Below are 253,924 nucleotides of genomic sequence, written 5' to 3'. Positions count from 1 at the left end.
CGTGATCGTCAATCAACAAGAAGCAATCAAAGTTGAAATTGACTTAATTCTCTCAAACCCAACTGTAAAACAGTATCAGTCTTCTTAGAAGTATATTTGCAGTATTGGTTTTGTTTAAAAAAACTAATAATTATTGGATATCATGAAATTAAAGTAGGACATAAATTAAAAACCAAAAGGTAATTTATGCTTTTTAGCAAAAAAAGATTAAATTTCTAATACAAAGTTTGTTTCATTGTGATTTCAGGTTTGGACTTTCAGGTGTATTAAATTTCAACCTTTATCTTCCGTTAAATTAGCTCCAGGGGGATTACGCAATGATAAATATATAAAAATTGATGTGTATATAAAAATTACGAGTGATAGAGTCAACTGCTCTTGTCTGAGAAAAATAATTAAGAGTAAATTTTACTACAGATATATTTGGACTAGAAAATTTCTGATATATTTATATATTATTAACACACGGGTTAAGTCATTATTTTTGATATCAGAATTTCACGTGTGGCATTTATCTCAGCTGTCATTTACAGGGCTGAGAAGAAAAAATTGATCAAACAAATCACATTTGCATGTAAATATTTTTCAAACGGTCTAGCAATTTCATTTCAGCTTTATAAACGAGTAAATTCATTTCAGTAGCTATGAAAAGAATAGAACAACGCACGGTAAAAACACCAATTTATTCACATGCTGATTAATTTTGCGCGTGTCAAAAATACTTGATGCACAATAGGGCACAAACGAGCCAGAAAGACAATAGCGGGTGACACACATCAAAGTTTTATTATTCCCTTTTCATTTGACGCATCTCGCCGCCATTGTTATCTCTCTGGGTCAATTTTACGACCGCGCTGACAATAAATTGCTTGCAAAACAAGCTTTTGTCTGTTTCGCCGTTTGATGTATCACTCGCGGAGCGCTTTCCGACGAAACGGCAGCCTTTGTTTGCGTTTCGCAAATAATTGCGTCGGAATCATCGAAACACGCCCCTGGGCCAAGGGAGTGCTGACTCAGGATTGTCACATATTTGGTGCCAAATCATTTTCCAAAAATCTGGCAGCACGCAATGCCATCTGTTTGCTCTCAGGGAGCGAGATCACACTCGCCGCACGCCTCCCCGGTGGTGCAGAACTTTCAATTAAACACCATATTGTTCTCAGCGCGCGCTGTTTACAGTAATTTGCAACACCGAGTCGCAGCTTTTGTCCCAGGCAGACTTGTGCCGAAATAATTGCTCCTAAACGCGTGGTAATTGCATGAATTATTTATGTGAGACGCGTTTCTCTCGCCTGGAGAACAGACTGAAGACGAAGACTGTCTTATTCATTCGACGTATGAATTCGGTTGGCAACAAATCGCAACGGAGTTAAAGACGACGATGCGTGCGACTTGTCTCTCAAAGGATCTCGAGATTCACTCGGCTGGGAGAGACACTTTGCTTGAGGTGTTTCAGACAAAACCCGGATTCTAGCTGCAAAACTATTGAAACCCAAAGGCGTTGCTAACTCTAGCTGGATGAGATAGATATAGAGAGGTTTTCGAGGTAAGATGAACGTGGGTTTAGATAAATCCCAAAACGGAAAGGCTGGACAAAATTTTGGATTCTTTAGTTTCAAATTTAGTAAAAATCATCACGATTAAAAAGCATAAAAATATGAGTATAGCAATCAATTTTTGAGCTGGAATATTTAACGACGCTTCAAAATTTAATTTTAATATAAACAGCTACATTATAAAAACAAGAAATAATATCAAAGCCATTATTAAGAACCCCCATGAGCCACAAAAAACGCAAGTGAACTCTAAAGAATTTATGCAAAGAAAATAATCGTAAAAGCGTTAACCTTATTCTAATTAGATAAATTCGTTCCCACAAGAATGCTCTGCTGAACATGAAGGAAAAATGAAACTATTCTCCTTACCAACATACTTCGTTACAAGTTTATTGCACATGAACAACAATCGAGAAGAACCATGCATGGAGGAGTACACACAGAGAGAAATGCGTTCGCACAACAGAAAATACAATAAATTGTAGCGCGATGCATCTTAAGTCAGAGTTTCCGACCGCACAAACACGAATGTCGGCGGTCGAGTGGGCAACAAGCCTCGTCTACACTTCCGAGTAGTCGACGCAGGTGGGCATTTTCTCAGACCAGGAACCGTCCGGGCGGCACGTGGGCCGTGAGGTGGCCGTCCGCTCTCGCACCACGAAGCCGGGGTTGCACGTCACCTTGACGTGGTCGCCGGGCTCGTAGTAGAACTTGATGGGCGCGATGTGCCCGTTGACAGGGTCACCTGGATACGAGCAGCGCGGCTTGCCTGCGAACAGCGCAACAAGAAACAATCAGCAGCCTGGCGGGAGAGTCGCGGGGATTTTTGGCCCACGCTCGATTTGCTGGCCCAGGGATAATGGTTTTACTGCGACTCACAAAGGCGAAACGTGTCCCTTGCTGCGGCCGACGTGTGTTGCCCTACTTTTATGTCCTCCAAAAGGACGGAGCGGATAAAAGAAAAAGTGCAGTTGTAGGGTCGAGTTGGATAGATGCAGCATGGGCAGATAAAGATAACAGTGGCAAATTCAATTTTACGATATTCCTGCCAGGGTCCATTGCTATATTACATTTTTTTCGTATATGCAACTCTTTCCCTTCGTAAGTCATAACGGCGTGATATTCGATTTTGTATTTTAACGCGTCTGATGACAAAAAAAGTATAATTATCTATCAATTTAAAATAAGATATTTGGAATATAAGAAAATTGGAACCTAAGGTATCTCAAAAAATCTAACCACTTAAAGGTTACTTACAAATAATATTTTTGAAGAAAAATATTAAAAATCTAGAAAACACCGTTTTTGCCTTGGTTTGTTACTTGCGAATTGTTTGTTGTAAATAATATGGGAAACAAGTAATAGTCTAAGCAATTCGCGAGCATTTTCTTTATTTATCAGCGTTATCTTGTCATAACAAGAGGGAAATATTAATATCATCTAATGTATCTAATTATAATTCCTATAAAAATGCTTGATCATAAAAGACATAAAACAGATCTTCCTGGGAAAGTTTGTGTAAAAATGCAGAGAACCCGAGGGGAGAGCAAATATTGCACTTAAAATCTCATTGCGAGCGTGCTTGATGAGTTGGAAGAAGAATTTCATTATTATTTGCGACGAATGAGAGTGAGAGAAAGAGAGATCCGTTTGCTTTCAGTGAGGAAGAAGGGGATGAGGCGAATAGCCAGCGAGAGTGGGTAGACATTCCGCAATTAAGACTCAGCCAGACTTGAGAGAGTAAAATCATTTAACGATGTTGCCGGCCGGGCTTAATATTAAGTTTCATCATTAATGCCCGTCCGACGGGCGAACGCACCCTGCAAGTGTGGAGAGACGGGTTCGCTTGCGTTGCGCACGTTTGATGCCAAACTGAGTGCGAGCGAGGCCTTTGCCCTGATATGCAATTACGAGAAACTGGACTCGAGATACCCGACGGACCTTCATAGTGAGCACAAAGTTGGTAATCGGCGAGGGCCAATAATTTTAACGGACGACTTTGATGGACAGCAAACATGCACAGGGACCTGGGCCCTTTTACTTCAATAAAATAAAAATTAAAGGTCAAGAATTACAAATTTGTTTTATAAAACTCATTTCTGCACTCGTGTGGCTGTTGGTTTGGGAATGTTTTAGAAATTATGCAAATGAAAAAATTTATTTATTTAGAGTTTAAGTTAACACAGTTTTCTTATTTTAATTGAAATAGTTTAAAAAATGTGTTTTTAAGTTTTGTTATGGATGTTGCGTATTTTAATGTTAACGAACAAATTTCAACATTAAACCACTATTTGCAACTACTTATAGTTTCAATAATTACTCATAATACAAACTGGTGTGATCTATTAGAATTACATAGTATACCCGTCTAAGTTTTTTCATCTGTTAATAAATCAGAATAAGACGAAATTTCAAATGAACACATTATTTATTTAGCACTTTTTTATTGGGAAACTATTACTTAAAATATTAAAACAGCGTCATTATCAACCACACGAATCGTTGGCCAGACAAGTGATTTCATTGGCAACGAAGAACATTTATTTATTTCTTGAATATTTTTTTATATTTTATTTTGGAATAAGGCTATCTTTTCTGTCTCAAATGGGGGCTGTAGGAAAATAAAATTTTTATTTTGTATCTACTGCAGTGCATATACACGTGCTTTGGAAAGAGTTGGCCTGGCTGGCTCATTCCCGCCGCAGAACAAACACAACAATCTGTCTTTTGAAATCTCTGGGGTGCTTCCAAACAAATTGCACCTCGCCGTCCCCTCATTCAGGCAGCCGCCCTTGTTTGCGCGTCGCACCGCCCCCTAGATCACGCGCTTATCTGCTGCGGTCCTCTTACTCCGCGGTCTCCCTGCTCACGTGTGTGAGTGTCGGGTCAAAATTTGAATCTAAATATTTAATCAAAAGCAAGCAAGCCGCGCACCATCCTCTCTTTTTATGTTTCTATTTATTCTGTGCGAGCTGTGAAGGTTCATTCCAGAGATGGTGTCTAAACAAGTCAATTTCATCCTGCCTTGCTAAAATGGAGTTTTGTTGCGAAATTGTGGTAAGATTTTGTCGGCTGGGTTGTTTTGTTTCTCAAGTGGAGACTGGAATTTGGTATAATATATATGTTATACCGAGCCCAGTTAATCCTCTACTTTTTGTGCCCAGAGCAGCAATATAAATTTCTAAAGGGAAGATAAATTATTCCATTGGAACGGCCATTCCATATGTAAAGCATTCACAAAATTGTGGGCAAAACAAAAATGACTTGAAAGTATGTAATAAATAAATTTACTCTTTTATAAATAAAAAATGTTGTAGGAGAAGTTATCTTTTGGCTTTTGGGCATTTCATCTATACCAACCCATTTAAGTCAACACGAGTCAACACGCTGCACAAATGGCCCGATTTCCCAAATCAAATCGAATTTATGCCCAATTTTTCATTTTCATTCCTGATAAAACTCTATCACACAAATTCAATTGCATTCATTGTTATTATATGCATTATTAGTCTAGATTTTATAGTAAAAAATAAAACTAAACAAGAGATACTTACAGAAGGGAGGCGAGTGCGACCAAAATCCTCTTTCAGTGCAGACAATGGTGGGCTCTCCCATCAGCTGATACGACTCAGCGCAGCCAAACTGGACAGCGCTTCCAACCGAGTAGCGGCCGTCGGACAGGGCCTGTCCACCCGTCTCAAGGATTCGGCCGTTGGGTGGCGGCTGTGGCGGCGGACAGTGTACCGGCTGGCATTGCGGCACCTTACCCGACCACCGACCGTTGCTCAGGCAGTCCAGATTCGGCGGTCCCGTCAGTTTGTAGCCCCAAGGGCAGCTGAAGGTCACCCTGCCGCCGTAGCTCCTGTTCACGTTGACCACGTCCAACCGCGGGTCCACTGGATTCACTGACGGACACTGCACGGGCAAACACTTTGGCGGCGGAGACGACCAGTGTCCTGGAAAAAGATTGCGGGCAGTGCAGACTTGTGAAAATCGTAAACAATTTTAGTTGGGTCGTAAAATTTTTATCGCAATTTCCGCGGATTTTATGGTTGCCCAACATTCTTTTATTGTTAAACCGAGACTAATAGCTGTCCTTGCAGGGATTCTTATTGCTGGAATAAATTGAGCGTATTTCTATACATAGCACATAAAATTCATTCATTTAATGATGCATAAAGCGAAGCCTGTTTTGGATTTGTTGCTGATTGCTTTGTTTCATTTAATAATACAGTTGCAAGATGAAGCCAATTTTCCCAGTGTAAAAAATAGTTTTCGAATTTACGTCCTAGTTACATGCCATTAGATTCACGATAACATTCAACCTATAGCATTCCCTTGCAAAAAAAAAATCAAGTAGAGTAGCTTTGAGCTTCATGGAGCAAGCGATGCCCTGAATTTCCTGGGGAGATTCTCCATGGGCGAAACTCAATTTTGGTGACTGCCTGCGAAGTGCAAACGGACCATTCAACGGAAGGCGAGGCAAATTAAAAGGAGAATTCCACTCAGCCGGGACTGCTCCTTCTTCTACTGGCACTTCTCGCGCACCTAATTGCCTCAGGCACAATATTTTCTCTCCCAGCAGCAGAACAGAAGTCAGAAGAAGCACGCACGCCCACCCGCTCTCTGAATACCGCTGATACACTCCATTTATTTGCTAAGCGCCTTTCTGTTTTTATTTCCCTGCATATTGACGCTAATCCTCTTACAAGGAAAATTTGCGAGGCCTCCCAGCTGTTGTGATGGTGTAATTCTAGTCTCTGTGCTCCAACGGCCTGAACATAGTTGTCTCAAGTGCCAAATTTCCCACTAAATGAGCAAGATTAGCGACGCGTTTCGTTCATTTTCCAAAATATATTCCAGCAGTTAATATTCAATCCATTTTTTCAAACTTCTCCACTCTTTTATTGTATATAACGATTGTCAAATATGTTTTAATTATAAATCAATAAATTCTGACTTTCTAGAAAAAATTGATACGGTTTTACATTAACAAATAGAGATTATATAGAATTAATAGAGTTTTCAGCCAGCCGCACTGCGCCACGCCAGCCGGAAAATTTTGGAACGCTTGGTCAGCCGCCGTGTATTTGGCCAAGCTGCCGCCGGTCAAAAGGTAAAAATTTTAATTGCCCGAGAAGATATAGGCTTCCGACCCTTCGGACCAGTAAGCACTTCCACACTACTTCACTTGTAAAAATTTGTCAGTCGCCCCACCGGCAAAAATGCTCAGTCGGCACCGCTGAGCCCAAAATTCGGCTGAAACCCGTTCAGTCAGTTGACGCTTAAAATTACGTGGCTGAGACCTCTATATATGATACAATCAATACCAATTACTTTATACTTATTCTTATCCACTTTACAATAAATGAAAGCCTTTACGTGTATAAAATAGACCAGATAAAGATATTTATGGGTATCATCGCTCACCGCTCGTTTTTTGTATGCTAGCTAGAGACAGGGTTAAATTCTTCCTATCACTGCCGAGGAAGTTGTAGGGGTTGATTGGCCAATCACAGAATTTGCATTCGCAGTTATTGACTAGAATGTATTTAATTTTTAATTAAAAATATGTAAACTCTTATAAAAGAGTATGGAAAAATATGATCTGATTTTCCTCTAGCTATATTATTCGCATCTATAATAATTAGCACTCACTGCACTTCATCTGAGACAACCTCTCAAGACACTTTCTTTGTGAGTCGGTTTAATACGCTCCGGCTGCTGCGACCAAGTCACGAGTTTTTCAATTACTAAGCACGCACACATTGTGTGAAACTTTGAGTGGAGCACAATCTGCAGAATTTCTGAGAAAATAAAGAAACCTTTAGGGATTTGCCGTGTGGAATACAGACGCAGCTCATTACTTATTGTAAAGGCGAGAGGGTTGCAAAATAAACGAGTAGTTGGCACGATTTTAATTAGTAACGTCGTCTGCAGGGTTTCTTACTGCGAACGGAGCGACAGAAGCAGAGGCAGTATGTAATTGCCTTATTCCTAGCAGAAAATTGCTTCGGATGTTGCAATTTTAGGACATCCGCAATCTTATTCGCTGTATGATCCATGAGCAGAAATTGCTTTTTTGAAGTAAAAAAATGGGGAGCGTTTTGCGCTGCGCAAGTTTGGCAGATATAGGCGAAATCGATCGTCTGCATCATGGAATCAGAAGACTCTTAAATGACATTAGCCGCTTGAGGGAACGCTTAGCTCGTGAAAATCCGTCGTCTGCAGCAGAGATTTGAGCTGAAATATTAATTTTGCCCACAGCCTCAATGTTTAATGACGTGTGCCAGTTAATGCGAGAGCGAGTGCGCATGTATATGCTCGCCGGCTGCAAAGTGGGCATGCCGCACGCTGGCCTTATTGAATATTTAATGCCGAAAAAGCTACTTAACCTCTCACCGCCAGTTCTCCGGCACGGGTGCCGGCGATAAATATAATTTAATACGACACTCCGCCGGGCGCCCTATAGAGAGTGTATTATTCATTTTTATCTCGGGCAGCATTACCAGAGCGCGACTGACATATTTACAAGTTCTTTTACGCCGATGGCTCTTGATGGTGATTAAATTTGCCGGCGAGAGCGCCTGCTGCTGAACAAGCACTATGCTAATTTCCCTTTCACGTGCCACCGTGCGGGTCGTGTACTCTGAGCGAAGGAACGGCTTACCTGTCGCTTCGCAAGTCAGGTTGGAGGTGCCGTTCAGGAAGAAGCCCACAGGGCACTGGAATGAGGCCGTGTGGCCCATGCGGCTGCCCTCGATCCTGGCAGTCACGTGAGGGTCAATCACCTCCAGGAGGGGGCAGTGAATGGCTGCAATGTTAATTTGACAGAGATTTCAATTTGAATAATGAAGGGGTGGTATGGTAGTGTTTAGCACAGTTCGTGGAGAGGCTAAATTTAAATGTTGTTTGATGAAGTAATATGCAAGATCAGTCTCCTTGTTGTTGGTAAAACGTACACTTAAAAAACTATGTTCAGGTTTCCCTAATTTTATAATTTTTCTGGACACTTTAACTATAATAATTTTTTTATAACTATTGGAATCATTGGGTGGAGTACAATAATTAAATTCATGTACATTCAATTTTCTTAATTTATAATTGTACGTGCTTCTACTAAACCTTCACTAGGAATTTCGTAAACAAATAAAAATATATATAAGCCACCAGTTAATTAAGGAAAACGCACCAAAAGTGTGAAACATGCGTTTTTTATGCCTGAAAATTAATTAATTATTCTAAAGGAATATGCAAGAATGAGCTTTGAAAATCATATCCATCTTTTTATTTATTGCAAGTTGTGTGCTCGCATATTCTCACCTTTCACGTTGATTACAATCGTGTTTGATGTGCCGATGGGCGTGGTGCAGGTAAATTCACCTGAGTCTTGGGGCTTGCTGTAGTAAATGGAGAGACGGTACTTCCAATCACGTTCCTCTGCAGACATGGCCCAGCCTGCAACCATAAAATTGCGCGTCTCGCTTTAATCAAAGCCGCCTCCGCCGGGCTCTTATTTGCGCTTATTCACTCTCTCCCTCTCAGACTCCGAGTTCTCTGCGTTATGGCTCGGAGTATATGTATGTGCAATCACGATACGTGCGCGTGTGTGCGCTCTCCGAAAGGCTTACGCGTTTATTTTTGCTCAAGTGCGGGTGTTTATTGCTAGCGTCCCTCAGGCTGCGACGAAGTCAACCCGATAAATTGCGAACGCATCGAACGTCGACCAGAGACACTCGCCAAATATATAAAATAGATATTGTGCTGCCGGATTGGCTTTATACGTAGTGTAGCAGTCGTTGTTTGATAAATATTGTTTAGAGCCAACAGATAATTAATTCGCGTGCCCACTCCAATGGCAACGTTTCAAGAGCAGAGTGATGCACTGCGTTACCGCTACCCAATCAATTCCAATTGAAATTTAAATATATTTTATCGCAGCGGCCAGCGCCATGAGCTAAACGTCAAATGAATGTTTCGATTTATCTCTTGTGCACTACTTCAGTCCATGATTAAAATCAATTCTACATGCTAATAAAAGTAATGCTTCAAAACAGAAAAATCTGTTAGTAAAGTACGTAATTAAATCATTGCAAATTACTAATCTAAAATCACAGGAACTAAAATTAAAAAATACATTAGAATTGACAGATAATTTTAAAAAGCCAGACCAAAAAATACGTTTAAAACAGTGTTATTCTTTTGACACTTCATTTAATAAAATTGTTTAATTATTTTTTTTGCATTTCCAAGCACACAACTAATTTTACGTGAAAGGTAATAAAAATTCACACTCTCGAACTCTCGCAAAAAAAGTTTTATCTTTCCCAGAGAAAAGTTTGGAGGAAATGGATATGGGGAACAAGAGTGATGATGATGCGATACACTACGTCTTTTGCTTCTTTTTTTTCGGCCCGTGACGTAATCTGTATCTCATTTCTTAGCTGGCTAATGGAAATTCCGTGTCCCGTTTACCAGCAGGCAAAGTCTCTCGACCGTTTCGCGACGACGTTCATGTGCATAGTCTTTATGCAAAAGGTACTGGATGCCGGGCAATAAATTTTAAATTTCCTGCACCATCCGCGACAACACTGCAAAGCACTTTGTTCTTTCTCCTCTCAGGCGAAATGGCTCGGTTTTATTGGCCGAACGCATTTTTTTTAACTCTGCATGTGCTCAAGTTTTCTCATTCGCTGCGTCCTTTGAGCGATTTAAATCTGCGTAGGAAGAGCTGCATTCTGGGCCGGCGAGCGGAATCGATTTGAAGCAAATTGCTATTCGCAGCCTGCCGACAACTTTGCAACAGTTTTTGCCGCGAACCGTTTGAAAAGACCAACCGTGAGATCAACGTCCCAAGTTGTGAAACAATAGTGCACAAGTTCGGTTACTTTTCCAATTAGCGGGAAATTAATTAATCATTCAGAAGGCGTTTTAAGCGTCGAGCCAAAGCCGTCCAAAGTTGGCCGAGAATCATATCTCACAGCCGCGATACAAGACCCAAAATTAATCACCCAGCTGCGACACACGAACGTTAAAATTGCGTTTAGTTTGACGTTTCCGCCTCCCTGCTACTCACCCAAGCGCAGGTAGAGAGAAGGGTGCAGGCACCAGAGTTATCTTGTCGTAGTCAGCTCTTTCAAAGATTTATTAAGACTTACAATTCGCTCAAAGGCTTTCCTCGTCTAAATTTAAGAACTTTTATGTAAAGCATTCGTAAAATGAACATGGAGCTGTGATTAAAAACAAGACATATAAATTTTCAGTTGAGATTAAATAAGGAGACCCCTTGTTGTGAATCGAGCTGTTTATTTCTCTCTAATATTACAGAAAATCCTGATCTGCACCACTTATACTGAGAAATCAACTGCTTACATCAAGGTAGCCGAATTTGATGCGTGAGTAGAAAACAATACGAACCGACGTCCTAGGGTGCATCAACCATTAAACATTTAAACACCAACCTCTATGCCAAATGCAAAAAATATTATTAGCGTTTTATTTTAAATAAAAAGCTTTAAGTGGGACAGATTTTCCAGGTGGGAATTCCCGCAGATCACCGGTCTACAGTGCCTAAATGGTTTCTCACCCTGGCATGGAAGGGATCTTTCAGTGTCTGATTATAGCTGCCTAAAACCCTAAAAAGAGAAAAGGGGGGAGTAATTTCGGCCCATTATTTAAAAGATCGCAAAAGTCATTTGGACGGACTTCTTTGGAAATTGATATTTTATTCTGAGGCTGCTTCCCATTTATAAAATCATCAAAGCAACTCAAAAATTTCCACACGGCTCGAAGTATTTAGTAGTACTGAAGTATTGGTAGTAAAAATTAAATTACATTAAATAGCACATCAAAAAACTCAAAATTGAAATTAAAATTGCAGATTTATAAGAGGAATTGAAGATTAAATTTACCCAATTTACCAGAGGGAAACATATACGGCATTGTGAAATTAAAAATTTAGGACCATATGCAAGAGCATCTTCTTGTGCTTAAGATAATTATGCTTGCCAACAAATATTTGTTCAAGATTCTACCAACACATAAATTCGAGATTGCAGATTCGAACTTTGATGAAATGTAAACGGCTTGAAGATTCAAGCGACGTGTTCTGCACGGCTCGGAAAACCGGTTTTGTCTGCTTGTTTAGCGCCGCCTGAGTTTATTGAAGATCCATAGCCTGAGAGTGTGTGTGGTGTAACACAGGCGAGTAGAAGCCAGCAAACCGGCGGACAGACTTGCTCATCATCATCAACATCATATCTCTTTTACTTTGTATTCAACCCTTCCGCTGCTTTTGCAATGCATGAGCCAGAGCGGGAGGGAGGAAACAGGGGCTTCATCAAAGCAGCGTGTCGTCTTCTTTGGAAGCCATTTGTACTCTCACACATATATACATATAAACAACGGCCACCGCAAATAATCCGATCCGCCTCTCTCTCTCTCTCTCTCTCTCTCTCTCTCTCTCTCTCTCTCTCTCTCTCTCTCTCGCTCGCGTGCAACAATGCCCTTTATCAGCATATTTTGGGGCTTAAGCGGTATTTGCCGGGCTCATTTGCATTCGATCCGCGCGCGCCCTCTGATAAAGGCGCCTTTTCGTAAAGCCCACCTTGGGGCCAGAACAATGTGTGTGAGAACTTAAGCCGACTGAACAAAAGATTCGGGGTGAATGACTCGTCAGATTGTTTTCGGATTCATTGCTTGCCGGCGGCAGTTATATGTGTCAAAAGTGGTTGGAATTCGCTTTGAAACTTCCCCTTTGAAATTGGTTTCCACGTCATAAAAGCGTCCCTGAGGCCTATTAATTTCGGGCCCGCTCATAAAACTTGCCTGCTTTCATTAGGCAGTTACTCACCTGTCATGTACTCTCTGAATTTGGACGTCCAGGTCCATTCAGGGTTGCCCAATTTCCTGGAAAAAGCACACTCAAGATGGACGATACTTCCAGGAAAAACTGCCAATTCACCACGCGGCTCTACAGCTGATGATCCGGTCGGCACTTTAATCAGCAGTGTGGGTGGAGATTCGTCTGAAAGGTGTCAGTCAACCTCGGGGTATTATTTTTTATTAAATTAATTCAACGACTCAATTTCTATAGCATTAATAATGTAGTTTTAATATACAAAGACAACCTGTTGTATTGCATGGATCATCAGGTTAATAAAATCTAAATAATAACACAATACTGAACTGTTTTTAAAGATGCTCATATGAGTATATTCCTAGTATAAGAAATAATAAATATTTGATTACCAGTTCTAAAAATAGGATTGAAATATGTGTTAAACAAATGGATTAGTTCTCCGTAATTTTTAATGATTTTCAGCCAAGATTTTGAAATGCTCTTTGTAAAATGTAGAATTAAACATGACTGAGAGCTGATAAGCGTAATTTGAATTATAATAAATTATTGCAATATTGCAAACGTCTATTCAAACAAAAAATCTGCAATAAACTGGCAATAAATATTTATTTGCGTTTTATTTTTCGTATGGATATGCTAGAAAATTGAGCTTGCAGCATAACGCCAATGTAAATGTACCTGAGAAGTTGGTGAGCGTGGTGGTCGGGATGCAAATGGGCAGCGGATGACTCCAGACGCCGTTTTGGCACTCAAGCACAGACTCTCCGAGCAGTTTATAGGAGCCGACTTCTCTGCAGCGAACCATCACTTCGACCCCGTGGGGAAACACTTTCTTGGAGTCGGTCTGCAATCACAAGTGAGTCAGCACTTTGATCAGCCCGGGGAGCAAGATAATTTTTCGCGACTGGCCCCGAAGAAAGGAGCAAAGGACATTCATTGGCCGTGTCACTTTTCACTGCCGACGTGCTCTGCGCCTTTTGCTGCCAACTCAAGCGGAATTTTGCATATGCAACCCGTCATATTTATCATGGTGTCAGGTCACCCAGGGCGACCGCTTTTCAAAGAAAACCTGCCCTATTCACTCGCCCCCACCCGCCTCTAACAGCTTGGTAGATTAAACTAAAGAGGATCTGCATTGCTATTTGAACAAGTTTTATATGAGGTTCAAGGTCTATTCGAATATTATTCCTAGATCTGTGAATTCTAATCATAGAGCTTGAAACTTTGGAAACTAAAAAATTACAATCTTTGGTTTTTATTTTGAGTTATTAACTATGTATTTGTTGAGATTTAACCCTTTTCATCATTAACGCATAAACGCGAATAACACAAACGATGTAAATGTCATCTTGAATAAAAATAAGATAATGATTTGCACTATTAGTGTTGTGTGCTTAGCAAATTTACTAATATACAAATTTACAATTACTACACCAAAAAAATTAGAAAATAAATAAATAAATTTATTTATTATGCAAACAGTATTTTTTACTCAAAATAAAGTCAAAAGTATGAAAATTATTTCATAACCTTTTCCAATAAAATTCGACACTTTTTGCAGCAATGGCAAGTCGGCTCACATGCTCGAATCGTCTTTAGTTTGCTCAGCACGCGTGACAGTATCGCATAATTAATTGTGAACCTTTGGCATACGCACAGTTAGGCCCCGACTTGAGCAAACTTTGTCTTCGGAAGACAATCAATCAGTGGCAGTAGACTCGAGTGCCTTTTTGCCCCTTAATTCAGGCTGCCAAGGGTTGCGCTGAGCGTAAGAAGAACGCGCGACGACAACGGCGCGAGACTCGTGGCTAATGAATAATAATTCACACGCGACAACAGCACTGAGCATTATTTATGCTCCGCTACACTATCTAATTTCGTCCTTCCCTTCTCCAGAGAAGGAAAAGTTTTTAAATTGAGGAAGAGTGTTGCATGTAAACAAGCTAAGCGACGAGAACATTGCAAAGTAAATTTGTGCTCTGAGACGATTTACGTTACGAGATAATAGCTAGCCTGAGTTCATAGCACAAAATGTATAAAAAAGTTTGTCTGCATTTTAAGTTAGAATTTAACTGCGAGGAATTCAACGGCTAACACAGATTCGATGTAATACAACTCTGTAACGTTATAAAATTGCTCTGATGTTTTGTTCAATTTCCAAATGAAGACGAACCATGCGCCTCCCTCAAGGGAAATATTTCAAGTCAGTTTTATTTACTTCGATCTAATTTTACAAGGTGATCTTTGAAAGGCGTCAAACATGCTGATCTTTTGATTTCATTCAAAAATTGATTTCTTGGCACCAAAAATAGCATTCTATTCATGAGGAAACAGACCTCATGACACAAAAACAATAATTTAATGCAACACTATGTAACTGAATTTCACTGCTTTGTAATTTGGAACACATAAATTTAGATCAAGACAGAGTTGTACGAGAGTAATGTTCATTTGTTGAAACCGCACAGGCACAAAGGAATTATAAATACGCTGCTCGAACAAAGAGAGGGCAATGTTAATGATTGTGTCACTCCGGGCTGCTTGCATTTATCAGGCGCATGGCCGGGATAAAACAGCTCCTGTCATCTAATTACACCCCGGCGACGTCTTTGCGACAAAGGCAGAGGAGCACAAGAGTGGTATGGCGTGGTGTACTTACAGAGCCAACCGCGGCGCCGTGTGCTTAAAAGCAGCGTGTTCTGCATCTCCGCCTTTTTAATATCACGTGCTGCGAACGGCAAACTTTACCGAGCGCTCCAATTTATTCCCGCTCCGCAGCCAACTTCGCCAAACGTACAGCCATCGTTAATTTCGGCCCGATATTAAGTTACAATCGTCGTATATAAAACACTTTTACTGCGTGCGTCCATCAAGTTTTACGGTCACTAGAGCTGCACTTTAACGCCGGCAAATAAAGTATAAAAACGTGACTAATTCGGTCTAACCGCTCAACTCGAGGAGTGGAAATCGTTAAGTGTAAGAATAAGATCCAGGTTTTATTGCAATATCTTGCTCTTTCCCTCACGATTGAATGGCATTTTAAACCGTTTCATTTTCATTACCGAAACATACACCTTGAAATGTATATAAAATCCAAGGAAATCTATATTCTTGAAAAATTCAACTGTCTAAAATCATAGACTCAGACGTTTCCTCGATAACTATTGCAGTTATATTTATAAATTATGTAAATTTATATGTCAAATTATATCGAAACATTATACAAATCAATATTCCTTCGTTTTTAATCAAGGAGAGTAAAGTGATTGCTTATTTTGTAGAGGTTCTGAACTCAAAATCACCGAGGTAAAAAACTTAAGTTTAGTCCTATCGTGGAAAATGTCTTGCTTTTAAAATATAGACTATTCCTACCCCTAAAATTTCCAGATACTGCAGTAAATTGCATTAAGTAAGCAAAAGCTCTCAGGTTTCCATAAACTAACTGGAAAATTTCAATATTCAAGCAGGAAGAAAGGAACTTTTGAGAAATACGAAACTTCCACACCTTCACAGCGACGAAAAGTTTGGTTGTTAAACAAATTTACAGCGTGCCAGAAATTAGTTTTCAAACTTGCATCAACGCCAAAATTGAAAACGTCGATTAAGTGAGACGAAACGCGCCGTCAATTACTTACTGCTCCTAATTGCCCCCTAAATTTGAATCACCAATTAGAGGTTGTTGGAGAGCGCCGACAGCGTCTGCGAATCAACAATTACCCTTTCATTTGCATCATCCACCCTGGGGCTTTTGAGAGCATTTTCACGTTTCGTATTTTAATGCGCCGAAAGTCATAAAAAACTCATTTCCTCGTTGGTTGGCGTGCTTCTTTGAGGCCGAAAGTTGCCTCGCGCGAAATTGCTACACGTGCGCCGAGATGTATTTAATTGCTACCTCTATTGGGCCTGACGCACAAAAGATTACGCGCAGCGCGCGCGCTCATCTGCCATTCTTTTGCACGAGAGCCGTCTTCCTTCCGACTCACGCGCGCGCACTAATTAGTAATTTGCATTAAGGCCGGAATTTCTGGCGGACGATGTCAAAAGGCCTTCTCCGCCATTAATTTTGAATTCAAATTAAAAAGTTGCTCCAAACTGCTTACACCACCCAATTGAAAGCGAGTCTGACTAAGAGAAATTAGAACCAAACTTTTGCCGGATTGGAGTTTCTCATTTGGAAAAAGGCGTGATTGAGTGATTTACATGCAGAGGAAAGCCCGGCTTCAATGTGAACTTTTCGACGATTTTGCCTGGGGAAAATGTTTATATCTGGAGAAAAAAAGCAATCAAACTCCAACTCTAATTTAAAATCCTGCATTTCAACTATGCCTATCCGTGGAAATTTAAAGTGAAATAAAAGCTTTGATTCTGATGTTTCTTTGAAACTCTGTCCGTTTAATTAATAAAAAAGCAATTTATTAAATGTTAAAAAAACCTCTTGAGAGGCGCAATATGTTTCATTATAAATTCTGTAATTTCAAGCTGCTAGTCCTGCTAGATAAAGACCCACCTGAGGGCAATTAACTAATCATGTTGTCCCTGGATTTGTCCCTGTGAAGGTTTTAATCAAAGTACGCCCCAGAGTCCGAGAACGCCGCGGGGCAGTCAGGCTGAAGAGTGAAATGTTGCATGCTCACCTCAATGCTGACGTTTTGGTATGTCACCAGCAGCTGCGGCGGAAGGGCCTTGAAGTGACAGTTCCTGAGCAGCGGATGGAACTTGCCGTCTGCAACACAATAATTAAGACTCATTTGGCTGTGCAGCGTACGCCCGTGACACGGGTGTCATCAATCATTTCAGCATGCTGGACGAGAAAATATTTGCTCTATAAAATTACTATCTCATCTGGCCTACTTAGCTCAAGGGAATGCCACTTACAGCAAATAATTTTCATTTTAAGGCTCAATCAATATCTTTGCCTTCAAATTTGTTTAACTTAAAGAGGGATATTGTTGTAGCTATTTTCAAGGGAATATTTTTGCTTATATAAAAATTAAACTAGCACTATTTTATTTAATTTTTTTATCCTACTGAATAATTGTCAAATCTTATATTGCGGGCGTGTTATAACATTCGGGCCCGATCAGTGAAACCTTAAATTATTGCTGTTTCTCAATAAATTCCCGGTACTATCAATTCATTAATTTTTTCTTTTGAATCCAATCTTGCAAATTGATTCCGCTAAATCGTTAATATATCTCACAATTTAGATTTTAAGTTTCTGAACCAAGTCAGTGAACAAAAATAAGCGGTTTAGTAGGGGCCTAAGATAAAGTTTTCCAGTCCACGTTGATGCCCTAAAGGCAAGAAATGCTGGTAAGAATTGTGGCTACACGAGCAGCGCTATTCGGGTTTTTAAAAGGTGCGAGCTGGTGCAAGGTAGCTTCTTGCCAGGCGGCGATTTACGCACCGCAAATAAAAGTTTAATTTGCTACACGCGGCGCACGCACGCACACGTGAGCAGAACGAGACCAGAGAGGGTCGCAAAACTCTTGGAAACAAACAAGCGAGTGGGTCCTTTTTCCGCTTCGCAACCCTTCGCCCAATTGTGCAATCAGATACATGCATGCATACAGTGGCATGAATTTTAATGGGCCGAGTTTTCATTTCTTTTTATGGCGCCGTAGGAGTAATGCGAGCCGCGTTACAAGGCGTAAAGCCATAAAATAAATGTACACTCGCCGAGAAGAAAATGCCTTCTTTCTGCTCGTTCGGCATTTACATAGCCATTCATTATTATGTGTGCGCGAGTCGCGGCGGCTAAATCCGCAAATACAGCCAGCGGCGCTTGAAATAAACCACATGGGCGGTCGCTATAAATCCAAGACGCGCGCGCTCTCGCTGCTTTTTGGCTGGCTGCTTGCTGGTGTAACGCACAACAACCGCATTTACGCTGATTATCTGAAATTCGGCCCGGAATGTGTGCCGAGTGCACTGGAGCGCGAAACTTTCGAACGAGCCAGCGAGAGAGCGAAAAGTGGCAAAAATGTAAATGCTTTTTGCGGTCTCGCTGACTCCACGCGCACGACAAATTGCTTCTCGTCTCAAAAAGCAACAGTATTGCGGACAACTTTATAACAGCCCCAGCGAAAACGCGGCTCTCTGGAAAAGGGGATGAAATCTTCCAAAGCGATTCTGGAATTTACATCTAATTTAAATATTACTTAAATAGTATTTTAAAATTGATTATAGGATGAAATATAAGATTTAATTTTTATTTTTTCCAAGACTGAACAGCCAGTAAATATAAATAATTATTATAAATTTAAGAAAAGATTAGAGAGCCTAATAACAAAAGTTAGGATATATTAAAATCAACTCATTATTTAATTTCTTCAACTTCTATTGAATATAGCTGACCCTCTACAAGTACAAACCTTAGATTTCATCATGTCTAAGTAATTTTTGGTTTTTTTCCTTATTTGGGAACGAAAATCCTATTACATCTTATTGTTAAAAAATACTTAGGAAAGTGACAGATCAATTAAGAACCCCTCATCATTCATCCACTTCTAAATATATGTTTAAGAGCTCCTTCCAGAGTAAAAAACGAAATAAATTGTTATGATAATTGCACTCAATAAATTTTCAACTGAAGTTAGCAGACTTTGCAGAGCTACCTCTGGAATATAAAAATCCACCCGCTAGCCACATGTAAGTTGACTTTTATATATATCTTTCACATGGTCGAGTCCCCTCTGCTCGACTTTTCTGCTTTTTCTTCTGCTCGCGAGTCGCGTAGCTGAATGCACTACGTGTAAATATTTTATGAGACCTTTTCTCTGTCCGCCTGTGATGATGAAAAGGTGATGTACACACACGGGAAGCTCCTGCCGAGAATTATTATTCAGTGCATTAACTTTTGACTCGTGCTGCCTCTGCTGACGAAAGTTTCCAGTTTGATGTGGAAATATTAAATGGAGAAGTTTCCATTGAGAGCTGGGGAGGACGAGGGTGCAAGACGAGCGGCGTGAGTGTGTATTGTGAAATTCGATCGTAAATTTCCACTTTGAACCCCTTAACGAGTTTAGTGTCAAAATGCCTTTGAGAGAGTGCTGCCGATGATCAATTTTCAATTAGCCGGCAACTCTTAATCAAATTTTGTTGTTAGTGTCACTACGGGAGTTCGGAATTTACTTAAAAATTTACTGCGAACAAAGACCTCGAATGTCAGACTTAATTTTTGGGAAGCATTTGTAACACCTACAGAACGTTAATTATAAGCTCAAATCCTTCATTTTAATTCTGGTCTTCGATTTTTGGGAAAAAATGCATAATATCGAGTTGATAAGAGGTGTAATTACTATGTTTCATATGATTTATTACTTATTCTTTTCTTGATTTTTGTTTTTGTTTTAAGATTTGAATAACTACACGATCAAACGAAGACAAAATGAGATTTTAAAAATTTATTTTTATTAAAATATTTGTTTATTATTGTTTAAATTGATATATAAATGATCATTTATGGAATAAACGATTGAATGTTCCAGTCGTCGATCATTTTCCCCTGAACACGGAAATTTTCATCGCACACTCGATTTTGCCGCAAAGAAATCCATCTTGGCCCGAACGACTGCGCAGCGGCTTTAGTTTTACTGCTGCGCTCTCTTTCGATCAGACGAGACGAGTCCAATTTCCCGTCTGATTGTTTTCCCTCCTCTCCGGGCTCTCGTTCGATTTTGCTCGGGCGCAATTCATTCAGTTTTACGGTAATGAAGCGGCTCTCGGCGCCCGGCCACTCTCGTCTGCCGCACGCGATACAATCTGTGCGTGCGGCCGAGGCGCAACACGCGCCAGTTCATTAAGAAACGCGTGCCCTGGCTACTGATGCGCCGCTATTTAACGACGACGTGCTTCGCCCCCGGCCGCACTCACTCGCCGTTCCACCCGCTTTTGACGCGCAAATATTTGCTCCGACTCCTTGCATCCTACTGACTGCCGAAACTGGACTTTTTTTCAAACTTTCTCTCTTTGAAGAGGATAGAGCTCGAATAGGACATGGGAACGCATGCACTAGTGCAAATAGCACGTTCCCGTGAGTAACGTGGCTAAGAAACAATAAACATGCATTAAAAATTGATAAATATATTAAAAATTTTAAACTTGAAGCTAATTCAATTTAAGCTGTAGGGGAATTCATCTAATAATATCTGCCATACAGTATAATTGAAGGAATATAATAATCTAAACGGAAAAGCAAATTTTCTATGCGATTTTTCTGTATAAGTTCCAGTGCTGCAATTAAGAGTTGAAGATATTTTGCAAAGTGATTAATATCAAAACTGGACTTCACAATTCTGTTTCTCGTAGCACATTTTTTTCACTTTCAGGACTTCCAGTAAAATGGCCATCAGCCATCAATCAATAATTTCTAATTCCATCTCAATTTTATTCTTTTCCTCACATTTATTTTGAAGAAAATATAGCTCAAATTTTTTAAGATCATATTAATTTTGCAACTTAAAGTTTTTTCTCGTGGTGTCCAAAAATAAAGTGTCGTATATTTATTAATTGATATATTAAAACTTAATAAATATTTAACAAAAAACCAAAATTTTTGTGCTCTTGTCAAAACTAGGGGTCCCCAAGCATTGCGGTTAAAAATGAATTATATGAATTCTAAAATCTCATCTTGATACCACTGTTAAAAATTAAACTCAACGATTTTCGGTTGTTTCGATTTCAAAAAGCTCGCTGCTTTTACATTTCACTATTTTGCTACACCGAATGAAGATTAAGATCTGTATTTTCCCAACGATATTATGGTGCACAGGCAGATTTAAAGAGATTAAAGGTGAAATGCTGAGGCCGGAGCGCCTGGCTGATGTCAGCTTATGCAATTTGCCGGGCAGGACTGTTCCGCGGGTGGCCTGCATAGCTCGAAATTGAAAATTCAATTTAATGGCGAATCGCAATGGCTAATTATTCCGCAGAGCACGCCAGATTTAATTTGGTTATTGTTGTTTTCCAGCGGGCTCCACGGATTAAATTAAACTGGCTTTGTTTGTGTGTGTGTGTGTGTGTGTGTGTGTGTGTGTGTGTGTGTGTGTGTGTGTGTGTGTGTGTGTGTGTGTGTGTGTGTGTGTGTGTGTGTGTGTGTGGTATAACTGGCTCGATTTACTTTAATCGCGTGTTGTGCATGCACTGGCCAATGAAATTAAAACCGGCCAGATTTGATCAGATTGCGTGCAGTTGAGCGGAAATCGAGATCGTTTCTTTTCCTCTCGTATTGTGTCGGCGCAATTCCGAGGAAAAGCAGAGCGGATGCCAATTTTTGGCGAATCTCGTTCATTTTAAAGGCGGCTCTGGCAACTTACCATCCTTGACTTGGCAAAGCGGTCCGAACCAACCGCCATCGATGCACTTGATTTTGCACAGTTTGCGATCACCTAGAGGACCGATGGCGCCCCAAAAGTGCACCTCGGTGATGACTGTGAAGTCGGCCGAGACGACGCGGTTTCCGGCCAGACTCAGCTCCGGGGGGTTGCATCGGGACGACACGACGTTGTTGTCAGGCGTGTTCTCTGCTGCCTCTAGGGGCACAAACAACAATAGTAATTATTTTATTTTACATACAAAATGAATAATAGAGATGAAAATATAAAGTTCCATTGGGCATTCTCACTTCCACGGATTCAGAAAAATTTTCATACACATTTATATTTTTTCTTTTTGGGATATAATACAATCCTTTGTCACAGCTTTTGCAAATAAAGTTCTCACTTCACATTGGAAAGATAGAACAATTTTTAACAAATAATATGATGGAAACCATTTTAACGTGTCTTGTAAGTATATAATTGTGTATTTTAGCAAAGAAGGCTCTATTCTAATTTTGGTATCGAAGAACTCTCGAGTCAATTTCAGATTTTATTTTTTAACCTCTGCTCCCACATTCTATGGGCTATGAGCTCACCGGGTCCCAATAACGCACCTAACACTGCCGAACGGATAATAATAATAACATGGGGTCCAAGTGGCCGGAGCTTGGGCCCAATCGTGGCTATCTCTTTCCTCCTCATTTTCGTCCCAATAAAACCACCGGGAAGGTGCGAAACCAGGGGCGAGTCGGAGGAAATGCTCAAATATCTCCCTTTGTCTTATAATGTGAAAACATGCGAACCGACGGGCCAAAAGAATTAATTAAATGCATCAAACTTCGAAAGTGAAAATCTAGGAACTCAATAATAAAAAATCATATTTGTCTCTCTGATAATTTGAAAGTTAGCGCTACAGTTTACTTGTTTTTAAAATCTGTTTATCATTTGAAGAGTTTATTATGCTATGCACTATCACTTTTAGAATCTGTTTGTACTGTTATTGTTGATGCTTATGGACCCATGTAGTTGGGTTCGATTAACGAAGATATTAATTTTCCGGGAGTTCTGAGTTCATGACATGATGTGCTGTTTGTGGAAAGATGGAAGCGGAACTCAAAGATGAGGGCGTGGTGCCTGTTGAGCTTGAGATGTGGTGAATTGATGCTGCAGTGCAGAGCGCGAGACACCACAGGTTCAATTATGGATATGATCGAATCGCCTCAAATCCTGTTTTAGAGCTTCAAGTAATGCAAGATTTTGTATGAGATTTAATAACCTGAAAACCAGTAAAAATCATTCCAGTGGTTTATAATTGCAAGACAAAAAACTTTAATTGTTGTGGTTTTAAGAAAGTATCCCTATTAAACCAACGTGCTGTTACACAAGTTTATTATATTGCCAATTCTACCTCCATAAATGTGTTAAGAACAATAAACTTTTGGCTTTCAGTTAATCATGTAGGCTAATTAAGATCGGCTTTCAATAAATTAGTGGGACATATAGCTTAAGCATAATTATTATAACTAACAGCTGACATGAGGGATGAACAATCTGCACGTAGTCTCACGTCAGCTTTGGGATTGCAAGCAGAGTATTATTCTGCCCGAGCACGAATGCTGAAACGTTGTCAACAATTCTATGATTAACTATCCAGTCCACTGCCACAACAAACCGGCAAATAAAATCGTGACCTTGACAGACAATGGCACCGAATTAATATTCAGAAAATGTATTAAAAATCCAATTTTTAATTGGTATCCCATAAAAAATGTCAATACACTAAAGTAAAAATTCTCGTTAATCGCGATAGAGGTGCCCCAAGCTAATAATAAGCGCTGGGTCTTCCTGCGAAGGACAAGAGCCGGCTTTTTGGCGTGCAGCGTGACAAATGAGCGGGCTTAAGCGTTTAATCTGGTGCGTAGGTATAACAAAGTGGCCGCAAGTGGCCCCGCTGGTAGGCAACGCTTCCGTCACGATGCCAATATCCTGCAGCGAGCGACGCCGCAGATAATCCCCTTCTGACTGGCGACCAAGAGAGCTGATGTGTATACTCCATCGTCCCGCTAAAAAAAGCTCAGGACCGAGTGAAATATTGGCAGAGGGTGACAAAGTCCATTATCAAAACAGCCATTTAAAGGATGAAGAGAATTTCAGATATTTTAAATTTAAGCACAGCTTAGTAGCTCGAGATTCATTATGGCTAAGAGAAAGATTAATGCATTTGACTTGCACATTGGATTATTTTTAAATTTTAGCCAAGCGTCTAGGCCTTAAATTTTATTGAAGAAGACTTAAGCTTTCATAAATGCAACAAATTAAAAAGATCTTGATGTTTTAAAAATAATTTTAGTTCAAGGCCGAAGAGAAGAGGCCTTCCATCTCATGAGAAATAAATCAATAAAAAGCTAATATTTTTCTCTTTTCCCCTCATGTCCCAATGGAAACACTCCGATCCGCTCGATTGAGTGAAGCATATTCCCTCGTGCATTGCGTCACTGGATCTAATAATATTACAATTAATTTGAAAGCACAATCAACAACAGCTCCGGCGCAGTGATTGCTAATACTCGTCGGTGAGCACCGACAAACAGCAATAATCAAGCGAGAAAATCGTCTGTATGTCGCAGGCAAACAACAGCAGTTGAACCCGGCTCTGGCATTAAGTGTGCGATATTCCGTGCGCATGAAAGCGCTGCATCAGTCCGTCAGTGCCTTTTCAATCCAACGAGTGTGCACTCTCGCAGTGCCGAGAGGCTGCACGTCGCACGTGCATTATTTGCGCGTGGCCAGAGGTTAATTATGATTGGATGATTGAACTTCTCAGATCTGATTAATGTTTGACGGCACTCGAAAACTAATTTCCAGCTCGTGTATAAATGATGCTCCTTTATTGGCAAAGTTTCCGCGCGCTCACACTGACTCTATTGGAAAATTTAATTGAGTAATTTTAAGTGCAATCAAGTCTGCGCTCTCGGCTAATTGCAACCTGCGGATTGAGAAAATGGAGCAACTTTGAGCGCTTGAATTCCAGCGCCGATAAACATCAGTGTCACGCATTCGCTGCCAACTCTAATTACTTTCGCAACTGCTGGAATTTGAAGTGGAACGAGAATTATGAATGCGTTTTCTCCGATAAAAAGGCTGAGGAAGGGAAAAATGCCGTTTCATAAAGTTTTGCGCAAGAAGTTTAGAGTGCACGCCGCACTTTTAGTCGGCGTGTGGAATTATATAGCTCACTCCACTAAAATGAAGATTGACAGCGTCTATATTAATTTCTGCGATGGTTTGCTGCTCATTCAAGTACGGTATCAGACTCAATTTTGTTTCCTCAGCGGCTGGCAGCCGTAGCTTACAATTAATTTTGCAGGTCTACTTGGCAGGATCTGAACTATAGGTTGGCAAGGGTCTCGAAAATCCATGAAATTTTGTGGAGCTGTTGCCCTAGTAGACCTTAGGTCAACCCTAAAATTTTAGGCCTGCGTATCGATTTCAACAAATATTTTTATTTTTTAGATAGTCAAAAATTGCTATATTTAATAACATAAAATATAAAGTTATGGTGATATAAAAATGGTGTTATTGAAATTCGCTTAATTTGACTGTCATTGATGTCGTTCCTTATATTTTCCACCCCGAAAAATTCAAATCTGAAGTCAATTTACGTTTAACTTGCTTCCCTCAGCTCTACATGACATTTCTGCAGCTGCTGGAACACTTCGGACTGCATTTGGCATGATTTTTCCAACTCGTGGACACTCAACGCCCGAGTGAGTTTTGTTTTGGTGCCACATCAATTGAATTTATATAAAACTTTGGCATCTGAATAAACAGCCTCTCTTTATTAGTTTAATTTATGTGTACGCACATTGGATAGGGATATGAACCAACACACTGAAATAATAATTATCGTTTAAAAATTCTCTCAGCTTGCTGAAAAATTCAATTTTTTCCTCTATAAAAATAGCTCCTACAGATCGAAAATAAGCAGCTGTGCGTTGATCGACGGACTCTATCGTAGCGTGCGACCATAATTGCATTTCACGCTAGGCGGGATGAAAAAATTTGCGTTGAATTCGCGGACGAGTGAGCAGCGCCATTCATTTTGCATATTTTTAATTAAGCGGGAGGCCGAGCGGCTGCAATTTCCCCAGTGACGTAAACAGGCAGCCGAGGGCTCATGTGAATTGCAGCATAAACCGAAACTCGCCATAAAATTCGGTCCGTCTGTACAGCGGGAAAAGAGCGCGGGTAAACACACGCTTGGAGCGGACAAACACACATTTATCTCGCCCCGCAGTTGCGCTCTCGTTTTATTCCTTCTGGCCGGAAACCAGAAAGTTAATAACATTCACAAGTACATTATTATCTCTCGTAAAAAGATAATAAGACGTTATATTGCACGCGTGAAATAAAAGCCGCGTTTGAGGTGCACTGCAGACGACCGTAAAGCGTGTGGGTATATAGGTCGGCCCCACAGTCAGAAACTGAATTTGAGTAATGCATCTCGCGGGATTTCAACGCGTTTCCCACTTTTACGTCAGCTTTATCGTTGAGAACTGTCCAATTTGCATTCATAAGTTCACCGTCCTATTTCAAAACAGACAGACGCAGACTCCACCAAACGCTTTGTTCCTCTAAAACTTGACGCAAACTACTAATTACTTTAACGCAATCGGAAACCACATTAATGGACCAGTGTGAAACTTTAACATTTTAATATTTTCAGTGTATAAAAGAGCTATAAAATTGAAAAACTAAATCCAAACAGGGCCATATATTGATTTATAGCTAAAAAAAATTTAACTATACTATCCCTCTTTTGATTTGGGTTAAATGTTCAGCTGCAAATGATCCATTTGTTTTGTGAAAACGAAACTGCGATTGTTATAATAAATATCCTTTATTTTACTCTCACCTTTAACAATATGGAAAAATGAACAACGTAAGTTTAAATTAAACCAGTAATTATTCTAATCTCTAATGGGATTCAAATAGCAGTGATCAAATTTCAAGAACTTGAATACAGTTTTTGAACTAAAGAATTAAAAAAGGGTTATACAAGTCCTAGAACTTGAGAAATAGATATTAAAATGGCAACTAGAGAAAAATTTATTTAAACATGATAATTATTATTGCACGTGTATGGGAATAAATGAATGAAATGGCAATGTATGGGGCAAACTAGCCCTGCAGAACCATAATAAAGATCATTTGAAACTAAAAGTAGATAAATTAGAATGTTCGCTTGTTGACGGTAGTATAAATATGCTAATAAGAAGTTGCGTGCTTGTTTAGTGTGTCGCGGATGGTGGGCTTAATTAATGAAAGCGTAAACACACAGACATGTTGCAGCAGCACAAGCAGCGGTTTACCCACGGAGGCGCAATTCGCACTATTTGCGCAAACTTGAGCCGCTTCTGACCATAAAAACGGCGAGAAAACGCGAGCTGCATGTGACATGGGATAATGTCGCGAACTTGTTAGCACGGAGGAAATTTTCCAACACATAGCACAGAGCGACACGCGGCTTCCAGAGAGAAATGTCTTTTGGTTAGTTGCGCTGCAAAAGCAAACACAGTTGCGAAACAGGAACGCCTACTTTCAAAAGTATCCACTTAAACAGCAGCAAAAACTCTGATTGGTTTTTTTGCGGCTTGACTTGTAACAGTTGCCAATCATTAACTGAGAAAATTACTTCATTACCAGTGATGGAAACAAGTTATTTACCACTTCAATTAGAGTCTATGTTAAGGAATTTAAAATCAAGTTGCTCTTTAAACAATGAAATAAGAGCAACACATGTTTTTTATATTATTGAATAGACATTAAAGGTATACAATTCTAGGCCCTAAAATCAGCCTATGATTGTATAATCTCTTTTCTGTTTTATTATTATTAATGGTTTATTAAACGCAAAATATGCGTGCAACACTCTACATCTAAAGGTTAATCAATTTTTACACATTTTCGCTTTTCTGTTTTATTAAATTTGTTTTTGTCAATGTTTTAAATGTTCGTGTACTGTCTAATACCACTGACCAAAGATTTTTGCGTTGTTTTAATTATTAATTATGCATGGTATCGGCCATTTAAGCTCCACTGAAAATTCTGTTCCTTCAACGTTCTTTTATTTTTAACAAGCTTGTTGGTTTAATGTTTTGGTAATACTATTTTTACCAAAGAAAAATATGAATTTAAGCTAAATCATGCAATTTTCAACTTTATCATAATGTCAATGAAATTAACACAAAAATAGCAACCGGGAGAAAAAAAAACGCAAGAGGAAATATGAGAAATGCATGATCTGTTTATTTTAAGTAAAATGAGCATTGTTAGCGCTGAGCTAAGCTGTTACGAGAAAATTTACCTTCAAGAGATAATTAGAAATAAAATATTCCAGAACGCATTCATTTAGTGCTTGAAATCTTCCCCGTGAACGAGCGGAAAAATTTATGCATTTCCCTGTGTTGTGTACAGAAAGACATTCTGCCTGGGAAAATAAAGTGCTTTAATTAAAAGACCTAGGAGGCTGTTTGTTGTGGACGGGCAGTTGGAATTAAAATTTAAAAGGGCGCTCTCGCAGGCAGCGCAAGAAAAAACGAGACAAAATGAACGCGTTCCAGCAGGGTATTAGTATTTAGCGTAAGTGGCACATTAATCAGCACAGCAGCGTTTTAAGAGGCGATCGGTGCGCGTGCCAAATAAAATCCGGCTTAATGCTTTTTAATTCATCAAGCACTCTCCTGTCCTTTCTCCGCTTCGCTGTTTCCATTGCCCACTTTGAACTTTTATTGTTTGTTGTAACACTATATCCCTCAGCCGTTTGAAAGCCTCACCCAAAAAGGTTTCAAGCATCGAATACTAATTAAAAATGACAGAAATAACAATTTAAATGAACTGAAATATTGCGGATCCATTTTCAAACAGATTTATTTGTTAAGACTTGCAAAATTGCCAATGGCTCTGCTTTGTGTGGATGGGCGGCTGAAAGGGAAATTTTAAAGAGCACGTGACCGTATCGTACAGCACCTGCTTTGGCTCCTCAAGCCTCATCATCAGCAGCAGCACACGTCATTTTCCGCAGAACAAGTGTACTCAAAGTGTTCTGAAAAGTCTTTGCCTGTGGTAAAAATTTTACTAGAACAGCGAGCCACAATCATCCAGCATCAACGAGTAACATAAAAAGGGAGTTTGTTGCTGAACTAAAAATAGAGAGCATCAAAAGAAAACAAACTACCCAATGATATTTTCCCATCATTTTCAGTTTTTTTTTGCCTAAGTTTTGATCGTTTAAATTGAAGTTTTTGTGTTTATATGTCAAAGTTATATTTTAGAATTTAAAGAATGAAGTTCTGATCTTTCAAATTTTGAAAGACATGGAAGATGTTTTCCAGGTGATTGTTCTCTTCAATTTTCTCCTTGATCCACATTAGAAGTTCTGCAGCAGACACAACCGAGCTTTAATGTGTGTGCACTTGGTGTGAGTGCCGGGCAGAACTTGGAACGAGAGATGGCACAGCAGACGCCGGCGTGTCACGAAAGTAATTATAGTCAATTAGTTGAGTGCAGCGCAGTTTTGTGCAGCTAGCATGTCTGCACTTTGATCGGACGGCGGCACAAAGCAATCCGACACACAGCAAGACACGTTCGAGCCGGTGCGAGACATTAATTTTGCATCAGCAAGTATAATGGGATATTCAGTGGGGAGATCACAAGTTACACGAGAGAGAGAGAGAGAGAGAGAGAGAGAGAGAGAGAGAGAGAGAGAGAGAGCATATTATAGGGTGGGTAGAGTCAGCGGATGGATGCACACCTACGGTCTGTTTGAATAGACTCGCCCTCCGCGCCACCGCCAAAGCAACAACTTGCGAATCAGCCAGACACCCTGGCAGATGCACTAATTCGGATATCCTGCGGCACTCGGTGCAAACATTATGAATAGAGGTGATTATGGAGCGAGTTCCCAACTACGTGTTGACAATTTGCACGTGGGTGCTGATGATCAGAGTCGATGTCAATTTCATGCCAGACAACAATGGTGTGTTCGATCTACGAGAGGAAAAGGGGTTCTGTGTATCAAATCAAATGATAATAGAGTCAGTGTGTTTATTTCCTCCACGTGGATTCATTATTGGAGTGTTGAGAGTTATTGATTTGGATCAAGAGATATTTTTACAAGTACTTCCAGGTCTGCCGCAGCATCAATTTAACAAACATTTTTAATTGTATGAAAGTTAAATCAAATCATTATATGATTTATTTACTTAGTCAGCAATAAATTGTAACGAATATGAGGTGCAATCAGGAAGTAAAATTGTAAAATAATTTTATATATTTAATTGACACTTCAATTGAATGGCGAAATCAACTTTTAGATCATTAGCTTTAGCACAATCGTTTTAATTTATTTAGATGATGTAAATTCTCAATCATCGATCAAATGAAAAACATACATTATAAAGACAGAGGAAGAGAACAAAATTAGAAGTCACTGAATAATTCATAAAAGTCTGCACTCGAAAAACCAAAGTTTTCATGGATCAAAAGTGTGCAGTCAGCTAAAGATTCTCACCGTTTTCCAGTCGCGGCTCGGCGGCGGCGGCGGCGGCCGCAGCGACGGCCAAAAGGAGCAGCATGTGGCCTGGTCGCGGGGTCATCGTGGGCCGGGAGATAGTCAGAGCGCTCGGCACCCGTCTCACATGCTCAACTCACTGGCTCGCACTGCCCGCCAAGACAACAACATATTCGCTCTATTTGATGCGCATGTCTATCATCTTTTTGCTCTAATCCGATTTCGGCCGCTCTCATCATTCGCATTGGCTCTCGGTCATTCCGCGCGCTGCCTCGCCGGCGCTCCCAATCGGCCACTCACGGGAACAACCTTTTTTGGCACTGCTGCCATGCCGTTCATGAATAATTCCCTTTGCGCTGCCAAATCCACGGTGGAAACAGTCCTTTTGTTCTACGGCTTTTACAATATATACTGCGAGTTTTAGTCCATTTCTGAAAAACTCATTATTTTCGATATAAATAAAAACGAGTTTGGCTTTCATCAAGTAAATAGAATTTTACGCCATTCATAAAATGTTTATAAGTGTTTCAGTTCCAAAATTGTGGTAGCAAAACATTTTTAAAAACTGAACGTTCGTGAAAGCTCATAAATTTGCAAACAAAAACAGTTTAGTTAAGCTTCTTTCTTGAGTATTTTAAACATTGATAGCTGTTGATAAATATTTATTATTTGACTGGATAGACATTTTAAAAATGAAAAATTTTACAAAGACTTTTAGTTTCGTTTTAAGTTGTTGTCGTTTAAGTTATGGTGACCGCCTGTCAGCGTATGCAACCTGCACGGCAGGTCACTTTTGATCTCCTACCGTCGCAGCAACGATTGTCGTACTCGCCCTGCAGCAGCCAAGAAGACTCGAGTGTCTGAAATAAAACGATCATTGATCTCCCGCCTGAGGTTTTTATAACTTTGTGTGCCGAAATCAAATTATACTAGTGCGATATGTGTGTTTATAAATTATGTGTCCTTCCAGCTCTCACAACACCCGTGTTTTGTCATGCTGTTGGCCGAGGGCGCCTTGAGAGCGTGTGTAAATTGATAACGATTTGAACCCGGACTCGGGGTGAGAGCATTTTAATTGAATTTCAATATTGTTTAGATAAAATTGGTTGCTTGAAATTTTATTAATGAATTATGCATAAAAAATATTATGGTTGCAATCTATAAAATTTGAAATATTTATAGAATTCCTATTGATTACAGTTCAACTGCTATCAAAGACAATAAATATACGCCTAAAAGGAGAAAACTTGTGGAGTTCATAAAATATCTCACGCAGCCGAACAATTCCTACATCCACAATGGTTAAACAATATCAAAATGCGATACAGATTAAAAGACATTTGATGTACTTGCGCGGTACTGTTTGATTCTACCGATTCTACAAATAAATAAGGTTGAAGCATGTGGTGGGCATTTCTTTTGATGACTTTTTTGTAAAGGAACATCTGATATGACAACAGTATTTAATATAATATAATATTTTTTTTACTATCATTGAAAGTAAATAAAATCTAGTTGGATGGAATCCCTATTTTATTGATTACAACTAGTGAACTAAATACCAAAAGTTCTTAAAAATGTTGGTCAAAATATCAAAGAGACTAATAATTTTCTCTTGAATTATACATATTTTTACTACTGATAATTTTCCAAAAATATCTGGATAGAATAAATTTGTTTCGTGGAATCGAACCTTGGGATATACCATACCAATCAAGATTAAATCTGACATCAATTTATGAAAAAAATAAGCATGATAATGACTTTGTTTTGGATATTTTGCACAGCAAATAGCGGCCATTTCAACGGGAGGCTTTGCAAGTTAGCAAGCGTAGAATCACATAGGCCAGCAGTAATTTGCGAGCACGCAAACTGAATTTTGTGGTTTTCGCAGTCGGCCAGCGGGGACAAAATTATTGTCCCGCACCAGCAGAGCGGGGTCAAAAGGGAAACTGTGTACGTACGGTGAACGTCAAACGTTAGCGCGGCGCCAGCAGCCAGCTCTTCGGTCGGTTTGTCGCCGCCGATGTGGTCCAACAATAAGCGGTGTAATTACATAAATATGGACGAGCGAGCCTGTTTGCACAACCGTTTAGGCGCTGAACCAACACACACACTCCGCCACTGCGCCTGGCTAATTGTAAGTGGAGTACTATGAAAGCGTCGATAAATTTCCGCTCAGCTCGACCCCGACCGTCAGTGTGCGTAGACTGTGCTGTTTGCTTAGGCTTTTAATTGCGAATGCTTTGGAGGCAAAAAGTACACCTACTCGTCACTATGTTTGCTTTGATTCTTGTTCTAGATCAATTTGAATTTTGGCTCTATATTTTTGGGAAAGCTATGTTTACAGTCCGCTCAATCAAAATATTTCGAAGCAAAATATTTGTGTATGAAGACTTTGAGGACTGTATCACATTCCAAAATGCAAATGAATAACTTTTTCGAGTATGCAACTAGTGATATTTTTCAAATTTAAAGATATTACGTATTTTCAGTATTATAATAAATTGAATACAATTTTATGAAACTGAACACATTGTTAGATTTAAATTGATGAGGATACTGCTTTTCTCCAGACAGAAACGTTTTAACTTAATTGCCTGTCATGGTTATCCATTCTACTTGAATCAATAATTATGTATCATAAATAAAATCAAAAATGCAAAAAGTAAATTTTACGACAAGTGTTTATTAAGAAAAAGATCACGTGTTAAAAAATTTACTACGTCACGAGTGAATTTGAGGGAGGCATAAGAATTCTCCAGATATTTCATTTTTTATGCAGTATGCATCGCGCCTTTAATTAAGTTCTAATTTGCAATAATTATTGTTGAAACTAATACTAAATGTGACTTCAAGACATTGGTAAACAGCATAACATGTGTAAGTTGATAATCATCCTTTCGTTTGTGGCGACCACTTCTGTCTCTCTCATTTGGAGCAGAACAAGCGACGCATTGTTCAACTCTCTTTTCAGAACCGATATCCGTTGCTTGTAGACTCATTAAAGAGGAGGGTGACGTCACTAGTCGACAATTGCTGTGAGCAATGGAAGCCCGCGTGAGGGAGCAGGAGGAAAAGAGGCGTTAATGTAATATCAGTTCACATGATGTGCAGTTCCAGCAAAAAAACCAGTCAGACTAGCAGCAAAACCCCATGTCTGTGTGCATGCTGTAAAATACAAAATTGCATCACCAAGTGGCCTTTGAAAAAATTTAATTAAGCCGAGATTTACAGCACGCCGCTGGCAGTAAATCGCAGTTGGCCTCATTTCCGAGCTGTGCCGTTGACAGTTGGGTCTTGTTTTCCGCAGAAAAATGATGTTGTGCTCTTACTTAGTTAGCGCGTAATTGTTCAATGCGCTGTCTGCGTGGCATTTTTGTCTGTGTCGAGTGCGCCGTCATATATATCTCTGTAAACACTCTCGGCCTACGACAATGTGTTGTGTGCAGATGTGTATACGCGGCCGCCAAATTACGCTCGTTCAGCTCGTTAAATTGCATTATGCGAGATATTTTTTGCGCAACATGCTTCATCCGCGCGATTTTGCTCCAGCACACCGTGTATATTAAATTAACTCAGCAACCCACTTGGCAGATGCGACGCCGTGTTGTTTTAATTTGAGGAAAGTGCATAAATCTGTTTTATGGGCTGACCGTGCCAGAGGCTTCTCTGCCGACATGTTTTATGGCGCAACTCTCGAGATTATGAATCTAATTTTTGCATTAGACTGTGGCGGTGAAATTCAAAAGGAATTTATAATGATTTTGCTTGCTCCTTTGAAAAGATGTTAAAAAATTGTCATATGTATAAGGCTGTGAACTTTAGACGATCTGCAATATTTCTGCTCTTCCAATGGCTATTGGAAACATCGGATAAGCACAAAATCAATCAACTTTGGGTCATTTAATTTATATTTAAAACTCTCCTACTACCTAGCTACAAGTGCTTAAGCTGGATTTAAAATATCTTTTCATAACAAACAAATTGCTAAACTATATATAGCATATAGCAAAAGGACCGATCTGTCATTAGTTTATTAAAGCTATGTAACAATTTTAGGATACGGTTTTATTACACTATAATTCGTTTTTTCTCTTAAAAACGATTGGATTAATTACAATTACACAACTCATTTTATTGCTGTAGATTCAAAATTCCCCAAAGATGTGTCAATATCTATATGGTATTTTCATATTAATTTGTATAGTTTCTTTACTTTTATGCGAAACCTCCGTGGTTGGCAAACTAAATGCTGGATTATCAAATAGTAAAAATCAATAATGGCCCTAAGGTAAAGTTGCAAATCGTTTTAAAGGTTTAATTACTATCAAATAATACATTGAATAAAAAATACTGAATGGTTTAATCCTGTGATTATTTGAAATAAATAATATGGATTTCAAAAGACTAAATTTAATGGAATACGTAATCATGGGACTCTGAAAAACCAGCAGCACAGGCTGCTCTAATTATCACCCTTGTGCTTAATTCAAGGATGTCGATGGTTAGCCACGTTGCTATTTACGAATAAATAATTTCAAGTTAAGTATTGTCGTGTCGACAAGTCACTTCTTGAAAGCATTGAAACCTCAAGATCAAATAATTATGCGTTCCACGAACATCATTACACAGATTAGTTGCAAGCACATAATTTCAAATGGACTTCCAATAAAAGATTAAATGACAAAGTCGTCAAGTCCCGCACTCGGCGAGCGTGCACAAGGAACGTGTGCATATTCATGGGGGCGCAAGCACAATAGGCGCTTTCACAGGAAAAAAAGAGCTCGCGTTGTGTTGTATGTGCGCTTTTGTCGGTCCACATCTCGGACGCGCGTAAATTATTCAGGCGTGTGGGGTGTGGGTTATGCAAAAAAATGCGGACGTAAAGTTTGCGTGGTGAAACACACAGCAGAGGTTAAAACGGATGGCCGTTACTTGAAAACAAATTTAAAACTACGGTGTCGCACGCACGAGGCTCTAAAGCAGATTGCAGATGAGCAGGTAAAAATAAGAGAGCGCGCTGTGGTTTTGCTCTTTTCTCTCGGGAATACCATTTATAAGTCCTGGGGCGAGACAATTTTCCGAAATTATATACTTACTACTATTTTTCAAGCTTTTCACCAAGTGTGGAGATTTCTACATGGAAATTTGTTATTTAAAAAATATTTAATTTTTATTGCTTCAAAATGCAATGCGAAATGTGTAAAATCAAATCTGTCCGTTCATGGTAATTAAAGATATGGATATTTATATTAACTTAGAAAATTTATGAATTTAAACTTAAGCAAAATCAAATCTCGACAGGCAAAACAATAAAAATCGCATACTGCAAAAATAGTGAAGATTGAGTTTCAAAACTAGTTCAGTAGGATCATGAATTTAGAAATAAGGGCAAACAAGTCTGTTAAATGCTCTTACGGGCAAACAGATTAGAAAAGATCATTATCTCCTTTCAAGCCAAAACAATATTATATGTTTTTTGACTCTGTTAAAAAAATTCAATCACTTTTGTTATACCTTAAATGTCATATGTATCTGTGCCAACAGAGCACAATCACCAAATTCAATCGGCAAAGAGCTCTCCTGCGAAAGTCCCCTTTTCATTTTTAAGTAAGATTTATGACCGTCATCCACAAAAATGCGCCAGCGATGTTCTCACTTTGTTTTCGCGTCGCATTCGCTTTCTTTGAAGACGCAGGAAAACATCTTCATCCGGCGGCGGGGCTGCTTTTTTATTTAAATCAATAGGAATGAATTTACATCGCGATGACAATGATAAATATTCCGCACATTTCTTTTGCGGCAAATCTGCATTTAGAACGGCGCAGTGCAAGAGGGAAAACAAAGACGCGCGGCTGGCTGCGTCCTCGGGAGAAATTATTCATCCTTCAGCTCAGTGCTCCTCCGGGGTAATTCTAATTTCGAACACGCGACAGCACACCACCCTTTGACTGCTTTTCCTTTCTACGCTCTCACACACTCTACTCTCATCTGCATAACTGCAAAATAAACTCGATCGACTCCGCCGCCGCCGACTTCAATTAGGCTGATTGCGTTTATTTTTATCGGTGGCACGTATATATAAATCTCTCCCTCGGCGTGCAGATTTGTCGCCGCGCCAAAAGTGGTTCACCCTGCATATGCTCTGCTTTCAATTACACAACACGCGGCTCGTTTTTATTTTCCTGGCGCGCGCATATGTGTAAAGGAGATAAATGCTGGAATGCGAGCAATGCGTCGGATATAAATGGAGCAGATAAGGAATTCCGAATCTACTCTCGGCTGCCGCCGCTGCATATGTAATGCTTCTGAGTACCGACCATTTGGACAACAGTTCTGCACGCATTCTTTTTCTAGCGAAAAGGCTGAGCCATTTTTGCACGTGCAAGAATTTGCTGCCATTAGAGCTGATTTTGTTTTTCCCGAGAAGCGTTTTTTTACAACACGAGATCATAGCGGAGCTCAATTAGAGGGTGAGTTAATTCGAAGCAAAAACAACTTTTTCCTGTCGGTATATATAAAAATCAAGTGTTTTCTGTTCTCCAACTGATAAAGGCGCCCTTTCGCGGAGGGATGCTGTGCCTCTGACTTTGCAGATCGGATTTAGATGCCAGCACACGACCACTCACGAATCCCGCTTGGCTGCTTGGCACACAGATGGCTCTACAGACCCGCATTTCCCTCGCCTCGTAAAAATCGAAAGACCAGGAAAGAGGGAAATTTTATATTTCAGTCAAGAGGGGATTCAAGCAGATTTTCCAATCGGATTTATTGTAACACGGCACGGATACACAAAATCAATTGCGACAAAATAATTAATTTTGTTTCCAAATACTGAACCGTATACTGCGTTGAATTCAATAGCAAAAAAATGCATTGCTGTCAATCCAACAAAAGTAGAACAGAAGAGATGTTGAAAATGCACTCAACAAAGGGAATATAAGAAAATAATATCTCTTAAGTTAGATACAGATTTATCTCGATTTGTGTGTCATAGTTATTAGTATCACTGTTGAGTAAATCATATTGGTTTTCTATTAGTAGTAAAATATAAATGTGAGCAAAATATATTAATGAAAACAAATTATAAAATTCTTTAGACTAGGACAATATTTTGTCAGCTTGTTCCTTTTTGCAGTGAAGAAGGCGCTTTCCAGCCCAAACAATTATTTTTATGATTTAAACCTAAATCAACTAATAATCTACTTGTTTTCAGCAAACCCAGTAGTTTCTTTTGAAGAGATCGGGAGCTTTTAAAATTGTGACTCAGAAAAAATAGATGAAGATTAGTTTAGTACACGCTTGATGCGTTTTTTAGGAAACAAACAATAATATACAGTGTTGTTTAATTAGCATTTCAATTATATATTTTGCAATTTGAGCACTCTATTATTAATCTATAGCTTACTGTCTGACTATACATTTTCCCGTTACATATGCTTAAAATCAATTATCTAAAAATAGCCTTTCAATTAAATAAAGCAAAGTACCGTTTTCCCTCTCTCACTTGGCAGAATGGCAATGGAGATTTCAGTTGCGCTCTAAATCACTCGAGCGAAGCACACACGTTTAAATATTTGTCGTCCTGTCTTCCCTTGGGCGCTTCTGAGAAGAGCGCAAACAAATTTCGCCCGCGTTCCTTTCCCTGCTCGCAGTATTATTTACTACTTTTGTATTTATTTTGGTGCTTAGCCCGTGAAAGCCACTTGATGCAAATTGCAGTGTGACCCATTTCCGCCGGCGGGCTTTAGTGCAAATATACGCCAAAAAGAGTCTAAATACAGCAAATCTGGTTATAAACGAGTGTAGCCTTGAAATCGTGGCACCATTTTCGCCGCAGTACTGACCTAATTGTTGCAAATCAAATTTGCGGAAAGAGAAGCCACAGTGAAAAAATTCTGATGAATTGGCCCAGATGTCGTTTTGCGGTGTAGATTGCACAACAGCTTTTATCAATTACGTCATATATAAAGGCGCATAAATAATACCATTGATTTAAACCTTTTTTGGTGCATTCGTTAACAACAATCACTCTTGATTTCATGGAAAAGTTAGCATATCACATAGTTGCTCACAATCAGAAACTAACTAATGCTCCCCGCAGTTTCCACAAATCTCAATGCCTAGATGTGTATAGCCGGTCCGAATTCCGTTTGGTGCCGCAGATAAAGATACGCAGATTATTCACCGCATGTGGTTCAGCGTCCACAATAGATATCAATTTGGCCTGTGTACGGACAATAATCAACAAGGATCGAGTGAAATTCATGTGGGCGGGCAAGAGATGAATACTGCGTCGCCGGCTGGGCATTCCATTACCAAATTGCCCTGAGGAATTTGCTCATTTCTCTGACCACTGCGCCGAAACTAACTCAGACAAGAAACACTACACGCGTCGCGGCTGAATAATAATGTCTTTGCATAAACAGTTAACATCTGTGCCGCTTGATTGAATTAATCGCGTTTCAAATAACTATGCAACGTGCTCTGCATCAGCGTGGAACAGGTTGCATACCTTGCTATTAAGAGCAGGGAACACTATTATAAAAGTAATTATCATAATCACTCTGGAATGTTCTACAGATTATTACTGAGTGCTTTTAATAGATTAGCAGGTTCTTATTATTTCAAATCAACTGCAAATTACTTTTTTTGTATGTCAAATAGTTAGCATCCAAAAAATTACAATTTTAAAGTAATTGTAATACAATGTCATCTACTTATCAAAGGACGTTCCCGCTGAAAATGAGGCATTCTATCGATCATTGAATGTTTTCAACATCCAATTAAATGTAAAAAATAAAGACTAATGACAAAGGTAAGTCCCAAGAATATCAGTGCAATAAAAAGTATTGAAGTTCTATAGCTTGGTAATTATTATAGAGTTGACTAAATGGTACTCAACTTAAAAAAACGATCAAATGATTTCTAATTTTTACACTTTTGCATTACCTTATTGTTGACTAATAAATTATCTTAATAATTAAACTCTAATAAAAAGTGCTATTCGTAATTCATAATTATTCATTGCATATAATATCGTATATGTATATAGGTTATTGACTACTAATAATAACCCTCCTACGTTATTAATTCAGCCCCTTAAAATTAAAACAAAAATAAATTGTTTGGAATTGCTTTCTTCTCGCAATATTATAATCCGAGGGAAATAAACAAAATACAAACAAATTAACATCGAATCTTAAAACTGTGATGAATGATAATTAATGGCCTTATATTTATCTAAATTTTGTTATTGATCGATTGCGTTTAACATGAGATTAGAATATATCAAAAATAAAATAAGAATAAATAAAAATAAAAATAAAGTTTGTTTAGCGAGGTTGTGCCACATATATTCATTAATTAGTCATGAGGCCGTGTACTTAAATACTTACTTCGCGTTTTCTGCAGCTCCGGAAGCAAGCAAATATTTGCATATTCGCCCTTAAGAGTGGCACGTCAGCAGATACATTAAGTGTGTGGACACTACACAACACCCTTGCTCTTGTCAGTCAGTGGGGCCAAGTGAGCGACGCACTTTCAGCAAATGGGTCAAGATCAGGATTATATTGCTTCCGCTCTATCGCTACTTGCGCTCAATCACTCAAGAAAGGATTATTTTGGCGCTCGCTTTGTTCGCACGCACGGTTCAGCGGAAGGAATCCAACGCTTTTGTACCGCAGACAAACAAGCCCATCGTCTGTGACGTCACTTTGAACTGCTGACCTACATTTTGGTGCATTTCGCAAATTAGCCTCGGACGCGACGAGTGAAATGTGTGGTGCGGTGGACACATTTGTTAGTTCAAGTGCGCCGTGTTGAATTTGGCATTGAGCGCGTTTATGGTCGTCGTCGGGAGTTGCAGTTTTGCCTTTATTAGATGCACGACGAAGGCTTTGTGGTCTCGGCACGGGGCAATATTTATTCTACAAAGGAGCATGGCAATATATTCCATGATATTTTAACATTGTTCATTTTAAGTAATATATATAATTAACGCTATCCCATAATTTCATTCATGGAAATTAATTTCTTTGACTCTAAAGAAAAACAGTCAGTACGTCAGTACGCTCCTGATGTTCTGCTCTTTGTGGTGATTATGGCCGCGCGGTGTAGAAAACGGACGTTTTTCACGAGGATTATATTGACGGAATCCTATGCTCATCCCATATAAAGCCCGGGAAGGCTGCTGCGGGACGTTGTCGTGGTACCCAAAGGTTATGCAAAAGTTGCGAAGTTAGTACAGGTTGAAAATAAATTATATCTTTTTAACAATAAACCTATTGTTTCTAGTCTGAAGCCAATTTAATTATTACAAAGTTGTTCTGCGATTTGTATTTTTAAGATTATTTTCTCTGCAGAGATGCAATAACTTATCACTTTTTTCATTTTATGAAGTTGAGCTTTCATAACATGCTATTAAAACAGTTTCAGCGGCTGTAATAATCTTTACATAATTTATGCATTCACACTAAGCAAAACATGATGCAGCATAAAAAAGAGCTGCATAAAAACATAATTTTACGCGTAACTCGTAAAAGAAAAATGATCATAGGCCGGTCTTCCAGCCACCGCAAAGCAGCAAAACGCCCGCATAAAAACGTTAATCCAGCTCGGCGCGCACGGCTGTCATGAATTTCAAGTCTGGATATTAAACTTCGCTTGGCCTGTCAAAAGCGGCTTGCGAGAAAAGTAATTAGCAGAGTTAGAAAATAAATTCATGGGCAATCATTTACAAGCACGAGCAGAACAGCTGCCGATGAGCTCGCAAGTTCTTTTGATTGAATGGTCGATCAAATAGGCGTGTAATTACTATTTTCGATTACCGAATCGAATGCGAGCCGCTTGATTGATCAGTGAACCGCAACCTCCATCTTCCAACGGTTTTCGCACCTTTTTCCAGACAGGAAAACTGCGACTTTTACAAAAGCGTCATCGGATTACTTCTGCTTGAATTGCATCACGGGTGGATTTAGTTTCAAACTAATCAATATTGTGGTTCTGCAGGGCTATTTTGCCCCATACATTGCTACATCCAGACAAAATAAATTCTGTTTGAACTTAATTATTGAAAGGAGAGGTGGTTCAATATTTATTTATTTCATCATATCATCTCTCTCGACTACGTTTCGAGCGAAATTGTCAGTATGTAAATTGTTACTGGATATGCGATCTTAGTGGTGTTTATTTAATTTACATATTAATGGGTTTTTATCAAACGGCTACCCTGAGTGAGAAAGGCTGTTTGCTTCTGTGGTCATCATCGGGTGTCCAATAAATCGTGGACGAATAACATGGAAATAACAGACCGCAGTTAGCCCAGTCCTGAAAAATGACCGCCAGCGCCTCTGCAACAGGGTCTTTTATTTATTGAGCTATTTTTCATGAAATAATTTAATGAATGTTTTGGAAAGGTGTAATCCAGCAGCAAGCAAGTGCGTCCGCACTGCTCCAAAAGACACGACAATGGGTGCAAGTCAAACATACAGTCACCCAGCCCGCATTCGACACCCAGAAATTTAATACAAAATATATAGATGCTTGTATTTGAAGCTCATGCAATGCATACGCTTAGAAATTCAATTCATTAACTTCGTAATAAATATTGATGTTATGTAATTAACGTTAAAAGCCGAGAAAGTTGCTGAAGACTGTAAAAACAAACTGTTTGAGCTTCTTTTGAATAGACGTTTCCGTCAGCCTTGAAACGAACGAATAATACGCATTCCACTATACAGTAAAAACTCATCAATGGCAGCCTTGATGAATAGTTCCCTGTCTGTTGCTTTCTTCTTAAATTCCTACTGGTGAAAACTGTCTGCAAAGAAACATGTTACTCTAAAAAGGGTAACACAAGCCATCAGCAACCCACCACATACAAACAAAGTTAAATGCAAAGTTTGTTTCATTTGTTTTTAAAGTTCGTGAACGGATATAAATCAAAATTAATGACCCAGTTCCCAGGAGTTCCATTAAAATGGCAAGCATAGAAAACAAAAGTGAACGGCCACAACCTAGAATAAAGGGAAAGTCTCTATAAAAAGCATAGCATTGCTCTCGGTGGAGCAATTTCCAAACACTTGGTGCAATAAACCTCAATAACTTCCGATCAACATAAATCCCTGGCTGACCTAATAGCTCCATTAGTTCTCATTAATTATGTGGTTGACGCCGAATAAAGCTGTAAACCGTCTCCTGCGGGATTCGCGCTGGATTGCGCTTCTGGATTGCCGGATCCGGATAAAAAGCAATCAGCCAGCGATCAGAAATTATTTTATTGCCAACCTTCGCAGCACACTTGACCTGCATGAGTCTCACAGTGAGAGCCATGCTAGCACCGGGGTCGCGTGCAGACTGCAGCACCGTCGAGTGCATTCCGTGGAGTGCACTTCTTAATTACCCCGGCCGTAGTAAAGTTGTGAACTCGCTTCAAACGCGCGCCAACGAGACACGACTTTGATTTTTGCCACCAAAGGTGCGTGATGCAGTTTGACCTGATTGTTGCCGAGTTAATGAGCAGTTAGTGAGACGATCGGAGATATTTCGAACGTTAAGACAAAGTAGCACAGACGGTATATCAGAGGAACAACTTAATGCCCTTTCTTATTCAGGTGTAATTTATTTTAAAATGCTACCGCAATGCTGCAATATGACTGTTTTTAAAGTTGTATTATAAAATCCTCGTTCAAACCTATGAAATGTAATACTCATTTACAGGATTTCAAATAAGGTAAAAAACGAAGGTGAATTTCATATCTTTAGGTGGTGTTTAAGCTTATGTATTGGGTGTAATATAGAGAAAGAATGAACAACAAAATATATGTTATCAAAAATATCAACCACAAGCGCCATATACTTACTTGCTCAACCTATTTTCTTACAATCCGCTTTGTCAATACATGATTCAACTGTGCATGATGCAAAAATTAGTTATTTACAATTCAGAAAACGTTAAAAATTTCCACACAGAAAAATATATGTAAAAAAGCAAATTTAATACTCTGTTGCAATCTCTTGGAAAAATTGTCCCTTTTAACCCTCAATCCACGGAGAATATAGGGCATTTTTATTTATTTTATTACGCAAACAACTACTGCTGTTATTAGCCAATTAAGGCAGACGGTGCACTCAAAGATGGCATAGTATTACTAGTTAAAATGAAATGCATCTGTCTTAGTTTGTACAGCGAGCTTTTAATGTTCTGATTTTATTACTGTAGGAAATTTCTGCAGTAATGCAGTTAATAAACATCTTTTCCCAAGGTATTATTTGATATCAAATGGAAACATAAACAACTTTATTTATCTTAACTGACTAAAGCTGTCCCATGGTCTACTCCATGATAGAAGACATAGCAGGAATCTTAACTGTAGATCCTGCTAGGTCAATGTACAACTTTGAAAATATGAACCTGAATTATTTTTTTATAGTTGATGTACAAATTTCATGAAACTCAAATGATAATAATTTGCATAGCGCAATTTGTTTTACCAGTTCAATTACAAACCATCACACGTCCCAGCCGATTACTCACACTTCTCGCACAAAAAAACGGAAAGCAAACATTTCACACTACGAGCCTGTTGAACTATATGCATAAATATCAATTTCCACTAATTTATTTTTCCCGGTAAATGTAATTCAGAGTGGCAATTAAAGTGAAACAAACACCGTTTAAAAGTTGGACAAAACTGCCGGTCGTTTATAAAAGCAGCCAAAACTTTTAGGGCTCGCGGACGTTGTGCAAAAAAGGGCCGCCCACTCGGTCCGGCCACAGACGCGTAGGCGAGAAAAAGCACATGACCCAGGGGGCAGCGGAAAGACGTGCGTGTGTTTGTGCGTGTCCTGCGAGTCCCCTCGGCCCTCGGTGGCGGCGACAGAGTCCACAGGTGCCCCGGGAGGCGCGTGCGCGCTGCCTCTGGATAAAGCGGTGGCGGCGGCACACGGACGGGCACTCGTCGTCTCGTGGTGCTCGCGAGATGTGAGCCAGAACAAGTGACTCGAAATGCCCATCATGGAAGCGATTTTCTCGTCGAGCACCCTTGAGGACCTGAGCATACCACTGGGGAGCGGTGAGGAGACCCCGCAGCCGGTGACGGGCTCCTCGGTGCCCCTCGTGCTGTGCCCCTTCGTGCCCCGAGACAACGCCACCATCGACGAGGAAGATCCGCGCATCACCACGCTGAAGCAGGTCGCGTACGGTGTCGCACTCCCGGCCATATGCACCCTCGGCGTCGTTGGAAACCTGCTCAACCTGCTCGTGCTCACACGCAGAAACATGAAGGGAACCGCTTACATCTTCATGAGGGGTGAGTACCCTTATTTGTTCGGCATTTTTTACTCTTTTTCTTTCTGATCTTGCTGATAGTCAGTAAAAAAACACAGATAAATAGAAAAATACAACCGAAAAGAACGAATTAAAAAACTTTCCGCAAAAACCATTAATTACCTATGTAATCTTTCATCGCACTGGGCCACTACAATTAAAAAGGTATTTCAGATTAAATTAAATTTTTCTAGATTTCTAAAAATAGCGAAAAACATATTTGGATTTGTGCAATCTTCTAATATTTAACTAACAACACTTTGAAACTAATTTCAATTCAGTGTTTTCAAACGAATTTTTGCTTTCATTTTTTATCTTTGATTTGACAATAATTTTTATTTTTAACTATTAAATAAATAAATAGCTGGAGATGCTCGCTACTTGAGGTTTGCACCTTTCCAGCATGCGTGATTTGGCATCACGGGACGGATGTCTAGCGTTTCAAAAAGTCATCGGTGCGGAGGCAAGTGGCCCTTCAGTGGGATGGGTCCCTGTGCGGCCTGGTGCGCCCATGTTATCTGTTCGCGGTGTTGCTGGGACCCGGGTTTCAGCATTCATAATATATATGCTAGTATAGTGCGCGCCCTTTCCGGTCTTCGGACACGGATAAAAAGCAAATAAAAAAATTAATATTTGATATTAAACAACAAAGAAAATATTTTTGTGCTATTAAATAATGGCCACAATTTTAAAAGCAAGACTGTTGACGAAAAAACATTGGAAACTCATAAACAAAAAATGGATCAAATATTCTAATTTATTAACTGACTTAGGGTGGGTGAGCCTATTACTTTAATATTGAGAAGAAAAATCACATCCCTTTTATCCGTACTCTATATAGCTCGCTATTTAGGCTTTGCAGGCTTCATCAGAAGTACTTTACCCTCAATAAAAAATTCATTCCACATAGTATAGGTAGCAGATAATTCTGGATTAACCGTCACTGATAACGTCCGACTGCACTCATTGCAGAGCACAAACGAAACAAAAAACGAGTGACGGAAACTTGTCAATCTCGCCACTCTTTGTTACTTAACCCTCCCTCACGAAAATTCAATTATTGCATCTTTTATTTTGAAGAGCTTTTTAAAATAGTTTTACATTTTGCTTAATATCAAAGAAATTCTAGGACGGAGCTATTTTTACAGATCTATAAAAATTTAATTTAATACATATGAAATCTCTTTTTAATTCTTTTCATTACTCTGTTTCGAAAAATATCATTAACATTGTAATTCAATATAAGAGGAAAACCAAATTAAACTCAATGAAAATTTGTTTTCCCTTTTTGTTTGAAGAAAATTGATAGTTAATTTACATGAAAAATTACATAAATTACCTAGCCAGTGAGCTGAAAAGTTTGCTCTGCTGAATCCCTAGTCAAACATTTCTTGTGCACCAGTCCGTAAACACCTTTCTGCGTTTCATGAAAACATTTCTTGGCGTTCGTATGAGCTGCTTCCTTTTCTCATTTAAGCGTGCAAAGAATTAGGCCGTGCCTCCGAGCATCAGCTCCACTTTCCTTCAAATAAAATGAGAAGAATCTACAAAGGAGTGAGACGCACAACACAAAGGCGTGTTTTCGGCCTCTTTTCGGCGCTGCAATCAGAGAAACTTGCTGACGCATCTCTTGTTACGTCCGCCGCCACCCCCATGCACTCGCGTTCGCGTCCGGTTTGCAAATCCCAATGAATGGTGGCGTCTAAAGTTGCACTACATGTGTGTGTGTGTGTGTGCGTCCTCTTTTCCGCAAAACGCCCCTATCGCATAGTGTAACGCATTCTGCATGATTGTCGCCGAACGCTCCCTCAGCCAACGAGTCAACGAACCCAAACAAAAGTAGTCCAGTTTTCCAGCAGAAAAGGCTCTTTTCGCCCCCAACACTCGCAGCCTTTGTGGCGAACCACTCAATAAATCGGCTCGATCGACTGCTGTGACCTTTTTTGGTTGCAAAAATCATCAGAGTGGCTTTCATGCATACAAGTTTTTTTTCGATCATCATTGTTAGATGAAACGAATATAACGCCATGCATGAAAGAGAAAATGGGGTTTCGTTATTACAATGCAATATTTTGCTTTGCAAACTTTTTAAACCCGTTTATTAAGTTCCACCAGTGATATTTCTGTTTGAAAAGAGCTATAACGAAATCCCAGGTTATAACGAAACACTTTTTTACCACCACAAATTTTGGCTGCTCGTCAGTTGTGACTTTGAAATGGATAAATAATTGGCAGAACACATCTGCATAATTGCCCCACTGGGCATGTTTCAACTAATAGCAGCGCTTTACATTCGCATCAGCCTTGCAAATGACCTGCTATGTATACGAGAGCAGAAGTCAGCTGAATGAAACTCGGCACCGGTGCATCCTACTCGCGGCCAGTGTGCTAGAATGCACTTACTTGCAAATGTGCCTCGTTTATTTGGTGAACCATCAGCTCTATGTAGGTGCATCCAGACTTGCCGCATGTGTCGACAGCCCGTTTGAGTTACGGGTGCGTTTCATTCCCAGAACTACTCCCGTTTATAGGTGCATGTATCGCGGGGTACGAAATGCACTTTTTGTCGTCAGCACTAAATCTTGTTGCGGAGGAGGTTTTCAATTCACAAGATGTAAATTTCATCCCATGCCAAGGGAAAACGTTTTGAAATATTTGGGAAATAAGCATTTACACTGCAGCAGAGTTGCTCGTGAGTTTGTAATTCTGGAGAAACCAGCTATTTTTATTTCAAGGATCTGAAGAAAATTTCTGCATTTTTCCAGACGGAATTAAATACCAGTAGCACAGTCAGTAAATCAAATTCAACAAAAATATGGGGCTTTAAATTTGTCAAAAAGTACAGGTTTATTCGTCACCTCTAGAAAAATAAACACCGATTTAAAATAGTGACGAAAGATAAACAGGCGATTACACATTTCGCAGCGAAGTTGTCGTTTCTGGTGAGGCAGGCTGTCGCTCAACCGGCCCCTTGCTCATTAGAAAGCGCGGCGCGCCAAGAGAAAAGTGGTCCAGACCAGATTTACGTCCGCCCGCCGCGTTATGATTTTGGCACGGCAATCGGATAAAGCAACAGCCGCTCGTTTCACCGGTAAACAAGTTGCTCGCCACATTCATTTGGATAATATTTTTAGGACCGGGTACCAAGTGACAGCAGCAGGCTTAGGGGAAATTAAATTGGGCATTCGCGGGTGGCCGAGCAGCTGGAAAATTCAAATGGTGCGAACTCAGTCATTTATTTTGAAGCCTTTGAAAAGTGTATTTTTTAATTTGAAGCATGTAAAAGATTTATAGCTAAATTTATCGCTAGTGAGGTGAATGAGCCAATGGACCGATATTGAATAAACGTGGGATGTTTTTAAAATATGCCATAATTAGCAAACCCCTTATTCATCCCTAAAAATATCTAATAATGCCTGACAGCGAACCAGAAACTTCATTTTGTTTGAGATATTTCTGCCATCCTTCATCTTGTTTTGCATAAATTTGAGGATTTTGAGGAGGCCTCGTTTCGTCAAAGGCCATAATTTACAGTTGAGAACATGCCGCGAGCTAATTAAAGCTCCGTTGACGAGCTAGGGTTGTGTTAGTCGAGTGAGCGCCGTTATTGCTCGTCGTACCTGCTGGAGAATAGGTATTTAATTAAAATAGTTGCAATGTGATGGCAAGAGGACGATAAGTGACAGTGTAATTATACAAGTGCAGCGAGCCGCACATTCACGAAACCTCTGTGTCTAGGAAATTGAGCTGTCGAGAGGAATTGCGGCTCTTTCGCTCTCTATAATTTTCACTCTTGGATAATTTATCAAGCTCTGTCACAGTGCGTAAAAACATGTTTTATGCAAATTAATGCAGGAATTATTATTGCAGAGATGTGTCATGTTAAAATATAATGTCTCAAACTACTATGTATATATATTTATTTGCTTTTCAGAATTTCGCTTGAGATGGAAACCGAAAATTGATGCTTAAATAATCTTTTTTGAAATCAAGTCATGGGTAAAAAAAAATTCTACAGAAAAACTCATTATTTTTATTTGTCAGCGATAAAAATACAAATCTTAACCCTCGAAATTCAAGAGTGCCGAGCTTGGAAATGCTGGCCAGAAAAAAACAATTTCATTGATCCGATATCGCTTTTTGCTCTAGCGACTGCACAAACAAAATTTACGGCTGCATGCTGATTAAAATCAATTATGCGCAGCCGAGTGCGCTGGCCAGCCGACCGGCTAGACAAATACAATTTGTCAAGAGCTACACTCGCCGGGCGAGGCCTAGTCTGAATTATTGATCCCGTGCACTGCCTAGCTGCAGTTTGGATCATTATGCACTTGGACCGCTGCACTCTTCACCGACGGTGGGGTGGCGCGCCGACTGCAGCTCCACGCGAATTCCTGCCTGCGACTCGCGAGCTACGCGTTGCTTCTGGCCATTCTTCGCTGTAAATTTTTTACTACTTTTCAACCCAGGCTGAACTTATTCAGTCGTTCGAGGAAACAAAGGGTAATGAACGGCCCACTTGTGCTCAAGGGGTGGAAGCTTTTGTTTTAGGCTGATCAAATTATCGGAAAATTGCATCGACTTGTTGATAATGGGTACATGGATCTTTAGGAAGTATTCCTTTCAATACGCAAGTACAAAATGAGCGAATATTTTACTGTTAGTGTGAACATGCCATGGACAACGCACACTAATTATTAAAAGTTAAAAATTGTTTGCTGCATTTGGTTAATCAAATAGTCCTTACATTATAAAAAGCGAATAATTTTCACATCGTATCAAAGCAAATTTTAAATTTCTTGGAGAAAAATACAACTCTATTTTTAATTTTTAAAAAGGGAAAGTGGCTTAAAATTGCTGGGAGCAAATTATGATATTTATTTAATATTAGATCACATCTTCTCGCGGAAGGTGGAAGAGCAGTAATGATAATCAATTACAGTTAAAAAGTATTTAACTGTCCGGCGTGAACCAGAGAGCAACTTGAATTTAAACTCATTTAAAAATAGCTGAGGGTAAGGCACGAGAGAAATAAATTCAAAACGAGAACATGTGGTGCAAAATATATAAATATGATGGGATGCCATTTTTAAGGCTGATTTCCACATGAAAGGTGTTGCAGGGTATGGGCCTCCAGCCAGAAAGGTATTTGGCTCGCCTCCAGTTCTACACAAACATACTCACGAAAAGCAGGAAAAATTGCATCAGCCAGTGGTCAGCCCCAACGCACACGTTGCTTTCACTTTTGATCGCGTCAACCAATTTTCTGGTCGAGCTATGATAGTTCAGTCAGCCAGGCGTGCTTTTTCACCGAGATGCGCTTCATCTAATTATTCCACCAGGATATTCTGCACCAGAAAATATTCGCCAGCTGCTGCGCTTAGAAAATTAGAAGCTTGGTTATTCTCACCAAGAATTGTTGACTGTGTGCCTCGCCTACGCCTCTCGCTTTCATTGTGCCCCGGGCTTGTGGTGTATTTCACAGTTGTTTAGCGAATAAAAAACACGCCTGCACACTGAAACGCTAGCTTGCTTTATAATTAAAAAAGAGGAACGAGATATTTTTGGACAGGAGATAACTGTACCAAAAATATAGCACCCAAGGGGTTAGTAATTAAATTAAAAAAAGCTCAAAGCTGAAAGTATCAAGTAAAAACAAAAACGCGACTCAAATAAATCTGTGCAAGGGTTAACGCCACTTCTAGAAATCACCAAATTGTGAATTAGTTCCAATGACCCGGACGCCTCCCGCATCACGAGTTAGGCAACCTGTTTCTCATTCAAAACATGCGGGTTGCCTACGGTGGGAATAGCAGGCGGCCGACGCAATCCGTGGCCTAGAAAATACACGCAGTGACTTGGGCTGGCTGCTGGAGAGGCTACGCGCGTTTTCGATTTTTCCCTCTCCGCTCGAGAGTTGCACGAATTTTGACAAATTGAGCAGCCGGCCGGCGGAGTAGAAAATTTCGCATGTACGTACAAAGCTTAATGCATACCATTTTCCACACACGTCGTCAACAGCGACTAGCAGTAAATCATTCAGGGCGAGAGAAAAGCGAGGGACGGCAGCAAAACATTTTGAGAAAAAGTTACAGGGTTCTTCGTAATTAGAGTTTAGTTTTTTCTTCCACTCAATTGTGTTTGTGCACGGCTTCTCTCTGCGGCAGGAAACGCAGTGTGCTCATGTCGCTTTAATTAAACCTCGGTCGAGCCATATAGAAATAGCGATCGCCGTCATGGGTGGTATAAAGCCTCCTGCGCGATTTGCCCAAACGGCTTCTCGTCTCGAAAAATGTAAAAACTAGCCGTAATGACTTTTGTGATGAAACACCTATTATATCGTTCCCGCGAATAGGAGTACGAATCTTGTAAAGCCACAAAACCAGAAAGCTTTTATTAATCAAAAGAGCAATTTCCGGAGTGACGAGAACGAATTTTTTGCACAAAACCTTCCACAGACGCTTGAATTAAGAAGTTCACTTCAGTTCATAATAAAATTCAAGGTTTTCCTTATTGCTCTTTTCCACATAAATATTTTCTTGTAGTGAAAAACGGTTTTTTCATTTTATTTGAAAAAATTGAATAAAAAATTACAAGGATATGTTCATTTGATATTAAAACAGGATTGGTGGCACGAGAAAAGGTGTTTCAATCATTTTAAAAGTTTCCTGTAGCATTGGATATCTGCATATTCCGATTGAAAAACTTATATAAATATACAGGCGAAAAAAGAGAACAAATTTCACTTTGGAGTCAACAGGCAAATTCCTCTCAGTTTTTGTCGTCAACGAGAGGCGTCGAGTTTTACAAATTTGTATTCATCGGCGTGAAGCACGTTTCGGCTTAATTGAAATGTAAACCAGCAAGCAGGTCTTCCTCTCTGGCGCACGCCTTTTTCTCGCCAGTGCCGTCTGCCTCTTCCACTGAGTGCGCGCGGCGTCACAAATAAAGCACATGGTGGCATGAAATTCAAGCCACTGTCACCAATAACATTATTAAACATCAGCACCGAGCGAGGCGGAGTAAATTGTTTCTTCTGTCGCTCATTCACTTACGTGCTCGCCTCGTTGTGCTACAAACACAAACCTTCTTCCCCATGGGATAGTGCCGCTCTCTCCAGCTGTTGCTGCCGTTAATGCATTATATGCTTGGCTTATTGCGTCCGCGACCAAAGCAATCTAATTTAAATTCATTCCAATTACTTGAATTAATCTAATTAATTTTTTGTCCCTTGTAATTTGAAAAAAACTTAATTGAGAGATAACACAAATGTCAATTTATGCAAACAACATCACAAAAAACTGTTTTGAATTGTTGCTTGTGAAAATGATTGGAGGCAAAAGCCATAATATTTCTGATTTCCATTGAGCAGGGAAGCAGATGAAGTGTTATTTTAGCTTTATAAATACCCTTTTTGGATATGGTTTCGTATCGTGTTTTATATCAAACGAGATCACGCGCCCAAAAAGTTCAAAAGCGTCGTTCGTCACGTGATTTTTCATCTGATTGGCTTCCCTCCGCACGTCAGCTTTTCCATCACTGTGTGCCAACAACTCGATAAATAAAAGATGAGAGCAATGGACTTATTGGACACGTCCAGTATCATATGTCTTTCGCCGACACATGAGCAGCACTCGGCCAAATATATATACCTGCCAAGCGTCTGACAAATGCCGCTAAGAAATCATTTTTGTATGAGCCGAGTTTGGCCGGCTGCAGCAACTCGACAAATGAGTGTTTCGGAGTTCAAAGAGGATGTACGTATTGGATCTGTGGAAGTAGATTGGCTTCTCCTTCGTGAGCTAAAAAAGCAGGGCAGCAGATGGCTGCGGAATCAGGCCCCGTAGGAGACACATGTGCAGCTGAACGGAAACGAGTGCGAGCATACAGGATGAGAGATAGAGCCTCTTTCGCACAAAACGATAACTATGCAACCTAATTTCCAGACGCAAGGTCACTTCTGCAGTTCATCAAACGCGCTCGGTTCACCACCATTGATGCCAATCATCCTAAAGAAGGAAGGAGAACATGCAAAAATATATGAATAAAGATTTTGTTTAAGAAATTGCTATACGTATATGCCCATTAATTAATTTATTCCTTTCTTCCATTTTACTGCTTAGGGAATAAAAGCTTCCTTTCATGTCATTCCTTCATGTTCTTTGTTTTTAACGTTTTTACAAACTGTAACACAACAACAGATTAGACTGATTTTATCTGCTTGAGAAGTTATACATGAAAATCCTCCCAGGTATAGACAATCAGCGATTTTCAAATATTTACTTTTCATCCCGACTCAAACTGCGCAAACTTTTTGAACTCGACAAAGCTTTTCAATATTGCTCGGCGCTACCGAAATTTCCTCTGTTGTTCCAGCTAGCAAGCTTTGAGGGATGTTGACTGATGTGAGCCGTGGGCGGTGGTTTTGGCAGCTCCATTTCACGATTGAAGAGCTCTCTGAGCGCTTACTGCCTGAATTCGCTTACACGCGTTGAGTGTATCCGTTCCATACACCTGTACGAGCACCAGACAGAAATAATCAAATAATAATTTGATCCGGAGGGATCAATGGTATTAAAGGCTCAACACACAGATTGATGCTATGAATGGCGGATATTAAAAAAAAATGTTGACAGAGATTATGTAGAACATACACTTTAATTTGGGCTGTTTATGAGCGTATGTAATACGGTCTAATAAAATTTTCTCTTGAAACCGGGTGTAATTTACAAATTACAGTTTAGTGAGGCCCCAATTTGCGTGCGAACATTGCCCTCTGGCGGGAGGCGAGGGTGAAAACATTTGCAGCGAATTGCGCAGTTGACTAATTCGGCAGCCCCGAAGGGCGACAAGCATATTGCCAAAGGGCATTGTCATGTTGTTCGTTGGAGATAAAAATCTCTTCGACTCCTTCTTAGAATTCTGGCTGCTCTCGATCTGGAAGATAAATACGAGTGTGTGCGCAAAGCAAGACGCTATGAAGACACGTCGTAAAAAACTTGGAGCACCGCACCATGGATTTTGTTTTATGATGTTTATTCGGCCCAACAATAAAACCAGGCCGTGCATGAAGAATCCTGCCTTTAGTGAGCATGGTCTGTGAAGGAAGACGATACAAAAAAAGAGAAAAAATGGTTCGACTCGAGAAAGACAAAAAATATCTATTCTGCGGATAATTAAAATATTGTTTAATCATGCACAGGTTGCTAGTGGCAACTGGACTGAATTCTTAAAACTAATAGGTTTTCAGTAATTGTATCTTAACAGCTACATTATCAAGAAACTTCTGTGCACAGCAAATTCATTTATAAGAATTACAAATTTATGGAAAAAATAAAAGATAATATGTAACAAATTGGGGTAATTAACAAGCAAATTTTACATATTACCCTCTCTTTGTCGGTAAATGAGTGATTTCAAAATTAATTTAGATTCACGTAAACACATTCAACACAAATTTTGAGCGTTATTTCACACTATATAAGTAAAAGATTTGTTCATTTCTGCTTAAAGTAATTCAAATACCAACCCTTCTTGTTTATTTCCACAGTGCATCCTGTATGTGAAATAGCATCATTCGTGACGAGTCTTTACTGGCACTTTAGACGGTTGCTTGCTTGAGTTGTGGGAAATTCCGTGAAGATCCCTGAACGTTGAACCCCTTCTTCCGAGACCAAAATGGCAATTTGAGTGTTAGTGAATCACAGCCGTGCGTGCTGTCATTACACTACTTGCACCAAGTGACACGCACACATCTCGCACCAGCCTAAGGACAAAGTTCAAGACACTAGATTATTTTACTACTGCTGCTGCTGCTACTGCTGAGAAAGCAGACGGCGTGTGTTTTACGGCTACGCGCAACTACTTTTAGAGTACACGGTGAAGTTGTGGCTAACACGCAGCCTTATTAAACTGCCGAGTGTCCATTTGCAGCTCCGCTGGACACATTAAATTTGCACAGGGGCTAATGGAAAACATGTTTTGGCTAAATAGGCCACCTGGTGCTTGTGTTTGACTTGTAGAAAAACTGAATTTTTTCCAATAGAAAAATGAATTGATGGTGAGCTTTATTTGATAGAAGTCTATTCTTCAATATTTTCCGATAACAATGCAGAAGAAATCGGATTCAATAAGCGAGTTCATTAACTGTAATCAGTAGAAGTAGGTTCATTATTTCAAATTGGGGCACGTAATATGAGTGGCCTCTTTTTGCAATGGGTGGTAATCCTAATGATTGATTTACATTCGTGCTTTTAATCAGCGTTTTCTCTGAAGTGTGACGAGCTGAGACCGCGGAATTGCGTTAATTTCATCCCTTCCGAGAAGAGGGCAAAAACGGTGAGCTGCGCCGGTCAGCGAATGTGCGACGTTGATTGATGAGACCACATAATTTGTCTGCGAAGTGGTGCTGATTTCATCACTGTCGGCCACGCAGCTTAACAAGACAGTCGATCGCTGCAAAAAGTACACTGACAGCAGCACTTTGGCAGTATGTGTTGCGGTCAGCCGAAGGGACAAGCGTGCGAAAATTTCTGCCCAGCAACGTGTGCGCGCAAGGAGAATAACAAAGAGCGACCGAAATCACGACTGGAGCTGCGCGAGGCGGAATATTTTTTGCCCAGGCACCCGAGCAAACTTTTCATCTGACTCACTCTCCTCTCAAGTGGTTGCTCAGGAGAACATTTTCGCACCACTTGAGAACGTCTCGCCACCGGCTTGTTTGTCTATGGATTAATTCATTCGTAAAAAACGCCTGTGAAATCGATCATTGGCTCTTTTCTTCAATTTATCTGTGGATTTGGGAAAGTTGAGATCGCATCCACTATACTTATCTGGTTGAATTTTAAATTTCATTTCAATTGAAGTTTTCCATCTAAGTGATATTTTTTCAGAATAAAAACACAAAATGTATCGATATTTTGACGAATATTTTCATACTTTGCTTTCAAGTGCAAGCTTACCCTTAATCCAATCGACTTCGTGGAATTTTCACGGCTTGGTGACACCTCTTGTAAAAAAGCTGCAAGTGCGGGGCACGTTTGCTAATAATAGCCTATCACACTGTAACGCGTTTCTTTTTACCCCAGCTATAAACGTTTTTTCGCACCAATAAAGAGGCAAACACAAACAGTGTAGGGAGAGCACAAAGCGCACTTGGACTGTGCTACTTTATTTGCACCCGAGAACTTCGTCTCCGAGATGCGATGAATAATTCAAATATACAAGCAGCAACTGCGAGGCATCCAGATTTGTAGCGCGGAAGTTAGGGAAATAATCATGCATCATGCAAACGGCCCGCGTACCAAGTGCTTTATGCCACTTTCATTTCTTCAAACGCTGCGTGTTTTTCTATCGTTTAGCTTCATTTCTCTTCCATTGTCGAGGTTTGTGGAGAAAATTAAATGCAATTTGCTTTGCAATAAAATTGGAATGTAGCATTCTTATCAAAATTAAGTTGCATACCAAATTCTTAATTTCAAAATAAAAAATAAACCAATGAAAACATCGCTCATTCAGTAAATTAAATCTATGCTCTTTTAAAATTATTTTTAACACTAAAAACTTTAGTTTTCTTTAAGTAATGAAACATTCTTAAAATATATCAATGTGGTCAAATTCCTGAATTATTTTTTATTCATTTTTTAAATTGATAAATTTTTAGTTTGTTGTTTTTGTGTGCCATTGAAAGTGCAGAAGAGTAGAAATCATTATAATTTTTTTATGTGCTTAACATTGTTTTCGTGGTTTAGATGATGTAGCAGTGGTTAAGCAGCTAAAGGAGCTTTACAGCCAAAAGCCAAAAGGTCCTTTAATTAGAAGGCTGTATGTATCACGTATCACAGCTTAATTAAAACTGACGCCAATTTTTGTCCCCTGCGTCTCGCAATCTTCTTCTCACTGTCACCAGTTTTAAGCGGAGACGGCGTGGGTGTGTTCGTTATAAGCTAGTTAACATCTTCGAGCGCACGAAATTTAAATACAAAATTGTGGCAGCCGCTGAAGGCTGCGGAGCTCCGTAGTGTGTAAGTGGTGCTTTCGTAATCCGGTTAATTTCACTGGCGAATTCGCTAATGTCGTTGCGGCTTTCCCTCACGCACACCCCTAATTCCCCTTTTCCTCTTACAAGACTATGGGGTCATTACACCGCTCTTTGACCTCATTAATCACCCTGAACTTTTAAAGGCTGTTGTTTTTCGAAACTGCATGCGCAACGCAGCTTTTTATTGTAGAGCTGGCCGAGTTTCAATTTCGAGCTTGGCTGTGATTAATCGCGCATCAACCGTCAGTGCGCTTTGTTGTTATTTGCTTACATTATGCCGTGTAAGGTGACTTGGCTGGCTGCGGCAAAAATGGACAAACTTCCAGCCCTACTGTACGACGTTGAATGCTGAAATAGCTAAAGTACGCAAACAGCAAAACTTTGCTGCTGCCGCCGCCGCACGCAACTCATTTACGTTTTGTTCTTGTTGAGCACTGGAAGCTGCTTTTCTGTGAAAATAACCGTCGGCTCTCCTTCCCCTCAACACTTTTGTGTATGACAAGTTTTTGGCCTGACAAAAGCAAGCAAAGGGTTGCTCTATTTTGCATAAATTTTTGTTTTTCTCTCTCATCCACGATTCTCTTCAAGAGAGTTAATGTAGAATTTGAGGAGAAAACTCAAAGCTCATTTTCCGAATGAGTTTTCTTATTGGATTTGAGCAAATTTATCCGGCTTGTGACTTTTGTAAAAAACATTTCCAATTTAAATTAATCTGAAACTGACTGACGTAAATTTCATGGTTAAATGTCCTCATTTCTCCACGTCACTTTGTGAAAATGTGAAAGACGGCTTATTCAATTTCCTTTTAACTAATTTCAAAACGCTAGAAAAAAATAAAATAAAAATATGCAAGGGCTAAAGTGTAATAATCTAGTACTTTCACAGAGAATTTTGTGTCCTTTTTTTACAAATACATTTTTCTATATTTTCTATATTTTATCTGTGGAGAACTTATTTATATAAATAGAGTGAATAAATAAACCCGAATGATTCACTGCTAAGATATGATTTATATCGATTTATCACTTTAGTTATGAAGAGCAAATCAAAATTAAAAAAAAATGGGGCAACTTTGTTGAGCAGGGACTCAATAAAAATCACCGCAGTGATGGAGGAAATAAATCCTCGCAGTGTCAGCCATAAAGCGTGGCTATGGTGCAAAATTAAACGGGTCGTCCGTTGCATAGGAGGCAAAAATGGGGTAATCCCATATAGTATTTAGGTCAGGACACAATTTTCGTGTACACGCATGCGGAATAAACAAAATTTAAGGTCGATTGTTTGCACAAGGCTTAGTTGAAGCTGCGTTTGATCGAACTGCCGGCCACATTTTGCACAGTTGGGTAAACATCAGGCACGGAAGGCTCTACATCTTCGCCACTGTTTCGCTGAAAATTGAAAGGCTCTCGCCGGATCTCGCCTGTGCACGCGGGCGTCAAAATGAAATTGGCCCGCCCTGGCAATTCCGCCACGCCACGCCTGCTCGATGTGTTTTTCTGCAGCTCAACCCCTGCCCTGTTTCCGCAACTTTTCTTTGAGTGAACCTATGGGAGTACTCAAAAATTAACCAGCACTCCAGTGAAAAGTTTCGCTAGGCTAACTTTTTCCTGCCAGACCTTCATCACTGCACAAACAAGCGAGGAAAATATTTAAAGATAATATGTACATTTTGTCTGTTCTATGATGGGTGGTTTTTAGCCTTCATCCAAAAAACAATTCCTGGGACTGCATTAGTGGCAGACAGCTGACAGACTCTAATTATATTGTTTTTTAAAAAAATACATCCTACTGCTAAAAATAGGATTGATTGTAAATATTAGGGTAATATTCGATGTAGCACCAAAATAGCATCTTAACGAGTTTTTTCCATCAATATTTTGCCTCCTTTTCATCCCACCGATATTATATTTGCAAACTACGCTGCGGCACCAGCGACCTTTTCTAACTTGTTCTAATATGATTTTTCCTGATAAGATTTACGTGAAATTCAGTTGGCCTACGGGCGGTTTTAAACGACTTAAGTCGTGCCAAACTTCGTGGTAAGTGACCCAACCCATAAAAACAGTCTTCTAAATATTTATAGACATTTGCGGGGTCGACCATGCCTCCGTAATCAATACTACCCCAAAGCAAGTTGAGGGTATACACTCCTGCAACGACGTAGCTGATCTTTTTCTTTAAAAAAAAAAATGCTTGAGGTCAGGCATGCGAAGATATTTCCAGAAAATTTGCACAGTATTGAATGAAAAGAAAACCTTTTTACTCTCCAAGGTAGAGATCATTATTTGATATACATTTGCTTCAATAATGTATACCAGAGGATCTCTTGCTACTTTCAAGGACGATGCAGGTCATTCAGTTTTCATCATCGCAAAGGGTTAAAGTTTGTCGCCAATCAACCTCACTGTATATAAGAGTAGGTTAATCTCGCGAGTCCACTGGGGCATCACGATGAAAGTGGCGAGAATCAATGATGGAAAGCATTCTTGCAGGAGTCCCTTTATAGTTTTTGTGAGGAGAAAAAACAACGGTGTCGTCACTCATTTTTCCTCTCTGACGACAATCATAGCCGAGAGCAAAAGAAAGGCTTTTCCACGTGTCACTCGCAGTGCAGGCCGATGAATGGGGACGAAAATAACGGGATGTGCGGATCGAGAATTTGCTGGTATGACTTGCGAAAAAGAAAGTGGCCGGATGGTTTCTGACGTTTCTGCACGTACACGCTTAGCAAACTGGGTGGCACGTGAAAAACGACGGCTGGAAATTCAACATGACTAATGTTCCTCTTTAGAGGCAAAGCAATGCCAAACCTGGAGGATAAATGGCTTGAAAAGCAAATAATGAAATGATACTTTTGCTTGTTGTCGTGCATTGCGAGCGCAAATGTATCCAAAATATACACTTAAATTTCGCTAGCCATGACGGCCATGACGTAATTCAAACATCACATTAAAATGTTTGCGGAGTTAATATACATGATTTATAGTCAGAAAAATTGAAAATACACATGCAGGAAAAGTTAACGAACTAATAATATATTCCTAAATCGCTAATTCTCGACATTGATATTATTAAGGATGGGCGTGAGGTGTTTTATAAAAAATTCCACGTGTCCACTATATTTCTCGCTATTTTGGCCCGCAGGCCTCACCAGCAGCTATTTACCTCCGAAACAAATTCAAACCATGTATAGTTCTGGCTGCAGAGAATTCTGAATCGATAAGGTTATAGAAACTCTTTATCAGAATAGTGCATAGAGAGTTTTTTAACTTACATAATTTTTACATGGTTGTAAAGTATTATTTAAAAATGCTATTTCGAAATAATGAACAAAAAATATTCAGCTATACAATGCAAACAGAACAAACAAAAAGATAATGAATACTGTAACAATAAATTTTGTCGAAAAGCAAATTAATGACCATTTATAGATCAGCGAGGATGAAATCCAGTTTTCAATTACTGTCGAAGATTGTGGATGGTAATAAATAACAACGTTCATATTAAAGACAAAAAAAGTAATGGCAGATCAATAAACACTCGCCAATAGTGATTTTATCAAATGATACAAAAAAATTTAATTTACTCTATGAAAGCTAGCCATTTGAAACAAATCTGACTTTATCTTCTTTATTTACCCCAAAGCTATTATTTTTTTAACCTCTGCTCAGCACATCCCGTGGGCTATGAGCTCACCGGGTCCCAATTACACCGCTGAGCGGATAACATGGGGCCCGGGTGGCCGCAGAGAGCTTGGGCCCAATGTAGCAATCTTTTCGCCTCCTCGCACCGAGGTCTTTAATTGAAACGCCAGACATTTGTCCTTAAAGTCGTCGGAAAGGTGCGAAAACCAGCAAATCGTGAGTTGGCACCTCCCAGCCTGTTGAGCTATTTGAGCATTTCGAGTCACTTAACCAACCACTTTTTGCCATCTCTGACATTGGGCAGCCAGTATTAGATCCCCGAACTTCTTAAATATCTCCCATTACTTTTATACTCCTGAGAATGCCTTAACAATACGAGCCAACGGGCTGGTCAAACTTCTGGATTTATTTGTTGCTCGCTCTCTGAGTGACCGTGGGCTTTGTCAGCCAGCAAAGGTCAAGCTTGCGTTGGTCATGAGCCGATGCAATCTCTAATGGGTGCAAGCGGCGCTGTCAAGCGCAGCCATTAACGTGCGGCAGGCAGATACAAATCTCTGCCTAGGCGTGTGTGTATGTGTGTGCCTTGCGGTAGGTCAAACGTCACTAATGAATGGAGTTGAGTTCTGAGCGCGTGACCCAATTCCTCCCTCGCTGTCGGCGGCGCCCATTGCGAAAAGAACAAGATCTGCAACTGTCTCTTTATTGGGTATAAATAAGTCGGGCGGCGCGGTAAATCACTTCTTGCCGTTGCTGTTCGCACTCACACACGCGCCCCTCGCCGCCAATTGAGCGGAAACGTTCCTGGCGGCGATCGCGACAGTGAATTATTGAGTTAAAATGGTGCGCTCCGCGGTCTGACACTTTTCAGCTCCAATTAATATCAAAAAACCCCGACCGGGGAATTTAAAACTGTCAATTCAGCAGCACCACGCTCGAAAAGATAAATGTCATTATATATTAAACCTTTGCAAAATAAAACTTAGATTGTACAAAAATATTTGGCCATTGCAGTGATTTGGAGTGTGTGATCTTGTTGAATTGAGAAAGATTCATTTTAAATTTTGTAGAAAAATTGCTTGGTTTCAGGGGGTTCTAATTTTTTAATTTAATTCCCATTGCTAAATCAAAAATGTTGTCTTTCATAAATTATTTTGTGTAAAGATTGCACACAGATAATTTAACCTGAACGCAAATAAGGGACTTTTATCTTCACTACGAGTTTGAACTACTGCACTTCAACTTATATCCGTGAGAATAAAAATGATTCACCGCATTCTAGTCGTATGTGTAATAGCCAATGCATTACAGGGTGTTTGCAATTTCCTATGCACCAGAGAGAATCGCCGCTAGTCTAAAAACCGCAATTGCCCCTCCGATCGATTGGGCCAACGTGATAAATTGCGAATTACTCTTGCAAAATGGGGGCGATATTCCCGCAATCGCATAGTGAAAAAAATGGAATTGCCAGAGAAGGTAATTTCCCCAGGAAAGTTACAAGACAAGGGTGACAATTTATTGCTGCCAATAAGAGATAATTCAATAAATCAAACGCCCGCGAGCGCTCTATTTGCCCAACTTGTAGGATGGATGGCTTGAGAAGATATTAAAGGAACACACTGAACATCATTATTTATGTCCAAAGCCGAATTTGATCTGTTATTTTTGGCGAGGGCAGTTTGAAAGTAGCAAAAAAATGGTAGCAATCGTAAGCGATAACGACACAGGAATATACTGATTTTTGTTCATCGTAATTGCAGCTGATGCTTTTGTGCTGCAAGTGCTGCATTAAAATGCATGGAAGTTTGATCAGATCAACCCAGAGTTTAGCGAATGAACATTTGTATAAAGATAAAGATGAATTGAAAAAAGTTAGAAAACGGACTTTACAAATAAAGGGGACAAAGTCTTATTTTAAAAGAACACATTTAAAATATCCAGAGTACTCTCCAAGAGTTTGCTTTTATTCATGCATTTCTGATTTACGAGGCAGCTTGAGTATAACTCTGATGCTTTTTGCTACTTTCACGTGCATATCCAAAAGTGGTGAACTCACATTAGCTCGGTCAGCAACCTTTTGCGACGCGCAACTTTTTATTTTGAAACGGGCTGCTACAGTGTCGGGATTTCACCTCATCAGCGCAGTAAAATTGACAAAAGGCACTTACAGCGAACTGCCATAAAGGCATTATTCGTTTGCTGTTTATGGGGCGTAATATGGTGCAAGGAGGGCAAAGTGCAACAATGGGGCTCGAAAATCAGGCTACGACAGATTGCCCCCATAAAATAGCTGCTGTTGCCGCATGTACACTCGTTGTGCATGTGCCTTCCGTCTTCCGCCTCTGATTTAGCACTCTGCGACCAGACTGCGCTAATTTTAATAGCTTGTTTTTCTACGCTCTATGGCGGAGCTTAATGTCCGGCAATGGGGCAATAAATTGTCGGGCAATGTTTTATGCATAGTTACACACTTAAATAATTAATTATTATCTCTCAAATTTATTTCCAGAGTGACCATCCTACCGCCGGTGAAAGTTAATCGTAGTAAAATTTGTGCTTTTAGCCCCATATAATTCAGGCTTTCAGAAACATGTTACTAGCAAAAATTGCTAATTTTTAATGAATCTTAATTGGCTTCAAAGTAGTGAAAATACTTTTTGGTCTAATAATTTGCATTTGTTTAATCTATTTCATTGTTGCTTGTAAAAGATTTCTAGGATTTTTATCACGAGCGACGGGATACAGGGTGTTTTTACCGTGAAGTTGAATTTTTTTACATTTCTATCGTGACGCATTACCAATGGAAGCAATATCCATACCTTGAATGGAACAGTTGGTTTGACGCAAGCGACACGGATTGTTTGTCGTGCTGTTCTTGCCCAACAGTGATTTGTCGTCATTCTCAGAGCAGTCGCTCTTCTCGGTAGAGCCTGCTCTCGTGTGGTGAGAACACTGACACGTATTGCAATGGTACTTATCTCAGCAATTAACGTCCACGTAGCTCGCACAGCTGCAAGAAAGGGGAAAATTGATGTGTTTAACGTACAATGGAACATTTAGCAAAGTAAACGAAATCATTCTCAAATGCATTTGTTTTATCATCTTTTACCAACAATTACATGGAAAGATAGGAAAATAAAAGAAATTAAAATGAAACCATTATGGGGAAATGGAAGTTAAATCCTTCAAATAGTCGAAATACCATATATATATATTGCTGTCTCCTGATTTAAACCCGATAGGCGGGTTGGTCAATTAAATGTGACAAACACAATAGTTTAACACCAGGTATATTTCTCACTAGGCAAGGTCAGCGGAGATGCGTGCGAGAAGCACCGATATTCGCTAGCTGCTAAACGCTCGGCTGACGATAGATTGAGAATGGACTTTAGCACTGTGCATGGGCGCACAGGTTAACTCAGGGTAAAGGTTAACGCCATCAGGCGGCGAGCTCTACACCAGGAATAAAGAGCAATATTTACTGGCAGAAATTCTGCTAAATCACGCCATATCTCTTCCCCCTTGTCACTGATCTGATCAAAATTTGTATGCAAAGCCACATTTTAATTACAGTTTACCCCAAATGTGTGGGCTGTGGTAATAGTCCCTTGGACCCCTTTGTGCGTCAGTGAAAGTTGCTTAACCCTACTTGTTTTGTTTTGTGTGTCAGCGATTCCCAAAGGCCGCTGGCATTATTAAAGGCACGAGTCACAAGACAAGTGGTTCTGCCAGAACGGAATTAAACAAATGCCGAGAGAGCCAACGTTCACAATTCACATTTGAACGCTGGGCGAATAACAACCACAGATGCCACATGCATATGTCTTCAAAGAATCCCTTTTTTTCAATTTAAATTTCGGAGCCCGCGGTGGCAGAGGAAGTGTGCACAAAGGTTTCCTCTTTCCTTCCTCCTTTTTCTTAGGAGGAAATTCAAGTTAGGTGCGCCATTATTCTCAAAAGTTTTTATACATGCACCTGAATTGAACGAGCAATGCGTGGCAAGGAAACAATCTTTTGCGTGCGCTGGAATGTATAATATAAAGCAAATTATAGGACAAAGAGTGCTATTAGCATCTGAACTTACACGAGCTTTATTGTAGCTTCCAGGAAGGGAAAAACAAGTAAAGGAAACCCCTGAAAGCAACTGAAAAATCTGAATTCATTGTTCAACTTTTATTAAACTTGTAAGGAAACATATATGTGGTTTTTAAAGTTTGAGTGCCATTGTTTATTGTTATGCAATATTGTGTATAGAAATTGTAAACCATTTTGCCATTATAATGCTATTCCTAACGAGTTCACAATAAATTTATTTTGTTATGAAGCAACAAAAAATGAATTTATTTCAAAACAAAATAGGAGATTTAAACTCACATTACAAATAGCTCTCTTACTAGTGTGTTTTTATAGGGGCGGCCTGGGTCACAAATTATGTATTTCCCGATGAACATATTCTTAAATTAGTTCAATAATTAAAATTATGTTAAAAAATGCAACCAAAATTAAACTAATTTATTTTCCTTCCTCTTAACTTACACAGAAAAATGAATTTGAAACCAATGAAATATGTTTACAAAAAAATTCTTGTACCTGAATACTTTAACGCTATTGAAATTGTAAGTTGAATTCCAAATGCGAGTTTTGCTTCCACGAAAGCCGAAATCTCACCATGAATATATCGGACTGTGTTTTTGCACGCATGTCAGGCGGATAATTCGGGAGTAGCACGTGTCGTTGTTTTGAAACAATTTGCGAGCGGCTGTTAATTGGACAACATGCTGAGCTGTGCGCGCGATTGTAGTTTTAATTAAAATCAAACAATGTGCATCTTTGTGAATGATGCTGGCTCGCAAAATAATCAGTACACGAGTCAGAATAACTCGTTGCGCCAGCATCTTCAGAACTCGGCTATTAATCAGAGTGTGTCAATTTTTGCAAATCCACTTTACTGCTCATTTCCCGTGAGTGCATTAGCTTTTTAATTGAGGCCCATCACTCTTAGACCGCGAGTAAATGTTTTGTCACATACGGAGGAAATCGACGAGTGCGGATGCGGAGATAATGCAGACGCTCATCAATCACGTGCGGCTTTCGGGCTGTGAGACGCCGACACCGATATGATTGTGCTTCTGGGAAATCTCACTTCTACGCAATTCCCGGGCCGACGTCGGTAGCATGTGGGGGCGTGCAAAACAATTTCGTGCGTCTGCAAGCACACTCATCTGCTTTATTTTCGCAAATACTCTCTGGCTTTGTCGGCAGAGGTAATTCATTCATATTGCCTGCTCGTTGGAAGAGAGGCAATTTGTCGGGAGCTAAAGTCAAACTCTGGAAAAGTTCTAAAACAAAAGTAGATAAAATAAGAAACATATTAACATACTGGCTTTTTCCTCTGTAGATCGTAACCAGCAGAATGGGCGGCTAATTGTGATGAGGCCAGAGGGACTGAAAAAGCTGCTGTCAATGGAGAATTTACTAGATAATTTTTTCTTTCACGATTAAAATCCACTCAGTCAGTTCAGCTATAACGTTTTCCCCCTCATTAATTGAATAAAATGTACCCAATTTGTAAAGTTTAATTATTATTTAAAATCTTTAACTTGTCTAACTATAACATTATTAACAAACAATTAACAAAAATTTGCGTTTGTTGTGTAGAGTTTTCATATGCGTAATCTATAAATAAATTATTAACGTATTTAATAACTGATAATTTATTGATTCATTTGACGTGTAAATTATAAAATTCACATTTAGTAATTAAGACAAAACTTTATAATGGTATTTTTTTAAATTATATCAAAAAAACTATTCAAAAGCCAGAGAATTCAATAATTAATATATCTATTAATTTCATCAGCTATATATACTAGCTCAAGCAGGGTGAGTGTGAATGCTGTTATTTACTACTGATTAATATATTTAGTGTTCATTATAAATCCACTTTGTTGCAGCGTATCTTCGTTCCATTATCTTATTTTAAAATCTGCGAAACATCTTCCGAGAATAATCAACCTGTAAGCTAGAATATAACCTAGTTAGTTATAGTTTACACTCATTACTCAAGTAAAAACTTTCTCGCTAAACTGCAATCTAATAATACCTTTTTCATGAGCTAATACAATGTATGTGAGCTTTATCAGCACAACTCATTAAAATTTTGCGATGGACTGCAGCACAGGAACCTGCATGTAGGCTTCTCGAGAATAACGAGGGATAAATAAAATGTCAGTATCGGAAAACACTTGGCGAACGGCAACATCTTGGAAATTACTGACTCGGCAATATCTCGATGTGAGTTTTTGACGTAAATTCAATCCATAAAATGAATCATATTATACTAATAATTGAAACACAAGTTTTTTCACTTGAGTTTTTCTTTTAAAATTAAAATGGCTAAAAATAGCAATGCTCGACCATTGTTCATAAAGAATAAAAATATTTTAACAATGAATTTACCGTAGTTATTTTCGTTCTGCAAGAAACAAAGCATTATGGAGTTGTAAATCCCATTTCATAGATCATTCAGGCTTGTTTCCCATCACTTTTGAATTATGAGCTCGCACGAAAGCTTTGTAGGAGAGTAAAGCTCGTGGCGCTGCACTTTATCCTTTTCATGCCATCATTCTTTCATTCATTGTCTTGCCAACGGTGATCGCGTGGCCTACTTTGGCGTGCGTGGATTAAAATAGCTAATTAGGTGCAGAATTACACAGCACCGCAAGTGCATTTGCAGCAGGTGGGAACAATGGGTGCCGCATGAAAGGAAATGCAAATATGCACAGCTTTTGATATTCATCTCCCCAAACGCTGATGCGGCTTCATCCTTGAGCGGCTACAACTTGTGAATTATGCGTTAATTGAATGAGAACTAGAGGTTTGTGGACTGGAAAATTCAGAACTGCGAACAAATAGGATCATATTATCATTCTAAGTACTAATTTTACTAGATCAATTAAAGATGTGTTGATTCTTCATTTTATTTAATATATAATTTGATATTTCGCATTAATGTTCAGATATATTATACGAAAATTATACAAAACAAAAAAACACCAAATCATTTAAATTTTTAATGCTCACTAGAAACTTTTAATTGCATATAAAATAGCGGCTCTAATCCTTGGCAGTTGCCATGGCTGCAAATTGAAGTTCATCTTGTAGAGATTCATCTCGTGCTGATTGATGTTTGCTCGCATAGTAATTTATCAGTAAGCCGCTGAATTCCCCAATGAGCACACAGTTTGCGCTGGAACATCCACTCTCTTGCATGCAAGTGAAGAAACAAGAGCTGCCGGGAAAAATCAATGGAGAATGGAGAGATGCATTGGGGACGCGAGGTGGTTAATTAAAAAGACAGCCTCCAGTCGAGTCTGTGTGTGTATGTTGCTCGAGCAGCGGAAGCTGCTTGGAATTAAATTGCACATGAGCGTGTGTGTGTCTGCACGCCTGCCTCTTCTAATTATCATAGCAAACACACAATTACTGCGGCTGCTGCTCGCATTACGGAAAAACACGAGACCCGGGGACAAAATTAAATAAACGCACTCGCCTGGCAGACCTACATTATGACAAGAATGTTTCTTAGAATTCTCATTATCTTCTGCACTCCGATTTTTGCTGATGTTTAACATGATTTTGTCAGCATAATAAGAACATTTATTTCAAGCGGGCGAATGTGAATCATATGTCAATAGTTTCCTACATAATATTATCCCGGGCAGTATTACGACTCTTAAACTTTTGGTTTATCTTGCATGATGGCTAAAAGCTTTGCCCTTGAAAAGATAGACATGATTATCAACCCTTTCTAGGAACCATTGCAATCTACCATCAATAAACTAATTAACCTGTCGCTCTCTTTACATTAGGATATAGAGTGTTGTGTCTGGTAAGAGACTAATTTCGCCACAATTAGGTCACAGCTAACAGAGTCGCAACACTTTGAAACGTCTGTACTATTATTGACAGAGTGAAATCAGTTCTTTACTTAAATATTATTTACATTTATAAGTAAATCAAAGGAAATAAAATCTCATAATCAACCTCATTTATCCTCATTTTGCCTCTTTTATCCTTATTGGTGAATTGATTTTTATATTCTTGCTTTCGCAATACAATCATATCAATTTTAATAATCTGTGGAAAACAATAGAGGATCACGACAGTTAATTAATGCAAGAATAAAAATCAAAAACGGCATCAGATTACATGTTTTTTGAAAAAATCCAATTTAACTGGCAAGCTGATTGATCACGTTTTCGGCTCTGTTTACCCATAAAATTTGCAAATACACAAAAAAGTTATATCAGGCATGGTGTTGGTCCCCATCCGCGAAACGCAATCCTTTTTGCTGATTCACCCACTCTGCAGCCAACAGCAGAGGATGAAAAGCGATGATACCAGCAGCTGAAAAAGAGGCTGTGTCCACGCCAAATTTATAGGCGTTCGCGCAAGAGGGCCAATAACTCTTTTTATACATGGCGGCCGAGTAGATCTTTGCCACGTGCGATCTCAGACTTTCAAGAAAAAATCATGGACCGTGGAGCAGGGAACGGTCAAGTTTGTTCAAGTTCGCTATGGGTAATTTGTCAGTTTTGGTCGACAAGTGAGCGATAATTATGATAAATACCACCACATTTCAGGCGTTAATGGTCCAAATTTACTGAATGCACTTACGGAGGAGTTTTCCGTTCCGTGACGAGGCAGAAACAACAAACAGAATTTTGTGGTAAATTAAATTAAGCTTGCGTGCTGAACGACGTGGCAAGTGTCGAAATAAAGTGCGCAAGAAAATCGAGAAGAGCCCTGATGAGGATAAAAACGGACGAGAATTGCGGCCATCAATGCTGGGCTGACGGGGGAAAAAAGGCCAACATAATGTTCTGTCGTCGAGCGGCTGATCTCCTCCTTTTTCTTGCCAATTGCCCATCGAGAAGGCTGAAAATAGGGTTCCACCCATTCAGAGTTACTGCGCCTGTGGCTTGACGGTTCTGCTATTAACAGCACAATGAGATTAACTGTTTTTTCCTGTTTTCCTTAATATCAGCATGGGCAGTTTCTTTGTTTAAGTAGGTCAGTATACTACGAAATACGAAATGACTATCTATTAATTTATGCACTGATATTTTTGAGGATGGTGGCTATTAATAGCACAATTTTCTGTACAGCTCGCTGTTTTGGCCCCGTAAGCCTAATCAGCTGTATGTTATCTTCAAAACAAAGTTTATATTACAGCAGAGAAAATTATTTTTCTGAGAAGGAAGATAATCAAGATACATTTAATTTGTGTCTTACATTAACACCACGAAACGTAAGGTATGCTATTTTCAAAATAAAATATCATTTTTTTGGGCAAAACATCCATTCAACATGTCTTGCGCTTGCCTGTTAAAAATGTAATACTACTCCACTGTTGAAAGAAATGAGAGATTCGTGATTTAATTTACGATGTGAAATTTCAAACCAGGTTGAGTCACTATATAGTGACGTTGATGGTGGTAGCAAAAGTAAATACAATCGATACATTTAACTTTAAATTAGCGTGTAGCAGCTAGAGAAATATTACAAAAGGTGACTCCAGCGCGCTATAAGGTAATCAGGAAGCAGCAATGAACTGGACGTCCGCTGGCGGGTCAGCGCGCCCGTTACTGATCATGCATATGGATATGTGCGCATTTGAATGCGTACATGGCGTATATATAGAACCATTCTGAGCTACCCGACATTTCGTAAAGCCAGTTTTTCACTGGCTCAATTCGCTCTGATGAAATTTCCGAGGGACGCAGCAGCCGTTGTTTTATTTTACGTCTGTTGTTTTGTGTTTCTCCCTCAATTCCTGCTTCGGAGAGGCGTGTACGTGCGCGTCATGGTCAGGTGTTACGTTGAATCGAACATATAATCAAATCATCATACTCGCACAACCAGAAATTACGTTGGCGCAGTTTGATGAAAATAACTTTAACTCACTACATGGAATTGAGAAATCATATTCGTTGAGACAAAATGAACTTACTTAGTTTTGAAGAGTTTTAAACTCCCATCAAGTCTTCGTAGACCTCCTTCAAAAGTCCTCTGAAGGTACTGAATGTAATTAAACTCGTGGATACGAAAGTTTGAGTTGATGAGAAGGAGAGCTGTGCAGATATTCTAAACATTTATCTTTCACCAGAGCAACTACTCCAAAGTCTTCATTATTCCCATGTTCACTCTAAAAATAAGCCTTTCGGCTATTTGTGTGTTTTTTTTCATTCCGGACAAGGCTGCTTACATTGCAAAAAAATTGTGCGTCCCATGTTTCATACAAACTAGTGTCAATTTGCGGAAATCGCGTAGGCCGGCCGGTGAGCGCGATTGCAGGCCAATGTATCTTTATTAGATCACACACTCAGGGGTGTGTGGGCCGGATTATATTAGCCGTAACACCCAATTTTCGCTGTGCAGAGGAGTACAAAATATTATTTTTTAAAAGCGCTTAAAGATTTACGACCACTCCGGATACTGGGCTTAGACTTTTATCGGACTCCCTGATGGGATTGTATTCCTTTCTGCTGAAATCACGTTCGACAGGTGTATAAAAATGCTTTGGAAAAATCGAATGCGGTGGCTGGCTTGATCTTTTCTAGAAATTGAAACGGCTGTACCAGCTTTTAAAGCTGAAAGCAGGGAGAAGTTCTCCCAGCAAAAAAAGTCGCACAAAAAGCCTGTGTGTGTGCCGTCGCAGTTTTTGCATAGGACAGAGCGGCGTCCTACTTGCGAGAGCAGATTGGATCCAACAGCAGGTGACGGCCTGGCACAACCGCCTCGACGAAATGAAACGCGCATTTCTTATTATTCTGAATGAAAGCTGTTTAATCCGGCAAATGAAAACCACCTTACGCAAATTGGATCGTTGCGGAGAGTGGAGTTGTTTTATTTTGCACCCGTCGCGCCTAGTCGCAATTAGAGCGTGAAATTCAATAATAACTTCATCCATAAATGTGAACTGTGAGCATGACTTTCCTTTCCCTTTAAACTTCTTTCCACGAAGACATCATTTACGAGCTGCAAATGGAATTAAAAATGGGCCGTAGATGTTGCGTTAAATAATAAAATAATCTAGTTTGTAGGGGCGGTAGTCGTATGAAGTAAAACACTCAACTACTGATTTTTAACTTTACTTCTTACTTGCTTTATTAGACTGAGTGAACAGAGACTGGCCAAAACGGCTGGCCATAAAGTGCGTCGCGAAGTGGAGTTTTATTTGAATCATATTTATTGCTGTGCATTACTAATATGGGTGAAATTGGGTTTGCCTTTATTGTCAGAGTTTATTGTAAATTGTAATATCGATGAATTGAGGACACAATTAGTCAGCTAATTAATGTTGTTAATTAAAGTACATTTTGAGATGGGGGAAACTTCTGGAGGTTTTCAGCACCATCTTAAGTGGGGGTGAGAAGTCACAAGAGCACAGGGCGCACTAGCACAAAGTGGGGGAGAGAGTCAGAGAGAGTCAGAGCCACCACAGGAGTCCCTCCTTTAAGACAGGATGTCACGCTTGATAACGGTCCAAAAATCGTACACGCCGACCTGATCTGGTTACAACCTCAGGACGTGGAGGTGGCGGTGGAGGTAGCGGTGGAGGTGCCCGTGGCTGAGTCTGCCGAGATGGTCTCTGAGTGTAGACGGTTGGTGTGTCGTCAGGCAGGCTGTATGCGGGTTTGAGGCGATCTTTGGAGACCACGACTTCCTTCTCTTTGATCCGAAGAGTAAAAGTTTTTTCGGTTCTCGCCAGCACCTCGTACGGGCCAGTGTACGGAGGCTGGAGCGATGTCCGAACTGCGTCCGTTCTAAGGTAGACCATGGGTGCTGTGTCCAAGTCTTTGAAGATGAAGACTTTGGCTGTAGCGTGGTGAGCAGCAGGAACGGGGCGGAGTGTGGAGAAGTTTTGCCGAAGCTGACGCAGCAGCTCAGAGGCGCTGATGTCATCGAAATCGGTTTTTGCAAGGAATTCGCCAGGCAGACGCAGGGGTTCACCGTAGACGAGTTCTGCAGGGGTCGCTTTAAGGTCTTCCTTGTAGAGGCAGCGGAGACCAAGAAGGACGAGTGGCAAGCTATCGTACCAAGTGTCATCTTTGTGGCACATCAAGGCAGCTTTCAAGGTGCGATGCATACGTTCCACCAGGCCGTTGCTCTGAGGATGATAGGCAGTTGCGCGAGCCAGGGTGATGCCAAAGCGTTGGGCGAACTGACGGAACAGGTGACTCTCGAACTGTCGTCCTTGATCAGTGATGATCTTGACAGGGCAGCCAAAGCGGGCGATAAAGTTGAACAGGAAAGAACGACAAATGTGGTCAGCGGTTGCATCTTCTAAAGGTATGGCCTCACACCAACGAGTGAAGCGGTCCACGATGGTGAGGCAGTATTTGTATCCGTTAGCTGGTGGGAGTGGGCCAATCAGGTCCAGGTTGAGAACAGCGAATCGAGCTTCAGGGAGGGGGTGAGTCTGCCACGGAGTCGTTACGTGCCGAGAGACCTTAGAGAGTTGACAGTCTTGGCAGGCCCGAGTCCAGGCAATGACGTTCTTCCGGAGGCCAGGCCAGACGAAACGTTGCGATACCAGCCGCACAGAAGCTTTGATTCCCAGGTGGGCAAGTCCATGAAGTGCCTTAAATGCGGGAAATCTGAAATCAGAAGTCAAGAATGGGCGGTTACGACCAGTAGAAATGTCGCAGTAGAGCGATTGGTCTTTTCCAGGGATTTGGATTCGTCGCAGCTGAAGGGTAGTCCCTCCTTTAAGAAAGCTCTGTAGCTCAGGGTCAGTCTCTTGAGCCAGCGCCAGGGCCGAGAAGTCCACTGGAAGTGTTGACAGAGCCTCGACCTCAATGCGGGAGAGAGCGTCTGCCACGATGTTTTCTTTTCCGGGCAGGTAGCGGATGTCCGTAGAGAACTGTCCGATGAAGTCGAGGTGTCGTATCTGACGGGGAGAGCGGTTCTTTCCTTCTTCCTTGAAGGCAGATGCTAGTGGTTTATGATCGGTGTAAATGGTGAATGGTCTTGCTTCAAGTAGATGACGAAAGTAGCGGATGGTTGAGTAGATGGCGAGCAGCTCACGGTCGTAGGTCACGTACTTCTGTTGAGCCGGGCAGAGCTTCTTCGAATAGAAACCTAGAGGTTGCCAAGCTCCATCCACAAATTGCTGAAGAACGCCACCCATGCCAATGTCCGAAGCGTCGGTGACAATGCTTAAAGGACAATTTGGCTGAGGATGAGCGAGTTTGGTGGCTTCAGCCAGCTTCTTCTTACAGGTGTTGAAGGCTTTGATGGCTTCAGGAGTCATGTAAATTTTTGACTTTTTCTTCAGGTTTGGTTGTGCCATGATTGCGTTGATTGGAGCCTGGTCCAGGGCAATGTGAGGCATCCAGCGATGATAAAAGTTGAGAAGGCCAAGGAAACGGCGTAGTTGGTCGACCGTCTGGGGCACAGGAAAGTCGACGATGGTCTTGATGTGTCTGTCTAGAGGAAGGATACCGTTCGCAGAAACCTTGTAGCCCAGGAAGTCAATCTCTGACGCGCCGAAGACGCATTTGGAGACGTTGAGTACCAGGCCATAGTCCTGAAGACGCTGAAACAGAGTGCGTAGATGTTCTGCATGGTCCCTCTCGTTCCGTGAGAAGACAAGAATGTCGTCAATGTAGACAAACACGAAGGGAAGTTCTCGTGTTACTTCATGCATGAAGCGTTGAAAAGTTTGGCTTGCATTCTGAAGTCCAAAAGGCATGTACAGAAATTCATACAAACCAAATGGTGTCGTGATGGCCGTCTTTGGGATGTCCGGTGGGTGGACAGGGATGTGGTAGAAGGCCTTTGGGATGTCCAGGACAGAGAAGATGTTGCAGCCAGCGAGTTTGGCAGTGGCATCTTGGATATTCGGGATGGAGTAGCGGTCGGGCTCTGTCCTAGCGTTGAGCATGCGGTAGTCTCCGCAGTCCCTCCAAGTCCCATCATTTTTCTTGACAGTGTGGAGAGGTGAAGCCCATTGACTGCGCGAGGGACGCATCTTGCCAGACTTGATGTAAGACGCGAAACGTTCTCGAGCAGCAGCTTCTCGTTGTGGATCCATTCGTCTAGGTTTGGTGAAGACAGGTGGTCCATCGGTTGTTTTGATGTAGTGGACGGTATTGTGCTTGATGATCTTGTCGTGGGAAGGCAGGCGGGTCAACTCAGGAAAGTCTTTGAGGATGTTGAAGAAGGGGCCAGTGCCGGTGATAGTTTTCACGCTGGGCCAGTTACCTGTTGGCTTGATACCAATAACGGAGCAGCTGGTGAGGTTGTCAATGAGTTTCTGCCGTCTGATGTCCACCAGCAGGTCGTAATGAGTTAGAAAGTCGACACCGATGATTGGTTTTCCTACGTCCGCAACGACAAAGTTCCAAGAAAATTCTCGTCGCAGCCCGAGGTTGAGGTTGATGTTAAGCACACCGTAGATTTTGATTGCAGATCCGTTGGCCGCAGTCAGGTCCAAGAAGGTTTTAGCGAGGGAGTCAAGGTTTTTCACAAGTTTGCGTGGGAAAACACACACGTCAGAGCCTGTGTCAACCAGAAATTCAATATTTGTTTGCCTGTCTTTGATGAAGAGGCGGCCGGATGGAGAGGAGCAAGTGGTTGCCGCCTCTAGCACTTGCTGTTTAAGTTTCCCGGCTGGAAGAATTTACATCCTTCGAGACATTTCCGTGCCTTGGAGCCAAATTCTCCGTGGTAGAAGCAGGTGCCGTCGGAGTTGAAGCGAGGACGAGATCGGCTGCGGTTGCGGCGACGATCGAATTTCTTGCTGTCGTCCACTCTGTCATTCTGAACAAAGTCGTGGCGACGAGGGCTTCGTCCCCGGTCTTGTTTAAGGCTGATGGCCAAGGACTGGATGCTGTCCAGCACGCCAGACACCAGTTGTTGCATGTCGCGCTGGTTCTTTTCGATGAGGCGTCGGTAGTCGTCATATGGATCAAGGGCCACGAGTGGTGGGCGGGTCGCGGTTGCAGCAAAAGTGTGCTGTTGTTTGCCAAGAATGTTCCAAATGTGATCAGCGGTCTCTGCTTGGTCCGTCAGGGAGCAGGCGGTCTGTGTGGCAAGGAGCTTGCGGATTTCGTTCGGAAGCCGGTTGATCCAGATCGTGCGCAGCATGTCGTCAGTACCTTCCTTATCTGCGAGGCATTGCAATTTGCGGAGAAAGGTTGAGGGCTTTTGGTCCCCCAGTTCTTCTCTCGCCAGCAGCTGTTGCAGTTTTTGGTCTTTGGTTGGACCAAGGCGTTTCAAAATTTCCGCCTTTACGTGGTTATAGGAGTCTGTTTCGGGTAAGTTCCTGAAGATGTCGCGCGTCTGCACGTAGATGTCTGCTGGAAGGCCTTGTTTAATCCAGGCGATACGTTGCTCGCCACTTTTGATCCGCCGGAGGGTGAAAAATGCGTCGACACGCTCGAACCAAGATTCGACGTCGCCTTTCCAAAAGTCGGGTAGGCGAAGCTGGGTGATGTTCTGGACGGAGGGGGCTTCCACGTCTTCTGCTTGCATCTCTGTTGCTAGGCAGTCCGCAGAGACGAAAATATTGCTTTTGCAGCTGGGCGTCGATCCAGGTGTGTAGCCGGACAGGTATGCTGGGCCAGGGATCCTCCAGGTAGGCGTCGAGGTGTTCCAGGCGTCCAGGTAGTCGTCCAGGGGTCCCGGTGTCCTAGGTAGTCGTCCAGGTATCCAGGGAGTCGTCCAGGTAGTCCTAGGTAGTCGGCCAGGTGCGTCCAGGTAGTCCTAGGTAGGCATCCAGGTGCGTCCAGGTAGTCCTAGGTAGGCATCCAGGTGCGGCCAGGTAGTCCTAGGTAGGCATCCAGGTGCGGCCAGGTAATCCTAGGTAGGCATCCAGGTGCGGCCAGGTAGTCCTAGGTAGGCATCCAGGTGCGGCCAGGTATTCCTAGGTAGGCATCCAGGTAAGGTGTCCGTGCAGTCGGAGCGTCGGGGTCACCAAAATGTAGGGGCGGTAGTCGTATGAAGTAAAACACTCAACTACTGATTTTTAACTTTACTTCTTACTTGCTTTATTAGACTGAGTGAACAGAGACTGGCCAAAACGGCTGGCCATAAAGTGCGTCGCGAAGTGGAGTTTTATTTGAATCATATTTATTGCTGTGCATTACTAATATGGGTGAAATTGGGTTTGCCTTTATTGTCAGAGTTTATTGTAAATTGTAATATCGATGAATTGAGGACACAATTAGTCAGCTAATTAATGTTGTTAATTAAAGTACATTTTGAGATGGGGGAAACTTCTGGAGGTTTTCAGCACCATCTTAAGTGGGGGTGAGAAGTCACAAGAGCACAGGGCGCACTAGCACAAAGTGGGGGAGAGAGTCAGAGAGAGTCAGAGCCACCACAAGTTCAAACCAAAAACTTCAACTTTGTGATCAACATTATATTAAAATAATATGTTACAGTTTTTTTTAATTTTCGCGCATTAGTTTATGCTTATTTATGTAGCTTTATGTTAAAAAATATATTTAAATGTCATTTTCCAACTTTTAAATTCAAATTATTAACTGATACCTTAAAATTACAACTGTCCAAAAATTTAATTCAAAAACTGTGATACTTTTATTTTCAATAAGTCTCTATTTTTTAAGTATGGTTTCCCTCCGACAGATATTGATTTACAACATTTTATTTTATTTTTTGATCCCTTGATTCAACAAGGTAGATATTCAGAAAAGTGCTAAAATTACAGCAGAACATTTATCTTAACGACGCATTTATCATTTTAAGCTGGCTGTTAGCTACAGCTTGTCGAGTGGTCGATGGTATTTGAGCACCGCGAAATGATGTATACGCAGAGACAACAGAATGCAGCAAAATTGGTGCAGCAATAAACAAGGCCATACCCCATTCGTTTCGCGCAGAATGAATATCCGCACATAAGCGAATGCTGAAATGCACTCGCGTAGAATTGTGACCTGCTTGCATTTTAATAATCGCACTCAGCACATGCAGTAGAGACGCACACACAGAGCAAAGAGAGTCAACAGAGGAAAAGCATTTTCAGAAAAGGACGTTTCTCTCTTTTTCAATACATCCATAGACAGTCATCTGGGAGAATTGTGCACTGAAATGCAGGTGCATTTTATGACGATGCACTGCCAGCTTGCATCGCTTTCCGTCCGAGAGATGAGCTGCAAATCTAGATGGATAAACTTCCAGTTTGCCTTGCTTACTAACGTGGGAAAATGCAAACAGCAAACTCGAATTGCGTGCCAGTGTAAAACAGGAATGCTCACAACTTTGTTTCTCGTTTACAGGAGAATGATAATTACGTTCCCTAAGGGATGTTTATTTAATTCCTGTCGAGTTTTCTCATAAACATCGTTAACTTGTAAAATTTTATCTCTTAGTTAAGTTAATTGCCAGAGGATAATTCATTAAAATATAAATTCGAGTGGATTAAACTTGTGAGCAACGAGGACCAGAGTTTAAATATTTTTGCTTGTGTGCTATCACAATCCACGAATAACTGCGTACATTCGTACATCTGTTTTAAACCATTCAAGTAACACAAATAATCCTCAACGATTAACCTATGGAAAAACAGATAGATCGTTTGAAAATCTTGAAATAAAAATATTTTCATCTGGCCAGAGTCGACTCGGGTTGATTCAAAACAGCTGACCCATTTCTATTTCTATGCAAGTCAGACCACATTGCCGGCATTGAAGGAAAGCAGCTCTGACAAACCGAGTAAAAAAGGCTGTTAAGGAATACACAGCACTATATAGGAGAGAAAATCCGTGCTTGCCGCCGGGTGCACCACAGAAGCTGCCAGTTGCACATCCCCGGGGACGATGCAGATTGTTTCCGACCTACCCCATTAGCGTTCGGTTCGTGTGCCAAGAACTGCAGACTGGCCAATTAACGCAGCCTGCAGTAATTGAATGGATGACGCACTGATAAATCATTTCCCTTGTGCGCGAGACACACTTTGCGGAAATATGTTTTGCACATGCATTGCTGCTCAATTTGTCAGAGGATATAGTTAACAAAAATCACATATTTCGATATTTTTATATTAATTTAAACGGTCCCGAGGAATTACTTCCCTGAATTCATATTTGAAAAGAGAGATGTGTCCAACGAATAAATAATTACTGCTCTAAATTATTTGCTTTTATAAACAACATAAATTTACTGTTGGTGTTGTAAGCGACTTTTTAGTAGTAAATATTCTTGAAATTCTGGGTTCATTTTTCAAAGTAGCATCTGAGCCAAAAACCCAGCTCTGCGCCATTTGAATACAAATTTCGAGTCGTATTTGTACAAGAAAGAATTGGCCCTTGTATGTTATTTATGGTTCGATGAATACTTAAAATCCACTTTTTAGGAATTTTTCGAGACGGACGACACATTCGTTGCATATGGAATGAGTTTCCAAATTATGCGTCGGGCCATTTTTCTTTTTTTGCCGGCCGCCCACGCGCTACTTGGGAGTTCGACGACCTCTCCAAGGATTTGCAGTCGAGGGTGGGCACGAGCGGCACTCCAACCCCCGCAGCGCCTCTGAAAACGAGCCCGAGGCAGGAAATAAAAGTGCACGACTACTTTGAGCAATAATTGCTGCTTGGGGCGCGCCTCTTTGTTTTGCTCCAACCGCCGGCTCGCCGCGTGATTGATCTAGCGAGATAGAGACAAGGATTTGCCTACTATAAAGGAGTTTTCGAATGCGTGCTGGCGTGCTTCGAATGACAAAAAAGCCGGATTGCCAAATTTTTCTTCCAGAGGGGAAATTACTCTGGCAAGGAAAAGGAAGATGCAATTTCACGGAGGCAAGCACCCTCATAAAATTCGTGAAAGTAATTTGCAGTTTAATTTTGCACAAAGAAAGAGGAGTGGTACCTTTTTGTTTGACAAAGTATTGAGTAGGAAACGCTCGGTCCTTATTTCAAAGGACAAGAACGGATTTTTGAACTCATAAATCTCTATATTGCGGAATACGATTCCCCGATCCCTTATTTCATGCCACGGAATAGAGAGATAAAAGGGAGGAAAACGATTCAAAAGAGATTGTGTCCGAAAATGCTTTTGCAAGGCAATATATCACGTCCGATCAGCAAATAACAGGAAGCAATTTGCACACAAACAGATATATACGATGCAGCAGGATGATTTATAGCGCGCCGCTTCTTCTTTTTTTCGCAGCTAGCGGCTAATCAGCATGCTTTGAATTTCACATTTCAGCACCAGCTTAATTTATCACGGCGATGCAGCAGGGATATATTACGCTTCGCGCCTCGGAAAAAAAATCCGCCCCGGAACTCATTTAGAGTCAGCTCTGCTTAAGACAGCGACTGCAGAACGTCAATAATAAAATAGAATGTAAAAAAGAACCACAAGCTGGTGGCGGAGAATAGAGGGTGAAATGGTCTTTTCATGCGCGACAGAATGAGCGGAAAAATCAGACGAGCCTGTCCAGCCACATTGCCAATAGAAATATCAATGATTTTATTCATCATTTCGCTAATATTCGATTATTACATTGAAATAATGATATTTGGGAATATATTAAATTAGCTAACGCATTAATTTCATGCAATTCCAGACCGATTTTAAACAATTCACTCTCAAAACCAGCAATTTAACTCTCAAACTTAGTAAACAAGCTAAATTATTTACATAACCAATTTGTCGTTTTTAAAACTTAAATTCATTGAATTTCTGGTTTTGTTTAGGCTCAAGTAGTTTCTAAGATTATTTTATGATTTCGGCTTTTTAACACCACAATTCTTTATCTTCTCTTAATCAGAAAATTGATGAAAACTTATATAATTTTAATGCCAGGGTTATTCGTATTATTCTCACGTCTTCTGCGGCGATAGCCTTCTTTTTGCCATGCCATTGCGTCGTTTCCTGCAAAAGTTCAAGCAGAGCTATGGGTCTGCAGCTGATTAGAATTTATTGAATCGCAACTTAGGAGAGAAAGCGGGCAAACGTGCCTGGCTGCCTCGTCTACTTCCTTGTTTTGTGCGAGCCTGCATCTGTGTTTTATGTGTGTAATGAACGTGATCAAGCCATGACTACGGCTTGCCCAGTTCCGAGGGCTCGAGACGGCCGTAAAACTCCCCGTGGTTGCCATGATGAGTCGTGACGTTGCAGTGTTTGTAAGAGCACGTTGAAGCCCGGGATTAAGTAGGCGTTAAGATAGATTACTATAAAAAAAACACACACACACAATGACAGGAATGTCTAATACCTCCGAAGAGGTCATGATTAAAATTACAGTGGGAGGTAGGTGGAGAATGAGGATGGGAAATAGCAGCTAAAAAACTTGCGGGAGAGATAAAAATAATCTATTTGATTAAAATATTTAGCACACATTATTGCTCCACTTCTAAAGCCATTGGTGCTAAGTATATCGCGTGCGGGAGTGTGCTAATTAATCAGCAGGTAATTAAGTAAGTGCCGCCCTACCGCTTATCTGCCAGAAGGGTCTATGGCCCACCGTGAAAAGCCAGTACTTGCACCTGAGTGGGCCTCCATCAATAATGCTGTCCTATCAAAGCCTCCCGACTGCCAGGCCAAGTGACAGTGAGTAACAACCACACTCGAGGCTCGACTTCGCCTGCTTCGCCTCCAACGCCTTCAAATGAAAAAGAAGTGACAATGCGTGCCGACGTGATGAACGGAAACCGAAAACGAATAGGTGGAGCAGAACCGTTAATGAATACTTTTTGCCACCGAGAGTAATTTGTTTGTATTTACTTAACAGCTTCATAAACTTATTTCTAAACTATTTGTTCTTGGTATGAGTCATGTGTTAAAAAATTTTCAAACATGCACGCGAGCTTGAGTGCATTTCAGCAACATTTAAAAATATAGATTCTGTACTCTTTCACTGAAAACGTTTCACGAGTTTCTACACTCTTCATACAGTGTGTAAAGTGTGTTTGTTGATTAATTATTTGCAGCGAAAATATAGATGAAAAAATGAAACAAGGATCTGATTAGTATATGGATTAAAATTATCTACTTTTATTTATTTAATATTGTTTGTATTAAACTCGTATTGAAACATTCACATCACAGCTCTACTCAACTTAAAAAAAATCATTTTTTCAAGTTCTGAACCCCCATTTTGGCCTCTATCCGGATCAATGCCGTGCCTTCCACTAGTCAATAAAACATAATTTCACTCAACCTCCATTTTTCATGCTGATCAAAAGGCGACGAAAATCTGTGCCGTAAATATTTCGTGCTCCCTGTGGATTCCTCTTATCGAACTCTTTATGATGCTGGAGCAAACTGGGGTGGCGGCTCTTTTGCATTTTCTTGCAGCGTGCGTCTTACATTTTGATTCCCTTTTTGTCACGTGACCCAGTTTGCTCACATGCACGCGTTGCATTATATAATTCGCATTAATTACGCCAACAAAGCCAAGTGCTCGTCTCGCCCTCTCTCCGTGCGCACTGCAATAATTAAGATGTCTCTCTCGCACCCAGCGTGTGTACACGGAACACGGAACTGCTGTTTCAATGCACAGACATGCAAATCTCAGCATAGAGCAGGCCAATTGATTTATGTAAATGCAACACCCGAGTACTTCCATTATATACGATTCGCCAGTGTCGGTGTACGTGTCTTTGCTCATTAAAATTTTGCTCGCTCTTAACTGTGAATGGAGATAACAATACCGCTTGGCTCGGGAGAGGAGAGTTCAGCACAACAAAGCAATAAATCATGAGCTTATAACTTAATTTTCTTTTGGATTTAAAACCCAGTTAAAAGTTCCCGTACTTGAGCTTTACCGGCTTGCTTGTGCTCTCACTTCCCTTGTTTTAAAAGGTCCGCAAGGCTGTTTAATATTCCATGGAACTCTCAAGCACGTAAACGCTTCGGTCACTATACGCAGCAACAATGAATTTATTACTCTCTCGTCGCGCCGGTGAGCTGGCGCGTTTGCTCTATAAAGTTTTCCCGTTTTTTGCCAACGCTCGCTAAACACACATACCAGCGTGCGCCGGCTGGGCAAAAATCGAGTAATTCATGCGAATATAATAGCATGACGCGCCGCGCAAAAATCGGTTAGCTTGCTTCTCGCTGCTCATGGACGGTAAATTGATGTGGAACAATGTTACTGATCGCATGAAAAAGCGCCTGAAATACCTGCGTGAACCAGAGACTCGCAGCAATTAATTAAAGCTTTCCAGGGAATTGAAATCCATTTTGAGGCATTATTGGCGTTTTGCGTTCCAGTTAAATTAACTTTTTTTTCTTTGATCAACGTAAACAACTAACTTGACAAGAAAAATTGAATTGAATCTCTTCTTTCACCCCAAAACCGATGAAATGAGCAATAACAATCTTGAAAGTCGAGTCTTTCAATAAACCACAAAGTCTTTTTGAATGGTCAATTTCGACATTACAGAAATAAATCACCTATTAAGCAAATCAAAATCACTTGGATGGCTGCCTAGCTGTATATATAAGCGATACAATACCGTAGTACATAGAACTCGTGATTCGCCTGTTTAGCATTCCTGGAAATTACAAACTCACGCCGGCTTTCATATTCGTGTCCTTTGTTAAGCGTAATATGCGTACTGTATCATTTGCATCGTGAAAATGTACAACATGCCTCTGAGATTGCTCCAACAGTCGCAAACAAGCGATTTTCTCGTCAGCGTGCTCATTAAGGAGCGCTAACAAAGGGAAATGAAACATTCACTTAGGCACAAATGTTCATTTTGAGTTTTTTTAACTTTCATTGTTGATTACAAAACAGCTATATTGAAAATTGATTAATATACATTGGCTTCTTTACTGAAAAACATTTTTGCGCTTTTATAACAAAAAGAAAATAGCCGTGCATTTTGAGTTCTTGCTTGTCAAGATTCAACAAATGATTCAAAAATAAATTAAAATTATTTTCAAAATTGTTGATAACAAATTTCAGCCTTGACAAACTTATGCATTTTAATTCAATGTATCATGAGCTGGAAGAAAAAGCTCAATTTCGTCGCTGTCAAAAGAAAAGGAGCCGAATCTCTACTATGTTGCACACCCCTCCTTCTCTAACACGCTTTATAAATTCAATCAAGCCTCGACACCTCTGGATACGCATCCCTCATCTCAGGGGGAGAACAAAGGCCGTGGCATCATTTTCTACAAAAGCGGGTGAGGATCGCGTGACGTGGAAACTTCGTGCGCGCGATTTGCCGCAAATCTGCGCACGTGTTTCTTTGTTTCCCTTTCCGCAGAGAACGAGGAACGGGACTCGCCCCAATTGACTCTTGAAATTACACTTTGCCGCCAGCGTTGGGGCGAATTAGCATCTGGGGCCGACACTCTCACTCGTAATTCGCTTCCTTGAGGGCGGCTAAGATTAGTTGGCTCTTATTTTGAGATTAAACGAGCCGTTTGTTTCGTCAAGCGTGGGCGGCGCCAGCTTTCACACTTTGGAGCTTTGGACGCGACACCCTGCACTAGACAGGTCCCAGGTGTTGCAGCCCTTTCTGCCGTGCGTGATCAACTAATCACAGAATGAAACATTTCGCACCGAATTGAATAGTGCACTCGGTCCAATGAATTTCCGAGCTGACGAATTAACTCGCCTAGCTGGATACCGGCTGGTTCGTCGTTATGTAGACCAATCCACCAGAGTGGATAACCGGAGTGTTTTTCAAACACGAATGAATTTCATGAGTGTTGTCATTGATTGAAAGTTGGATGAAGTGGTTTTTTTAACCTCTGCTTTTAGCACACCGGGTCTCAATAACACCGCCGAGCGGATAACATGGGGCCCGAGTGGCCGCAGAGGAGCTTGGGCCCAATGTGGTCATCTTTCCGCTTCCCCGCACCGAGATCTTTGATTGGAACGCCAGACATTTGGAAAAGGAGTGAAAACCAGCAAGTGGCGAGTCGCGCCGGTGCGCCTCCTAGCCTATTGAGCTATTTAAGCATTTTGAGTCACTATACCTTTTGCCATCTGACATTCAACAAATTGCAACCGCACATAAAATCACAATTCTTTCAAATTTGAGAGAAAACTTAGATGAAAATAGCAAAAATATTTTTAATTATGAAGCCTAAGGGGCTAAAACATTTGGTACTCAAAATGAGATGCGTGTAAAATGAAATACATTTTTCCTCTTCATTTTTTCATATTTATTTTGCTTTTCATCCTGTTTCACGGAGTTTTGCCATTTAACCAAAAGATTTGTTTTTGTTTTGTGCTTCATTATAAAACATTGCAAAATACGTAGCTCTTGTATTTGTACGATTTTTTTGATCGGGAATTATTTGTACTTACACATTCAACATTTTCATCCGTGTTTATTTGGGTCGGTCAGAGCTGCTGGATTTCAATTAATTTCTGCTGTCATCATGCTGACGTTTGAATATATGGGCCCAATTTGAAGTGCAACGCATGTCCGACATACGAAGCTAGAGAATTCATTTGCTGTTTATCACCGAATGCGTCGGTATGATTGCCTCAAATAATCGTAATTACCGACGCGAACACCATTAGCAAATAATCACCACTCTGTAATGCGTCATTCATGCCAATCGGAATATTTATTGCTAACGTTTGGCTTGACCGTCAACAGCGGATAATTCATTTGGTTCTCTGATAAATGGGTTTTGGTTGATTAAGTACGACACTCATGATAGATGCAATAAATGTACTAGAAGCAGTAGTGCAGCTGTACAATCAGGAATACATCTCACGTGCTGCAGTAGCGTCCTTTTTGTGCTTACGAATAATATTCTAAATTAGAGTTTACGGCTTTTGGTTAAAATTTAAAATATCTCAACTTCACAGCTGTATGATTATAGGTGGACTATGTTAAAGGTATATATTTGAAAATTCCATCACCTCTTTCTAGCATTTCAAAGAAAAGCGACTCGGAAATAATCCGCATCTGTGAGAAAAGCAAGTTGCGATTGCTGAAAAGAGATCAATCAAATGCTGCAGTACACATTTTCTGCTGCACCTGAGAAAAGCTTTCTGAATAATACACGGGGAGTGGGAACAGTTGCCAGCAGGAGAGCAATAGTGGAGAAAAACAGAATAAAAATGGTAAAAAGTGCGATCTGCATGCAGTAGTTGCTGCCAAGCGAAGCGAACAGAACAAGCACTCATTTCGTGCCAACGCCTTGGAGTTGGCAACCGGCGCGACTAGCATTTCGTTGTCTGTCGGAAAGACAGCCGAAAAGCATCTCGCCAAAAAGACTCAACCGCCACTGGACATAAAAGTTTTAACGGCCACTAAAAACGCTTCACCCTAATGAAGATTGCGATTGATTGCTCCGATTTAATGGTGAATTTCGGAAGAAAAAACAGTGTTTGTTGCTTTTGGGTGATTTACTATGAGAATTAATAATCTGCGTTTATGTCTTCATCAAACAACGATAAAAAGGCTGTAATCCACGATTAATTTTAATGTAGCAAAAACTTTACAGAAGCAACATGTGATTATAAAAGATAAAAACCATCAAGGAAAAGCGGTTAAAACTAGCATTTGTTACTACGAAAATTAAAATAAACTTACAATTGATAAAATTCCAATAATTTGTAATTATTTAACCAAGCCAATACATTGCAATAATGCCAAACCAGAAATTCGTAGCACCATTTTTATAAGGTGTACATTTTTTGTGTTACAAATATTCCCTAATACGCTGCCGTGTCAGCGGCATCGGCGGCGGCGGCGGTAGTGGGGTTATTTGCAGCACCCTTTGCCGTGGTTTGAATCGCCTTGGTTGTCCGTTTTTTGGTTGGAAAGATAAAGGACGACAGTTTGTTATTCGTTTTCTTCGTTTTCTTGGTATTCTTCGATTTCACTACAATCTTTGGGGTAACGATGCTGTTCACCTGTATTCCTGAAAGGTCAGCGTCTGAATCAAGGATCAAGTACATTTGAAATTTCTTCATACCTTTGATCTTTGCCTTCACAACTTTTTTGGATTCACTAGAGCCCATATGCTGGAAATGTAACGAACATAATTATAATCTATAAAAGGTTAATGAAAATTTTATACAAATTAATGTGCTAAAACTTTTATAATATCGGGATCATTTTGCTAAAATAAATGTGTAAGCATTTTACAAGTATTTTCCTTCCTGAATGAAAATTCGGACAGAATCAAAGCAAATTCAAATATAAATTAATATTAAAGCCAAGTTTTACCTTTTTCTACTAAGTTTCAACAAATTTATGATCCAAAATATTAGAAGAGATCGTACAGTTTAAGGTGAAAAAGCTCTATTTTTCTAATTTTATCGAAAGATAGATAACGAATCAATCAAAACAGTTTCAACAGTTTATAAACTTAAATACCAGAAACACGAGAAGAAACAGAAGAGCCAGCAATGCGAGAGACGGCTTGCCCATTTTATCTCTACATCCGTTTTTCTGCTAAACTGTTGCAAGCGGACGAATTTCCAGATGTGAACAACGAGCTACCGTCACCATGGAAAAGCAGTTGCTTCCAAATGTTGGCCGTAAAAGCCAGCTAGGCATTGTGCTGTAGTCCAACACATCAAAACTAGGGACGCCTTGTTTCAGCCGCCATAGTAAAATTTCCGCAACGTCACTGGCAGCATCAGAGTAAAATCCTTGCTCGGTTGTTTGGGAAAAAATGCCCGGTCTAACAAGCACAGTGCATTTAATTAATTCAAGCTGCTGCAGCGAAGGAAATTCACGCCGTTATTACGAACAGACGAGAATCTAGTTGAAATTTTAATTGCTCTGCGCCAGCACTTGAGTGTAATTGCTGCTTCACGAGTGCGAAGAAATTTACTTTTATTTTACTCTGTCTTCACGGCATGGGACACGGACGATTTTCACTTTTTTCTCGTCGATTAAATAGTAATTTCGGCTTGGTTTGCTTTTATTACGTCATTAAGTGCGGCCGGCGGATGATAAACAAGGGCGAGTGCTGCACAAGCATGCGGAAACGGAGATAGACAGAGCGTCTGCATCCCGATCGATCAATACGCGTACGCTCCTCGTAAACTTTCTTTCGGCAAAAATATCGGCCTCGAGGGACAAAGCTGTTCATAAAATCCAATTGGATCTCATTAGTAAGTCCGCGCCGTCGATATAGTTATTGGTGGGTCCTTTATAGAGCTGAGGTCGTGGTCGGCACGTGGCTAAATTCACTCAAATACTCTTGGGTTAACGCCTCCAACTATATTCAGACAGATCTGCTCTCCTTTGAGTTTTGCCTCCCTTCCGAATAAACGGAGATTTTTTCAAGAGAGCCCGACACAGGCTATTTTTGGCTCCTTTTTGCAGATACATTTTTTATAAGGCAAAGGCTCCTTTTACACGCTAAATCCATTCCGTCTGGTAGATACTTTTAATTATGTTTCGTCCCAAAAAGGAATTTTATAAGAAAGAAAATTCAACATAACCTTGGATATAAGACCAATAATAACAGGAAAATAATTCAAAGTTTAAGTAGGGTTTAGAATAAAATTATTATTTTGATATTAATACTTTTAAGAGGTTTTAATTGATTCGCTAGATGAGTAAAGTAAAAAGAACAAATATATATTACAAAGTATGAGGCAATATATTCAATATATTTTCATCGCTGAGCGTATTTCACAGTGCGCATCATTTCTACCGGATGTCCAAACCACGGCCACGGTAGCGGTAATGGCCTAATTTTGATCGGAATAAAAATTACTGACTGAAACGGGAACCTTTGAAGCCAATTACTCCATTGAGTGCACTTGAATTGTGCACGTGCGGAAAACTTTGCGCAGACAACGATGCACTCGAATTATAAAGGATGCGCTCTCGAACTTGAAGAGACCACAAGGGAAACGCTATTGAAGAGAGCGGTAGTTCCCATTTGCGCGGTCGTCACCTTAAATTTAATTCTGAACACAGCTATGTACTCCAGGCCTAATATTGCGAGAGGACATGTGCCACTTCAGGGAAAAGTGGGTGGATGGCCTCTTTATGAACGTGCTAATTCGCGTTGTGGGAAAATAAAGCGCAGGGCGTGAATTAATTTGAAACAACAACTCCGGTGCGCGTGGGAGCGATTTGTAGAGAGTTGGATAATTGAGCGATGGAGTATATTATTTTGGCTGAGTGACGCAGTTTGGATGAAGTGGTGTTACTGAATTTCGTTTAACTGAATATAAGGAGCAGTTGAAAATTGGAGTTTGAGAGTGTTATTAGCTCGTGAGTTGCTCAAGTTCTAAATAAGAGATGGTGAGAACGAAGGCAAACATTGAGCTGCAAATGTATATATATACTCGAACCGCACTAGAATTTTGCTTGCTAGTTGGCACATGATGTGTCGGGTGTTTACTCGTGGCTTGCGGTTATAAGTGCAAAATTTAGAGCATATTTGCTTGAGGTGTACCACGTATATACTACAACAATGAATTGCTAAGTTTAATTTCAAGTATGACAATTGCTTGATCTGATGAGAGCTAAAACTGATGTGCTACAATTTACAAAATTAGATATCACATGCAGGGCCTAAACAAATGCATTTAAACTAAAAAGTGATTGCATATATAATAATAAATTAGTGGTTCATTTTATCAGTGCTTAAAATTATTCAAATATACCAATCTAAAAAAATTTGTTAAACAAAATTTTGACCTATTACTTTTATAAAATAAAATTTTGCCCCCTGGTGTAGGTATGTTTAAAAAATTGGCTTTTGGATAATAATACAACTTTTGCATAGAAAAATTGCAATATGTCATCGACAAGTAAAAACAAAAATTTAAAACTGGTTAAAAGATAACTTAGCAATTCTTAAAATTTGTGACTTAACTCTGCTTTGGTCTTGAATTCTTCCGTGCCTAAAATGTAAACGTGATCTGTAATAATATTTATTGCTATCCTACAATTTTCATTAATTCGGTCGAGTTGATAGATGTGCAAATCTATTTGCATATTTTTTTTAATTAACTGAATTTATCAAAAGTATCTAGCATAAGAGCTATATTTCCTTCGCAAATCATACAAATGGTTAGCAATACCTTCTCCATGAAGAATCCCGAAAAAAAATCTCAATATTTTCTTCGTTGTCATACTTTTTTCCCCCTTTAGCACACTCGAGGTGAGCAAGGAAATCACGTGGGAGTACGTATGATGAAAAAATCGGCATCCTCAAAATCCCGAAAGGCCGCACCAATTGAAATATCTGGCCCAAATACGAGGTCTTGTGCGTGCTGCGGAAGCCGCCAAAGCCAAACGGACAGCAATGCACAATAATAATAAAAGCAACAGTGCGGCGTCGGTGACACAATTTGTGCTCGGCTTCTCTTCTCTCACGTCTCGAGACTAATAAAAAATATTTTCATCGCACTACCGAAACGGAACGCTGCCAATAAAAGTGCAACTTTATCGTGGAGCGAGAGGGAAACAAGAAATAGATTCCGGCTGCTGCAGACGTCTCTCTCTCTCTCTCTCTCTCTCTCTCTCTCTCGTGCCACGTGTTGAGCATGCGAATACCTCGCTTTTTCTCCCTCTATTTTTCGTCGTCGTCGTCCAATTTACGAGTCGACAAAATTAGGTCCGCCGGCCAATTGTTTGTTTGCATATCGGAAGCAGTAGCTTCTGCTGGCGGCGGAGTGGCAGTTGGCGGCGACTCGCATTTCTCACGTGTCAACGGAGGCAAAAGCAAACTCTAGTCTAAAACGTGAGAAGCCACATTAATTAAGTTGTGCCCCGCTCCGGCAGCTTGCAGCTCACAGTCAGTCTTCCGTGAAATGCTGGAATATTAATGCATATAAAAGTTAATATTAATCAACTGCTCCCTGCGATTTATTCCTCTGAATAATTATTTAGAAAATGGCTAATGGTGATTGAAAAATTGCTGCTGTGCTGATTGAATTTACTTCGCGGAATGAGGACACAAGTACATGTATATTACTTCGCGAGAATTTTTTACTCCGTTGCTTTGGTGTAAAATTCTAGTAGCTTTTCTTATCAAAATATTGAAATAATGTAAAAATTTGAACAGCTCAAAAACGTGGTATTCCTGGACGGTTTTTCATTGACAGTAGAGTGCAATAAAACGTTCTTGATCCGTGGAGAAAATAATCAAAATATTGGCTTTGGCCCATCGTTTCAAAGCTTGTTTATTTAAAAATATCTCACTTCGTTGGCAGTTGGACCCATATAATAAATTCAGTTGAATGAAAATAAGATGGAGTGTGTCGAGAGACTAAGTTTGTTATTCCAACAATGACGGGAAGATTGTTGCTGCAGCATCAGAGTAGTGTATTTTCAGCCCTTTTACACAAGGCGGTCCATTATTCGGCGACCAGTCCGCCAGAGTCGCCGCTCTTCCCTTTTGGCGTCTGCACTTTCATCTCCGGCCAGACGATATGTTCCCTTTGCTCGGCTGTGTACCAGAGCTTTTTCTTGTCAAGTGCCTCCGCAGCGATTTGCTTTTCTTCCAATGTGCGTCAGACGCCCCAAATTGAGTCCATTCGACAGCGGGAGTCGAATTATCAGAGCAATTCATTCGCCCAGTGGTGACCGACAGAAATTTAGAATTCAGCACAAGTAGATTTTCCACTTAAGTTGCTTTTTTCAACCTGCGGGTTCTTGCTAAAGCAATGAAAGCAGGATTGCAAATAAAATTCAGCGGGTTAATGGTTTTGAAAATCATATCTACTAAAAAAATCAAACATAAAAACATTTTTCTTAAATTGCTTTAAATTTAAGCCAAATAGCCCAATTTATCATAATGGATATCTTTTTTTTGCTCTTTTTATCCCTGTCCGAGGACCGGAGGACCGGGAAGGGCGCGCACTGCACTAGCACGAATGCTGAAACCCGGGTCCCAATAACACCGCGAACGGATAACATGGGTGCACCAGGCCGCACAGGGACCCAGCCCACTGAAGGGCCACTTGCCTCCGCACCGAGGACTGCATTGAAACGCTAGACATTCGTCCCGTGAAGCCAAATCACGCATGCTGGAAAGGTGCAAACCAGCAAGTAGCGAGTCGGCGCCGGTGCGCCTCCCAGCCCGTCGAGCAATTCGAGTCACTAAACTAACCACTTTTTGCTATCTCTGACATTGGGTAGCCAGTATTAGATCTCCGAACTGCTCAAATACCTCTCATTATTGCTTTGACACTCCTGAGAGTGCCTTAACAATGCGAGCCAACGGGCTGGTTGGTGATATCTTATCATTAAATAAAAAATTTAATTTGGATTAGTTTAAAATCTGATGGTGAACAATTTAACTCCATTTGATATTTTTTCTTCCTTTTTGTAATAAGCTTAATATCATCGATTCTTTTACTAACTAAATGTGAAGGCATTTTCACTATTATACCTTGCCTTTTCACTTTTGTTCGTCAAGTATGGTCTCATGACTTTATCGATTTAAATATAATTCTGTATTACAGTTTTTTGCAATGTGCGCAGTGCAATTTCTATGCAAATATGTTGCCTACCGCACTGCTCTAATTTATAATTCTTTACATAGAATATAATGACATCCATTAAATACTCTCGGAAAATGCAAGGCTCAACCTGGAAAACTGATATGCAAAAACCCGGCAATCTAATTTTATGAGATTTGCCCACTTGAAGGAGCTCAAGATTCGTGATAAAAGCGCTGAAGACAGTACTGGTAACCATTTTGTAACTCCCCATGGATGTTTAATCGAAATTATCGCTTCAGCACGGACATAGAACACGATTTGCGCCAGAGCTGGGGAAAATTCAGTTTCAATTTGTTTTGCTGAAAAGCAAGGCAGGTTCGTGATTTAATCACGTTTGCAGCATAATGCATTCGCTCTTTGTGAACATTGCAGTAAAAAAGGTACTTAGGGTAGAACCAGTTGTCGCACCTCTTTCAGTGTTTATCGACCAGCCTATTGTGAAAATGGAACACTGCACACCCGCAGCACAGCCCAATGAAATATTTGCCTTGCAAAGTGGCTACGTGCGTTATAATTACATCTTCCGCGCCGAAAAAGCAGGCGATAAATTGTTACGAGCGCGACTGTCGCTCCACTTATTGTTCGCAGCTGGCGCTGAAATTCGCCGAATTGTATATGGCCCGGCGTCGAACAGCAAAGAGGCGTGCTCCGCTATTGACCTAATTGGGCCTACCGTTTCTCATTCGTCTCTGAAAGTCGATACTATAGATGTACAAAAAGACCTGTGGACTCTGCTTATCTCTTCTATTATTAAATCAATAAATATTTTGTGTTGCATCCTTCCAATAATAAAGGTTGTTGTTATGATTCCTTTCAAACTTTTTTTTTTAAACCCCTGTGGCTTAGTTTCAAACCCTAATCTTAAAATTTATAAAATTTGAAAAGGTATCAAAACGAAGAAAATATATCAGATTCCTTCTGTATGTCGAGAGAATTCTATCATGATAACGGAGCTTAAATAAACAATGTTCTCATATAACCACGAGACACTTAAAAAAGACCCCATGCCGCATCTAATTAATTTCCCACACATAATTTGAGTCCAGTAATGCGGTCAGTTTAACTTTGAGAACCAATTGCTATAAAGAGAGATGACTCATTCTTAACTATGAAAACGAAAAACTGTATCTCGAAAGTACGTAACCTCCTTTTTCATATATTGAGAAATTGTTTGCTGGATAGAAATGGCTACACAATGTGTAATAAATCGCTGATGACTAATCTGTCTGGTTTAAACTACAATTAACCCGCGTTTACTTATGTTGTTTGTAGCTGACGCCTGTCAACAGTTTACTCTTCACCCCAACACGATTTGTTATATTACTAGTGGCTGGCAAGGTGAAGATTAGAAGCAAACTTTACAAATCTTGGCTGCAATGTTCAATTACTAGGTCAACAACTTTCAAAAGTCAAGAGAGGCTTATCAAGTTTCGACTTTTCAAGTGACTGAAGAAGCCTCTTTCCTTGGAGCGAAAGTAAAAGGGAAAATAATGAGCACTTCAAGCTTTCTAGATAACTGCAACAACTGTGATCACTGCAATAATTGCCGTGGTTTCAACTTTCTCGAGCGGATTTGCGTGTAGCAGTTGCGTAAAGACATTTCCCGCTTGCCTTGTTTCTGACACCACTGAATTGATGAAGGGATCTAGTTTAAAAGACGGAGAAGGAAGATGTCTTGAAAATTGATGTTGCCAACACAAGAGAAGCGAAATTTTACCCTTAACGAATTGCTTTCTAGCAAAGGTTTACAGCGACTATAATGAAATTTTGTGGGTTATCGAGTTCTAGTTTTTCTAACAAAGCTGAAAACTTTGCTTCCTGTTATCAAAGAAATGCATACACACATTAAGGGATAAAAGAAAATTTCTTTCTGATATCGAATATTCATAAATAGAAAGAGAGCGTGTTCGCTTGATTACACATTCACTCGGTCTTTATCATCCTGCGGCGTTTGCGTCTCTCTGGGGAGCAGAAATAGACACGTCCAGCCGTGAGATAAAAACCCGGGCTCAACTCTTACTTAGCGAAAGAAGCTAAATTGAAAAGAAACAAGGCAGTGACGGCCGCAGCAGCTGTTGGCCCTAAATTGTCTTTAAGAATTTGTGATCCGGGTTCGCTCTATAGCGTCGTTTTTGCAAAAGAAATTTTCGTCTAGCGCGACTCCATCCGGAGATATATGAATTCGATTTATCTTGTACTTGCGAGCTTTTTGCTGAATATTTATGGTGCAGCTGTTTCAAAAAAAGCAGAATCCTGCATTAGATATAGCACAAGCACCAAAAGTCGCGCTCGCACTCCTTTTAAGATCGGATTTCCATTATTCGCGTAAAGTCATGACGCATCTCGTTTGAGAGTCGAAATGCAAATTTAGTCTACTCGTCAAACTGGAAAAATTCTTTCTACAAAAATCATCCCATAGAGGTTGTGAAAAATTGAGGCTCTGCTATTTTTTTAAAGTCTTAAATTCCCAACAAAAATAGTTTTAGAGGAATAAATATTCTTACCGAAAAATAACCAAAATTAATTCGAAAAATGTTCCTTTACATTTTTTAAATGGCGGTACCTTTCTAATTTTCATAATGCTGACGTGTTTTCATGCAAATTGGTGGATTTTTTATCTTTATTTTCACCGCAGCAGCTATGTATTATCGGCTCTTCAGAGGGTGATTTACTGTTTTACCCTTCCTTTACTGCGCGTTGCTTGCAGCGAGAGCGGCTGGTCTTGATGTCATTCAGGAAAAAGTAGAGGCTCAAGCTGTGCGCATCAAAGGAAGGAGTAGAGCATCCTTATCTGTTGCGGATATTATTGCGCGCATTAGTTGGTATGCGAACCACGGCGTCCGTGATTTGAATTCCACACGGCAGCAGCCCTCGCAATCAGCCTGAATGAGACTGATTCTGCTGCAAATGCGCGCACTCTTCGGATTTCCCTTCTCTTCCCTGCATAAGAGTGTACGCTGCTTTTTTTATATACATATATATAATTCCCGCGTGTGCACACAACGCCGGCTCGAAAGTGGTCTTTCCGCAGCTTTCCCTGAATGCGAAAAAATTAGGTCGCGCGCTGTTGCTGCTGCTATTTCATTTTCCTCACGAGACACGCGCCTCGGCACAGATGTTCGTCTAGTTTACTTCAGTTTGATTTATTAGCTGTTTTTGTAAAGCGCAGAATGTATAACAAGTAATGAATGGACGAGACCAGCAAAACAAATAAATCAAATCAGAATCGATTGAGTCGGCAGAATGGATATGCTGTCTGTGTTTATTCAGTCAACGATATTTATTGCTCCCCTGTCATATATGTAAAGGAAGTCTGATAGTCTCCTTGCCGAGTTAATCGCTGCAATTGAATTTGCAAACGTGCTCCAGATTTATTGCTCATTCTGGCTTGACCTGTTTCGTAAGTAGTTTGCAATTTGCTTCAATTATTGTAAGACTTAGATTTAGAGTTTTTCTTGGCATATTCATAGCGATCAATTGAAGTCAGGAGTATTCAGTTACCATGCCGCAAAGTTAGTAAAAGCATCGTGTCCTCTGCATGTAAAGAAGAAAAAAAAATCAAAAACTACTCAAAGAAAAAAACCTGAACATTAATCCAATACTTCTAGATATGTATTCTCAACAACCTGGATTCTGATCTTTAACAAAGCTAGTCCCAGTTTGTCACAATTTCTATAACTTTTTAACATTTTAGATCATGAATAATTGAAGCATTAAAGGAATTTCAGATATTTTAATTCTTCCACTCGCTAAACTAAGCATTTTCTACGTTACATAAATATTCTTTTGTTGTATAAAACATTTCAACCTAACATTAAAATACCTAAATCTCAGCAGCGCAGTAATTCATGAACGTTTTGAACGTTTACTCTGATGTGGTTACATAACAGTTGAAGATTCGTATTTTACATTTGCATATTTTTTTATGTTCAAGTACTGCGGTATTTTGTACAACACGCTCAATAAAATGCTAATGAATTTGGGCTGTGATGTTTCAGGTTACGCGGCCGCGTCCCTGCTCGCGATTCTCTTCGCCATCCCTTTTGGTCTTCGCGTGGTGAGCCGACGTGAGGCAGGTCAGTGGAGTAGTCTGCCCCAAGCCTTCTACCACGCTCACCTTGAACTCTTTCTCGGCAATGCCTGCCTAGGTAAGTAAACAGAATTAACGCGTGTGCCTATTTGCATTCCCGCCGAAAGACAAACAACTAGCTGTCTTCCTTTATGGAACAAGGCCGCACTTGGAATTGAACTGCTGAAAAAACAAACACTTTTCGCGTTTTTTGTGAGAAACTGGGCCATCTGGCTTTCTGTTCTATAGCTTTTTAACAATAAACTTGCTTTTGAAAGGAGTTCATTTTAATAAATAATGGCTCTTCAGGGTTTTCACTCTGGTTTGAATTCCTTATATACAATGATTTATATTAATTCATTAAAGGATGTAATTATGGCAGTTAAACCTCATTAAAGTGTTCAACTCTCGGATTAAGTAAGGAAATTTTGCTCATGATTTTAATATGATTTATAGATTTTTCGATTAACAAAGCAATTTCAAATTTTATGCTATGGAAGTGGCAGTTTGATTTAGAAAAATATGTAACTTTGAGCAAAAATATGAATTGTTTATCTGTGCTGGTTATTTTGTTTATTTCTTATGTTGTCTTGTTTTCAAACTCTGGGTCACAGCTTCCAACTAATTTAGTTCCAACAAACATTGGTTTCCTAACTACTTTCATCATTTAACCCATTTAACAAGGCCTTTGTAACTGAACTGAGTGATGAAAGAGTGCGAAAATACCTCGCTGGAACAATTGATTCGCCATCGTTGCGAAATGTGCACGCAAAACGTGCCAGTAACCAGATAATGTCCAACACCGGAGGTTGCAAAATGGTTCATAATGAAGTGGCAAGATGAGTGTAACGTTTCCCTCGAGCAGCTCACATGCTGAGCTACTTTTAAGCTATGTATTCCCACCCATAGTGAAGCAAATAAAATTGAAACCGACACGTTTTCACCTTGGAAAACTGCAAAGTGCCCGTTATTCCTACGCAAAAAAAAAATGTCAAGAAAACTAGGGCAAGACAGAAGGTATACTGAGATTGGAAATATTTTCAATCGAATAAAACAATTATTGAATGAAATGTTTGTGTATTACCAAGGGTGAACATAAATCCATTCAAAATATACAATTTAATTATTATTATTCGATATCTGAAATCTAATGTGCTCATTTTAAATAAATCTTTCAGCAAACACAGCGTACACAGCAGCTGTTTTGACTGATTTAAAGGGAAGATAAGGAACAGTGCAATGTGAGAAAATATATGGTTGTACTTGTTTGCACAGACAGCCTATTATACGTGAGAAAAAATCTCACATAGTGCTTGAAAATATATGCAGCAAAAAGTTAAATGGTTTTTCTTTGAACGGTGGCAGACGCAGAAGCAATTTCCATTGCTCCGTGCCTCTGCAGTGCCAAAATAAACTCTACCTATATAGCGTTTCTTATTCGACTGTGAAGCTGAGATAAGCGCAGGATGAATTAGCCCAGTTGGCCAACACTTTTTGCTGCTAGGCCATGAGAAATCGCACCTGACGTTGCGATAGTACATATTTTACCCCTCCTTTGACGCAAAAATATTTCTCGGAACAGCGAGCGCCTGCAGCTTTGTGTGTATGCAACCGGAGTGGCCGCCGAGCAAAGCAGGTTGCCGACGCATCCTCTTCGTACGAAAGGGAGAGCTGCGACGTTTTTTTATGAAGAAAAATCCCTTTGTGTCGGCGTCACGACAAAGCTTGCAATGAAATTAATGATGATGTATCATCAACCTGGATGACGTGCATTCATGCTTTGTGTCACGAGATATTGCCGATGATGCTGACAACGCTGGAACACGAGTTTCCATTGTGCAGCCGTTGTCGATGTGGACAGCCAAAGACATCAAACAGCGTTGTTCCCGAGGAGAAATGCAACGGAAAATCGAGACGCCGGAAGAAAAATATGGGGTCACGGATTTATGCTTCCGCTTCTCGGCAGCCTTTCAGCAACATGCGCGCACATTATCGATTATTAGAAATTCCATCGAGCGGAACGGAATTTCCTGCAATCAAAAATGAAAACCAAAATAGCAGGTAGCATTATATATTTATGCTTTGGTTCATAATATGATATATATGAGCTATTACACAACTATTTTATTCATGAAACCATACCAAAAAATTCCAAAGCAGTAACTATAGAGGCAATATTTTTAAATTTATCTTCTTCATTAACAGCTGAAAAAAATTAAAAAAGCATTGGAGAAAAATCTGACATGTCCTAGTTGTATTATATAGTCAACCGCGAGGCAGGGCAGCTGGCGGGACCGGCTTAGCCGAATCTTTGCCCAGCAGCGGCTAACCATTTTCACCGGCGGCTGGTGGCTGGCGCGGCTGACAATATTTTAAACGTGAAGTTTGATAGTGCCAAAAGACATTTTTTCTTATGCACTTTTTTATTTTTGAACCTTTTTTATCGGTGGCTGGCGTGGCTGGCGCAGTCTAGCCAGTTTCACGAAGGCTGGTGGCAGCCCACGTGACCCAAAATTTGCCAGCTAGCGCGTAGCAGCGCGGCTGGCTGAGACCTCTAGTTTATATTTTGATAGATATCTATCTTGTCCTAAACTAGTATTCTAGTTCAAAAGTGGTCTTCTTGATTCAATTGCAATGCCTGACTTGCCGCAAAAGGCTTTCTAACTCTTTAAATCAATTATGTAGCGTGGCTGGCCTTTGACCAACTCTCCCCAACTTGGCATTTTGCATCTGGCAAAAGGCATTTTAACTCGCAATGCAACGCTCCCCGTTTTTTTGCAGTAAGAAGCCTTCAAAAGAGTGATTTTCCATGGGAAATGGGTCGCGTGCATTGAATCATTCGAACTACTTTCCACACATAATACTAAACTAGTAAAGCACCCATCGTTGTTTCACATTGCATTCATGGTGTGTGATGCATAAAATAACCAACCATAAACGACGAGAGTATACATGTGTACGCCGCAAAGGCAGCAATAATTCTATTTACCCCCAACACTCTCTTTGGCGCAAGAGCAAAATATTGCTATGGCCGCTGCTATATGTGTTATTATTACTTTCCAGAAGAGCGTACAAACTGAAATCTCACATTTCACGCTGATAAAATTCAGAAACACCCAAAATCCATTTTGTTGCTGCTTTAAAGCATTCATTCATTAATTATCTGCAAAGAGCAGAGAGTATAAGTGTCTTTTACGTAATAAAATGTTGGTATTTTGAGCACGCGTTAGCGGATAAGTTCCCGCAGCATTCGCATGCGAAATCGTTACGCGCGCGTGCCTTTGTTAATCCACCAATTTAAATTCGTGGAATTTAATTAAACTCTAAGCAGTGTTCCACCGGGCTTGCGGTAACGAGTGCATTTCTGGAAGATTTCGCTGCAAATTCACAAAGCTTTCTACATTCAAAATTTAACCTAAAAATTTTCTCACATTCTCCGGTTTAAGGGTTTTGTAGAGTAGAATAACAATCAAGCTTTGCAATGGGAGCCAGAAATTCAATTTGGAACCCGTGATCAATAAACAAGAATATAAAATTCTTAACAGTGTTCAAATGACACAAACCTTAAATGTTTTCTATGGCACTCTCAAACTGCCTGAATTTCTCAGACCTAGAGATAACATTACGATTGCGAGTTTCTGCTTTTTTACGAGTCATTGAGCAGCATAAATTTGGGTGGCGCGATTTTTTACTCTATGGCGCTTAGCACACGGAAATTCATAGTCCTTTCTGCTTTATTTTTCTCTGCAGCACAAGTACTTCACTTGTGCTCAGCTGGAAAAGACATGAAATAATGCGTGAAACAAGGCTCGCTGCAAATCCCTCTGAAGCGCTACCCAACCACGAAGTTTTCTCATTTTTATTCTTTGTTTTTCTTTCATCCACTGTTCCGACAAAATCAATAACGCAGGGAGCGAAAATCTGACGACGTGCTCCGCGAACTAAAGTGAATGGCGTAATCGTGAATTCTACTGGAATAATATTATCTCATTGATTTTCAGAGCGACTGAAGGTTATTAAAACAGCATAAAAATAAACATCAAACGCACACATATAGAATTTCAAACTCAATGAGATCTATTCCAACATATGTGAACAGTGAACAGTGAACAGAGGGTGCTCTGTGTACCAAAAACATGTATGCGTCGTCTATGCGAGTGATTGTTGTACTTGTATCGAATTCATCCAACGTTAATGAGGCACCCGTGCAATATGAGTGAGAAGCAATGGGGAAAAAGCACGTGCTGGCTTTATTTCTTTGAAGTTAAAAGCTAGTCAAAAACAATGTCAAACACATTAAAACGATCTTTGGGACCAAATTGTAAAAAAATAACAAAATAAAACAATTTCAGCCCTGGAATTGGAAATTTTCGGATTTTTTGCCATTTAAATCATTTTTACGCTTTTATGCATGCATTTTTCTAATCATGGTGGGCACAAAATGAAACAATTTAGTTCTCTTTATAAAAACACAATAAAAGGGATAACCAATTTTCAACATTTTTCCTCTTGTCACCTCCGGTCACACACGAAGCCGTTGGCGTTTTTCCCCTGCTAATCGGTTCATCCACTGCTGTGGCACTTTCATCCGAGTATTTACCTGTGAGTTACCACCAGCTTTGTGTGTTTCTCAGGAGTAGGTGTGCTGATGCTGCTGGCTCTGACGGTGGAACGCTACGCAGCCGTGTGCCAGCTGAGCGGTGGATCATCGCCGCAACGGGCGCGCACAGCCGTCGCCCTAATCCCGGTGCTCACCTTCCTGCTCTACCTTCCAAACGCGTTTCGCACACATCTCACCAGATGCGGCGCACCTTACGGTCCCGACGGAGAGATGACCGTCGTTTTCCAGCGCAGGGACAACGTCAGATTCCTCATCTCACCCTTCTACTCCATCTATAAAATCGCCCTCGAGATTATATTCAAGGTTGGTCTAGCTCTTGAAAATAATTCCACCCTTTTACATCTCGATAGTTTAAATATTGTCACTTGCACATTTGAAATGTAAGGCCAGAAAAGAGAAATCTTCAAAGTGTATATTTATGCATAGTTAAATAATTTTTAATTTTCAATACCGTAATTTTAACGCGTAGTAAGTATTTAAAAAATATGTATAAGGTAGTATATATATAGTACACCTTCTGCACTGTCATAAGGAGACAGACCGACGTTTAGACATTGTCTTGGTCGGACCCCAAAAATGTCAGAGGTGTTGAAAGAGATAATTCAATATAATTCCATTTTTCACAAAAAGGTAAGGCAAAGTTTAAATTATAATTAATTCAAATTTTCTTGCAATAAACTACTTTTTGATGGGAAATTGGTTTTTCAGAGTATGCTAAAAAATAGTTGCATGCAATATGGTTAGTAAACAAATTATCACCATGATGAAAGTTTGATAAGCACGAGCAGCAAAGTTTACAATTTGTTTCACGTTTTGCATGAACAGAGTATGTGCAAGCAACTTCGTTTCACGGGGATTCTCTGAAAATCTATTTGCAAACTTAACGCTCCCGACCAGCTGCCTGGCTGCGAGCACCCTTCAATGCACGGATCAGCTCGTGGATGTGTGTGCATGGCAGGAATACAGCCTTGCATACAAATGTGTGCCTTACGCAGCTTTCCCACCGATGAATAATGCGCCAATTTTCTGACAAAGTGCCACAGAAACCTATTTCCGCCATTCCAACAAAGTTTCGTAGTGGGGTTTCAATACGTTCGTTTACAAAATATTATAAGCAAAAGAGCGATATTCCATGGGCATTTTATTAGTGCAGTTTGTGATTCAAAATAGTAAATTGTAACTTTGTTAAGTGTTTTTATCCATTACCGCCAGTTAGTCCAAGCATATAGTATACACATAATGTGTTTCCACTGATTCTGTAGATAGCATTTTTTCATTTTAAAGTACACGTTGATACTTGCATCCCTATTTCATTTGAATTAACACCACCATGTAGTTTGTAAATGCAGCAACGGCCTGTTAACGGGAAAGGGAAAATGGAAATCAGGCAGCAAATAAAAATAAATTGTATATCTTACCATAAATAGCAGAGTAAAGTCAACATCAAAAAGCCTCCATGCTGAAATATTGAAATCATTTCTCTGGGTCACGACGTCTAGGAATGATTCAGCCTGATGTTTAAGACGGTTATTTTGATATTTATTTCAATGCTTTTGTTTTTCATTCACACCTCTTTTAAGGTTTTTTTATTCGCATACAGCGAACGACCGAAAAGTTGAATGACTAACGATGGAACAAGAAGAGACTAAAAAATTCCTCTTATAATAACAGTTTCATCTTGTATTTTCGACTTGAACCTGCTCTTTAACTTTTTGTGGGCCCCACACAGTCATGAAAAAGTCAAAAATGGCGAGTACCTCCAAAATAATTATTCCGATGTACATCTTTTCTCCGTTATGATATGGCACGTAGTAGAGCATTATGCCAGTTGTCAATGCAAACCCAAAGTGCTGACACAAAACAGCGAGAAGGAAAACGGAAAAGAATTCCTGTAGTATATCGCGGGTCTCGAGCATCGCGCAGAACGCATTTTTCATTGATTGAATGTGAAAATGCGAAGCTCGATTAGTTACCAAGTTTCCTTTCGATTGCTGAATTTGTCTCGATAATATGGCCAGCCGATTTGCAAGTCCTTTGCAAATGATGAAAAAGGCAAATGTTATTGCCTCGCAGCAGTGTCTCGGAAACATGACTGTCATGTAAATAAGCATGTCGTCCCAGTCACCGGATGTAAATCCCAAGAAGATGATTAATGGAATTTTCTGCAAGAATTTCGTGATTAATGGTTTTACGGACACACATATACATACAACTAAATTGCTGCACAAAATGGACAGTTCCAAAAGTCAGACTAATTGTCATCTAAAAAATATATCCACATCAAAGTTTCAAAATGAAAATCGAGAGAAACAAATTTTCAATAAATCCAAGCAATTATAAAATTTTAAAGTCGGTGTAATCTCTTTAAGTGAGCTTTTATGCACTCATTGTCTGTGTAAAATTAATATGAGTTAACATTTCCAGAATATTTTAACAGCCAGAGGTAACATCGTGAATACTTACCTGATACAAGGCAAGAAAAATGATTTCGGCAGTTACACTTTCTTTTTTCTCCATAAAATTGAGAAAATAATCGACATCATCCAGTTTTTGAGAGACGCGCGTTAAAAAATCAGGAAATTTTATGCTTAGTTTGATAGCAACAAGTAACGAAAGAAAAATATTTAACTCGTTAATAATCACTAATGCTGTTACTTTTGGTCCCTTCGATGGCGTAGGTTTGTAGAGTCTTTTGAAAATAACGTATCCAAGTTGAACCTGCATGATGACAAGTGCAGCTACGGAAACCAATCTCCCGAGTGGACTCAATATAATATGTGTTTTTGAGATCTTTCTATAAGCCAATAAACCATGAAAACGGAGGTAGAGCAGAAGGGGGACAAGATTTTCCAAATTTGACATTCTGCCCCGTTAACTCAATCGAAATGTCTTTTTACCTACTCACATTCTAATCTGGTAAAAGCTATATGTTTGCGAACTTGCAACTAATTCATCTTCTTCAGGGGAATTTCAACGCAGTACTTTCTAAATGAAACGTGTGTTTTACTCACTTAGCGTTTGGAAATGACAAATAAGTAGCATTGCATAATGAAAACATAATTCCCAAATAGTAAATTGAACGCCACTTCTCTCAGGTCAAAACATGAATTAGAGAACAATATTGATTTTTCTGGGACACATATTGCACTGTCTTTCAGAGTACAAGGGAGGAATAAATTATGACGCAAGACTGATTAATCAAGCAGGTTCAAATATTAAAGATTTGCAAAAATTATGGGTGAATTATTTGAAGATTTTGCACGCTCGATAAACTTAAAATTATTCGATTCAATCAGTGCCACTTTTTATGCAATCACCATGCAAAACTATAATCACAAAAAAATAAACTTTGCACGTAATTCAATTTTTTTAATTAAATTTCGTAAAAAAATTAAATTAACAAGAAAATTTTACCGTCCATAGAGAGCTTCCACTCAAGCTTAAGGTAACTCTCATTCCGCTGAAACTTCCCCTTTCACAATAATTATCTGAGGCACACCGCCGGGAATTTCCACTTTTCCAGGTCATGAAAAGTATGACTCGTTCTGAGAGTTAATTGGATTCGGACTCGTTTCAGGTGGGACCAACGATTCTACTAGCGGGCCTCAACGCTCGCATTCTAATCGTGTACCGGCGCTCGTGCGCCCGCAGACGGAAACGGCGCGGCGCGTTGCTCGAGTCGTGCAGACAATACGCCGAGGAGAAACGACTGGCGCTCTTGCTCGGCTCAACGTCGCTGCTTTTCTTCGCCTGTGTGTCGCCAATGGTGATTCTCAATGTCACCCTCTCGGAGCACAATCTCAGCTCCTACAACTACCAGGTAATTGTATTGTTGCTGCCAGCTTCTATATCCCGGCTTTTAATTGCATTTGCGATTCTTTGGACGCGACGCAATTTCCACTTCAAAGCCTGGGAAAGGAAAAGGATGATTATTCTGCGTTACGTCTTTGTTTGCGAGAGAACACACTCTTCCACGCCTCCGCAGGGGGTAAAAGTGCTTTTAGGGACGGCTACCTTATTATGAAATAGATTCTCGACGTCTTCGTTTAAACTTTTTGCGATCGATTTTGCGTGGCCGGTCAATGGAGCCTTCTGCTTTTTGGAACTTACATTTTAAAGTTATGCCTAAATCACCAACCACAAAGGTCCTTTGACGTAACTTTGGTTTGTTGAATTGTGCATTCCTTTAAATCAAACCGTACAGTTTACGACACAAAGCCTTTAGACAAAAGAGTTTCCATTGACAATCGTGACAAACCACTAAGTTTATAACTTTATAACGAATAAAAATAAAATCTTCTGGTTGCAGGTTTTTAAAATCTATTTTCTAATGGAAAACGAAGAATCAAATTAAAATCTAAATTTAAATTGTCATTTCAGATTTTCAGAGCTATTGCTAACGTGCTGGAGGTCACCAACTACTCGCTGACTTTTTACATCTACTGCCTCTTCTCCGAGGATTTCCGCAACACGCTCCTTCGAACGGTCAACTGGCCCTGGTGGGGTGAAAAATTGCCACCCAACGGCCTTGGCGTGGGACCTTCAGCGAAAGGCCTCAAGGGGTCTCCCCCGATCACTCAGCAGACAGCCACCCCTACGCCGCCGAGAGCGTGCACCCTCGCTTGCACCACGTCGACGACAGGGGCCGCCGCCACTGCCGTTCTTGCTGCTAACGGTAATTAGGTATATTGTACACACAGTGCCATTTTTTCAGTGTTTATATTTATTTGCTTTTTGCTTAACGGCATTTTTATTTTTATTTCCTGAAGTAAATTGTAAAGAATCGGCTAGAGAGTTTTATATTGTTTATCATTAATAAAAATTTTAATATCATCTAAATTTTTGAAAATTTAACGATTTTAAAATTTATTTACGTTCTCATATGTGCATCGCATGTTACAAACTGGTTTAAATCTGATTGGCTTTGCTAAAAATCCATTAAAAACTATATTTTTAAAGACACATTTCTTTTCAGTGGAAGATCAGCGTATTCCAAAAGAATCCCCTCCGAGTGCATTTAGAGCCCTCGTTACCAGCTGCTTGGGCAAACTGACCTGCGTTAAAGGCCGCCACAGCTCTACCGGCAGTTCAGTGGACCGCGTGATCGTCTGAGAACTGAGCCTGCTGTGTTTTTCTGATGAATGTTCCCTCAGCAATCCCTGTCAAGTGCTCGTCTGAAAGCAAGAAAAAGTGCCCCACTTGCCCAAACACAATAACACTTGTGCAATACCTAGATGCAATCTTCACAACATTCCCACTAACCTATGTAAGTGCATATGTATGTATAGGAAAGTGCGCATATATAATATTTATTTTCCATTGTACGCAAGAGAATTGTATTAGAGGCGTGCATTATACCAGCAGATAACGCATTTTATTCTACTTGCGACACTTTTTACGGAAATTCCACCCAGTGCTGGGAGATGCACAAACGTTGTTCTTTACTTGATTCCCTATATCGCACGATAACACTCTTTTGCCAACGTGTGCACTGCCCTCCGCGAGTCTATTTTGCCACTTTTTCCACTGTCTCAGTTTCTCAACTTTCAACTTCTCTCGGGTAAGGCAAAAATATTATAGCCACCGTAAAACTCCTCATCTTCTAGACCAATGCGTCGATTCCCGATAAATTTGCTGACGAAGAAGTCAACAGAAAAAAGGTGCAAGAGCGACAAAAACACATTTCCCTTTTATTTGCGCCAACCCAGAACGAATCTGAAAGCAACACAAAATTGAAATTCAGCTAAATTCTTCAATAATTTTAAAATTAACAGATTTCCGATTTTAAAAAGTCAATTGAAAAGGTAAGAATAACATTAATCACTAATTAATGGAACTAAATCACTGGTTGGCATATGTTTTGGTTTAAATAAGATTTTTGTTAAAATTTAATATTATAAATGTGTTATTTGATAAGCTCTATCTGTGTTCACTTGGGAACAATATAATTAAAATACTGTCATTTCCATGCACAAATTAACTAAAAATCTTTACGCGTGCAAATGTAGTTTGACTAAACCAATCTCTCTTGTCAATGACGAATGCGACAAGCAAATCATGCAGCGCATTTTACCTCTCCAAAAGCAGAAGTTGACGAGAATCTAAGATTCTTGAGTTGTTTCTATTTACACAAAACTATGTAAAAATGCCAAAGATGTTAAAAAACAATAGCTGTCCATAATGATGTGTGTCTTGCAGAAATTGTATTTTTATTATTTGTAGAATTTTAATTTTTAATGCTCACCACATCTATTTTTGCAGTGAGGTTAATTCAACACCGAATTTTATTTTCACTCTCATAATGCTGAGTCGTCGTTCGTTGAGAAACAATTTAATAAGCTCAAAGGGAAAGAGTTGTTTAGTGATTTGCCGAGATAAAAGCACCAAAGTATCCTCAAAATTTCTATTTTGGCAAGCGATAGTCAACTGTTTGAATATGTGAAAATTTTATCTTCTGGAAAAGCAACAATATATTCATAGTCTGAGGTGAAGAGGACAAAGGGACAAGTTAAGACTGATAATTTTAAATATTAAAAAAGGCCTCGCTGAATTTCAAAGTCGTCATCATCATCTTCACACTAACTCAAATTTCAAAAGTAAAATAATGCAAGGGGTCGTGTCACTAATTCGTTAAAATGAAACTCAAACTTCGATTGGCCTCTTTTTTCCTTACGGTTGTAGCGATTTGCATGAGGTAGTGAATTTTGATATATACATAATTCCGCTTTTGTAGCTGGATATATCAAAGTGCTTTTAGCTGATGTACATAAGTATATTATTTCTTGATCGCTAGATGGATGACGTGTAGAAAATTCACAAAGCGTCACAGTAGTGTGCATTAGAGGTAGCTCTGTTATTGACAAAATTTTCAAACAATTGGATTGCAAAATTGCCGAAATGTGACCTAGAATGTGATGCGCGCGTTTTGCCAGTAGGAAATGCTAGATTCGTGAGTAGTTTCGTCTCGGCCACGAGGAAACACGCGAAACTGCACTCACAGCGTCCAAATCGAATCTTTTTAATATACAATGGTGAAGGCTGTCGAATGTGATGATTTGAGATTTTCATAAAGCGACACGTGCTGGTTCCGAAGTTTTAATTAATTTTAACGAGAAACACGCTCATCGCGTGCAATAGCTCTAGAATCTATTTACTCACTGTTATTGTTGTCTCACTGTTGGAGAGAGATATATAAAACGGAAAAAAAACACACAAACTTGTATACACACACACACACAACACGCATCTATTGGAATACTTTTGCTCTCTATAATTGTTGTAAATTGACTAAAAGTGAATGAGAATTTCAAATAGACGGCATGCAACAAAACTTTGAAAAAGACTGATCATGTACTCTCAGACTCATTTTGGAGATTTGAGCAGCTGACCTCTTCAGATTATATGGTTAAATTACATAAAATACTACTAAGTTAAATTTTTAAATAGAGTTTTTAAACTAATCTTGTAGGCATAATTCAGGCCTTTGTACCCAGAGAGAATGAGTAAGATAAGCTATAAAATTACAACTGAATGCGAAAAGAAGCGTGGCGATTCTTATTGTTCATTTAATTTTAAATGTTTCCAAAACAAATTGATGCATAATATTATTTCGATCTGTGAATTTTGTAAAATCAGCTGAATCTCTTGAGAGACTGTTCTGAGAAAAACTCGACTAATAAAATTTGCACAGTCGTAGTAATTGGAATAAATGCTACGTAAAATGTGCCACTTCAGCTACCCCCAATTTTTGCAAGTCGTCTATTTGTCTGCGAAACAGAGACCAAATAATGGAATGGAAAATTGGTGCTCATTACAGCACCCAGGCAATCGGAAATAAAATTGATTTGCTGTGCATGAAGTCGGAAACGCTTTTATTTCAAATTCCAAACAAACACAATAAAATTTTGTGTCAACAACAGATGCGCTTCAAAGCGATTTACATGCGTTTTAAGAGACCCACTGGAAACAAAGGTATGTTAATCGTCCTCCTGATTGCACTTGCATGGTTGACTCTGGCTCGACCCTTCGCCCTCTCGCATGGGCGCCGTTTATCCACGAAGAAGCGATGAAGACCACTTCAAAGTCAGCAGACTCGAGATTTAAATTTAGACTGCCTCGGTAGCGCACCATATGGTCCCCAGATAATAAGGCTCGCTCAAAAATAGCATCCTTCTATGGTGATAAATTGAGCTGTGCTTGAACAAACAAATTTATAGGAAAAATAAACATTCACGTCGCTCGCGCTCTCCACGCGATACAAAAGCCTCCTTTGTCTTTAATGCACTCGTGTGCCCCGGTTGCTCTAGCTGTTTGTTTAAAAATTCATGAGGCGAGTGGGGAAAAATCAAAATCTCACCTGCATAATGGACCAGAGGGCTGTGAAAAAATATGTTTTTTTTTTCGAGATGCTATACTGGCAAGCAAAGAGTCTGATAAAACTAATGAAAAGACAGAATTGCTGGTACTAACATTGCAAAATTTTAATTAAGATTAGATTAATGCGTTGACAATATGTAATATATATTTTTTTAATTCCGTACAAAATTTTGTTTAAGAAAACTTTCGTAAAAACTCTTAAGATTGCCAAATCATATGTGGTTATAGCTATCACGCGGACTAAACATTATTAATTTAAGTCTAAAAACTTGAACTAATCCAGGCCATAGCATCCAATTTGGAATTAAATTGAAGTGTCGCTGGCTTTGAACAGCGCTGGTTTAAATGTTATCCTAATAAGTAAGGACAGGCTCAATTCAAACCAGAGCTTGCGTTTCCTCAACCGGAGCAGTTTGCTTTATAATTATCTCTTATAAAATCAAATGCCCTATGCCCACACCAGTGTTATCCAAAAATTTTAAGTTGATTGTATTTATGCTGAAAATTTTTAGCTGTGGTGCAACGATATAAATCTGTTCGGAATATATCTGACCATAGAAATATTAAATTATTGAATCAATTAATAGTCTTGGTTAAACTTTCAGGAAATTTTAACTCCTCATATTTCAGAAATATTTTTCATAAAATGGCTAAAAATATAGCAACTGATTCTGTCGGTTGTCAAGCCAAATTGCCAGTGTTTATTTTTTTTACTGTTTCTAAGACTGACAATAGAGTGCATAATTCAAGTGAAAATATTACAGACAATCACTATTATGTTCTTGTAAAATTATCACTAATCCAATTTTTCACATCCCTGTTGCTGAGGGAGTGTGCTGCGGGATCTAAATTCAGAGATTATTTGACATTTTACGCTTTGATTGCCGCGCTCTTTGTCTCTCATTGTCTTGAGCTGAAAAGCGCTTTCCGGCCGGCATTGTGAGTGCGCGCGGCACGTTTCGCCGCCGTCGACCTCTCTCCCGAGCCCCCTCCGCGACGCGCCACACCTGCCGCCACGAATGGCACTGCGGCACAGCATGCTTCCAGGATGACTCCGCTGCCAACCTAACATCCAACCGACCGCCTGGAATTCAACCGAAATATTTAGATCTAGTTTCGATTGTAAAGTCATTTGATAAAAAATTTATTTTGAAAACGTTGATCAATTTTCCATTTGATTATATTCCCTTGAATTGTTGGGAATTCGGATGGAGCTATGGTATGCAGAATGGCGTCGTTGGCAGCCTTGCACGAGTCGCACCGCGTTTGTAAACAGTTGTTTGCGATGAGTGTCTAGCTTCCAATTTTCAAATTTTGACTGATATTTGGTGGATTTTGGGGCCGAGCAGCTGGACTATGTTCATCGGCGTCTTCTAGTTTGTAGATAAGGTGAGTACCTGCAGTCGACCCCTAATTAACCGTTTAATTTGCGTTAATTAATCGTGTCGCGCGCTTATGCATAGGCAAAATGTTTCATTGGGCGTCGGCTTGGCAAGCATTGTCTCATGCTCCGACGCACTCGTTGCTTTCCTTCTTCGGTGCACAATTCTTCCGAGATACTCTAATCTAAGTAGATCTTCGTATGCTACGCTCTCCAATCATGTGTGTAATTTTGTTAAAAATTCCGATTTAAATGAACATAATGTAATTCTTCATTACCAAAGTTAACGGTCCTGTTTTTAAACGTTTGCGATATAATTTGCAAGGATCCCATTCCCCTTAGCGTGAATTTCTCTGTCATTGCTTATGTATAATTAATTTATAATGAATTATGATTCTTTAGTTTCCCCTTTGAACATGTATGTATGCACATTAAAAGCTTCAATGCGTTTTGGGCATTTTGTAAGTTTTTAATAGCTATTTTATTCCTTTTAAGCACTGTATAAACGATTCTTATCAATTAATTATTTCATATTTGGTAGAACTTTATTTACCACTAAAGTGTTATTTATCTACACTCAGAGCACGAAGATAAGAAGAAAGAACGCTGAGCCAAGTGTGTGGGGAAAAGTATATTTTTACCCCATTCACCCATGCAGAGTGGAGCCGGAGCGCAAGTCGGGCCATAAAAGCGGCGTCAGGAGCGATTGTCTGCGTTCAAATTAAGCGTTTTATTACTGCCGCCGATAGACAAACCCTAAAAGTACTCTCGCCTGTTATTGAGAAGCGATCTATAGCATGTTTATCCCCGGCAAACAACTTCCTCCCTCGCGAAACAAAAGCCCACACCCCTGAATTAGCGCGAGAAACGCGATCCGCCCTCGCATGCACATATCAATCGAGGCGAAATCCGAGACCTCGGCCAATATTTGCGCCTCGGTGATAAAATAATATTATATAGACTTCTTTCTACCACTATTATGTGCGATACGCACGCTTCCTTCATTTTCCCGCTCCCTTGCCTGTTTACAAACACAAACACCGGCCCTTGTACACGAGAGCGCGCAAACAATTGGTGTTTTGTGTAGTGCCACTCTTACGGTCCTCAAGATCAAAGGGTTCTTCCTTTCAATTTGCAACAACTGCAGCACTATCAATAGAATAGCCTGGTTTTACGCAATATTGATATTTTTGTATTATTTATGTTTTTTCATCGATGTCTCAATCACACCACAAACAAGAAAATAGTTTGTCCTTGCTGTCAAAGCTGCTAAATTGTTTTATTTAACGCAGCATAGCTTGCAATAAATTGGAAAATGTTACTTGACCAAGTACAATAATAATTGCAAAATTTTCCAACTTGAAGTAGGCCATCCCGACCTGTCAAAATGAGTTGAAATTTGTTTTATATAATGCTGAAAATCTAGTAAAAATTAAAGCTTTTTGTTTTTTACAATTAAATAACGCTTTTTAGTGTAAATTTTTCTATTGTTAGCAGATGTGAAACGACTCTATAGGATTTTGGATTGTTTTTTTAAATATCCTGTCTTTTGGGGGAGGGGCCGTTTGATCTTTTTAAGTACAATATCGGATGCAACATGCGAAAGTTAATGCTGCAAACTCCTTAAAAAAAACTTTGAAGACCCAATATACGTTGTAATAGACTAATCTCTCGAGTGGCTTAAGCTGTTTATAAACTTGACACGGCGGCGGCGGCGGATGAGGGAGCCAGCGAGAGACAAGAAAAAGGGCCATCTGTTCTGCTGCCGTCACTTGAGCAATTTCTATTTGTCGACTTGCACTCGACTTTTAACACATTCCCACGAGAACACTGGTGCTGATAACGAGAAAATGGGCATAGAATCGATCAAACGACAGCTCGTTCCCGCCGTTTTATGGTGTCATTTTACGATTCGCAAACATGCAATCAGAGAAACGTCGTGGCACTGAAAAATTATACCAATTTTCTCCTGACAGCCAAGTTTAGCCCATTATCTAATCCTCTAAATTCAGGGAATTGTCAATTTGCTATCCTCTATAATGTTAACCTACCCTTTAGGTTCGTTTGAGTAAGTATACGATAAGCTGCGTTTCATATTTTTCCAAAGCGTTAAAAAAACAGCTCCAACTAGTATCAAATCCTCTTTATTTACATGTGCTGTGTGGGCTTAAATACTTTTTTTCTAAATTAAGTGACGATACACTTAACTTTTCGTTTGTTTAATCCACATAAATTTTCTCCGATAAAAATCGATCCTTCAGAATCTTGAGGCAGTTTGTAAAAAAATAATGCCTCTTTTTTATTCTCAGTTGACGCAGCTGTGGAATTTTAAAATTCTCTCAAAGGCACGCACGCCCCCAATAATAAAAAAGGCCGGAGATGGCACGGAACTTTCATTCCCTCCGCCATAAAATCGTCGGCTAACGCACATTGCGCCGGCTGCACAGCGGGTTGTGATTCACGACATCTGCCATTTTGAATAAATCGGCTCATTACGCGAAACTACAGTTGACTTAATTCCCCGAATTTCTTTCCAACGACAGCTCTCGTTACATGGAAAGCATATTGTCCGTGTTCATCCCAACGTAATGGGTTGAATTTGAGAAATAATAAATTAATTAATTTTCGCACGCATTTGGATTTTAATCTTTTGTTTGAGGCCGTTTACAAAATAAATGTTAGTCCAAAATTAGAGTGAAAATTGACACATTTAAGAAGTGTGATATCATTTGATATTTTACCATTAAGAATTGCCCCTTTAATTTCAAAAAATTAATGAAAAAATATAAATTTTTTATGCACATGTCATACTATAAAAAATCTAATTTAAAAAAATATATATTCCGAACTCCAAATCAACAAGCTCTTTTGAGCCACTTGATAGTCAGGTGACTGTCCAAACTTGAATGGGTCATTAATTTGCAGCAAGTGCTCTTAGATTATCTCGGGGCGATAATCAGACGCTGTATAGTTGGGCCGGCGTCTCACGAGGCCAGCTGGACGGGGCCGCCTCCCCCCGCGGCCGGAAGGATAACTCGATGAGGGTCTGATCCAGTCCTCCCCCACGCGCCACGTGTCCCCCTCGGCTGCTAGCGAGATTATTTATAAAACACAGTTTGCTGTTCCTGCCGCGGAATAATATTGTCCATGCACATTATTCGCCTGGCACTGGCTGGCATCAGCCGCGGCCGCACACGCAGCCCCGTGGGCCCAGCACCGCCAGCTTCACTTCACTTCTCGTCCTCCTGCCGCCGTTTTGTGATCGAATCTCGGCTTCTTCCGCCGCCGCTGCTCATCGCGTTAATCAGCAGTCGAGTGCGTGACTGGACATTAAGCCAGGTGTATGGCGCAGACTTGAGTGCGGTGCGGGTTTGTGCTACGGGGTGAGTGCCGAATTTTGCAACTCTCTGTCTTCGACGTTAGTTCGCCATAATTGGGCATTTTTCGTGAGGGTAATGGGCTAGATATTGGCAAAAGCGAAATAAATGAACTTGAAGTGATTAACTTTGGCTCTCACAATACAGTTGAATTGGTCTGACAATGAGTGCATCTTCACGGTAGTCATAATGGTTATTAGGTGCGTTGCTGATTTTTATGTTGCTGTTTTTTTTCTTTTGAACTGCTTGTTACAAAGTATGACAACAAAGTAAACCAATTTAATTTAATTTGCTTTGTGCTCATAGCATCCTTAAACCTTTTTTCCATTTTCCGTGGGCTATATAGTATTGTGCTGCTCTTCATTCTATTGTAAAGCACTTGTGCCCACGTTTAAAAAAATTATCCAATTTTTACATTTAAAAATAACTTATTGCTATGAGTTTTGTGTATGCATTGTTGTAAATCCACACTTAAAATCAAAGCTGACCGGCTGCTTCTATCGATTCTACTTTCCGTGAACTTCTCTTCACTTCTAGTCTGTGACGTCAGCTTTTAAGTATTCACCAGAATCAATTTTTTCTGCCCTTAACAAAATGATACCATACGATTATCTAGTGAAAACCTCTTTCGCACAAAAAGTGACAACATTTTTCTGTTTCAAAATGTCAACATCAGGGCTTCAACTGCTCAACCGATTGAATTATCCGCGGCAGACGAGAAGTAATGCGGTATATAGTGGTTCATTTTTCAACAAAGTCCAGGTTTCTTTGCCTGGAAAGACACCAGACCTTAATACTCCATCTTGTCATGTGTCTGATAGAATCATAATTCATAAATCGTGTTAGTTGAACGAGTTTTCAAAAGAAATAATTATTTTAAATTATCTTAACACACCACTTTTGCTGTATTTTAAATAACGTGCATGTTTAGAAATTGTAACTCTTTTATACTTTCTTAGTCCTTTTTATGGAGCAATGTGAGTGCAAATTACCGTTAAACAAACTCTTCTCAACTGGTCACTTATTGTTAAAATAATCCGATTGCAGCATTCTCGCGCCGATCCGAATTTCGCTGCGGACAAAGCGTGCGAAGCCCGAAAAGCGTGTCGTCGCTGCTAAGATGAAAGGGCACACATGGCTTCCCCTGTTTTTTTTTTTTAAAAAGACGGTTTCCTTGCAGTTCGAGAAGCACTTTGCTGGAACAATTGTCATCGTTGCGTGCAGCTAAGGGTTTTCGTGAACACGCTGGCCCAAATTGAAACTCAAACTTATTAATTACCTTACTTTGTTTTGCGTCCAACACGCAACGCCTCTCGTTGTTGTACTAAAGTTTTAATGGCTTTCTTGTAATATGCATTGCAGATCGCAGCGCAATGAATCTCGTGATCGCACCTTTGGCGATTCTGCTGCTCATTTCGAGCCCGGCAGTGGCGCAGCGACAGAACCAGAGGCAGGAATCGCAAAGGGAAAGTACTGACACGTCCATATATAACAAAGAGGATGTGTCTCGCAACAATATTGACAGCAACAACCTCCACATTGAGGACGCGTAAGTGCATCGATTTATTGTTTCCACCTCAAGATTAACAATATACGATTGGCTTTTAATTTGAAATTTTCTTTAAACTACTATGTATTGATTTTTAAAGGTCTGAAATAAACAATATCTCAGATTTTGATTAAAATTGGTGGTGGTGTTTCCCTAGTGGAATAATAGTGGCCACATGAAATTTCAGGTCGTTGAGAATTGCTTACTTAACAGGGGCCTAAGTTTTCGATTGAAAAAAAAAACGAAAATTTCAGCGATTCATTGCTTCGGATTTGTTTAAAGTAATTCAAAAAATTTATATTATAAAATTTTCTTCATTTAATGCCCAATAACTTTCCCACGTGAACAAACCTCCTTGTCAAAAATCAAGGTCACTTAAATTAGGTCAAAAATTTCAAGAAATTCATGTATACCGCATGACATGAAATTTTTAATTCGCGAGATGGTCAAAATTTGTCCTATATTTGTGGTAATTATATTTTATTAACATTTTTCAGGGTTTTTTGTGTTTTAAAAAAGTTATGTCTCAAAGTTAAAAAAAACGTATTTTTTGCGAACTGTAAAACAAGGTTTCTTAAAATTACATTTTTTGAACAGATTCTGAGTGAATTTATTAATAAATGGTTATTTAAGAATTATCAGAAGTCAAGGTTGGGTGGAACTCACCCCCAGCTCCATGGGGTGCATTTTTGGGGTTTATCAAACTTTAAAGTATTCTTGGTGTCGATTTGCCTTTTAACCAGCAGGAAATCAAATATGAGGTCCTTTTTGCCCTAGAGAACGTCATATGCTGTGGATATCTTTCAAACCTTTATAATGAATGTTTTTATTTCAAATCGTAATCAATCAGTGTGACAGAGTGTCACATCAACTACTTACATTGATCTTTTCTAACTAAAAATGTTAAATAAGTAAATCCGTGTAATGTTTCCCCTTTTTGAAACAATTATTTTATTTCCATGCAATAATAGATCATCAACTTAATCCATTTTGCAGGAGCTACTTTATTGTGGCCAGCAGAGTTGTGCGCCCAGGTCACCTGTACAGATTGGCGGTGACCATTTTGCGTAGCGCCCTCCCCGTCACGGTGAAGGCCACAATCCAGCGCAACGGCGTGGAGGTGGCAGCGGCAAGACAAATTGCCGCCATCGGAGTGACTGAGTCCCTGGCCTTGCGGGTGCCGCCCACCAGCGTCAAGGGGCACTATCGCCTCAGGGTTGAGGGCATTCTTGATGACATGCTGGGTGGAATCTTCTTTCGCAATGACACTGCCCTGGAGTTCTCGCCTAGGTCCATGACCATTTTTATTCAGACTGACAAACCCGTCTACATTCAAGGACAAACAGGTGCGTTGCTGACCTTTGTCTTTGTCCTGTGTGATGTTACCGTATTATCTTTTTTTCTACATCTGTAATGCTTACATTATATTTTGAGTTTTATCTCAATAACTAAATATGATGCCAATTTTTATTTTATGATTATAGTTTTCTGAACATATTATATACATTGTGCAATGACTCAGTACTAATGTCATCGGGGTTAAATTTATTCCAGTTCGCTTCCGTGTGGCGCCAATCACAACTGAGCTGAAAGGGTTTAATGATGCTGTTGATGTCTTCATGCTCGATCCGCACAGAACCATCATGAAGAGATGGCTGTCAAGACAGGTAATTTTTTAGGCTAGTAATTATTTACATTGCAATGGATTTTTATCTCTCCAAGAATGAGTTTGTTTAAGCTTCTTTTCAATTCATACTCATTTATAAAATTTTCTCAGAAATAATAAAATATTCATAATCCATCTCACTAAATGCTTCATTCTCCCAAAATTTCCAGTCCAACTTGGGAACAGTCAGCTTGGAATACCAACTGAGCGACCAGCCCATCTTTGGAGATTGGATTATCAGGGCTGAGGCGCAGGGCATGATTGAGGAGGCAAGCTTCACAGTCAACGAGTATTACCAGACGCGTTTTGAGGTGAACGTAACGATGCCTGCCTTCTTCCTCGAGTCTGATGGCTACATCTACGGATCAGTGATGGCAAACTACACAAGTGGAGCTCCTGTCTATGGAAACCTCACCCTGAAAGCCACAATCACGCCAATATTGCGCAATGGTATTGGCAAGCAGCAAGAATTTAACACAACAAGAAACACACCTGGCTACAGGGTCTTCAGAGAGGAGCAGCCAGTCGAAAAATTCTTCACTTTCGTAAGTAGCATCTTTTAGTAGTTTGACTTGCTTAGCTAACTGCCTGTTTATTTTTGCTTAATAATGTAGAAGGAAGATTTTCCTTTCTGGTACGACACTCCTGCTTTTATTGATGATGAGAGAGAAGTGCCTCAACTGAAACACGTGAGTTTTGATTTTTAATTCCCAGATCCATTCCATCACATCACATTAAAACGCAAGATTTTTACCTCTGATCTCTGTGCTACATTTTTGCAGAATTTTCAACTAGTGACAGCCTGTAATATTTTGTAGCATATATTTTGTAATTTCTATTGCTAGCTTTGATTCAATTTGTTTGAAACTTTGTTTTTCCATTTCAGTTTTATGGAATCCACAATTTCCGATACCCCATGGCTGACTTGCACAGATTTGTGTCATCACTTTCTGGAATGGAAATAAGAATAACAGCATCAGTTGGTGAACGATTTCTGGACGAAATCGTGACTGGATACTCAACGGCCAGGATTTACAACTCGACCCTGAAGGTCACTTTCCTTGGAGGAAGCCCGCAGGTGTTTCGGCCGTCAATGCCATTCCATTGCTATGTAGCCGTCTCATATCACGACAATACACCGCTTGATTTGGAGCGATTGAAGAAGAGTAAGATGGAAATCAGTGCAGAAGTTGTAATGAGGACTGGTGGCCGAAGGTCGCTGGAAACGCAGCTAGTGAAAATGTCATCTGAGAAGCCTGGAATCTTCTCTTTGAAGATTGATTTGCGCAGTCAGCTTGGTAACTAACCATTAATTTATGATTTGAATTCAAATCACTTAAAACCTTTTTTAATTTTGTTCGATATTTACCTTAAAAACGGTTTTAATTCTCAGGAGGTGATGATGCTAATGAAAGGCGATTACGAGAGATGCTGAATGATGTCGCTAGCTTGAAGCTGACTGCAAATTTCAAGGACTCAAAAGACGGGTTCAGAACCACTGCAGAACTCACTGCTGTCAGCCACTGGTCACCCAACAACCAGCATCTCAAAGTGTTCACGTCCACTAAGAACGCTAAGGTAAGAAGGAAAATTAATTTCCATATTTTGTGACAGCATGAAAATGAAAATTAAATATGATAAAATGAAAAATGATCAAAATAACTAGCATCAATCTTCACTAAAATTTAGGTCTTTGCAAGTTTAGTCTCTCTTTCATTCATAAACCTTAATAAAATCATAAATATGTTTTAGGTTGGAGAGTACCTGATCCTGCACGTGCAGAGCAACGCCATTTTAGACAGCTTCTCTTATGTTGTAATTGCCAAAGGTGTTGTTTTGTACGCAAGCCAGGAGAAAATGCTGTCAACCGTACACACCTTGGCACTCACCATCAGTCCAGAAATGGCGCCGTCAGCAACTGTGCTAGTTTACCACCCCGCGAGCAGAGGTGTCGCGCTTGCAGACTCGCTCACCTTCCCCGTGGATGGCATTTCCAGGAACAATGTATGCCTAGCGTTGTTTTACAGCATTGTTCCTGACTAACTATTCCTTGTCGCAGTTCACTGTATTTGTCAACAACCGCAAAGCTCGCACTGGACAGGTAGTTGAGATCGCCATCTATGGAGAGCCGGGTTCTTATGTCGGTCTGGCCGCCATGGACCGCGCCTTCTATGCCATGCAGTCCCCCAACCAAATTTCCTTTACTAAGGTATATAAACTGTGCCTTATGTTGCTGTAAATTTCTGTATATCTAGTGTAAGTCTAAAGTAACTGTGAAGGCTTTTCAACCAGATTAAATTCTTTCTAGGTGTTACCTTAGTGGATTTCAATTGAACTCAATAACTGTACTTTTCCTCTTTCCTTGAATCTCATTTGCATCATATGTATTTTTTCTTTTTCCAGTCTTTGCAGCAAATGTCGCTCTTTGACTTGGAAATGGAAGGAACAAGTCCTTTGTTGCATGCTTGGGTTTCGCATGAGGGTAACCCAGATGAACTGCACCACTTCCCCTCCAGTTCAAGAGGAATAGACGCCAATGCCACCTTTGAGTAAGTACAAAAAATGACTTGAACACTAAGAAAACTAAATGGAATTCCGTAGGACCTCTGGTTTGATAGTTTTCTCTGACCGAGACCTCCCCCTGCGGCCGTCTATCTGCAACGCCACACAGGGTTATCTGCCCTGCCTGACTGGTCAGGGTGGAAGGTCTGGTGGATGCTTCAAGGTTACCCAGAAGTGTGACGGCCGCTCAGACTGCTCTGACGGAACCGACGAGTCCTACTGCCCAAAATTGGTGGCTAGCGCGGCTGAAGACCTACGCAAGTTCAGAGCCACTAGGTTCAGCATGACTCAAAAGCAGATGGACAACGTCTGGCTATGGACTGATGTTAACATCGGGCCTCACGGACGGGAGCTTTTCAACATTCCAGTTCCCTCCGTGCCTGCCCATTGGATGGTTTCCGCCTTCTCTGTCAGCCCCACTGTTGGATATGGAGTTCTTAATAAGGCTGTCGAGGTAAACCAATCTACATGATAGTAATTTCAATCATTACAACTATTTAAATATTTTTTCACTGATATTTTATTTCTTCCTTTTGATTCTTCCTTACAGGGTTAGGCTTTTTTAAATCAGTCAAAATTAACATGTATTACGTTTTACACGTGTGGACTCAAACTCATTAAAATTGCAAACAAAATATTCATGCAAATCATTAAAAAAAATAGCGCAGAACTATTTAATTCAATTTTTACTGACAATATTGATTGTCTTTAAATTATATTTTTGTAATATCCTGCAAATAGCTAATACATTCTAAATCTTTATCGTGAGTACTAATGATGTTTAATTATATTTCAGTATTTTGGTGTGGTTCCCTTCTCGATGATTGTGGAGATGCCAAAGCAGTGCAGACAAGGAGAACAAGTCGGCGTCAGAGTAGTTGTCTTTAATTATCAGCATGTTGACATTGAAGCAACAGTAGTCCTCAACTCTTCTCCTGACTACAAGTTTGTCCACGTTGAAGCTAACGGCATTGTAAGTACTGGTCAATTGGTTTAATTTGTCTTGTTTTTATGGTTAGAAAAGTTATGCAACAAAAAATATTATTAGCATCCTTAGCTTACGGTTACCTGATGACTTGATAAAACGTCTCTATTGCAGGTCAACTCATACAGCCCTAGAACCTCACATGGAGAGCACCAGTTCTTTGTGTTCATCAGGGCACACGACGCAGCCATTGTGATGGTTCCCATTGTGCCAACCAGGCTGGGCGACATCGAAGTGTCAATTTACACAACCACTCTGATGGGCATGGACAAAGTAACGAGAAGCATCCACGTGGAGGCAGATGGTCTGCCGCAGTACAGGCATCACTCGATTCTGCTTGACCTGCGGAACAGGGCCTATGTTGTGCAATACTTGCACGTGAATGTGACGGAAACGCCTATCATTCCCTATGAGGAATCTCGTTACTATGTTTTTGGCTCAAACAAGGCCTCAGTGTCTGTGGTGGGAGATGTGATGGGTGCCATTTTTCCCACTATGCCCATGAACGCAACCTCCGTTCTCAACCTGCCGTTGGATTCTGCTGAACAGAGCATGTTTGGCTTAGCAGCTCATGTGTACACCACCTATTACATGCGCTTCATCAACCAGAGGAATAAGACTATTGAAAAACAGTCATTCCACCATCTAAATGTTGGCTATCAAAGAATGCTCTCATTTAGAAATCAGGATGGAAGCTTCAGCCTCTTCCGATCTGACTGGTAATTTATTTTAAGTACTTAATGCTATATCAAGATTAAGTGAGATTTAAATGGATATGCTCTTCATGCTGCACACGCCACCTTATTAATTTAATGATCCCCGATTTAAATATATTTCAAGAGAGCTGTCGAGTTACATCAAAATATATGCCATTTAAATTGTAACGTCAATTAATTAACCCTCTAAATTCAAAGAATATGAAATATTTTACTCGCCTAATTCTTCTGTTTATTTTGCAGGAATCACTCTTCGCCCAGTGTCTGGGTCACTGCCTATTGTGCCAAAATTTTCCAAGAACTGTCTTTCAATGAGTGGGAAAACTTCATCTTCATTGATCCTACTGTACGAAAATCACAGAAAAGACGTGAACAATTAATGACCCTTGCTTGAAATCAGGTTATTGATGGCGCTGTTCGCTATGTCCTGAACCATCAAACCGTGGAAGGATCGTTCTGGGAGGTCACCTGGCTGCCTGATCGTAAGGTGAACGCGTCGCTGCAGTGGCCTAATGATGAAATTGGACAAAGAAACATTACCTTAACAGCGCACGTGCTGATTATGTTGGAAAAAGTTAAATCGCAGACAGGGGTAAGGATCTTAACTGTTCAATCAGAGTGGTTTTAAAAAATTAACTCACGCCCAGGGACTTGGAGCACTTGCATCTCTCGCACAAAGGAACGCGGTTCAATGGTTGGAGCGGAACCTGAAGCTTTTGAAGGACCATGGGAAACCATATGAGGTCGCTGTTGTCACCTATGCACTTCTTGTTTCCAAATCATCTCAATCCGAAGCTGCCTTTCAAATCCTGAATTCACATGCCAGACATGAAGGTAACAACTTCGTGGGGCCTAATTATTTAATTTAACCTTCCTCTTAAGTTTCAATACTCTTGCATCATGAGTTTTTAATGCTAATGATGTTATTAATCACTTTCTTGCTCAGGTGGATTACTTTACTGGGGCAGAGAAGTTGTACCGCAGCCTCCATTCAAAATGGAGAACCAAAAGCCTTTCCTCCTTCCACGATTGCCATACAAATACGACTCTGAAAACATTGAGACCACAGCGTGGGCGCTAATGACGTACGTTGCAAGACAGGAACTGTTGGTTGATCCCATCGTCAAGTGGCTCAACTCACAGCGACTGTTTGACGGCGGCTGGGCTTCCACTCAAGTAAGTTTTAAGTCTTCTGAAATGGAATTGAATATTTGAATTGTGTTGCTCTTCAAGGACACTGCTGTCGCTATGGAGGCTCTAATCGCCTACGCGGATTCGTCTCGCCTCAGAGATGTGTCAACACTGACTGTTACTGTGGAAGCCACGTCTCTTCCTGGTAAAACCAAAGTTCTACAAGTGCGCACCAATAACATCGCAGATCTGCAGAAAATTGATGTAAGTTCACTTTAGCGCATGGTTTGCTAAAACCAGCATTTTTTGGAAAATGACAAATTTATATTAATGATCCAGCCATTCTCCATTTTTCTTTGCAACTATTTAATTATTTATCTATTCCTTGTAATTTTATGAAATTATGCATCTATAAAATCAATGAAACTATTTGCCATAGATTCCGGAGGCGTGGGGTACAGTGAAAATCCAAGCCAAGGGCGCCGGTTACGCCATCCTGCAGATGAGCGTGCAGTACAATGTGGACATGGAGCGTTTCCAGACCGCGCCGCCTGTGCCCGCCTTTGACTTGACCACCAAAGTGCAGTTCCACGGCCGGAACCAGTCTCACATCACATATCGATGCTGCCAGAGGTGGACACTGACTGATGAGAGCCCCAGGTCTGGCCTAGCTGTCCTGGAGGTTGCGGTGCCCACGGGCTACATCGTCCAGCAACAGAACCTCGACGCCTACGTCCAGTGGCTGTCTTATGAGGCACGCAAGGACTACGTTCATTCCAACCTGCGACCCATCGGCCGCGGACATCAACCCAAAGAGCTGCAGTCCCACCGCCTCCAGAGGGCCAGGTTCACCGACACCAAGGTCTACTTCTACTTCAATTACGTAAGAGACGCCCTTTTTTCTTGTGGTTTGATACTTACCTTCACTCTCTTCCAGCTTGACAATGACTACACCTGTATCAATTTCACGCTGGAGAGGTGGTTCCCTGTGGCCAACATGTCAAGATACCTGCCAATCAGAGTTTACGACTACTATGCACCTGGTAAGAGTTACTGTTTAATTAGTGTTTTTGAAATTCTGAAGTTAGTTGTTTCCATCGCTACGGATAGAAATTTGATTAGGAATGTTAAGATTTCAATAAAATCCAGAAAGGAATTTGTGAAATAAAGACGAGACAGCTGGCATATGTAATATTTTTTTAAGTTAAATTGGAAAACATTAATCTCTTGATTAATTGAGAATTTTCCATGAATGTAAGGCCAGTATTTGAAATATATTTAAAAATTTAAACAAATGTGAGAAAGAGCAAGAAAAACCAGTGCTGGATCAATTTTATTATTAATCGCTCTCACTTTCATTTGATTTTATATTATAATTCAATAGTTATACCAGCTATACCATTTTAAGATTACATTTTTGTATTAAACGTCTTAAAATTATTTGACTTTGATGTATTTTTCTCCTTTTAAAAGAGGGTTGTTTAGTTTGCACCATTTGAGCATCCAACCAAATTAATGGCGAATCTATATTTAAAATGGCACATCCTAAAAGTGCATAGTTCAGCTATTTTCAATGTTTTATAAAATTTCCACTCTGTAACTAATTTCAAATTGTTAAATATGCATCTCATTAAATGGTTTTATTTTTAGAGCGCTTCAACGAAACAATTTTCGATGCCCTGTCAACCTATGTGCTCAACATTTGCGAGGTGTGCGCCTCCAGCCAATGTCCGTACTGTCCAATTTACAATGCAGCCGTCCACGTGGCGACCAGCCTTCCGTTTGTGGCGCTCATCTCGCTCTGCATGCTGCTGATCTGGAACACCAGAGACCCGCTCTGAGGTCTCCATGCTATTTTTTAATTTCGGGCAGCAGGGTTATCCGCATTATTTACAGATTATTTTTGTCAAATCTGGTTGTGCTCAGCAGCTAATTCATTGGTTAGTGCCCTGCCTCCCGAAAAGTTTGTATGCTGCCTTTCATAGATAAATATCGAATCAGTCGTCCTTGGCGTGATCCGTATCACGACGTCAAGTTAATAGTGTTTAGTCCTGAGTTGTTTTCACGTTTTGCAATATCTTGTGATATTCAGCAGTTCTCATTGTGGAAACGTTGATCAGACTTTGCAGCCTTTTTTTCGAATTTAATATATGAGTCTTCAAAGAACCCCATTAAAATTTTTCTTGAAATTTTTAGGTAGCCTTTTTAAAGTCACGCGTGTGATTAAACGATTTTCTCTGCCGCCTAAAGTAATACAACATTATTTTTACATATTTATCTTTGTTCATTTTTTTAAGTCATACCGCATTTCTTCAAGAGAATGTTTATTGAGATTGCTGGTGCAAAGTTTCGTCTTCTAAATTGCTGTATTAACGTAATTTGAAGCCAAGAATCTCTAAAGTTTGTGCAAAACTCAGGGACTTCCAGTTGGATTATTCTGTCCCACCTCCAAGAGAAAGATTTTGTCCATTGTAAAATATCAATAAGCCAATTTTTAGGCGCAGCTACTGAAAGCAATACATTTATGAAGGGAGAGATTTTATACAGATTTATAAAATTGCGAGAGTTAACATATTAATTATTACTGTTTAAGCAGTAGGGAAATATCAGATTGTAAGCTTAGTCCACATTTATAACTTTACCGTCCATGTTTGAGTACAAGAAGAAATCCAGGCTTGAGAAGAAGGTTTAATAACCACTCACTCTCCTTGAGACTTAATTACAATGTACTGCTTGAAAAGATCTTGCAAGTTGGATTTGTCTTCTTGTACTTTAGTCGCCATCTTGTTCTCTTTGTGAATAGAGAAGATATTATTTTTGTTTGGAATTCTTGTGTACATTTTTGACATGCACAGAACTAACCTTACCTCCATTGTAAGATACTATCTCGTAAGTTTGTTGATCCTTTAGGACTTTATTTACACTATTCAATTTCTATAAAATAGATAACTGTGCATAGGAAATCATTTGAATGGTATTATTTCGTGGAATCTATTGGTTAATATAAAGACAAAAATTATATCACTGGCGGAATTGCTCAAAGTGTTCAAAACTGTCTAGAGTTAAAATTGTTGATCCGTTTTTCAAACCGACTGTAGTTTGCATCAAGAATACTTGTGTATTGAAATAAATTTTCTTATAAAAAGTCGACACAATTTGCCCGTATATTCTTTGTAAATAAACCTAGAGTTTAGGAACTGATTGACGGAATTTAAAATCTGCTGAATATACTGGATTCATCACTGAATACGAATACAGCCCCTGATATCTTGGAGTTATGCAACGTGTTTGTCCTCTTTGTTGCGCGGGCTGCATAGGCAGTCTCCTCGCAAAAAGCTTTTTATTATCTGAAATTATGCACAGCGCAGCACCTCCCCTTTTCAGCGAGAGTTTATTATTATCGTCATAAAACTATTCAAAAAAATTCCCCCGTCGAAAACTCATTTGCCATAAAAGCAGTTGATTACAACGAGAAACCCCTCTCCTCACGACGTTATTTGTGCGTGCGCTCAGGAACGCTCGCACACGCAACAAAAGAAAATTGAGGAAAATAATATGGTCAAATATAGCCTTTTTGTTCTATATTTCTTTGTACTAAAACAACAAAAATATTTCGAGTTTTGAAGAACCTTCCTACATTTCTTATTAGATTTAGATCAAATTATTGGTCTAAGTGACTAATTAATTTTTTGATTGATCTCCTGGCCTGAAAGCGTTGAAAATCCAATCATGAATGAAAGTCGAGGCGGAAACCGCTGAATTTCCCCACCGGTTAAAAGGCCTCCTTCCGAAGCTATACACTTTGATCATCCGCCGACGCAATAATCGTCATCAAAGAGACGCACACGCACAGAAGTGAATCATCGGCACTCGAAACGCGCTCGTGGAGAGCGAGAGAAAGAAAAGAGAGGGCGGGAGGAGATGAAATGAATGCATTTTTCGCGCTTCCGCAGCCACGCGCGCCGTTGCCATGGTGACGGGGCGGCGAAGGGGGTGGGTCGGGGTGCATCCACCCCGGCGGCGCGCCATGTGGTCGGCCGGCAGTCGGCAACAATAGGGGCACGCGGCGGGCAACAATCGGAGGCGACGGCGGGGCGCGCCTGCTTCTCGGCAGCATGCCCAGAAATTTTTTATTCCGTGCCAGCAGCAGCGCCGCGTTTTTTACACCGATATTATTTTATTCTCGGCCGCGCCGCGATCCCGGCCGCCCAACCCGTTAAGCCCCGCGGCCCCCGCGCGCGGCGGCCCCCGACCTTCGCCCCCGCCGCCGGTCGAGTGTGTCCGCGTTCGGCGCCGGACACGGAAGAGAGCGACTAGCGAGTGGAGAGAGGAGGCATCGAGCCGAGGGGGTGCCGACCACACTCATCCCTCGTGACTCACTCGGGCCCAGCATGGATGCGGCGCGCGACTTTGAATCGCTGCAGATCAAGACCAAGAGCATCGAGCAGACCCTGGTGCCCCTCGTCAAGCAGGTAGGCCCCCGCTACCCTGGCCCAAACGTCACATTGTTAGTCCTCGACTTCAGAAATCGGCACTGCGGCTCACGCAATGTCCAGCAGTGAAGCAGACAAAATTTAAAACCTTTTATAGCATTCTTCTCTCTTCAAATTACATCAGAATTCAAATATATTTTACACCGAGCCAATTTGAGGCATAGATCTGAGGCAGGGAACATCTTACAATTATTTTTAATTTTTTTTTTCAAAACTATCGGAGGTGTGTTAAAATATTTGCTTGCATGTTCTGTAAATTTAAAATACTGATAAACTGTAGCAGTTAATAATGGAATTGAAAAGATGATTATATACAACAATTAAATTGTCATTGGCTTTGAATACTAGTCTGTCCTTAGGAATAATATTTGAAGCTGGACTTTGTTGTCCATCACCGCAAATGATCGTGCGGCCCCATTTCCGAAATGAATCTGGCCATTTGATGCAGAGCGAACGAGCACAAAAGGAAGCTTCAAAAGACTGCAATGCCGTCTTTCTCGGACTATATGCTGACATAAAGTACAGAGAGTCGGCCACATTATCTGCACACGAGCGTACAAAGGGAGCAAAAAGTGGCGGAGGCAGATTTAATTTTGTTTATGCATCCAAATTTATGACGCGCCCGCGCCTTCTCTTGGACGACTGTAAATAGAAAAAGAAAGGCGGCGTCTTGTCTATTTTTTGCCTCGTCTGTGTTTACAAGAGGAGACGCCGCGCGGCGCATTCGCCACCATCAACTCGCCCGCGAGAGAGACGCGCAGACCGCTTATCGCGTATTTTCACCTCAAATATATTATTGCAAACCTGGTAAACTCTGTGCAAATAAAATCACGGCTTTATTCTAAATTCTCGCCGTTTTCAGAACACACCTACTCTGAAATTAAGAGTTAATTGTAACAATTTTCTCAAAGATTTTGTACAAAAAAATATGTACAGAGTGAGATGAGAATTTCTGTATGTATCGACGGATATTTCTAAAAACTTTGAAAATAATTTTTTATATATCATGTGTTTATTATGAATTTTGAGTAAACTGAATGAAAAGTGAAAAGAGATATTTAAGACATTTAAATGGTCTTCAGCCAGAAATAAAACCAAACTATAAAAGCTTAAACGTTTTTATTTTTTTATTTTTAAGAGGACTAACAAGAAAGACGTTGTATCTATTTGTGTTGAAAGCATTAACCTTTTTTTTAGTTTCATTATATGTTATATGTTTTGAATTTTTATTTCAAAAGAGTTAATCATAATTGTCAACTAAATGATAAATTTATCATCCCTCTCACCCATAAGAATTTCTTTTTCGTCCATATTCCAGTGATGATGGCGATGATTAAGGAGTAGCCGAATAAAACAAAAAATAATAATTGTGATTATCTTACAAACTTGGTAAGTTCGACACTTACATTTTTATTTTATTAAAAAAATGAAAATAAGAGAGTTGGTAGCATGTATTTATTTATTATTTTTGGTTCAATTTGTCCTATGTTCATAGCAATAATTTATAAAAAACACAAATGAGAAATAATCCTATCCAGATTTTTGCCATGGAAATTTTGCTACACGGTTGCACGCGTCATTGTTTTGTCTTGCTAGCGGAGCAGCTGTGCATTGCATCGATTTTGGACGTGGTGCGTAGCCACGTGTCCGTGTTCGAACAGCAAGAGAGACAGAGCAAGCGACACGGTACTCGGGCCCTGAGCACGTTATTGAAATTTACGGTTGCGGATAGCCGGCAGGGGCAAAAATTAAATTTATGCCTCGGCTCCGACCGACACGATGCTGCGGGAAGTATGCAAATTGAAAACAAATTGGGCTCAGTGGGAGCTGTTGCCGCGCTCGGATCCGGATTTGGCTCAGGGTGCACAGACGCCAAAATGAGGCGTGAAACGATCGGCCTGCACCAAAGTGGAATAAATTTTCCGTTCACAGCAGGGCGTTACCAACTCGAAAATTGATGCAAAATGGCCTTGAGAGGGTGGTTTGCAAGCGCTTACTCTTGCTGACGCAGCCAGTTCAATTTCATCTTATTTGTGTGCAATATTTACCAGTCAAGTAATTTCACTGATACTGTGTCGTCAAGCAGATCGATTTCTCTCAGTTCATGGAAAATGAGTTCATGTGTTTGAACTCATAAACGATTATTCACTAAGAAATCATTCTTCCAATTTTGTTTATCAGATTAAATTCGAAGAGTTTTCTTAAACAATCTTTGTGATTTTTTCAGGTGACTCAAGGTTAAGAAATTATTTAATTTTTAAACCACTCTGACCAGACCAACGACATTTTTTTCCCACCCCTTTAAACGCATATAATTTGCAAATAAAACAATCGCGTTCAGAACGTAATATAAGGGATCGCGTGTCTGTCAGCCGTAAATCTTTCTCACTCTTAGAGATTGGGATTCCGTGCTGTTAATGTTCGGTGTGCAATTTCGTTTCTCATGCAAAATGGCCCTCACATCTGGAGAAGAAAAGAAAACGTGTGAAAAATTTATTACGGTGGAAAGACAGAACGGCTGGTGGGCTTGATATTTATGCAGGAGAGCTTTATGTATGAAAATCGATAAATCACATGGAGACGTAGATGTTTGTTTCGCGGTTCAATGTATTTAGTGACCCTTTAAGCCGACGTGAACACCACCTGCTGAAGACACTTTGAAGATTTCCTCGACTCAAATTATCATTGATCGACGTAAAAATCTAATTAAATCAACAAACAATATCTTTAAGTAACAAATTCATACAAAATGAGTAAGCCAACGAAAATTCACACGGAAAAAGTTAAACTCTGCGAAAATAGAAGTTAACTTTTAATACACGCGTTTAAACTATGTTAAAAAATAATTAAAGGAAATAAGACACTATAGCGTCACAAATGCAATTTGAATTCTGAGAAGTAGTTTAAATTCCACTGCTCGTCAGACGAAATAAAATGGTTTATTACCCTGTTTTAATGGCATTTTAGAATCTGCGTGGCTGTAAAATTTGGAGCGTTGCATTAATTTTGTTTTACGATGGCTCACATTAGCACATTATCCGAGGCTGTCTGACATAGTCTGCCTATCTATTTCAATTATCAGCAGGAGTATCGATTCGGTATGCGCGCTATCAAAAATCGCTCCTCGCCGCCGCGAATTTTGCATAACGGAGCAATAAAGCCATTGTTCACGAGTGGGTGAAAATTCCGCGAATCGGTGGATGAGAGGCGTCGGGGAAGAGCGAGAGCGAGAGCGAGAGAGAGAGAGAGAGAGAGAGAGAGAGAGAGAGAGAGAGAGAGAGAGAGAGAGAGAGAGAGAGAGAGAGAGAGAGAGAGAGAGAGAGAGAGAGAGAGAGAGAGAGACGCAACAAATATTTGCGGTCGCGTTTAATTAAATCCAGTTTGGATTGCGCGCATGCACCGCGGGGGCTTCACCCTAATAGGATTCGGCACAGAGTGAAGTGTGTGTGCCACCTCATCTCATCAGGGTCGTTACCAAAGTACGATACACACACCGCAGCCACACAATCACCCTCTGATAAAAAGCGACACTTTTGGACGACTCCCAAGCAACAACTCCGCTGAATTTAATCCTGTGCCAGAGCTGACACTCGAGATGGCAACAAATTAAAAAAGATTTCGCCACTCACCGGGCTGCTCTGCTCCTCTCATCTTACTTTCTGTCTTACATGAGAGACCCGGACAAATAGGAGCGAAGGAAACTCTAAAGGGACGCGACAATATTTATACGACTAGTTTTTAGGTTAAGAAAGCTCTTAGACAACTATCATTAAAACATTCATGCCAAAAAAATATTAAATCTCTGTTTTTCTGCTGTAATTTCCATGACTATTGTGTTTGCGGATAAACAAAAGAAGCCCCACAAAAATCATATAAAAGGCTATTTTTTGCTCGCAGTAGATTGATAACAAGATAAATGTTAACAATAAAATAGTTTAAAAATCAGCAGGAGTAATTCATTTGCTATATAAACAAATTACCAGAAAAGAAGGAAATAGTCTACGTCACATATTATTCATCTTAATAGGCTGTTTCCAGGAGAGATTTTTATATGGTCTGAAATTCCCTAAATACATCTACATAAATTTTGTCTAAGTATTGGAAAGATTGTGTGTCATAACGCCTAGAAATTTTTAGGGTGGAGAAACCAACAGTATTTGAGATTTGGAGGGTCAAAGTTTTAAAAATTGGCATATTCTGTATCCTGCGAATAGTGAGAAATTGAAAATCGCACGATCGGATTGTTTTGACGCAGGGAGCCTGCTAGGAGTCATCCCTGAGGTCAGACGAGACCATTAAAACGGATATAAAATTCCTCAGGAGAAAAATCCGCATTGAGGATGAATTCTATGTTTTATTTGAAGGATGAAATAATCTACCTCGAGTTACAGAATTTGTTCAAGAACATCAAAAGAACAATTGTACAAATATTAATTAAATTTGAAAAATAAAAAACAGCCTGATGAAAAATTAGCCAAAGTGGTTTCTACGCCTTTTACGAAAACCCCTAATCAAGGACACAATTAAGGCTGGCCAAAACCCAACTTTTAAGGTCGAGATGTCGACGGAAACTCCCAAGAGCAGGATTTAATTGCCCTCGACCCCTTTCCTCGAGAGAGGGAAAAAGCGCGATTCACCAGTCAGAATATAATTTAATTGCTCGCGCTGCTCATTTGCTTTTTTCGGAGAAAACGAGCGGATGCGGACAGGGTTGTTCTCATTAGTCAGGAGTAGAATCCCTTTTCTAGCCGCTATTAAAACGCGCTTTTCCGCCCCTTCGCTCGGCCATGAATGCACACAGCAGAAAAATAAGCGGGCCGGTCGCCAAGTGGTGGCTTTCAATTAGCTAATTCGCCGACGACGCAGGCCTGGAGCACACTGTGTTTTGTGGCCACGCTCTGACTCACTCTTTTTCTCTGCTCTCTCGGTGTGTTGGTCTGCGAAAGAGTATTTGCGCCCATTTATCTCGCACGACACGCGATACAGAGCAAAACGCCACGACGATGGACGCGGCCAAAAATATTGTGTTTCGCCCCCGCGGACAGAACAGCCCTCCCCCAATATTCATTTTGGCACGGGAATAATGCCGAAAAATAAACTCCATCGTATTTATATAAACTTATAGAGGTGTAGATTATAGCTTTTGACTCATGCTCAAGCCACGTTGCATGTATCTTTCTTGAAAAGCTGCACGTGAAGGAATAGATTACTTTTTTGACATGATTTGAATTTTTTATTATTAATTTCAAGATGGAAATTTTGGACAATCAAGCATCGATACCGTCTAAAATCATTTAACACAGTTAAAAATCCGTACTGTGTAAGTTTGTAATATTTTAGGCTTACAAAATAATTTCTTTTGACATTTTTCAGGCCCAAATAGTTTTTTTGCGTTTTCTGCTATTGATGGGAAGGTTTATTGATAATTTTAAGACTTCATATTACTAAAGTCATTTTAATTCCATGCAGTTAAATTTACGTTATATTTCTGCTATTGGAGGAAAATTCCATCCACGTTCAATTGTTTATAAAGTTAGATTGTAATAATGCATACAAGAGAGACATGAATTTCCAAATAATACCTAGAGTCATAAACTTACAAATAATACTTTGTTCAAGGGTATCAAAATATTTTGTTTAAAATTTACTTATTATTCCAATATTGGTTCTTTCAGGGAAATAGGTTAAAAAGTAACTTCAAGATTTACAGTAAGACATTAACCAATCAATTTCACTTAAAATATAATTTTTTCAGCCCCAAATGCAACATATACTTTGATGGAATAAAGATCTCAAAAAATGATGAAAATAAAAGATTTTGAAAACACGAAAGTGCCAGAAAAAGCACAGCTTTGTGTAAAATATGTTGCAAATAGTAAGAAAAACTCAGTCTAATTCAAAAAACCGGGCACAAAATGAAAGCCAGCTTATCAATTCCAGTATTTAAAACAACGGAAAAAATAGATTAACCCGTGGATACAAAATTTCCGCAGCTATTATGCCACACAATTTTGGAAACAAAACGACATCATTTATTTGCATGAAATTTGAATAAAAACAACGCCCAGCAGTCTGGATGTCCCGCAGTGAGCGTCAATTTCCATTAGGACCACAACAAACGAGATTTTCTATAGTATTCATGTGGCATTAGCTTGAATGTGTGCGTATTGTTGGACAAGCAAATGGCTCGGACACGAACGACCAATAAAAACCTGATGGCTAATTTATTCATGGAACGAGTTCTGAATTTACATCGTTAAAGCGAGACAAAACCCAATTTGAACGGACGCGAATCGTCTGCTGCCGCAATAAAATTCCATTCTGTCCCGATTACAATATAAAAAAACCAGCTGCAAATCGTCAAGGCGAAAAAAGCTGCGCGGCGAGTCGATGGGCAAGAAATTAATTAATACACGGCGGTGAGGCAGCGACTGATAAGGAAGTGGTTTATTAAAAATTTATGGGGCAGCCAGCGCCAGAGCGCCACCCAACGGGCGTGGTAATTAATTTTGATATTCCCAATTTACCTGCGGCACACCGCAGCGGGTGTATGGATGCGAATATTGCACGTGGCACGCTGCCAGCTTCCCAACTCTGGAAATTACCTCCGCACGGAAAATCCGCTCGCTGCCTGCGCAACAAATTTGGGCCCGCTTTTGCTCCCCTAACAATAGGCTGTGCCAGACGATTCTTTCCTCGAGATAAGATGCTTGTGGCTTGCAAGCTACACCATAATTTGCTTTCTCAGAGGGGTTCTGCTCCAAATTTTTAATAAATTCACCGCAAACGATGGAGGCAAAATAAAAATTTCATTTCATTTGCAATAAAATTTGATGCAAATTTAAAAAAACACGAGCTGCAATCTATTCACTGTTAAGTGATTATCCCCAAACACAATAAAAATGAGTAACAAAACTGTCCTTGATGGAGTTAAAGAAAAGGCAAGCAAAAAATGTATGAGGGAATTTTTTTTACAAAATGAAACTTCCTTTATGAGCGTTTGATGGAAATATCAAACGCAACATGTCGAAACGCTAAAAATGGCTTCCTCCATTTCTTTCTTCCTGTTGTTTATATTGCTTTTTCCCCCTCAGTTTTTTCTCATTTTAAGTTCGCGCTTCATCAGTTTCCTCGTAAAAAATTGTTGCACGAGCACCTGTCGGCGTAAAAGGAGCCTTTCATTCTCATTTGATGGAGAGAAATCTTGCCAAGTTCAACAAAGTTGTGCAGATGCCGAGAATTTTGGCAAAAGCAGCGCAAACACAAAAAGCCCAGCTCTCTCGGCTGGCTGAAATGGCCAAATACTTATAGTGGCTGTCGCAAGTTCTCACTGCCGCTCGTATTTCATCCGCACACGCTGTGCTGGTTCAACAAGTCACTTAACTGCGGCGATATTTCCTACTGGAGTCCGCCGCTTTTTACGCACCCACATCATCTTCGTAAGAGCGGCCGCAATCGCGCTTTTTTCGTATCGCGGTCACTTCTAGTTAGTTGCGTAATTTGTTTATTCTTTATTGTACAACAGAGCGAGCGGACGAGCAAAAAGTTTGATGGCGAAGGAAAACTTATTACTCCTAAATGAGTCATCCGCAAAGTGAAGACTGCACCACTTCGTAGACAGGCTCTAATAACGTAAATATAGTAAGGTTTTTGTTAATACTGTTTGTAGTGTTAACAAAATGTGTATTTATTCTCTATTGAAAGACACAATACAGTATTTAGCAAAAATATATCGAGTGACTCTTTCATCAATAATACAAACTCAAGTTTAAAAATAAAATACAGATTCAGGTTTTTAATTTAAATACGTAAAATATTGCGTGCTGTGCAAAAACGACTCATTACATCTTAGTGTTCATATAAGAGATGTTGAAATTGGGGCTGAAATTTAAATCCCTTGCCTGGTATTATTTAAAATTCTCAAAGTTTCTCAGAGAGAGTATTAAAACCCCTTGCTTTAGCCAAACTCGCAACAACGAGCTATATACGCAACCAATAACATTGCAAACGAATAACATGGGACAGGTCTCGCAGCAAAGGATGAGAGCACAATTTAGACGAAAGATGTTTACAACGAAGAACAAAAATTCAGACGGAGTTTGAACATTTCAGTTTGATTTTATTGCTGGCTTGAAATTTATAAAATGTTGGGTAAATAAAAGAGGTTAGGATTTTTTCTGCTGACCGTAATCTTCCGTATACTATAAAACCGTCATCTCATTTGCATTAATTAAACCAACGCATTAACGTTACATAATGCATTTTTACACCAGTCAGAAATGTGAAAAATTTTAAATGGTGTGTTCCCAAATGAATAAGAATCAATTAAAAAGGCATCGCAACAAAATTTTATAAACTAAGTAAAGGTTAATCGAGGCATCATTCCGTCAACAATCTTAGTAATTTTAAACTCAAAGGTTATCTCCATTTTGAAATGAGGGCAATTTAGAATAGAATATAAATATTATGAAATGCACTAGGTGTACATTACTACGATTACTACAGATTAGAAGACTCTCTCAGAGTGAATTTTCTTGCAAGGCACTTTTGAATGTAGCAAATTTTACGTGCAGGGGTTGAACTGCAAAAATAATTTAGTGGATAGCTTGCCAACCGAATAATACCATATCAAATTTAATCCAAATTTAACAGGGAAGCTTATCAGATGGATAAATGCTCGAAAACGAGACAAAGTTTGATTTATTATACAGTTTTGCTTTTGATTTTCTGTTGATGAACAGTACTTTTGCTTTTTGAACAGCAAAAATGCGTTGTTTGATACTGAGACTCCTCTCTGCTGTTGATGATCAAATTGGCAGCATAACACGGCATCCGGGCGAGGAGGAAAAGAAGCATCGTCATCACACTTGGGGTCCGGCTCTGCTTTTTGCTGGTCGCCGATTGCAAATCTGCAAAAAGCGTGAGGCCGAGTGTGCATAAGTGATTTGTGCACGTCCATTGACAATAAGCGTGGAGCGAGAGTGTGCGGCCGGCTGCTGCCGCCGCCGCTTCTGCTGCCTGTATTATATCGATCTGGGCTGAAGTTCAGTCGAGGAGTGAGGATGGAGCTGGAGTGAGCACCAGCAGCGGGTTGCCTGCTTCGCGGGGCACGCATGCCCACGAGGCGCCGCCGAGCGCCGAGACTCGCGCCCGCTCCAGTCTTCAGCTCCTCTCGATCCGGCTCGTCGCTGCACCTGAGCTGCAGGTCACCATGGCAGCCGTCTCGCACAGACACCAGGTGAGTGCCCGGCGAAGAGGCCTCGGCCCTAGCACCGTCCCCCGCCCGCCCCCAGGTGACACCTGCCCGGCCTCTGGAGTGCCGCTCTCCCATGCCATTTTTGCGCTCGCCTCCCGACCCTGCGCTACACCGGTTTCGCTCCCCAATTCGAGCAGGCATCTCCAGGCTGAGGCCAAAACTCGGAGCAAACGGTTCCCGTGGATGCGAAATTGATCCAAACGTGTTTAATTGAGATACTTAAATCTTCACGAGCGTTAAATTTTTAAATATACGTTGAAATTGAAAATGATAGGGAAAAATGCTTATCGAAAATTTTTGTTTGCACTGTTGCTTGAGAAAAACAATTCCTGTTAATGCCCTCCAAATGATGGCATTGATGCGCATGAATAGGTTGAGGACAAATAAAATTTAAGGAAAGAAATTAATTTTATTCATCTACTGTACAACTATGTAAATATTTACCGTTCCAAACGTACTATGTTACTTTTTAGTAATTTTTTTATTAAATACGCTTAAATTAAATACGCAAATTATTTGAAAATTATCCTAAATTTTTCTTGTTATGAAGAATGAAGGATAATTATATTAATTACAAAGTTGGCAGCTGTTTTCCTCAAGATTCATTTTTTGTATGATGCTATGTCTATAAAATTTGATTGAAAGAAAATCCAGCTTCAAAGTAGTTTAACCACATTACCAACTGAGTCACACGTTCTTTTATTCTTGCTTTTATAACAGATTCTCTTTGCGCGAACTTGTAAAACACGACCTCTAGTATGAATTCATTTCAATTAGATAGAAAGGGAAACTAACTCTTAAATCTGCGTTGACTTCAAAAAGAAAGCAGTGAGAATACAATAAAAGAAAGGATTCCAATCCATTTGCAAACTAAAAAAGTGTACCTGTAGAAATAAACAAATTTAAAATAGATCGTCTTTGAAAGGAGCTTTAACTCCCATGCACAACACGGTCAATAATCAATACCTTTTAAGTCATCTACTTTAAAACCGCGTGTTTAATTGATGCACTCTGCTTTCAACCACTTTCGATGTGCGCTCGAGCGTCTTTCAACGCCAAATCGGAACAGAATCACATATTTTGCATGCGTACTTTTTTCAAAGCAGAATTCGGCGTTTGTCACAAACCGACACGAGCAGCAAGCAATTTACAGCTAGAGCCGGTTAAAAATTAGTCGAAAAACACTGTCACGCGCGATTGGATGTTTGCACATGACGCAGAACACAGGGCGTAATGTGTAGAACACCACACCGCCGGACCGTGAGTATGCAAGCATTATTACAGTGAGCTGCAGAGAGAGAGAGAGAGAGAGAGAGAGAGAGAGAGAGAGAGAGAGAGAGAGAGAGAGAGAGAGAGAGAGAGAGAGAGAGAGAGAGAGAGCACATACACACTGTGCGGTTTGGCCCGTTTCACGTCGTGCCGGGACGACTCTGCCAAATATAACACACGCTCACTCAACTTATTCAATTATCATAATTCAGCGCAAAGTGTCGCTTTCAACACCGAATGACGCGGCTGACTGCACGACGACGTGCACTTGACAATCGAGTCAAGGCCGTGCATAATCCAGCTACTTTAATTGTGCATCTCGCTGGCGCACGTCGTCTCAGCAGGCAAAGCAGCACTGTTTGTTGTGCAAACATGCAGTTCGCTTTCATGCAAATTTATACCGAGCTGCTGTGCTGCAAACGGAATTTGTTATGAAAGCCCCATCTCAGGGAAATATTTGCTTGCCGCCTTCAAAAATTCTAATGGCTTTTCCACCCTCGTGCGCATCGTGCCTAGAAAGTTTTCCGCACGCACCTTTCAGAGAGCAAAATTTGGCAGTTCCATCGTGAGATGTTTGTATTTCAAGATGGAAAAGTATTCAGAAACATCTCTCTTCCAAAGCAAAGGACGTGCTGAAAACGTAAAGCTTTAATATTTAGTAGTTGTATTATTCATCCAAAATACATTGAATAGTGGCATAAAAATTTATTATGTGAGAGAGGGAAACTCCTCTAAAAGCAGTGTGACTCGTAAAAAAGACGTCACAAAAATCACATTCACTTTTGCTCTGGTATACGCCTTGATGAAGGAGGGAAGCTGTGCCGCCGAACAATTTTTCACTGCGGGTAGTATGCATACTACTTGCTACTTGCTGCATGAAAACAAAACAAAAAAATCAATTTCCACCTAATACGTTAAATTATATTAAACCCACTTGTAAGCAATCATATTATCATATTTTTGCTATCTTAATAAGATTCGAAAATAGTGCCGTATTTTGTACACTTCAAGTCATATAGTTGTTAATTTTTAGCTCTATAGAGAAAGCGAATGGAAAAAATACCTGCTTATTCAAATCAGATAAGTTTATTAGATATGAAGCAATTATCTGCTACTTTTCATGTTCATTACAGCTCTTTTATTACTTACAAGCTGATAAATGTGCCAGTGATTCGTACTAAACAGGAAAAGCAACACGTAACGAACAGAAAAGAACCAGGAAGAAGTTTCCTAAGCAGAAATTATGTGCAGCAAAATGCATAAATTAAATTCCGAGCAACTGCAGATGCACGTATGCAACGAGAGAAGGTCAGATGTGTCTCTGGCGCAATTAATTCAAGTAACTGCAGCACTCTCGCTGCTTTTCACTATCAGATAAAAGCGTTCCTCATTACTCCATGCGCATAATTTATTTCGTGTCAGCAATTCTGTGCACAAAATGCAAATGGTATGCACTGCAGGCAGCGAATAATTCAGCCTGGTTGAAAATTAATGCGCGCCCGTGCTTGTAATCAACGAGTTTAGACTCACTGATGACGAAGAGAGATAAAAAAATAAGTGTTGAGCGTTTTAAGCTTGGTAAACCAAATAAATGTTTTGTGTGCAGGTAATCTGTATATAAGAGTGTATACTTGTTACAACATTTAATATCAATTTGATTTTTCTTCTCTGCTATGTGCCATAACTACTCTTAATATTTAGATCGGTAAAATAAAATATCAATTTTCAAAGTAACCTTTCTATGTAAGTTGGCACAACGGGGTAAGTTGTATCAAAATTTAATTACGATATAAATTAAAATGCATCGTGTAAGGTCAAAATATAAAAAAGATAGTTATAAATGAATGTAGTTATATCTATTAAATTTCATGAGTTTGTGCTGAATTTTATTTACGAATACTTTCCAAGAATCCAAGTAAGTGATCTTTTTACTTGTTCACACTTTTGGGTTCTAATGCATAAGCACTATTTTAGTAGATAATGCATCATATCGAAACCCTCGATTATTAGAATAATAGCTTAACGATGGAATCCTTAACCTTTGGGCGCTGGCAGGGTGCAGGCATTTTTTTTGTAATTACTCCAGCAGAGAAGAATAGGCCGAGCGCAAATCAATTGTACTGTGAAAGCAGCAGGAGATGATATTACGCTTCAATTGCAGCTGGAATTCTATAGGAACAAATGATGTGTTGAAAGCCGAGTTTATGAGCTAAATGCTCACCCTCTCTCACCCCCATTGTTGTGGTGCATATTTCGAAATCGAAATAGCAGCTAAATCAATAGAGAACGAATCCAGCCGTAATAGGCAAGCGTCTTCAAAATTGCACTTCCTCCTAATTTTCTCATGCAATCAAACTGGCTATTTGTGTCATTTCAAGAAATAAATTGTTTCGGCAGTACGTTTAAATCAGTTAATACTGTGGTGTAAGCATGCAAAATACAGTAAGAGAAACACTAAGGAGTGAGAAAATAATTTTATATTGTATATATACAATAAAAGAATAAAGATTGAGCTGTTGTTCTTGTTTGAAAATTAAAGCTCAAGAGTTAACTCAATCGCATCAAACAGAACATGTATATTGCCTAGAGTTAAATATACTCAATAGACTTGGCTGATCCATGAGTTCAATATAAATATCAGACGGTTATAATTGAACGGCAGCATTTCCTACAGATGCCGCTTGCTTATTGTCCACAGGCGGAAAATCAATTGTTCACCACGACGCTAACGGAAAATAATGCAATGCTTTTTTATCGGCCACGTCTATTAATTTCTTTCTGCTTGAATGCAACGGCGAGACCTGATAAGCCTCTTCGATTCACTAGGGCTGATAAAAGTAGCAGGATGACGAGGTCGGTTTGCAGGAATGGAAAATCCATTCTCTACTGATGGAGGGGCCGCAGCACACGCCGCGATAACGCGAGAAACAACCAAGATTTCGGTGTCAAGTGAATTTTATTACATTTTTGTGGGGATAAAAGCTTCCGGTAACTTAATTAATTCTAGCATCTCGATCGCCGGATGGAAAACTCTTTGTTGGCTGACAGCAATTTTGCGATAAACAACTATAGTTCATCCTTGTCTTCTATTTTGACTGGTCCACGAGCTAAAAGAGTCAACTTTTATTGCAGTAGATTATGGCGAATTGGGTAACGGTCAGGTGTTGTCCGATCATTTAAAAGACAGTATTCCCCACACATGGTCTCAGGGCGATATCGTTATCCTGCAGTGGAGACGAGATTTAGGAACCTCCTCTGCTGGTATGAAATTTGACGACTTCAAACATGTGCATACCACGGCGTAATTGGTATACCTCCTATTTTATACGACGATTTTTCCTGTTCATGTTCCCCGGTTTGGAGTTGTTCTGGCCACGTCCGCAAAATATTCCTCAGCCTCAACACGATTTAAAAAATAAAATCTCTTAATATGTTTGGTGAAAGGAGTGTTTTTGTGGTGTGGCAGCATTTAGCCGGACAACAAACTGTTTACTGTCGACATTTGTTTGCAGAGGTCTCTCGTTTTTATTCAATTGCAAACGTTGCTGCATTTAAATTCGCAGGGACTAAGCAATATTTAATTTGTAGAGTGTCAGCAAAAAGTAGCCCGGCCACCATAAGCATCTGGTGGTGGACGCGGCGCTTTAACTAAGTACGTTGTAAAATCTGAGAGGTGGAATCGCGGCTTCTTTATACGCACGTAGAGCGTGGCCTAACGCGAGATAAGCACTTGCGAGAGTGCATAATTTGCACAGACCTAACGCCGGCCACCGGCCGACCCTCGACCAGCCTATTAAAACAAAAGGCGGCGCGTAAAATGGGACTGGAGAGCGGCCCGCGGCGCTTTCGCCGGCGAATTTTAATGCGGCGCCCGGCGGCGTCCTATCCAAACAACTCGGGCGTAAAACAAGACACAATTCCTCATGCGCGCCCTGCAAACCAACAAGTTAGTTTTCTCTGCCCTGCGCCCGATTAGCGGCGAAAATTCAACAAGTTCGGATGCACTCTCCATTTTTCCGCCAGCGAGCGTTGTTGGCCCGGCTCCATTACCGCCGCAGTAGCAGCAGCAACTAGCTACTTTTGATTTATGGTTCATGAACTGCGCTCTCGCTCCCAGCTGTTGTGTTACGAGTCGCAAAATTACACGGCGGCGTGTGCGCGATGATAAGCCTGCTTTGCTGCATTCTGCAGTTCACGGACGCCGCAGTTGTTCGCGCTAACTCAGTGCCAGTCGTAAATTTTTATTGTCGCGGCCGATACGCTGCGCTGGGCAGAAATGCGGCCGCAAAAAGAGAGGCGGTCAAAATCAATTGCGCATAGTTTGCCAGCAACGACCGTGCTTGCTCTGACTTTATTTGTAAATAGTCTCTCCACTATGGCTAGTTTATTTCCACTCGATTCGTGTTCTACCACTAAAGGAACCGTTTTTTTATTTATTAATCTCCGAGTGTTTGGTTCAATTGAATATTTTATCTAGGAAATTCCCCCGTAAAAAGAGTTTGGTTTTATTTAGTTCACAACGTCAGCGTTTACAGCCTATGCAAGATGATTTTCGTGTTGAACACAAATTAAACTTTGTAACATTTCCGTTTCAGTGAAAGCATTAGGCCCAGATAAAATCTGACTTTGGGTTTTGTGTACAACCATTTTGCCCGCTAATCGCATGCTTTTCAGGCGTCGATTCGGCTTTTTGTGCGGCGCGAAGTTTCGTTAAACACGCACGCACGCAAGGAAGGTTGGCTGCAGAGCAAATTAGCGCGCGCAAACGATTGGACTCATTAATCAAGCGGCCACGGCAGCAGCCAGTATCAAATTCATTAGGCGGCCGCAGCGGAAAAATGAATAATTGCCCGGCAACAATCCATCACGGCGCAGAGACTTAATTAAAAGCCGCTTCTGGAAAATAAGTAGGCAGAAAGACGACGGACGCGCGAGAGGACCAGCGCGCGCCAGCGAGGGAGGAAGAGAGGAGATGCGCCCTCGCGCGCACCCTACTCGACGCCTCCCTGCTTCCTCTCTGCTCACCTGAATGTGCACCACGCTCCCTGTTAACAAAATTAATGACCTCTTCAGCTCTCGACTCGCCAACCATGCCGAGATCTTTTAATAAACTCGCCTCTTCTCGCATAACACGAACGAACTCGCCGGAGCACGAATATATACATATTCTACTCACGATTATTAGATTTAAAAAATGTGCAAGTGATTGTTTTCGGCAATGACTTCTCTGGAGAAACCAGATTAATTTGCTGTGTGGATTGTACCATAAACTATGTAAATTAACAAATTTTCTTTTGGTTTATTGTTAGAGTTCGATCCTTAATGCGTGTTCTCGATTTTTGTATGGAAATGCATACAAATTTTTCGTCGTAACTCCCACTGTTTCCAGTTAATTAGAGAGGAACACAGCTATATTAACCGAAAAAACCCTTTATTTTGTGCCCTCCCAGCATAGGTGTATGCTGTAGCTAATCGCAATCCCCAAATTTATGTGCTGCGTATTAACCTTCCAGTTTAGTTTAGGGGAGGGCCGCACTATTATAAATACGAGAAGCAGCTTAAAACTTTTAATTATTATCATCTTTATTGTCTTTTGGCGAGGTCATACATCAGATATTGTTAGAATTCTACATATATGCCCCCCAATTTTAATGCTAATAAGTTACATAACTTACAAGAATTTCTTGATTTCCGAGTGACGTTGTAGCAAAACATGACACACTTTCGTCAAAGCCAATAACAAATATTAAATATATGTATTTTATCCATGTTTCTCAGTTCGCTTCTGTCAATTGCAAATTAGTCAGGAGTAATCTAGCTGATTAATTTCCACTGATGTTGGTACCATAAAGGATTCACTCTTCTATTTTTTATGTTTCTAGGAAAATTTGCAAATTCTTGAAAACAAAGAAAGATTTTGAGGCTGCTTCGATGTGTATAAACAACTAAAGATAGAATTGAACACTGGCATTATTCGTTTCAAATTGCCGGATCGCGTGTCCTGGTTAGTGACTCCTGAAAACAATTTTGCTAACACCAAAATCTAATTTGACAAATTTTGAACACGGATCATTCATCATATTTTGCATCAGATTCTTGCAATTGATATTTGATCTACATTTCTCCATGAGCAACTAACATGACATATTTTTATCAATCAATGAATTCTAATTTAAATGTTTCATCTTAAACTTAATTTTCTTTGGCTAAAACGGCTAATTTGGGCCAAAAAATCACTAAGCCTTAGAAAAAAAATAATTGCTATATATCGCAAAATATTTGGTTTACTTCTGAAACTGTCAGTATTTTCGTTATAAAAATATTTATTGAGACTATTATATTTGACAAATTATTGTTACCTGATTATTAATTGTATTTTGCCTTTATGGGTTTTTAGAACGACTAGTTTTTGGTGGAATGAAATTTACGCAATTTTCCAAGGAAACAATGTTTTTAGTGTCCCTCACCCAGCTTGAGGAATTTCGGGACACAAAACTCAGACGCAGACGTGGAAATGTGTAATATAATCTGTAAATTGTGAAGTGCACTGTATCATTTTCCAAATTTGTCGAGAAACAATTAAATTTGGTAGTAAAAAATATTCCTGAGACAGGTTTGGCCAAAAATTCAAATTTAATAACAATTATCCTACCCGTTTTCATATAGAATTAAAAAGGCAAAGCTCCTCTGAAATCATCTGATGAGCAATGTGACAAAACATTGAACAAGCAAATTTCTACTCAGGTGTGTCTGTTGCTTTCCACTTTGTGTGGCAACAGACCGCAGCCTTAACGAGCACCAAATTTCGGGCTTAATTTGCACAAAAAAGCCTCCCCTCTCGTGCCTGTCGCGAATTGCAAAAAATGGGACGCATGTTGCTTCGGCGCGGTGGCTGAAAAATGCGACGAGAGCAGTGAAGTTGGATGCAAAAGTTTGGCGCAGATAAGGAAGAGTTGCGAGGAGCGGCGAACTGGATGGTGGTATCCAGTTCGCTCCCGCCGTCTCCCGCCGGCTGCTTTGCTTGTGCTGTTGCCTTTAAACCTACAAAGGCGGAATGAAAATCGATGAATCCACTATCAATATAAAGAGCGGGCAGAGTTACACGGCGGGGTGTAGAGCTGCTGTGTGTGTACTACCTCTCTCGCCCTCTCGCTCTCGTTCGCTCGTTCACTCGCTCGCTCGCTCGCGTGGTCAATAATTTATCGCAAAACGCACCTCGCCGCGCGAGAGACTTACTTAGCAAAGGGTGAAAAGGCTGCCTGAGGCGGATAAAGAGGCCCATTCAGAGGCGCACACGCACGTCTCTTTCTGAATAAATACACAAAATAGCTGGCAGGTATTTTGCAGCTCTTTTCGTCTTGCAAAAAGCAGCTCCGAGCCTCGATCCCTCAGCACACTGAGAGCTGAAACAAACTCTCCTTTTCCTGCGCCGACACCGCAGCGCAAGAAAATTGAAATAAGCACCCTGTGCTACATTCCTGCAATATTCTTGGCTGTGCTTTACGTCATGTGCTCGTTATGCACATTATGAGATACTACATTTGTTTTCTTTAGAGAGCGTGAAAATTATGACTTGGGATTTTCTTTTTTGCAAGTCTAACTCCTATCTGGCCTACTTTTTAACAGTAAGTTTTCTTCAACGAAGTCTCTATAAAGGAGAGCTAACATACTTGAATACATAAAATCAGTTCAAGGAGTTTCAAATTTTGACATTTCAGTATTTAATCTTAAAATATTAAATAATATCGGTGACTTTGTTTTCAATTTTCATAACTCGACAATTTTTTTTTATTAAAATTTTAGTTTCAAAATTAAGTTTATTATGGGCTGGCAGGGCAACTCTGCCCCAAATCAGCACACATCCATAAAGTAATGAGACAATTATGTAGGAACAACATTTGGAAAGAAGATTTTAAGCTTTGTAGACTTAAATTGAAGGGACCCAATTAATCCGTTTGATTTAACATGTATTTTTTATTAATTTAAAAAACTAGTGAAACTCATATATTTAAATTATTTCAAATACACAATATTTTTTATCTGGTTTCCTTTTGAACCTTAATATTAAAGTGCATTGCTTTGTTTTGTAGTACTTTGATTTTTTCATATTCTCTTTACAAGTTGCGAACAAATTTTTGCTTTAAAAAAAATAAATTATTGTGACCTAAAAAGAGCTTAGCATTTAATGCAGATAAAATGCCAAAATATTTTATAGTCTGTTGAATATGTTGGGGCGAACTTTAGTCCAGTTTCAATAACATCAGAGCAACATATACAGTAAATGCAGTACCATAAAAGCCATTATTTCGCGACCTCACGGTAATGGGCATCTAGTCAAATAGTGAGCAATAAACCGGAACCTTTCTTTCATTGTGTTCCGAAGCAGAAAGCAGCCTTATCTGGGTCAATGGTGAGTGCAGCTCATGGCATCATAATTTGAAAGCATAAAAGCCGGCCATAAATTCCATGCAGAGTGCAATTTTCATATTTCACGCTCACGAGGAAATGTTTTTGTTCTAGCACACAAAAAGCCGCAAGTCCACACTACATTTTTTCCGTTGCGAAGTGTGGATTACATTAATGCTTAACTGTTCTTTCATACTGCACGCGTGTGGAACCGAGGGATGTGCCCGGCCCTCGCGAAAAGGCGCTAAAATATTCATTGCCTGACCTCTAGAACGAGGCAATAAAAAAGCAAGAGTTATTTCATTTCCCGAGGCTAATTTTACAGCATCTAATTACACGTTATGGTGTTGCGTGTGTTGAGCTTTGACCACAAAGTGCTTGCTCTCGTGCTGATACATTTGTCGATGGGGTTGCCAGCCGTGTAATGCGGTGCTGTTCTTTCCATGACAACAAGTTTAAAGAAACTTAATGCTGACAGTGAGCCAAGACATGCTGTAATTCACGAACTAAGCTAAAACCAGTGTACAATATTTGTTAGAACAGGAAGCGAATGAAAAATATATTATTACTCATGAAAAGCATTTTGAAACCCTCATAAAAATGTACTTCAATGCTCTTTGTTCGTTTTTTTTTAAATTACTTTTTTAAAATGGAGAAAAGCCTGCATCTCCCTTTGAAATCGATGACAAACGCTTTTCTCGCATGGCTAAAACTGTCGTTTTTATCATTCGTTGTATTTTTATGTAAATGTTAAGTCGGAAAGGTCTGGGAAACAAAAGTGGAAAAAGATGTAGCCATTATCTGCAGCATTTGGCTGGAACGCAAGTCCCATGGGGGACAGTGCCAAAGTGGCCACTGGAGCCGTTTTGCATGACATTCCTAGTAACATTTGTCGTCGTCGAAAGTTCAATTATTGCGCGGAAAATACACGGCTTTGGCAGCCCTACAGTGGAACAAAGAGTTGCCTCGCGCGTAGCAACAAAAAGCATGAAAATATTTATACTCTTTCCGGGGCAACGATCGCAATATTTTCGGCCGGGTACGATTAACCCTTTCGCCTGACACGCGCACATAATTTACGAGCTTAAATAAAAGCAACAAGGCCGCGCGCGGCTTTTTACAAATGTATGCAGCGCCGGGCCTGTTGAATGGGTTTTGTGCAACATTTTCTCTGTCTCTCGCATACGACACAGCTACTTGAAAATGAAACGGCCCATTTATTGGGCAGCAGGGCCTCTTTAATAAGCCCCTCGCTGCGTCGTTCGCTCGAATAATTTCATGAGACGCACCTTTTTTGCTTTCCGAATTTATAGGCGTCCGCCGCTAGCTCATGGACGCTATGAGTTTTGAAATATGGGGCGACGAGTGCAGCAAGTCTTTCCTTTTTCCATCTCGACCGCCACAAGCAGCAGCCATTTTTCAGCCGCGCCTAATATATTTTATCGCGGTGTGTGCCGCAAGAAAAGAGGAGCCTCCGCCGTTTTTGCACACCAAAAGAAACAAGCGGGGCATTTTTCAATCGGCGCCCCGAGGAAATATGGGAAATGACCGCAGTGAGGAAATGGATATTGCATATTCTCCTCCCCCGCTTTTCATATCGCGTCCCGGCAAGAAACGAACAAGTGTTCCGCCTTGCGTTTCGAGCGAGTTTAGATGAAAAAGCTTTTACAGCAAATTGCAACTTCAGCAAAATGATTTCTAGGTTTATTTGAAACCGTCAAAATGTTGCTAGTATTAATGTGAGGGTGACCCTGCAATTTGAATTCCCATTTTAAATTAATGAATAGAGATTATTTCGAATAAATAAAAATGATGAACCTTGTGAGGGAAAAATCAAGTCCAATCTATTCAGTCCTCACCAAAAATATTCCGAGTCTGCTTGGGAAATATTAAAAAGTTGGTTTTGAGTAATTTTTGAATAATTTTCTATACAAAGAAGAACAAAATTTCGATCTCAAAGATCAAAACGAGATCAGTTAGCTAATATGTGTTTTGGCCTCAACTATTTTTATATTTTCCACACAATATTTGGTCGACAATGTGTCATTAGCAATATTTAAAATTTTGTTGGAGAATAGACCCTTTATGGGGCGTTCCAAAATATTCCACTCATTAAGAAGGGCATTAAGTATAAGCACGTGGACTGTATTATGGAACGCATTGCTCTAATTTCATTTGCCTTGGTAATGCAGGCTTTTGCCAAAGCAGCGAGCGGACTCATTGCACAGCGGCACAAAGGGCTTCTGCATTGCAAAATTCCCATCCAAAAGTGTGCTTTCAACTCTGCAAGCGCCGGGTTGCCTCTCTTTCTCTCGGCAGTGGTCGCTCGCTCGGTCGCTTTTCATTAAAACGGATGGGAAAACACAATTTGAGAAAAGTTTGATTAAAGCCCGGCGAGTGTGTCAGGCGGGCGGGCAGGCAGCTCAAGAGCAGACACCTTTTTGTTCGCTGACGGCGCCGCGATAAAGAGTTTACAGCCGGGCTAGCCGTAAATCTGACTGCGAGCGCACTTTTCAATTTCCCACAATCTCTACGTGTCCTATCTTATTAGACAGTGGCGATTTATGCAACGTCGTTAAAAGTTACAGGAACCATCTCGTGGTAGGAAAACACAAATTGTTACATTCTAATTTCTCCAGCTCTGGAATTTTCACTGCTAACAAAGTTTTGCAATTTTTATCATCACAAGTGTAAAAGACTAATCTTCAATCTTCATTGATTTTTGTAATAACAAATTTATTTCATGATATAACTGGTTTTTTCGCACTACCCACTGATTATCCTGAATAGTTTTTTTATTGAAGAATAATTACAAAGTTGCTTTGTCAAGGATATAAATAAAACGATTAATTATTGAAGGTGTACTGTGGTTAAAATTAGAATTAGTTAAAGAAATATGAAACATATTATGACACGATATTTCCAAATGCAATTCATAAATCTATTATGCAATATTAGAAAAATAAAATTTTAGATCCAACATAAAGGGAGGCGCACAGGCACTGACTGGCCACTTGCTGGTTTTCGCACCTTTCCACCGGCTTTAGGGACAAATTTCTGGCGTTTCAATGAAAGGAGGCAAAAAGATGGCCACATTGGGCCCAAGCTCCTCCACTCAGGCCAATGAATGTTATCCGCTCGGCAATGTTACTGGGACCTGGTGAGCTCATAGCCCACGGGATGTACTGATTGTTAGCAGAGGTTAAAAATATGTCATTGAGTTATTTTGCTTTCCTTTGATTAAAACAAGAAGCATTTTGCTAAAATATTTTCATTCATTTAATGTTTCAAAATACAAATTCAGTTTCAATATTTGTAGATTTGACACAGTGTACCTTTCTTGTTTTTCCTGAACGTGTATACTTAAAACATTTTGCTTGAATTTTATCGCACCTAATTCTTTTTTATATACCTTTGATTCTCATTTTACTTCGATCCATGTGGTTTCAGCATTCAGGGATTCCGCACATTGTAAAAAGACAACTGCTCAATTTCAAACGGCTGACCTCCTGGCGCAAACAATTTGTGTCTGGCGGTGTCGTCTGAAGCAGGCGGCGTAATCAATTTAAACGAGACACCGTCTCTCTCCTCGCTTCTCGTGTTGGAATTCAGCGACATATATTTAACAAAGGAACAGATATATTAGAGCGCAGCACGCTCATCATTCCTCGCGCGCGTTCTCCGCAGGCCTCAGCCGGCAGGTTCGCTGCAGAATGACAAACTTTTAACGAGCCTTGGTCCAACTTTTCCAAGACAATCGCTTCACTCCTCAGACTAGGGTACTGCTTGCTGCTGCTGCTTTATTGTGGCGCACTATTGACTCCTAGGTAGAGACGCAGGCATCGACTTTTCTTTTCTCACACCTCTGACGACACACAATGAAATGTGCAGAATATTCTAACGGTGATTTAAAATTTAAATTAGATTTAAGAAATGCATAATTATATAGTTTGAAACCCATTTTTTAATTACGATTTTTTCATTACTGCATCTCTTAATTTATCTTGAGATTAATTTTTGTCATTGAATTACGTTTAGATATGGATGGATATATCTACATCCAATTTGAATGAATGGAAAGGGAAAAAATATCAGTTAACAATAATAACTTTGAATAGTTTTTTTTTTAAATTAAAATTATTATGGATATGAATTTATATATTATGTTACCTTTCAAGGCAGAAAAAGGACATCTTTCTATACAACAAATTATTCTTCCTCGTGGCAGAACTAATTCAAATGCTCTCGAAACTTTCGTTATTCCTCTACATCAATTTGAAAGATTGTATTCATCTGAATGGACTTCCATACTCAGGAACTTGAACCTAGATCTTACCGTGAAATCAAATTTTTCCATTTGCCTTTTCTATCTTCACATTTTCAATGTGACCTGTCATGTTGGGAAAATAAAGCATTCACAAATTTGAGAGCTTACCAAATTTATTCAATGATGAGGTGAAAATTAGCGTGGAAGGAGTCGCAGCTGGAATTTCCTGAAAAACGAGAGGGAAAAATCGATGGGGTGAGTAGCAGGCGGTGGCATTGTGAGCGGTCGGGCTACACAAATTTTAAGATACTTGACAAATAATCGTCGGCTTCCTGCGCTTCGCCTTTAATTTGACCGAAGCGTCTCTCTGACTCGCAGGGGCTGCGAATCGATTTTCTCCATGCTTGCGTACGTTCGAATTTGTGTTCCTCGGGCTGACATGTGGGGAAAAAGTGGCAAATAATGCATCACTTGCCGCGGAGAATGCATTGTGGTTGACAAAGCATATTTCAGCCCTAATGACAAATACCTCTGGCAGACAGATCTTGTGCTGCCAACGACCAAATAGTAATTTCTCGTCGCCCAGGCAAAAACGGCTGACTCAATCAGTCATTTTCACGCACGCCAAACATGCGAAACAGGCTGAAAAAGCGGACGAAATTAATGATGCCGAGGAAATTCGCTGCTTTGTCTGTTGCACGTTTGCTTTTATCGCACAATGTCGTTACGCCTTTTTTCTTCCTCTAACTGGATTCTCTTTCATAGGCTGTTTTTTTTAGACAACCGATGTGGTACACAAGATTTGTTTTAATGCCACGTGGCCAACAGATCCATTGAGGAAATTAAAATGACGTTATGTCTTGTATGCTCCTCTAAATATACATCATACAAAATTGTATCATTTATTCATTTTTTCTTGGAAAGTAAATGACAAGAAATTCATTGTTCTGTGGGGATACCATAATTTAATTAGATTCCCTTTTAGATTATTACATTGACGTTTGACTTGTACTAAAATTGAATAGGTGCATGATTGTGCAAAATCTAGTAACTTGCGTCAAAGAAGGGACGAGCCTGCTTTGTGACCTTTAGATCCTTCATAACGACGAAGCAAAGTTAAGGTGAAGCGTTTTGACTTGCTAATCAAGAGGTTCCAGAAATAGTTCCAGAGCATGAAAGAGGGCCGCATTAATTCCTCAAGCGTTTTGCCCTCAAAATTGCGCTATATTAATGGATGGAAATATTTGCACTTTCAAGGCTTAAGCAGTTCAAGTTAATGACTAGATGTAAAAGAAGAAGAAACTCTCACCATAGTTCAAATTTCAACGCTGAATTGTTTTATTTTTCATCCGATGTATATACGTCATCAAGGGATTTTCTTTTAACGAGGTTTATGAATATGTTTCATAGCTAAATATTGTTTTATAGCGCAATTATTACGATATCAAAATATTTTTAACTCTTTATAGGCTTTTGTTTCCAAATTTAATTGCGGATAATATTGGAATTTAAATATCAATTCAAGCAGAATCAGAATTTAACACATTTTAACCCTTCAATTAACACTTCCATTCCATTTATGCAAAATTCTCTACTCCAAGTCTGAGAGCTTGGGCTACAACCTTATATTTCTACATGAGAGCTGTAAAATGAAAGAAACCCACCTTCAACATCGACTAATTTCACATATTCTTAGCTAAGATCCTGCTCGCGATAATCAGAGTAGGGGAACATAATCGCCGCATGCACGCTAAAAGGATTATTCAAGCGGAATATTTTAACGCACATTCGCAGATCCAACCCTTCAGCGAACTCAACAGCCAAGTCGGCAAAAAACACAAACGCAGGAACTTGTTGCGCAAATTTTTCATCCGCAGCAAATCGCATTAAGGGCGCGTGAGAGAGAAAGGCTGCTCCCAAGTAACTCGATTCACTCTCGCGCCCAGCGCTGCCATAACAAAGCGCAGCGGCCAAATATTAATTTAAATTATACGGCCGCGCACGCAGATTTACGACTTGTTAATTGTCGCAACACATGTTTCCAAAGGCAGACTAATAAATTTGCCGAGCACCCTCACTTCCCGAGAGAGGAAAACGGCTCGAAAGGATCTGAGCCCCGCAAAATTACGGCCTCTCTAGTTACCTGGCACGTAACGAGAAAGCCCGGCGTATGCAAACAGAGGGCAAACACCCACGGAGACACGGAACAATGGTTTATTGCAATTTTCCAAGCCGGAATTCCCCAGAGCACAATGGATAGATGCTATCATTCACAAAAAGTGGAGCTTTTCATTTCTCGTTTCCCGCCATTGAAGCTGAATTTAATTCCATTTGAGGCTCACATTCATTCAGAAACATTTTAGCAAATTATATTCTAGCAATCAAGTTAATAAAAGTTTTGACCTATTTTGAACAATAATTGTATTTTTAGAATTAATTTTTTTCTAACGAATTGAATAGCAATATATACTCTTTCTTTAGAGATTAAATGCTTTCAAATAATCAATTAGTTAAATGAGACAGTTAAGTTGCAACTGATTCCTTTGTGTAATAAAATCTGCTACTCGTTAGAAAGGGAAATAGTTGCCGCGATTAATGAATAAATTAGCTACTAGAATGAATGGACAAAACGAAGGCGTGAAGTGTTACGGCATGAAGCGGGCGCACGCGAACAGCGAATTAATTAATAAAACACACTGTTATCTGGTCTGCCGTGCGGCTCTGCAAATATAAATTAATTCGCACTTACTTGCAATTAGCAGCGACTCGATTTATTGCGTGCCGGCTAATTTGCTCTCGGCAACTCGTGGCCAGCACGAGAAGGGCAAATTACACCGCCCGGCCGGATTTAGCTCCATTGTGCCACTGCGTTGTTTTAGCCCATGCAATTTAGTTTTAGAACGAAGAAATTCCCGCTCAATGTACACACCGTTCCAAAGAAGGGAATTGTTTGCTGCTGAAAATTTGTATCAATTTTGTTTAATATAGGCTAGCTCGAGCCACATCTGGTGCCCTGTTTCGTGAGATTTGCCAGGCTAATGAAACGGCACCAGATGTCTCCAAAACTAGTTCACAGTAAAAGAGTGACAGCTGGGGAGGAGAATGCTCTTGATTTCACTGGATTGCAAGCGAAAATATCGGTGCTTGCTTTCTTTCTAATGAGACAAACAGTTTAAATTGAGCTGGTCACTTTTCATTCACCAACACCAAACATTGGAGTCGTTTTTAACGAGCTCCGCGAGCGGCGAATAAAGCCTGAAAGCGGTTCTAATTATTTCCAAGTCCTTTTCTTTGTTTCACCGGAGGCCTCCTAGTGCAAACACTTAATAAGATCCAAAATTTCTCCGGTGCAGCTCGTTTACGTCGGCCGTAAATAAGGCACGCAGCGAAAATAAAACCACATTAGAGGAAATTGCACGCCATGCTCGAGCTTCTTGCACGCGGATGGGCCCATTCCGAGGAAGGGGCCCATTAGACAAAATTAAGGCGCAGTTTTCGCGTTGGCGCACACGAGGTTCATCGCCTCCGTTCACGTCGGTTTCGCTCGCCTGCCTGCCAGTCTGCCTGCTTGCCCAGGGGGTGCACTGCGCACAGCACGCATCGGACACAATATTCCGTCAAAGTAGCGCAATACCCGTGAAATGCGGCCGCCTCAGAAGGGGGCAAATGCACGGTCACGTTTGCGCCAGGCAGCAGACGTCTCTCTCTCGCGCGCGCCGAGAAACTCGATTACAGCAGCGGCAGCAGCAGCCCGGCTATCTGCTGAGATGCAGCATTTTATTTCCCCGACGTGCCGAGGAAAACAGTTATGCGGCGGAAAATCTCAAAGGCCTATAAAAGAGGCAACCCGCATCAAGTAGGCATTCAATTTCGCAGCAAATTGGATTGGCCCCGCAGCAGAGATTTGGAACCGTCTGCGTCATCGGTTCCACACGCCAGCGCAACTGACACAGTTTGCGTAAATAAGGCCAACGGGAGTAAGCACGTCGCAATTTAAATGCCACTGTTCCAGCCTCCCTAATTTGGAGTGACACGTTTCTGCGTTTCCCTTCTAAGTCGATTGAAATTTGTCGGTTTGAAACAATTTATATTGTGTTGCTTGTTCTACAGTGACATCTTCCATTGAAAATATTTGGAAACAGAGTAATTAATACTGTTAATTTATTGTTCAATGTGGCGGAAATTAATAAATATTCAAGATTCGAAGAAAGAAAAACAAAATGAATTACTTAATGGGCAGCTGGGAGCAAATTTTGAAGAAAAATTTGGCACATCTATGTACTGGACAGCACAATATATCTTACTCAGAACTAATCAGTAGTACTTTACCTGCAAAACAGAATACAACTGGTAGCAGGAAATCTTAGAAATGCTGAGTATGATAAAAAAAATTTAATAGTGACGAATTTAAAAAAAAATACTTCCTGACCTCCCTACAAAAATCATCCCCTGAAAAAATCATATTCCCAAAGAACCATCCTCTCTTCAAAGGCTGAAAAATCTTCTTTCGACATGAAAATAACAAATAACTAGAAGAAGGAAAGCTTGTCCTAAAAGTTAATTGGAGATTTTCCATTTTGTATTTCTCACACTGATCTAATTGCTTTCTTAAAAAATAAATGTACGATATATATATAGCTTTGAGTAAAATTTAAATTTCAATCAAAGACTGATCCTTTTTGTTGAACATCACATTACGTGTAATTAGAGTTTAAATGAGAGGACCAGTTCTAACCAAAAATAAAACGCAAACATAAATTTACAGCTTCTTCAGTCTTGTTGCCAAAGTGGACTAATCTCTCTTGAGAAAACAAGAATGTTGAACCATCTTAAGCCAAATTCCCTAAAATTAAACAAACAAAAAGAAAACAAATTACTCTCTAAATGCGTGTTTATGTTGTTCATTCTATGCGAGCTTAGAGTGAAATATTTGCATTGTAACCCCAAAATTGAAATATAACCTGTGTGAAGGTATTTATGATAGCTTACTGATCAAAGAGCCTTTTTTGATGCAACTAAAACCATACTCAAAGTTGAAATTATATCTCAATTTTACTCGAATTGAATTACAAAAAGAAATGGATGTCGGTGCAAAAAGCAATTTAGTCACGTTTTCAATACTGAAAAGCGAGGTGCATCTCGACATTTTTACGGCCATAGAGAAGAGAGATAAGTCAGTTTTCAATCCTGCGGGATCAATTCACCATAACGCCGAGCTGCCGACAGCATTTCTAAATCGCTCCTCCGAGCATCGTTAACAAGTGATAAACGCCAAGCCGCTTCGCCGCAGCGGATCGAAAATTTGACGATGTGCCGCTTTCTGGTTGCAGATATCGACGCTGATCAGCCACCACAATGAATGCACGTCGGCGGGCGGATTGGGGGTCACCTCTGCCAGGGTGCTGCGGGCCGTCGCCAGGGTGGGCCAAGCGGTCAACCTGGCGGTCGACAGGTTCGTCACGGTCGGCGAGACCATCGCAGACGACAATCCAGAAATCAGGGATGACATGTACGAGTCGTGCAAAGAAGCTCGGGCATCAGGTAAATGTTCTTCTTCATACAACACTTCAAAGAATTGTTTATATTTTATATTAATTAATTAATTAATTAATTTAATATTTAAAATATAAGTTCCTGTTTCCGTTTATTGAACTTCAAAGCTCCTTAATGATAAATAAAAGAGTATTGAAATTATCTTAATGATGCGTGTCCCATTCCTTAACATCTTCTGCTGCTACTCAAAGTTTTGATGAAATTGTCTCAATTTTATTTGATTGTTTAACCCCCCCACCCAATTTTTAAAGAGTTAATTTATGCTTTGAATCGTTATGCCAAAAATGTTCTGGAAATACGCTGAGGAGGAAAATGGAGAAAAGAATGACGGAAAGACATAAATTCCCGGTATTAAATTGTCTGGCAGCTTTCTCAGCATCACTATCAATTACGAGGCATCAAGATTAATCGACCATATCGCAGCGGCTGTCATTCCAATCTTCCGTCTTGTCTTCCTTAATAATTACAAAAAGAGGCAAAAAGAAGTGGCTGCCTCGTGCAAGATTAATGAATAACCTTAGCAGATAGGAAAACAATTAAGCTCGCGCGCCGAGTGGCGAATAAAGTTTTTATGAAAATGTGTCCATTAATAAAAACGGCGGCTTGACAAATGGTCCTCTTTGTTGCAGGGTGTTCCATTGAGAAACTGTGTCAGGTGGCGATGACGGATAGTCTGACGGACCGAGGCTCGGTGGTCCGGGCGGCCAGGTGTCTGCTCGGCTCGGTCACCAGGGTGCTGCTGTTGGCCGACATCGTGGTCGTCAAACAGCTCCTTCTCGCGCAAGACAAGGTACGCATTTGAATTTCAAAGCCTCTCACAGTAGCCGAGAAGCGAATTTGCATTCCAATACCCGTGGGAATTTCCGCAGCTTTCGTTTTAGCACACTAACACTGCAAATGCACCTGAGCGGCCCATTTGTTATGGGACTTGTCAGAGATATGACATTTTTTACCTCGACATTTACATTCCGCGCATTCTGCAGAAAAATATAATTTATGACGTAAACATCTGTGATGCTATTTTTATTTCTGCAAAACATTATATTATTCCAAATTTTTTAACTCGAAATTGCTGCATGAAAAAAAGGAAGAGAAAATATTTTAAGCTTTCATGAACAAGAGAGAATGGCTGTTTTGGCCCTATAGCAAAATAAAATCAACAATGCATTTAACTACAAGAGGATTTTTGGTTGCCTTTAAAAAGGATGCAAATTTTTCATCCTGTGGATGTGTGTTTCAGGTTGCCCGTTCGTTAGGCAGGTTAGAGGGCGTGAGCAACTTCACAGAGTTCGTCAAGGCATTTTCGCAATTTGGCGCAGAGATGGTGGAGCTCGCACACCTGACCGGGGACAGACACAACGACCTGAAGGACGAGCGGAGACGGGCGCAGATGGCAGCCGCGAGACAAGTGCTCGAGAGGTCCACCATGATGCTGCTCACGTCGTCCAAGGTGCGCCGGCCTTCTTTTATGCCCAACACTAAATATTTTACGGCCCGGTTTTTTCCCGCACTGACCCAAACAGCAGGCGGCGAAAGTGTCTCTTTCGTCTCGCATTGCTCTTTTCTTTTTGTGTTTGGCAAAGTTTTCGTATCCAACGCGCATCTCGGAATTGCGGAAGCCGCAGAAGCTTTGAGTTTTTCGGCTCTTTGCAGAGAGATAAAGAATTTTGGTCGATCGCCCAAACTGCCCTTCTCTATAGAATGGTTCCATTTTTTAGGACGGCAACGCACATTCAGCTTTCTATCTTTGGATCCTGTATCATAGACTAAGTAAATTTCATGCAACACCTCATTCTGGAACCATTCCAAGCCTCAAAATCTAAAAATAACTATTCATTTTACATGTATAATAACTTTAAAACAACACGACAATGTGAATTTTTCCTTAACGATCCACAATATTTTATATTGCAATTTGAGGAGTTTCTGTGTTAGAAAAGTGAAGTGCGCTTTCTAATTTTAAATAACCATTTTTTAATTACAATAAATATTTATAAATATAGTTTAAAGTAGTGTAAAGTGTGTACTTTATACGACGCTAAGAATGCTAATCATGTTGTTGGCACTTCAACGATCACATTGTTGCATTAAGCAAAGTGCGATTTTTCGCGCACGTGTCATTAATCGTGGCTTAAGCAAACACAAAAAGAACGAATCCTCTTTTCGGCACGTGCTGAAGCAAGCTTTTAATTAGCTCGTGCACATTCAACGCAGCTGTCGGAGTCATGCAACCTGCTTGCAAAAGGTAACCAGCGGGTTGCATAATCAGTTTGCCAGTACGAAAGTGGCTCGTGTTGTGTGTGCGTCGGGCGGTGAACAAGCTAGCGAGCGAGCGTCAAACGTCGAGTGGACGTGTCGGCTGCTGCACGTCTGCACTCGAGGGAATTGCCAAGCCGCTGGAATGCAATTTCGTTGCACCCGACGAGAGACGTGACCGGCGTGGCGATTGCGCTCGGCCTTTTCGCTCTACTGATCAAATTGCCAATCAAGGAAATAAAGTTACCACGCAAGATTTATTTAGCATCGGAACGATGTTGGAAAAAACACTCTCAACTTGGCTAGCATACGCTTTTTCCAATCATAAAAACTGTTGATTCTTTTTTCACAAATTAATTATTTGAACTGTGAAATTTGCCCGGTCTACTTTTTTTGTAAGCATTCGATCGTTCATTTTTTACTTTTTGGAACATCAAATAAGAACGAATCATTCCATTTAAGCCATTGAAAGCCACCATATAGACACGTAAAAGAACCATTTAGGGCTGCACAAATTGGTGGAGGAGATATAAATAAACACAAATTATTATCAAAATCAAATTGTACTCGCTAACAGAAGATTAAAAATTATTTTTTTACCTGACAACCTTTACAAAACTATGATTGTTAACCCATTTTGGTACTGTGTGAATTCAGACGTGTTTGCGACATCCAGAGTGCCTGAGTGCCCGCGAGAACCGCGACACCGTTTTCTGCCAGATGCGTAGAGCGATGGACCTCATTCATTACGTGGTCAAGGACGGCGTCCTCGACTGCGCGGCTCAGGTGTCTGCCGCGGCCGCGGCGGCAAACTCGGCAGACCCACTAGGTAGCTTTCAGGACCACCAGACTGCGGCTGAAATTGCTCACAGATCGGCTGAGGTAAGCTTCTATATACAAGATTTTACTGTCTGTTACTCGTTTAATTTTAGACTTAAATGTGTGAGATTTTTTTACATAATATTCTGCATCATCTAAAATGACCAGAAAAGCAGAATATTTGCAAGGAAACACCAATTTTATATGATTTAAAAATTAATTGAATTGAAAGGAATTTGTAAAAAATCAATTTGTTAATTTATTTTTTCTTTTGCCTTATCTTTTCATGCCTCATTCGTTTTCTAGATTGCCCAGATTGCTATAAAATTTCTAAACCGGAATCAAAATTTTTGTAGGAGGACTGGGACGCGAGTAGGACAGTAGTTGGTGCTCTGCGCCACTTTGAATCGTTAATTGAGCTGACAAGATTGACAGCAATAGGGAGCAGCTCCGCGGTGACGGGTGGAGTCGGCACCACGAGAGAGCGACTCGCGGGATCTCTGGAGCAGGCCATCGAGAGGTGTCAGGACTTCACGGACTCGGCCTACACCAGCCACGAACACAGGGAAAACATCCTCATGCTCTGCGATCGCGCCAAAATGGAGCTTTCGCAGTTGCTACGCAACGGGCTAATTGTGAGTTACTCGTTTTCATTTCAAACATCTCTGGCGTGAGTTTAACTTGCATTAGGCCGCGCTTTTGATAAAGTCCTGCTACCTTACATATCTTTTGAACGCGTGGTATCCAGCTAAATGTTATATCATGGGAAACTAACAACTCTAAAATCGTAAACGATGCTTGAAATATTCTTCCTGGACTTAAATTTTTCAGCGAGCAACCATTTCCAAAACAAATTGCAGGGATAATTTAAATTTTGACACATTTGATGAATTTTAGAGGTTAAAAAAGGTAAAACTTCCAGATTGAATTTGAAAGTTGTACATACAATTTTTTGCTGCGACGGCAAGTACAAGTAATGAATGAACTGAGATAAGTGCAAAGAGATGCCAGAATTATTAACCTTACTCTTGCAAAATTCTGATATTTTTTACTCTTCACATTCAAGCAGGAAAAAAATTCCAGTCCCAATTTTGAACTTTCTTCCATTTTTCGACGTACAATCTTGCTTAGTAAATTAGTTTATTATCCCACCGATCAGGATAAATTTCCCTATTAGTTAAATTGGAATTTTGGCTTCACTTTTAGCATTTAGAAGAGCATCAAAAATTTACAAAGACCTCGTCACAAAACTATTGCATCATTTAAGTGTAAGAAGCCCGGCGGAAAATTCACAAATGATGTGCTGAGGGGTCAAAAAGAGCCTTGACCCCATGCAGCAAGCTTTTACTTGTCTCTCGCTCTGTTTAACAAGCCTTGCTGCCGACTTTTGATATATATCCCGGTGGCCGAGGGAAAGTTGGAATGCAAACGACTTATTACAAGGCAAACATACAAGTCGCTGGAAAAGAAGCGAACCAAAAGGAATCCTAATGAAGTCAAGGCTGATGTGCTAATGCGGCTCAGCACTCTCCCACAGAGGAGCCCAATTTATCAAGGACGCCTGTGGGTGTCGAGATAAATTATCGCATTTGGAGCTCACAGCCGGTTAATTCGCCGCCATTCTGGGTCAAATCACGCGCTTCCCTGGCGCAGCGCCGGATTAAATTTTATGCGTTTGTGTATCGACTGCGTGAGCCGGCGAAAGCCGCCTGAGCTGCTTATTTTCTCAGCACGCAGCCCGAGAAACGGCTTCCCGCTGCACACTGACTGCGAACACAAACACAAAATATGACTAACCCTGCTCAAGATTACGCAAACCCCGGATCGGCATTACGTGACTTAACCACACGCTGCCGGATCACATAAATAATACGTATTTGTGTAATGTGTCCATCTTTGTGACGTAATTTATTGTGGAGCTTGTGAACTTTGCCCAGCTCTGCAGTTCATACACTCCTAATCAGGATACAATTTTATGCATGCCCAAAATATGCAAAATTTCTCTGATAAAAATGATCCAAAAAATAAATAAAAACTTAAAAATAAGTATAGAGCTATCTTCTCCTTAAAACTAATTAAATTAATATCTTTCTATATGATCGAATTGTCCGCCCTGTTAAAATTCTGGTGGATCCACGTTTGTTCAAAATTAATCAGGTCCAACATTTATTTCAGTATTATTTAAAAAATCTAGCTGCTCAAGGTTTGTTTGTTTTAATGCCGCAGTTGGATGGACCGCAACAGACTGCCCAGATGGATGCCAACGCAGACATGGAAGGCAGTCTGCAGGACGTGTTGCGGACGACGCGTGAGCTGCGGGCCCAGCTGCAGGCGACCACCCATGCACAAAGTGCAGACCTGGGCAGCGTGGCGAGGGCGGGGGTCGAACTCATGTCCTGCGTGCGAAACTCGGCCCTCGCCTCAGACACAGAGAGACTGGAAGAGGCCTCGGCCAAGTTTAGCGAGCACCTCGAGCATGTTTTAGAGGTGACAATTCTTTTCTCTATATTCTATTTTCTTTGTGCGCGCACCCGTTCTCTTTCTTAGCTGTCTCTGACATCTGCAATCCATTTAAAAGTGCTGAACCATTCTTTTTAACTTCTGAGAAAAATTTCGAGTGATACGAGTTGTTGACCTGGTAGAATTTCATTTAGATATGTCTACTTTAATCTTTTCTTTTTGTCATTTTCGAAGCTGTTAATATTTTTTGCCTTTCACGCTTTCTCTCGGTTTGACAGATATGTAAAATGCTGCGGCACGTTGCCAGCACAGACGCCTTGCAGGTGTCGGCAAAGTACACGGAAATCAACCTACGAATTTACGGACCTCAAGTGTTGACTGCTGCTCATACGCTGGCTTTACATCCTACCTCAAAAATTGCCAAAGAAAACCTCGAAGGTAAACTTATTTTCCTTCCAACTCTCCAAAATACACACAGAAAACGCCATTCCTCATATTCAGCTACGCGGCAATCGCGCAGAACAACGGCGATAGAGTCACTGTAAATCAAAATTCCATTTCTGTTTTCCTCGCGTTTATCATTTTTGCTCGACTACACGCGATGAATCACACCACTTTGCCATTTATAACACCGATGCTGCCGGAATAAGTGGAATGAAAACTCTAGAGATGAAACAGCGCGTTGTTGACATCCCTTTCGTTCTCCGCTGTGTTGTTCGTCGCGCACGCAAACTTGCTCTCTCCACGATGCATGCTCACATTCGCCGCACAAACTTTCTCTCTATCTATGATGTGTTTTCCTGCTCTCTGCCATCGGAATAGCTATTGTCAGAGCAAACTCAAGAGTACATACAAACGCACTTTTTGCCACTGCCGACACCGTGATAAATTATTTATTGTTATCATTGCCTACTGCGCGTCTGACGAGGCAACTTTTGAGGAGTTCTGGCGTCACTGCGATTTCTCTATACTGATTAACGACGATAACTTCCTTTCCAGAGCTGTACTTTTTTCCTGAGTAAAAACATCTAGTGTCGTCATAATTTTAATCAATAATTTATTATGTCCAATTATAACTCTTATGTAATTTAAATGTCACGAGAGCCAGATTATTATTTTAAATAATTTTTATTAAAATAAGTTGTATCATTGAGAAAATTTTGATTTTTACAATTTTTTTCAATATTGTTTTTCAAGTATCATGTGAACAATCTCTGTGAAACTGAAAATGATCGAGAAAAATAATTTTTTTCGAAAATTAATGTGGTTGGCGACAAATAAACCTTGCTGACTCGTTCGATTTCTGTCCTTTGGTTTCAGTGTTTGCGGACATGTGGCACGGTCTGATGTCGGACGTGACGACGGTGTCTCGGGACGTGAGCGAGGCGTGTCGGCTGCGTCAGGGCGACAAGCAGGTGTACATGTCGCTGCCTCGACCCGGCGTAAGTACACTCCCAGGCCCTTGGGCCCCCAACCACCCCTGTGCCATATGGCTGGTGACGTCAGGGGTGGCACTTGAGGCGTCACACTCAGTCAAAACCGCTCCAAATGCCATTACTCTCTGCTGCGGCTGCTGATGTATCGATCAAAACGCTCCAAAAATAATCAGCCCAACGGACGCATGGATGGATGCTGCAGGGGAACCTGCGTTTATCTCAAATCATGCGCATTCAACCGGATTACCAGTTTTAATGGGGATAGTGAACGATATCATTCTGGTTAACTCTAGCCTTGCAAAAATAAAGGCACAAAATACAACATACTTTGAAATAGGAATTTTTGGTTGAAAATAAATTATTATTATTTATCATTATTTGCATTATTGAAATATTATGGGATAAAAATGTGAAATGGATCCAAAATTTAAATTTGCGCCTTCTTTATAACTTTATATGATTATTTGAGATTTCAAAGACCAAATTTTTTGAGTAATATTTAATTTTTTATTTACCGCTTAACTTACACTTCGTCAAAATAAAATGGAATGGTACCAAAAGAAAGATCATGAAAATTTCATTAATGTTATAGAAGAGAGAATCTAATCGAACTAGATATTTTTTTATTTCAAAGGAAGCAAGAAGCTATATTTTTTAAGCAAGTTAATTAAGATGAGTTCACTTTTATGTAAGCTACTTTTAGCCACCTTCTTTTGTGGAGAAGATTAGGCAGACTGCTCGCAAAAGTTTGGGTACATTTGCAGCGACCCGCTGCGAAAGAGCCGGGAAAAAGCAGCCGCCCTTCTGTTTATTCAAACGGCCGTGGCCGCTGGCATAAAATCCGCCCCTAATGATGATGCATGTGCTTTTGACGCAGCTTTTTGCCGGGCGGGCTGCACTAGCGTGCTGCTTACTCCCTTTGGACGAATACGCCGAACGCTAAAATGTGCGGTCGGTCATTATCGGTCGCTTTTGCTTGATTGCCAATTTATTTGGTGGCCGGTATAATAATTTGTTTGCAACTGATTGCTCTTTGTCGGTGGTCTCAAATCAGGGCTCTTTGCTTGCAGAAACACGGCACGACCAGCAAGGCACTGAAACCATCGATTCTAGACTCGGAGGTATAAATTTGATCAATTTTCGAGAGGAGGACGTGTTTACTCATCGAAATTTTTCAGGAGCAAGCGAAAATCGCCAAAGCTGGTTTGGAGATGAAGTTAATCACCTCAGAGATGGACGCGGAGACGGACAGGTGGCAACAGGAGGGTGCTCAACTTGGCAACCATGGTGGTCAGGGCGGCCAAGGCTCAGCGATGGAGCACGAAAACAACGATATCGTCAAAAGGGCGAAGAACATGTCTTCCATGGCTTTCAGGTAAAACTCGTCTGATAAAATATTAGGCAATTTCTTAGCAAGGCTGTCCAGCAGGTTGCATACATCGTTTCTCTTTGCATTACATGTGTGTGAAAACAACTAAGGGGAAATGTGCTCAATCAGTCAAGAGGCGATGTATAGCAATTTAAATAAAGAGGTCTCAGCAGCTTAATTTTAAGTTAGCAGCTGGCTTAGCCGAATTTCGGCCCGGCGGTGGCAGATTATTTTCACCGACGGCTGGCACGGCTGAGAAAATTGTTAGGGTCAAAGAATTAAGTATTTAAATTACGAGGCAGAAAATTATAGTAATAGCCATAGCTAACACAGGTAATTATAGTAGTAATAATAAGACTGTGGTAATAAAAACTTACCAAAAAAGTAAAAGAATAGGTCTAAAGATACACCTCGACTACGCATATTAATTACTGTTGTAATTAGAATTACAGCACCCAAATTAGACGACACAGTGAAGTTTAATGGGGCACTGGCACGCTTTAATTTTTCAACTTTTTGAACAGCGACTGGGTGTAGATTAGCCAAATTCACGGAGGCGGCTTATTACATGACCCGTAATTTGCTGGCTGGCGCGGTGTGCAGCATGGCTTGCTGAGACCTCTTGCAATTAATATTGAGATCAAATTCAACCAGGGATTTATCGAAGCTGCATTTTCTCACATAGAATCTCGGGAAAAGAAAGTCAACAATTTGCACAAAAAAATAGCATAAAATGTAATATTCATCTTACAGTACATAAAAAACTAGGTGATGTTCTTATTTAAATGCTGAGTTTCTTTGAAGTTTAAAATTAATTTTTGGAGTATTTGCAACTAAAAACTCCAATTTTCCAACTCTTTGATTTGCCTCCAGTATGTACCAGTTTACCCGGGGTGAGGGCGCCCTGAAAACGACGCAGGACCTGTTCACGCAGGCCGAGTATTTCGCCGAGGAGGCCAACAGACTGTACAAGGTGGTGAGGCAGTTCAGCTACCAAGTGCCACAGGGTGGCCCAAAGAAGGAGCTCCTGGCGCAGCTGGATGGCGTGCCGACGCACGTGCAACAGCTGCAGTTCACCGTCAAGATTTCCACGGTTGGCAAGGCAGCCACGTTCAACAAGGTGGACGCCGTGATCACGCAAACGAAGAGCCTCATGAACGTCATTGCCAAAGTCGTTTCCACGTGCTTCATGTGCGCCACAAAAGTGAGTAAAAATCAGTGAAATTTCTTTAAATTCGATATTTTAAAATCTTGTCCGAACTTTTCTATCAGTTTTTGGTTCACTAGTTTTTCAGCTTCTCCTGTACTTCAGTTGAAGGTTTTAATCCATTTTCCTTTTACATCTTTTTTATTTCTATTTTTAGTACACTTTACTGATGCCCGAGCAAATTAAGTGCACAACTCAAGGGATGGATTCGTGGTTGTTTCCCACCTTGCACCGTCCTCAATCGATAACGAGACTTAAATCCATCGACTAGTTGCAAAGACACGAAAGGTTGGTCATAAAGAGTCGAGTGTGTGACCATCTAACGAACTAAAAAACCAAGCTGCGCTTCACCTCACGAGAATAACACGCTTTAGCCGCCAATTAATCGACACGGTCCGTTAGCGCCCTTGGGGCAATTAACATTCCTCCGCGCGTCAGAAAAAGTAAGCAGGAATTCCTCGGGAAGAAGAGATACTGCTTGTTAATTTTTAACGACATCGGGGAGCGCCAATGCCTACTAAAAAAACTTGCTTCTTGTTTTATGTTTACTTCTAACAATAAATTCATACGTGACGAAACAAGGGCGGGGGTGTTTACTGGTTAACCAATGCGGTAAAATTGGTTCAATTTCGCCTATTCCACACGTCTTTCTAACATTGTGTAAAAGAAACCACCCCATTAGGTTGAGGTGAACTTTTCTCGCTGTACAACAAGGCAGCAATTTCGGCAATTTCTGCTTCGGCGCTGAAAGTATTATTTGAAGCATCAGCAATATTTCGCCCTCTAAACTGACGAGTCGTGGCAGCATAAAAGTAAATAGCTGCTGGCTGAGTTTCCATCATCTCGGCGGAGAGCTCCGCCGATCAAAAGTGTAATATTCATCTCTCTGTGCGAAAATGTACGTTCGTGCGTCTGGCTTTTGATTGGTGCGGGTCGACCCGACCGCTCGCTACTTTCGGCAAATCGCTCTGATGGATATTTAGCTTTATGGATCGGCTGTTGCTTCACTTTAAATATTGATTTTAACGCTCAAATGGCAGGCAACCGGTGCTGCATACCCAGCTCAGAATATTCAAACGCACGTGTAAAACTTTGAAAATAGTTACAAAAAAAGATATTTTTTATTGCTTTGAATTTGGGGATGCATGGGGCATAGTTGCTCTGCTGATCTGCAGTAAAATTACTTATAGAATCTAAAATTTGATTCCATTGTTTCTTTTCAAATGTAGTAAAATTGTTTGTTGACTTCAATCGTTAGATAAATTTCAATATGGCCAAGATACAAAATCAAACCTTCATTTAATTGTTACTAGGACTTAAAACACTACCATGCTGCGGACTCATTAATCGAAATAATTGGGAGGGAACCCTTTTATTGTCTGTATAATGACATTAAATAAAAATTACAAAAGGTTGATATACTTTAAATTTGATAATTTCTTCTTGTGCTCAACAGTAGTTGTTTAGGTGACTCAGGCGATATCAGCAGTTCTTCGCTTGCAAAATAAAATCCACACAAAGATTCCATTGAAGAACTTTATAGTAAAAATAAGGGGAATATTTAAATTCTAAAATCTTTGTTAGTTATTTGTCTGTTTGTGACAAGTAAATTAGTGCAATTTGCTGGTGAAAACAAATCCGGATAGTGACCATAATCGTTCGGACTAAAAGGAGCTCCGGCTCGGAACGACCTGCCTCTCATGCCATAGGTTTATGGCTCTTTTGACGGTTTGGCGCGGCTGCAACCCGGCGTACTCGGCAGGAGACACGACTTTACTGCCGCATGCCGACTATAATAATAACGAAACTAATAAAAGTGCTAATTATGAGAGCGTCCGTTTGCCTCGAGTCCTTTGCTCGTCATCTCGCTGCGAGTGCACGCACTTTATTGCCTTTTGCCAACGGCCCTTTCTAGCTAGTTCGATTTTCTCGGAGCCTCAGACGCTCCAGCGCGCCAGCAACAATTTTTAATGAGCAAATAGAGCAATTGGCTATTTCTGTTCAAAACAAACAGTCTTTCTTTTTGTCTGCTCCGAGGAGGCCCTTTTACGATATTACTTATCACGACCAATTTTCCAAGCTTTTTGTTGGTGATTTGCTCTTGCAATTCCACCAAATTTATGCTGATGGAGTTTTTCAACTAACATTACCGCGTCGCGCAAGAAAACTGCTTGACATTTTCCCCGGCGACTATATAACTTGGATGTATATATATGAGTTAATATTTACAATGCTTTTTGTATGGTTTGATTTTGAGGAATGCTATTGTTTTCAGTTCATTTCATATTAAATTATGACACTTGATAGTTTTATAACGATTAGAAATTATTGCTTTGCAACCCCGGTGAACTCGTTTTTCTGCGACATCACGCATTAAAAGCGATGGAAGCAGAAGATAGAGAGGATTCTTTATCATCAAGCTTTTGCTTTTTTACTATTGATCTTCATCTCTGAGTTTTGCACTAATTCTCCTATGCATTTTCAGTACAATCTGGACTTCCGCGGGCTGGACGGCTCTGGCAACAGTCGGAACTCGTCGGGCGGCGGCAACACGTTCGGCCGCGACGACGACGGCGGAGGCGGCGGGGGTGGCGCCGACGGCTGCAAGATGGGGGCGGGCGGGGGCGGCGACCCGAGCATATGACAGTTGGGGATGGCTCGGAGGAGCAAGGGCGACTCTCGGCGCACGAGGGTCGGGTTCTTGCTCTTCTAAGCCATCGCCCAAGAGTCGCTTTTTCTTCTCGCGTTCGAGCTTCTGCATTTCGCGACGCGGCAACCGGACCCCGGCCGACAACCGGCGGACTGCTATGCTTGTTCACGGCGCACACGCACGCATACGGACTGTCACTTTTTTAGCTCTCGGCAAATCCGAATCACACCCACACGAGGAAAGAAGTGTCAATTTTTGCATGCTCAGAATCATCGCGCAGTGGCCGATTCTTAATGAGACGTTTTTTTCTTCATTTCGGCTCGCACTAGTATTTTAGGCACGAGTCTGCCGATTATTCGACCGGATCGCGGCTGGATTTGCTAACTTTGAACTGCACTAATCAACTAATAAATCTGTGGCTCATAGTCGACGTAGGCTCATTTAACGTTTTGCATATACACGGCAGCAAGGTTGCAGATCCAGAGCGCTTTGTATAGGGAGTCTCGCGGATTATATAATGAGTAGCCTAATTTCAAATCAGGGACTACACGTTGCTATGTAATTGTATAAGTGAAAACCTGAGCTTACACGAGAATCTTTCAATTTGTATTTAAACGTTATGAAATCATTAAAATGGTGCTGTGTGTCAGTTCGTGAATTTTGTCTCACTAGCAGACCGTGTTTTCCTCCGTTTCAAAGATGTGTATAGATAGAACTCAAGATGTCATGTGGAGCGTGCGTAAAATATGTTATTTTATCAAGTACAAAGAGGGAGAAATCAAATTGTAACAAGAAGTTATTTCGTGCAGTGTGTATTAGCGCTCAAAATGTGAATTATAACTTCTACTACTATGTGTCAGAGCTGTCTACCACTGTGTAAAAAGTCTCCTAGGAAGTTCGTGCTCGAAAGACACGTTTTTGCAGATCTAAAAATATGTTAGGTCCATTTAACAAACCATTAAATAAAAATTAAAAATAAAATTAGTCAAGAATTAGACAGAATAAAGCAAGTCTGCAAGATTGTGCGTCAGCACTGGACACGGCTTTCCGAGAGTGACCCTTTAGGTACTTGGCACACTCACTTTTACCAAGGTCCCCTATAGTGTTCATCCCCATATCACAAACCGCGATTCTTTGTACATCATCGTTTTGGCACTTTGCTGCTGCAGCTTTCTCAATCGCAGATAACTCGTTCTTGTCGTAATTATATAGACTGAATTGAACCCTGCTTTTACTCCACTGACTAGAGACAAAAGCAGCTTGCGAGAGCGGAAAACCCAAAAAACGTACTCATAGCACTTCCAGAAACAAGAAATTATATTCGCATTTGATCTTTCTGACGGTAGTGAGACGAATTTCAAATTCGATTCCTTAGGTGAACATTTTGAGATAGAGCAGAGGAAGTAAAAATAAAAGTTGAGAACAGAGGCATATAATACTCGTTTCCTCATAAAAAGTCTTTCAGCGCGGCTCACACAAGCACGTATTTGATTAAGTGTAAGTCCATATTTTCCGTTGGACCGAGTTTCTAAATTGTGTTTAGCCAGTTGCGTAGACGTAGAAATTTTACGAGATCGCACCTCTCTTCTCTCTTCCTCGTCGAATTTTTTGTCAAGACGACTTGGGATTTTCATCTTGCACAAGGTGCTTCAGTGTGCATGTTTATAGTCACTAGGGTTATTTTGGTTTTTCACACCCGAAGGCCTGAATCAGCTCAATATTTAGCAACTCTCAAAGCCGCAAACGCGCGCGTGGACTTACAGATTAGTTCCCCCTCGGCATGCAGAGAAGCAAGGAATGTGCACAAAATTGATCCCAAACCAGGCTAAAGTGTGAGGCCTTTAAAGCAACACCAATCAGCTTATTTCTCTTCCGAAAAGCACTCGATTAATATTTTCATTTTGTACTGCTTTTGTGGAAGTAGACAATAAAATGAACGTTCTAAGGCCTCATGCTCTAGACCTCAATTTGACAATAAATAAAATAATTGTTATTTTGATCCGATTGATTAATTGCCAAACCTTCCATTTTACCTTTTTCACGTTGATTTTTTACAGGAATGTGTCCCTTTCTTACAAAACAATGTGTCCTCTCTGTGTAGTTCAGTCCTTGGTGTTATGATTGTCATTTCGTCGATCTAAACTGGTATTATATATGTCAAAAAGTCAGTACTTTCCGGTTTTTAAGGGCAGACAATGTACATAAGAACTAAGTGGGTGGGATTTTATATATTGTTGATTATAATAAGACAGGGGATCGAAAATGTTCAGTGTAGAGAACGACATGTATTGCGAGCATTGACACAAAAATCGTATGTTTTTGCATCATTTTATATGATTACCATAATAGATTTAACAATTTAAACAATCGATCACGAACTCTAGATGTGAAACTGTGAACAAAAAAAAGAGAACGACATTTTGTATGTTTCAATTTGTGAGCATGATTTCATAATTAATCTCAATGTGATTGACGCACATGTGTGTTATAATCTAGAATGGTAAAACATACAGTTGCATACTAATTTTTTCAACTTGCATTAAAAATCAAAAGTGTGATATGAGAATCGATGTAAGATTGTTGTAGAAGAAAATTCTGTTTGGGAAAAATTAATAGAGAGAAATCTACTATATTGAGAAAGAAATTAAAATTGGAGGAATATACACATTGTTTGATAATCAAATTTGAGACATCAATCAATTTCCCTGAAAACAATCCAAGTAGCTTCGAAAGTAAAAAGATTTTGCGTTGCGCCTGAGAGAAGATTAAACATTTATAGCTCACACAGCGAGTCCAGTACCTTGACGAATTTTTAGCAACTCATTATATTTTGTTCATCATAATGCAACACAGCTAAAAAAGACAAAAGCAATTGTTTGTGATTACGGTGAATTGATTGATAGAATGGACAATTAAATTCAGGCCTAACGTGGTTCAAGAACGTAGCTGCAATATTATATCGACGCAGTATTATGGGTTGGTGCGAGTGCACCGACTGCGAGAGGAACATGTTGAACATATCACAGAGTCTCACACAATGCGCGATGCGGTGAATTGACTATTTATCAACGCCGTCGAATCACTAATCATTATTTATTATTCAAGATTGCAAGATGCTTACCATTATATATAAACAATAAAAATTTAAAAAAATTGTGTAAGAGATAAAAAGTACTTTTATTAGATCACCCTCTACGTTGCAAGAAAATTTAATTAAATATCGTACCTATCAAACCAATTAATTTTGAAATTTCCGAAATTCCATAACAAAATATGAAAAATTGCCCACATCTTGATGCTGATGGTAGGTGGCATCACCGATATTTGAAAAAAAACGCCGAAAAAGCCAATTAAAAATGAAATGATCAAAATCATAAAGACCAAAATTTATATCTTTATATTGTTAATGAAATTTTAAAGTTAACAATGTTGCTATACGCGGTAGAGGGTAAATTAAAACATACAAGAGCTCAAACATCAAACAGAATCAACCAATGAATTTGCCAATAAAAAATAACCCATGGTTTCAAGGTGCTGCTGCAAATTGCCGCGCTTCAAATTTCAAAAACATTGCATCAAACTAGAAATTTCAAATACCAACCATAATTTAATATTAGTGGAATCTATAAACTATATTATCAACAACTACAATTTGAAAAAATGTTATTTAAACTAAACAATTTAATCCCTCTAAACTTAAATTGAATTCAAGTTAAAACACCCTTATCAATATTTCATTTCTAACATCTAAAACCGCTAAAACCCAAGAAGTAAAAATGTGAAGGTGTTTAAAATACGGTTGGCAGCACTGATAAGCACCTAGACGAAGGGGGTGTGCCTGCACAGTGAAAACATGAATTTCGGCTCGACCAATTTCTGATGCAACTAAATTTTGAATTGTTGAATTAATTAACGCCTTTCACCAAAAATGGCTTACAGATTAATGTCGAATCCAACTGCTAAGAGGGTGGAGCTTTTTTTGTTTCATGCAAGTCGCAGGGGGCACATCGACAGGTCAACAGTTGTGAGTATTACATAACGCTAGTTTTATTCCCATGCCTAAATGCTGTCAAAAATCTAATCGCAAATTTAAAATTGTTTTATAATTATTATGTTGAAGAATTCAAACACAAATTAATACAATCAAATTTTTTGTATTACATAATTATTATATCTACATACCTATGAAAAAAAATTACAGTTTCAGATCAAGAAAGGCATCTCACAACTCCAAAAGAGCAATGTGGATTTTGAGTCTCTCTTCCGGCGATTCTGCCAAAAACCACCGAAAGGATTTGAGAAGTTCTTTAGGCCAGCTGGCAGCAAACCTGCAGCATCAGAGGATAAGCCCAATTTGAAGGATCAACCGAGAGAGGTAAAGAAGGACGCGCCGCCACCACCAAGCAAAGGGGCTGCGCCACCCCCAATATCCAAACCACCCCCAGGCCCTGGCAGACCATTCGATCAGTCATGGTCCTTTGGATCGTTCGGTGGTGGCAGTGGGCCCAACAAGGAAAGAGACCAGTGGTTCATGATCGCAATGTTTGTCACAATGGCCGCAATTGGAGCGATAGCCTACTTTGAAATGGGCTACAAGGAAATCACTTGGAAAGATTTTGTCAATAAGTAATGACTCACCCAACTTTTTCATAATTATGTGCTTATGGCTTGTGTTTTCAAATATCAGTTTCCTCGGGAAAGGCATCGTTGAGAAATTGGAAGTTGTCAACAAAAAGTGGGTTCGGGTGAAACTGCTCCCTGGCACATCATATGACGGCAATGTAAGTGTTTGCACTTTTGAAATGGCGTCAAGTCCTAATTCTCACATGCAGCAAGGTGTCCTGTGGTTCAACATTGGCAGCGTTGATTCCTTTGAAAGAAATCTTGAAAATGCGCAAATTGACATGAGCGTAGAGCCGCCAAATTTCATACCAGTGGTCTATAAATCTGAGCTTGAAGCTGCAAGCATTACTGGAATTCTACCTACCCTGCTAATTATAGGTGATTATGAAAAATAATATAAGCAATTCAAGTCTGAAACCAATCTGGTGCAGGATTCCTCTTCTACATGATGAGGAGATCTGCCGAAATGATGGGTGGCAGAGGACGAAAGGGTGGTGGCTTATTCGGTGGAGTCATGGAGTCAACAGCCAAGTTGATAAATCCCAGTGAAATTCCTGTTCGCTTCAAGTAAGTATTTGGATCATTTTTGGCACCATACCTCCAATGTTGTGTGATTGAGCAGGGATGTAGCAGGCTGTGAAGAGGCTAAAATAGAAATTATGGAGTTTGTCAACTTCCTGAAGAACCCCCAACAGTACATGGACCTCGGCGCTAAAATCCCCAAAGGTGCCATGCTGACTGGGCCCCCAGGAACGGGAAAAACGCTGCTAGCCAAAGCCACCGCTGGTGAGGCCAATGTGCCTTTCATCACGGTCTCCGGCTCAGAGTTCCTTGAAATGTTTGTTGGTGTTGGTCCATCACGTGTAAGTATCTTATCATATTTAGGGAGACTTTGCCAATTTGCCCAAAAGTATTAAATTTTCCACCTTAATTGTCATATTTTGCGCCAAACAAGACACAGAATGAAAAATTATATTGGGTTTCCAAAAATCTATCAATTTATGAAATTAGTTACGCTAGAACTAAATTTTGTCATCATGCATTGAATATTTTAACCTAATATTCTAATTCATGTGTTTTGGACAACGACATTAAATTGCAGAAAATCCCAATAAAAAGGGTTTTGCTGTGCAGCTGTTTTTTTTTTTTTGAAAAAATGATTTTTTTTTCAAACCCTGTTTGTAGGAAATCTGGCAGATCAAACGACAATATATAAGAAATTACCTTCAGACCTTGATTTAGGTCAGCTTGAATTAAATTAAGTTATGTAATCCACGGTTGATTAAATTAAAGTTAATTATATATGTGTATCTATTTTAAATCAAAATTTTTTAAAATGCATTCTCTAAATGGTGAAAAATTTGTGTTAATTTTCTCCAGGTCAGGGACATGTTTGCAATGGCAAGGAAGCACGCACCATGCATTTTGTTCATTGATGAAATCGATGCTGTTGGCCGCAAAAGAGGTGGAAGAAGTTTTGGAGGACACTCAGAGCAGGAAAATACACTCAACCAGCTGTTGGTAGAAATGGATGGTATGTACTTCAGGCTTGTAACATTTAATTTGCACTTACAAAGCGTCTGTAATGTCTATTGTTAGCGTTGGATGTGATCAGCTAGGTTCCCAATTTTAATTTAATTTTAATAATTTTTATAGCTGGTAGAACTTTATTTTAAACTTCATAAAAACCCTAAATACGATTAAATATGTGTCAGCTATTTTATAAATTTCAAGCATTTAGACTTGTTCCTGACATAAAAAGTCTGGTTAAAATGCTTATGTAATGTTCATGACTTTTATTTCTCTCTGGTTAGGATTCAACACAACAACAAACGTGGTAGTGTTAGCTGCAACAAACCGAGTGGACATTCTGGACAAGGCCCTGCTGCGTCCTGGTCGGTTTGATCGACAGATTTTTGTTCCTGCTCCAGATATCAAGGGGCGGGCGTCTATCTTCAAAGTGCATTTAGGCAACCTTAAGACCAGCATCGACAAAAACGACCTCTCCCGCAAAATGGCAGCTCTCACTCCAGGATTCACTGGTAAAGTGGCTCTTTTATGTGAAGCGTCGCACAAAAACTTAACCAACCTATCACGTAGGTGCTGACATTGCCAATGTGTGCAATGAAGCTGCACTGATCGCCGCCCGAGAACTGAAGGAGGCCATCGTTATGAAGGACTTTGAAGCCGCCATCGAGAGAGTCGTTGCAGGCATGGAGAAAAAGACGAACGTGTTGCAGCCTGAGGAGAAGAAAACCGTGGCCTACCACGAGGCAGGCCACGCAGTTGCTGGCTGGTTCTTGCAGCACGCAGATCCGCTCTTGAAGGTTTGGTGTTGTCTCTTTATCAAATATAACAGTTTCATTAAAGTCTTGTTTTGCTAAAGGTCTCGATTATTCCAAGGGGAAAGGGTTTGGGTTACGCACAGTACTTACCCAGGGAGCAATACCTGTACACGACGGAGCAGCTGTTTGACAGAATGTGTATGACGCTTGGCGGAAGGGTGTCCGAGGAGATCTTCTTTGGGAAAATCACCACTGGTGCGCAGGACGACCTTCGCAAGGTCACTCAAAGTGCATACGCTCAGGTCGGTTCTTAAGAAGCCTTGAGTGTCAATCTAGCTGAAAGAATTGTTTCCCTGCAGGTTGTTCATTATGGAATGAATCCTAGAGTGGGCAACGTCAGTTTTGACATGCCCCAGCCTGGTGAAATGGTCATGGAAAAGCCATACTCGGAAGAAACAGCGCAGATGATTGATGCTGAAGTGCGCGCTCTCATCAACAAGGCACACAAAAGCACAATTGAACTCCTAACTAAACACAAGGAAAATGTTGCTAAGGTATGATCAAATTTTTGCTTCTGTGCAGAAGTGCCTGTATTCTTCTGCATCCCTTGCCTTTTCCCCTTTTTATCAATGTAATATATTCTAACAAACACAATCAAAACTCCACCACCCCATTGAATCCGCATCTGCTACATATATATATTTGCTTCCAAAGTTTTACATACTGCAATGCTGCTGATGATTACCCATCATCCTTTTTTAATCTTATACTCTTATTTTTCTTCGCTTAATCTATGGATGCATTTGCACAATCCATCGCATTATTGTTTTAAAGTTATTAAAATCAAATTTGATGCGAGCTTGTAAAATCTACAGTTGAATGACTTAGATTATAAAACTTTTATTTGATAGGTTGCTGAGCGTCTTTTGAAGCAAGAAATTTTGGGAAGGGATGACATGATTGAGTTGCTTGGCGCCAGACCCTTCCCTGAGAAGTCAACTTATGAAGAGTTTGTTGAAGGAACTGGTTCCTTTGAAGAGGATACCACTCTGCCAGAAGGTCTCAAGGACTGGAATAAGACGAAGGAAGAAGAAAAGAGCCAAACAGAGCAACCTGGAAAGCCAGAAGAGTCTAAAGCAAAAAAGCCCTCCAAGAGCAAAAAGTCATAATGCTGATTCAACTGTGTTGCTTCAAACAGACTGATTTTTAGATTCAACTGCGCCTCTGTCCCATTTTGATTGCCGCAGCATTGTGCTTTTAGTATTGCTCCTCATTTCACTAAAAAAGCGTGTTGTTACAGCAATGTGGGGTCAAGCGGAGGGCTTGCGATGTGCATTAACTGTATTTGTATTCGTCAATAAATTATGATATGTTGATTGATTACTTACATGAAAGGAGTTTTCATTTAGAGGAGCACCAAATTTTAATATTCAATTGTTGTTTATTTACGTGTCCAAGCATGGGTTACTCAAGCTTTAATTTGCCCAGAAGAATTCTTTAAAAAAAAAAAAACGTAGAGTTGAAATCAGTAACAGCAAATCATATCAACAGATTAGACTTGATTGGGTATTAATTACGCTTAAGCTTCACACGTTACGTTCTTCATTCTGAATCGCAGAAGGAGACTGCAAAATACCAGGCGCACTTATTTTGCTTTTTCTGATCGATTTTTTAGTGTAATTTTATTTAAAAATATTACCAAACCTCTTAAGAACTATATTATTTGACGTATTATATTTTTAATGAAACATCAAAATGAAAGTACAATATTTAAAGCGCCTCCTGTCGTACACATTTTGAGTCTAATACTTCATCCAAAGCGCCTGCTCCATATTGTTTTGGGCAATTCGCTTGACATATATGTGCAACGTGCTTGCATAGCTACAGGCTAATCATTATTTACTTCAATGATAGAAATGTTTGATTATGTTTTGGCTCTTTTATAAAAAAAAAATAAAAATGCCAAAAAATATATTGAATATGGCAATATTAATTAATCTAAAGATATACATGCATGTGATACATGGATAGGATAAGATGATGTGTAAAGTGGACCCATTTCAACATTGCTCCTTAGAGCAAGGATTTATCAAGTTGTTTGCTTTCTCACTTTTTTATGTCATATTTGATTTTTATTTGTCATATTTGATGTACTTTTTTTTAAATAAGTGATAACAAACATCTATAATTATGTGCAATTAATACTATTGCATCTTATTTATAATTGGTGCTGTCTCACATATTGATTAAAATTCGTTTCTAATTTTCAACAAAAAGTGCAAAGACTAACCAAGACTTGATCCTCATGGCGTGTCTTGTTCTTGCAATTAAAAACGTTTGGTGCACATATATTATCAAGAGCAAATGATATTTATTTGTAAGCAGTCGTCCTCTACCTTTATTACCAGCAGGTACAATAAATTTTGAGATTAAGTTGCAACGAGTTCTCAGCCCACTCTTTAATCGCACGTGGCTGGGACGAGTTTAAAAGCAGAGTTCAATTAAACACTAAAAGCATCTGATAAATAATATAATTTGAGGTTCACAGTTCTAAAATAACCCTAAATATCTATATAGTAAACAAATTATAAATACTAATCTTTAGAATTTCTCAGAGACACTTTACGAAATGCTTTATTGTGTTGATATAAGTCATAAATCATATGCTATTATTGACCATGATAATTAATACTTCCAACGAAGGGCCACATGTCTCGTGATTTCAGCAGTTATTCTACAAGTATCACAAGCAATGCAGCAATGCAGCACGTGGAATGCTCCTCCGACCCAGTATGCAGCATGACGAGTATGCAAAACAGGTTTTCGTATTGTAATCGTAAGACTCACATCTTTTATTATTTTTTTTAACAACGTGCTTGTTTTTTATGCGAATGGCGATTATAAAATCCTTCAAACTGTTGAATCGGTTGAATTATAGAATATAGAAGCAAAACGGTTGATGATAATATTCTTTTTCCTTATTTCGCATATACACACCGTAACATTTTATTTTCTAAATATAGCTTTGGAGCCGATTTTAAGCTCAATAAAATAAAATTAATTTCATTGTTACACATTAATTTTATTCTTTATACAAAGGTTAATTGTTGATTGAAAAGAGAGTGAAAAATGTCTGAGCTAGACCAACAGGACCTCAAGAGTCTGGCGAACCAGTTCCTAGAGGCGCAAACTAGGTGCGCCCAGCTTTGCAGGCAATATCTTCACACCGCTCAAGTATTGAATTGATCACTATCTCTAAAAACATTTCGTACCCATATTACCATAGCTCTGATCTTAATAATAAATTCAATCGGAACTGGAATCTGCTCCTTCTGAAACATAATAATCCAGGCCCAGCGAGGCTCAGGTTCAAGAAGAACATTCATTTTAAAATATGTGACCGCATTCAAGCAACCTCAATTTTTGTTTATTTACTACTCGTTGAAAAAAAATAAAATGTATGATTTCATTTTTTGTTTTCAGGTCGAGTTCCGTGGATCAGTGGATAAAGCCAAAAGGGAGATGAGGGAGTTGTGGGACGTGAGAGCACCAAAGAAGGGCAAAAAAGACAAGAAGGGAAAGAAAAAGTAAACCAGCAAATAAAATTTTGCACTTTTTAAACAATTTGTCTGTTAATTTTTTTCTTTGCCGCGGAATGCCTGTATTATACCACAGACCGGGTTTTACTCCGGGACGCAAAGAGCATATATTAAATGTATTATCTGATTGAGTAATAGAAGATTTTAACATGCACTCAAAACTCAAATTTATAGTTTTGAGATTCTAGAATAAAATAATATCGAAATGCTCAAATAGCTCAACGGGCTTGGAATCCGAGGCGCACCGGCGCCGACTCACCACTACTTGTTGGTTTTCGCACATTTCCAGCGGCTTTAGGGACAAGACCTCGATGCGGGGAGGCTAAAAGATGACCACGCACATTGGGGTCCAAGCTCCTATGCGGCCACTCGGGCCCCATGTTATCCGCTCGGTAGTGTTATTGGGACCCTATAGCCCACGGTATATGCTGAACAGTGGTTTAAAAATAAACATTGAATTCTCATCACGAATTTTGTCAAACAAAATATAGAATTTAATATGTATTTAGGTTCAACTTTGTTTATTAATTATTTATAATGGTCGCTAATTCTTTATTATAATCATATTTACTAAATTTAAATTAACTGATGCCAATCTAGGTATTTACACTTGTGAACAGGTCAGAATGAAATGCTAATGCAAAATGAGTTTGGTTATGCTAAAGACTTTTATGCTGGGAGAGAAAAGGAGTGGCGAGGTCAGGCGAACCAAGCAGCACGTGACTCGCGTTCACGTAAAAATCTGTAGCCCTCGGCCCCCTCCTGTACCGGACCGGGCATCGTTTGTCTCTTCTCACATTCAACAGATTGGGCTGCGCAAGTAAGCCTGGTTGAAAATCAAAACCGCCGTTTGAGCAAAATTATTGCCTTTCAATACATAGAACCTGTTAAAGTGATGATAATGATCTGATGAAAGCTGCGCAATATAGCGCATATCATATTAAAAAGTGTACAGCGAGAAATTTATCTTTGAGAGAAGCAGCAAAAATATCGGTAAATTATAGATTTAGTGTTGCACGCCCATTGCGTTTAATAAATCATTGATTTAATATAGTGCATATTATGTATGTATAGTTTTTTTCCAAATATCAAATATTCAAAACTTAAATTTAATATTTGGTATAGCCTCGCAATAAATTTTCATTCATTCTCTTTTCATACAGGTTTTAGTTGGTATTTCTGGGTTTTAATGAACAGACCACATTAATCTTGCTTATATTTAGTTTTAAGAGCCACGCACTTCTCTACAATCAACTCGCATTAAGTTCATTTCAGCATTTATTTCTTATTGGATGCGACAAGAATTAAAAATAAAAGTGCGAATATCACAATTAATTTTAGGATAGAAAATACATTTGAAGAACCCGATAGGAACTCTATATACATGAAAATGTCACTTATAACCTTCTGAATTTCGGTATTATGAATATTGAGAGTGTATTATACAGTTCTTCTTAAGATTTCGTACGGATAAGAGATTATATTCATGACTTGAGAGATGTTGATTATTATCTGAGCCATACATAGACGACAAAAAACGTGATATATCAAATACAATTATTAATCTATTGTGGCACATGACAAACTTCGACTCATTTTGCTTCATACGTTAATGTTTCTGCTTGTCATTTTACCTTTTTTTCGTGTTTCTAAAATGATATTCTTGTTGACTGTGATATTTTAATCATGAACAATAAACAAACATAAACATGAAAACGAATAATATATGCTATCAAATATAGAAAATTTACATTTGTAATTTTACCAACACACATTGTCTTTGTTGAGAATTTTAGATGTCAAATTAGAACAGAGCAGACGAGCAGACTAAAACCCGCCCATGATCATTCTGTAAAAGAAGGTTATCAAAGATATCAGAATGCTAAAAGGAGACTTAAGTGGGAGAGCCGGTTTCCTGGTTCGCGTTATATAACACACAACTGCTTTTCGATATTACTTAATTTGCATCCAAATGGACATAAAATCGAAAACCTAAATCTTTTTTTTATAAATTTTCATAAACACGAAATATTTTTGCAAATTAATGTGTATTATATAGCGATTTCTCTGGGATTATTTGAAGTTTATTTAGTGTGAAAATGTGTGCAGCGGAGAGGAGCTACTAAAAAATACCTTTCACTGGCTACCGTGAAGCTGGTATATAACGAACTAAAGAAGAGACGCGAATCACGTGAGCCATCATGAAAAGCGATACGTGAACAAAAGGGGGAAATTATCAAACTCCGATCAATGCGTGTGTTGTTCTATACTATAGTCCCAGACCAGACCTCTAGCAATCGGTGAGCACAAAAATTTACATCGCATTAAAATTAAAAGGTGTCAAATGTGAACTTCATTCAAATATATTTAAAGATTCCTATTTTAAGATTCGTAAAATGGTTACCCTTACTGAAAGCTTAAATTTTAAACTGGGAGAATGGTTAGTTCATTGTGGAGCAATTTGAAGATTTTTTTATTCTGATCTTTGTCGCTCGATTAATTTTAATTTCAACCCCGATTTTAACCTAATAATTAGACATGAGTGGTGCCGATGAGTTGATTTTCAAAGAGGGAGAAGCCTTGCAAGGTGGCAAGGAAGTTGTGTGTACATGGAGAGTCGGCGGCGACTGATTGTCGCGGTTCTCGTAGCACGCAGGTTAAGGCTGCTGGACACTCTCAACAAAATGCAACGGCAGTCGAGCACCAGGCATCAGCTAAAGTAGCAGCAGTATGGCGATCGGCGGCAAAGGTGAATTGAATTTACTCTCTCTGATTATTTTAAAATTTAAATTGTTGTGCTTGGGATTGTGTGACTGTCGATGCCTATTCTCTCTTCTGTCTCTAACTTAGAAAATTGTACCTCATTCCTATAAATTAATAATATTTTTGCTTACCATTCTCAAGGCAGAAAGCCTTAGTTCTCATCCATACAAAAAAAGGCAACTTTGATGCACTCGCCACTCATATATTTTTTCGATTAACAATTGAAATTTGCATTGAAATGTTTATATGTATTTCGCGGGCATTATTTGTGGCAGCTGAATCTGTTCAAGTTATAATTAACAGCTAATTCAAATTTTGTACCAAGATGAATTATGTAATCAAATATAGATTTATGGTAGACTCACCATTTTCGCCCAACTCACACTTCCCGCTAGAATAGGGCATTAACATTGATTCTTCCTATCAGAGCGAGAAGTGTGAGTGATCTGAAAGCGTGAGTCCCCTATACTTTTATTTTGATAGTTAATTTTTCCTTTACAAGAAGTCTAAACCCGGAAAGCTGTTCCACCAAAATACACATTAATTCAATGAGAGTCTATATTTTAAAATATATACCAAAAAGTTATAAATAAGATAAATAAATATAAATACAAAATACCCAATAATAGATTAATTGTGCTTCCTTCCTTCTTACAATTAGAATAAATATCTGTATAGTATTTTCTTTGAATATGAAACCTGAATATTACTAATTTTGTTAGTGAAAGTACCGTAAAATAGGTTTATTCCAAAAGGGAAGTATCAGGGCCTCCATTTAAAACTATTTACTCTTCATCTTTATTTGCCTTCATATAAATACCTATGAGGAAACTTGGATAGCCTTACTACAAATAATTTATGCGTCATCGATAATTAATAATGTTTCATTTTAATCGTGCAAAGAAGGCGTTGAGCTGAAGAACTAATTAATTCTAGCCAATGAAATCAACGCAAAAAATATAGAGTGTACCCTTCAACATTGAAAATATCACTGTATATATTCCGATAAACACATAAAAAACTCGCTTAACTCTCGTGGTTCGTTTGCAGATTTTTATTTTTAGACTTCTCTTTGCGTGAGAGGTGAGATCCAGTTTTACTAGCCAGGTGGTTTTAAACATAGAGTGGACATGATAAGCTTGTAAATTAAGGTTTACAGTTATAACTTACTTAAAATGTTACGTCAAACTGCTTTAAAAGTGCGTTTAGAAATCATCTCCTCTTTAATTGCAGAGCTAACTTACTATATGCATGAACGCTCATCTCTGCTTCAGATTACTGAATAAAATTATTTAAGTTGCTTGTGATAAATCCTCTAAAAGATCATTTCAAGTTAAAATTGGAATCTTTTCCTTGACACAATTTTTGTTCATCGAATCATGAAAGAAACGGCATTTGAAGATATTCATAAGTAGCATATTGCGCGATTCCTGATTAAAAATCTTATTCTACTTAACAGCTTCTTAAATTATATTCGATTTCAATTTTTAACATGTGCATGTATAGAACAGAGTTGCTTCGCTGTCCCAAATTAAATTCTTAAACCTAACATTAAACTATGAAAGCAATAAAAACCCGCATAAAAAAATATAACCCAGGAATATCCGGAATAATCTTAGATTAATCAAAATTTACCCGAAAAAATTAATCCAAAAAAATGATCCAGGATTAATCCTGTATTAATTGAGATTAATCTATGAATGTTTAAGATCAATCTAGAGATTAATCTAAAAAAATATCCTCAGAAAATTCTTTAGATCATTCTGAGATTAATCTAAAAAATTAATTTCTAGAATTTTCCTGGAATTAATCCAGATTAACCTTAAAATGTTCTAAAATCAATCTAGAGATTAATCTACAAGAATATCCCTAGAATAATCCCAAAGGGGAAATTTGAATATAAGTTAATAGATTATCCCCAGATTATTCTATGAATCATTCTGAGAATATTTTTTTAATGTTCCTAGAATATTCTTTAAAAGCCCGAAAAGAGAAGAACTTAGATATTTTTCTTAAAATTGAAAACACAAAATTAAAGATGAAACATAATTTAATCAAGAAAATTAACTGCCATATTGTTAAATATTTTGAAATCGCGTTATCACAAAAAATATTTTTCTGAGAAATATTTTTTAATCAAGTCGATGGATTAAATTTTAATATTAAAACCTAAACCTTTTTCATTATCTGATACAAAATTATGATGCCTTTATTTTTCAAAGAATCTGCCCGGATTAAAAAGGGTAAAAATCATAAATGCGATTGAATAAATTAATTTCTTAACACAAAGAGTCTTATTTAATGCTACCGACAAACGGGCAAATATGAAAATAATGGTCAAAAGGACAAAAAAGGGTTAAAAGGGCGATTTAAGTGTGCGCGTGGTAGCGGCGGCTGCACATGCATGCACGCACTTGCATGGAATGCCTGCCGCCTGCCTCTGTTTTGGAGCGGGGGAGGGGCGACGGGCGGTGGCAGCAGGACTAGCGAGCAGCAGCAGCAAGAGACTTACAAAATCCTGCTTCGCTCTCTTTGTCTAACGCGTCAACGGTCAACCGCCGTTCAAAGTTTAAGTTATTAACGGACGCAGGAGTCGCAGGACGCCGGACGCCGCCAGTAAGGGACAACACGGACGTCCCGCAGACTCGGACGGATGGCCTGGATCTTGCGGTCAACAGGGTAAGTCTCATTTTATAGATTTGCGTCCAAAGAAATTAGATCTGATCGCGCAACTTGAAAATCTAACGGTATTATGGTAAAATTACACTTTTCGCCGCTACTTGTACGGTTTTCGCCACCAATATTTTGATATGGGATCCTCTCCAGTCCTTAATGTTCTTAATTAGAACCCCATAAATAAGTTTGGGTGGCGGTAAATTTTAAATCGGTGATGAAAAATATAATCTTTCTATGTAAATCGCGGTCGCATTTTTTGTACGCTCACGAGAATTTTGATTACACATTCTGATTCAATTGGCTTCGCATGGAAAATGGAAAAATATTATGCATGAACTTGACATACTTCTACCTTCCATTTTCCAAGCACAGCTAATTGAAAAAAGCTTTTATTTATTTTTTTCTACGAGTCGCTCCCTTTTTTTAGCTTCAAGCCGTCCGCAGCTGTTTTGCACGACGGGAAAAGATACAATCGTTTAAGTTCTGCAGTTTGGGCTTCAAGATTGGCGGTGCTGGCATCGAATGAGAGAAAATTTTGTACCTGATATGATTAAAAACAAATAAATTTTAAAAATTTAACTAAATAAGTTTGTGATTATGTATTTAAATAATTCCCAATTATATCGCAGTAATAGTAATAACAGATTTTGAAATATTCTAGGAACAATCTGAGGGTAATTTTAAGAATAATTTAGGGATAATTTTTGTCACAATCTATGTTAGCCTTAAAATGATATTAGAATCACCTAAGAACATTCTAAGATTGTCCTCAAAGAATAATACAAAGTTAAGATTTGATACGCTAAATATTAATCCTAGATCAATCCAAAGATTAATCCATAAGTATATTCTGAGAATGTTCTAGGATCATTCTTTAGAGCTTTTTGAAACAAACCCCGGCAGAATAATCCTGGAACATTCTAAGGATATTCTCTTAAATTAATCTACAGATTAATCCAGTATCACGAAAAACCGTATCATAAGTTCATATATAATTAATTTTTTAGATTAATCCTGGGCGAAGTCGGTATATTCTTAGAACATTCTCAGGCGATATTTTTTTATGCGGGAAGTGTCCCTTTTGATTTAAGAATTTGCACAAGTAAGTTGACCGCAGCTGCCACATGAATATGCTACTGCTTGCGTGACTTTAAGAATCGGTTCAAAATCCAAAGAAACTGCATGCACTTTTGTCTCTCACAACCAGTCAAATTAATGATAATTTTTAATGCAAACCTTTCGTCAAATTGATTCTAGGTTGGTTTTCGTGGGCGAAGCCAAGCCGGATTCCGGCGCGGGGCGTTCTTGGTGTTATCTCTTTTTTTGGCTTCTTTGTCAACTACATGCTGCGCGTAAACATAAACATCGCCATTGTTTCCATGACGGGGGGAACGGGGGGCAACACCACCTCCACTGCCTCCGATATAATCTCCAGCGAATGCATTTCTGAAAATTGGAAGTCAATGAACATGCTTGACAATGATACACTACTCAAAGAACAGGTGTGTTTACCAAACAAAAATAGATATCTTCTTGTACCTCCAAACATTTTATTCGTGTCGTTCTTTTTCTGAATGGTTGGAGAACGAACAAATATAAAAATATTTTGTTTCAATGTGCTGATAGAATCGTCAAACAAAAACTTTCATTTGATACAGCTTGTGCTCAAGTTTTAAATCAAATGATAATAATTCGTACTTTAAACAATGGAAAACTTAGTTGAATAATTATTTTGAAAAATAGAATTCTGCGGAGAGTGGCGGCGCTGAGTTCCCATGGAATTCTGGTCAGCAGGGCATTGTGCTGGGCTCGTTTTATTGGAGCTATATCATCAGTCTGGTGCCAGGTGGTATGCTGGCCGAGAGGTTCGGTACCAAACTCGTCTACGGCGGCGCCAACCTCATGCTGGGACTGGCAGCCCTTGCCATCCCCACGGCGGCCAGACTTGACTTTAACCTGCTTATCGCCATAAGACTCCTTCAAGGATTAGCAGCCGTGAGAACAAAAATTAATCCCACTTATCAATTTAATCTTCCCATTAAGTAAAATTCACTTAATGCGATTTGCATTTAAAAATAATTATAAAATATTTAATTCTTTCTTTCAAAAATACTTACAAAACTTGTATATTTTAAACCACTCAAATATTTTGTTGTTTACACCGCATTATTTATTATTCAGGGTATGACCTGGCCAGCCATGCACTCGATGACTAGCCGCTGGATACCACCGCATGAGCGAAGTAAATTCGTCTCCTCCTACATGGGTGAGTATCGCAAGAAGATTCCTGACCTGATATTTTTCAGTTGACTTTAATTTATAATCACTTGTTTTTTTACAACTGGACTGGATTTTTCCTGTTCGCTCGTAAGATGTAGCAGTATATATCTTCATTCAAAAGTTCTTCCTAAAAAGTAGACTTTCTTGTTTAAAAATTCTCTCTGCGCTGACCAAATAACATTTCCCGCATACGGAATCGTCTCTCTTGCTATTTAGAAGTCAAAGCTACAAACTGGTTTTCCGGGTTTTCCAGCCAGACATGCTGCCGGCAATGTCTGTGTAAAAAAGCTGATAAAAAATTGACAAGGTCGAATGTGCCTGTCTGAGAGTGCATGTCAATCAAATAAGAGCAATCAATTTTGATTTCATACGTGTCACTTTCGCAGGATGTTGAATAATATGAAATGTGTTGTGACACGCAGGTAATGCTGTTGGCACGGCAGTGACATATCCTCTGTGCGGCATTTTGATTGACACCTATGGCTGGGAGTCAGCTTTCTACGTGCCCGCGTTCATCTGCATCGCGTGGTGCGTCTGGTGGTGGCTGTGCGCCTTCGACTCGCCCAAACAGCACCCACGCATCTCGCAAGAAGAACTCGAGTACCTTCAGAAAAACGTCGTGACATCCAAAGAGAAGGCAAAAATCTCAAATAGGCTATACTTCATTTTAATTTAACTCGAAATTTTCAATATCTCTTCAGTAATTATGATTTCTTGAGGAGCACGATCCTTTTGCAACAGAGTAAAATTACTTTTAATTGACCAGTCAATTCAGCAGGAATGAACAGTTTTCCATCATCCATCATATCAGTTTTTATTTGGGAAACATCTAATTTTGCCTATTATTCTAGCTGAAACTTCCGCTCAAAGAGGTATTAAAGTCGCCACCGTTCTGGGCACTAATGGTGGCCAACACTGGTTCTATTTGGGCCTTTATGACCATCATCACCTATGGACCGACCTACTTGAAGGTTGTGCATGGCTTCAACATCAAAGAGGTAATTTTTGATTGAATATTAAAGATATCCCATATATATCTCAAGCCTTCCAAGATGGACATAAAATAGCTATTCATTTATTGTGAATGCACCTTCAGGCAATCAAATTAAACAATTATTTTGTTTTACTCATAACAATTATTGAAAAAATTGATGCCAAAATTTGTATGTTCCAGTTAGATTATAAATTAAACAAAGGCGGTGTTCTTTACACGATTTGGCTCTGCTTTTCTATAAAAATTGGTCAAAAAGACGTTAAAATTGAATAATTTGTGTATTAAAATTCAACATAATATATAGTAAAAACAACACATTTATCATATTGATAATTTTAAAATAAAAAAAATTATGTATTGATTTGATTATAATTCCATTTAAATATTGCAGAACGGACTTTTATCAGGTTTGCCAAATTTGTCAAGGTTCATGGGATCACTTTTCTTCTCCTGGATAATTGACTCAATGATCGCCGCAAATAAATGCACCATTACCTGCGCCAGGAAGGTGGCCACCGCAATCGGTTTGCAATCTCAATTTTAGATCTCTGTTTAGTGTTACCTTTGCTTTATATTGGCAGCTGAAATTATGCCTGCCGCTTTGTTCCTGCTAATGGGCAACATGGGCTGTAACGCCCCAGCTGAGGTGGCTGTTCTCACTGTGGCTTCTCTCTTCGGAGGCTGTGCCTCCTCAGGGCCGATCGTCAACAGTGTCGACCTGGCGCCAAATTTTGCGGGTATTAAATATATTCTATTGTCAGCCAATTTTTAAATTGATAAAAAATTCGTGTTCCAGATTTAGAAGGTTTAATAAAAATTTAGTTTAATTATTAACAAAAACAAACCCTTTTACAGGAACACTTATGGGCATGATCAGTATTGCTTCAATGAGTGGAGGATTTCTCGTGCCATTGATTGTTGGCTCCATCATCGAAGAAAATGTAGTGGTTCTATTTATTTTTAATGGCTAAAATGCTCATGTTATTTCATTTACAGCAATCAATGGCGCAGTGGCAATACGTGTTCATAATTGCGTCGGTGTTGAATGTATTATCTACAGTCGTCTTTTCAATATGGGGCAGCGGCCAAGTGCAGTCGTGGAATGAGCCTAAAAATGAGAGCAACGACAAGAAAGAAGAAGACGCAACTAACGAGCCACTGCATGCATGAATTCACCACTGTCTGAATGCTTCATTAACTTGTTGATATTTTATGTATTCACTCTTGTTCCACATGCCAGTAAGATACTAAAATGTTTTGAATAAAGTATATGTTGATTAAAATAATTTTAGAATTGTTTTGTTTCAGAGAATTTGGATTATTCTAATTAAAAAGTTCACAAAAACTATACTCTGTAAAAAAATATTTCTCTCCCTATTTCTTGTGTGTCTAGTAGGTAGCATATTCCTCGCTTTTAAATTTTTATATGCTTACACTTCAAGTGAATGTATATTATCTAATTCATTGAGTGGCGAGTCTTATAATTTTCTGTCGCGGTAGAAATTTCCCGCTATTCCACCTCCGAAAAGTAAACTTTATGCTGTATCTCGATGAGGCAGCTGGCAGCTGATGCGCACTCTATTTCACCCTCATTGCATTTACCGAACTTGATAATTTAAAGATTGATGGAAAAGTATCCTTACGTTTCGATTCATGCATTTAAAAGGAGCATGATAACAGCTAAAAGGTATAATATTTATCATGAATCCTACGATTCCTACAAGCGACACAAAGCGAGTGAGTGCATTTATGCAACCACGCAGACGACATTGCATCACCGGTTGACTATTTCGCAACATTTGCAGGCGTTTCTCTTATATCCATCTGAATATTTTTTCATGATAGAAAATGAAAATAACATGTGAGTAATAATTATCAATAATTCCAAGCTTCCAATCCTGTATACATTCGTCAAATTCAATATCAAGCTTCGCCAACATAATTTTTATCTATTATAATTTCATAATTTTATGACAATCGTCAACTCGTTTAATATTTAATATACAGATTCAAAGAAAATTTGTTGCGGATCAGTAGAGCAACTATGTCCAAAATGACAGCAAAATATCATTTGGTAACAGAGGGTAAAAATCAGTCTATCAGTTCAGTACTCTGCAAACTAAAATATATATTGCTAACCTTTTGTTTGTATCCACTTGAGTAACAATATTCTAACTCACAGTGGCGAGCCCCCTTTGTGCAGTGTCGAAAAACTGGTTTCGTCAACCGCGACCTTGCCTACGCTTTGCTGACTTAATAGCGAGCCCAAATGAAACGTCTTGAATGGCCTTTCCGTGCTGTCGATCCGCGCACAACGCACATATCCCACGCGATTAGTCCAGAGTAAATAAATAAATAACGGCCGTCGCTATTACCGCAGCAGCAGTAACCCTCGCAGCCAGGCAAGCAGAATAGAAACAAGAGGACGCACAGTACCCGATCGAAAGAACTATAATGTGGACAATCAGTGGGTCACGTGGTCGTAAGGCAGAGGAGAGGGGCTTCTTTGCCGGTCCATGGACTGCAGCCGCCGTCTTATCACTTTCTTCCCCACACTCGACCGACCACTGCTTTTCCACGAACAGCAGCCTTTTCCAACTTTGCCAACTGAAGATGAGCGAAGAAGAAAAGACAGAAAAATCAGGTAACTCCGATTAACTTTGGTGTCAGCGATTGAAAATTATTGGGAAAAAACTCAATCATATTTTTATGCAACTAATCACAAATTAATTCAATCATATGAAAGGAAAAAATAATATAAAAATGATGGCTAAATGTTTTTTTTTTTGTAAAAATAGCGAAATTTGGATTTTTTTAAGAACCTATTTGGAAAAATGTTTTTTAATTTTTTCGCTATTGAAACACTAAAAGGTTCTGTTTTTCTCAGATAATGTCATTACAAAAGTCAAGACAAATCCAGGCAGAGCAAAGACAGTTTAGACCGCATAGGTCCATCGTACGCTTGTTAAATTAAACTATATAGGTAGTGATAAAAATATTTTCATTTTGATGATGTTAATCTGCAAAATACTATTTCTCAATAATATTCTGAAATATGGAATTTTTACGAAATTAATTTTTTACAGTAATGTTTTAGCAAAGACTTTCCAAATACGTACATTTGAGAAAAGTTTCACTCGAGATTAATCGCATTCCTGTTTCAATTTTACTCTCAAGTATAGGTCAATAAAATTTCCAAATTTCATTTAATGAAACTGCTCAATTCTGTTGTCAATTCTTTGTTTTAACTAAAATACTCATCAATTAAAATACACGGTTATTTTTTACTATCAAAAATTAAAAATCAATCATGGAGTATTGTGGATTTCTTTGACCCCCCCTCAACTTGTTTTGCCTAGAAAGCATCTCCGGCTGGTCTTTCTTTTGCGTAACGCAATTTGCAATTTGTGATTAAAGGATGGCGGGTGTGGGTGCAGCCTAGTCGAATTCCGTCGCGAGGCGTGCTGGGGATTCTTAGCTTCTTTGGCTTCTTCACCAACTACATGCTGCGAGTGAACTTGAACATCGCGATTGTGTCGATGACTGGCGGAACGAACGTCTTGAGCAGCGCGTCGTTTAACAAGACGGTGGTGCTGAGCGAGTGCGTGGCCAACGCGAGCGGCAAACACGCTGCACCCGGGGCCGACTTCCAGGTGCGATAAAGCGCAACCAAATGTGGGGCAAACTTGCGAAATCAAATTTATCTAGACACCATGTTTACAAATTCTTGAAAATTCTAAGAGCATTTTGTTCAATTCACTGATAGACAGTTTTGGTCCACGATTCATCACTATTTTTAGCCTGAATTGCTAAGCAAATTTACTATAGCGTTATCTTAGTAAAAATTTGACTTTGGCCTCTGTTATACACGCTGAGAATACGTAACATCTGCCCAACAACAACTAAAACAAATATTGACGTGGTGCAATTTTATGGAAAAAATTATACGATCTTCTTTTAAATCGTAACACATTTTCACATTATTATCATTTCTAAATTTTGCATGGATGTGTAAGTCAGGAGGCCGAGTTCGATTGGGACTCAGGACAGCAGGCAATGGTTTTGGGCTCGTTTTACTGGAGCTACGTGGTCACTATGGTGCCGGGTGGCTTAGTTGCTGAAAAGTACGGAGGGAAGCTAGTCTACGGTGGTGGAAATCTGGTACTCTGTTTGATGTGTCTGCTCGTTCCGGTCGCGGCCAGATTCCACATCTCCGTCCTTATTCTCGTCCGTCTCATCCAAGGCATGGCAGCGGTGAGAAAACATTTGTCATCTATTTTTTTTACATAAAATTACTTTAGATTGATTCAACTAAATATTTATATCTTTAATTAGCATTTTCCGACCAATAAATTACTGTTTTTAATTTTTATTATTCATTTAGAAATGTTTCGCAAATTTAATTAATTTCACATTTTATTGGTGGCACGAGTGCACGAATTGCGAGATAAATAATGCTTGTAGTGGTTGCACTCTAGTGGCCTTCAAAGTCAAGAATAATAGCAATAAAAACGAAATATACTGTATACTATTGCGATATGATAAGCAACAGAAGAAGAAAAGTGAAATTTATGTGGGGCCGAGGACGCGCGCACAAACACATGCGTTTTCTCCGGGTGCAAAAGGGTCACCAGTTTTGTTTTCATTTATTTATGTTATTATTTTCCAGGGAGTAACATGGCCTGCAATGCACGTGATGGCGAGTCAGTGGTTCCCACCGCACGAAAGGAGCAAATTTGTCTCTACCTATATGGGTGCGTTTTTAATTTAACTCTGGACGGTGGGTTATTCATCGAAACCTCATTGAAACGTTTAATTTATAAATTAAATGCTTAAATTTCCCCTGCCTATGATAACTACGACGATTCAAACAAATTTTATAGCTTATTGAGAGCCACGCGCGATTGATGTAACTCTTTGCATATAATCTGCTCGAAATGCAATAAAACAAAGAGGTCATGGGTTGCGCAAAAACAAGAGAAAGAACAACTGGAGTTATGTGCATTGTAAATCACGATAAAGATGGAATAGCGAGTTAACTAATTTAATTAAAAATTTATCTGAGTGACAGATACAAAACAAAAGATAAATCTTTAATCAATATTGGACAAGTGATTTAATTACCTTTGGTTGAGCTCGTTTTTTTAATTTTTAACTACATCAACGGTCTCCATATATTTTATCGTCAAATGTATATTAAGTGAATTTGGGAGCATAGAAGCAAATTTGTAACTTCTACATAACATTAATTTATACTCTCGATTATTTTTAAGAAGTTATAGTATATTCCTTTTGAATGTTTTCAGGCAATTCTGTTGGTATCGCGGTGACGTATCCCTTATGTGGTGTTTTGATCGACTCTTTCGGCTGGGAGTCAGCGTTTTATGTACCTGGACTAATGTGTCTACTTTGGTGCGTGTGGTGGTGGTTTTGCGCCTTTGATTCGCCAGCAAAACACCCACGAATCTGCAAAAAGGAGCTGGCCTACCTCGAGCAGAACGTGGTCATTTCCAAAAGAAAAGTATGATACCAGGAATCAAGGCTTTTTTCGAATAAGTTAAATAGTACAATAATTTCTAATGGAATTTTCTTTTTCGTTAGCTGAAATTGCCGCTGAAGTCCATTCTGAAGTCGGTTCCGTTTTGGGCGCTGGTCGTGGCAAACGTTGGAACAATATGGGCTTTCATGACTATAATCACTTATGGACCGACATATCTCAAAACGGTGCACGGCCTAAGCATCAGAGAGGTGCGTTTTTTGCCTAACCTCTATGAGAACATTGATCAGAAAACGCAGCTTTAAATAGTTATTTTTTATTATTTTTTTAACCTCTGCACAGCACATCTTGTGGGCTATGAGCTCACTGGGTCCCAATAGCACCTCCGAGCGGAAAGAATGGGGTCTGAGATGCCACAGAGGAGTTTGGGCCCAATGTGGCCCTCTTTTCGCCTCCCCGCACAGAGTTCTTTTATTGAAACGCCAGACATTTATCCTTAAAGCCGCTGGAAAAGTGCGAAAAACAGCGCCGGTGCGCCTTCCAGCCCGTTGAGCTATTGCAGCATTTCGAGTCATTAAACTAACCACTTTTTGCCAACTCTGACGTTGGGCAGCCAGTATTAGATCCCCGAAACAGCTCAAATATCCCCCATTGCTTTGACACTCCTGAGAGTGCCTTAACAATGCGAGCCAACTATTAATAATATGGTTTTCAAAAATATCTTGAGTTTTAATGCATGAAATTTATGAACTATATCTACTGATTCCGATGATTAACTCTTTTGATTGATCCCTAGAATGGTTTGCTGTCCGGACTTCCTAACTTGAGCAGGTTTATTGGATCGCTGTTTTTCTCTTGGGTCATCGATTCCATGATCACGTCCAAAAAGATTTCCATCACATTTGCGAGAAAAATGGCTACAATTGTTGGTAAAAATGTTTTTTAAGCGATGAAACGTGATTGAAATACATATTCTCTGATTGACCTTTAATGGAGATTATTAACAATTTTGCAATATTATTTTTTCACTGAATAGTTTTTAGATATTATTATTTTCCAGCTCAAGGAATTCCAGCCGGTCTTTTCCTGCTCATGGGCAATATGGGGTGTAACGCGAAAGCAGAGGTGGCCGTGTTAACCCTCGCATCAATGATTTCTGGCAGCGCTTCGTCAGGAACGCTCGTCAACAGTGTTGATCTTGCACCCAACTTCTCAGGTTATAGAAAACAAATCAATCATGTGGTTGGGCCATCAGCGCCGCAGCAGCGCAATATGATTTTCATGATTACATTCCATATAAATGCAACCTTTAGTGTATTCCAAATGACATTTTTAGGGGTGGTTAGTCACCAAGAATTGTTGCATTTTAAACCACGAATATTCATTTCTTGCCTAATGCTGTTACTTTGATCGCAGTGCAATGCTCTCTCTTTAAATCAGGGATTTCATTTTATTCTAACGAACAGAATTTCGGGTATTAACGTCCCTTAACCATTACATTCAAAACTGTTTTTAAATTATTATTCTCCTTTTTATTTAAGTATTTGAATGAAAAGATACAAGGGGAAAACAGTTATCGTTAACTGAATTTTTAATTCGAAAGGATCGCTTTTGGGACTGATCAGCATCATTGGTATGAGCAGCGGATTTGTGGTGCCATTGGTTGTTGGCTTCATAATCAAAGACAATGTAAGTGTTCTAAACTGATGGACGCATTGGAAATGGCTGAAGTGCAAATTTCTTTTGACAGCAAACTTTGGCGCAGTGGAGGTACGTGTTCATCATTTCTGCTGTTCTTGGGCTGTTCACGATGGTCGTGTTCACCGTGTTTGGCAGCGGGGAAGTGCAGTTGTGGAATGAGCCAGACTTACTTAAGCCAAAAAAGGGGAAAAATAGAAAGATCGTCAAGGGTGACTCTGAGGCACCCGACTCCACAGAACCTCTCAGGAAATAATTATAGCCTGCATGCGAACTTGTTAGTGTGTGTTGTTTGCTTGTTGAACGATAGAATAATATTTTTTAATTGATAATTATTTACTGTGGTTTCCTTAGGTTAAAATTTAAAAAAAAACTCCCAGCCCTGTTTTACACTGAAGACATTATTTATGGTTCATGTTTACTAATAAGCAAAGCAAAAATTTATAAATTTCAAAATCCATTTGCTTTATTTTAAATCTCTTTGCGATTATCTCAATAAATAAACCGACAAAATAATAGCACACAAAACACGGTAATTACAAGCATGCTGTTATCAAAATCTAGACAGCAAATAAATTTAGATTTCTGAGATATCAAATAAATTTCATATTTCTTATGCAAGGTCAGTGCATAAATATTTCTTTCCGGTGAAAAATTTCTAGAATCGTGGCATCTACATATTTACTTTCTATCATATGCAGTAAAATGTTATAAAGTGAACCAAAGAAGTACTTTTGAAAAAAAATAGTGTACAAGTAGTGCTTTGGCAAATTTTTGGTGAAAATAATGACAGCAATATGATTTGAAAATAATAGAAAACTTATTATCAATCTTGTGGCTCCCACAAATAAACCTAGATATCGAGGTACAAAGACTAAAAGCTAAAGTGGACACAAGCAGGGATGCAAACCCACAATTGATTGACTATTTTCAGCTAATATTTTTACTTTACGATTGCTATTTGGATTTTTTTTTTGTTAATTTAAAACAAAATGTTAATAAAACCAGGCAATGAGATGTCATACAGGTTCTAAGGATTACCTCACTAAATCTGATTAGATCTGCAGCAACTGTGGGTGTAAAAAATTGATGGAAAAGTGTATCCCTGGTCTAAAGTGGTGCACAAAATGTACTTCTCATGCAGGGTCAACAAAGAACTTGATGTTTAGGTTACTCTGGTCGATCTCCTTCCTCACTGCGTCAATATCACTGGCTTCCAGGGTGAAGCCGCTCAGGTTCACGCGCTGCAGATCAGGGCAGTTTTTGATGGCCAGCCTCAAGGTTTGTACTGTCAGCTGTCCCTGTGGGTTGGTTTAAGTTATCATCTATGTATATTTGGTGTTGGTTTGCTCACCTGACGCGCCTTTTGGAAAGAGAACTCCTGCAAGTTACGCATCGGGAAGTCCTTGAAGACGGACTCAATGAAGGTATCACATATGAACGGAACAGGGCCATCGATCTTGAGACATTTAATACTGTCGCACGCAGACGCCAGCACCCACTTGAGCAGGTTCTCGTGGATGGCTTGGATTCCTTTGAAGTTCAGCTCCAGCTCCTCTAGCCGAGGAAAAGCCACGTTTATTTCTGCAAAAAATATTTCATCAATCTCAGATCACTTAAAACTAAGATAATTATAGCAAGTGGTTAACCAAGTTAAAAGAATCTTAATTAGTACTATTGTATGGCTTACCTGAGAAAGCACCCTGGTCCCAAATGAGGTTTTGCCCCGTGAACTTGAGCTTCTTCAGGTTCTGGCAGTTCTCTGCGAGGTGCAGCAGCTGCTTCCAGGTGATGTCGTGGCCGACGCTAAGGTCAATGCTGCGCAGTCCAGGCCCTGATTGCTGCAGCCACATTTCGGTGCCGCTTTTCATCTCGCCATCCAACTCAATTGTGGCGTGCTCGACTCTTTCCAGAACGCAGAACAAAGGCAGTGACTCGTCGTTTGTGTTCACCTGATTAAACCTCGAGGGTTGAGCGCGAAAAGAAATGCATTAGAGCAGCACCTTTAGCTCCGAGACGAAAGGGCAAATTTTACAGGCAGCGCACACCTCCTCGTAAGTGGGCTTGTAAATGCTGTAAGAGTGGTCAAAGTTGATCAACTTCAGCGCATCGTCCTTGTTTTCCACGCATTGCATCATTTCGCCAAACCTATCGTAAGCCAAATGTGCCAGTTGGGTCAAACCGCGCGTCACCAGCGCCACGCACTTAGGGGTCAGCTGCCACACCTTTGAAATCATTCAAAAATGTTTAAAAATTGATTAATATTGTGGCACACCATTAAAAAGTTTTTTCAGACCTAACCGAATTAAATCCGTTAAAACTTCCTGTGTCAAACAGGGTTTGGAAAAAACGACAATCATAACAAAACTTCAGTGGTTAGCAAGCCTATATAATTAGATTTTTCCTGTTTTGCGTACAAAATCGGCTTTTCTGGTTTTTATTTCCAGTTATATACCAGCTCTGCATACTTTTGAAGGATGTGTATGTTGCTAAATTTGTAAAATTGCAACTGAGCACCAAGCAAAACAAAAAATTTTGAAATTTTAAAAAAGCCTGTATCTGATTTTTTTTCTCCACTAAATAATATTAATGTTGTGGTGATTCTCCCAACTACTTGGTAATTTAAACTTCCAGGCGTTTCCCAATTATGTTCCAGAATATTCAATTCCAATTTGCTCTATCCAAATTGACTTAAATCATTTATTCTAAATAAGTGACAAATTACTTTTCCATCCTTATTGTGCAGAGCAATAGATTATGTCTTAAATAAACTCTAAATTGTGACATGAAGTTCGAACATCAGATTTCAAGACCCCTTTGTTGATTTTATGAATAAAGTTAAGTAGTTGAGATAATCGTCATGTTTTGATAAACCAACACCTGCTCCTACATTATTCTTAATATTCAAAAAGTATTTGTGCAAATTTCAAAGAGAGGTGATGCGTTTGAGCAATATAAATCGAGTTTCCTACTTTGAGCAGGTTGAGCATCTTGAGGTTGGCGCATCCTTCAGAGTCTTTGGGGACCAGGTGTAGGAGCCCTTCGTCGTTGAGTTCATCAGAACAGGAGACATTAAGTGAGATCAGGTTTGGGCAGTTCTTGGCAATGGTGAGCAGGGCCTGATTCGTGGCGCACATGCTCAGGTTGAGGTGGCTCAGGTACTTCAGACTGGAGAGGCTCGAGTGCACGGTGGAACTGCAGTTGCTCCGCAGTTGAGGGTGCAGTCGTACCTGCAAGTGAGACTTTATTTTAAAACACAGACTTTACAACCACATTATTGATTGAAATTAAAAAAATTATATCCATCGACCCAATTTTTATCGATATTAAAAGAAATTTTTAATGATTTTCCTAATTTGAATTATTTTTTTTAACTATATGTTGAGTGGTTTTAAATATGTTGGCTTAGTCAAATAATTAATTTAATACGTTTACTCTGAAAAAAGAATACTAATTTATTCATTAAGAATATTAACTGCCTTTTAATTTGTATACAATTCTACCAATAAATTAAAAAATTATGAGATGAGTTGCTATAATTTGTGAGCTGGAAAATTTTATATCTTCAAGAAGTAAAACAAATGACTAAAGAGGCAGGGAAATCAACTAATGATTACTGCAATACTTAAAAAGTTTATTGAAAAACTATTATTTGCAGAACTAATAGATTAGGAGATTGATTTCCCAAAATGTCATCTGATCTTCCCACAGCTCAGAAAAATTCAGTCCTGTTAAATGAACAAATTTTTGCAAAGCTTTGTCCATACCAAACACTTTAAATCTTGCCTGTTCGAAAAAAAATAATCATAATGGTGGCAAATATTTATATGACACTGACAGTTCAAAGAGCAATATTTAGTTTTAAAAATAATTCACAATTTACACCGTACCTTTCTTCCAAACCAAATTATGACAGCAAGAATAGTAAAATTGCTAATACATGTTTACAAAAAAAATTGTGAAAAACGACAGCAATAATAAAAATTCCCCCAATGGTGATGGTATTCCTCCGGTTCAAGGTAATCAAATTTGTACGAGTTGAAAAAGATCCGCAGGGGAAATCGATATACCATTGCTGAGTAAATAAAACAAACAGACTAACAACCTTGTGAAAGGTAGAACTGAGGTTGACGGATCGCAACTGCGGTTGGAGGAAGACAGCGAGAGCCGTGGCGAGGCCAGAGTCTTCGCCATCGCCGAGTCCAAGATCGTTTTCCAGCTGGGACACGACGTCCGTCATCACCTGCTCGAGGCTGGGCCCTGGCAGGCTGCGGGCCAGCCGCGTCAGCTCAGCCTTCATCTCGTCGGCTGTGTCCAGCTCGTGCCGAGTGAAGTCGATGAATTTGCACATGCTGGCCAGCGACTTGCTGATCCGCGCCGCGGAGCTCGCGTGAAGTCGCTTTGGCTCCTTCCGCGGCATTATCTCAATTGCTCGCTCTCTGAAGCAAGTGAAGAAAACGAGAAAACCATTTTAAATGACAGTACTGGCAGGTTCAAAAGTGATCCAAGGTCAATTAGAAATAGCAATACATCACTAAGAATGAAAAATTATGCAACATTTTACCTCTGGTAGTCACAAATATCAACAAACAACAAAACGTTAAAACACAACTCTGAGATAAAAATTGTTACTTAATTTTATTCTGACTTTAAGGGAAAAAAGAAGTGGCAACAACTATTGACTTTTACATATTATTTTAACAGTGTATAATTCTCAAATTATTTGTTCCTAAAAAGTCATAAATAAATGTCAGGTATACCGGAGTATGAATATTGCAAAATCAGCTTTATTATTTCACAATTATTGCAATTTTCGTTCATTAACGCTACGACACATCAATAAATTTTCAAATTACAAAATATTAAATAAATTTGATTGACAGTTTGGTCAAAGGGATGCTAAAACAAACTGATACTCGAATTCCAACATAATTGCGTATCGCATACATACGCTTTTGTTCACAGCAATTTCCCGAGTTGTTGCTAGGGTACAGCTGCACTAGAGCTTCTCCAAGATCCGCCCATTTTCTGCGTAGTATTTTCCTTAGACCCAAATTAAGACCAAGCGACAGAAAATTTCTGCCAAATTATCTTCGTCGATGAGATTAATTCCTCCCTCTTCTTGTAGCACGTCTGAAATACGTAGACAACCACTCAGCGGCCGAAAAACTGGGTCGATTGGCTGCAATATCTATGCATTCACTGTTTTGGTTTTTGGTTTAGCAATCTGCAGGAATTAAAGCCTTAAAGGAAAGGCAAGAAATACCGGTAGCTGAATTTAACAAATCAACTATGTAAAAGAACCGGTAATAATTGCTGAATTCATACCGATTAGATGCTAAAATTACCAGAATAAGCGTACGCTATCATTATACCGGTAAAGGCTCAGGCAATGTAAAATGTAAAATGTAAAAGTATTACTGGTAAGGGATGAACTTAATACCGGTTCATGAATAATATTTATTAAATCTTTTGGCTTGGCGCATGCGTACAAGCCACGCCTATCCACCAGCTGCGTAAAATGAATGTTTACCAAACAGCTAAAACTAGCAGCCATCATCAAGCTTGTGACGACAAAACCACGGTCGTAGACACGTGCATGTCATTGAGCATCCATTGCCCCTCGATTTCCTCATTAAATTGTCTTGTTTGGAGTTTTTCTTCACCTGCTAGAATGGTATATAATTATTTTGATAAATCTACGCACTAAAATGTTATGGTTATGTAATAATGTCAAACTTTACAGGGTAAAACAAAGAAGACAAGAAAAATTGTGGAGAAACGATTTGCTCAGATGAAGAAAATGCTGAGTCCCAGCGATTCCAGAATGTGAGAAAATCCTTTAAATTTGATTTAATAATGGTCTGGAATATTATGTTAATTTTTATTCATACATAAATATGTTTTTCTCTCAAATTCTCAAACTATAAACACTATGGCTAAACCGCAGCCCAGGAGCCGAGCCTATTTAAACAAGCTATAATATACAATCTGACACATTATCCTTTTTAAGATAGCTTTTAATCTGTGAAATGCTTTACTAAAAGACAAATTTAAGGTAAAATTTGACAATCTTCATTATCATATAATGTTATTCTTATGGAAAAAACGAGGTGCGTAAGGGAGCAAGAGGTGTATAAAAAGGATAATTATATGTTGTAAAAGGGTTTTGAAAGTTTGAAGAGTCGCCATACCTTACGCATAGCAATTGATTGGTTTAACTTTTGTCAACAATATAATGCTTACACCTCGCATTTTTGTTTTAGAAAAGCTGATAAAAGAGCGCCCCCCAAAAAGAAAAAGCCCGAGAACCCACATGAACTGAAAATGAAACAAGTGTAAGTGTCTCAGTCATTGTTGCTATATTGTAATTAATTATCATAATTTCTTTACTCAGCACTCAAACCTCGTCAGCACTTTTCTTCCAATACAATACTCAGCTTGGGCCTCCATACCACATCATCGTAGACACCAATTTCATCAACTTCTCAATCAAGAACAAATTAGATGTTGCTAAGAGTATGATGGACTGCCTTTATGCAAAATGTATGGCTTACAGAAAACTCCCAAAAGTATGATCTAATTCAGGATTTTCTCCTATCTAGGCATTCCTTATGTGACTGACTGTGTGATCGGAGAATTGGAGAAGTTAGGCCAAAAGTACAGAATTGCGCTGAGCATCTTGAAAGATCCAAAGTTTGAGAGATTAGCCTGCACCCACAAAGGCACCTACGCTGATGATTGTATTGTTCAAAGGGTCACTCAGGTATGTACCTTGCAAATACCTTTCTTATCTTTTGATGAAAAATTTCAATTTTATTTTAGCACAAATGCTACATTGTTGCTACTTGCGACAAAGATCTAAAAAACCGTATCAGGAAAATACCTGGAGTACCCATTATGTACATATCCCAGAGGAGGTGAGCATATTATAGTACAGTTAAATGCAGAGTCAATATGAATTTTGCTACCTTAGATACACCATTGAGAGGATGCCTGATGCCTATGGTGCCCCACGAACATAACCTTTTTGACCACCTGGATACAAAGAATTGATTTAAAATAAATTGAATTTAAATTTAAATAAAGGTTCCGTTTATATCTACAAATCAGTGATGTCAATTTATTTTGTGGAGTTCCTCATAAATTGTAACTGCTCAGAAGTTAATGTAAACAGTTAACACAAAAGAGTAAAACTAATTATTTGATAGGATATGATTAGCAAATTCAAGTTTTTCGCATTTTAATAGCCTTAAGTGCAAATCAAAAGTTTCGGAACCCATTTAGAAATCTTTAAGACAAATATACATGGTTTTGGTTAAAATGGTATATCTCCGATAACAGTTAATATTTTTTATGCTCACATTTTGATTATTTCTCATTCTTATACGTATTGGCACCAAATATACGAATTAAAATAATTTTGTATTATTTTTTGAACTGCAAAATTGCAACAAAGCAAACTGCGTGATTAATTTTCTTTTAAAAGAATTGAACGAATTTTTATCGTGACAGGAGTCACATAAGATTACTTCACTACTATTTAGCATTTAAAATCCTGTTTGTATGCTATCAAGACAATCATGGCATTAAATTTTACATGTATGGGTAAGATGTGCGAATTATTTTAAATGTTTGAAAGTAGCAACGTTTCCTTTTATGAATTTTTAACACAAACCAGTAAAATCTGGTAATAGATGCCTAAAAACAGACTTTAAACAAGCTTCCGCATTAGCTTAAATTGTTGCAGGTAAAAATTACATAAAAAACGAATTTCTAATAAATGATATATTCTTCCAGTAAAATCTATTTAAATTTCTCTGAGCTAGTTCTCCTTAACTATTGTATGATCCTCCAGTGAAACAAAGTTGCATTCAAATCTATGTTTTAGTATCATTTTTAATGTGATTACAGAATCAACAAAAAATTGTGCAAGACAAAATTAATTAGCCAGTATTACTTGCAGGTGGTTTAAAGCACATTTCAAATTATTAATGTTCGTTACATAAATTAGCGTGTTGGGAGAGATTTCAAATTCACTGCATTGTGTTGACGATGTCGTCAATCTTGAGAATACTGCGCACAGTCTCAGTTGCCAGGGTGATAGCGCTGGTTGACACCAGCAGTGGCTGCACCACCTCCTCTTCCAGGATGTTTGTCACTGCGCCCTTGCGAACGTTGATTCCTGCAGTTTGCTCGCCTTGCGCATGCCTGTTCCTCAGCTCAGTCACAGTGGCAATGGAGTTCAGGCCAGCGTTCTCCGCCAGGGTCAACGGAATGACTTCAAGTGCGTCGGCATAAGCTCTGTGGGAGAATTTACACGATTTAATAAGTGCAAGCTGAGAGTTAAGTGTAATAAAAATAACGTTGCAAATTGAAAATAACTGTTGCTCAACAGTTTTAAACTAGATGCTTAGTACCTCAAGCAGTAGGAATCAACCCCGGTGAGGGTTTGTGCATACTGAGCCAATCTCAGTGACACCTCAGTTTCAGGTGCACCACCGCCAGCAATTAGAGCCCTGAAAATATGAAGCAATGTATTTTATAATTGAACACCACTATAATTGTTAGTTTACTGAAATATTAAGACGAAACAGAACCACGACAAGAGTTTGACAAGAAAGACATGATAGGTTTTTTTTAAAATTTATTCCTAAACGTCAAAAACAACTCACCAATCAATCTACCTTTTTAAACATAAAGATATATTTAACAAACAAAAATTTAGCTGTATTGAGCATTTTAGAAAGGTGACTGTTTTTATCTGCAATAAGCATGGCAAAAAATATCCCTGAACAATAAATGAAAATATTGGAAATAGATTAAACCAGGCTTCATCCTCGTTGCTTCAAAATCATCGCCTATTCCAAAATAAATGAAAAACCAAAAATTACACTTGTTTATTATTGTCTGATAAAGATATCATTGGGAATAAGATAAGGCTTAATGGAGTTTCAAACTATGTGGTCACCTGTTTCTGACGAGGCAGCGAATGACGCACAGGGCATCATGGAGGGATCGTTCAGCCTCAGCAAGCACTAGCTTGTTGCTGCCCTGGACCAAAACGGTGACGGTTTTGCCCTGGTTCTGGATGCCAGTGATTTTGACCACCTTGTTGGTGCCGCCGGTAGAAACCTCTTCGACCAAATCGGCGCTAGCCAGGTTTTCAGCCGTGAAATGGTCCAGGCTGGCAATTGGCCGGCAATTCAGAGTCTTGGAAACAAAATCGATGTCTTCCCGCTCCACATCCTTGATCACCATGACCTTAATCTTATCGAGGAAGTGCAACGCAAGGTCGCTGACGGCGTCTCGCAGGATTGACTTCTGGATGAGAAGAACGTTGCAACCAGCCTTTTTGATCTGCTTCACAATGTTGAGGATGTATGCTCTTTCCTCCTTCAAAACACGGTCCATTGCTGCATAGTCGGACACGACCACGTTGTGGTCCATCTGGAAATTATAATAAAACAAATGAAGATATTGCAACTACTCAATTATTCGGTGTGACTGAATAATTCTGAATAATTATTTAAAATTTTTAATAATTGAAGCAGTTTATGCGTTGTTTTAACTCACGTCAGTTTTTGGGGGAGAAATGCAGAACTGGATGAGACCAATTTTGGCTTTTTCAACCTTTCTAGGAGGATTGGCTCCTGCTGGCCTTTGAGTAAATACAAGGCCATCCACTAATTCAGTGTCGTCTACTGTGCCACCAAGTTGGCAGATCACTTTAATATCCTGAAAATAGCAAAGCATTTATTGGAATAATGGCCTTACTTCTCATTATTTTTATCTACCTTAAGATCAACGTTGTCATCCTTTGCAGGGTCTGTGACCTTAAGAATGGCGTCAACAGCGAGGGGCGCCAGCTGAGATGAGTGTTGCGACACAACCTTTGAGTTAAGTGAGGTGGAGGCACTCTGCACAAGGCTCTCGCGGTCGTTCAACTCGATTCTCCTCGACATTTTTGTTAAAATCTCAACAGACTTATTGGCAGCTATCTGGAAGGCGTCTGAAATGGCCGACGGGTGGATGCCTCTGGCCAGCAGCTTCTCGGCAGCCTCCAACAGTGATCCAGCAATGACCACCACAGAGGTGGTGCCATCACCAGCCTCAATGTCCTGCGACCTGGACAGCTCTACCAACTGCAAGGAAGGAAGACGATTAAGAACATGTCGAAGAAGATTATTGTTATGTGTTAGAGTTTCTTTTACCATTTTAGCTGCTGGGTGCATGACGTTCATTTGCTTTAAAATTGTGGCTCCATCGTTAGTGATCGTAACATCTCCGTTGGCGGACTGGATCTGAAAAAATATTTAACTTGCTGTAGTGTGATTTCCGAAAAATAGCATGCTCATTAAATGCGCTTGCTAGATTAAAAGCGCCCACGCAAAGTGACACTGACAAGCGACACTCACCATTTTATCCATCCCCCTCGGGCCAAGGCTAGTCCTGATGGCATCGGCAACAGCTGAAAAACAATTTTAAATTTACATTTTAACTCGTTTCTTAGATGAAAATAGCAGACGAGGCCGCAGTCGGCCGCCGATGCCGAAATACGAAACATGTTGCAAAAGGTAAACAGAGAAGCCGGTGTCCGGGAGACTCACCTTTGGCAGCCGTAATATTGCTCGACCTGATGTCCTTAGGCTTGCTCTTATCCTTGAAGGCACCACTTTGCCCCTTTCGGTTGTTGCCTGCAGCCGGATTAACCACCATTTTTGCAAATAAGCTTCGATGACCACGGATTAAAACTCAGTATTTAGAAGGAACGGGAGAAGCTAAAGCACACTCACACTGTCGAACTGTCTGGAAGAAGTGGGTGGAGATTGTGGTAAGCAAAATTTAACCGGTTATTGATTTTTTTATGCTTCTAGGGCCATTCGTTGTATTTTTCAAAGATAGTTTTGCCCAAAAATAAAATTTATCACCCAAATTGAATTATATTTAACTTCATACATCATTGAATACGAATTAATAATAAATATTTCACCCCACAATACAAAAATTTAATTGGCAATGCTAACCGGTTTATCAATTTTACCGGTTAATTTTGTATGGTGTGATGTCATGCACAACACGCATTTCTGCACCTATCCACTTCTCATCACCTTTGTTGGACTACTATTTCTATTTAAGGCATTAACTGAAAAAAATTAAACTAACATCAATCACATAAAATATATATAAATTAAATATATTTTTTCCTGATATCGAACAGACCCTGCGAATTGAACAAATAACTCTTTGTTGTTAACATATTATTATGAATCATCGATGTTTAAAAATTTTAGCATCTTAAATAACATGCGCAGCGCGCCTATAAATAATATGTTATAGTAGATAAAAATGGAATAATCTTTTCCTCACAAAGTAAACTTTTGGTGCTATGCTCGCGATATTTAAACAGGAATAAATTTATTGAAATGCACAAATTTCACCATAATGTTTTGTTTATTTCTTCAGAGCGAGTTTACATTGCCACCATATTTGTTACATACATTTCCATCAAACATAATATTATTGTTTGGAATGGCCGGCCGGCAAAATAAGGTATTGTGGGTATAGTTGATAAGTCTATCACTAAAAGCAGCATAAAAATACAATTTTAAACCAGAATATTTTACCATCTCAAAGGAATTTTGTTGGTAATTCCTTATTGTCAACACAAAATAATTTAATAATTAAAAATTAAGGTTTTGGTTATAATTACACATTAAAATTGATAGTTGTTGTACATACCAGTTATAACCAAAATGAATTTTTTTCTAGCTAGTAATATTTTTACCATTACTGCAAATTTAAATTTGCTGTGATCATTCATAGTGTCTGCTCAACACGAATGATCGGGCATAAAATTTGAACGATATAGTAGCGGCGTGTTTTTACTTGGCAGCAAATGCAACCAGCACTTTGTAATTGGCAGCGATAGTTCCATCGTTGTTTATGTAGCCCATGTCACCATATTCGAAAATGTAGTCGTTCAAATAGTCCTCTTGCTGATCCTTTGGAATCCGGTCAAGAAATGGATTCACTGCCTTGATGGCATCTGAAAAAACAAAGTCTTTTATTAATAATGCGTTGTTGAAATTGTGTTGATAAATATTTAAGGGATAGAATGATTGAATGTTGTGAACCTCTCTGTTGTGTGGGGCCCGGTATCTTTATCTTTACCTCCGCAGCCGCGCATTATTTTTGGGAGTCGCAACATTGAACTTTTCTTACAGGACAAAATAATTAATGAGTAGAGCCGGATTATGCGAAAAAATAGCCCAGATATTGAAATTTTTATATAACTTTAATGTAGAATCATATTTATTTAATTTAAAATCTGCAATCTCAATTTTAATTATTGGCATTTCCACAATAATAAAATGATGATACGCCAACATTATAATCATGGTTGAGTGTCGAAGTTAGCTTTAGATTAATAATCATTGAAAATAAATAATTTTAAAGAAAGTAAATAGTTTTTTAGCTGTCCTTCAAGCGCTCTCTCAATACGTAATGATAATTTCTTTGTATCTATGCATCTGGTTTGCCGCTACTAACAGCAAGATGTAGTTTCTCAACATACCGCTAGGCAGCCTGTTACATTAAAATATAATGCCTAGCACGCCGACCGGTTTATCACCGGGGATGTAACTCAGTGGTAGAGTGTCTGCTTCGCATGCAGAAAGTCCTGGGTTCGAACCCCAGCATCTCCACAAAAAACTTCTTTTTGCGGGATTTTTATGCACGCAAATAGCTTTTTACTCCATATTTTATATCCGCGAACCACATTCAATGCTATATCGATGGGATAATTTAATTACTTTTTAGAGCAACGGCGGATGGATAGCTGAAATGCTGGAGGATGCACTTGCAGTCCTTAACTTGCAGGCCCGAGTCTAGGAGGTGGCTTTTCAGCTCATCTTCAGGGTTTTCAACGTGTTGATATGGAGACACGAATTTGGAAACGTCCTAAATATTTAATTTATTACTAAATTTATTTCTCATAGAGAAACTTTATTAATTACCTTCATATAACGGGACCAAGTAGAATCTTTGGCCAGTCGTTCGTAGATGGTGAACAGAGGAGCGCTTGCGAGGAACACAACCAAGAGCTCACCGCCTGGTAGAAGGAGCTCGGACAAATTGGAAAATGCCAATCTGAAATATTATTTAAACTGTCACTCAACTTGTCATTGTTTAGTCAAGCTTGTCTCTTTTTTCAAAAACATGAAAAATTTATCTTTAATTTAAAATTGAATTGAATAGAATTAATTTTAAGATAAAACTTAAATAATTTATGCCACTCTTGATTGTTTTTACGATACTACGTTTTTTCTCATGGTCCATTACAATTTTGCATTATAAAGTAAAGCAGGTCGAAAACTTAATTATTACGCACTTTTGGTCAGAGATCCAATGGAGGCAGTAGAAGGAGAAGACCTTGTGGAAGCCACGAGGGAAGAGATCTCGCGGTCGAAAGTCTGGTGCAACAATGTCGAGGTAGCGGAAGGTGACGTTGGGCTGCTGGTACTTGGACATCGCGTACTTGACCATTTGCTGCGAAACGTCAACGCCAGTCAGGCTGCTGTAGCTCTTGAGCGCCGGCAACAGAAGCTGGCTGGTGACGTCACCGCTGCCGCAGCCCACGTCCAACACGTCGCACTCGTCAGGCCAAGACATCGTGTCTCGGTACAAAGACAATGCTGCCGCTGCATCGCGCGTCTGCAGTGCGTTCGCTGAAGAGTACAATTGTGCCTTGTGCATATTGCCTGCAAAGAAAAAATATATAATTGTAGATTTTCCAATTTTCTTTGTCTTTAATTATACTCTTCATTTAAATGATTAATTTGAAACGAATGACACTTTTTTAGGTATTTTCTGTATTTTTCAAATTGCTCTAAGTATTGCCAAAAAATGTTGGCTTTTCATTTTGTAATTAGGTGACCAAATATTTCCCTTCCGCTTAAATTTATGAATAAAAGTAAAAATGCAGTGGTGATGGTAGAACAATTTTTAACAGTTTATATCGTAGGAAATGTTAGTAGCATGTTGTATTATTGTTGGAATGCTTTGTAAAATTCAAGTGCTCAGGATCAAACGGATTAATAATTGAATCTGTGTAAGATATAGCGCTTTCCATTTTGTTGCAGGACAAGCAAACAACTTGAAATTTTTTATTGTTATACTATATACAAAATGATTGATGTAAAAGGCATTCCTTGAACGCGACAATTTATAACTCTCAGAATCAACTGTTTATTAATTTATCTTGTAACAAAAACGAAGTAATTTCTAGATTAAGATTAATAGCGAAACATTAATTTGTAAAGATCTATTATACTATTGCAGATCAAAGCATTAATTTACAAGTTTTCGAATGCCAAACATGCACTTGCAATAAGGATTAAAAAATAAATTCTTTACAATCATTTTGTTCTATTCCTAGAGTTCTTGATAGCAAGCAGGGCTTTGACCCGTTTCGATATCCATGAAAGATCGAATGTAGAGGTTTTTTAGGGTATGACCTCTACACTAGACCCTAAAATTCCTGCCTATGCATGATCTTTTTTATCTACTCTTATTGAAATCAGAAAGAGAAAGTTGTTGTGTTTGACTGAATTGGTCTGTAGTTAGTTCGTAAATCGTTAAAGACATATTTTTGTTAAATTTATTTTGTACAAAATAAATTTAAAAGGAAAATGAGTTTTTGCATTTTTGATTGTTTCCACAATTTTATTTATGTACATTACACCAAAATCATTATCTCAAATAATGTTGTAGCGGCTATATTTCTATATTTACTAAAATCAATAAATTTTTTATCGTGATTTTGCTACTTCATTTTTCGCTTTTTGCAATATGAGGTGTACTTAACCAATAAATATGAGATAGTATATTATGTGATAATATCATGTTTCTTAATGTTTTGACCTGTTATGGAGAAATAAACAGAATCGAATTGAATTGAAATTAGCCATATATTCAGAACCAAAATGTGGTATATGATATTATTCTATAGTTGAAAATGGAATTATTGTTCTAAGAACTTGCATAACTTATATGAATTTTAATTTTTTCAGTTATTTTGATGGCATATTAATTTGAAATTGTGTAAATCAATATAAATATTAATCATATTAATGAATACACGCAGAAATGGAATGCTATAGTGATACAATTTAAGGTCGAAAGAGATTTTAAAATTGGAAAATCAATCAAATCAACTAATGCAAAATTTTCCCATTATGGCAATAATTGCTTATTGATTATTTCAAATTTCAACTATAAGCTAATTTCAACAATGAAAATAACATGACTTACGGTATGATTAAGAGGCGGAGCGATTTTAGTGAGTTGACTGCTTTAGCTGAGACCCGTGGCTCTTGTTGGAAAGCAATATGAGCTTCGCTCACAGGGAAGAATAGTTGACAAATGACAAGAGGTGGTCGTAAGAGCGGATTGTTATATAGCAGCACTCACCACTCCTGCTCCTAGTCCAAAGATAACCCTCTCCTGACCCACTCAATATTTTGAGTGCTTGAATCGCCTAGTTATTTCTATTTATGCAAACCAAACTTTTGTTAGTGACCCTTTAAGGTGAAGGACTCACGCCGTGCTTTCATTCATAACTGGCTCAGCGCTGTTTCGTAACTCGAAAAATAAGAGCAAAAAGACGATTGACATCTCTCCAACGTAACTTGTACTGCGCGCTTCTATGTCATAACTCATCGTCACATCTGCTTTGCATAGTTGTGTTTTCGATTTCGAAAATTCCGGTTGAACATTTCAACAAAGCTTTTGCGCACCTGGTTGTGAGGCGCACACTAATTTTTAACTAGCTGTTCCTTTAAATTTTAAATTTAAATGTTCAATTTATATAAACGGTAGCAAAATATGAAGAGCATATTTATTAATTGTAAAAAGACTTAAACCACACGCCCTACTTATTAAAAAAAAATTTCTCGTGCAAATTTTGGTAACAAACCGTGCAGCACATGGTTAAAATAAAAAATATTTTAAGTGATTAAGAATTCATATTTATTAATTTTTCCCTACAGCACAGAAAATGAGACCGATTAAGATTTGATATAAAATATAAATCAAAGCCAAAAGGAATTCACCGATTGTACAAAATATTGTTTCTCTGTGTGGAATATAAATAACGGTTGCGGAATCTTGGAAAAGGGGAATTACCCCGCATGTTCAGTTTTTATGCTTACCATGTTGATTTTGTATGTTCCAAAAATATTTATCTGTCCATTAATCCTTCCTGAGTATGCTATGGGTCGACTTTAAATAAATCCATGTGGAATAGCCCTGTTCATCTATCCGCTGGCAATTTTACGTTTGATAGTAGTCTTCGTAGTGGTTTTGGTGGTAGTTTTGGTTGTGGTTGGTTTGGTGGTAGTTTTGGTTGTGGTTGGTTTGGTGGTAGTTTTGGTTGTGGTTGGTTTGGTGGTAGTTTTGGTTGTGGTTGGTTTGGTGGTAGTTTTGGTTGTGGTAGGTTTGGTGGTAGTTTTGGTTGTGGTTGGTTTAGTGGTAGTTTTGGTTGTGGTTGGTTTGGTTGTAGTGGTTGTAGGCTTAGTCGTGGTTGTTGTTGGTTTGGTTGTAGTGGTTGTCGGCTTAGTTGTGGTTGTAGTTGGTTTGGTCGTAGTGGTTGTTGCTGAAGGTGTGGTAGTTGTAGTTGCAGAGCCCGCCAGAGTTGTTCCCGACATATCTGTAATAAATATGCATTACAGTGATTTTCTATTTGTTCGGTTATCTAACAAAATGCATACCTTGTCCAATCTTCGTAGACATCCACCCTAGGTATGAGCTTACGCGAGTAAAACCTGATGGTCCAGCTAGGCAGCCTGCTGCAGCACCAAATGATACAACACCTATCTGTACCCAGGCATTGCTCGCGTCCTTATATATCAGAGGACCACCGCTGTCACCCTTAAGGAAAAAGCATTTGAAACTGATATGAAATACAAAGCATACATATGATGAAGTGGAATAAATTCAAAGTTAAAATTATTCAGACAAATTTATATTTTCCCTAAAAATCATGGATTAAAAATAAGACGGATAAAACTTGCTTGGCATGTTGACGTTCCAGTTTGATTGGTGCAGATGGTCGTGCTGACGACGGTGGTGGTGCCGTAGTATGCGGCGCATCGCGCGTAACTGATAATCGTTAATTGAGTATACTTGAGGGCTATGCTTGTTGGTTCATCTGCAGTGGTAAAATTTTGACACTTTCACCAACTTCAAGACATATTAAAAGTTATACTATCGCCAGTTTTGCCGTATCCGCTGACCGTTGCCAAAATTCCGGTCAAATCCTTCGTAGCGTCAGACATGGGTGGCAATTTTACGGGGGCAACGTTAGCTAAAGTTTAAACTTAGATCGAATAAAATATTTAAAAAAAAATTACAAGTGAAAGTGATAGGGGCTGCCAGCTTGATGAGAGCGATGTCGTTGATCAGTGAAGAAGGATTGTATAGATCGTGAATATATGAAATGTTGGTTGAAAGCCAATATCCTCCAAATGGAATAACAGTTCGGTTGATTGTTCCCAATCCAATTTGGTAATTCGTCCTTGAATGTTAGTTCGATTAATATGATCTTATGAAAAGTAAAACAACTTGTATTTTTCAAATTATGTCGAAATAAAGTGCAATCATTTAAGTATTAATTTAAATCCGGCTCTTGAGACGATAAAACTTGAAAATTTTATAACAAATGAGCACAAATATTATAAAGAGATTAAAACACTGTTAACTGGGATGGCTAAAATTTAGAAATCAAGTAAAAATCATTATTTTTTATTTTAAGATTTGGTTAAATACGCGACAAAAATCATAGGAATGAGAGAATACATGGGATTTAAAAAAACTGGATATCTTCACTCTAGTACACTAAAATTGTCTTTCATTAAAATGCTCTGAGAGGAGTAGGTTAGTTTATTTTTAACTGACTAAAACTTGGGCTAGATAAATTAAATTGTTTTCTCTTACAGTTTCAACTATGCGACGTTTAAAGAATAAATTGTGAAAAATCCTTAGTTGGAAGTGGAAATTTTGTATTATTTGCTTGAATGGTCAGGAATTGAAAATTTAAATAAAATGTGCGGGGATATAGTTATAAGAATCAACATTAACACTCGTTCTATTATTCGTATCCCTGCAAAATTTATTTAAATTTTAATTTAACAGTTCCAATTACCTAAAGAGTTCTTCCACTCAAAAGAAAAAAATCGGACTTTTCCTATGTTTTGACTTTTTTGATAATACAACGAGGGCAAGTCCGATTGTTTAGTTTCAACTACGTTCTTAAGTAAAATCAAGTTTTTTTTACCCTCCGCAATGGGCAGCAGTCATAACCCATTGAGACAAAATCAACGATCCCCCACACAGCCAGGTGTTGTCAATGTAGATGAACGCCTGCCACGGGAATTGACCAAGAGAGGCCAAAGATCCACCAACGATATGCGATGTTATAAGATTCGGGGATATGCCAGCGTTGATTGCTATCATGATCAACACTCATGATACTGTTATTTTTTAAATAATGGCATTTTATATACGCTGTACGATTGGCGGAGCATTGAGATTGTCTGACGTAGGCCTGTTCTTTTCAGTCAGTTTTTTCCATTCATCGTCCGTCAATTTCAAATCTACTTCGGGCATCGTCAGAGTTTTTGGTTTGAATTTAAGTTGGTCTTGAGGCAAGTCCAATGCCATCGTGAGCACCAGCTTTGAAAATTTGCGTGGTACAAGGGATATAAAGCTACCAGATAATATCTTTATGCAAAAATGCTCACCCCTTCAAATGCCAACAGAACCAGTGGAAACCGCATCTTTCCCAGGAGCAACAACAGCAGCTGAAGTTACTATGAGAATGTATTCCGATCGGAAAATAGTCAGCATTTATATAGCCAGAAACTTCCTGTTTCCACGCATCTCATCAGGGGTTTCCACACGGTCTGTCAAAGTCATATTTTTTATGGACTCTGATTTATGATTCGGGTTGGAGAGTATTCTGTGGCAGCGACCAATCCCAGTATCTTTTCTGATTGTAGCAAAATTTATTTATTGCAAAATTCGCTCAACAGTTTATGCAAAAATCGCTGGCAATGGGCGCTAAAGGGTTTCACTGCAAAAAAGACTACTTTTGAGCAGTTTTAGATATTTTTCAGATAATTTTAGGACATTTGAATAATGAATGTTATGAAATAGAATATGACCTCTAGGAGCCAAAAGTAGCTCTTCGATGAAAATCATGAAAAAAATCCCGCATTAAGAGATCTATTCATCAGAACTAAATCTGAGTTGTTAATTTTCATGTTATACAACAGAGAATAAAATAATTTTTTTAGCATATATCAAAGTTAGACCTCTTATGATTATTGATAGCATAGATATTCAAGATTGGGTGGTAGCACCAAACGAAAAATAATCGCGTTCGTAAGTCGTGAGCGATCTTAACTCTCTCAATGTGCGCGTCTCTTGCGCAAACGAAAGGATCCGTGCAGCTATTTTAATGGCATCAATCATATTATTCCAAACTGAGCATCACCTCTGTCAACTGCCATTCGAACTGTTCAGGTAATCAATAAATCAAGATGCCCAAAAGTTGTTCCTATAGCCTTAGTTAAATCGGTGTAAAGAGAAAGAAGGACCGGAAGCAGATTTGAACAGGTCAAATTTGCAATTAAAATTCTTGCCCCCGACATTGTAACTTGCCTCAAATGACGTCTTTCATTTTTCGGAGGTGTCTTTGAAAGGGACCAGACTAAAAAGAATGAATGGTGTACGCGACAGCCACCACGAAGAAAAACAGATCGTAACTAAATTAGTCTTTCTTAAAAGCACTGCAAAAATTTTAAGTTATGAAGAACTGAAGCATTTATGTGTATAGTTCTAACTATCTACGTTTATTTAAAAGGGAATTGATTAACTACTATTCTGTTATTTCAGTCTTATCAACAACGCCATTTCCCACTTGTTAAATATTCCTAGAAGCGTTCTTGTTTCAACATAGTTTTACTATTTATATCATACACTTCTTATGTTTCAAGAAGCAGAAATAATTAACAGATTATAAGTATTTGTTAAAATAGAAAATGCTACTGGAAATGCATGTCAGCATGAAATGAAAAACAGTTCGTGCTATACACTTGCTTAAAACAACGTTATCTCTCTAAGTTTTTGACTATGAAATTGCCTAGTTTCAATTTTAAAAATCTATGCTTCGTTCTATAGAATTGATTCATTTTACTTTCCATTTGCAAAACGGAGAGTGAGAGACTCACTGCTGTTTTGAATTTCGAGAATAAAGGGCTTCTTACCCGAGGGCTGATCGACTACTCCCAACCCTTTCTGACTTGATTACTGCTCCCTCTCCTACACGTCATGTGCAAGGTATTTCTACGCTCGCGATGTGTGTAGTATTGACGAATTCCGCGTCTGTCTTGAGCATGCGAGAGTGTACATCTTAGAAACTATCAACCCCCCTCAAACCCCCTTTGCACTAGATTTTGCTGATGCGCACAAATGTGGTGAGACGGATTTTCACGCTGTATTTCTACATACTGCTTCACAAAATAAAATAAAATATTTATTCAATTATTTTTCCAAGAGAGAAATCATTGGATTTAATAAAAATAATAAATAAATAGTTCATCCAATGTTGATTACAAAAATGAAAAAATTATTACTAAAGTTGTGAAAATATAACAACACATTCGAACACGCTTATCAAGAAAAGTTACTATTGGCGAAAAAAGTGGCAAATTGCAATGCTGTAAAGCTTGATCTTGTGTAATTAATAGTTAAAAGCCTTAAAAGCCTAGTTCGTTTCATGTTTAATTAAAAAGCACCTAACCTGATGTTAGTCCTGCTTAAATTTAGAGTTAAAATGAAACTCATTATTTGAATGGATAAATTTGCGTGCTGACTCAGACCGAGGGTTGATGCACGCGAGATGTATTGTTTTATTTCACATGTATCGGCCTCTTTCCCTCCTCACCGTAAGCACCTTTGAAACCGAAAGTATGCAGCACGCATAGCGTTTGATGCTTAACTGTTGCATACGCTACAAGGATGTGGTTTCATCGAACTCACTCACTCAGCACCCGTGTCTGTACAAAGGCTTTACCTTGCCTCGGAACCATGAGAAAACTCGAAGATTGCGTTGCCATAACGACAAAAAATTCCAGAATCTCATACTATAAAGAATGTTTAAAAACACATTGTATTAACTTTTTATTTTCTGAAATGTAGTAAAATACTGTGATTAAGTGTGTATAGCTTCGGCTCAATATTAGATTTGAAAAATGATGCTATTCACATTATTTGCATAATCTTGTGATCACTATCAGTCAGCTCATGACCAACAAAATAACCCGAAATATAAAATATTTCGTTTATTTCTTAATTCAAATATATACTCATGACAAACGATAACGAAAAATCAAAGTTCTTACCTGCAATCAACAATATATCTACTGCCCGAGAGCCTCTGCCTCTCGTCTATGGAAGGTAACTGTTACGCGATCTTAGTGCAAATTTCTTTTAATAAACGTGCATCGTGTGGTTATTTTGTTACGCGTGTTCTAGCAGCGATTGTTCTGCTTTAATATGTGTTTTGCTAAATAATATGCATAGTAAAATGTGCCGTAGAAATGAAACATTGACGATTTTACTTTGCACCTCTAAAAATATATGATTCGTAAACACTCTTGAAATGACTCAAGCTCAAACAATTAACGCATCGTTTGCATGGGGACGGTTTGCGTTGTAAATAAGAGAAAAAATATACGCGAGTGTTCCGTCATCTCATCATTTCTGTCATCTGTCACACTACGTAGTATTATTCGCTTCGCTAAAATCTGGTAACTTGAAAAATACCCTAAATATCAATCTGGAAAATTTATTGATCATTTAGAAAACTAAAACAACAGCTTTGAAAATAGATTAGTTGCTGTTAAAAAAACTCGTTTCGTTTTTGACCAGGGTCCGCACGCCTCACTAAAATGCCAAACAATTTTCTTGTGAGGGGGTCGGTGCCCCTTTTGTATGCGGCAAGCAACATCCATCGCACGTGCAATCGCGCGGCTTGCAACCATCCACAGGCAAGAGTTCACGTTTTTTTCTTTGTAGTGCAGTCAGAAGAGAGATAAGAGTAATATGCACGGGAAATGTGTCGCTGGATGCAAGCAAAAGGAAGAAAAGAAAGAGAGATGCTCACGAGCGTCGCCCCGCTTGCATTTATCATCAAAGTGCATATCTTTTGCACCATCCAGCCCTTGGGGGATGGATGGATGGCAAGCACACACTCACTCACAGGCACATATGCAACCCCTTGATGTCGAGCCGCACCCGAGGTGAAAAATAAAACGCTGGCCTCATTCAAACAATAAATTTTTTCTCCAACTCTTCCTCATTTTACAATCACTCAGCTTAAATATTTTTTTTATTAAACAGTAAAAATGATTTGGAAATGAAAAGGAATACGCTGCGTAAACAATGCTAATGCTTGCGTACATGTTTAAATAAGAAAAAAGTAATAAAAATAATTTGAATTTGGTATATTTATACCTAAGATTTAGAGTGTGTGAGGAAATTTTTTGACGATTACTAATTACAATTACGAGCGCCGAGGTAACTCACTGCCTTTTGCATTTGATAAACACTTACTGCCGCAATTATTATACCTCGGCACTTGTAATTAACTATAAATGTATTAATAATAATATAAACAAATAATTTCCTCACAGAGTAGTAGTTAAAGGCAAATTTTAAAAAAATCAGTTTTAATGTGTACAACACTGCATATTCAAAGAGAAAAATAATTCCAATTAATGCCCATCATAGTTAACTCAAGTTAGTGAATTTCAAGCTATTTATTTATCCTGTCAAGATACAAAATTGTGTAAAAATTTAATTTTGTGGTCGATAGATGAGTGCAGAAAAGTTTTTTCAGTCCTAATTCGGAGGGAGCAGGACATTTCTGTAGAAATACAGAAAAAAGAGCTACATTTAATTTGAATTGAAAACACTATCTACTAAACCCAAATATTGTTGATTTATTGAATCAATACTAACTAGTTTAGTTGATTTCTTTTTGTATATTTATGGCTAAAATCTATTGAGGATTGTTTAATTAACTGTCTAAATCAAGAGGCACATATGCGAGATTGAGTTAATCACTGTGACTTAAATCCTAACAGGAAGTTAAATGTTGAAATGGGTCCTGACAAACTAAAAACCTGACATGTACAAAATTAAAAACTCAAAAATATGAAATTTATATATTTTATGATTGTGTTGGGTGTGCAGAGCAGTCCTTATCAGATTTTCCATTTCTCATACCATCTGTCACTCTGATGTCCAATTCCTCTGTTGCAATTGGAACGGAAGTAAAGATAACAACAACAAACCGACCGCAAAATTGGCCAAGGTTGTGCATCACAGCGGCAGGCAAGTAAATTTCAAGGCTAAACAGAGCTCATACTTCCGGTATATCCATATTCCCACGCATCTTTATTTGCTATACTATGCAAAACGCCACCAAGCCCAACCTGCTGTTGCTAGGTGGAAATTCTGCAAACCAGGTGATAATAACTTTTATTCTATGAAAAAGTTTCTCCGCCATCACTAAAAACTCGACCACCAGGCTCTGATGGAAGGAGTGGCGTGCGTGTAAATTGCGTTCGAGTGGCACCTTGAGCTGCTCATTAATTAATTTATCAGCCGTTCGCCGAGGCAGACAGCGTCCGGCCCATTTTGCACGCTGCAAAACGCTCATCGTTCATTACTTATTGACGCCCCAATAACGCAACGAGCAAAATATTTACACGAAGTAATTCATTGCCCTCAAACCAAGCGGAAAACTCGCACCTTGGTCAATTTCACAGATAATGTTACAAATAAAAGTTTCGAGTGAATTAAATTAACTGAGAGCCACCAGATCCATATTGTGCGGAGAGCAGGTTGGGAAGGTGCTGCCGCGACGGCAGATGGATCGGCCGAGGAGCATTCGCCTCATGCTTTTGTGTGTGTGAGTGTATCGACCCATTTTTCGCAGTGTCCTTTTGTCAATTCCGTTTCGCGCAATTCTCCTCCTCGCGTGCACCACCGTTCTCCAATCAGATTTCTCTCTTTCGCGCTCCATCTCGTCAATACAAGAAAATTCGCCCCTCTCTTTGTGAAATGTCACGCCGGGCACATTTCGCAAGCGCACCAAATTGGATTTCCCAGTTCGTCGGTCGTAAAAGCTTTTCGGAGAAGTTGATAAGGGCATTAAAATGTGAAAAATGGTCTATGGGCTAGATTAGAATAATAGAAGGTTAATAATTAAGCATTTGTTGCGATTTGGAGGAGAACGATGTTAATTGAAAAATCGAAGATATATACAATATAAATATATTTAACGTAACTAGAAATTGAAGCTTGCTTAAATTTAGAGAATCGACGCAATAACGGCAATAAGATTAATTGACAATAGTAAAGCTTTTGAAATTAACGAAATTAACGTCCGCTAGTGCATGGTGTGCGTCACAACCGTATAACTACCGTAACTACATTAATTCAAGATTTTTGTCCACTAAATACAATATCAAAATAATAATTGAAAAAATTACACTCTCATAAAAGAAAGTTCACACTGATTTTATGTGTTTAGTTACAATTAAATATTTCTTCTGAAAGGTCATAAAATACTTTTGAAGTCTCATCAGACAATATCTTTATTTGAAATTTCACAAAGATAAAATTTTAGAAAATTTTCGCCCCAAATGATTGCTTTCAATAATATCTGGGAGCGCTTGCTCTGATAGCAGAGAAATAGTTTTAAAGGAAGAGAGGCCGGCTGCAGTCGTGTTCACGCAGGTCCGTATTGATTGGCCCTCAGCAGCACCAGCTTTTATTATATTGTTGTATTCCCGCGAGCCGGTAAGAGGCTGCGGAAGACTTAAGACGTCTATAGCCTTCGTGGTGGCGGTGGACGCACGCAACTATCCGCCCTTTAAAATGCTCGTTCAGCAAGCTTGCAAATTAAAATAGTGTTTAAATGCGAAAGAGGAATGAAAGCAAATCTTGCCAATTTTCATTGCGTGGGGCAAAGTTACAATTTCATTAGACGCTGTTGTTTGACACAAATACTGTTCAAAAATTTGGAAATCTTGCATATTAAAGCTTTGTTAAAACATTTATATTGCTGCGATTTGTTGCGAACGCCGCAAAGACTGTATTATTGTAGGTAGTACATTAGATAAAAAATAAGTTACACCACTAAAAATAGTCAAATTTTTATTGTATTCATCTAACGATAAAGAGACAATGCATGAAATGGGGTATTTTAATGCATGAGAATCCGTTTCAGTTATTTTATATTGGTCATTTGAATTTTGGGACAACAATTGTTGCTGAATGGTTATTTCAGATGATAAATGATCATAGAAAGTTTAAATTTAAAATTCAAGTAAAATAAGTATGTATTATTCTTTTCCCTATCCACATACAACTTTAATTAAAAATTTTCTCTGTAGCCACTATACAATCGATTTTACTTGATGAAGATCAACAGTTTTTCAATACAATGCCAGATTATTGTTTCGCTTACTTGGGACACTTTCTTTTATCAAAAATAGCATTAAATTTTAGAATTAATGTACTTCAGTGTAAAGCTTCCTCCGTTTTAAAATATTGCGATAGTTGTTTAATTATGTTATATATTTATTATTTATCTGCATTAAATCTAATTTCAAGGGGGGAAATAAAGAATACAGTATTCATATGACGTGAATGTGAAGCATGTATCAAAAATCAATGCACATTAGAAAATATTATATGGTGTTGTTGTGCACCGAGGTCGGCAAAGAAGGGTATAATTAAACGTTGCGAAAGTGATAAATGCGGGCTCAGCGCAGCAGCTTGGGCCGAAGGGGGGCGTACAGGGGCGAGCGAGGGGCAGCTGGAGAATAATGCCTGTGCAGGGCGAAATGATTCCGTTTGTGGGGGCTGCTCGGAGAGAGAGAGAACGGCCGTCGGGGTGCAGAATGAGAGAGAGTGAGCCCATCCCTTCCCTGCTGCATGCGCTGTGCCCGGGCAAAGATAGAGAAAAGTCAGAGGCAGCAGCTCCGCCTGCGAGTATTGCCGCCGGTTTGTATGTCTCCGAGCCCCGGGAATTATTCGGTTGGGCTCTCTCTCTCTCTCTCTCTCTCTCTCTCTCTCTCTCTCTCTCTCTCTCTCTCTCTCTCGCTCTCTCGCGAATGGGTGTGGCGGCGAGGCAGGCGCATTCGCACTCGGCAAATCTCGCACAATTGCACAGTTGGAATGGAAATGGAAACGCGCGCCGCTGTTTGATTGCGTCACCCACGGGCCAGGGGGTTGGGCCACAAACGACAAATAGAATTTATTTTATTCAACTGCGCGAATTGGCGCTTTCCCAACGCCGGGCGCCTCAGTGGCCTTTTCCCTACGCCAATCCTCGCCTTTTATTTCCACCCCCGATGCGGTGCCGAAATCGCCGGCCGAAAGCAAACTATTGATTTTTCACCAGGAGATTCAAAAGTCTGAATGTTTGTTTGCGCTTCGCTTTGCTCCAGCCCTTGCCTGCAACCACGTCCCACGCCAATTATTGGTGCTCACCGCTATTGGCGAAAAGTTCAAATTGAATTAGTTTGATAAACTGATCAATATAACTATTAGTAATAGCGCTATGCACTGGTGTATCTATTTCATAAATTAAATTGTTATTGAATAAACTACGTTTTTTTTTTTAAAAATGAAATAGAATTCAAAATTCTCCAGTAGATTGGATTTCGAATAATAAGAATTATAAATGCAAAAAAAAACAAATGAGACCAATCTAATAAATCAAAATGCTCTTTCAATTTTAAATTAAATCTAGGCCATACAAATCTTTAAAGCTCTTTTTTGTCCGAAAATGAGTCAAATAAAACGTTGAACATATAATAGAGAAAATTATTACTTATTCCCAGTAATTTTAATAATTTATTGAATCCCTTCCCAAACAATTGCAAGTATCTCAAACATAAGTTGAACTTCTAAAAACTGTGAAAATTAAACTGGAGAACACAAAAAATAAGTTTACTTTGTAATATGAATCGGATATTCATTTTTCATTGGCCGTCTCAAAATTTAAACCATGCAACTTCATCTAAATCTAATTTGTCATCCTTTGACTCGACAAAACTCTTTTTTGTTCCAAACTGAGTTGAAAAACCTGCAAGTTTCACAAGGTTGGACGAAGAAACGAAGTAAGCCAGCGAACGAGACGATTGGTGCAGTAAAAAGGCAATTTAGCCGGCTGGCAGCAGAGCCGCAGCGATAAAACGAAACAGCGAGTGTTCCCTGATGAGGCGCGAGTGCAAATTGGCGCCAAATCTCTCCGGCTCGGATTGCGTGCTCGTGAGCAGATAAAGCAAGCAGAATCAAAAGGCGTTAGTGCCCTCTTTCTCGTGAGCAAAGCGCCATTAGGGACTTCTTTTTCCCGTCGGCGGAGATAAGCAAGCGCGCTGGCACAACCTTTTGCCTTTCAGCCGAGCAAATATTAGCGGCAGTCGAGTCGTCATTACGAGTGCACTTTCTGTGCCGACTCATCATCTCGGCACCGATCAATTCATATTTGCACCCCTCTTGTTTGCACAGATCCTTATCGCCTCCTTACCAACACCCGACCATATACACGGGTGTGTATGTGAGTATGCAACCTGCGCGGCGCGCGCAAGCACCCGCTCACATAATTCCATTCAATATCACGGCCAAATTTTCTGCTCGTCGCGAATTATTCGCAGCCTCAAACTTTTCCCTCGTTCGCGGCTCCAAATTCCGATGTAAGGAAAACTTCAATTTGCTCACCGAAAAGACCACCTACACGAAATTACTTCCTATTCCAAGCCATCATTAAAGAATTCAGATTGAAATTTTAATATTGACCTCAACAAATCAATTAAAAATCTTGTTATTTCTAGGAATTAGACGATATTGGTTGAATAGCACTTTCAGTAACCAAAAATTTAATTTCACTGTCTCTTGAACGACTTCAGCAGACATAATTTAAAGAAAAAATATTGCTCATTGCAACTTCTAGTATTAAAAATAATTTAATTAAATTACCACCCCTTTTTTATTTAACTCTTAACCATTTTTCTAATGGGTTACAAAAATACATTAATTCTGAGTATAAAGAGCCATACAGTTTGATGGTTAACAAACAAAACTAGCACAAAAATAACAAGCACTACTAGCCAATAATACTTCGGAAATATTTTCTTGTTTCTATGTACAAATTAACATTTTTATGCTGTTTAAATTATAACAAAAGTGTTTGTCATTAGTTATGCTAAAAGTAACACAGAAACTTAATTGAAAATAATCGCTGATTTCTTCATATTTTTCTTTCTTTCTCTCAGGTGTTTTCGTGAAAAATTTGTACACCTCCAGGGTTTAACACAAAATTACTATTGTGTGTGGTTTTTATTTGAACTTGTGCTTAGCACTTTCCGTGGGCTATGAGCTCACCGGGTCCCAGGTCCCTATAACACCGCCGAGCGGTTATCATGGAGCAAGTGGCCACAGAGAAGCTTTGGGCAAATGTGATCATCTTTCCTCCTCCCCGCACCGAGGTCTTTTATTCAAACGCCAAACATTTGTCCCCAAAGCCACTGGAAAGGTGCGTAACCAGCAAGTGGCAAGTCGGCGCCGGTGCGCCTCCCAGCAGCCCGTTGAGCTATCTGAACATTTCGAGTCACTAAACAAACCACCTTTTTCCATCTCTGACATTGGGCAGCCGGTATTAGATAACTATCGGGAAAGGGTGGCTAAAAGTGGACAGTATTCGTGCCGGACAGCAGCCATTTTTTGGCCTTCTCAGCAAAATAAATTCCAAACCACACCTATGCAGAGGGTTCTCAATCACTGGTTGTTGCAAATAATTGAGCTCATAGAACAATCAAAAAGAGACAGAGATGAAATCTTGGGAAACCCCTGTGAACCTCCCTGTGATTTTAGTTTCAACTTTAAGACATTTTAATATGATTTCATAAATAATGATTATTAACTAACACAAAATCAGACAGCATAGATTTTGCTCTGAAGCTCCGGTAATATCCACATCACCTCTTCAAGTCATAGAATTATATAATTATAAATTTAATTTAATCAAAGGAACACGATAAAATCGTTTTAAATGAATTTGTAGAACACAGCATTGTCAAATTATGAGCTGGAATTTTGATTAAAATGGAATTTAATTGAAATGTTGGTCTTGAAATTTATTGATATTATTATGTCTTGGCTGACGTGCTGGTTAAAGGGGCTTCGCCGTTTTGAAAGAACAAGCAAACACACGTATCTACTTAGCATGTTGGCGTGGCGCTCGCTATTGGCAAAAGGGCGGCGGAGACCGCTGGTGTGTTTTATTGTCGGCGTCGAGGCTGCCGGTCGCATAATTCTAATGCGCTATCTCCCAGAGGGAGGCCTCCTCGTGCTAGCGAGGCAAGGGCAGAAGAAGAAGAAGCAGAAGAAGAAGGGATTGTGTATCTTAATGGCCGCTCTCTTGCAAAAGCCGCCGCCTCCACTCGCTCTAATTTATTTCTCAATATTGCTTTCCAATAGTATCGACAAAGATGGAGCCCGAATGCGAAATTGCTTATCAGCCGGTCGCAGGGCCCGGCCGCCCCCCGCAGGCCCCCACCCCTTCGCAGGCACGGTGCGCCGGTGCGTTTCTCTGCCTCGCGTATATTTCTGATATAAAAATGAGTGCCGCCAGTGCCGAGCGCGCGAAACAATAGCAGAATATAAATTATATGCGGCCGCCGATCGATTCGCCGCCACCACTTTCGATTCTCTCTCGGACGCCCCTTTTCTCCCCTGCCCATTTTATTGTTTTCCCGGCCTTATCTGCCCAGCACACGCGCCTCCCAGCCTCTTTTCCTCCAGATATCCTTTTTATTTCATTTTTGTTTGCTTACACTTTATGGCACAAATTTTGGTCTTTTCGAGACATTCAAGACGTTCACTAGTGTGGCAAAGGGATTTCGCGGTGAAAAATCAGTCATTGGTGCCCATCTTTGGTTAACATGTCTTTAAGTCTTTTATATTCAATTTTTCCATGTCAGTGCTAATGATACCTTTCTCTCCAATTGTGTGTCGAACCACACCTTATGCATAATTGAGTATTGAGCATTTCAATCTTGCGGAGTATATTTAAAACTGTAAATAAATGGTTAAGCGAATGCGAGTAGAGGCTGCTGTGCGAATTAGGACTTTTCACGGAGATGTGAACCAAGACGGACGCTTCATCCACTCGCTCGAGCACTTCCTGCGTCTCATCTGTGTGTTGGACTTTGACGAGTAATTAAATGGTAATAACAAAGAAATGTATAAATATTCTTTCCAAATTACCCCATAGAAGAGAGTTAGAGTATTTTAATAGCTCAGACTTGGAATTGTAACAGCTCGAAGCACGGACACCCTGGAGGTCCGAGGAACCTTTAAAAATAATTTTAAAAACGTTTTCTACCTCATTAAATTCCAATAAATTTATTCCTCAACTCAACTAGTTGAGAAAAACTCAGGAAGTTGGGCTTCAACTTTAGTGCCAAGCAGTATTTTCTATAGGGATAAATTTTCTCTATTTTTTCAATCTTTCTTATAAATTATCTCAAATTCTCACTCATAAATATTTACATCTATGGGGCTTACTGTACCACAAAAAAGTATTTAATATGAAATTAACGGTCCAATAAATATTGCCTTTCTATGTGGAGTCAAAGAATGAGCAAAATTACACATAAAAATAGCCTTATTATCCTAAAAAATTGAGCAGGGAGATGCAAATTTAAAAATTTCCAACGTCGAATTATGATATAAATGAACCCAGCTCCAAAGTCCAAAGGCTCGCGTTGGTGCGAAGCAACTCGGAATACAAAGCTCAGCGGAGCGTGTTGCTGCGGGAGGCTCTTTGTGCTGCGCTGGTGCAAAACAGTGCAAAAAGCCGGCCATCCGCGGAGTAAATAATTTCATACCTGCCGAACACAATCGCCAAAAAGCCGGTGCGTCCGAATCGATTTTGATTTAGCGTGCGGCCGGTGAAAAACCCGTACAAAAAGAAATAATCTGATCAGCCAATTGAGCTTGCTCACCTGGCCTTGAATTATTGCTCTCAGTGCATGCTCAGCGGCAGGAAAACACAGCAGCACACCACCGAAAGCACACAGGGGATGCTCTGTTTGCTCAGGGCCCTCGCCACACGCCACATTTGCTAGCCAAATTTTCGAAGCAGATGTACCGAAAATACAGCTTTATGGTTATCTATATTTCGTTTTGGGCGAGCAAGCTGAAGAAATTTCTATGGGGTGAAGGGATTAAATATTCATTTCAAAATCAACAGTTAACTGAATGTCTCTCCAGATTGAGAACTAATGTACAAATTGCAGAACAAAATTTATTTCAAATAATAATTAATTAATTAATATATTTCTCTAAACCATATATTGATCCAGTTAGAATTCTCTTCGCACACAATTTTAGAGTCATTTCAGCGCCAATGTTACAGTTCCAAATCCCATTTGAAGATTTATTTCCTGTTTAACTTTCTCTTATCTTAAAATTTAATGCTGGCTCTGTCTTCATTCCAGAAATTTCCTTGCTGGTAAAATTGGCAATTGAGCTTCGTTTGATAGAAAAATATAATTTTAATAATTTCCAGGGCAATACACCGAGACTCTTTTTATTATTATTCTTTAAAGTCTGCAATACAATATTTTGCGAACACGGTGCTTTAATCGAGACACATGTACTTGGGATCTGGCAAAAGAGCATAAAAATACAATGTAGGGCACAAAGGTTAATATGGAAGAATTTCTCAATATTTCTTTCCTTTGCGACCTGAGGTGCAAAATTCATCCTTCAGAATCGCACGCATTACGCGTGGAATGAGCTGCACGGGCTCGATCTGCATAAAAGGCCGCGGGAGGAATCAATTTGGAGGCTTGGAATGCTGCGGCTGTTTTGGTGCTCGCTCGGTGTTTGCTCAAGTAATGGATCGGCGGCGACGGGCGGCGTGCAGGTGTTTTAAACGCAAAGAAAGGTTTTTGTTTGCCCTGCCGATGGGTGTTATTGTACCCATATTCGTCCCGTTATTGTTTCTTGTTTATTGCGAGGCGCGCGCCGCAGCTTCAAACCTATATTGATTTCTGCCATCTCTGCTTCTATGCCGTCTTCTGCCAATCTGCTTATTCGACTCTCCGACTCTGTCTTTGGGATAGAATTCTTGACTATTGTCTTTCGCACAAAAGAAAAGTGCACTGCTGGAAATAATATTAAAATAAACTGCAGCAGATTAAAAGTTTTATTTTTATTAGATCGGTTTACCTCTTCCGAGGTGGGCATTCCCCTGATAATAAGCAACTTGCGAAAGCTATTTTTTATTGAATTAATAGAAAAAATTGGCATTGAGGCAAATTTGTGATAATATTTGCGAACTTTTTATAGCATTAAAGTGATCAAATTCTTAAATTTCAACTGACAGAAATATTCAATGGTAGTATTATTTATATTTTTTAGAACACCGGATAAATAAATATTGATATTTAAATGCAAGAACGTAATGCACCAGTCACCAATTGTATCAAATAAATGTAATGATCCCTTTTTATGTCTAACTTCAACTTTCCTAAACTAACAATTCACTATGCAATGTGTCTTTCAGACAACAAGCTCCGCAGTGGGTCCAGCACTGGTGCTCATACAAAGTCAAATAATTGGTCTGTTCACGCCAGCGGTGAATTGGGCCAAGACCAGCTGCGCACCGGCTATTCGGCACCTTTTACACGCGGCCGTAAAAATATTGTGGGGCAAATTGAAAATAATAAAATTGAAAGTACCTTCGTGGCCATTTTGGCGCCGCGCGTTCAGCGTCGGCGGCGGTTTTTATGGGGCCTCCGTAGCAGCGGGGGCGGGAGGGGGCCAAACAGAGCGAGATGAGTGAGGACAGTAGTGAGCAAGGAGCAGACTCGGCGTATCGATCTGCCGAAAGGGTTCACAGTGCTTGAGATGTGCTCTCTCTCAACCACTGAATATCTCCCTGCGCTGCTGCGTGTTGGCTGTATTCATTCTTGACCCGAAACAGTGAAAATTAAGATTTCGTCTAAATTTTAACTTCAATTCCAAGTTTTGACGGGATAAATTAAAAAATTAAGTTTTATAGTAAGAAAATAGATCTATAGATATAGAGAGAAAAATTTTCTAGATTATCTTGCGAGTCTTGAAATAATAATAAAAAATACAAAGAGAATAGTAGCAAAATATGCCAAGAGAATTTACTATTAATTAGGTAAACCTTGGATCAATTTTATTTTGATTGGGAATTAGGCATTGAAAAGTCTTGCAATGATGACGGCTGGACTTTGGGCCAACCTGTTTAAGGAATACACGGCCCCACAAACAGCTCAATGGGCGTAAAATTTGTAGACGCGTGCTATGTACTTGAACAGCTGCAAGACAGTCTTGTGCAAGAACAAATTTATTTATAATTTGACTACGTATTTCACACTTTCCAAAAAAATTAAATTTTTAATTTTTACTGCTAAAAAATTTTATATTAAAGATGTTGTCAATATAGTGTTCTTTCAGGAAATGAGAGTGGGACATTAAACATACAATACATTTATTAAACTTCGTAAGTTTGTACAGAGAAACTTTAAAATAAAAACTATCTAGAAAATTCATGATAATGGTTTTCTTTTAGTCCCAACTCAAAAATAAAATTGCCTGTTCTTTATGTAGAAAATAATGGAGTCGAGCGGAGAAATGCTGGAAAATACTTCTGACTGAGTCGCGGCAGAGCGAGCGGAAAGGGGTCGCGTCGGGCGGGGGTGGGAGCAGGGATGCAGAAAGGGCGCCTGGCGCCTCGGCAAATAACGGTGCTCGTTTGGCGGTGCTCGCTGGGATCCGGCTGCCGGCCAATGGCATGACGAATGCGGGCGCAATCAGCATGCCGTTTGAATGCATTCGAATGGGGAGTGTGTGTCTCTTTCTCGAGGTGGGAGAGGCTCCGCCTCGAAGGGCGCCTCCAGTCCGCCTCGTCCTGGCGTGCCACCTGCCATCCAAACCTTCAAACAGTCACCCTTCCAACAGATCGCATCGCATTTGCCAATTGAGTAGGCAACTGGCTGGTCGCCGCTGTCGCGCGGATTGCCTACCCTCGTTTTTAGCTTTCGTCCATAATCAGTCTTAGAACTGTGGCTTAGCTTTGGATTGTCTCACCAAAAGCAAAATAAAACAACTAAGTAATCTTTTAGAGAACTGGAGAAAAATGAAATGAAAATTAATTCACCATCGATGATCAATGATATTTTAGTTGGTTTCAATTAATATTCTTTTAGTTGGATTGTAAATTCTTGCAAATTAAGTATGATTGACTGTTCCCTGATTACAAATTAAAGTCTTTGATAAAATAAATTGTTTGCATGATTTGGTCAATTCAAAATAATATATATCTAAATTCCAAATTATGTGAATTTGATTGTTTATGCTGTTCGGCAAACAATAACATTTACCTGAAATAATTTATAATTTAAATTTTTAGGGCTATAAATGTTTGCTGCTTAACGCTGTACAAAATGAGCTTAACTATTTTTACTCAATTACCGGCATATTTATGAGTTCTTAAACATTTTCAATGGAACTGTAGGATGCATTACAAAGATCACTCTGAATTTGTCTTACCACGCTTACAATTAGCATACTTTGCGAAAGTCACAAGACAAGTCGTATTTTCTGCGTAATAAAGCCGCAAATGTAACCTTTTTAAAATAATCGTTTTTTGCCTGCAAGTAATGTTTAATCTTGTCTATTTTTTGTAGTTTGAATTAACACCACCAAGAGAATTTTCGGCATTAATTTGGGTCGAGTGCGCGCTGGCATGTTTTATGAATTAAATTGCGCATGGACCGCAGGCAACCAGAATCCCCGAGGACGCGAGGCAGAAGAAATTTTAATTCCACTTTGTAATATCAAATTACGTGTATCGTCTCGTCGCACAGCTCGCTCTCTCGCCCTGCACAACTCTTTTACATATTTTTCATTTGGCCAACTTTTATTACGCGCCAGAGAGAAAGAGAAACGAGAAAAGAGCTCACCAGGCAGACCCACATTTAATAATTTATCCTTTCATCTGCATAATATAAAAAAAATAAGGCGTGGCTTAGAAGGGTTCTTTACTCTACACATTTAGCACCCAGTTGTTTATAAGCATTTTTTGAGCTGCTATGTTACCATGATAAAGCTATTTGATAAAAATGAATAATTTTGGATAAAATATTTTTTTAAATTGTAATTAAATGATGATTTGAGGGCAGCTAAATGACACAGCTCTTCAATCAATGAATTATGATTCGTAACCCTGCCGTCTCTGGTCTAGGTTCGTTCTCTCCGCATCGCTTGTTCCAAAAGAAGCGTCCACCTTAAAAATTGCTTTTTTACTACTCTAAATTACCCCTTCGGTTTCTCCCCGCGGACTGTTTGCTTATTCATGCGCCACCGTCGTCCTTACTTGGCCAGCCAGAGACGCTCTCTCTGTTATATATTATTTCAGAATATTAATGCGTGCACGGCTAAATTGGCAAATTTGTTTGCGGCCCCACGTCTCAACCCCCTCCGCCGCCCGCATTAATTGCCACCCCTGGGCTGTAGCAACTTCCTTCGCTGGGTGTGCTTGGAATTGCGGTCTCAAGTTGTCTGGAAGCTAGCAAAATTTGAGCTTTAATTTTTAACGATCCAACTATGTTAAATACGCAATTTAAATAATTAAAAAAAAAACTCAAATGTCATGCAAAGTGAAATTAATCTTAAAGAATCTGTCTCTCGAACCGTAGCTTAAGCAATCGTACTCCACCAAGCGGTTAGCTCACTTTATATAGTGCACTTCCAATGCATTATCTGACTAAACAATGTTTGGTGGTTGAGTGCGGGCTGCATGCTTACTTTTGACTCTATTCGGCTCGCTATTTACTAAATTGCACAATTTAAACATGCCCGAATGAAAATAACAAAAAATGTCACCTGTCTCAATTGGGGAAATCGTCTCATCGCAATTTAAAAAGAAAATACAGACAATATATTAAAAAAATATGAACCAAATGATGATTCTCAATTAAAAAAGATGAAAAATGATGATTGTATATTATGTAAATTTTGTGGCGAGTGTTGAGAAAACCATCACATCCTAAAGTGCCGTGCAAGAAAAATTACTGTATGCAAAGCTTCAAAACTCAAAACTATACAAAATTGGAAACTGAAATAATTAATTTTAAAATTGTACGCCTAGTGCATTTAAAATGTCATTCTAAATATAAAAAATATTATACTTTCATCTTCTATTCTTGTTTTTGCTACATACATAATAGACTATTTTTAACCCGCGAGCTTTTAAGCATCAAGTTTTATTATTAAGGATCCATGAAATAAATGAAAATAAAAAGATAATAATTTTTAAATAATTATTTAAAAAATAATCCTTCCTGCCCAAATTTTTTGTCAATTCTTCAAATAACAACAGTCTAAAATTTGATATCTAGATGCAGTTCTGAACGCGATATTTAACTTTATTTTCTCATTGAAAATCGTTGGTAATTTCGGGATACTATTTTCTGTTTCAATTTAGACTTCAAAGTAGACAATATAATTTTTATTAACGCTACTATATGTATTCTTTAATTATCTATTATTTCAAGAGGTGAATTGATGTTCGTAGTAAACTTCGAGAGCCGGTTTAAAATCAACTTTGATGTGAAGCCTGTCCATTTTATACTGATTCTGAGGCTCTTATCTTGTTGCCTCTCAGACCAAAACTTGGCCCTCTTTCGCAAAACATAATCCTCGAGCTGTGTCCAGCACTTGACGCATTTCAGAGTCTGAGAAGGGTGGTTGGCAGGACCAACTTTGGGCCAAAACTCTTGTCATGCGTCGGACCTTTAATCACCGGAATTTCTTAGCCGCACGCAGCAGGCAAAGGCCGAGATTTCGGTCTCGTCTTTCAAGGGATTCGAGTCCCGGCCGCCGAGAGGAAGCCGTGTGCGAGGCAGGGGTTGCAGCGGATTCCGACGTGGGCAAGAAAGAGGGCTCGTCAGCCGCAGAATGTAAGAAAGAACAAAGGTGGGCACGGCCACGGGCCGGCCAAAGATGCTCTCACTTGTAGTGTTTCTGCCGCTGTTGAAACTCAACTCTCTCGCTCGCTCGCTCTCTCTCCGTTGTCGAGGATCAAACTATCTGGGCAAAGAAATTTCTGCGCCGACCTTTGAGCGTGGCGGTGGCGGCAAATATTTGGGGGAACGAAAGCCTCTTTTGAGCGCGGTGCCGACATCAAAGCGTACTTTATTTTTGTCATTTCTGCGTTCGCAGCCAATTCTCAAGAATTTGCACAGCCACAGGCAACAAAAACAACCAAATGCGAGCACATGCCTCACTCACTTCTTGTGTTTGTGCTTGTGGGAAGTCTAACCTCTCCCACGCAAACTCCATACGCATTGCAAATTGTGCGTATCTCCTGCAGCATTTTCCTTAACATGAATGCATTCTAGAAAATAGCGGGAAATTATTGAAAAGCTAACTCGGTATTGTTACAATTTGTATAAATTTATTATTCTTTTTGCTGGTGCAAATGTGGTTTTCAAACTGTCTTAAATAACGTCCAAAGAAAAAAGAATTCCGTGAAATTGGATTAAAACGGATCTGGGTGAAAAATATTTTATAATATGAACGAATACTCATGTGAATGGTAAAAGTGACAGAAGACATTATCTGTGATTGAAATTGTATTTAACCTAATTACAATAAATTTTGAAAAACATTGCAAATACTTCGGTTGGACGGGTTTAATGAATAAAATTTTATAAAATATTAATTAAAAATTATCATCAAAAAGCATTGGCAACAAAGTGTTTCGACTACGCTTGTCTGCAAATGCATCTCCATGCTCATTCCTTGAATTTTTGCTTTTGCTGTGCATATTGAATTTTTATAATTCCGATATATATGCCTTGTAAGATTTATTTTGATCGTAAATTTATTTTAATCGACGTAAAAAATATGGAACGTGGATCACATTAGCCACTCCCGACGGCTATGTATTGAAATTGGAGATATTCAGGTTGAAAACCATCAATTAACTTTTAATTCTCAGTACCTAGTCTCTGACGGTGTGTATAAAAGTTATTTTGCCGTGAAATTGGCTTTTCATTCTGCCATGTTCTCTTTGCGACGAGCCACACGTGACGAATTCCGGGCTCACATGAATTTTAATTAAGCGCTCTTGCCGCCGTCGCTACCACTCCAGCTTCTTCTCTTCTTTTAATGCATTCATAAAGTTTTGATTAAAAGCGCGCTGAGCGGAAAAAGAAAAATTCTCGAGCAATATGTTTATTGCAGCAGCTTGAAGGCAACTTTTTCCTTCTCCGAGATTCTCTCTCTCTCGCTCTCGAGCACATTTTCATTTTCTCTCTGCCCTTTTTTATTTTTGCCGCGAGAGAAAGAAAGAAAGTTGATTGGTATTCTGTTGCTGCTGAAATTAAACCGTCGGCGCAGCGTCTTCTTTCTCCATTCTTTGTGTGTGCGCGCGGCGCTCTTAATGGCCGCTTTTCATGTTCTTTTAATAAACATTTCGCGAGAGCTGGCGAAAGATGAAAAATCGTTATTTTTGCCATCCGCGCGCGCCAACCAGAAACTTTTCTTTTTTTATTCGGGGTAGGCGGAGTTTTGCATTTCTGCCGGGAAAAAAGTGATAAAAACTCTTCTGCTGACGAGCCACGCACCACCAGATGATATTAAAAACACACTGCGAGTCGCATCTGTTCGCATCTCATGGACTTCTTTATTGACAAACGCGCACCAGACGAGAGCAGAACAGCAAAAACGTAAAATTGTACTTTTCTTATTTGGTGTGGAGTTTTTTATGAAACAAAAACAATTTCCAACCTAAAACATTTTTTTTAAACATCGATTTTCTCCTTAAATTTTCTCTTTGTAAAATAATTTTGCATAATTATGAAAAATAGGACTAGAGTTAACTTTGGCAGGAAAGAGGCATTTTGTTCCTCCCTGCAACCCTTGTAATCAAGAAGAATTTACCGAAATTAAAGCAAATTTGTCACCTTTGTCATTTCAATCAAAAAGGAGAGACAAAAACACTGTTTAAGCTATGGGCGGCTATGGGAAAATATCGTCTGTAGCTGAAACATCAATTTTTGCGATTTAATCAAGACGGGCGGGGGAGAAGGGAAGCGGCTTGCATGACTCGAGAGTTGTTTGTTAAATTGAAAATACATTAAAATATCGGCGCGCGGCTTGGGCTGCCGGGCGGATAATCTGTTTTTCTTCCACTAGACTGGCTCTCGCGCGCGTAATTAATGGGTGCGGGTAGGTGGGTGGTGAGGAGCGAGGGGTGCATTTCTCATTAATTCACGTCGCAAAGAAAGGATTCGATCCGAGTGCTTTCCTCCTCTCGTTCTCACTCAGTTGCATCGCAAAATCACAAAATCAGCCACGCCGAGCTCATCATCGGCTCATTTTTCAATATGTCGCACTCATCTCCTCGCCATATCGCACCTAATCGTTAATCTCCTCCCCCGCACACAGCTGATTCCGTCCGACGAATTTCTATTTTATTATACACAGCTATTCCCTTGGAATTATTGAGTGTTAAAATGAGTACTTCTTACAACAGTGTAAAGTATGTATCAAGCGTCAACGCACACATCATATTATGCTATTGTAGCGGTTCCCGCTTATTGGCGTTAACTTAGTTTGTAACCTATAGATGTCGCTATTCTTTGTGATAAGCTTTTCTCATTTACCCTGTATAATCCACCTTCACTGACCGCTCACCTACGCACGCATACGGTCATGTCGCATTTACCTCTCCGGCCGGGAGTATAATGTCGTGCGCATATATGACGCTTGTAATAACTTATAGACCCGAAGATAATACCGGGGTAAGCATTGTATTTAACTGTGATAATAATTATTGTTATTCTCGACTCGCATCAATATGCGAGTCGAGAATAACAATAATTATTATCACAGTTAAATACAATGCTTACCCCGGTATTATCTTCGGGTCTATAAGTTATTACAAGCGTCATATATGCGCACGACATTATACTCCCGGCCGGAGAGGTAAATGCGACATGACCGTATGCGTGCGTAGGTGAGCGGTCAGTGAAGGTGGATTATACAGGGTAAATGAGAAAAGCTTATCACAAAGAATAGCGACATCTATAGGTTACAAACTAAGTTAACGCCAATAAGCGGGAACCGCTACAGTGCCCCCCCTTTGAGGCTGGAAGCCGGAAAGAAACAAATTGCGTTTTACAAAATAAATCTTGAGGAATGAATGCTTTTCGGACAGTACAGTCATAAAGAGTTGGTTGAAATGCAAACCGAGATTGTCTCACTTCTGCTGTAATGCTAGCAGAGGGCTGTGAGTGTTCGCGGATGCGTTTGTCGATGATGGTCCTAGCCGGCGGTTGCGCGGCGCGGATGAATCAAAGACGAAGGAACGTTCGGGCACGGCGCGGCGTTGACTCGACTGAGTCCAAAACGATACCAAATCGGTAAGGAAGGGACTGGGGGGCTCGAGGCGGCCGCTCGCAACAGTCCTCGGCTTCCCCGGCGTGCAGCGGCGAAACGTTATGCGACGACAGAGTGACAATGACTCTAGGTCGTGAGGGGCTCTAGCGCAGTAGCATGTCAGGGCGACGTGACCCTAAGACATCAGTAGCGCGAGCAGTGAAGGCGAAAGATTCGACTCATAGACCGATTAGCAAAATTTGAAAAGCGTATGTTGAGCACTCAAGGAATTACTTAGCTTCACAAAGGGATTAAAATTACAAACTTGTGGGCAAGAATGCGCGTTAACAATTTAAACAAATTCACGGCGAGTTAAGAATTACTGGAATCTATCACTGGCTATGAAATGTTCGTTGCGAATGAAATTTGGGAAATGTCACTGGCTCGAAATATAAATTTTACCACATAAAAATTCATTCAGAGAATTGTAGAAATATCTGAAGTTGTTGGGCTGCGTTGGAAGGTGGATTCGGAATTTCAGGGCGTGAGGAATGTCATCTTCTCATCTCAAATTTCCTGAATTTCCGCGTCTATGGGCAAATTTCCGTGCGTCACCGTCGGGGTCACCAAATGTGGGTTACTCGGTTCGAGCCAAAAGGAAATGCATCTGGTTCCTTTGTAGACGTAGATTTAATCCATAATTAAGACTGTAAATATTACATAATAAATATTCACAATAAAATCTCAAAGGAAAGTCAATATATAAACAATTAATTAACGCATCAATATGCGAGTCGAGAATAACAATAATTATTATCACAGTTAAATACAATGCTTACCCCGGTATTATCTTCGGGTCTATAAGTTATTACAAGCGTCATATATGCGCACGACATTATACTCCCGGCCGGAGAGGTAAATGCGACATGACCGTATGCGTGCGTAGGTGAGCGGTCAGTGAAGGTGGATTATACAGGGTAAATGAGAAAAGCTTATCACAAAGAATAGCGACATCTATAGGTTACAAACTAAGTTAACGCCAATAAGCGGGAACCGCTACACTATGCAAGCATCGTGACACTTTGAGAATTATTATTTTAACAATTTATTTTATTTACTTCTTCTATATATTGAGGGGTTTAACTTGAGATGATCAAACTTTATGGATAGATTCGAGCTAAATAAATAGGTTTATTATTTTTTAATATTTAGTTTAAAACAAAGAGTAAAAAATTTGTGTTGCATGTTATATTGATTAATTTAAGGTAATTTTATGTAGAACATTAAAAATGTTTCATTTATAATAAAAAATTTATAATAACTCATGGTTTTAAACATGAAAGTACTTATATCTTAGTACCAAATTGTTCTAGTTATACTTTTTAGTTTAACAAATTAAGACACCTCAAAAACATTTTAGGGTCACGGTGCACCTCTTGTCTGGGCCCGTTGTTTTCCGCGTCAAATCGAATCAGGCCAATCGAGACGGCCCGACGCATTCCGCCAGTAATTATACCACTCTGATTAATATGCAAATGAGCAGCTTTGCTTTTCTCGCTGCACTCTGTTTGTGCGAGTGCCACGAAGTCTCTCTCTCTCTCTCTCTCTCTCTCTCTCTCTCTCTCTCTCTCTCTCTCTCTCTCTCTCTCTCTCTCTCTCTCTCTCTCTCTCTCTCTCTCTCTCTCTCTCTCTCGCTGTTGCGGCGGCGGCATGCATAAATCGAGTGCCCTTTGCATTTTCCTCCGCCACTCACTCCCTTTGATGAGAGCGCGCGTGCTGCCTCATTTTTGTTGTCATTTGCCATCACTGCTTCCGCTGATTTTACTTTCAAATGCAACTAATTTCCAATTTGAATGGTAATATTAATAATTGCAATTTCCACTCGCTCAAATGATTGCCATCTTCCAAAACTAGAGGAATAATTATTGACATTCAAATATCGAAATTTTTTATTTGAGCTATTCAATTTCAAATATATTAATTCTAACCTTACGATCTGGTGAAGGAGTGATAAAAAATATTATTCTCTAGCTTAGGTGTTGATTACAATATGATTTTTTTGCAACTTTGAGCAATTCAAACCATCGCGAAGAGCATCAAAACGTTTTCCAACATACAAATTAAAAGAGTGTCGAAAACACGTGTCCCGCTATGGAACACACACCGCAGTTGAGAAACTGTTGCTGCGTAGAAACTTGGTTATTCATAACGTCTGCAACTTAATAAACTGAAATTGTTCCGGCGCGGCGTTTTTACCGAGCAAATTTCGCAGCGAGGAGAAGGTCGAGGCTGCATTAAACGTCGTTTTAATGACAAAATCACATTTTGCGCGAGAAAACGAAAAGCTTTCACTGGCGGAGGCGGTGGCAGCGGCGACGAGAGCAGGAAAAGCCAAATTGGCCGCGAAACGCATTAAAAAGCGCACTCCACAAAAAGCCGCGCCGCCGGCGGAATTTCATCGCATTATTATTCGACGCGGAAAAAGTTGGATCGAATCCTTTCAATATGTCAGAGAGTGGAAAGTTCTCGTAATGCTAATGCAATTTGCAGCAAAAAATAAAAGTTGGGAAGGAAGAAAGCAGCACGAGAGCGGAAGAGCGACGATAATATTATATTCGGCGCATTTTCAATCATCGCGCGCGCTGCGAAAATCATCTATCACGGCGCGAGAGCAACAACAACAGGCGCCAGAATGATGGATGTAATGCAAATGAGAGGAACGAGAATCAAATATTTGTCCCGAAGAGCAGGAAGCGGCAGGTACTGCCCTGGAACGCGAAAACGGAGCCTGCCTCTCCTCGCACGATGAGTGATGTTCGCACGGGGGTGTGTCAGCACCATAATAATATTATTATTCATGCACACTCACTCAATTGATGAAATCCTCACGGTTTTAGTCAACGTCCAAAAGAGAGCGAGAAAGAGAGACCGGATTTTCAACAGTCAACGAAAGAACTCCAACTAAAAAAGTTTTCTTCAATTCGTCATTTATGAATTGGTTGAGGGGAGATGGGTTGAGAAAAAAGCTCCAAAATTGGTTCATGACTTCTCATACTATATACAAGCTTTTAATTACTTTTTGGTGTCAAGCCTTATAGAAGACTTGCCTCAAATTATTATGACACTCAAGTAAAAATTTCTAACAAGGTTAAACAGATTTGAAAAAATATTTTCCCGTTAAACCACCACATATAAATGCTTGTAGATTTAAACTTAAATATACATATTATAATTTACGCTAATTAACCTTAAGTGGTGACATCTTAACTATAACTTCAATGTTTGTTAATATTTCTTAAAGAAAAATCAAAGTTGAAACAAAAGCAAATAATGTCTAAGATCAACCTAAATTTCATAAATTCGCCCATTTTTTATTGCTCGACTGCTGAATTCCGTAAAAAATATGCGGACATGCGGACCAGTTAAAAGTTAGTGGAACTGAAAATCCAGTCCCTTCTATGCGTTAATTCTCGAAGCATGACGGTACAAAAATTCAGAGCAATTCGAGAAGCAGCCAGCAGCAATTCACTCAATCTTCATTCTGCCGCAGCTTTTTTATTTCACTCGCTCTCTGCTTTTCCCATTATGTTTTCGTTTTCCTCCCCGCTCGCCGGGTCCGTTCGTTCGTGCGCTCGCTGCTGGCTTTCTTTTTTAGTTTTTCCGCCCGTGTTATTCGAGACCATCATTTATTTTATTCGGCGAAAACGCCGAGTCACTCGGCTCGCAAAAGTTGCGCCGGAGCCGGCTGCTGGGGCGGACCTTTCTCTGCAGCCGCAGTCACTTTGTCAGGAACTTTTGCATCCACACCCAGCTTTGTTTCGTTCGCCGCCCCGCGTCGACGCGGCCGAGATGGAAAAAGAAACACGCGACTGCCAGGAAAGCTGCGGAAATTTCACACATTCACCTAAGAAACACTTCAAATTAAGGAAAAATCTCACGTTCGTGTGAAAATTATAAAAGCAGAACTGACAAAATTTGATATCTTAAAATAATTAAATATGAGTTATAATTTCCATATTTTCTTTGCATTATTCAGGTGGCATGTTTTTAATTATTAAAGTGATGTATGTATATTTTTAAATATCTATGAATGTTATAGATCAAGCTGAGTATTAGCACACTTTGGTATAGTCGTATCATGCTTAAATTGAGGAAGTTTCTTGCAGGATAATTACGACGAAAACTGATCTCGGTAAAATGCTTCTCGTAAAACCTTTAATCGTTCAAAAAAGGTAATCAATCAAAAACTGAATTATTAGTTAAGAATTTAGGTTACAGCTGCAAATGCAGTAGCTTCGATTAAAAATAATTTGAATGTTTCGTTTTTAATATCACTAATAGAAACTTAATGAGAAGTGAATGATCTCACTGCTAGGGACATTTTTTAATCTATCCTTTTAGCTGGGAGATCAAGGGTGGTAAGGATTAGCGGAAGACCTGAATTGCTATTGGTGTATTGATTAAGCAAGAATAAACAATTATATAAATTTGTGATACTAAAGCACTTCACATTGAAAATTTATTGCTCCATATTTGACAAAGCCCTGCTAGTTTTAATAGATCAATCACAAGTAATGCGGCAGTGTTAAATCGAGCAAAAAATGAAAAAAGGTTGACTACTCTTCTCACTTCTGATTGTGATGTCAGCGAATTTTCCAAAACTTAGTTTTAAGTGTGTCGCGCGTTGTCATCGGATTGCGCGATAAATACGTTTGGAGACAAAGCGTTGTGCAGTGTCATTGTGCAATGTCATGCAGCGGATAAGCAAAGCGCAGAGAACGCGGCGGCGAACGGCCAAAAAAGGCCGGAGAACGAGCAATTCGCCATTGTTGCAACGATTGCGCGGGAGGAGGCATTGTGCGTGTGTGTATTACACGTGGAATAAAACACATTATGTCGCGCCGCGCGATATTTAATTAATAAAGCCATTAATCAATTATTCTGGAGAGCATGTCACTCAAAAAGCTCTCTCACACGCGGCCCTGAAAAGCCACAAACTTTTGTGCCCCTGATTAGCAAACCTCGTTGGCTGGCACGCCGATTATTTCTACTCGCCGCATTGTAACATAGCCATTGTCAGCCATTAATTTCTGTGAATTGCTACTATCCGTGTTTACCAGAGCAAAAAGGCTGATAGTTTTGAGAGTGTTTAGACCAGAAATGCAAAAAAAGGTTTATAGGGGAAAGTTTTCCTCAAATTTCGGAAATTTCGTTATTTTTTGTTAAATGTTTTTTTATTATTGAAAATATACGCACATAAGTTTAAATCAGTAATTGAGTGCATATTAAATCCCCAGATTGATCGTCACAATTAATGCTCTCAAAAAGAAATTCCGCGGAGTATTGCTGCAAATATTATGTTTTGCAGAAAATGACAAGAAAGACCTCTATATTATTTAACCTTGGGCAAACCATAATTTTTAAGATCTAATTTTTTTAGTTTCAAATTGAACTGAAATTATTAAAAAATGTTGGTACCCAGTGCCACTTACCTTGATTGATCTGGAGAAACTTTTTCTAACTAATATTGAACCTCGAATTATATGTCACTGAACTGTACGCTCACCTTCTCTTGTTCTCGCAACCAAAGACAATGATGCGTATTGTAGGTAACTTTCCCTCCACAAAAATATAATAAAAACTCAATTCAAAATTTGACATGGTACCTTCCAGTCACTTAGAGATATGAGAGACATTTCAAAAATATGTGCCACTTTAACTTGCACACGTAACAAAAAATAAATCATGTTATTTCCTTTTTTTCTGAACTAAACTTTTCAAGAAAAAAAACCTCAAAAGATTCCCTCCTTGTTTTAAATTGCAGTTTCTGATTCTAGAAGCACTGTGATTCAACTTCACCACCGAGAAATATTCATTGCTTCTCCGACCTAGATGTGTCAAGACAGAATAGCTTTCATATCTCTGGAGGAGTCTTGTGCAAGCTGAGCAAGTTCTCAAGTTGGAAGTGATCATCGATCTCGTTGAACAAACCAAGTACACAGTAAAGCTTCTCAAAAAGTTATGTTTAGATAAAACTTCCTGATTTCAAATTCCTTTTCGTTAGATATTTATCCTTTCTGAAAAAAGAACATTTTAAAATCATTAACTGGGAAATCATCTGTGATTAGATAAGAAAACGAAGTTTTTAAAAATCAGAAGAATTATATAATCTACAAGTATGCCTGGTAAAATGTCAAAGCAGCAAAATATTTATTGATCTTGAAAATAGAAGGGAGTAAATACTATAAAAATAGCCAACGGCATGTACATATTTTGGATGAGTAAAACGTAAACTTGTAGTTTCCTATTGTAGATTGGGAATCTTGAGTGAGAGCGACATTGACTTGGACGTTATACATCATTGGAGGGAGAAAAGTGGCAGCTAGTCCAGATACTACTCGCACTCCCTGTTGCGTTCGTTTCAATCCAAAAAAGCTCTCTCGGGACCGATTGCGAACAATCATTTTTCCTTTTCTCCGGCTTTTCTGCCCGTTTTATCTGTGCAGACGGCTATTCCTCTTTGGACCGACTCGGAATGAATAATGCGAATTTTATTGAAATGAACTTGGCGGGGAAAACGAGATCGAATCCCCTGGGCGCACTGATGCACTTTTTTACTCTCCGCGTTTTCTATCAGCCGAATCTTAAACGCCGCATAAAAACCTTTCGCTGCGGTCCGCCGGGCTATTTTTACAGCCCATAAAAGCGCAATTGAAATACTGCGCGTTCATAAATTGACTCATTCCGTGTATGCTTTTCCTCCAAGAACAAGAAGATGACGGGAAAAGTGGCTGCTGCTTGTCGCGTCTGCCACACTTTAGAAAATTTATTCCGGCTGCATAAAAAGATGAGTTTTTTGCTGCGCTTCGGCTCTCTAATTTCTTATTCGCCGTTAAAAAGCTGACAAGAAAATGATTTGACTTTAAAATGCGCAGCTGAGTGAGCGAGTGTGTGTGTGTGTGTCGCAAAATGTGATTATGCTGAGTGAGCGAGTGGGTGAAGCCAAAAGTTCAAACGCAAAGCCCGTCGACAATGGCGCCGGCAGAAGGATGAGTCTTTTGTGTGTGTGTAATAATATAATACTGGCGGCTGAATCGGGTGGTCGGTCGGTCGGATGGCTGCCAATATCACGCAGCAGCCGGCAGTATCATCAATTTGCAATAGAGAGCCAGAGAGAGATTATCTCGACATCTGCATCGTAATAGCGCGCGCGGCACACCAAATTATAATATGTTACAGTGTGCCAGCAACTTGCTCTGTCTCGTGCATTTTGCGCCACCAAACCGCTCCCTTTTCCCTTGGAATAATTTTGTCAACGTGCAACCCGATTATCCTTATTGCTTCCGGCGCCTGGCAATGAGAAACGTTTCAAGCTTGTTTCATGTACTCGGTCCAAATTCGCTGGGTTTATCGTAGAATGGACCTGCGTGCACTTCGATCTAAAAGGGATACACTTTTGCTGGCTCTTTCTTGATGGAAATTAGAACTGTTTATTAACAGAGTACACTGCATCAGTAAGTGTGAATAAAGGAAGGAATTTTCATTCCAAATCACTTGGAATCATTTAGTTTTATTTTATTTCTAACAATTTAATATTTTCTAAATAGCTAATTAATTAAATAACTTCAAATTTTACAAATAAACCAATTTCAATCAAGCATTAAATTAAAATGTAAAAATTTTAACTGCTCCAACAGAAACAAAAATTAAAGATCATGCATGGAAATAGTTATACAACGGCCAAATCGATAGCAAAATAAAACATTTTAATGACGAGATCATTTGAAAGTAAGGATTTGAAAAAAAATGTAAGTTTCGTTTGTTTTTAAAACTGGCTCTTTTATACATTGAAACCCTTGTTTGGATAATACATAAAAATGATATTTTCTCAAAAACTTAACCTTGTTTTCGAAATTACCTTTCTCTTTTAAGTTCTAGATCTTCTTACATTTTGAGCGCCTGAATGGTCCGCAACCGAATGGAAGGAAACGCATTCATGTCGGGCCAGTTGCCTACATTTCAAGTGAATTGTGAGTTAGAGCCACCGATGACGATTTGGATGTGTGGCTCTTCTTCCCATCAAATTTTCCTCATAGTGATTTTCGAGCGGTAATGGAGTTGGCTCACGTGGAGTCGGTTTGTGTCTCTGACACATTCCGAGGAAAGGGTACCTTACTACGCTCACGATACGAAATTAGAGAGTGTGTGCAAGCCTTTTAAGAGCCATTTCATATGTCGTTCAGATGCTCGCTTTGATCTCGCTGATTGAAATTTGCTCTCCCACTTCTCTCTCGCAATGTGACAATCGAATATTCCGCGAGTGAGTGCGTGAGTGAGAGTTACTGCTGATGAAAATCTTGCCAGCTGAGACAATAACTGATAAAATTATTTTGTGAATATGGAACATATATTTTAATAATATGAAATGAATTTGATAGGTTAGCAGCTTCGTTCTCTGATAACTTCGTTTTCAGATAACTCAATTCAGATTTATTTCTTTATACTAGTGAATGGCTCTTATTTGAAATTATGTAATAAAAAGGTGAATAAGACAGTAAAAATAACCTATTTTAATTTAATAAAATTAGTTAAAAACATTTAAAATGATTTTTTTCGTGTACTAAAAACATGCAAGTAATTAATGTAAATTTATCTAAGAAATTTATTTAGTGTTAAGTTATGTAATAATTAATTATTAGAGTTTAATTGGAGTTTACATAGTTTATAAATCTCTATTACCCCATCATGAAATGTTTTTTTTTTAATTATTCATAGTTCTTCAAATGACACATAACATGGAAATTTAGTGTATTAAAAAGGGAAAAAGGCAAATCACAAGGTAAAAATCTTAAGTTCGGTATCCGGCTGATAAAGATGGATGTACAAAATGCACTTAATATAGCGCCGGGCAGACCAATAAATTAGTCTGGCAAGTTGGCGAAGAAGAAAGCGGCGATGTGCTCTCGGTGCTGGAAAAGTACGTCGGAATGTAAAAAATCTGCGCTAATTAAAAAGAGGGAAAAAGTATTCGCGTCGGGGGCGAGTTTATTAAAAAGATAGACAGAGCGCAAGTGAGGAATTTTCGGCCGCCGGCGCGAAAAACGCTCTCTGCTCTGGGTTAATTAATCAATCGATATTTTTGGCTGTGTGCCTCTGCCGCCATAATTCGCTCTCGGTACATTAATTAAAACGCATTGTTGGCGCAAACGGAACAATCGCGCGCCTACCAAAGGAACCGGCCAACACAAAAGATGTGCGTTAATTACCATCAGATTGTTTTGGTCGCGCCGTTCCGGATCAATCCGTCTTCTCAGAAGCCGCTTGCCAAACCGCTTACGAACCAGTCTTACACTTGGAACAAATTAAAGCTCTTTTATTATAATCATTTTAGTTAAAATTTTAACATTATACGTGTTTTCCGATTTAATTTCATTCAATTTTAATAAATTAGGCAATAATTAACTCTTTTAGTAAAATTATCATATTATTTCTCACTCTTTGAAAATAGCGAAAAAACTAATTAAAAAAGCATGGAATTTTTGTAAGAAACAATTTTTATCACAGGGAGACTTGAATTGCGGGGTTGAAAATTTTTGCTGTTTGTCTCTCTTTCCCTCTTTTCTTTCAGGCTCAGAGATGAGAGCAGGCGAACGTTTTCAACGATCACTGCTTCAAAATTCTCTACAGTTAATACTGTGCTATGAATTTTGTTTACGAAGTAAAGTACTGTGCTGATGAGGTCAGTGGGGCCGAAAATTCTGCTGTACAGTCATATTTTGCTTACCATTTTTCTATATTTTAGACTTCCATTTGTTAGCCTATGGGAGGTGCTATTGTAATACCATTTTACTATATTAACGCAACGTGGTTTTATTCATATTCTGCTTGTCTTCCGAAAGCATTTTAAATCTTAGATTTAAATTTAATTAACAAAAAATGCATCCGAGGAAAGGAAAAGTTCAAGAAAATTGCTCTCCTATAAGTTTTTCTGTATATCATGGTTTTTTTTAAACTGCACAAAAACCTACTGTTTGGATACTATAATTGTAAATAATGAAAAACGGCCTCAAGAGATTGAAAAAGTGTCAGAAGTGAAGTGTTTTCGGTGGACTTGTGTGTTTTTCGTCATTAAAAACGTTGCAACATCAAAGCAATTAAAAGTACAGAGGGAGAGTGAGAAGACAGGGTTCGGGGGCGAAGGGGTTGGGAAAAGGCGGCAATTAAGCGGCGGGCGCGAGATTTTCTCTCTGCACACGGCCAACTCATTAACAATTACTGCATTAATGAAGCTCGGCTACAACTTTTTTATGGTGTGTTTGCTCATTTGCCGGCCGACGGGAAAGCCGGTGATAATTAATAAATAAAGCACACGGTGCGCTGCTGAAAATTTTCTGCTCGGAAATTATAAACTCTGTCTATCTCTCTGCGTTTTTATTTCCGCCGCCTGCTCAGCCAACTTTTTACGGCTTTCTTTTTACGCTTGTTAATTCAATTTGCACCAGAGATTTACTCCCAAGCATTATGAAATTCGTTTCAAAGCGGTGGCTTCCGCTAATATTCTTTTGCAAAAGTTGCTAACTTTGGTTGCGAATTTACATAGATTGATTACGATTAATTTTTATGTTAATAACGGTTTAGTTTCAATGTGCATTTTAAAATGAAACTATTTATTAAACAAGACTCAATGATGGTTTGGTTGAAATCGTCAAGTGCAGTTTTACATTTTTTATTAGAGAAAATTTAAAGAATACCTATTTTGACACGAGGCTTTCAGTGAAATTGAAACCAATTTAATACAACCAGAGATAGAACTTGCAGGATTTTGCTAATTTGTAATTTTAGTCTTTACGGGAAATTTGTCTTGGGGTATTTTTAAATTAATCTAGATATGCTCTTCAAAATTTTAATAATTGAATTGACATACTATATTTTTTTTCATTATTTGTTATTATTTATTCTCCAGTCAAGATACTTTCATTTGTGTGGAGTAAAAAATGCTAAAAATAAAAAAAGTTGTTTTATGAGTTTCAAAATTATTCTTAAATTTCAAATCAAGGCAGCAAAATCAATCGCTGATTTGTTGGGCAGTAATAAAGGAGCGAATTCTGAATGGATTGGGAGAAAATTCCAATCACGGATACGACGGACGCGATTGGAGAAGTCTTCGTGTGTGTGTTCGTCTGGCGAGACCATCGTCGAGAAAAATCATTATCCGTCAAGGTTATGAGAATCGAGTCAGACACATGCTGATTATTAGACGCACGAAAAGAATGAGCATCGCTACTGCGCCCGATTGGTTTGCTCCGCGCGCCGCCAGCATATCATTATTTCGGCGGCCATCACCAATTACACAACAAACGATCGCCTCGTGTGAGTGTGTACGTGATGAAAATTTCTGATTCCAATAATAATAACCACACGCGCACGAAATGAAATTGAAGAGGGCCGGCCGGCCTTCCTCCGCGCCGACTCTCTCATTCCCAATGTAATTTCGGCGTGCGTGGCAAAAAAGCCGATTGGTCGGAATCAACAGAACGAATTCGACACAATAAAATAATCTAGAGGGCCGCGCCGCTTTCGGTAATTTGTCTTCTGCTGGAATGCTTTTGTGCTTTGTTCTCCTGCGGCGGCCTATCAAAGAGGTTGTTTCTCCAACTGACTCACTGGCCCAATCACAATCCGACCGACACAGAAAGAGAAAATTAATTATCTTTATCACGCGAGATGATAGGCCAAAGGATTTATAGTTTGCACTCAATTGGAATGAAAAAAATTGATATGCAACGATTTACAAAACAAGGGAAGTCTGCTCAAAACATTTAGTTTTAAATTGTCACATTTCTCATTTATTTAAAATTTAAATTTTCACATGATTTTTTTCTACACTCTCATTAAGACTAAGAGAATGCTGTGAGTCTTAAACCATAAACCCCATGAAATTTCGGTATGGAAGCCAATGATACATTTAAAATACATATTTAAATTCGGCCATTTTGGGGAAGGTCTCACAATTGTTAATTAATGCCGCTAAAAAATATCATCGTTAACGTGCAGTTTTCAAAAATAAATTCGTTAAACGTTAAAAACAAGTTACAATATAAACTTTATGTTGATTTTGTTAATATACTGCACATCTCTCTCTCTCTCTCTCTCTCTCTCTCTCTCTCTCTCTCTCAATTCACAGAAAAAGGATTAAATGATCTCAAATCACAGCGGAGGTGCCCAAAAGTTGAAAATAGATGGCAGTGCCATCCGTTGGCGGCTCCGTAAACTGTATGGAATTTTCGCCAAGTATCCAATTTTTTATCTTTTATTTTTTATTTTAAATGCCTCCTGTTTCGGCCTAATTGGTAACCACACCAAATATATAGTGCTAGCTTAGCCAATCAAATCGGATTCCATCGTGGAGGAATGCAAGCCGTCACAAGCAGAGAGACGGAATCAGGGAGCCATTTGCGGCTAATTCAGCAATTAGCGTGGACATTTACAGTGATCGGCAATTCCCTTTGAAGTGTGCGAGTGCATTTGTCGCACACACGCTTAGTTTGCCGCTGGCTAATTCGGCTTGACCGACGCACGCAGATCAAAACACACACACACACACGAACATTCCGATTATTGGCGCGCACAGAGTGGTTAGCTGGGCTCGTCAATTCCGGCCGGCCGCAAATGGACAGTTAAATTGGCCAGAAAACTCGCGAGCGCTGCCTCTGATGCCTCTTCTCCCTTTCACACTCGCGTAGGGGACGTAATCGCAATGCAAATTGGCGAAATTGGACATCACTCGCACTTGTTGCCCCAACCATTATCGAGTGGGAAATTGAATTAAGTGTATCCTTGATTAATGTTACTATATGCCTGATTTCTCTTAAAAACTTGACATTTTTTTTAAAAAATTGGGATTTTCAAATAATTTATTTCCCACATATGATCAAACATATAGTCTAAATATCTTGATTTTATCCAAAATAAGAAAAAACTTTTTTAAAAATACAACTCAATAGGAACAAAACATATCGAGTGGGAAATTTGCAAAAGTATTTTATTACAAAGAAATTTCTTGCTATACATACTGACAAAATTTACAGAAAAGAGAAATATAAATTATCAATTTTATGTTATTTTCAATTTATAGAGATTTTGCAAGATACAGAAAGCCCAATATACCTTTTAATCAGTGGTCGATGGATTTTGATGATTTTTTTGCGTTAACTTTGCCCTAATTGACCGACAAACTAATTGACCGTGAGAAAACTCCGACTTTCCAATTTTTGCGGGTTTTGCGGGCGTTCAAAGGTCAAAATCTGGGAATTTTGAGTACTTCATAACTTTGCTCAGGGTAGTCCTAGAACTAAAATTAAAAAACCCGTAAACTCGTCTCAACAAGGCAAACAACTTTTATACTGACCTCAAAGTGGTAGGTCAAAGGTTAAGGTCATATAAATGATTTGTTTTAATTTTAAACTCAATTTTGAAAATGAATATATTGAAATTTTTTATTGTTTTCATAGTCATTTTGTAGAGCACAAGAAATTAAGTTAAAAACGTATAAATTTGGAATGGCGTTTCCCTCATTTTTTTTTTAATAAAAAATGAAACTTCGAAACCCCTTGTTTTTCGAGGTTGGTAAAAAACGATGATTGACTAAATCTCGACTTCTAATCATCCGAATTTCAAAAACCGAATACCGTTAGACTCCTCTCGATGTCCCTAAGTGCACTAAAGGGGTACGAGACATACCAACCCCCAACCCCCTTTGAACCCCCTCAATAACGTGAAATTTAGAGTTTTTCGTCCGTTTCAACACCTTAGCATGACGTTAACGTGTGATTGTCTTCTTCAAACCAATTCAATTACTTAGTTCACTTCAAGACGAGTCAAACGGAACTTATTTTTTGTAAATAGGACCACCACAACCTGAGATTCGGGTGCACAAAGTTTTTTTTATCGAGACTGATGCAATAAAATGCTTGATGAGCACCACATGTCGAATCAAGCGCTATGTAATTTTATTTTTAATTCATGTCAAATATATGCTTGCTTGATGTTTTTGACGTTTCTGATAGCTGTGTGTTCCAAAACATAATATTAAGACTAAACAGAAAAAAACAAAGCTCTTTTGCCGGGAAGAGTGTTTGATTAGATGGGGAATAACGCAAAAAAACTTTTGACATGGTACCCATGCACATTTCACATAATAATACATCACAAGCGCAAGCATGCACGGTTGGAAGTGCAGCGCATTGTTTCTCATAACGAGGTTTACGTGTTGTTGCTCCCTATCACGTCCAGTCCACAATGGCTCAGTTGGCGTTGCAGCAAATTGAATGCACAAGAAGGAAAACGACGCGCATTACACGAAACCGTGATTATCGCCATTATTGTGTGCGTTTGCCATTATCCTCGGCTCGCTATTATAATACGGCGGCCAGTCGAAGTTATCTCGCGGCGAATTCAGCCTTACCCACTCATCGACGAACAATTTAACGCTCATTTTCTCGATTGCCGCCGCCATTCGTCGCACAACTCGTCAGCCTAGCAGACGCGGAAATTTATGCAGATTGAATCAAAATATTCCCTTCAAATTAAGACGTTAAATTGCAGAGAATTGAAAGTTTTCGGATAATTCAAAACCACATATGGGTTTCATGAATAATATATTATTTTGAAAGTGGTTTTTAGAATCTTGAGAAAAAAATCACACTCATTTTCAAAAGCAGAAGAGTTATTAATTTCGTTAGCAATGAATATCTCATAATAAAGACCATTGTTACAAAATAACCATTATATTTTAAAGACCATCAGTATAGAACTACACAACACACTACTTATAAATAGATTTCTTGGTTATCATGAAATTCTTGTACGAATTAAATTTTAAAGAAGAATATTTGAATCATCAAATAAAAACAAGTTAGATGTCGTGACTTGAATAGACAATTTTCCGGGGCTAGGCTTGTTGGAATGTGAGGAGGACTTTTTAATCTCTTCAAGAAAATATAAATTATCTCGAATAAATTTCTCATACACACATATAAAATAAAATACACAGCGAGAGAGGCACTTCGTTCTGCCACCGAGGCATGTTATTAAATTTAAATCTTTAATTCAAGCAGCACAATTTAATGGCTTCGACCGGCTCGGCGGCGCTTGTCTCTTCTTCTTCTGCTCAATCCGAACAGAGTAATTTTGTTATTATCTCAGTGTTGAATCGTATAAAAATCGATCTGCCATAATAATTACGCTTGATTCGATTTGCTTCCGTCCATGCTCCGACACAAGCAGCATCTTTTCAAAATCATCATTACACACACCGGCGAATTTTAATCAGCGAGAGCGCCCAAGCACCAATAATTTCGCCGTTAAACACAAATCTAATGAGAGCGAGCCAGCGTTTCATTCAAAAATATTGACAAGGTGTTGTTTATATATTTATTCTTTCACAGCGACGAGAGCTGAAGAAATCGATTTTAAAAGTACATGTCTTCAAATTAGCCTGGCTAATTAAAAACGATTCTTTGCAGTTTCGATTAATCATCGTGGCGCGTGAAAAGTCACTGAATCCTCCCGAGAGAGCAGAGAGAAGGCGGTATCTCGACCGCAAAAGTGATGGCAGGAGCGCGACCTCTTCTGCAAACATTCATCCGTCACGCGGCCGAGCATCTTTGTTGGCTGGCCCGCCGCAAAAGCTGAGATTAATACCCCAGATAATCTATGAGAACCGACCATTTCCAAGGATGAATGCTCTGCGAAAATCATGTAGCACTCCAGCTGAACCGAGTTTTTTCTCATCTACGCAAAAATATGTATAATACACTATATACTCATGATCATAACTGTAAATTTTTGCAATTTTCTCAATTTCATATTCGCAGAATAATAGCATAGAGTTATTTTTTCATAAAAACTGCATTCGTTTCAAAATGTGCAATTTTCTTATAATTTATTAACCTATGCTTTAATATAATGTGATGACATAGAGGCACCATATTAATTCATCTCCTGTTTGTGCCAAAGAATTAAAAAAAACAAGTACAAATCCAATATTTCTACCTAGGAGAGGAAAAATAAAATTAAAAGGCTTGATTGGACTGTGTGTGTTTCCCACTTTGCTTCAGCAACACATGAAGATATAGATTGTAGCCTTAAGCTGCCTGAAACTTTTGACAGTGTCTTTTGGACAACGTCTTCATCAGGCACCAGAAGAATAAATTATTTAATGATATTTTAAAATTGTTCAATTTAAGCATATCATTTTCCAATCGTAGTTACAGTATTGAAATGCCAATAAATATTAATTTTCACTTAGTCCCAAAATCCTTGTTTCTTCGGTTAGAATAAATTTAATTTGTATGACTGGTAGCAACAAAAATTCAATCAGATTCAGCGCTTTTACGTTTATATTTTTTGCAAAATAAATGCGAAGTAAAAGGATTTACTGGACAAATCCTTGATTGTATCTCCCAGAGTCTGAACGAACCAGCTTAAAGGAGATCATGTCAGAATATAATAGTATTTGGACTGACCTTTGGCAGAGTGCGCGGTCATGGCGCGTTAATGACTTTGTTTTCGTTTATTGCCGCCACGGAACAAAGTAAAAATAAACGAAACACAGTGCGGCCGCGAGACGAAAAGCAATTCAACACAAAAGGCAGGAGAGGCCAAAAACCATTATCGGCCGCGCAGTTGATTGCGGCCAACAACAATGAGTTGCACGCCAGCATTTGTTATGTTTGGATGTGTGTGGCATTAAAATTTTCTTCCACGCAACTCTGCGTGCACAGAAAAAAGCGAAGGAGGTTTTATTCTTCCCTCTCGGCTAATTACTTTGCCAAATTTAGTAACAAATGAGTTTTCTGAGCATTAATAAAAATAAGATACTCCTCTCTTCCTTTGCAACTGTACTTCTGTCGTGTACAATTTTAATATCACAGTTGTCTCCAAACATATTTGTTGTAATTAAGTAAGACGTTCATTCTCGTCCAGGTCAAAGTACATGGGGGCTCATAATCAATAATAAAAATTCAGATAAAGAAAAATTACGGAAACCAATCATCGTTAATTTTAAAGTAATTGAAACACACCTAAATCCCAAAAGGACACAACAAAAAGTAAAGCATTTAAATTAATTGAACATCCCAACATATAACTTGAAATTTACTAACTAGTTCTTGTTTTTAATTGATTATCAAATTATCTAAAATATATTTCACATTTAATTTTTATTTATTACAAAGTTTTTCCATCTGATTAGGCGTAGTGCGTTAAACATCTTTGTGTGTTGACCATATTTTTAATGAATCCTTAAAATTTAAAAATATGACTTACAATTTAATGATAGATCAATAGAATCGATGTAAAAAAGGCTGAAATTCGATTTTTGGCATAATTTAGAATTTTGAGTGCTAGCACGGCACCGCTGAGTAGACCGTTTTGCGAATCCACCCCTTACCCATTCGACAAGGGCGCAAAAAGGGTTTCAGCGCAGTGCAGAACGTCTAACTCGGGCGAATGGAATCGGAGTAAGTGAGTAAGTAAGCGCGCGGACGGCATATGTATGCATGAGAGCAATATTAGCTGCTTAATAATTCACGCGCGGCTGGGGGTGGCTGGGCCGGGATGTTCTTATGCAACCCCCGTTACACGCGTCCTTATTATTATTGCATGCGGCCGGCAGGCGGAGAGAGGGCGAGCGAACGCCCCAAGAAAGCGAAAATTGCAGTTGTTGCGCGCGCTTTGATATTTCTTTGCGGCAGCCTCGCGCACGCTGCCAAAGGGTTAATCCGGCCCATTTGCATTTTAATGCGGCTCTTTGCCGGCCGATTTTGCTCCGTTTCTACTGCTGCGTGCGCGCCTAAAAGCACTCACTATACTTTTGCTCTCGCGGCGAGGGTGCATTTTGATGATTTATTACCAGCTCTCTCGCGTTTGATGCCATCTAATTCAAACAGACTTTCGATTTGACATCAGACACTTAAATTTGTGGTTCCACTGCAAATCTAATTCAGTTTGTGCTTTCCCTAAACGAAAGCTGAATGATATATATTATATAAATTCAAGTCAATATACATTTTGCAGTTTGAAAAAGAGGTTTGTAGTTTATTGAACGAGTTTAACATTTTTTCAATCATGAGTTTTTCAGCATAAAAATTTTTGATAACTTTTGATGATGCATTTTTCATCAAATAAATATGTTTGGTTTGTGGAAGATTCATTACTAATAACAAGCACGTTATGTGCAGATTCCCACCTTACTGCGCGCAACACCTAAAGCAAACACCTAATGGTGAAGATTAATTTTAAATTTACAGAACGAAATATACAAACAACTGTTAGAAGAGATTAAAATTAAATGATTAAGTTAGATATATTTTTAGAATTATTTGGTTGGATCACACCTAAACAAAAAGTTCTAAATTTTTTAAATTAATAGGTGGAAGAGCGACATAATAATTAAATCTAGATTCCTAAATTGCATTATTTTAACTAATTGTGCGTTTGAAAATAAGTGAAAATAATATTAATTTTATGCTCCTATGAAAAATTTGATTTCCTAGGGCATGAGGCGTACAGCCTCTTGCTAATCCAAGCAGCAAAAATGAAAGTTGGGAGCACCCGATGAGCAGGCCACCCGCTCGCCTTTCACGTGTGGCGGCGCAGCGGCCTTTTCGCCTGCTGGCCGCGATGTTTGTGCGTGGGAGCGGCCGGCAGGGCATGTGTGGCGGCCGACCGCAAGCAAGGTCGGTGGTCAGCATCCCGGTGACCTGCAAATAATGGCCCCTGCCGCAACGCAACCCGCACCTCCTGCCTCTCAATTTATTCACGAGAATCCGATGCCCGTAAAAATACATTAACCACATTCCATCCAAAATTTTCTCACTAATTACTGAGTACCATCAACAGCACTATCAATAAAGCAAGCATTGTTTAACCTTTTTTAACTGATAATTTGACTAATACTCTGATAAGTGTTTGGCACTTCATTTCCAAAATGATATTAGATTTAAAATTTATTAATATTTGAACAAGTGCGTCAATTTAATATAGTATAATCTTAATTGAACCGAAAAGTATATTCCATTCCAGTGGTTTCGCATCTGCATGTTTTCAAATAAATCCAACTGGAATAAAATGGCTTAATAGTTGTACCGAAAAAAATAATAAAACAATTTATTTTTCTTTAAAAACAAGTCATAAAAATACGCAATAAAATTACATTTTATGGAGAGAATAAAAGACTTTCAGCACTAGCAAGCTAGTCGCTGAACCTTATTGACGCAAATAATGG

At 39.3% G+C, this 253,924-nt stretch overlaps 12 protein-coding genes, 2 long non-coding RNA genes and 1 other non-coding gene across 22 annotated transcripts; 9 read left to right on the top strand and 6 right to left on the bottom strand.

Annotated features, from left to right (window-relative positions):
• Positions 1–1,921: 1,921 nt before the first annotated feature.
• On the bottom strand, positions 1,922–30,476 carry LOC135939872 (locomotion-related protein Hikaru genki-like). The gene is made up of 9 exons (XM_065484472.1): positions 30,310–30,476; positions 21,735–21,950; positions 17,052–17,140; positions 13,096–13,261; positions 12,409–12,582; positions 8,880–9,014; positions 8,227–8,370; positions 5,111–5,512; positions 1,922–2,325 (listed from the first exon to the last, which is right to left on the bottom strand). The coding sequence occupies exons 1-9, from the start codon at positions 30,392–30,394 to the stop codon at positions 2,117–2,119; spliced, it is 1,620 nt and encodes a 539-aa protein (XP_065340544.1). The 5' UTR covers positions 30,395–30,476; the 3' UTR covers positions 1,922–2,116.
• A 13,730-nt stretch (positions 30,477–44,206) lies between these two features.
• Positions 44,207–108,317, top strand: LOC135940310 (probable G-protein coupled receptor B0563.6). 2 transcript variants are annotated; one of them, XM_065485150.1, is made up of 6 exons: positions 44,207–44,624; positions 95,768–95,917; positions 100,473–100,762; positions 104,037–104,279; positions 104,840–105,142; positions 105,435–105,544. In XM_065485150.1, exons 1-5 carry the CDS (start codon positions 44,321–44,323, stop codon positions 105,140–105,142), a joined length of 1,290 nt encoding a protein of 429 aa, XP_065341222.1. In that variant the 5' UTR covers positions 44,207–44,320; the 3' UTR covers positions 105,435–105,544. The 2 variants fall into 2 exon arrangements, with proteins under 2 accessions (XP_065341222.1, XP_065341221.1); XM_065485149.1 differs by having other exon boundaries at positions 44,209–44,624; positions 104,840–105,134; positions 105,435–108,317.
• On the bottom strand, positions 85,878–86,870 carry LOC135939975 (uncharacterized). The gene is made up of 3 exons (XR_010574803.1): positions 86,665–86,870; positions 86,261–86,309; positions 85,878–86,206 (listed from the first exon to the last, which is right to left on the bottom strand). It is a non-coding gene; the product is annotated as an uncharacterized LOC135939975 (long non-coding RNA).
• A 1,754-nt stretch (positions 108,318–110,071) lies between the features above and the next one.
• On the top strand, positions 110,072–125,357 carry Mcr (macroglobulin complement-related). 2 transcript variants are annotated; one of them, XM_065482275.1, is made up of 22 exons: positions 110,072–110,224; positions 114,956–115,142; positions 116,139–116,488; positions 116,697–116,809; positions 116,979–117,353; positions 117,423–117,497; positions 117,695–118,106; positions 118,202–118,386; positions 118,561–118,812; positions 118,868–119,017; positions 119,212–119,357; positions 119,410–119,824; positions 120,167–120,343; positions 120,470–121,074; positions 121,315–121,417; positions 121,472–121,663; positions 121,719–121,905; positions 122,018–122,247; positions 122,305–122,466; positions 122,642–123,085; positions 123,140–123,245; positions 123,853–125,357. In XM_065482275.1, the coding sequence occupies exons 2-22, from the start codon at positions 114,967–114,969 to the stop codon at positions 124,041–124,043; spliced, it is 5,046 nt and encodes a 1,681-aa protein (XP_065338347.1). In that variant the 5' UTR covers positions 110,072–110,224; positions 114,956–114,966; the 3' UTR covers positions 124,044–125,357. The 2 variants fall into 2 exon arrangements, with proteins under 2 accessions (XP_065338347.1, XP_065338348.1); XM_065482276.1 differs by lacking the exon at positions 110,072–110,224 and adding an exon at positions 113,388–113,599.
• An 888-nt stretch (positions 125,358–126,245) lies between these two features.
• Positions 126,246–170,814, top strand: alpha-Catr (alpha-catenin related). Of its 3 annotated transcripts, XM_065486889.1 has the most exons (14): positions 126,247–126,674; positions 155,224–155,434; positions 156,076–156,236; positions 156,687–156,896; positions 158,360–158,584; positions 158,878–159,156; positions 160,748–161,008; positions 161,260–161,419; positions 162,302–162,423; positions 163,488–163,538; positions 163,596–163,792; positions 164,660–164,990; positions 165,151–165,281; positions 167,479–167,613. In XM_065486889.1, exons 1-13 carry the CDS (start codon positions 126,594–126,596, stop codon positions 165,262–165,264), a joined length of 2,403 nt encoding a protein of 800 aa, XP_065342961.1. In that variant the 5' UTR covers positions 126,247–126,593; the 3' UTR covers positions 165,265–165,281; positions 167,479–167,613. The 3 variants fall into 3 exon arrangements, with proteins under 3 accessions (XP_065342960.1, XP_065342961.1, XP_065342962.1); XM_065486888.1 differs by lacking the exon at positions 165,151–165,281 and having other exon boundaries at positions 126,246–126,674; positions 167,479–170,814; XM_065486890.1 differs by lacking the exons at positions 126,247–126,674; positions 165,151–165,281 and adding an exon at positions 135,739–135,933 and having other exon boundaries at positions 167,479–170,814.
• Positions 170,815–171,463: 649 nt separating this feature from the next.
• Positions 171,464–175,945, top strand: Afg3l2 (AFG3 like matrix AAA peptidase subunit 2). Of its 2 annotated transcripts, XM_065484010.1 has the most exons (12): positions 171,465–171,667; positions 171,845–172,269; positions 172,331–172,424; positions 172,476–172,644; positions 172,698–172,833; positions 172,889–173,129; positions 173,647–173,800; positions 174,081–174,308; positions 174,367–174,593; positions 174,653–174,853; positions 174,911–175,105; positions 175,463–175,945. In XM_065484010.1, exons 1-12 carry the CDS (start codon positions 171,572–171,574, stop codon positions 175,718–175,720), a joined length of 2,424 nt encoding a protein of 807 aa, XP_065340082.1. In that variant the 5' UTR covers positions 171,465–171,571; the 3' UTR covers positions 175,721–175,945. The 2 variants fall into 2 exon arrangements, with proteins under 2 accessions (XP_065340080.1, XP_065340082.1); XM_065484008.1 differs by having other exon boundaries at positions 171,464–171,667; positions 172,331–172,644.
• Positions 175,946–180,742: 4,797 nt separating this feature from the next.
• LOC135940263 (sialin-like) lies at positions 180,743–188,149 on the top strand. The gene is made up of 10 exons (XM_065485073.1): positions 180,743–180,899; positions 184,847–185,091; positions 185,333–185,584; positions 185,771–185,855; positions 186,292–186,506; positions 186,721–186,867; positions 187,255–187,387; positions 187,445–187,600; positions 187,719–187,804; positions 187,860–188,149. The coding sequence occupies exons 1-10, from the start codon at positions 180,881–180,883 to the stop codon at positions 188,031–188,033; spliced, it is 1,512 nt and encodes a 503-aa protein (XP_065341145.1). The 5' UTR covers positions 180,743–180,880; the 3' UTR covers positions 188,034–188,149.
• Positions 182,968–184,176, top strand: LOC135940264 (uncharacterized). Its single transcript, XR_010574835.1, has 2 exons — positions 182,968–183,592; positions 184,017–184,176. It is a non-coding gene; the product is annotated as an uncharacterized LOC135940264 (long non-coding RNA).
• A 1,270-nt stretch (positions 188,150–189,419) lies between the features above and the next one.
• On the top strand, positions 189,420–194,393 carry LOC135941391 (sialin-like). Its single transcript, XM_065486891.1, has 10 exons — positions 189,420–189,507; positions 190,281–190,516; positions 190,884–191,117; positions 191,533–191,617; positions 192,170–192,384; positions 192,465–192,611; positions 193,157–193,289; positions 193,421–193,576; positions 193,964–194,049; positions 194,111–194,393. The coding sequence occupies exons 1-10, from the start codon at positions 189,477–189,479 to the stop codon at positions 194,312–194,314; spliced, it is 1,527 nt and encodes a 508-aa protein (XP_065342963.1). The 5' UTR covers positions 189,420–189,476; the 3' UTR covers positions 194,315–194,393.
• A 105-nt stretch (positions 194,394–194,498) lies between these two features.
• On the bottom strand, positions 194,499–199,289 carry LOC135941392 (uncharacterized). The gene is made up of 7 exons (XM_065486892.1): positions 199,010–199,289; positions 198,164–198,497; positions 197,031–197,288; positions 196,062–196,283; positions 195,749–196,010; positions 195,413–195,642; positions 194,499–195,359 (listed from the first exon to the last, which is right to left on the bottom strand). The coding sequence occupies exons 2-7, from the start codon at positions 198,476–198,478 to the stop codon at positions 195,195–195,197; spliced, it is 1,452 nt and encodes a 483-aa protein (XP_065342964.1). The 5' UTR covers positions 198,479–198,497; positions 199,010–199,289; the 3' UTR covers positions 194,499–195,194.
• A 275-nt stretch (positions 199,290–199,564) lies between these two features.
• On the top strand, positions 199,565–201,167 carry Bka (FCF1 rRNA-processing protein Bka). Its single transcript, XM_065484223.1, has 7 exons — positions 199,565–199,735; positions 199,805–199,887; positions 200,325–200,396; positions 200,456–200,604; positions 200,664–200,824; positions 200,884–200,978; positions 201,035–201,167. Exons 1-7 carry the CDS (start codon positions 199,580–199,582, stop codon positions 201,081–201,083), a joined length of 765 nt encoding a protein of 254 aa, XP_065340295.1. The 5' UTR covers positions 199,565–199,579; the 3' UTR covers positions 201,084–201,167.
• Positions 201,168–201,939: 772 nt separating this feature from the next.
• Positions 201,940–204,849, bottom strand: CCT4 (chaperonin containing TCP1 subunit 4). The gene is made up of 8 exons (XM_065484222.1): positions 204,669–204,849; positions 204,477–204,529; positions 204,273–204,362; positions 203,856–204,203; positions 203,635–203,796; positions 203,030–203,508; positions 202,479–202,577; positions 201,940–202,362 (listed from the first exon to the last, which is right to left on the bottom strand). The coding sequence occupies exons 1-8, from the start codon at positions 204,775–204,777 to the stop codon at positions 202,095–202,097; spliced, it is 1,608 nt and encodes a 535-aa protein (XP_065340294.1). The 5' UTR covers positions 204,778–204,849; the 3' UTR covers positions 201,940–202,094.
• Positions 204,850–205,499: 650 nt separating this feature from the next.
• Positions 205,500–237,566, bottom strand: jhamt (juvenile hormone acid methyltransferase). Of its 3 annotated transcripts, none has more exons than XM_065486895.1 (5): positions 237,506–237,566; positions 207,452–207,821; positions 207,078–207,210; positions 206,874–207,021; positions 205,500–206,107 (listed from the first exon to the last, which is right to left on the bottom strand). In XM_065486895.1, exons 2-5 carry the CDS (start codon positions 207,814–207,816, stop codon positions 205,944–205,946), a joined length of 810 nt encoding a protein of 269 aa, XP_065342967.1. In that variant the 5' UTR covers positions 207,817–207,821; positions 237,506–237,566; the 3' UTR covers positions 205,500–205,943. The 3 variants fall into 3 exon arrangements, with proteins under 3 accessions (XP_065342967.1, XP_065342966.1, XP_065342965.1); XM_065486894.1 differs by lacking the exon at positions 237,506–237,566 and adding an exon at positions 215,526–215,585; XM_065486893.1 differs by lacking the exon at positions 237,506–237,566 and adding an exon at positions 209,374–209,793.
• TRNAA-CGC (transfer RNA alanine (anticodon CGC)) lies at positions 206,694–206,765 on the top strand. The gene has a single exon. It is a non-coding gene; the product is annotated as a tRNA-Ala (tRNA).
• LOC135939419 (chymotrypsin-like protease CTRL-1) lies at positions 210,067–212,926 on the bottom strand. The gene is made up of 8 exons (XM_065483786.1): positions 212,862–212,926; positions 212,625–212,793; positions 212,396–212,567; positions 211,473–211,636; positions 211,328–211,426; positions 211,134–211,270; positions 210,831–210,990; positions 210,067–210,769 (listed from the first exon to the last, which is right to left on the bottom strand). Exons 1-8 carry the CDS (start codon positions 212,895–212,897, stop codon positions 210,378–210,380), a joined length of 1,329 nt encoding a protein of 442 aa, XP_065339858.1. The 5' UTR covers positions 212,898–212,926; the 3' UTR covers positions 210,067–210,377.
• Positions 237,567–253,924: the final 16,358 nt, after the last annotated feature.

This window comes from Cloeon dipterum, chromosome 3, assembly GCF_949628265.1.
Source record: "Cloeon dipterum chromosome 3, ieCloDipt1.1, whole genome shotgun sequence".
In the NCBI taxonomy this organism is placed as follows: Eukaryota; Metazoa; Arthropoda; class Insecta; order Ephemeroptera; family Baetidae; genus Cloeon; species Cloeon dipterum.
This window is presented reverse-complemented; position numbering and strand designations above follow the sequence as displayed.

Bases quoted from the DNA above. Each gene is read 5' to 3' on its own strand.
- LOC135939872 (XM_065484472.1), bottom strand. From the start codon at position 30,394: ATGACCCCGCGACCAGGCCACATGCTGCTCCTTTTGGCCGTCGCTGCG. The intron at 21,951-30,309 runs GTGAGAATCTTT...TTGTGCCCCTAG, and splicing joins CGAGCCGCGACTGGAAAACG to AGGCAGCAGAGAACACGCCT. The intron at 12,583-13,095 runs GTACATTTACAT...GACACCTTTCAG, and splicing joins CACGCTCACCAACTTCTCAG to ACGAATCTCCACCCACACTG.
- LOC135940310 (XM_065485149.1), top strand. From the start codon at position 44,321: ATGCCCATCATGGAAGCGATTTTCTCGTCGAGCACCCTTGAGGACCTG. The intron at 100,763-104,036 runs GTTGGTCTAGCT...GACTCGTTTCAG, and splicing joins CCCTCGAGATTATATTCAAG to GTGGGACCAACGATTCTACT. The intron at 105,135-105,434 runs GTAATTAGGTAT...ATTTCTTTTCAG, and splicing joins TGCCGTTCTTGCTGCTAACG to TGGAAGATCAGCGTATTCCA.
- Mcr (XM_065482275.1), top strand. From the start codon at position 114,967: ATGAATCTCGTGATCGCACCTTTGGCGATTCTGCTGCTCATTTCGAGC. The intron at 121,075-121,314 runs GTAATTTATTTT...TTTATTTTGCAG, and splicing joins AGCCTCTTCCGATCTGACTG to GAATCACTCTTCGCCCAGTG. The intron at 123,086-123,139 runs GTAAGAGACGCC...ACTCTCTTCCAG, and splicing joins TCTACTTCTACTTCAATTAC to CTTGACAATGACTACACCTG.
- alpha-Catr (XM_065486888.1), top strand. From the start codon at position 126,594: ATGGATGCGGCGCGCGACTTTGAATCGCTGCAGATCAAGACCAAGAGC. The intron at 156,237-156,686 runs GTACGCATTTGA...TGTGTGTTTCAG, and splicing joins TCCTTCTCGCGCAAGACAAG to GTTGCCCGTTCGTTAGGCAG. The intron at 163,793-164,659 runs GTAAAACTCGTC...ATTTGCCTCCAG, and splicing joins ATGTCTTCCATGGCTTTCAG to TATGTACCAGTTTACCCGGG.
- Afg3l2 (XM_065484008.1), top strand. From the start codon at position 171,572: ATGGCTTACAGATTAATGTCGAATCCAACTGCTAAGAGGGTGGAGCTT. The intron at 171,668-171,844 runs GTGAGTATTACA...AAAAAATTACAG, and splicing joins ACATCGACAGGTCAACAGTT to TTTCAGATCAAGAAAGGCAT. The intron at 172,834-172,888 runs GTAAGTATTTGG...GTGATTGAGCAG, and splicing joins GAAATTCCTGTTCGCTTCAA to GGATGTAGCAGGCTGTGAAG.
- LOC135940263 (XM_065485073.1), top strand. The intron at 185,585-185,770 runs GTGAGAACAAAA...TTTATTATTCAG, and splicing joins TCCTTCAAGGATTAGCAGCC to GGTATGACCTGGCCAGCCAT. The intron at 186,507-186,720 runs GCAAAAATCTCA...CTATTATTCTAG, and splicing joins TCGTGACATCCAAAGAGAAG to CTGAAACTTCCGCTCAAAGA.
- LOC135941391 (XM_065486891.1), top strand. From the start codon at position 189,477: ATGAGCGAAGAAGAAAAGACAGAAAAATCAG. The intron at 192,612-193,156 runs GTGCGTTTTTTG...ATTGATCCCTAG, and splicing joins ACGGCCTAAGCATCAGAGAG to AATGGTTTGCTGTCCGGACT. The intron at 193,290-193,420 runs GTAAAAATGTTT...ATTATTTTCCAG, and splicing joins AAAAATGGCTACAATTGTTG to CTCAAGGAATTCCAGCCGGT.
- LOC135941392 (XM_065486892.1), bottom strand. From the start codon at position 198,478: ATGCCGCGGAAGGAGCCAAAGCGACTTCACGCGAGCTCCGCGGCGCGG. The intron at 197,289-198,163 runs GTTGTTAGTCTG...TCTCACTTGCAG, and splicing joins TCAGTTCTACCTTTCACAAG to GTACGACTGCACCCTCAACT. The intron at 196,284-197,030 runs GTAGGAAACTCG...ATGATTTCAAAG, and splicing joins AGATGCTCAACCTGCTCAAA to GTGTGGCAGCTGACCCCTAA.
- Bka (XM_065484223.1), top strand. From the start codon at position 199,580: ATGAATGTTTACCAAACAGCTAAAACTAGCAGCCATCATCAAGCTTGT. The intron at 200,605-200,663 runs GTATGGCTTACA...TCTCCTATCTAG, and splicing joins GGACTGCCTTTATGCAAAAT to GCATTCCTTATGTGACTGAC. The intron at 200,979-201,034 runs GTGAGCATATTA...TTGCTACCTTAG, and splicing joins ATGTACATATCCCAGAGGAG to ATACACCATTGAGAGGATGC.
- CCT4 (XM_065484222.1), bottom strand. From the start codon at position 204,777: ATGGTGGTTAATCCGGCTGCAGGCAACAACCGAAAGGGGCAAAGTGGT. The intron at 204,204-204,272 runs GTAAAAGAAACT...CCTTCCTTGCAG, and splicing joins TGCACCCAGCAGCTAAAATG to TTGGTAGAGCTGTCCAGGTC. The intron at 202,363-202,478 runs GTACTAAGCATC...ATTCTCCCACAG, and splicing joins GTTGATTCCTACTGCTTGAG to AGCTTATGCCGACGCACTTG.
- jhamt (XM_065486895.1), bottom strand. From the start codon at position 207,816: ATGCACAAGGCACAATTGTACTCTTCAGCGAACGCACTGCAGACGCGC. The intron at 207,211-207,451 runs GTGCGTAATAAT...ATAATATTTCAG, and splicing joins CATTGGATCTCTGACCAAAA to ATTGGCATTTTCCAATTTGT. The intron at 207,022-207,077 runs GTAATTAATAAA...TTAAATATTTAG, and splicing joins CTTGGTCCCGTTATATGAAG to GACGTTTCCAAATTCGTGTC.
- LOC135939419 (XM_065483786.1), bottom strand. From the start codon at position 212,897: ATGCGGTTTCCACTGGTTCTGTTGGCATTTGAAGGG. The intron at 211,427-211,472 runs GTAATTTTTTTT...TTTAAACTTTAG, and splicing joins AGCCCCTATCACTTTCACTT to CTAACGTTGCCCCCGTAAAA. The intron at 210,991-211,133 runs GCAAGTTTTATC...TTTTTCCTTAAG, and splicing joins CTGGAACGTCAACATGCCAA to GGTGACAGCGGTGGTCCTCT.